General features: G+C 44.4%; 4 protein-coding genes across 7 annotated transcripts in view; 3 read left to right on the plus strand and 1 right to left on the minus strand.

Annotated features, from left to right (window-relative positions):
* The first annotated feature begins 249 nt into the window (after positions 1–249).
* LOC137374835 (nuclear body protein SP140-like protein) lies at positions 250–101,772 on the plus strand. Of its 3 annotated transcripts, none has more exons than XM_068041380.1 (17): positions 250–415; positions 27,243–27,390; positions 33,997–34,165; positions 52,596–52,766; positions 53,941–54,111; positions 59,662–59,801; positions 62,963–63,019; positions 73,183–73,260; positions 75,186–75,255; positions 78,951–79,055; positions 90,399–90,541; positions 92,867–92,938; positions 93,427–93,542; positions 95,069–95,189; positions 95,999–96,070; positions 99,272–99,430; positions 101,526–101,772. In XM_068041380.1, the coding sequence occupies exons 2-17, from the start codon at positions 27,244–27,246 to the stop codon at positions 101,637–101,639; spliced, it is 1,905 nt and encodes a 634-aa protein (XP_067897481.1). In that variant the 5' UTR covers positions 250–415; position 27,243; the 3' UTR covers positions 101,640–101,772. The 3 variants fall into 3 exon arrangements, with proteins under 3 accessions (XP_067897481.1, XP_067897480.1, XP_067897482.1); XM_068041379.1 differs by lacking the exon at positions 250–415 and adding an exon at positions 2,442–2,596; XM_068041381.1 differs by lacking the exon at positions 250–415 and adding an exon at positions 2,444–2,596 and having other exon boundaries at positions 99,287–99,430.
* Positions 101,773–126,742: 24,970 nt separating this feature from the next.
* LOC137375012 (proteoglycan 4-like) lies at positions 126,743–129,357 on the minus strand. The gene is made up of 2 exons (XM_068041637.1): positions 129,256–129,357; positions 126,743–129,136 (listed from the first exon to the last, which is right to left on the minus strand). The coding sequence occupies exons 1-2, from the start codon at positions 129,355–129,357 to the stop codon at positions 126,743–126,745; spliced, it is 2,496 nt and encodes an 831-aa protein (XP_067897738.1).
* Positions 129,358–129,398: 41 nt separating this feature from the next.
* aire (autoimmune regulator) lies at positions 129,399–238,169 on the plus strand. The gene is made up of 15 exons (XM_068041638.1): positions 129,399–129,424; positions 130,446–130,580; positions 133,712–133,832; positions 134,156–134,330; positions 140,869–141,027; positions 146,436–146,507; positions 154,607–154,708; positions 168,046–168,176; positions 169,360–169,475; positions 171,258–171,366; positions 209,799–209,987; positions 212,035–212,177; positions 217,018–217,096; positions 223,479–223,562; positions 237,339–238,169. The coding sequence occupies exons 1-15, from the start codon at positions 129,399–129,401 to the stop codon at positions 237,351–237,353; spliced, it is 1,656 nt and encodes a 551-aa protein (XP_067897739.1). The 3' UTR covers positions 237,354–238,169.
* Positions 238,170–256,876: 18,707 nt separating this feature from the next.
* The window catches only part of LOC137375191 (protein IWS1 homolog), a 91,990-nt gene continuing 71,702 nt past the window's right edge, over positions 256,877–277,164 (plus strand). The window contains exons 1-2 of one of the 2 annotated variants that reach the window (XM_068041962.1): positions 256,877–257,039; positions 276,125–276,243. In XM_068041962.1, the coding sequence (XP_067898063.1) occupies positions 257,003–257,039; positions 276,125–276,243 (156 nt within the window). In that variant the 5' untranslated portion in view covers positions 256,877–257,002. The remainder of the gene's footprint in view (positions 257,040–276,124; positions 276,244–277,164) is intronic. The other variant, XM_068041963.1, reaches the window with a different exon arrangement.

Raw genomic sequence — 277,164 nt, forward strand, 5'->3', positions numbered from 1 at the left:
TTCCCACCCTAAACCTCTCTGCCTCCCTTTCTCTCTTTCCTCTTTAAAACCTACCTCTTTGACCAAGCTTTGGGTCATCTGGGCTCATAACCCCTTTCATGGTTTGGTGTCAAATTTTTCACTCCTGTGAAGCACCTTAGGACATTTTACTGCATTAAAGGCACTGCATAAATGCAAGTCACTGTTGTTAATGATCCTGTGACCTATGCTGACTCAGAAGGAAGAGAAACCAGCCAGTGTACAAGGCATGCTCCCTGAGGAGGCACACTGAAATATAAGTGTCTCACTAAGGGAAGGGGACTGAGCGACACTACTCAGTGTACACTTTTGTCCTTGCTGCGGGAGGCCTGAGAGACAATCCTCGATGTTCACATTTGTCCCTGGGACAGAGGGACTGAGAGGCACTGAATAGTATGTAAGTATTTCATGAAGGGCGAAAAAGGTCATTAATCCCTCTGAGGGACAGAGACTAAGATATATCATACAGTATGTAGATATCTCACTAAGGGAGGGAGACAGAGAGACAGTCAAAGTACAGGTTTCTCCCTGGGGAAGGGGGGATGTAGAGGCACGAGTTAATTTACAGATAACTCCTTGAGGGAGACAGATTGAGAAAAGCTAATCAATATACAAATATATGCCTGAGGGTGAGACAAACTGAACCCAATCAGTATACAAATATATATCCCTGAAGAGGGACAGACCGTTCCTAATCAGTATTACAAATATGTATATATCCCTGAAGAGGGACAAACTGTTCTGAATCAGTATACAAATATATATATCCCTGAAGAGGGATAGACTGTTCCTAATCAGTAAACCAATATATATCCCCGACAAGGGACAGACATATATCCCCAAGGGAGAGACGGAGAATTTGCATACAACTCTTGCTGTCATATTTTACATTGGGTAAAGCTTCTGACACTGCCTATAGTCAATGCGTATTGGCGGGACACAATGCCAATGTGACTCATTGTTTGTTTCTTTCACTGAAGCAGAACCTCCCATTTTTCAGATATTGCAGGAACTGAATTTCCTTTAATACTGAGCAGTTTGAAGGGATTATTGGAACTCGTGATGTAAAATGTTAAGTTTAAATTCAGAAAGAAAAGCACTTCTCTGATTTGTGTGAAACGTTTTTTCAGCTGTGTGCTGTGCTTCCAGTTCAGACTGTCACTAGGGATCATCTCAAAATTCCACAATGATATGAAGCGTAGAGGACTCTGATTGAAATTTTACTTGTTTCTATGCAGATTGCACAGATCCAGTGAACGATACCAGACTCTGCTTGTTCCCATTGTCAGTGTCAGGTACTCTGACGTGTGGCATAGCTTTGGTTAACACCCCCAGGTCAGTTTCAGGATGAGTTTGCTGCAGAGTAAGGCTGTCTCATCAAATACTACAGCATAGATTAGAAACATAACAAAACTTTTTGTGCACATCAAGCGCTCCTAGGTCAATTACACCATGGGATAGATGCAGGGTAAAGCTGCCTCTACATATCAAATACTCTAATCAGGTACATCATGGGTATTTACAAGCATTAATGGAAAAAAAAATAATTTGTAAGATTGTTATATTTGAAAAATAAGTCAGAAACAGTTTAATTGAAAATTTGAATGCATGATCCTGATAAGAAAACAACAGCTTGGCCACGGTAGGGGTAGACTGCCCCATCAGACATTCCCAGTCTGGGTTCAGTGTGGGTTAGATAAAGAGTAAAGCTCCCTCTACACTGTCCCATCAAACATTCCTAGACTGGATACAGTGTGGATTTGATACAGAGCAAAGCTCCCTTCACACTGCTTTAGCAAACACTCCCAGTCCGGATTCAGCATGAGTTAGATTCAGAGCAGAGCTCCCTCTACACTGTCCCATCAAACATTCCTAGTCCGGGTTCAGCGCAGATTAGATATAAAGCTCCCTCTTCACTGTTGCATCAAATACTCCCAGTCCAGGTACAGTGTTGATTAGATACAGAGTAAAGCTCTCTGTACACTGTCCCATCAAACACTCCTAGTCCAAGTACAGTGGGTGTTAGATACAACGTACAGTTTGCTCTACTCAGCCCAGTGGTGCCGTGTATTTTACCAGGGACATTTTTTCCTTCATTATTCCAATAAGCCACCCTTCACCCTTTTGAAGGGTTGAATGTGCTTTCTGTGTTGGATCTAGTGCAGTTGCTAATTCTAAAGTAAGTGGCAATGTTTTTGGATGAATTCAATGCACACAAATGGTTGCATTGACTCGTCAATTAGCTCCATGTTGTAAATAGTGACTAACCCAGAGTACAGTCAGGCAATAATTAACAAGAGTTCCTGTAAAGAGGTGGGGTGTGGGGGAAGGCAGGGTAAATTGCCCTTTCATTCAAATAAAGTAAATAAAAGGAAACATCTCTTTTCAATTTTGTGCCTTTGGGACAAGGCGAGGAACTTTGCAGATGCTCCTTAAAAGGCAGCAAAATTATTTCCTGTTGAAATGTAATACCACACCCCTCAACCGAAATTGAGCAGTTTGAACTCAAGCTTAGAGGTGGCCTGTGCCTTCAAACACTCAGGCCAGTTGCCAATCCCCAAGACCATCAATACTCAAGGTAAGTGTTATTTGTCTGAGTTAGTTCACAGTTTGAAACGATGAAGGAGGTTCCATTTCTACAGATTTACTCACACCGTGGTTTGATGTCAGTTCCTGTCGGGTTATATAAACAGTGATACAGAGTACTACAGTATTGAAGAAATGATACAATGATTTGGTCACTTTTAAAAGTACTGTCTGCACTTTTAGGTAATGCCTTATGGAAAGCACGTTAGCAAGTACACAATGTTAATATTAGGATGAGATCAGGGATGAGAAACTATGGTCAGGAGATGAGTCTTAGGAAATTCAAACTATTTCTTCTGGAACAGGGAATGTCAAGAAATAAAGAGAGGGGGGAGAAAAAAGAATGCTCGGGGTAGAAATTTGGCTTGTGCCCAAAACACAGTGAGTGACAGCTCTTAGACCTGAGTCAAATCTGGCTTTGGGCTTCATTTAAATGATGCAGATGAGCTGTGGACACCAAATAGATGCCCAGTTGCAGCTTGCCGGTCAGGGACGTGGGGGGCAATGAGAATCGGCTCGCTCCTATCCTGAGCTCAGTGGCAGTTTGGGTCTTGGGGAGACGTGATTCCGGGGAAAGCATTATATGGGCTGGAGTATTTATGGGATGAGCAGGAGCACTCCTTCTTCTCCTGAGTACATTAAAGTAAAAAGTGACTTTTGTTTAAGCAGCCTCCTGCGATCCCTTCATTGTTGATTCATGTGCGGCTGCATCAAGCTGTGTGTAGATCCCCAGTACGCAAACTCCAAGTGTCAGTACGTGCTGAGGTTCTATCTGTCCCCGGTGTTGCGAAGGATGGGCCTGGTCACATTGCCGTGGAACGCTCCATGCAGTTGGACCGTGCCGTACCACCTATCCTTCGTGGAGCAGTTTCTGCGGGAAAACACCTTTGACCACCGATCCATCAGGCAGTGGTCTGCACGGAATGTCCTCAAGGCCCTACGGGAAAAGGAAACGGTGGATCCTGTCGGATGGTTCCCCGAGCAGACCGTCAAAGTCATTTGGCGGAATGCCTCATCACCAGAACTTTCAAACAAGCATCAAGATGTAGCTTGGCTGGTGGTGAGAAGGGCCCTCCCCGTCAGATCCTTCATGCACGCCCGAAGTCTCGCTCCCTCCACACAATGCCCCCGCGGTGGCTGTGGTGGGGAAGAGACGGTTGCCCACCTCCTCCTGGAATGTGTCTTTGCAAAGCAGGTGTGGAAAGAGATGCAGTGGTTTTTGTTGAGGTTCATCCCAAGCAGCTCTGTAACACAGGAGTCTGTGCTCTACGGGCTGTTCCCGGGGACGCGCACCGAGACAAACATCAACTGCTGCTGGAGGACTATCAATTCGGTGAAAGACGCCCTTTGGTCTGCCCGAAACTTGCTGGTCTTCCAGCGCAAAGAGTTGTCCACCACCGAATGTTGCAGACTGGCACATTCCAAGGTCCAGGACGACGTGCTGAGGGACGCACTAAAGCTTGGGGCAGCCGCAGCAAAGGCTTAATGGGGAAAGATCACAGTGTAAGGACCCCCACCAAGCTGAACTGAGGGGCTGGATCCATGGGAAACCCCTTGAACTGTATCGGAGAAATTTTGTGTGCTGTAAATGTGAAAATGTATATGGCATGACAATGAAATGGAAGGGTTGTGAGGCAACTCATGATTGTATAGAAGGAAACTGATCACCTTTGCACTGTTTGTATTTTTTGACGATGCTGTTTTAAACTGTTTGGGAATGTAATTTTTACAGATTTTTATGAATAAAGTATATTTTGGGAAGAAAAAAATTGTTGATTCAGTAGTCTGAAGGAAGCGGATGGCACTAACGTCATCGCAGCCCGACATACTAAGGATCAGCAAATCCTTTAACACTGGGCTGTATGTCGTGAAGCCCACAGACAGCATGGCCTACCCGACCCGAACCCGATGGGACCCGACGACATTTGTTGGGTTCGGGTCAGGTCACACATCCGGGTCCGGCATTCGGGCTCGGGTCAGGTCGTGCCGGGTTGGACGCGCTCTCTCACCACCTCAGGTAAGTGACTCTAATGTTAATTTACTTTTTGGAGTTTAGAAGTGGTTTTGTTACAGTTATTTTAAGCATGTGCAGGTAAGGTACAAAGTGAAAAACGGAAGGCAATATGGGTGGAGCTCAGGAATAGGAAGGGTGCAGTCACGATGTTGGGGGTTTACTACAGGCCTCCCAACAGCCAGCGGGAGGTAGAGGAGCAGATATGTAGACAGATTTTGGAAAGATTTAAAGGTAACAGGGTTGTAGTGATGGGTGATTTTTACTTCCCCGATATTGACTGGGACTCACTTAATGCTAGGGGCTTGGATGGGGCAGAATTTGTAAGGAGCATCCAGGAGGGCTTCTTGAAACAATACGTAGATAGGCCAACTAGGGATGGGGCCGTACTGGACCTGGTATTGGGGAATGAGCCCGGCCAGGTGGTCGAAGTTTCAGTGGGGTAGCATTTCGGGAACAGTGACCATAATTCCATAAGTTTTAAGGTAGTTGTGGATAAGGATAAGAGTAGTCCTCGGGTGAAGGTGCTAAATTGGGGAAAGGCTAATTATAACAATATTAGGCAGGTACTGAAGAATTTAGATTGGGGACGGCTGTTTGAGGGTAAATCAACATCTGACATGTGGGAGTCTTTCAAACATCAGTTGATTAGCATCCAGGACCAGCATGTTCCTGTGAGGAAGAAGGATAAGTTTGGCAAGTTTCGGGAGCCTTGGATAAAGCGGGATATTGTGAGCCTCGTCAAAAAGAAAAAGGAAGCATTCGTAAGGGCTGGAAGCTAGGAACAGACAAATCCCTTGAGGAATATAAAGACAGTAGGAAGGAAATTAAGCAAGGAGTCAGGAGGGCTAAAAGGGGTTATGAGAAGTCATTGGCAAACAGGATTAAGGAAAATCCCAAGGCTTTTTATACGTATATAAAGAGCAAGAGGGTAACCAGGGAAAGGGTTGGCCCACTCAGGTGTCCAGGTGCATAAATCCCTGAAGGTTGCTAACCAGGTTAATAGGGCTGTTAAGAAGGCATATGGTGTGTTAGCTTTTATTAGTAGGGGGGTCGAGTTTCGGAGCCACGAGGTCATGCTGCAGCTGTACAAAACCCTGGTGAGACCGCACCTGGAGTATTGCGTGCAGTTCTGGTCACCGCATTATAGGAAGGATGTGGAAGCTATGGAAAGGGTGCAGAGGAGATTTACTAGGATGTTGCCTGGTATGGAGGGAAGGTCTTACGAGGAAAGGCTGAGGGACTTGAGGTTGTTTTCGTTGGAGAGAAGGAGGAGGAGAGGTGACTTAATAGAGACATATAAGATAATCAGAGGGTTCGATAGGGTGGATAGTGAGCGTCTTTTTCCTCGGATGGTGATGGCAAACACGAGGGGACATAGCTTCAAGTTGAGGGGTGATAGATATAGGACAGATGTGAGAGGTAGTTTCTTTACTCAGAGAGTAGTAAGGGCGTGGAACGCCCTGCCTGCAGCAGTAGTAGATTCGCCAACTTTAAGGGCATTTAAGTGGACATTGCATAGACACATGGATGAAAATGGAATAGTGTATGTCAGATGGTTTCACAGGTCGGCGCAACATCGAGGGCCGAAGGGCCTGTACTGCGCTGTAATGTTCTAAAAAAAAAGTTCTAATTCTAATTCTAATTCTAATTCAGAAGGGAATCTATGTGTGGAGCCAGAGGAAATGGGCGAGGTACTAAATGAGTACTTTGCATCAGTATTCACCAAGGAGAAGGACTTGGTGGATGCTGAGCCTAGGGAAGGGAGTGTAGATAGTCTCAGTCATCTCATTATCAAAAAGGAGGAGGTGTTGGGTGTCTTGCAAAGCATTAAGGTAGATAAGTCCCCAGGGCCTGATGGGATCTACCCCAGAATACTGAGGGAGGCAAGGGACGAAATTGCTGGGGCCTTGATAGAAATCTTTGCATCTTCATTGGCTACAGGTGAGGTCCCAGAGGACTGGAGAATAGCCAATGTTGTTCCTTTGTTTAAGAAGGGTAGCAAGGATAATCCAGGAAATTATAGGCCGGTGAGCCTTACGTCAGTGGTCGGGAAATTATTAGAGAGGATCCTTCGGGACAGGATTTACTCCCATTTGGAAACAAATGGACTTATTAGTGAGAGGCAGCATGGTTTTGTGAAGGGGAGGTCGTATCTCACTAATTTGATTGAGTTTTTTGAGGAAGTGACAAAGATGATTGATGAAGGAAGGGCAGTGGATGTTATCTATATGGACTTCAGTAAAGCCTTTGACAAGGTCCCTCATGGCAGACTGATACAAAAAGTGAAGTCACATGGGATCAGAGGTGAGCTGGCAAGATGGATACAGAACTGGCTCTGTCATAGAAGACAGAGGGCAACAGTGGAAGGGTGCTTTTTTGAATGGAGGAATGTGACTAGTGGTGTTCCGCAGGGATCAGTGCTGGGACCCTTGCTCTTTGTAGTATATATAAATAATTTGGAGGAAAATGTAGCTGGTCTGATTAGTAAGTTTGCAGACGACACAAAGGTTGGTGGAGTTGCGACAGTGATGAGGATTGTCAGAGGATACAGCAGGATATAGATCGGTTGGAGACTTGGGCAGAGAAATGGCAGATGGAGTTTAATCCGGACAAATGTGAGGTAATGCATTTTGGAAGGTCTAATGCAGGTGGGAGGTATACAGTAAATGGCAGAACCCTTAGGAGTATTGACAGGCAGAGAGATCTGGGCGTACAGGTCCACAGGTCACTGAAAGTGGCAACGCAGGTGGATAAGGTAGTCAAGAATGCATACGGCATGCTTGCCTTCATCGGTCGGGGCATAGAGCATAAAAATAGGCAAGTCCTGCTGCAGCTGTACAGAACTTTAGTTCGGCCACACTTAGAATATTGCGTGCAATTCTGGTCGCCACACTGCCAGAAGGACGTGGAGGCTTTGGAGAGGGTACAGAGGAGGTTTACCAGGATGTTGCCTGGTCTGGAGGGCATTAGCTATGAGGAGATGTTGGAAAAACTCGGATTGTTTTCACTGGAACGACGGAGGTGGAGGGGCGACATGATAGAGGTTTACAAAGTTTTAAGCGGCATGGACAGAGTGGATAGTCAGAAGCTTTTTCCCAGGGTGGAAGAGTCAGTTACTAGGGGACATAGGTTTAAGGTGCGAGGGGCAAAGTTTAGAGGGGATGTGCGAGGCAAGTTTTTTACACAGAGGGTGGTGAGTGCCTGGAACGTGTTGCCGGGGGAGGTGGTGGAAGCAGGTACCATAGAGACGTTTAAGAGGCATCTTGACAAATACATGGATAGGATGGGAATAGAGGGATACGGACCCCGGAAGAGCAGAAGGTTTTAGTTTAGGCAGGCATCAAGATCGGTGAAGGCTTGGAGGACTGAATGGCCTGTTACTGTGCTGTACTGTTCTTTGTTTTTTGTTCTTTGTAAGTTAACTGATGGTCGGGTCGGGCGTGGGAAGAAATGACGGGACTCGGGCTGTGTCGGGCTTGGGGTCGGATGGGGTTCTGTCAGACTCGCGTCAGGTCTCATTTGCAGACCCGAACAGGCCTTTACCTCCCAGTCCTTCCTGTACTCTATCACGGAGGTCTTAGATGACAGTACACGGGAGAATCTGAACAAACCACTAACTCTGGACGAGCTGACAAAGGCCGTCATGTCCTTTGAGACGTGTAAAACTTCTGGAAGTGACGACTTACTGGTCAGGTTGTTTTCGACTCTGTGGGATTGAATTGGCCGAGACCTGCTGGAAGTGTACGAGAGTATGCTTCTGGCTGGCAGCATGTTAGAATCCTTGAGGAAAGGCATCATCACCCTCATCTACAAGTGGAAGGAGGAGAGGGCAGAAATCTGAAATTGGCGGCTCATCTCACTGCTTAATGTGTTCTGTAAAATTCTGTCCAAAATCATCGCCAGTTGGGTCGTCTGCTCTGGAGTTGGTGTTTCACTCTGATCAGAGCAACACCATAGCTGGCAGGAAGTACTCTGATAGCCTCGCGCTACTAAGGGATACGATCGCCTATGTATGGGACAGGAGGATAGACACCAGCCTTATCAGCTTAGACCAGGAGACACCCTAGACAGGATATTGCACATCTACATGATGGACGTGCTCTCCAAAATGGGGTTTGGGGAGGGAATCTGCGACTGGATCCAACTGCTCTACACAAACATCAGTAGCGCAGTCTCAATTAATGGGTGGGAATCAGAAAGTTTTCCAATCAAACCTGGAGTCAGGCAGGGCTGTTCTCTCTCCCCTGTCTTGTTTGTTTGCTGTATCAAACTTTTTGCTGAGTCCATTATGAAGGATGTGGGCATAAGAGGGGTGACAGTCCCAGACAGCGGAGGCACTCAGGTCAAAGCCTCCCTGTACATGGACGACATTGCTGTCTTCTGCTTGGATCCGTTGTCTGTTCGCGCAGACTGATGAACGTCTGTGACCAGTTCAAACTGGCCTCGAGAGCCAAAGTAAATCATGGCAAGAGGGAGGCCGTGTGCTTTGGGAATTGGGCCAACCAATCCTTTGTCCCCTTCACCGTCAGGTTAGACTACCTGAAGGTGCTGGGGATATGGTTCAGAAGGGCCGGGGCGTGCACCAAAAACTGGAAGGAGCGAGCAGGCATGGTGAAACAGAAACTGGTCTTCTGGGAGCGTGGCTCCCTCTCCACTATGGGTAAGAACCTGGTCATCAGGTGCGAGGCACTCTCGCTGTTGCTATACGTGGCACAGGTTTGGCCCATACACCACTCCTGCACCATGGCGGTCACCTGAGCCATCTTCCGCTTTATCTTGAGATCAAAAATGGACCATGTCCGCAGGGACACCCTGCTCAAACCTCAAAATAAATAGGGAAAGAACAACCCGACATTCATCCTGATGGCCGCCTTTGTGTATGGCTGCATCAAGCTGTGCGTAGACCTCCGGTATGAAATCACCAAGTGTCACTATGTACTGAGGTGCTGTGAACCATTCAGTTGGATGGTGCCAAACCACTGCCCTCATGGAAAAGTTTATACAGTAAAACACATTTGACCAGTAGTCCATCAGGCAGTGGTCCGCACATAGCGTCTTCAAGGCCCTGTGGGGAAAGGAGATGGTGGATCCTGTCGGATGATTTCCGAGAAGACTGTCAAACTCATTTGGCAGAATGCCTCATTGCCTGAACTTTCAAATGAGCACCAAGACATAGCTTGGCTGGTGGTGAGAAGGGCTCTCCCCATCAGATTCTTCTGCATGCCCTGAGTCTCACAGCCTCTGCACGCTGCCCCCGAGGCAGCTGCAGTGGGTAAGAGACTGTCATCCACCCCCTTTTGGAATGTGCCTTTGCAAAGCAAGTCTGTAAAGAGATTCAGTGGTTTTTGTCGAGGTTCATCCCAACCAGCTCTGTAACATAGGAGGCTGTGCACTACGGGCTGTTCCCAGGGACGCACACTGAGATAAACATCAACTGTTGCTGGAGGTCCGTCAACTCAGTGAAAGACACTCTTGAGTCTGCCTGAAACTTGCTAGTCTTCAAGTGCAAAGAGCTGTCAACGACGAAGTGTTATAGACTGGCACATTCCAAGGTCCAGGAATACCTTCTGAGAGACGCCCTAAAGCTTGGGGCAGCCGCTGCAAATGCTCAATGGGGAAAGGCCGTTATGTAAGACCCACCTGCCACAGTATACCGAGGGGCTAGAACCTGTTTAAAACCCCTCGGGCTGTATGCGCCAGAGAATGTTTGACATGAAATGAAAATGTGCATTGTAAATATAACCTATAACCTATAAGTGTAGTGAGGCACCTCATGTACTGTATTGAAAGAAACTGATCCATATGGCACTTCATGTGATGTCAAATTTGAACTGTTATGTAATGTATTTTTACAAATGTTATGAACGAAGTATATACTTGAGAAAAAAAATGATCACAGCTCCGGCTGCTCTTAGCCTGGTACAACTAGGAGGAGTTTGCTGCACACGCTTCCCATTTGTACCTGGATTTCACATTCAAATCCGAAACTGGCCTAGGACCTTGGTTTGCATATTTAAGGAGCATAACGCCTTTTTCAGATGGGCATCCCAGGTGACTAAAGGTCGCCTGAGCGAATCTGGCTTCCGGATTACTTCTGGCGCAGTTCAGGCATGGCAAATCATGATACAAAATTCAGGGATCCAGTGTCGAATTTACAAGCTGGCACTTTTATCTAGCACTGGTCAGATTCTCGGGATCTCCCAAAACACTTTGCAGTTATTGAATTCATTTTGAAGTGTGGCCATTATTGTTCTAGAGACATTGCATTTGAAGTTTTATGGTAGTATTACCCGGGCATGATCTTACTTGCTAGCCATGTTTTTAACTTAGTTTCTGCCACACCTGTTTGCTGAAATATTTCATTCTTTACAGAATAAATCACTTTCCCCTGATATTTACCATTCATTCTTGTGAGTAAACTACAAATACCACAAAACATTGCAAAATACTATTCCTGGTTTGTCTGGTTCTTGTCTTGTTGATATACATTCAAGGATTTGTCAGTGATGGTCAAGCATTATATTTACTATAAACTCACACATTTCATATTCTAATCATTCTCTGACGCCAAAGTTTGGTTTTTCATTTTTCACCTATCTCATTTCCTTTTACTTCTTGTGACTCATCTGACCTACATTGGCTTTCGGTCTGGCAATGTTTCAATTTTAAAATACACATTCTTGTTTTCAACTGCCTCCATGCCCTCACTCCTCCCTATCTCTAACCTTCACCAGCCCTATAACACTCTGACATCTCCGCAATCCTTCGATTCCGGCCTTTGCACATTCCTGATTTCCATTGCATCACCATTGACAGTTCAAACTGCTAGCCTCGGTAGTATTCGTTTTTCTCAGTTCAGGATTAGGTAGAATGATGCAACACCTTAAGGAGGCAATTCCCACATCATGCCGATGTCGGCCCAGGGATGGGAGAGAGAGCATGGGCCAGCGGCTGTTATTAGCGGTCTGCGAGATCTTGGCTCTTGAAGTCAGCGGGGGTGGGGGAGGGTGGACGAAAGTCCAGGTTGGTGTCTGTGTCTCGGCCTCAAGTAGCAGCTTGTTCCAAGAATTGTACCCCAGGGTTAGCTACTGGTTTTGGGGGAGAGGTTTGGGGGAAAGAGGCCTTCATCTTAGTGAGAGTTCTTGTTAAAGACAGCAAGGCCCAGTTAACTCTGTGAAGCTGTGCTTATTCTAAAGAGTGGGATTCATCAACATAGGAGAATGAGTGAGACCCATTGGACAGGATTTTATGCCAGTGATGGGGTTCCCGGCAGCAGGCCATACACAGGGGAGGAGCCCGCTATGGCACTTTGCTGGACCCCTGTTGCAATTTAATGGCAGGAAGCCAATTAACTGCCCGCTGTTGGGAATGCTGTCCCTTTAAAGGACGTGATCTTATCTTCAGAGCTGCTAGCCAGTCGGAAGGCCGACAGCTCTGCAGTACAGCAGTGCCACTGGGAGTGGTGGCCACTGCTGGTACTGCACGAGGTCCTGCAGTACTAAAGAAGGAGGATACCCCAAGACAGGTAAGGGGTCAGTGTCACTGGGAACATTCAGGCAGGCTCAGTGACGAGGGGAGTTAGTGAGGGTGGTGGGGGGGGATGCTGTCCTGTGGTGGTGGGGGGCGGGGGTGGTCATCGCCGATGGGGGAGGGACCTCTGGGCGATCTGGATTGCCCCCAAAAGAGGGCCTCCCAACCCCGAGGCCACTAGGATGCCACCCTGGCAATATCTCCGTGCAGCGACAGACCCCATTGCCTTCAATAAAGTCGGAACAGAGGGGAAAGAGGCCCTTATGTAGCCATTAATTGGCAACTGAACGGCCTCAATTGACCAAGGGCAGGAAGGCTGTCCTTGGCTTTCCCCAGCCCAGACAAAATGGCAGGAGACCTGGGCAAGTTAGGAACAGCGCTCCCTTGTCACTTTGTTTGCCCCCCTGCCTCTGTTCCCGTCTCTAAGGGCAGAATAAAATCCTGCCCATTGAGTCTGGAGCATTCCATCTATCCTATTTTAGATTTAATTTTGGGGACTTATCTCTGCTCAGACAGCAGAGCTTTTGAAGTGCAAGAGGTGGAGAGCTGGTTTGTGCAATGGGTTAGGCATTGGTTGGTTAACTTTGGAACATGGGCTTTAATTCAGCGTAGATACAATGACCTTGGGGCTCCTGGAGCCCTGGTTCCTCGTAGGGCTGGAATCACATCACAGTCCTGGCATTAATTGGTAATTTAGCTCCCTTGGCTGCTGTGGAAATGGTGGGGAATGCATGCAAGGATAACAAGTGGAATTGTTAAAAACATTTTTTGTACAGAACTCTGACCTGTTTCAGAGTAAATAAGCCACTAATGAGGTTGATAACCCTACTGTCCATTTATATTGGATTATATTTGAAAAAAAGTAGCAACTCATGATTTTTATACCAAATCTCAATTGTTTTTAAGAGTTTGTCCCTTGATTTATGAGATGGTGGGTTTGGCATGTCTGTCAATGTGCTGTGGGCTTGGGCAGTTGCATGAGCTGTTCCAATTAAGTCTGATTATAAGTAGCCATTGGTTTAGCAGTGTTTTCTTAAAATCCAACTCAGTACGTAACATACAAGTCATGCTATGAGAACATAGAAGAATAAACGATGAGAAAATATCCATCAGACAGGTGCCAAAAGCTTAAGCAATGAAATGTCGCAGAGTGTGGAACCATTCACTTTTGTTTCTTCAACAGCTACACTGCAATCTTGACTAATCAGGTGGAATGTTACTGAACGCTCCCTTTCTCCTTATTTGTTTACTTTATCCCGAGCTGTTAAATCTGCTCTATCGCTGGCTCTTCTGCCATTGTGCTCACTTATTGTTCCCGTGCTCCTGCTGTGAGCATGATGTAGGTTTTCCATCAGCACTTGACCACCCACGTTTCACACCAGCATATCCACCAGATTGCCCAGAGCAATGCTGCAAGAAATCCAAGGCATGGTGCTGTTGCATACAAGCAGCCATTCTCTGCTTATTTTTCAATAATATATTCAAAGATTTGTGGATGGTGCACGTTTCCTGTAAATGTTTTTTCTTATTCCTCTTGTCACAATTTTGAGTCATAACCATTTGCATCATGACTATGGTGTGACTGGTAGGTATCATGCTTGGATGTAATCTCTCATCCATTTAGTAAGCAGCTATATTTATTTAACTTTCAATTGTGGATAGTGCCGAAGGATGTTGTAGGGTACAGAGGGACATAGATAGGCTGCAGAGCTGGACTGAGAGATGGCAAATGGAGTTTAATGCGGAAAAGTGTGAGGTGATTCACTTTGAAAGGGATAACAGGAATGCAGAGTACTGGGCTAATGGGAAGATTCTTGGTAGTGTAGATGAACAGAGAGATCTTGGTGTCCAGGTACATAAATCCCTGAAAGTTGCCACCCAGGTTAATAGGGCTGTTAAGAAGGCATATGGTGCGTTAGCTTTTATTAGTAGGGGGATTGAGTTTTGGAGCCACGAGGTCATGCTGCAGCTGTACAAAACTCTGGTGAGACCGCACCTGGAGTATTGAGTGCAGTTCTGGTCACCGCATTATAGGAAGGATGTGGAAGCTTTGGAAAGGGTGCAGAGGAGATTTACTAGGATGTTGCCTGGTATGGAGGGAAGGTCTTACGAGGAAAGGCTGAGGGACTTGAGGTTGTTTTCGTTGGAGAGAAGGAGGAGGCGAGGTGACTTAATAGCGACATATAAGATAATCAGAGGGTTAGATAGGGTGGATAGTGAGAGTCTTTTTCCTCGGATGGTGATGGCAAACACGAGGGGACATAGCTTTAAGTTGAGGGGTGATAGATATAGGACAGATGTTAGAGGTAGTTTCTTTACTCAGAGAGTAGTAGGGGCGTGGAACACCCTGCCTGCAACAGTAGTAGACTCTCCAACTTTAAGGGCATTTAAGTGGTCATTGGATAGACATATGGATGAAAATGGAATAGTGTAGGTCAGATGGTTTCGCAGGTCGGCGCAACATCGAGGGCCGAAGGGCCTGTACTGCGCTGTAATGTTCTAATTCTAAACCATGGATACGTGGAGGCATTGCAACTACGACAAACTCCATCCATTCCTCAAGGTTGGGTTACAGGTACGTTTCACTTATTTTATATTTAGTTAAATTTAGTATATTTATGAATGACCTCTTATTTATCATCCGTAGGCCTGCAGCATGCCTTAGGCCTCTCCTCTTCCTTTCACCCCCACTGGGTTTCCAACCCAATGCTCCAAGTCACCATTGATACACGGGCCTACTCACCCATTTATCTTTACCACTGCCCTATCCCACCACCTACGTGGAGTTTCTCATTTCTGCCTCTCCACTTTAATTTTCCACATCACAGATTTGGTCCAGTTAATATTGGGCCCAGAAATGAGCACCGTTCCTGTCTGTCACATGGGCAGCCACCACACCGAGATAATGTGGCGGGCGGCCATTTTGCATACTGCAGACGTGGGCCTCCAACAATCATGTTGCCAATTACGGCATCACATGACTCCGGAGCAGGTGTTGGTGCCATATTTAAAAGTCTGCCAGCCCTGCATTCACTCCTGCCTTAGAATCAATGGCAGCTTTCATTTGATTGGTGAAAATGTTGCTGGACTGATTCCTGGATCCCCTAAACCCCGAAGAGAACAGCACAGGAACGCCGAGGCAAGACACGGACTGGCCCCACAGTTCAGTGATGCCTCCCTGCAGATTCTCCTCCAGGCTGCAAGGGAAAGGCGGGAGCTTCTCGACCCCAGCGATGACTAGAAGTGGTCCTCCTGCGTAACCAAGCGAGCCTGGACGGAGATCACAGAGGAGGTCCGCAGCCATGGGGTCACCCACCGGAACTAGGTGCAGTGCCAAAAAAGGCTCAATGACATCCTGCGTTCAGCCTCAGTGAGAGCTCCATACCACTCTCATTTTTGATGACTGCACGTGCATGAGGGGAGGCGGTGGCGCAGTGGTATTATCACTGGACTAGGAACCCTGAAACCCAGGGTCTTGTTCTGCGGACATGGGTTTGAATCTGACCATGGCAGAAGGTGGAATTTGAATTCAACTAATAAAAATATGGAATTAAAAAGCTAGTCCAATGAAACCATTGTCATTTGTTGTAAAAACCCATCTGGTTCACTAATGTCCTGCAGGGAAAGAAAGCTGCTGTCCTTACCTGATCTGGTCTACATGTGACTCCAGACGCATCGCAATGTAGTTGACTCTTACATGCCCTCGGAAAGGGCCGAGCAAACCACTCAGTTGTATCTAACCGCAACAAAGTCAATAAGGAATAAAACCAGACGGACCACCCGGCATCGACCCAGACACCGGAAACAACAATGGCAAAGCTAGCCCTGTCGACCCTGCAAAGTCCTTCTTACTAACATCTGGGGGCTTGTGCCAAAGTTGGGAGAGCTGTCCAACAGACTTGACAAGCTACAGCCTGACATAATCATACTCACAAAATCATACCTTAACAATAATCTCCCAGACACCACCATTGCCATCCTTGGGCATGTCCGTCATACCGTCAGGACAGACCCGGCACAGTGGTATACAGCCGGGAGGGAGTTTCCCTAGGAGTCCTCAACATTAACTCTGAACCCCATGAAGTCTCATGGCATCAGGTCAAACATGGGCAAGGAAACCTCCTGCTGATTACCACCTACTGCTAAATCAGTACTCCTCCATGTTGAGCAGCACTGAGGGTGGCAAGGGCACAGAATGTACTCTGGGTGGGGACTTCAATGTCCTTCACCAAGAGTGGCTCGGTAGCACCATGACTGACCGAGCTGGCCATGTCCTAAAGGACATAGCTGCTAGACTGGCTCTGCGGCAAGGGGTGAGGGAACCAACAAGAGGGAAAAATATACTTAAGCTTGTCCTCACCAATCTTCCTGCCACAGATGCACCTGTCCATGACAGTATTGATAGGCGTGACCACTGCACAGTCTTTGCGGAGACAAAGTACCGTCTTCACATTGCAGATACCCTCCATCATGTTGTGTGGCACTACCACCGTACTAAATGGGATAGATTTTGACCAGATCTCGCAATGCAAAACTGGGCATCCATGAGGTGCTGTGGGCCATCAGCAGCAGCAGAATTGTACTCAACCACAATCTGTAACCTTATGGCTTGACATAGTCCCCACTCTACCATTACCAAGCCAGGGGATGAACCCTGGCTCAATGAAGAGTGCAGGAGCAGTACCAGGCATACCTCAAAATGAGGTGTCAATCTGGTGAAGCTACAACCCAAGACTACTTGCATGCCAAACTGCGTAAGCAGCATGCGATAGACAGAGCTAAGCGATCCCACAACCAATGGATCAGATCTAAGCTCTGCAATCCTGCCACATCCAGCCATGAATGGTGGTAGACAATTAAACAACTAACTGGAGGAGGTGGCTCCACAAATATCCCCATCCTCAATGATGGGGGAGCCCAGCACATCAGTGCAAGAGATAAGACTGAAGCTTTTGCAGCGTTTGCAACAATCATCAGCCAGAAGTGCCGAGTTGATGATGCATCTCGGCCTCCTCCTGAAGTCCCCAGCATCACAGATGCCAGTCTTCAGCCAATTTGATTCACTCCACGTGATATCAAGAAACGACTGAAGGCACTGGATACTGCAAAGGCTATGGGCCCTGACAACTTTCCAGCAATAATATTGAATACCTGTGCTCCCCAACTAGCCACGCCCCTAGCCAAGCTGTTCCAGTACAGCTACAACACTGGTATCTACCCGGCAATGTGGAAAATTGCCCAGGTATGTCCTGTACACAAAAAGCAGGACAAATCCAACCCGGCCAATTACCGCCCCATCAGTCTACTCTCAATCATCAATAAAGTGATGGAAGGTGTCATCGACAGTGCGATCAAGCGGCACTTGCTTAGCAATAACCTGCTCACTGACGCTCAGTCTGGGTTCCGCCAGGGCCACTCAGCACCAGACCTCATTACAGCCTTGGTTCAAACTTGGACAAAAGAGCTGAACTCAAGAGGTGCGGTGAGAGTGACTGCCCTTGACATCAAGGCAGCATTTGACCGAGTATGGCATCAAGGAGCCCTAGCAAAACTGGAGTCAATGGGAATCAGGAGGAAAACTCTCCACTGGTTAGAGTCATACCTAGCGCAAAGGAAGATGGTTGTGGTTGTTGGGGGTCAATCATCTCAGCTCCAGGACATCACTGCAGGAGTTCCTCAGGGTCGTTTCCTCGGCGCAACCATCTTCAGCTGCTTCATCAATGACTTACCTTCAATCATAAGATCAGCCAGATAAATAATATGGCGACAAGAGCAGGTCAGAGGCTAGGAATCCTGCAGCGAGTAACTCACATCCTGACTCCCCAAAGCCTGTCCACCACCTACAAGGCACAAGTCAGGAGTGTGATGGAATACTCTCCACTTGCCTAGATGGGTGCAGCTCCAACAACACTCAAGAAGCTCGACACCATCCAGGACAAAGCAGCGCGCTTGATTGGCACCCCACCCACAAACATTCACTCCCTCCACCACCAACGGACAGTGGTAGCAGTGTGTACCATCGACAAGTTGCACTGCAGCAACGCGCCAAGATTCCTTCAACAGCACCTTCCAAACCCACGACCTCTACCACCTAGAAGGACAAGGGCAGCAGATGTATGGGAACACCACCACCACCGGCAAGTTCCCCTCCAAGTCACACACCATCCTGACTTGGAACTATATCGTCGTTCCTAGAAATCCTGGAACTCCCTTCCTAACAGCACTATGGGTGTACCTACCCCACATGGACTGCAGCAGTTCAAGAAGGCAGCTCACCACCACCTTCTCAAGGGCAATTGAGGATGGGCAGTAAATGCTGGGCCAGCCATTGTCGTCCACATCCCATGAATGAATAAGAAAAACTACGCAGGAAGGTGCACGACATGTGGAGGGTGGCACTACCACAGCGATGGAAGAGGGGGTAGGAATCACCTCATTTTGACAGATGCATGGCTGCATTTCAGTCACAGACCACCTTCCTTCATAGCTCAGCCCCATTTACTCCCTTGACAGCATGTGTCAGCATGAGATACACCAGATCCCCCAGCAGGGGATGAGGAGCCATTAGCAGAACTGTCCTGTTGATTCCTCTGCCAATCTCTACTATCCCCTCCTTCCCCTTGCAGGACAAGAGGGCACACAGCAGGAGGGAGACAGCCTGGACTGGTGGAGGAATTCCTGATCTTTGTCCTCTCACTGTAACCAAGGAAGAGTCCTTGGAATTGTTGGGGATCTCGGGCCATGCAATATCAGATGGAGAGACTGGAATCTCTGCGCAAGAGAGTGAGAATTAGCTTCCATTGACCCACATCACATATGGTTGGCATGACGAGATCTGAACAGCCTTACCCACACTTGTATGTGTTCTCTCATGCAGTTTGGCATGCGCAGGAGATTGCAACTGCAGGGCTCAACCATCAATCTCCGAGGAATAGGACCACTCAGAGGATGTACAGTCCCATGACTCTTCTGCAGCTTTCACCAGCGCAGATACTTTCACCTCAGTGGGTTTCCGCTCGGCTGTAGAATCAGGATCACAAGCTGGTGAGAGCACCACACATGCACCCAAGCAGCTGGCTGAGGCTGAAACAGCCGAGGTCACTGACAGTCAGAGGACTGTGGGTGGTCAGGCCCATGCTGAGCCCCAGGTTGATGATGTGTCTCTGGTGTCAACAGCACAGGGCATGCTGGAGTTGCAGAGTGAAGTAATGCAACATCTGGGTTAGATGCCAGAGGCAGTATGCAGCCATGAGTGAACGAGGGAGGAGTCCATCCGCAACATGAGTGCTGCCATGTCTCAGGCATGTGAGCGCATAGCTTCCTCCCTCGAGAGGCTGGCGACCTTCATGAAGAACCAGATCCCAGAAATGTGCGCAGACCTGCACATTTTCACCATGGCCATGAGCTCGATGCAGCAGTGGTAAGGAGAGAGAAGGAACAGGTGCTTGGAGACTTCTCCAGGTCCTCATCCTTCTCTGGTGAGCAGAGAAGTTCAAGTGAGCCTTGAAAGGGAGGAGGAGAGGCTGACCACATCTGGGGGCTCCTCTCAGGGTGGTCCGAGTGTGGACACTGGCTCCTCAGCGCCTCCACCAGTGAGGCATGCTCCAGCAACTGTGATGCCTTAGGAGAGTCCTGAACCAGTGCAGGACACCCACTGGCAGCCAGAGGCTGCCCGCCAAAGTCATCAAAGACCAAGGGGCATCCTGATCAACAGCCTGCCTCTAGCACAGCTGCTGTCGCAGAATCACACCACGTAGGAGCACTAGCAACTGTATTAAGAAAACCACCTAGCCACAATTGGGGGTTGATGGGTATAGAAAATATTGCATGTATTAATTAATTTAAAGTTCTTTTGTTTAAATCATTAATGATCATTGTCTGAGAAACATTTTCCATTGTGCTTTTATTGTGGGCTGCTGACTTTCCCCTTCCCCCTTAGTGCAATGTCAGTGTGACCACAGATCTCACTAATATATGTTACCCCATGGGCACTAGTGTGAATTGCAGCTGGTTGCAAGTCAGGGAACAATCTGCATGGCCTCTGGCACAAGGTCTTCACCATCCAGTGCTGCTTGCTCATCTCTCTCCTGTGCATCCTCCTCGTCTATGGATAAGTGTTGCTCAGGTATCTCATCCTCCTGCAAGGCCTCCCCCCTCTGGCAGTGCTAGATTGTGTAGAGCAAAGCAGACCACCACAATATGTGATACCCTCGCTGGGGGATACACAAGACCCTCGCTGGGGCAGGGCTGCTCCGGATTGATCAAGGCAGCGGAATCTCATCTCCAGCAGCCCAATGGTCTGCTTGATGGTCGCTCAGGTAGAGCCATGGCAGGTGTTATACCTCTCCTTTGCTGCAGTGCGAGGGTTTCTCACAGGCATCAGTATCCATGTCTTCCATGGGTAGCCCTTGTTCCCAAGAATCCATCCATGAAGGTGAACGGGGGTGGGGGGAGGCCTGAAAAGCTGTGGCACCTGGGACTGTTGAAGTATGTAGGTGTCGTGGCTGCTTCCCGGGAAGTGGACACATACCTGCAGGAAATGCCCCCGATGGTCGCAGACAAGTTGAATGTTGATTGAATGGAAGCCCTTCCTGTTGATGAATGTGGCTGGCTGGGCTGAAGGAGCCTTGATGGCCACATGCGTACAATCTATCACAGCTTGCACATGGAACAATCCAGTGATAGCCCTGAATCCGATGGCCCTCTCTGCCTGACTGTCAGGGTTGGTCTGGTAGCACACATAGTCACCAGCCCTCTTGAACAGGGTATTGGTCACCTCCTACCTCCTTGATGCAGCAGTGGGATCTGTCTGTGAGAACCCACACATGTCCCTGGTGGATCCCTGGAAAGATCCAGATGTGTAAAAGTTCAGTGCCACAGTGATCTTCAGGGCCACTGGCATAGGGCAACCCCCAATTCCCAGAGGTCGCAACTCGTCCTGCGGCAGGGGGCATGTAAGTCAGTGACATCCTCACTGGAGAGCCATAGTCTTTGTTGACAATGGTGCTCGGACATTTGGAGATAGCTGATTCGAGTCTGGCACAGATGGGCCCTTCTTGGCATGGTCAGCTGCTGTTGCTCTTGCGGTGGAGCTTCACAGGCAAGCGAAGCTGCCTCTTGACAACCCCCCCACCACTCCATTGGAGGCATTGTTTCACACCATGGGGTTCCAAATATACAGGGTGTGTGAGACCCATGTCAGATAACCAATGGGCCTGCAGATTACTGTCGATGAAGAGTCGATCCTGCCTTGGCAACTGAGCTTTTGACAATTCTCCCGGCAGATTCTCTGAAAGTTGATTCTCTCTTCCAGTAGGATGAGTGACCATACATCTCACACAACAGTTTGGTAACCTAATACAGACCCCCCGAAATCCATGCAAACCCCTTGCAGAGTCTCCTGGACCCCAAAACCCCTTGCAGAGCCTCCTTGACCCCAAAACCTCGCAGAGCCTCCTAGACCCCAAAACCTCTTGCACAGCCCCCAAGACCCCAAAACCCCTTGCAGAGTCTCCTAGACCCCAAAACCTCTTGCAGAGCCTCCTGGACCCCAAAACCTCTTGCAGAACCTCCAAGACCCCAAAACCTCTTGCACAGCCCCCAAGACCCCAAAACCCCTTGCAGAGTTTCCTAGACCCCAAAACCCCTTGCAGAGTCTCTTAAACCCCAAAACCTCTTGCAGAGCCTCCTGGACCCCAAAACCCCTTGCAGAGCCCTCAAGACCCCAAAACCCCTTGCAGAGTCTCCTAAACCCCAAAACCCCTTGCAGAGCCTCCTAGAACCCAAAACCTCTTGCACAGCCCCCCAAGATCCCAAAACCCCTTGTAGAGTGTACAGCAACACAGTCTGATAATGGCCTCTGAACCTTCCTCATCCACTATGTAGCAATGCTCAGGACTGCCTTACCGTCATGGTACTGAAACTTCTCTCCTTGATGTTGCCAAGTTTTAACGGTCATGACCCTGAAAGCACGTGAGTGCAAAGCTCACTGTCCACTAAATCAAGAGCCGACCATTAAATTGAGGATAATTGGATGAAAATGCATTAAAAACAACTGCTCAGCAATTTAAAATAGCTTCCCATCGCTTTGGGGCAGCAATGCTGCCTTTGTGCTTTCCCGCCACTGACAAAATCCAGGACTGACGTCATGACGCTGGATTTCCGGGCGGACTGCTCTGACACAATTCTCCGCCACCATTCCCGCTTTAAATGGCCACATTAAATTCTGCCCAATTGTATGCAGAGTGGCATCATAGCACCGCCTGCAACTATATCATGACAGTCAAGTGTTTACATATGAAATTAATCTTCTAAAATGTTGAGAGAGAAAGGATTGACAGAAATGTTAAGGTTGGTAGACAGGTTGATGGAAATTACTGTAAGTTGTTACAACCTGGTGAGGAAGTGTCTCAGGCTCTTCTCTTGCCCTTTTCCTGGTTTGGCTGTAACAGGGTTTAACTTTTAAAAACAGTGTTTTTAGCTTCCCCTCAGTGAGTTCTTGCTCACTGCTCTCTAATTGTAATTGTAAAGAAACCAATCAGACAGGCTTTCTCAGGTTTAAACAAGAAAGGTGTAAATTTATTAACCTTAACACTCTACCTCAGTTAAAATGACTAAAAGTACGCAACGCAACTATGCTAGCATGCATACACAATAAACACACACACAAAGAGATACAGAGGAGCAGAAAGAATTAAAGGGGGAAAGGTTTGAAGTAGTAGATGGAATTCAGTTACTGTTTTTGGTTTTGCTGTAAAGTCTTTGAAGTTAAGTCTTGCAGTTCTCGTTGGGGGCCAGTGAACACTTTCAAACTTGTTGCGCTGGTACCAGAAGGCTTCAGGGGTCTTCTGTCTTGATGCATAAGTTGCTTCTGTGGGTCCCTGGAACTTTGAGTGAGTGAGAGAGGGAGAGAGAGATCTTACTTCTCTTTGGTCTTCAAAATTGCAGTCTGTCAAAAACTGTACTGTGATGCACAGTTTTCAATCAATCAATCAATCCCCAGGTTGGCCAGCAAGTTAATCATGTGACCAGCTCTTTGTTTGACACTGCGTTGCCTGAGAGGGTTGTTGATTCTTCAAAGCTTACTAGAGACACTCAGTTGGCCGGGGGGGGGGGGGGGGGGGGGGAGGGGTGGGGGGGGCGGTTGCGGTGGAGTGCTGGCTCTTACATAAACAATGACGCTCAATGTCTTTTGATCATCACTGTTGACAAAACTCATTGAATCAGGGAGCACTCCCATTGTCTCTCTATTCAACTGTCTCTCAGAATGCAAATATGCAGCCATGTTTTCAGCCACTGCTTTGTGGTCCCTTTAAACAAGTTATGCCAATGTCCAGTAAGCATTCAAATACTGTTCTATATGATGAAATTAATATGTTTCCATTTGGCAGGTGTGGTTTCCGTCTCAAAGTGCTGACGAAATCATTACAAGGAATACCATTTGTGGACAGGAATTGAGCGTCATGCCCAAGATTTTTAATAATAAAAATAAATGGATAGTCAGTTAAAGAACCAGCTGTTCTCTCCATTCTTTCTTAAAGTCTGTTGGATTAAAACTTTGGCCAGAATTTTGCTTTGGGCCGGAGGCCCTGCCCACCGGCAGAAAAAGTTGCTGGTGAGTCCACCTCCACCAGGCCTGGAACCTATGCCATGATTTTACGTGGCGCAGGCCCTTAATTAGACTCGGGCAGGACTTCTGCCCCTCTGAGGCAAGAGGTCCCGCCTCCAAGAGTTGCCAGCCTATCAGTGGGCTGGCAGCTCTTCAGTCCCTGCAGCGATACTGGGGCGATGGCCACTGCTGGACTGCACCCAGCTAGGACTGGCAACATGGACGAGGCCCTGGAATGCAGGTAAGTGTGTGGGGCCTCGCCGGGGACAATCAAGTGGGCTCTGGCAAGGTGGGGAGGGGTCGCTCAAGAGAGGGAGGGGAGGTGCCACAATGGGGATTACACTTGAAAAATAATTCATTAGCTATAAAGCGCTTTGAGACGTCTGGTGGTCATGAAAAGTGTTATTATAAACATAAGTTTATCTTTTTTTGATGCAATTTTCAGACAGACCTGTAAATGTGTGAACAATGAGATGTGATTCTGTTTTTATTGTGTTGGGCTTCAGTATATTTTATATTATTCGGTAATTATTTTATATTTCAGGCTCTTTATGCTGCCTCCATCCATTGTTTGCCTGATTTTGGAAGGAGGTAGTTTAAATATTGTCATAAAGGTTTTATTTTTGTGTTAACATCTTGGACTTCTGCGTGTTTCAAAAAAAAAACTGAAAAAAAGGATGTTGCTCAGTGAAAGATACCTGCAAAAATAAATGGAAATCCAGCAATGTTTTGAAAGGAAGTTCAGAACAAAAAGTTGAACTTTATGGGTGTTTTGAAAGGAAGTTAAACTTGTAAAAGGACAGGAAGGTCAGCAGTTTCAAGGAAATCACAGGGATTTTGACCGTCCTTCAGAACAGCTTGAGTGATAAGGGGAGACACTGTGTCTGGACATGTGACCATGTTCAGGAAGGTGCTTTTTTCACTTTGGATACTTTAAATGCCTGTGACTTGGACAAAGAGCAGGCATTTTGAAATCTTTGCTTGACCTGCCTGGAGCCAGAAAGAAAAGACCAAAAAAGTGTTCCCTCTCTCTGTAAAGGAGACGCACATCTCTTGAAAAGGAATTGTGCATTTGAAAGGTAGCAGATTCCTGTTACCTCTGGTCTCTGAAGCATTTCTGCATCCAGTGAGATTTCTGCTGCCTCCTGAGTTCGAAGAAATCCTGAACTCTGAAGCGTTCTTCTACTTCTAGACTGCTGCTTCAAAACCCAAGCAGACCTGTTGCTACACCCCTGATAGAAGATCTATGTGATGCCTGCTACAATTAAATTGCCGTGAACACCTGCCCATCACAGACTGTTCATCAACCTCACCTGAAGAGACTTGGAATAGCATCCTACTATTCGACTTTGGGACACCTCACCGTACCAAAAACATCCTACCAGAACGTGAACCTCAATTATTTTTTATTATTTCTTCTATTCCTAAGAAACAGTTACAATCCAAAACTCCCATTTGAAACCAGTTAACCGTTTCATTTTGAATGTATGTGTGTGTGTGCATGAGGGTTAAGGGAATAAGGGATTTTTCTTCAATAGATTTATCTCATTCGTAGTTAAGACCTATTATTTCTTTTCTAATAAATAGTGGTGTTGTTATTGTTTAAAGAAACCTGGTTTGGTGTGCTTTATTCTGGGGAAAGAATACAGTGTTTAATTTGGCTAGTCTTCAGTAGGTGGGAAACTTTATTTGATATGCTCTGACCTGTGGAGTAGTGGGACTGAATTAACAGTGCATTAGTCCCGTCTTGATCGTAACAATATGCAAATTGGAGTTGTATGCAAGTTGTAGGACTTGGTTAACCCTTTTCACAGAACAAAACAGGAGTGCATAGCAGATACTCTGCTCACTTGTGGTGGTATAGCAGGTTAACCAGTGAACATTCAATGACATTTCTGGTGACCGCTGAAGAAAAGGCCCAAATTTTTTGGGGGAGAATTGTGGGGACAGAAGGAGCAGGAGTATTCTTTCAGGCTCTAGTAAAATAGTTCAGCCGCTTCCAGCCCACTCTAAACCCCTTCTGGGATAAACTCACCCCCACCACTCCCCTGACCCACCAACGTCACCTCTGCATTTTAGGACCCTGTTTGGTGCCCACAGATTGTCAGAGTTGCCCAGATGAAGGCCAAACCCAAAAATAGTTCTGGAGTCTGAACGGCGCCTTGGGATAGGCAGCATAGCCGTTCTGCCAACTTCACGTCTGTTTTGGGAAGAGATGTAAAATTACTGCTAACAGGTCCATCCTTTTCACTTATCCATCATCTCAGCATTTCCCTCAATCCCTTCTCTCCCCAGAAACATATCTGAATGACTTTTAACTCCAATGATATTGCCTGCTTCATGGTGTTACAATCAGGTGAGGAGGGGTCAAAAGGCTCCCCTCTTGTCCCTCTCCTTGTTTGACCTCAACAGGTTTATTTATTTTAAACAGTGGATGTGCTTACCAATTCAGTGAGTGTTTAACCCTCTATGTGTCAAAATCATAAAAGAACCAATTGGACAGGTTTTCTTGACTTTAAACAAGAAAGAAGTTAGTTTATGGTATTTAAAATCAAACCCCGATCTAAGTAAAATAAAACTATGCTCCAACTTACACATACACACACACACACACACACACACACACACACATGAGAATCACACACACACAAATTGGTTACAGAGTGAAGAAGAGTAGATTGGTTGGATTAGAGTCCAGAACAAATAAAAGAATATGCAGTCTGTGGAGTCTGGTAATTTAGTTGTCTTCCAATTGAACTCGTGGTCCTGAAGTTCCTGGTTGGTAGAGGTGGCCACCTGGTTCTGGGTTTTCTTGGAGACAGTGATGTAGATGGTTTTCTCCCTGGAGTCTCTGTCTGCAGCAATGATAGACTTGGATGTTTTGAAGCCTGCAGACAGGGTTTGAAACTTATAGTGTTACCGGGGGGAGAGAGACAGACAGACAGACCCACTTGGGTCCTGCACTGGTTAAAACTCAGATGCTTCTCTGATGTATCCAAAGGAAATTCCAAGGTTTCACACAGATGAAGAGACTGTCACATGATTGTCCCAGTGTATTCTGTTTTGCACTTTAATGAGATCCAAGTCTAAGAATTCCAATCTCTCTCAGGTCTATTGTTTCAGTGTTTAATCTTTGAGGTTTGTCTCTACAAGTGTTAATGTTCCAAGATGGCTTTGAATGTCTTGCGATATCAGGTAGCTCATTCAAACTGCTCAAGCCATTGTTCTGGATGAGGGTTATTCAGACATGCATCTCCACCTCAGTGCCTTGGAATGTGAGGTATTTTAATGCAAATTGTAGTGGCCATCTTAGTTGCTTTCTTTTTAAAAGTTAAATTTAGTTTTACAGCTTTCTTTTTTAGTAGTTTAAGTTTCCAACCACTGAATTAAAAATCATCATTCAGCATAGCACATGTTCATGACAGTGCTGTTATCTAACTTAATGTAGAGTTCATTGATGAATGCTTTTATTATCTTTTCCTACAGTATGTCTTTCCTTGATAATTTTACTGATGAAGAACTCAGGCAGAAGTTTACTGCCAACAAAGTCGATATTTCCGTTGCGATCAATAAAGTATTCCCCTTCCTCCACGGCCTTAAAGACAAACTGTTGATCACCGATGAAAAATTCAAAGTGAGTAATATCTTATTTGGGATCCTCAGGAAGGTTTGGCATGCTTAAAATACTGAGTGCAGTTTCGAGCACTCCATTGTAGATAGGGCATCAAAACCACAAAGTGTGTAGTGTGGTTGCATCAGGACGATGCCGAGCATGGCAAGGTACTGAGGAATTATGATGAGATACTGATAATATTTTCATTGGAGTGGAGGAGAATGAGAGATTAAATATTGATAAGGAAAGACCGTTTCCTCTGGTTGGGGAGTCGATGACAAAGGTCATCAACTTAAAGTTGCCACTATGAAAGCAAGGGGCGAGGTAAGGAGAAATTTCTTTACCCAGAGTGTTGTTTTGCTGGGAGCTTGGAATGCTTTGTAACCTAGAGTTGTAGAGTCGTTGAGGGAGAGACAGTTGCATCTTTTAAGGTAAGAATAGATTAAAATAGAACAAAATACTGTGGATGCTGGAAATCTGAAATAAAAACAGAAAGTGCTAGAAATACACAGCAGGTCTAGCAGCATCCGTGGAGAGAGAAAGAGTTAACGATTCAGGTCTGCGACCTTTCTGTTTTAAGAATAGATAGACATTTGTCAACAGAAGAAGATACAGGGTCATGAGGAGAGACCAGGGCAGTGGGATGAATTTTAGATTTGCTCCAGCAAAAAACCAGAACAGACACAATGGTCCAAATGGCCTCTTTCTCAGCTACAGCTTTCTTTGGGTTCTGTGGAATATTCTGTGTGTTCGATCTATTTGCTCATATTTTTCCCAAATGCTGTTTAATTTTGTCCTTAGGAGGTTGCACAGTTCATAATATTTTTGAACCAAGTTTTTTAAACTTTCTTGCACTAGACCCACCAAAATATTTTTGCAGCCTCACATGCCACTTTGGCATCCCACTCCAGACAATTTTCCTTTCACCACTCATCTTTCATTTTTCCTCTTTTCCTACCCTTTCTTACTCCTTTGTTTGCCTCTATCTCCTGGTTAAACTAGGGAACACTTTCCTCCACCCCAGTTCCTGCAGAGTTCAGCGGTAGATAGGTGGCAGAGGCTGGAGGTTCATGCTGGAGTTAAACACTTCACAGCATGAGCTGTTAGACATGAGAAGACTGAGCAGGGAAAGGGTTAATAACAGCTTTGGACATGTCATTTGGCTGCAGCATGATCATTTCTCCTCCCTCCCACCTCCCTTTACTCATATCTCAAAGGCTGTAATCCTCCTGGTTCACTGATATAATTTTAAAGATCTACAACAGGAATGCTGTTACTTCCCTGAGCAATCATTAGCTACATCACAACTTCAGCTCAGCTAAGCCTGAGGGAAAAGTGGGCTAGTTGATTGTGCAGTTTAACAATCTCTGATGGAATGAACACAATGAAGAGACATATGTGCTTGTCAGGAAGTCCTGTGGTGTGGTTTGGCCTTTACTGATGATATGAATAGGAAATCAAGTCAACAGCAGCATCGGGTATCTTTGACACTCACATTTCTGTGAACTAGTGTTGCATTTGACTTTACTGTTAAAATCAGAAGACAGCCACGAGCACTTTTTACCAACTTCATCCTCCTCTCTGGCAACTGTCTGTGGTTGAGCCAGACTGCTTGTAAACTTGGTGTCATAGTGACAGAGATGAGTTTCCGACCACATCTTTATTCTAGCACCAACACTGCCTGCTTCCACCTCTGTAACATCACTTGACTAAGCTCATCTGCTGCAGGAACCCTTCATGCCCTTGTTAACGTGAGACGTGACTATTCAAATGCTCAATGCATTGAGTTCATCAATTTTAGGTCAGAGCCTCTGCCCCTATTTTTTTGAATGGTAGCTGTTAATGATGATTCTGCAATAACCATTTACACCTCCACTATATCAATCTTTTGTTTCTTCGCTTGTCCTGTAACTATCTCTTTTTGCTTGACACCATCTTCTCTTTTGTAACTTAATCACTCCCGTCTTCCACCCAATCACAGACCTTCCCTTTTGTTCTCTCCCCTCCCCACTTTCCTGTCTCTGTACTTGCTTCAAAACCTGTCACATCACTAACTTTTCCCAATTCTGAAGAATGGATATGAACCAGAAATGTTACTCAGTGTCTTTCCCGACAATGCTGCATGATTTGGTGAATATTTCCAGCATTTTCTGTTTATATTTCAGATTTCCAGTAACTGCAGTATTTTGCTTTTGTGTTCTAATACACTCCTGGCTGGCCTCCCATCTTCCATGCTACATAAATTTGAGCTCTGCTATCCCGTTCACACATCACCTCTTTGCTCACTGACCTACATTGGCTCCCAATCCAGCAATGCTTCAATTTTAAAATTCTTACTCTGGTTTCAAATCCCGACATAGCCTCACCCCTCCCTTTCACTGTCGCTTCCTCCAGCCCTACCAGCCTTTGAGATCTCTGCGTTCTGCCAGTTCTGGCCTCTTGCACATCCCCGATTTTAATCACTCCACTGTTGGTGGCAATGCCTTCGGCTGCCTAAGCCCTTAGCTCTGGAATTCCCTTCCTAAACCTTTCAGGCTCTCTACTTCTGTGTCCTCCTTAAAAATACTCCTTAAAACCCACTATTTTGTGAAAACTTTTAGTCACTTGTTCTAATATCTGATAACACACATCATCCTGACTTGGGTCTGTATTGCCGTTGCTTCACTATCGCTGGGTCAAAAACCTGGAACTCCCTTCCTAACAACACTGTGGGTGTACCTACAGTGGTTCAAGAAGGCATCTCACCACCACCTTCTCAAGAGTAATTAGAGGTGGGCAATAAATGCTGGCCTAGCCAGCAACGCCCACATCTGATGAAAGAATAAAAAAAACTCCCTCTGTGTCGTGATGTCAAATTTTGTAACGTGCCTCAGGACATTTTGTTACATTAAATGGGGTATATAAGGGCCAGTTGTTGTTGTTGAGAAGATATTGCTGCTTGGCACAGAATAAAGGTCAACCTTCAGAATCCAATAAGACTATTTTCACTTCTGTCTTCTTGCAGCACCGAGTTTGTATCCCTCTATTTACTATTCACTGTGGTTTATAAGGTCACTCAGTCAGGAATCTGTCTATTTCTTGGCTGAGATTTGCAGTCTGCATTGACTATCATTAGAGATTATTCTCTCTACTATTTCAGTATGGATTAGTGTACTTTCATACTGTGCATCTTGGCCTAGGTTTTCTGACTGCAATGCTGTTACAGTGAATAGGTTACCATTGACCTTACTTTTGGAAAATCTAGGCCTTTGAGTCTTCCATGTCACCTGAAAAAAAGCTGCATAAATCTATTAATGCCCTACCCAGGTGGCAATCAGGATTATTATGAGAATTTACTTTTTAAATTCATGGGTCACTAACCATTGGTTAACAGAAAAACCAACATATATTTATATAACAGCTTTAATGTAATAAAATGTCCCAAGGAGCTTCACAGAAGCCTTAAAGCAAAATTTGGCATTAAGCCACATTAGGAGATATTAGTTTGGTCAGTTTTAAGTAGTGTCATAAAGGAGGAAAGAGGTAGAAAGGCAGAGCAGTTTAGGGAGAGACTTCCAGAGCATAAGGCCGAGGCATCTGAAGGCACCATCACCAATGCTAGAGCAATTAAAATCAGGGATGCTGAAGAGGCCAGAATTAGAGGAGCACAGATGTCTCAGAGGGTTGGGAGACTGGAGGAGATTATAGAGATAGGGAGGGGAGATGCCATGGAGGGATTTGAAAACAAGGGTGAGAATTTTAAAATCGAGGCATTGCTTAACCAGGAGCCAATGTAGATTAGCAATACTGGGGTAATGCGTGAATGGAAATTTGTGCAAGTTAGGATGTGGAAGAAGAGTTTGGATGACCTCAAATTTACTTAGGGTGGAGCGTGGGAGGTTGACCAGGAATGCATTGGAAGAGTCAAGTCTAGAGGTAACAAAGTCATGAATGAGTGTTTCATCAGCAGATGAACTGAGTTGGGGTGGAGCCAGGAGATGCTACGTAGGTGGAAATAGGCAACTTTAGCGATGGTGCGGATAGTTTATCTCTGGGTCAAATATGGCACCAAGGTTGCAAACAGTCTGGGTCTGCCACAAACAATTGGCAGAGAGAGGAATGGAATCAGTGGCTAGGCAACTTAGTTTATTACAGATACTGAAGACTTTGGTCTTCTCAATATATCAGACAAGCAGTCTGACAATTTAGAGAGCATGGAAGAGTTGAGATAGGTGGTGCTGAGTTAGAGCTGGGTGTTGTCAGCATATGTGTGGAAACTGACACTGTGTTTTTGGATGATGTTGCTGTGGGGCAGCATGTAGGTGAGAAATAGGAGTGGGCCATGGATAGATCCTTGGGGGACACCAGAGGTAACAGTACGGGAGCAGGAGGAGAAACCATTGCAAGTGATTCTCTGGTTACATTTAGATAAGAATGGAACCAGACAAGAGCAGTCCCATCCAGCTGGACGATAGTGGAGAGGCGTTGGAAGAGGATGGTGTGCTCAACTGTGTCAAAAGGCTGTAGACAGGTCGAGAAGGAATAGTTTAATTTTGTCACAGTCACATCGGATGTCATTTGTGATTTTGATGAGAACTATTTCGGTACAGTGGCAGGTGCAGAAAACTAATTGGTGAGATTCTAATGTGGAGTTTCAGGAAAGGTGGGCACAAATTTGGTGCTGTATGATTGCCTTTAAGAGTGATTTCCCTTTAAGAGCTTAGTATGCTAATGAGCTAAGTACCAGGATGTAGTCATGTGACTGGAAGTCAGAGTTGCAATTGTAACACCCAGAGTAAGGTTCTGTAAATAGTTTGCTCTGCACCGTATATAATAGTTTAGCTGTAATAAACCTGTTTGAGACCTTCAACCAACTGGACTCCACACATCTCATTTATGTTGCATCAGCCAACATAAAGAACTCATTACATTTGGGAGGTGACAACACATTCAAGGACTATAGAGAGAAAAGGAAGGTTGGAGATGGGTCGGTAGTTTACAAGGACAGAGGGGGTCAAGGGCTTGTTTTTTGAGGACAGGAGTGATAACGGCAGATTTGAAAGAGAAAGAACCGTTAACAACATCAGCTAACATGGGAGACGGGAAGGGAAGTTGGGTGTGTCATGGTCCTGTAGTTTTTTTTTCCCGGGAATATACGGTTTGCCTTTAAGGTTTGCAGAGGATCAGTATTGCTTTAAGAACCGACAAGCCTCAGGAGTTATAGAAAGGTGCATTTTCGGTTGCCGTTAGAAACAGCCATTTGGAGACTGCGATTCAAAGGCTGCATTCTCGTTACCATAGATACAGCCACTGGGAGTGAGTCTCATGCGATACATTTGTTTCAATTCAGTTTTGAACTGGTTTTTAGTTGAAGGCAGTTTGTTCTAACAGACAGACAGAGGAATAAAATAAAAGCAAAATACTGCAGATGCTGGAAATCAGAAATAAAAAAACAGACAGACAGAGGACATAGCTGTGGTGTCAGTACCTGGAAAAAAAGTTCTCATCCATTTAAACTGAAGGAAGATGATTTTAGTCTGTTTAATTATTATCTTTCAAAATTCTAAACCAAAAGTCAAGCCAAAACAGAGATCTCTGGTAATTTAAATTGAAGAAAGGGAAGTTAGACTGTGACAATCTTTTTTCCTTCAGAAACTCTAAAGTCAGATTGATTCTGTTGAAAGTGTTTGCAAGTTGTTAATTGTTGAGATTCGCTGGAGAAAGAAAGCAACATTCTGTGAGGACTCCAAGCAACATTGGACTGTAATTTGCAAGGATTCTAATTTTTTCTATTTTATATGTTGTTTATATCTTCATAGTGTTTAAGAATTTAGTTCGTCTCATTAAAGAGTTAATTTTTTGATCTAAAGACACCTGGTTAGCCTCATTTGGGGGTTAATAGATGGTACAATTTGGCGGGGTCTTTCTTTAATTTGGAAAGTTTTAAATGATATGTTAGGTGATCTGTGGAGTTACGGGATTGAATTATCAGTGCGTTTTTCCCACCACAATCAGAATCGTATATTTTGATTGGGGCTTTTGACTGGAACGGTCGGCCGTAACAGGTGGTCAGCTGTTTTTTGGGAATAGGGTCAAGAGAGCAGAAGGTTAAAGGCCAAAAAAGTTCACACAAAACTTGTTAAAGGATAAAAAAGGCCACAGACCAATTGTTAGAGAATAAAAGGTGGGAAGGTGTAAAGATAATAATGGCAAAGCTCATTGCCATCTCAGAAGTAACAAACTACTGTGATAAGCTGTTCAGTGAGAAGTAGCACTACTAAAGTAGCAGCAGATGTAATTGGTTTCAGGTTAGCAAAACCATTTACCCATCCTCTACGTACCTCCAATTTATAAATGTTTTAAGTTTCAAGCAGCCAGGTATATCACCAGTCAGCTTCCGATGACTGGAATGAATTGAGGATCCCATCAGCTTCTGATGCTTGGAAAGAGTTGAGAATGCCACGAACTCTGATGGTTGTAAGTCTCACAGGCAAACAAAGGCCAGTAATCGGTGCTCAGTGCATGTGTTTGACTCATGATGTTACTCGTTGGACTAACTGAACTGGGGTCGCTGCTATCTAGTCATTACAATAAGTGGTATGCTCCAGAATATCATGCACAAAACTAAAGTACAGGTTTCTCTTGTAGGAAATCTCAACAGTACGAAAGCAGATCAGTAAGGCTGTGTACTCGTTGTTGGAGTGGCTGGAAGAGAGAGATTCTTCAACCATTCGCAAGTTTTGGTGCAACTTGTTTCAAGACTATAACTTGCATGAGTATCCAAAGCTGTATCCCTTAAAGGCCAACTTGATTAAAGGTATGTTCATGAATGTATCTGGGTGAGATACATGAATGCACTTGTTGTCCTTACAAACAGCCAAGCAATCAATGATCCTTTCTCCAAGTTTCCCTCCGTCCCTATGGGAAGTAATGGCCAATACATAGTGCCTTAAACCTGTCAACCATGGTTCAGTGGCAGCACTGTTACCTTTGGGTCAGAAGATCATAGGTTCAAGCCCCACTATAGAGAATTGAGCACACAAGCTAGGCGGACTCTCCCTTGGAGCACAGAGGGAGTGCTGCACTATTGGAGGTGCCCATCTTTAGAATGAGACGTTAAACCAAGGCTCTGTCTGCCCATTAATTAGGTGGATATCTGAGATCCCTTGCACTATTTTGAAAAAGAACAAGAGAGTTTTCCCCAGTGTCCTAGCGAATGTTTACCTCCAATCAACATCACTAAAACTGATTCTCTGATCATTATCATATTGCTGTTTGTGGGAGCTTGCTGTGTGCAAATTGGCTGCTGTGTTTCCAACATTACAACAGTGACTACACTTCAAAAGTACTTAATTGGTTCGACAGTGCTTTGGGATATCCTGAGGTCATGAAAGGCACAATATAAATAAAAGTCTTTTTCCTTTTACTACCATATGAAAGCATTAGGCACTCCAATCTGTGGGAATTATGGGTACAATTGCAGCTCCTGAGATGCCTGATTGGAGGCAGTGATACGTCAGTGGGAGCGACTCAGGATTCTACCCCCCCCCCCCCTCCCCCCCCTAACCTTTGTTCTATGTCCCAATCCAAGGAGTGACAATTACAGAGTGTTGCACTCCTAACTCTCAGCCTGAGTTCCACATCCAGCCAGTGCTGGGACTTTCAGTTACCTTACTTGAGATGGGATACTTGGTTATTTCTGGCTGGAGTGTTTGATCTGGGCTCCCTGTAATTTCTCAGTGCCAGCAATAACGCACCAAGGAGTATACCTTATGGTGCTTCAAATGAGAAGCAGCACTGACATGGCCTCAGGTAGAATTATGTAGAATTTACAGCATTCCTTTCCAGCTGGCCTCCTTGTCTCGAGAGGCAATGTGTAAGCACCTGGAGGTGGTCAGTGGTTTGTGGAGCAGCGCCTGGAGTGGCTATAAAGGCCAATTCTAGACTGACTGACTCTTGCACAGGTGCTGCAGGTAAAGTTGGTTGTCGGAGCTGTAACACAGTTGGCTTTCTCCTCACACTGCTGTCTCTTTTCCTGCCAACTGCTGAGTCTCTTTGACTCACCTCTCCAGCCCCGCCTTTATAGCTGTCTGCCAGCTCTGGCGATCGCTGGCAACTGGCACCCACAACTTGTGGTCAATTGTCGCAAGACTTCATGTTGCATTTGCAAATGTCTTTTAAGCGGAGATATGGATGGCCGGTGGGTCTGGTATCAGTGAGGAGCTCACTGTACAATGCGTCCTTGGGGATCCTGCCATCTTCCACGTGGCTCACATGGCCAAGCCATCTCAAGCGCCGCTGGCTCGGTAGGGTTTACATGCTGGGGATGTTGGCTGCCTCGAGGACTTCTGCATTGGAGATATGGTCCTGCCACCTGATGCCAAGGATTCTACAGAAACAGCGAAGATGGAATGTGTTGAGATGTCGCTCTTGGCTGACATACGTTGCCATAGAGCAAGGTACTGAGGACACAGGCTTGAAACACTCAGACTTTTGTGTTCCATGTCAGTGCGCCATTTTCCCACACCCTCTTGGCCAGTCTGGACATAGCAGCAGATGCCTTTCCCATGCGCTTGTTGATTTCTGCATCGAGAGACAGGTTGCTGGTGATGGTTGAGCCTAGGTAGGTGAACTCTTGAACCACTTCTAGAGCGTGGTCGCCGATATTGATGGACGGAGCATTTCTGACGTCCTGTCACATGATGTTCGTTTTCTTGAAACTGATGGTTAGGCCAAATTCGTTGCAGGCAGCTGCAAGCCTGTCGATGAGTCTCTGCAGACACTCTTCTGTGTGGGATGTTAATGCAGCATCGTCAGCAAAGAGGAGTTCCCTGATGAGGACTTTCCGTACATTGGTCTTTGCTCTAAGACGGGCAAGGTTGAACAACCTGCCATCTGATCTTGTGTGGAGGAAAATTCCTTCTTCTGAAGACTTGAATGCATGTGAGAGCAGCAGGGAGAAGAAGATCCCAAACAGTGTAGGTGGGAGAATACAGCCCTGTTTCACACCATTCAGGATAGTAAAGGGGTCTGATGAGGCACCATTATGCTGAATTGTGCCTTTCATATTGTCATGGAACAAGGTGATGATGCTTAGTAGCTTTGGTGGATATCTGATCTTTGCTGACGAGGTCAAAGGCTTTGGTGAGATCTATGAAAGCAACGTAGAGGGGCATCCATTGTTCGCGGCATTTCTCCTGTAGCTGACAAAGGGAGAACAGCATGTCAATGGTGGATCTCTCTGCTCAAAAGCCGCACTGTGCCTCAGGGTAGACACGCTCAGTTAGCTTCTGGAGTCTGTTTAAAATGACTTGAGCGAAGACTTTCCTCACTATGCTGAGCAGGGAGATTCCACGGTATTTGTTGCAGTCACCGCGGTCACCCTTGTTCTTATAGTGGGTGATGATATTGGCATCGCGCATGTTCCGTGGTCCTGCTCTCTCATCCTAGCACATGCAAAGCAGTTAATGGAGTGCTGAGAGTATAGCAGGCTTGGCACACTTGATTATTTCAGGGGTAATGCCGTCCTTTCCAGGGGCTTTTCCGCTGGCTAGAGAATCAATGGCATTACTGAGTTCCGATTTTGTTGGCTGTTCATCCAGCTCGTCCATGACTGGCAGAGACTGGGCTGCATTGAGGGCAGTATCAGTGACATCATTTTCCCTGGAGTACGGCTCTAGGTAGTGTTCCACCCAGTGGTCCATTTGCTTGCGTTGGTCAGTGATTGTGTACCCTGATTTAGATTTGAGGGGGGCAATCTTCTTGATGGTTGGCCCAAAAGCTCTCTTAATACTGTCATACATTCCTCTGATGTTTCGGGTGTTGGAGGCCAGCTGACTACGACTGCATAGGTGTTGCCAGTAGTCATTTGCACAGCGCCTGGCTATTCTTTGCATGGTGCTTCTGGCAACTTTAAGTGCTAAGGACGTTAAATCACTGGGGGCTTTCGTGTAGTTGAGCAGTGCAGTGCACTTTGCAGCAAGGACAGGTTCCATCTCTTCAAAGTGAGATTGAAACCAGTCTGCGTTCTGCTTCTCACATTTGCCAAAGGGGTCATTGCTGAGTCATAGCTGGCGTCTCTGATGTGGGCCCACTTTGTCTCTGTATCCCCTGCCGGAGTGTTTTGAAAGGCTTTTTCAAGTGAATTGAGAAACTTTTGTGACAGTTGTGGGTAAGAAAATCTGTTAGTGTTGATGTGCGGGTGGCCATTCTGCTTGGAGTGATGTAACTTCTTTGGTTTGAGTTGAACTTTTGCTGCACACCAGGGAGTAGTTGGTGTCACTGTCCACACTGTGGAAGCTGCGTGTGATTTGAACACTGTTTATGGAGGCTCACCTTGTGACGATGAGGTCCAGCTGGTGCCAACGGCGTGATCTTGGGTGTCTCCATGAAACCTGCTGTCCATTCTCATTCATCCTTCCAATGCCATAGCGCCCAAGGCAGGAGGGCCATGAGTCACGGTCGGCCCCAACCCTGGCATTAAAATCCCCCTGCAGGAACAAATGTTCAGTATTAGGAATGCTACTAATGGTATTGAAACATAGAAACATAGAAAATAGGAGCAGGAGTAGGCCATTTGGCCCTTCGAGCCTGCTCCGCCATTCATTATGATCATGGCTGATCATCCAACTCAGTAGCCTGCTCCAGCTTTCGCCCCATACCCTTTGATCCCTTTAGACCCAAGAGCTATATCTAACTCCTTTTTGAAAACATATAATGTTTTGGACTCAACTGTTTTCTGTGGTAGTGAATTCCATAGGCTCACCATTCTCTGGGTGAAGAAATTTCTCCTTATCTTAAGGTTTACCCCATATCCTTAGACTATGACCCCTGGTTCTGGACTCCCCCAACATTGGGAACATCCTTCCTGTATCTACCCTGTCAAGTCCTGTTAGAATTTTATGGGTTTCTATGCGATCCCCCCTCACTCTTCTGAACTCCAGCGAATATAATCCTAACCGACTCAATCTCTCCTCATACGTCAGTCCCCCCATCCCAGGAATCAGTCTGGTAAACCTTCGCTGCACTCCCTGTATAGAAAGAACATCCTTCCTCAGATAAGGAGACCAAAACTGCACAAAATATTCCTGGTGTGGCCTAACCAAGGCCCTGTATAATTGCAGCAAGACACCCCTGCTTCTGTACTCGAATCCTCTCGCTATAAAGGCCAACATACCATTTGCCTTTTTTACCACCTGTTGCAGCTGCATGCTTACCTTCAGCGAATGGTGTACGAGAACACCCAGGTCTCGCTGCATATTCCCCTGTCTCAGTTTATAGCCATTCAGATAATAATCTGCCTTCCTGTTTTTGCTACCAAAGTGGATAACCTCACATTTATCCACAGTGGTGCAGTGGTTAGCACCGCAATTTCACAGCTCCAGGGACCTGGGTTCAATTCTGGGTACTGCCTGTGCGGAATTTGCAAGTTCTCCCTGTAACCGCGTGGGTTTTCGCTGGGTGCTCTGGTTTCCTCTGACTGCTAAAGACTTGCAGGTGATAGGTAAATTGGCCATTGTAAGTTGCCCCTAGTGTAGGTAGGTGGTAGGGAATATGGGATTACTGTAGGGTTAGTATAAATGGGTGGTTCTTGGTCGGCACAGACTCGGTGGGCCGAAGGGCCTATTTCAGTGCTGTATCTCTAAATAATAAATATACTGCATTTGCCATGCATTAGCCCACTCACTCAACTTGTCCAAATCACCCTGAAGCCTCTCTGCATCCAACTCACCCTCCCACCCAGTTTTGTGTCATCTGCAAATTTGGAGATATTACATTTTGTTCCCTCATCTAAATCATTAATGTATATTGTGAATAGCTGGGGTCCTAGCACTGATCCCTGCGGTACCCCACTAGTCACTGCCTGCCATTCTGAAAAAGACCCACTTATCCCTACTCTTTGTTTCCTGTCCGCCAACCCAATTTTCTATCCATCGCAATACACTACCCCCAATCTCATGCACTTTAATTTTACACGCTAATCTCTTATGTGGGACTTTGTCGAAAGCCTTCTGAAAGTCCAAATAAACCACATCCACTGGCTCCCCCTTATCAACTCTACTAGTTACATCCTAGAAGAATTCTAGTAGATTTGTCAAGCATGATTTCCCTTTTGTAAATCCTTGCTGACTCTGCCCGATTCTACCACTGTTCTCTAAGTGCTCTGCTATAAAATCTTTGATAATGGACTCTAGAATTTTCCTCACTACCGACGTCAGGATGACTGGTCTATAATTCCTTGCTTTCTCTCTACCTCCCTTTTTAAATAGTGGGGTTAAATGAGCTACCCTCCAATTTGTAGGAACTGTTCCAGAGTCTATAGAATCTTGGAAGATGACCACCAATGCATCCACTATTTCTAGGGCCACTTCCTTAAGTACTCTGGGATGCATATCATCAGGCCCTAGGGATTTATCAGCCTTCAATTCCATCAATTTCCCCAACACCATTTCTCTACTCATACTGATTTCTTTCAGTTCCTCTCTCTCACTAAGTCCTGTGTTCCCTAACATTTCTGGTATGACATTTGTGTCCTCCTTTGTGAAGACAGAACCAAAGTATGCATTTAGTTGGTCAGCCATTTCTTTATTCCCCATAATAAATTCTCCTGTTTCTGACTGTAAGGGACCTATATTTGTCTTCACCAATCTTTTTCTCTTCACATACCTATTGAAACTTTTAGTCAGTTTTTATGTTCCCCACAAGCTTGCTCTCGTACTCTATTTTCCCCTTCTTAATCAATCCCTTGGTCCTCCTTTGCTGAATTCTAAACTGCTTCCAATCCTCAGGTCGGTAATTTTTCCTGGCAAATTTATATGCCTCTTCCTTGGATCTAATGCTATCTCTAATTTCCCTTGTAAGCCATGGTTTGGCTACATTTCCCGTTTTACTTTTGCGCCGGACAGGGATAAACAATTGTTGCAGTTCATCCACGCACTCTTTAAATGTTTGCCATTGCCTATCCACCGTCATCCCTTTAAGTAATATTTCCCAATCCATCATAGCCAACTCGCGCCTCATACCTTCGTAGTTTCCTTTACTAAGATTCAGGGCCTTTGTCTCAGAATCAACTACGTCACTCTCCATCTTGATGAAGAATTCTATCATATTATAGTCGCTTGTTCCCAAGGGATCTCTCACCAAAAGATTGTCAATTATTCCTCTCTCATTACACAATACCCAGTCTAGGATGGCCTGTTCTCTGGTTGGTTCCTCAATGTATTGGTCCAGAAAACCATCCCGTATGCACTCCAAGAATTCCTCCTCTGCAGTATTGTGACTAATTTGATTTGCCCAATCTATTTGCAGATTAATGTCACCCATAATTACAGATGTTCCTTTATCGCATGCATCTCTAATTTCCTGTTTAATGCCATTCCCAACATCACCACTACAGTTTGGGGGTCTATATACAACCCCCACTAATGTTTTTTGCCCCTTAGTGTTTCTCAGCTCTACCCATACAGATTCTACATCGGCAGAGCTAATATCTTTCCTCACTATTGTGTTAATTTCCTCTTCAACCAGCAATGCAACTCCACCACCTTTTGCTTTTTATCTGTCCTTCCTAAATACTGAATATCCCTGGATGTTCATTTCCCATCCCTGGTCACCTTGCAGCCATGTCTCCTTAATCCTGACTATATCATACTCGTTTACATCTATTTGCATGATTAATTCATCCACTTTTTTGCGAATGCTCCACATGTTAAGGCACAAAGCCTCAAGGCTTGCCTTTTTAACATTACTTGTCCTCTTCCCACTATTTTTCACTGTGGCCCTGTTTGATTCTGGGCCTTGATTTCTCTGCCTATCACTTTTCTTATTCCCCTTACTGTCTTTTGTTCTTGTCTTTGATCCCCCTCCTCTGACTTCTTGCAAAGGTTCCCATCCCCTTGCCATTTTAGTTTAAACCCTCCCCAACCACTCCAGCAAATACTCCCCCTCCCGACATCAGTCCTGGTCCTGCCCAGGTGTAACCTGTCCAGTTTGTACTGGTTCCACCTCTTCCAGAACTGGTCCCAATGCCCCAGGAATATTAAACCCTCCCCCTCACACCATCTCTTCAGCCCCATATTCATCTGATATATCCTGCTATTTCTACTCTGACTAGCACGTGGCACTGGTAGTAATCCTGAGATCAGTACCTTTGAGGTCCTACTTTTCAACTTACTTCCTAGCTCCCTATATTCTGCTTTTAGGACCTTAACCTTTTTTTTACCTGTGTCATTTGTCCCAATGTGTACCATGACCACTGGCTGTTCACCTTCCCCCTTCAGAACGTCCTGTAACCGCACTGAGACATCCTTGACCCGAGCACCAGGGAGGCAACATACCATCCTGGAGTCTCTTTTGCGGCCACAGAAACACCTATCTATTCCCCTTACAATTGAATCCCCTATAACTATTGCATTCCCACACTTTTTACTCCTTCCCTGTGCAGCAGATATTCTGGAGTCCCTCGTAGAACTGGTGTTTAACTTCAGGTGGGGAGCAGAGTGTTGGAGCATAGATGCTGAGTAGGTGTACTGGACCAGAGGCGGTGAGCAGTCGGATGGACAGTGCATTCCGAGCTATTTGTAGGTGGCTCTATCGTTACGGCCCAACAGGTCTATGCCAGTGTTTATGTTCCACACAAGTCTCCTCCCACATTATCAACATATCCTGTTCCTTTCTCCCTCATGTACTTATTTAGTTTCTCCTTCAAAGCATCTCTGTTATCCACCTCAATCACTCCACGTGGTATTGAGTTCCACATTCTCACCAGTTTCTGGGTAAAGAAGTTTTTCTTGAATTCCTTCTTGGATTTATTCGTAACTATCATTTTTGTTAGGTTTCTTGGAATGGATTGCTCTCCTATTAATGAGGGCAAAATTCCAAGCCTTGAATTTGGCTGGACCTTCTAGCATTAACCAGACAAGATCATACACCTGTTGCTGTCCATCTGTGAGCTACACAGATTCCCTCTCTCTTTTCCACCCCACCCCCACCCTGGAAATTATGTATCAACCCCTTTACGAGGTTACTAACTTAAAATTTAGTTCCTTGAAGGTCTAGACCACTTCCTCGCTGGAGCCCACTTACAACATTCTGGAGAGCAGTATGATTTATCTCAATGGCTGCACCAGCTTAGGACATGTGGTCATTATTATGTATTCGTCAGTTTGCTGGATATTTTATATATCTGATTTACCTCAGTGCAATGCAGATATGGCACTCGTTCTAAATCAACAACTAGTTTATTTACAGTACCTTAAAATATCTCACACTTACAAGATTTTAGAACAATGTCTTTCAGAACAATCTCTCTGTTTACTAGAACCTTCCAGTCTGTCTCTTTAGTTTCAGTTTCATAAACTCTTAAGCCCCACCCATAGGCTTAAGCAATCAAGCACAGTGAACACTGATCAGTGAAAAACTAATACAATCAAACCCAGTTCAATCAAACCATTGAACACTAGAGTCATGGAGGTGGTAATCCCTAGTTTGGGATCCCTCTGACAAAGGAGTCCTGTTTGGGGCAGTTGGGGTTTCTAACCTAGACAAGGCCCTGCAGAAGCTCCCCGTGAAGGCTAGAATGTGGTGTATCCAGGTTCCAGACAATTTCTAGGGTCTTCTGCTGTGCTCGCACCAAAAGTACAAGCATGTGCACATTTAGAGCCATCCTTTTTACACGGAAGTAAACAAACACGAAGAAAATGTGTAGAATCTCATGGAGCAAAAACCTTTGCCATTCACTCCTATTATGGAGATTCCCAGTGGACTAATTCCTTCTCATTCACCCTTACATACAATTCCAATCGATGAATCCCTTCCCATTCACTGTCAATGTGTAGAAGCCTAATGGGCCAATCTATATTAGTGGCTTGAATGAAGGGTATTGTAGCCAAATTTGCTGACGATATAAAGATAGGTGGGAAAGCAAGTTATAAGGAGGACACAGAGTGTCTGCAAAGGGATATAGACAGGTTAGGTGAGTGGACAAAAATTTGGCAGGTGAAGTATAATGTGGGAAAATGAGAGGTTATTCACTTTGGTAAGAAGAATAGAAAAGCAAAATATTATTTAAATGGAGCGATACTACAGAATGCTGCGGGACAGAGGGATCTGGTTGTCCACGCACATGAATCACAAAAAGTTAGCATGCACAGTGGCGCAGTGGTTAGCACTGCAGCCTCACAGCTCCAGGGACCCGGGTTCGATTCTGGGCACTGCCTGTGTGGAGTTTGCAAGTTCTCCCTGTGTCTGCGTGGGTTTTCTCCGGGTGCTCCGGTTTCCTCCCACAAGCCAAAAGACTTGCAGGTTGGTAGGTAAATTGGCCATTATAAATTGTCACTAGTATAGGTAGGTGGTAGGGAAATATAGGGACAGATGGGGATGTTTGGTAGGAATATGGGATTAGTGTAGGATTAGTATAAATGGGTGGTTGATGGTCGGCACAGACTCGGTGGGCCGAAGGGCCTGTTTCAGTGCTGTATCTCTAATCTAATCAAAAAAAAAAGGTACAGCAAGTAATTAGGAAGGCAAATAGAATGGTGGCCTTTATTGTAAGGGAGATGGTGTATAGAAGTAGGGAAGTCTTGCTACAACTATACAGGGTGTTTGTGAGACCGCACCTAGAGTACTGTGTACAATTTTAGTCTCCTTACTTAAGGAGGGATAGACTTGCATTGGAGGCAGTTTAGAGAAGTTTCACTAGGTTGATTCCTGGGCTGAAGAAGTTGTCTTATGAGGAAAAATTGAGCAGATTAGGCCTATACTCATTGGAGTTTCGAAGAATGAGAGGTGATCTTATTGAAACGTAAGATTCTGAGGGGGTGTGACAGAGTAGATGCTGAGAGGATGTTTCCCCTTGTGAGGGAATTAAGAACTAGGGGGCACAGTTTCAGAATAAGGGGTGTCCCATTTAAGATGGAAAACAGGAGGAACTTCTTCCCTCAGAGGGCCATTAATCATTGTATATATTCAAGGCTGAGTTAGACAGATTTTTGATCTACAAGGAAGTCGAGGGTTATGGGGGGCAGGCAAGAAAGTGGAGTTGAGACCACAATCGAATCAGCCATGATCTTATTGAATGGTGGAGCATGCACGAGGGGCCGAATGGCCTACTCCTGTTATTTCTATTATTATTCCTACTATTTATTATGTTCTTGTGTTCATTGTACACAAGGTCAGCCCAGACAGTAGCACTCTCACATCTGTCAGCAGGCTATGCATTCAGCCCCACTTCAGGGCATGGGTACACAATCTAATCTGACACTTCAATGATTGAGTAGAAAGCATTGCATTGTCAGAGGTGCAGGGTGCAGACCTTCCAATGGAGAAGGAAATGGGGGGTACCATTTGCTTGTTCAGGTAGGCTGTTAAAGATCCCATTGTACTATTCTTGGAAGAATATGTAGTTCTCTTGGTGATAATAAAAACAGAAAGTGCTGAAAATACTCAGCCAGTCTGGTAGCATCTGTGGAGAGAGAAGCAGAGTTAACGTTTCAGGTCTGTGACCTTTCATCAGAACACAGGAATTTAGGAGCATAGGAGCAGGAGTAGGCCATTCAGCCCCACCATTCAATATGATCATGGCTGACCATCCACTTCAATGCCTTTTCCTCACAATATCCCCATATCCCCTTATGTCATTTGTATTTAGAAATGTGTCAATCTCTGCTTTAAACATACTCAATGACTGAGCTTCCACAGCCCTCTGGGGTAGAGAATTCCAAAGATTCACAACCTTCTGAGAAAATAAATTTCTCCTCATCTCGGTCCTAAGTGGCTTCCCCCTTATTTTGAAATTCTCTCCCATGGTTCTAGACTCCCCAACCAGGGGAACATCTTAGCTGCATCGACCCTGTCTATCCCTTGAAATATTTTGTAAGTTTCAATGAGATCACCTCTTATTCTTTGAACCTCTAGAGAATACAGGCCCAGTTTCCCCAATGTTTCTTCATAGGACAGTCCCACCATCCCTGGAACAAGTCTGGTGAACCTTTATGGCAATAATATCCGTCCTGCGTTAAGGGGACCAAAACTGCACACAGTACTCCAAGTGCGGTCTAACCAAGGTTCTATACAATTGAAGCAAGACTTCACTACTCCTGTACTCAAATCCTCTTGCAATAAAGGCGAACATACTATTAGCCTTTCTAATTGCTTGCTGCACCTGCATGTTAGCTTTCAGTGACTTATTGACAAGGACACCCAGGTCCCTTTGTACATCTACACTTTCTAATCTCTTACCATTTAAGAAATACTCTGCACATCTATTCCTCCTACCAAAGTGGATTACCTCACATTTTTACACATTATATTCCATCTGCCACGTTCTTGCCCACTCACTAAGTCTGTCCAAATCCCCTTGAAGCCGCTTTGCATCTTCCTCACAACACACATACTCACCTGGTTTTGTGTCATCTGCGAACTTGGAATTATTACATTTGGTCCCCACATCTAAATCATTGATATACATTGTGAACAGCTGGGGCCCAAGCACTGATCCTTGCAGTACCCCACTCATCACAGCCTGCCAATGCGAGAATGACCAGCTTATTCCTACTCTCTGCTTTCTGCCTGTTAACCAGTCCTTAATCCATGGCAGTATATTACCTCCTATCCCATGTGCTTTAATTTTGCGAACCAACCTCCTGTGGGGGACTGTATCAAAAGCCTTCTGAAAATCCAAGTATACCACATCCACCGACTCCCTTTTATCCATTCTGTTAGTAACATCCTCAAAAAACTCCAACAGGTTCATCAAACATGATTTCCCATTCATAAATCCATGTTGACTATGCCCAATCAGATCATTATTATCCAAGTATCCATTTATCACATCCTTTAGAATAGATTCTAGCATTTTCCTAATGACTGATGTAAGGCTAACAGGTCTGTAATACCCTGTTCTCTCTCTCCCGCTCTTCTTAAATAGTGGGGTGACATTTGCTACCTTCCAATCTGCAGGAACCATTCCAGAATCTATAGAATTTTGGAAGATGATCACCAATGCATCCACTATCTCCATAGCTACCTCTTTCAACACTCTTGGACCTAGAATATCAGGTCCTGGGGACTTATCAACCTTCAGCCCCATTAATTTCTCCAATACAATCTTCATTCGAATACTAATTTCCTTCAATTCCTCATTCTCCCTAATCCCTTGGATCTCTAATTCTGGAAGATTTCTTGTATCTTCCTCAGTGAAGACAGACATAAAGTAATCATTTAGCTTCTCTGCCATTTCTCTATTCCCCATTATAAATTCTCCTGACTACCTGTAATGGATCTACATTTGTCTTCGTCAAACATTTCCTTTTTACGTACCTGTAGAAGCTTTTACAGTCCGTTTTTATATTTTTTGCTGGCTTACATTCATATTCTATTCTCCCTTTCTTTATCAGTTTCTTGGTTCTCCTTTGCTGTATTCTAAAATCCTCCCAATCCTCAGGTTTACTACTATTTCTGGCAACTTTGTAGGCCTTTTAAAATTTTATACAATCCTTCACTTCCTTTGTTATCCACGACTAACTGCCTTTACTTTGGGTTTTTTGTGCCTTGAAGGAATGTATTGTTGCTGTAAACTATGTAATGTTTCTTTGGGTGGCACGGTGGCGCAGTGGTTAGCACCGCAGCCTCACAGCTCCAGCGACACGGGTTTGGTTCTGGGTACTGCCTGTGTGGAGTTTGCAAGTTCTCCCTGTGACTGCGTGGGTTTCCGCTAGGTGCTCCTTTTTCTTCCCACAGCCAAAGACTTGTTGGCTGATTGGTAAATTGGCCATTGTAAATTGCCCCTACTCTAGGTAGGTGGTAGGAGAATGGTAGGGATGTGGTAGGGAATATGGGATTAATGTAGGATTAGTATAAATGGGTGGTTGTTGGTCAGCACAGACTCAGTGGGCCTAAGGGCTTGTTTCAGTGCTGTATCTCTCTATGACTATCCATTGCCTGTGTACTGTCATACCTTTTAATGTATTTTCCCAATCCACCTCAGACATTCTACCCCTCATACCTTCATAATTTCCTTTGTTCAAATTTAACACCCTAGCTTCAGATTGAACTATCTCACTTTCAAATATAATGTAAAATTCTAACATATTATGGTCACTCATCCTTAAAGGTTCTTTTACAGCAAGATTATTAATTAGCCTTTTCTCATTGTATAATATTAGATCTAAAATATCCTGTTCTCTAGTCGGTTCCTCAACATACTGCTCTAGAAAACCATCCCTAACATACTCCAGAAACTTGTCCTCCACGTAGCTTGCTACTTTTCTACCTCCTGTTACCAGCTTTACTTCCTTCCAATTTGAGCTGCCCCTCAGGTTCCCATCCCCCTGACAAGCTAGTTTAAACCCTCCCCAACAACACTAGCAAATCTCCCTGCAAGGATATTAGTTCCGGTCCTGTTAACATGTAACCCCTCCATCTTGTACAGGTCCCACCTGCCCCAGAACAGGTCCCAATGCCTCAGAAATCTGACGCCCTCCCTTCTACACCAATTCTTCAGCCACGTATTCAATCGATCAATTCTCCTTTTCCTATGCTCACTAGCACGTGGCATTGGGAGTAAATCTGAGATTACTGCTTTGGAGGTCCTGCTTTTTAATTTCCTTCCTAACTCCCTAAAACCTGCTTTCAGGACCTCATCCCTCTTCCCACCTATGTCATTGGTACCAATGTGGTCCACAGCCTCTGGCTGTTCACCCTCCCCCAGAAGGATGTCCTGCAGTTGCTGTGTGACATCTTTGACCCTGGCACCAGGGAGGCAACACACCATCCTGGAGTCATGTTTACTGCCGCAGAAACGTCTGTCTGATCCCCTGACTATCGAATCCCCTATTACTATTGCTCTTCCACTCTTCTTCCTCCCCTCCTGTGCAGCTGAGCCACCCGTGGTGCAATGGACTTTGCTCTTGCTACACTCACCCGAGGAACCATCGCTCTCACCAGTATCCAAAGTGAAAAACCGATTAGCAAGCAAGATAGACTCAGGGGACTCCTGCACTACCTGCCTGGTTCTCTTAGACTGCCTGGCGGTCACCCATTCCCTCTCTGCCTGCATGCTCTTAACCTGCGGTGTGACCACCTCCCTAACCATGCTATCCATGTAGTCCTGTGTCTCAAGGATGCACAACAGTGACTCCAGCCGCTGCACGAGTTCTGAAACCTGCAGCTCAAGCTTCTGCAACCTGTGACACTTCCTGCAGATGTGTTTATCTAGGACACATGGTGTGTCTATGACTTCCCACATACCCCAGGATGTACATTCCACTTGGCCAAGCTAACCTGCCATACCATAACTTAAAAAACATTGTATTACAATGAGAAGTAAAATAACATCAGTAACTCACCAATCAACTTCTTCCCCTGTATTGAAGAGAGAGGCAGCTACTGGAAGCTGAAAAAAGGTAGAAGAAAGAAAGAAAGGAGTCCCTCCCTCATGCACCAAACCTCCACTTTACTCTCTGTGCACTCAAATTTGTTTTCTTCTTAATTTATGTTCTCCTCTTTACTGAACTCCCTCAATTACCAAACTCCCTTAACACTCTGTGCCCTCCAGCAGCACTGAGAGTCCCCTGAATTTATACTCTGAAAACAATGCTGTCTTAGCTCTGCTCGAGCTCTGCTACAACTCAGAAACCAGTTTAAGCTAGCTACCTAATTAACAAGCTACAGCTATTCTCAGTGTTAGACTGTTTAAAACTGCAAGAAACATAACTTACCTCTTAACTGAAACAGCAATTTCAATTAATTGCTAGACGTAAACAAAACAAAAACCAGTCTTGAGAGATTAACCCTTAAAATTCACTGACATACCAAACTCCCTTCTTCAGACTCTTCTTCAGCATTGATGAGAGATTCTGATGAAAGGTCACAGACCTGAAAAGTTAACTCTTGTTTCTCTCTCCACAGATGCTGCTGAACCTGCTGACTATTTCCAGCACTTTCTGTTTTTATTTCAGATTTCCAGCATCCGCAATATCTTGCTTTTATTTTAGTTCTTTTGATGTCCTGGTCAACATTTCTCACTTAATGTACATAAAAAATAAATAGTTGTTCATGATATTGTTGATTCTGGAATCTTTTTTGTACATTTTCTCACATAACTGCCCTGAATTTCCATGGAATTCTCTCAATTTCCGGCCTTAACTTCAGCAAGAACATTGTTGCAACCCCCAGAGGAACAGCGCCAACGGTGTTTTAAGCTATTGATCTTCCACTGGAAAACTGCTGCAGAAATTGCAGGTGTAGAATTCTAACTGCACAATGTAATTCATTCCATGTTGGATGTTTCTGAAATCAGACAGCACATAGAGTCATAGAGATATACAGAACAGAAACAGGCCCTTTGGCCCATCATGTCTGTGCCAGCCATCAAGCACCTATCTATTCTAATCCCATTTTGCAGCACTTGGCCCGTAGCCTTGTATGCTATGGTGTTTCAAGTGCTCATCTAAATACTTCTTAAATGTGGTGAGAGTTCTTGCCTCTACCAATCCTTCAGGCAGTGCGTTCCAGATTCCAACCACCTGCTGGGTGAAAATTTTTTCCTCAAATCCCTCTGAACCTCCTGCCCCTTATCTTAAATCTATGCCCCCTGGTTATTGACACCTCCGTTAAGGGAACAAGTTTCTTCCTATCTACCTTATCTATGCCCCTCATAAGTTTGTGTACCTCAATCAGGTGCCCCCCTCAGCCTTCCCTGCTCTAAGGAAAACAACCCTAGCCTATCCAGTCTCTCTTCATAGCTGAAATGTTCCAGTCCAGGCAACATCCTGGTGAATCTCCTCTGCACCCTCTACAGTACAATCACATCCTTCCTATAGTCTGGCGACCAGAACTGTACACAATAGCTGAGGCCTAACTAGCGTTTTAATAAATACAAGTTCTTTCTTACTGGGACAATCCTCTTCTTATTCATTCTTATTGACCAAGATTCCAATGAAGGAAATCTCTTCCTCTCAAATCTTATTATACCCAATTACTTAACAGTCAACGCAGCATCTATCCTCAAACTGTCACCTTTTACCCACCCTTTCCAGCCTTACAGTTATGTTGTTTTCTTTTGTTTCTGTCACCCTGCTCACTGTCTGTACTGTACTTTTCCTTCTTTCTGACTGTCCATTTGTGAAAAACCTCATTGCTCACAGTGATAATCCTTTCCTTAACACCTTTTCCAGCTCTGAATGCTGCTGTCTGGGATGAACACTGTAACAGCTTCAGACCTTAACAATCCCCACTTCCCTTCCAGTTCATCCCTTCCACATTCCATCACATTTCTTTCCATCTCACAGCTTGGTTAATCACCTTTTTTTCTTTCTAATGTCTTTCACTGTCTGAGAATCTTTGACTATCATGCAACACTTTTCATCTTTTTACAAAATTGATTATTTCCAGCTGTTCAACTCTACCCTTATGACAGTGGTCAGCATATCTGTACCAGTGACCATCCTTCCTTGTCCTCTCTTTATAACAGTGGACTGTATCACTGTACTAGTGGCAGTCCCCTATTGTGCTCCCCTACACAATCATCTATGAATTCCATCTGTAGTAATTTTCAACTTTTGGATGATGGCTGATCTGCTGTGCATTTCCAAAATTTTCTATTTTTATTTCATAACTGAAATGTTAACTGGAAAGTAGGAGGCAATGTTTCCACATTATTAGATGATGGAACACATTTTCACAATGGCTACTAAGGCCAAATCAGCCATGTGCTTAGTAAGGGATTAGATGAAGACTTGAAGAATCAAATCATGATGAGTATGAGGGCAGAGAGGGCAAATGGAATTCGAGTTCTTTGCTCCAATGTGAAGCTAGCACAGGTACAGCTGCGATGGGTTTGAATGGGTTCCATTGGTATTGAAATTTTTATGATTCTGATTTTATAACCGAAGTTCGTTGTCAAGTTTCACACAGAGATCATGTCACCTGTGTTTCCTTTATTCTGTGAGCAACGAGGTTTTTCGCAAATGGACAGTCAGAAAGAAGGAAAAGTACAGTGAACAGATGTTTCGGTTTAACTTGTGAATGAATGATTTAAATAGTCAGGAGTTTTCTTCCCAGTGACATTGCCATGTCCTGCCAGTCAGATTATTTAGCTATCAGAATTCACTTGTGTGTACTTCAGATTCCCAGAATTCAGAGTCATTGCTCTGAGGGAATGTGAGGCCATGGTGGAGGGATATGTATCTGATCACTCTGGCCCACTTTGGACTGTAGGAGGTGGAGCTTGGCTTCAGACTGGTTAGAACTAGTGTAGAGGGAGTTTTATCTGTTCCTGACCCATGCTGTAACTGACCTGGGAATGTTTGATGGGACAGTGTAGAGGAAGCTTTACTTTGTATCTAACCCATACTGTATTTGCCCAGGGAATGTTTGATAGGATAGTTTAGAGGAAATGTAACTCTGTGTCTAACCTGAGCTGTACCTGACCTGAGCATACCTTATGGGAGATGAAAAATACATCAAAGTCATCCGGCACATAATCAATGATTAATTTATGTTTGATGGACTAAACTGAGTGTAGAGATTGTTGCTCTAGATTGTTCAGTGTGGGCTGGTTTTGTGTATTATCAATAATGAATAGATTAGTGTGTTGTCTGTGATTCTTGCCCACCGTTTAGCAAAGAAAATAAACCCATTTATTTTAAATGGATTAAACAACTGAGAGTGGCATTTCAGAGAAACCTCTTCATCTTTCTGTTACTTGCCTGGAGTGATGTTACCCCCGATCTCCTTAAATATTGTATACCGAGAGACTGTAGAACTGATTATCATTCACATTAGAGATGACTGGGAGTGGATCTTATTGAGCTAATTAAAATCCTCAGGAGTACCAGCAATTTGGACCCTGTGAAACTATTTACCATGATCCTAAGAAAGATAATGAGAAGCATGGGACATCCAGAAAGAGGAGATTGTATGGACAGATTAGATATAATGCATTCACAAATGTTTGGAATGGATCGTCCAGGGAAGTTGTTGATGTTTTTGTATTTTAACACTCTTCCCTCGGAAAAGAGTGTGAAGTAGTGGAAGGATTCATAGATTAACAGTCTGACAGGAGGTGATCAAGGCTGATAACTTCTGTAATCTTAAGGAGCTGGATGAAGAAAGTTAATTTAGGAATACTGGCAGTGAATAATATAGTTTGTTTTTCAACTCAGGGCCTGACTAAATGAATGGAGTGGTCTTTCTTCGTTCTCTTTATTCCTCTGTACTGATTTCTTCTTCCTCTGGTCCATCATCAGATCTTAGTGAAGACAGAGGAAAAGGTGGACCTGCAAATGTTCCTGTTGTGAAGACTAAGTTGAGTCTGACACTGAAGAGAGAGCATCACAAATGTGCCTATCACTCAGCCAGTGGAATAACTCAAAAGCACAGCAAAGACCAAAACACAGAACACAACGAAGATCAAAACCGTGAGCTGAAGCCTTGTCACAAAACACTCGTTCTCGTCCCTCATTCCATGCACACTCTCTGGGCTTCCTATATCTGTCTCTTGCTATATATCACTCTGTCTATCTCTATCTCTATCATTATTTGTAACTCTGGGGGTGATTTGTAGCCTGGTGCTGGGGTGTAAATTTTGTGTTTCTATAATGAACACTCAACCTGCAAAGCTAGTTTTACGTCCAGCAGTAAGTCAAAAATTATCTACTCTGTCTCACATTCTCTAACTCTCTCTTTCCCTGTTTCTCCCTCTGTATCTGCCTTTGGCTTTCTCTATCTCTTGCTATATCTTTGTCTCTTGTTCTCTTTCATCTTTCACTATCTCATCGCTTTCCATCTTTGTCCCTCACCTAGTGCATAGGTACACAGGTCATTAAAGGTGGTAGCAAAGCAAATAAGCCCATGAAAAAGGCAAACAGAATCCTTGATTTTATATCTGGAAGCATAGGTGGGAAAAGCAAGGAGTTGGTTTTGGAGCTGTTGGAGTACTGTATACGGTTTTGGTACTCCAATCATTACAAAGGATATAAAAGCATTGTAGGTGCAGTGTGTAATCACTGGGATGTTAACCAGATTCAATAGGTCACAGTTATAAAGAGCAGCTTGAGAAGTGATAGGTTTTCATCATATTTGACAAGATCTGGTAGAAGTCTTTGGAATATGAAGGGATATCATTGTGTACACAAGAAAGGGCACAAATTTAAGAGAATAACAAAATGAATTGAAGGGGAGATTTGAAAAAGCATCTATGTAGAGGGTCATAAGAATGTGAAACTCTCTGCCTAAACTCTTATTGAAGCAGAGCCCACAAATTCTTCAAAAAATGAGGTGCATGGGAAAGTAGGATTACTAAAGAGCAGAAGAGTGGGATTAGACCAGGTGGAATATTAAAGGCTATAGGAAATAGTGCAAGAAAATGGGATTAGATTAGGTGGAATTTTAAAGGGTAACGGGAGCACGTAGAAGAGTGAGATTAGATTAGGTAGAATATTAAAGGGAGTTGTGTAAGAGAATGGGATTAACCTCATAATCTTAATAGGATAACAGCTAGGCACAGGTTTGTTGTTCCATTTCTGCACTGGTACTTTCTATAATTTGAGTAGTTTTGATTAAAATTTCTGCTTTATTGTCCTTTTTGCTCAGGAAAACGGAGTGCTAAACAACGTCAGATGAAAAAGGAAGGTGACAAACCAAACTTTAGGACAACCATAAAGCTTTGTTCTCTGACAGACAAAGTGGCCTTTGACTCCAATGAATTGCCAGTCTCTTGTGGTGATATCTCTGGAATGTTGGACAAGAAGCAATTGGCACTTGGTAATTCTTCCATCTTTGGATGTTTTTCTAACTAATTTACCCTCAGTTATTTCAGCTCTTCTGTCTTCACTCATTGTGGGTCCCAATTCACAACCATTCAAAAATGGTCTATCCTCACCATGTGATCTAACTGAGCTTTTTGTAATATGACCAAGAAATGACAGCACATCATATTTGCCAATTGTTTTTACATCTTCATATGATTTCACTTTGGCCTTTCACAGCAGTACAGCATCACATCAAGAACAAAGAACTTGCATTTAAATAACACCTTTCACATCCTCTGTAAATCCTAAAATACCTCACAGCCAATGAATTGCTGCTGAATTGTGGTTATCTTTTGTAGGCAAAATACAGCAGTTGATTGGCTTAAGGCAAGATTCCATAAACAACAATGAGGAAAATTACCAGCTAATCTAAATGTTTTTGAGTGGTGTTGGATAAGAGTTTTTTTTAAATTCATTCCTGGCATGCCAGCATTTATTGCCCATCCTCATTACCCTTGAGAAAATGATGGTGAGCTGCCTTCTTGAACTTCTACAGGCCATGTGGTGCAGGTACACCCACAATGCTGTTAGGAAGGGAGTTCCAAGTTCCTGACCCAGTGACAGTGACAGAACGGTAATATGGTTTCAAGTCAGGATGGTGTGGGGCTTGGAGGGGAACATGCAGTTTATGGTGTCCCCATGCATCTGCTGTCCTTGTCCTTCTAGGTGGTAGAGGTCATGGGTTTGGAAGGTGGTGTTGAAGGAGTCTTGGTGAGTTGCTGCAGAGCATCTTGTCGATGGTACACACTGCTGCCACTGTGCATCGGGTGGTGGAGAGAGTGAATGTTGAAGGTGGCAGATCAAGTGGGCAGTTTTGTCTTGAATGGTGTCGAGCTTCTTGAGTGTTGTTGGAGCTGCACTCATCAAGGCAAGTGGAGAGTATTCCATCACACTCCTGACTTGTGCCTTGTAGAAGGCACAGAATTCCCAGCCTCTGACTTGCTCTTGGAGTCATAGTATTTATGTGACTGGTCCAGTTAAGTTTCTGGTCAGTGGTAATCCCAGGATGTTGATGTTGTGGGATTCAGCAATGATAATGCCAATCAAGTGGAGATGGTTAAATTCTCTCTTGTTAGAGATAGTCATTGCCTGGCACTTGTGCAGAACTGAATGTTGTTCAGGTCTTGCTAAATGTGGGCAAGGACTGCTTCAGTATCTGAGGAGTTCCGAATGGCAACCATCAGCGAACATCCCCACTTCTGACCTTATGATGGCAGGAAGGTAATTGATGAAGCAGCTAAAGATGGTTGGACTTAGGACACTACCCTGAGGAACCCCTGCAGTGATGTCCTGGGACTGAGATGATTGGCCTCCAACAACCACAACCATCTTCCTTTGTGCTAGGTTCCCCCGGCTTGATGGTAATGGTAGAGTGGGGGATATGCCGGGCCATGAGGTTACAGATAGTGGTTGTATACAATTCTGTTGCTGCTGATGGCCCACAGCGCCTCATGGATGCCCAGTTTTGAGCTGCCAGATCTGTTCTGAATCTATTTAACTGTTGGTCAGGAAACAGGGTGAACTTCTATTATTAGTGCCATGGAATCTTTTAGGTGCACCTGAGCAGGCAGGTAGGGCCCAAATTTAATGTCTCATCCAAAAGAATGGCACCTCCAGCAATACAGCACTCGCTCAGTACTGCACTGGGACATCAGCTTAGACTATGCATTCAAAATCTGAAGTCGGGCTTGAGCCTATGATCTGCTAGCACAGGATGACAGTGCTGCCACTGAGCAAAGGTTGACACATGCTTTAAGTTCAAAATATCAACCAAATTTATTTAATAAAAGATGAGCAAGGAAACAATAACAGTCAGAATGAAAAAGGAGCAGTTGACCAAATTTAACCAATTATATACCCTTATTTAGTCACCAGCCACAAAACTTCCAACATTATATTGGGATAGGTTTTGGTACAGTGACCTGAACTGCAGTTATTTTTAATACTGTTTATGTGATATCACTGGATTTAAATAACAGCCACCAAACTAAATCTAGACAAAAATACTTAAACTAGTCTGGCAGGGGGATGGGGACCTGAGGGCCTGAGGGTAAACTCAGTTGGGACAAAATAAGAAATGAAAATGGAAGGCAGAAAATTAATGGCTGAGTCTGGATGACGGAGGAAACAAGGGTTAGAAAATAAAAAAAGAGTTTGGCAGTGCTCAAGGGTATCTATTTCAAAGCAACGAGTATAACAAATAAAGCAGATGAGCTGAGGGCACAGATAGACACGTGGCAGTATGATATCATAGCTATTACAGAAACATGGCTTAAGGAGGGACAAGAATGGCAGCTCAACGTTCCTGATTACAGAGTTTTCAGACACGATAGGGAGGGGGATAAGAAAGGAGGGGGAGTGGCAATTTTGCTCAAGGAGACTACTACAGCTGTGAGGAGGGACGATATGTTGGAAGGTTCATCAAACGAGGCCATTTGGATTGAGCTAAGGAACGAAAAAGGGGCAATCACACTGCTGGGAGTGTACTATAGACCCCCAAACAGTCAGACGGAGATAGAAGAGCAGATATGTAGGCAAATCTCTGAGATCTGCAAGAACAATAGGACAGTAATAGTAGGGGATTTTAACTACCCCAATATAAACTGGGATAGTTTTAGTGTGCAAGGAATTGAGGGAGCAGAATTCTTGAGGTGCATTCAGGAGCATTTTTTTGCCCAGAATGTAGCAAGTCCAACAAGAGAGGGTGCAGTTTTATACTTAGTTTTAGGAAATGAAGGTGGAGAGGTGGAAGGAGTGGCAGTGGGAGAGCATTTTGGTGGTAGTGATCATAATTCAGTCAGTTTTAACATAATTATGGAAAAGGACAGTGATAGAACAGGAGGTAGAGTTCTCAATTGGGACAAGGCCAATTTTACTAAACTGAGGAGTGACTTAGCTAAAGTGGACTGGAAACAGCTACTTGAAGGTAAATCAGTGTCAGAACAATGGGAGGCATTCAAAGGGGAGATTCAAGGGGTTCAGAGTAAACATGTTCCCTCAAAGAAAAAGGGTGAGATGGCCAAATCTAGAGCCCCATAAATGTCAAGGAGCCTACAGGGTAAGATAAGGTAGCAAGGAAACAATAACAGTCAGATGTCCGACACCAAGAACTCAATATCACAGAAAGCCAAGAAGAGTACAGAAAGTGGAGGGGTGAAATCAAAAAGGAAATTAGGAAAGCAAAGAGAGGGCATGAAAGTATATTGGCAAGCAAAATCAAGGTGAACCCAAAGATGTTTTATCAATGTATTGAGAGTAAGAGGATAACTAAGGAGAGAGTAGGGCCCATAAAAGACCAAAAAGGTAACCTATGTGTAGGGGCGGAAGATATTAGTATGGTTCTTAATGTATACTTTGCGTCTGTCTTTACAAAAGAGAGGGATGTTGCAGATATTGTAGTTAAGGAGGTAGAGTGTGAAGTATTGAATGTGATAAACACAGGGAGAGAGGAAGTATTAATGAGATTAGCATCCTTGAAAGTGGATAAATCACCAGGGCCAGATAAAATATATCCTAAACTGTTAAAAGAAGCAAGAGAGGAACTAGCACAGGGTCTAACCATTATTTTCTAGTCTTCACTGGATACAGGTGTGGTGCCAGAGGATTGGAGAACTGCTAACGTTGTACCTCTGTTTAAAAAGGGAGCAAAGGATAGACCAAATAATTACAGGCCAGTCAGTCTAACCTCAGTAGTGGGCAAATTATTGAAATCTATTCTGAGAGATAGGATAAATTGTCACTTAGAAAAGCACAGGTCAATCAAGGATAGTCAACATGGATTTGTTAAGGGAAGATCTTGTTTGACCAACTTGATTGAATTTTTTGAAGAAGTAACAAGGAAGATAGATGAAGGTAGTGCAGTTGATGTGGTCTACATGGATTTTAGCAAGGCTTTTGGCAAGGCCTCACATAGAAGACTGGTTAAAAAAATTAAATCCCATGGCATTCAGAAAAATGCAGCAAGGTGGATGCAAAATTGGTTCAGTGGCAGGAAACAAAGGGTAGTTGTTGACGGCTGTTTTGGCGACAGGAGGGCTGTTTCCAGTGGTGTTCCACAGGGCTCAGTACTGGGTCCCCTGCTTTTTGTGGTATATATTAACAATATGGACGTAAATGTAGGGGCATGATCAAGACGTTTGCAGATGACACAAAGATTGGCCGTGTGGTAGATAGCAAGGAGGATAGTTGTAGGCTGCAGGAATATATTGATGGTCTGGTCAGATGGACAGAAAAGTGGCAAATGGAATTCAACTTGGAAAAGTGTGAGGTGATACATTTGGGGAGGTCAAACAAGGCAAAGGAATACATGATTAATGGGAAAATACTGAGAAGTGTAGTGGAAGTGAGGGACCTTGGAGTGAATGACCACAGATCCCAGAAGGTAGCAGGACAGGTGGATAAGGTGGTTAAGAAGGCATAGGGAATCCTTTCCTTTATTAGCCAAGGAATAGAGTACAAGAGCAGGGAGGTTATGCTGGAATTGTATAACTTATTGGTTAGGCCACAACTTGAGTATTTTGTGCAGTTCTGGTCACCTCATTACAGAAAGGATGCATTTGCACTAGAGAAAGTACAGAGGAGATTTACGAGGATGTTGCCAGGACTGGAAAAATGCAACTATGAGGAAAGATTGGATAGGCTGGAGTTATTCTCCTTGGAACAGAGAAGGCTGAGGGGAGATCTGATTGAAATGTACAAAAATTTTGAGGGTCCTGGATAGAGTGGAGGTAAAGGATCTATTCACCTTAGCAAAGAGGTCAGTGACGAGTTAGCATAGATTTAAAGTGATTAGTAGAAAAATTAGAGGGGAGATGATGAAAAACCTTTTCACCCAGAAGGTGGTGGGGGTCTAGAACTCACTGCCTGAAAGGGTAGTTGAGGCAGAGACCCTCAACTCGTTCAAAAGGAGTCTGGATATGCACCTCAAGTGCCGTAATCTTGAGGGCTACGGACCAAAGGCTGGAAGGTGGGATTAGAATAGGTGGATCGATTTTCGGCTGGCACAGACGCAATGGGCCAGGTGGCCTCTTTCTGTGCCTTAAACCTTCTATGATTCTATGATTCAGAACTTGTAACAGTAACACTGGGTGCACTGAATAGACTCACTCATCCAAAACAGAAGCTTGCACTTCTAACCACAGTGAAGTACATCATCACTTTATGTGATTGTGTAAAAGGGATGATGGCAGATCGACAGCCCATTCTACATCTCTCCTCATTTTCAATTCCAGTGAAGTCAGTGGAAATACATATATAGGACTGACTGTACTGCACACCCATACTACGCAGGGTTGATGCTTCATACTTTTGCTATGCTGGCTCTGTGCTGTATACAGTGACTGTGTTGCCCCTTATCACTGCGTGTTGTGTAATATTTTTGTGCTGTACATTGTTATTGTTCTGCATAATATTTCAACCCTGCAATGATTCTGTGCTATGCTCTGTTATTGTGCTGTGTAATGTTCCTGAGCTCACATGGTCCTCCTGATCTATATTTAATTAGGAAGCAGTAAGGCATGTATAAAGTCCGAGAATGTCTGGTATACACCACGTCAATTTGAAGTGAAAGCTGGCCGGGGCAGAAGCAAGAATTGGAAACTCAGTATTCAATGCAAAGGCTATCAACTGTCCAAGTTGATACAGGTACAGCAGTGCTACATTTCCAACATGCTAGCTCTCTGTGTTTAACCTCATTTATTGCAGCCTAAGCAAGGCTCTGGCGAAGATAAGCCTGGTAGTGCTGGAAACAGGGAGAAATTAGGCGGACAAGAATTAAAGGACTTTGAGGATTTCTTTATTCTGTATCTAATCCTTAGCCTGTATCTATGCCTTACCTGATCTGGGAGTGTTTGATGGCATGCTGTGGAGGGAACTTTACTCTGTACCTAATTCCTTCTGTACCTGACCTGGGAGAGTGTGTTTGAAAGGAAGAAAAGACTTGCTTTTATATAGCATGTTTCACGACCTCAAAGCACTTTACAACCAATTAAGTACCTCTTAAGTGTAGCCACTGTTGTAATGTAGGAAAATCAGCTGCCAATATGCAGACAGAAAGATCACACAAACAGTAATGTGATAATCACCAGATAAACTATTTTGTTTATTGATGTTTTAATGAGGGATGAATATTGACCAAGACACTGGGAAGAACAACCTTGCTCTTTGAAATAATTCCATGGGATCTCTAATGTCCACTGATGGGGCAGAGGTGGCCTCATTTTAAAGTCTCATTTGAAGGGTTTTACTTTTACCCTCCCGAATGGTCACAGTGACCCTTTAAGATCCATAGAAATAAGTTATGAGAACAGAAAGAGACAGAAATACTCAGCAGGTCTGACAGCAACTGTGTAGAGAAAAACAGAGTAAACGTTTCAGGTCTGCGACCCTTCATCAGAACTGGCAAAAGGTAAAAGTCTAACAGTCTTTAAGTGAAAGAGGGGACGGGGAGAAGAACAAGAAGGACTGTGATAGGACAGAGGGGGGAGAGATTAACTGACAGAGCTGTCATGGAACAGAATGCAAATGGAGTGCTAAATAGTTGTAGCAAAAGACAAAGCATGAGTCCAGAGAGATGCTAATGGCAGAATAATGAACAGCTCTGTAAAGCCTGGCTATCCGACCCGAACCCGACCAAACCCGACTACGTGTCGGGTTCGAGTTGGGTGGGGTCTGTATTCTGCATCCAGCATTCGGGCTTGGGTCGGGTTGGGCTGGATTGTACTGTTTTGTTTCATATTGTTTTCGTTTTAATCTATGTTTTTTTCTGTTTCAATAATATGTTTGTAATTTTCAGGTCTGGTCGGGCATTTAAAAAAATTAAGGGACTCTCGCCCGGGTCGAGTTTTAATTTTATACCCAAGCCAGGCTTTGCAGCTCTGTACGAAAGCAAAAACATGAAAAATAGGTTTAAGACAAGTGCATGGTTTAAAAATAAATAATTAAAAAAAGAAAATAACAAATAACAAAAAATAAATAAACAAAAACAATGGTTTGAAATTATTGAACTTAATATTGAGTCCAGAAGGCTGTAGCGTGCCTGATCAGAAAAAGAGATGTATATATGTTCTAACATTCATTACCATTCACTAGGAATGGTCATGTAATTCATGGTTTAAAGGTAGATAGCTGTGACTTTTCTAGTGTCCCTTAGTTTTTACCTTTTTACTTTCTTTAAAATGGCCATCTGTATCAGTTTGGGGAGCAGACATTTTATGTTGACCCCCTTCCTCAGTGCCACCACTAATAGGAAACATAAAGCAACCCTCAAGAGGGGATACAACAAAAAACAGCTGCTCCTGGTCAAACTATGAGTAGCAGTTCAAATAGAGAACTGAAAGCACAGTCATGCTGCTTGATTTGAGCTCAAATTGCTGAAATCCAATGAAAAGAGTAGATTTATAATTAAGTAACTTTACATCTACAATCCAGAACCAAACAGAAGAAAACAAAACATCGGAGATTAGTTCCTGCTTCATGAGAATCTGTGTACCATCAGAAGCAGGGACCGAGGAAGCAAATTTCAAATTATACACATTCCTTCCAAATGCTGCTCTCTCTCTGCCTGTGGAAATCATGCATTCCTGTGGGAAGAGGCAGTGATCTGGGATTAATCCATCTGCTTTTCCTGTCAAAAATTGTGATTTGATTTTAATATTACTAACCATACATTCTGTTCAATGTTAAATCAATTCCAGCAGTTGATACTTTTTCAAAAATTTCTATGAGGTTGGTCATAATACTTCAGAGTCAGGATTATAAGGCAGTTTTTGCCGGTAACTCAAAAGTGGGCAAAGCCAGAGGACACTTTGGCACAATTGAGCTTTCCAACCACTGGCATTAAACTAACTCGTCTAATAGTTCTATCTCCCTGTTTCAATATTGGAATAACATTAGCAATCCAATGGTCCTCTGGCAATACTCCCTTTTCGAATGAATTGTTATATATATGTAATAGTGCATCTGCTATCGATTCCCTTGCTTGTTTTATTATCTGCGGATGCAATCCATCCAGGCCACGGGTTTTATCCTCTCTAAAGTTTGATTTGTTTATCAATTATCTCTTAAATGTCTATATCTTTTTTGATCTCATCTTCTAATGTCATGCCCACCTTGTTAGTCACACTGGTAACTATTGGCGCAATATTCCTTTAATTTTGCTATTGTTCTTTAGTGGCCCTATCCTGATTGTTATTCTGTTATTTATGTGTCGGTGGAATACTTTACTATTTCTTTTTATATTCCTTAATAATCAGATTTTGTAGTTCCTTTTTGCTTCGCTAATTTTTATGACTTGTTTCCTAACCTCTTCTTGTTCCTTTTTGTCATCCTCTGCTTTATTGTCCATCTACTTAGTATGCCTTTTTCTTTAGTTTCAATGTTACCCTTATCTCTTTATTCATCCATGCTGTTTCACTATTGGCGAGTTTGTTCTTGCTTTTCAGCAGAATATATTTCTCCTCTATACTGTATAGATCACCATTTTAAATATTTCCCACTCCTGTTCTATCTCTTTATTTGCTTTAAATATTTTTCCAGTTAACGGGACAGCATACTTCTGTATCTAGCCGCTGCTGTACCTGAGGTGAGAGTATTTGATGGAGCAGTATAGAAGGAGCTTTATTATTTATCTAGCTGTACCTCATCCAGGAGTTCAATATGCTGGAATTCTATGCAGCCTAATATTTCCATTCTTTTTTATTGTTACTCCTTTTAATGAATATGAATAAATAGGTAGAAATGTATTTTACATTATTGGTAGGATTGGGAATGGCTCATTTCTATTGAATGCTTTCTTTCACTTGCAGTGGAAATATTTGGTGTGTCCAGGTGCCAAGCGGAAAGCTAATGCAGCACGAGCTAAGGTAAGGAGCAGGCCCTGAACTCAGTATTTAGTTTGGGAACTAGGGAGGCTGCAGCCACACAACATATAGCAAACCTATTGTCTGCTACAGGGCTGCAGTTAGAATTTCAAGGGTCCCGCAGCTCAGCCTCAGAGCATCAGCTGAACAAAGAGCTCCCAAACATTTCTGATGCACAAGTACCAGATAGTCTGAAAAACAATCCCTGTAATTGCTGTAGTTGTGAACTATGTTGTAACCTCCAGCAAGTTCCAATCTTAAAAGGGTTTTATAGGGAGAATAATTAAGTCAATTTTTAACAAGGTTATTTTTGTTTGCTGAACAGACTGTTCTCTTGCAGATAGCCAGGTGGTGAAGGATAGAACTGGAGCCTGATCTTTACACACTATACACTTTAGTTTACAAACACACACATAACAAACATGTACCTCCAAACCCAACCACCACAGTTTCAGTCTGTTCCTATATAAAGAAGCACAAGTGAAGCCCCGGTTAATGACCGACAACCCAAATACAATTGCACGCTCAATTAATACACAATTAACACAGATCAGCTGAATAAAACAGAGTTGAAGTCGTATTTGCTTTTGTTTAGACAGCTGAATCAATTAACTCCAAAAAGGCTAGAGAAGCTGAGATTGTAATCCTTAGGTCAAAGAAGGTCAAAGGGAAATGTAATAGAGGTGTTCCAATATACAAGGGGCTTCCATAGAGTAAATAGAGAGAAACTGTTTCCACTGATAGGAGGGTCGATAACCAGAGGACTCAGATTAAAGGTAATTGATAAAAGAACCAGAGGGGAAATGAGAATTTTTTTTTATACAATGAGTTATTATACTCTGTAATACACTCCCTAAAAGGGAATTGGATAAATACATTAAAAGGCAAAAATTGCTTGGAAGAAAGAGTAAGTGAGTCGGATAAATTGTTTAGCTCTTACAAAAAGCATGCACAAACACAATGGGCTAGATTTTACCTTAGGCGGACGGGAATTCGCCACTGACGTACCTGCTTCCACCTAGCCTGGGGTTCTGTCCCACATTTTACTGGTCCCCGGGCTTTAATTGTCCCAAGGCGGGACTTCCACCCGCTTGAGGGAGGAGGTCCCGCCTCAGTGAGCTGCTGGCCAATCAGCAGGCCGGCAGCTCTTAATTCCAGCAGCGCCAGCGGGAGCAGTGGCCACTGCTGGGACTGCAGCCCAGCCGACGCCAGGGAGCATGGAGGAAAGGTAAATTGGGGTTACCTCAACAGGGGGATCGGTCCTTTCCTGGTGAGGCTGAAGTGGTCGTTTTGGGGGAAGGGGGGTGACGTCCTGGGTCCCTGGGGGGTGGGGGGTGTAATGGGAGGTGGGGGTGGGTTGGGAGGTGGGGGTGGCCCTCAATCGGGCACCGTGTGCCTGACTGCCATGTTCCCCCCCCCCCCGGGGCGTGGAAAGGCCGGCAGCTATCGCTGGATGGCCTTTCACATCCCCAGCATACCTGCTTGCCATGGGTAAAATACCCATGGAGGCAGGCGAGGGCCCTTAAGTCGCCAATAAGTTGCCACTTAAGGGCCTTGATTGGCCTCAGGTGGGTGGGCCGTTTCCCGTCCACCCACCCGACGCTGTAAACTTGACCGAGACGGAAGCGGAGCGGGTAGGCCTCCCGGAACCTCCCGCTCAATTTTACGCCGCCCCCAAGCCACTATCCGACCCGCTGGGGCAGCGTAAAATTCAGTCCAACGAGCTGAATGGCCTCGTTCTGTTCTGTATCATATTATGAAAAATACAGCTGGAGCGCATCTGATTGTTAAAATTGGAAACATTGAATGCTGACAGGTACCTTGAGTACTGCCAGGCACTGTGAGTACCAAGAGACATCTGCCTTATATGCTTTGTGTTCAACTTGGCACAGTTGAGAATTGTGAATTGTAAAACTGGTGCACACACTAGACTATAGAAGTACAGACATTTACTATAACAACAAATTACATTTATATATCACCTTTAATGTAATGAAATATACCAAGGCATTTCACAGGAGCACTACAAAGCAAAATTAGGCACTGAGCCACATGAGGAGGTATTAGGGCAGATGGCCAAAGGCTTGCTCAAGGAGGTAGGTTTTAAGGAGCCTCATAAAGGAAGAAAGAGAGGTATACAGAAGCGGAAAAGTTTAGGGAGGGGATTCTAGGGCTTAGGGCCTAAGCAGCTAAAGGCACGGCCAACAGTAGTGGAGCAATCGGGGATGCTCAAGAGGCCAGAATTAGAAGAGTGCGGGTATCTTGGAGGGTTATGGGGCTGGAGTACAGAGATAGGGAAGGGTGAGGCCATGGAGGGATTTGAAAACAATGATGAGAATTTTTAAGTCGAGGTGTTGCTTGACCAGGAGCCAATGTAGGTCAAGGAGTACAGAGGTGATAGGTGATTGAGACTTAGTGCATGTAAGGACACGGGCAGCAGAGTTTTGGATGACCTCAAGTTTATGGAGGGTAGAATGTGGGAGACCTGCCAGGAGTGTGTTGGAATAGTCGAGGCTAGAGGTAACAAAGGCATGAATGAGGGTTTCAGCAGCAGATGAGCTGAGACGGGGCAAAGCTAGGCGATTTTACGGAGGTGGCAATAGGCGGTCTTAGTGATGGCGCGAATATGTGGTCAGAAGCTCATCTCGGGGTCAAATTTGAGACAAAAATTGCAAGCAGTCTGATTTAGTTTCAAACAGTTGCCAGGGAGAGTGACGGAGTCGGTATCTCGGAAATGGAGTTTGGAGGGGGGACTGAAGACAATGGCTTCAGTCTTCCCAACATTTAATTAGAGTAAATTTCTGTTCATCCAGTGCTGAATGTCAGATAAACAGTCTGATAATTTAGCAACAATGGAGGAATTGAGAGAGGTGTTGGTGAGGTAGAGCTGGGTGCCATCAGCAAACGTGTGAAAACTAATGCTATGCTATCGAGTGATGTCGCCGAGAGGCAGCATGTGGATGAGAAATAGGAGGGGACTAAGGATAGATCCTTGGGGGACACCAGGCAGAGGTAACGGTGCAGCAGTGGAAGGGAAGCCATTGTAAGTTATACTCTGATCATGATTATATAGATAAGAATGGAAACAGGCGAGAGCAGTCCTACCCAGCTGGACGACAGTGGAGAGGCATTGGAGGAGGACAGCTTGTCAAGCATGTCAAAGGCTGCAGACAGGTCAAGAAGGATCAGGAGGGATAGTTTGCCTTTGTCACAATCACATAGGATTCCTTTTGTGACTTTGATAAGAGCCGTTTTGATACTGTGACAGGGACGGAAATCTATTTGGAGGGATTCAAACATGCATCTCCAGGAAAGGTGAACATGGATTTAGGAGGTGACAGCACATTCAAGGATTTTGGGTATTAAAGCTGGCCCACATACTAATTGAAAACTAAAGCTGGCACGTACACTGTACATTAGAATTTGTACACACAGGTAATTGTGCATTAAAACTGCTACACATAATTAGTTGTGTTTAGAACTGGTATGCACAAGTAATGGTGCATATTAAAAGAAGTTAGGGAAGAGATAATGGAGACACTATTACATAAATATAAGTATAAATTAGAAAAGTGAATAGTGTCAGAAGACTGGTACAGCTAATGTTCCTTTATATAAGAAGGGAGATACACTAAGTCCAGGGAACTATAGACCAATTAGCTTAACAACAGTGGTCAGACAGATAATGGATTCCTTAATCAAAGATGTAATTGAAAAACATCTAGATGAGCATTCAGCAGAAATTCTAAAATGGAAGGTTATGCTTGACCAACTTTATTGAATTCTTTGAAGTACTAACAGAAAGGGTAGATCAAGGAATGCAGTAGATGTAATAGATGTGGATTTTCAAAAAGACTTTTGAAGGTATCACATAGTAGATGCAGGACTAAGATCAGAACATGTGGAGCCAGGGTTCAAGTAGCAGAAAAGATAAGAAGTTGACTACAAAACAGAAAACAGTGAGTAGGTCATTACTCAGATTGGCAAATGGGGGGAAGTGGTGTTCCACAAGGTTTGGTGGTGGGATCACTTGTTCATCATTTAAATAAACTAAATTTGGACTTGGGAATTAGAAGTACACTTTCAAACTTTCCTATGACAAAGGAGGACTGTGACAATACAGGAAGACATTAATAAACTTGTAGAATGTAATTCGCAAATGAACTTTAATATAGGTAAGTGTGAGGTAGTAAATTTGGTAGGAAGAATAAGGAGGATGCATACCCCTTAGAAAATAAGTGTCCAAAAGGGGTAAAGGAAGAATGCGATCTGGGGATACAGATACACAAATAATTAAAAGCAAACAAAACACTGGGTTGCATTTCTGGAGGGATAGAATTGAACAGCAGAGAAGTTATTTTAAGCTTGTATAGAACTTTGGTTAGACCACATTTGGAGTATTGTTAATAGTTCTGGTCTCCAGATTATAAAAAGAATATAGAGGCGCCAGAGAAGGTGCCAAAAAAGATATATGAGAATGATATCAGAACTGAGAGATTATACCCATCAGAAAAGATTGAACAAGCTGGGATTGTTCTCCAGAAAGAAGACTGATGAGTGACCTGATAGAGGTCTTTAAGATTATGAAAAGGTTTGATAGGCGTATCGAAGCGGATGAGACCAGAACTAAGGGCCATAAATACAGATAGTTACTAATAAATCCAATAATAAATCCAATAGGGAATTCAGGAGAAGCTTCTTTATCCAGACTGGTTAGAATATGGTGCTCCCTACTGTAAGGAGTAGATGAGGGAATAGCATAGATGCATTTAAGGTGAAGTTGGATAAGCACACAGGGAGAAAGGAGTAGACAGATAATGGCATTAGATGAGGAAGGGTGTGAGGAGGCTCATGTGGAGCATAAAACAGGCCTAGACCTTTTGAGCCAATGGCCTGTATCTTTGTAAACTTTGTAAACTGATGCATGTTAATTGTGCATTAGAACTGGCACGCACTAAGTACAGGCATATGCACTAGTTGTGTGCTAAGGAAGAGAAATGTACACAGCATGAGTTCTTTTTTATTCATTCGTGGGATGTGGGCGTCGCAGGCTAGGCCAGCATTTATTGTCCATCCCTAATTGTCCTTGAGAAGGTGGTGGTGAGCTGCCTTCTTGAACTGCTGCAGTCCATGTGGGGTAGGTACACCCACAGTGCTGTTAGGAAGGGAGTTCCAGGATTTTGACCCAGCGACAGTGAAGGAACGGCGATATAGTTCCAAGTCAAGATGGTGTGTGACTTGGAAGGGAACTTGCAGGTGGTGGTGTTCCCATGCATTTGTTGCCCTTCTCCTTCTAGTTGGTAGAGGTCACAGGTTTGGAAGGTGCTGTCTAAGGAACCTTGGTGCGTTGTTGCAGTGCATCTTGTAGATGGTACACACTGCTGCCACTGTGCATCGGTGGTGGAGGGAGAGAATGTTTGTAGATGGGGTGCCAATCAAGTGGGCTGTTTTGTCCTGGATGGTGTCGAGCTTCTTGAGTGTTGTTGGAGCTGCACCCATCCAGGCTAGTGAAGAGTATTCCATCACACTCTTGACTTGTGCCTTGTAGATAGTGGACAGGCTTTGGGGAGTCAGGAGGTGAGTTACTCACCGCAGGATTCCTAGCCTCTGACCTGCTCTTGTAGCCACCGTATTTATATGGCTACTCCAGTTCAGTTTCTGGTCAATGGAAACACCTAGGATGTTAATAGTGGGGGAATTCAGTGATCATAATACTGTTGAATGTCAAGGGGTGATGCTTAGATTCTCTCTTGTTTGAGATGGTCATTGCCTGGCACTTGTGTGACGCGAATGTTACTTGCCACTTATCATTCCAAGCCTGGATATTTTCTAGGTCTTTCTGCATTTCTACACGGACTGCTTCAGTATCTGAGGAGTTGCGAAGGGTGCTAAACATAGTGCAATCATCAGCGAACATCCCCACTTCTGACCTTATGATTGAAGGAAGATCATTAATGAAGCAGCTGAAGATGGTTGAGCCGAGAACACTACCCTGAGGAACTCCTGCAGTGATGTCCTGGAGCTCAGATGATTGACCTCCAACAACTGCAACCATCTTCCTTTGCGCTAGGTATGACTCCAACCAGTGGAGAGTTTTCCCCCTGATTCCCATTGACCTCAGTTTTGCTAGGGCTCCTTGATGCCATACTCGGTCAAATACTGCCTTGATATCAAGGGCAGTCACTCTCACCTCACCTCTTGAGTTCAGCTCTTTTGTCCATGTTTGAGTCAAGGCCATAATGAGGTCAGGAGCTGAGTGGCCCTGGTGGAACCCAAACTGAGCGTCACTGAGCAGGTTATTGCTAAGCAAGTGCCGCTTGATGGCACTATCGATGACACCTTCCATCACTTTACTGATGATTGAGAGTAGGCTGATGGAACGGTAATTGGCCAGGTTGGGCTTCTCCTGCTTTTTATGTACAAGACATACCTGGGCAATTTTCCACATTGCCGGATAGATGCCAGTGTTGTAGCTATACTGGAACAGCTTGGCTAGGGGCGTGGCAAGTTCTGGAACACAGGCCTTCAGTACTATTGCCGGAATATTGTCAGGGCCCATAGCCTTTGAAGTATCCAGTGCCTTCAGTCGTTTCTTGATATCACGTGGAGTGAATCAAATTGGCTGAAATCTGACATCTGTGATGCTGGGGGCTTCGGGAGGAGGCCGAGATGGATCATCAACTCGGCATTTCTGGCTGAATCATTAGTTCACTTTACCCACACTTCCAAACACTCTCCATGGAATAGACAGACAGAGTTTTGTTTCATGTTGAGGAGTATTCAACATGGAATGCACAAATTTCTTCAGCACAAAGAATTCTGAATTGCAGGAGGTGTTTATGGATTTACTGATTTTTCTTTTCACTGTTTGTTGAAGTGATTCTGTCTCTTGTTCCAAAATCACCCTTCACTGGCATTATTAAGTTTTATGATCTAAAAGACCAGAAAGTGCTCGTGCTCTGAACTCTGATTGGATGAAGCAGCTAATGGCGATGCTCCATAACCAGGCTCTATGTATAGGTTATAACAGAATTTGCAGTGATGCTGGTGTACAGTTTATCACTGAAGCTGTAGCAATGACCATGTATAGGTTATAGCAAGTGTGTGCTGATACCAGTGTGGGTGTAGTTGGTGATTTAGGTGTTGCGATCAGGTGAGGAGGGGTCGAAGGGCTCCCTTCTTGTCCCTCTCCTTGTTTGACCTCAACAGGGTTTATTTCTTTTTGAAAGTGGATGTATTTGCCAATTCAGTGAGTGTTTGATTATTTACATGATATGATAATAAAAGAACCAATCGGACAGGTTTTCTTGAGATTAACAAAGAAAGAGGTCAGCTTTATTCAACTTAAAGTAAAACAATAAACTACGCTCCAACTTTCACACACACACATCTGAGTCACACACACAAATAGGTTACAGAGTGGGGAAGGATAGCTTGGTGGGATTAGTGGCTGGAGCAAATAAAAGGGGCATATAGTCTGTGGAGTTTGGTAGCTTGGTTGTCTTCTGGCTCAACTCTGGGGTCCTGAGGCTTTCAGCTTGTAGATGTGGACAGCAGATTCCCGGAGAACAGCGATGCAGCTGGTTTCCTTCATGGGTTTTCTGTCTGCAGCAATGATAGCCTGGATGGTTACAACCAGGAGACAGGGTTCGAAACTTGCAAGGTGGTCTGGGGAGAGAGAGAGAGAGAGAAAGGGACCCCACTTGGGTCTTCTCTGGTTAGTGTCTCGCAGCTTCTCTGGGTTGCAGAGAGAGGGAAACCAGCTTAAACACACAGATTGTGGGGCCTGTCACATGACTGTCACCCAGTATGTATTTCATCAGACAACTTAATCAGTTTGTGTCTCTTCTCTCAACCAGGGTCCCATTGTTCAAGTGATTGCATTTGAGTGGATCATCTCCACCAATTTAATGTCAGGAGTGACTGCCTTTTATGTCTTGTTAATGGGGACAAGACAGGTAGTTCACTCAAAATTCCTGTTCTGGCTGAGGACTGGGCACACTACATCTCCACCTCGATGCATGGAATGTAGGGTATTTTGATGCAAATTGCAGTGGCCATTTTAGCGGCTAGCAGTCGCCTTGTATCTGTTACAGTTTTAAAAGTTAATTCAGGTTTTCAGCCGGTGGAATAAAAAATCATCATTCGGCAAAGCACCTGTTCGTGACCCACATGTACAGGTTAAGATGGGGGATGAAATGATGCTGGTGTACAGGTTAAGATGGAGGATGCAGGGATGCTGGTGTACAGGTTAAGATGGAGGATGTAGTGATGCTGGTGTACAGGTTAAGATGGAGGATGTAGTGATGCTGGTGTACAGGTTAAGACGGAGGATGTAGTGATGCTGGTGTACAGGTTAAGATGGAGGATGTAGGGATGCTGGTGTACAGGTTAAGATGGAGGATGTAGTGATGCTGGTGTACAGGTTAAGATGGAGGATGTAGTGATGCTGGTGTACAGGTTCTGATGGGGGATGTAGTGATGCTGGTGTACAGGTTAAGACGGAGGATGTAGTGATGCTGGTGTACAGGTTAAGATGGAGGATGTAGTGATGCTGGTGTACAGGTTCTGATGGGGGATGTAGTGATGCTGGTGTACAGGTTAAGATGGAGGATGTAGTGATGCTGGTGTGCAGGTTAAGATGGGGGATGTAGTGATGCTGGTGCACAGGTTAAGATGGGGGATGTAGTGATGCTGGTGTACAGGTTAAGATGGAGGATGTAGTGATGCTGGTGTACAGGTTAAGATGGAGGATGTAGTGATGCTGGTGCACAGGTTAAGATGGAGGATGTAGTGATGCTGGTGTACAGGTTAAGATGGAGGATGTAGTGATGCTGGTGTACAGGTTTAGATGGAGGATGTAGTGATGCTGGTGTACAGGTTTAGATGGAGGATGTAGTGATGCTGGTGTACAGGTTAAGATGGAGAATGCTGTGATGCTGGTGTACAGGTTAAGATGGAGGATGTAGTGATGCTGGTGTCCAGGTTAAGATGGAGGATGTAGTGATGCTGGTGCACAGGTTAAGATGGAGGATGTAGTGATGCTGGTGTACAGGTTAAGATGGAGGATGTAGTGATGCTGGTGTACAGGTTAAGATGGAGGATGTAGTGATGCTGGTGTACAGGTTAAGATGGAGGATGTAGTGATGCTGGTGTACAGGTTAAGATGGAGGATGTAGGGATGCTGGTGTACAGGTTAAGATGGAGGATGTAGGGATGCTGGTGTACAGGTTAAGATGGAGGATGTAGTGATGCTGGTGCACAGGTTAAGATGGAGGATGTAGTGATGCTGGTGTACAGGTTAAGATGGAGGATGTAGTGATGCTGGTGTACAGGTTAAGATGGGGGATGTAGTGATGCTGGTGCACAGGTTAAGATGGGGGATGTAGTGATGCTGGTGTCCAGGTTAAGATGGAGGATGTAGTGATGCTGGTGTACAGGTTAAGATGGAGGATGTAGTGATGCTGGTGTACAGGTTAAGATGGAGGATGTAGTGATGCTGGTGTACAGGTTTAGATGGAGGATGTAGTGATGCTGGTGCACAGGTTAAGATGGAGGATGTAGTGATGCTGGTGTACAGGTTTAGATGGAGGATGTAGTGATGCTGGTGTACAGGTTAAGATGGAGGATGTAGTGATGCTGGTGTACAGGTTAAGATGGAGGATGTAGTGATGCTGGTGCACAGGTTAAGATGGAGGATGTAGTGATGCTGGTGTACAGGTTAAGATTGAGAATGCTGTGATGCTGGTGTACAGGTTAAGATGGAGGATGTAGTGATGCTGGTGTCCAGGTTAAGATGGAGGATGTAGTGATGCTGGTGCACAGGTTAAGATGGAGGATGTAGTGATGCTGGTGTACAGGTTAAGATGGAGGATGTAGTGATGCTGGTGCACAGGTTAAGATGGAGAATGCTGTGATGCTGGTGTACAGGTTAAGATGGAGGATGTAGTGATGCTGGTGTACAGGTTAAGATGGAGGATGTAGTGATGCTGGTGTACAGGTTAAGATGGAGGATGTAGGGATGCTGGTGTACAGGTTAAGATGGAGGATGTAGTGATGCTGGTGCACAGGTTAAGATGGAGAATGCTGTGATGCTGGTGTGCAGGTTAAGATGGAGAATGCTGTGATGCTATTGTTGCAACAGTTTTGCATTTTTTCATTTACAGAAACGGAAAGCTGCACCTGAGAACAGCACCAGTGACGAATCTACATCCTCCAAAAGTGAATACGAGTCAGAAATTGAGGTATGGAAATGTTTTCAATATGTTACATTCTCTTGAGGTTTCCTTCCTTCCCATGATTTACTCCATGTACAAGGTTTTCTACTCAGGTTCTTTACCCCCTCCCTTTCCAAATGTCCACCATCTCTCCCCCTCCTAAAAGGCCATCTTTACTCGCTCTGTGGTTGCCAGCAAACACCCCATCTCTTGCATCTCTTTCCTCTCCAATGTCCTTGAATGTGTTGTTGCCTCCAAAATCCTCTTTAAATCTGTCTGCTCAGGATTCTGGCCCTGCCACAGCACTGAAACTGTCCAAATCAAAGTCACAAATGATATCCTCTGTGACTGTGATTGAGGTTCATTTTCCATCCTTGACTCCTCTGCATTTTGTTGCGGGTAGGATTTCGGCAGCAGAGGTTTCAGTGAGCTGAAGTTTGAGTGGGGAATGGGAGGCTTGCTCGGAGAGCTTTGGGATAGAAAATCCTATGATGAGTGTTTTAGTGGTAGAGGGACTGAGACTAGTGGTGAGGCTTGTGATTTTAGAGGTGGAAGCGGGCAGTCTTTACAATGCAAAGGATACAGGGTCTGAACATCAGCTTGAAAATGAACAAGCCGAGGACACTAACAGTCTGAGAGGGGCTAAAGCCGAGGGATGGAGTCAGTGGCAAGGAAGCAGAGTTTGTGGTGGGGGCTATTCTTCCCAGGGTTGAGCTGGTAAAAATGTAACTCATCCAAGACTGGATGAGACAGCAGTCTGACAGCACAGAGAGCACAGGGATCAATAGAAGTGGTCATGGACAAATGACCACAAATACCCACTAGGCAGCTCCCCACCCGCTTCCTTTCCAGGCATCCAGTGTCCCCACTTCACTGAAATAATTGCTCCACAGCAAGGAACCCTCTTCCTCCCCCAATCTGCTTGCTCAATCAAGTGATCGCTGTTCAGGAGAGAACCCAGTGAGTGTTGACTGTGGGAGTTTGCACAAGCTGAGCCTGATCCTGTCCTCACCTGATGTCCACACGAATACACTTTCCAGCAGGGGTCAGGGACTGATGAAAAGCTGTAACCTTGACTAATTGTTCCCCTCTCTAATCCAGAGCAAGAGCAAAGGTGTGCCTTAACTGCTATGTCAGTTGATATCTGCCAACTCGGAAAATTCAAGGTCACAAAGCCTGCGACCCTGGCTTGCACTTCTCCACATTATACAGACTTGTCTCGCGTACCATCCCAACCTTTTCTTCTGGAGCTCAGAAACTCTGTGATATCCTTGACCCCTATCATTTGAGGGAAACTGGATTGACATGTTGAGATTGCTATTTGGGATAAATTATTATGTTTATTACGAGAGAGCCTTTGGCTCAGTGGTAGCATTTCCATCTCTGAGTTAGAAGTAGAAGGGTTTTTGCCCCATTCCAGACAGCCCCGGTGTATTGAGACTACAATGTGGTCTTTAAAAGCTGGGTTGACAACTCAGCGAGATCGTCACATCCAGGCGGGGGTAGTACGCCCACGCTCATTCAGAAGGGTTGGTTTCTGACCCCACTCCAGATAGCCCTGGCAGGTGGAGACTGGAGGACTGGTTCTGAATACTATATTGACATCCAGTGAGAGTACTTGCGTCCGATGGGCGGGGTTGCCCCACCGACTCCAATCCATTGTAAAGGTAAGTGGGGCTCTTACATTCTTGGATACAGTCCAACTAGGAGAAAGTACAAACCATTAGGATGGCAGTGGGAAACTACCTCTGTTCATTTTCCCTAGTAAGTGGTTCAGAAACTCATGTGTGAGACTTGGGTTGGGACCTGTTCTCGAGTCGGAACAGATGGATCATGAATATTAATCATTTCGTGCCTGGATGTGGGTGAGGCCTGAATGAGACTCAATCCATGTCATGGAGGTGCTGTTTAAGAAGGCATGCAATGTAAAATTGAATGTGTTGCTGTTCCAGGAACACACTGGGTTGATGAAGGAATCTGCCATCCAGCGTGAAGATGGGTCTTCAGGGAAGCACAGAAAAGGTTTGAAATGAATCTATAGTGTTTTGAAAAAAATAGTGTCAGAATTCAAGGTGCTGATTTTCAGGCCCAGCAGGAGCAGGGCGATAGTGGGCAGAAAATGAACATGAGAAATAGGAGCAGGAGTAAGCCATACGGGCCCTCGAGTCTACTCTACCATTCCACAAGATCAGAGCTGAGCTGACCTTGGCCTGAACTCCACTTTCCTGCCTGTCTCCCATAACCCTTGACTCCCCTATAGTTCAAGAATATATCTATCTCAGCCTTGAATATATATAATCACTCAGCCTCCACAGCTGTCTGGGGTAGAGAATTCCAAAGATTCAGAACCCTCTGAGAGAAGAAATTCATCTCATCTCCGTCTTAAATAGATGACCCCTTATTCTGAAACTATGCCCCCAAGATTTAGAGTCCCCCACAAGGGGACGCATACTGACATACTTTCTGCAGCTACCATGTGAAACCCCCTCAGAGTCTTATATGTTTCAATAAGATCACCTCTCATTCTTCTAAACTCCAATAACAATAGGCCCAACTTGCTCAACCATTCCTCATAAGACAATCCCTTAACTCCAGGAATCAACCTAGTGAATCTTCTCTGAACTGCCTCCAATGCAAGTATATCTGTCCTTAAATAAAGAGAACAAAACTGTATGCTGTATTCTAGGTGTGGTTTCACCAATGCTCTGTACAGTTGTAGAAAGACTTCCCTACCTTTACACTTCATCCCCCTTGCAATAATGACCAACATTCCATTTGCCTTCCTAATTACTTGCTGTGCCTGCATGCTAACGTTTTGTGATTCATATATGAGGATGCCCAGATTCCTCTGTACCACTGCATTCTGTAGTCTCTTTCTATTTAAATACTATTTGGTTTTTCTATTCTTCCTACCAAAATAGATACCCTCACATTTTCCCACATTATACTGCATTTGCCAAATGTTTTCCCTCTCACTTAACCTATCTATATCCCTTTGCAAACTCTTTGTGTCCTCCTCACAACTTGCTTTTCCGCCTATTTTTGTATCTTCTGCAAATTTGGCTACAATACACTTGGTCCCTTCATGCAAGTCATTAGTACAGATTGTAAATAGTTGAGGCCCAACACTGATCCCTGTGGCACACCATTAGTTCCAGTTTGCCAATCTGAAAATGACCCATTTTCCCCATCTCTCTGTTTTCTTTTTAGTTATTCAATCCTCTATCCATGTTAATATATTATCCCCAAAACCATGAGCTGTTATTTTGTGTAGTACTCTTTACTGTTGAACCTTATTGAATGAATGTCTTTTGGAAATCCAAATACATGACATCTATTGGTTCCCCTTTATCCATCTTGCTTGTTACATCTTTGAAGAACTCTATTAAATTTGTTAAACATGATTTCCCTTTCATAAAACCATGTTGACTCTGCCTGATTGCATTATGATTTTCGAAATGTCTTGCTGCTACTTCCTTAATAATGGATTCCAGCATTTTCCCAATGACAGATTTTAGGCTAACTGGCCTATAGTATCCTGCTTTCGGTCTCCCTCCTTTCTTGAACAGAGGTGTTAGTGGTTTTCCAATCTGCTGGGATCTTTCCAGAATCTGGGAAATTTTGGAAGATTACAACCAATGCATCCACTATCTCTGCAGCCACTTTTTAAAAGACCCTTTGATGCAAGCCATCAGGTCCAGGGAACTTATCAGCCTTTAGTCCCATTAGTTTTTCTCTAGTGATAAAGATTGTTTTAAGTTCCTTCCTCCCTTTTGCCTCCTGGTTTTCTACGATTGTTGTGATGCTTTTAGTGTCTTCTACCACTCAACGGTAATCATTTGAATAATGGGACCTTGATTGAGAGAAGGGGAGGTCCTAGACATTAAATAATTAGGTTGCAAGAGGAAATCCACATCGAGCTATCATGTGACAGGCCCATCATCTGTGTGATTTAAGCTGGCTGTTATCTCTCAGCAGGCAAGCAACTAACACTTATCAGAAGAGACCCAAGTGGATGCCCTCTCTGTCTCTTTCCATTCCCAGTCCTCCTGGCAATTTCGACCCCTGCCTGCTGGCCATGACCACCTAAGTCTATCATTGCTCAGACATAGACCCCATGAAGAAAACCAACTGCATGCTGTTCTCCAGGAAAGCCCTGAATCTGCTGGCCACCTCCACAAGCTAGAAGCTTCAGGACCACCAAGTTGAGCCGGAAGCAAACGAGTTTCCAAACTCCACACATTGTATACCCCTTTTATTGCTCTGGACTCTAATCCGATCAAGCTACCCTTCCCCACTGTGTAACTTATTTGTGTGTGTGTGTGTTTGTGTGTATGTGCACCTCACGCGTGCGTGTGTGTGCGCTTGTGTGTGCGAAAGTTGGAGCATAGTTTTTTATTTTACTTAGATCAGTTTAGGTACAATAAAGCTAACCTCTTTCTTTGTGAAACTCATGGAAACCTGTCCGAATGGTTCTTTTATGATCATGGCAGGTAAATAGGTTTCCAACCGATGGATTAAAAAATCATTCAGCATAGCACGTGTTTGTGACAACATTCAATTTTAAAAAGAAATAAACCTTATTATGATCAAACAAGGAGAGGGAAAAGAGGGGAGCCCTGCAACCCCACCTCACCTGATCATAATAATGTGCTTGCTAATTCAGTGATTATGATTGTGATTGCCTTTATATGTCTTGTTAATGGGCCAGGTGATTCATTCCAAACTCCCAAGTTATTGTTCTGGAGGGGACTGGCCAGATGATTCGACTCTACCTCAATGCATCGGCATGTAGGGTGCTTTGATACAAATATCGGTGGCCATTTTAGCTTCTAGTGGTCACCGTTTTAAAAAATTGAATTCAGGTTACCAGCCCATGGATTAAAAAATCATTATTCGGCATAGCACTTGCTCATGACACTTGTTTCCCGTTATTAATTCCCCAGTCTTATCTTCAGAGCGTCCCTCTGTTCCTTCCAATATCCAGTCTGCTGCAGTGGTCTATTTAAATATGCAAATCAGGGCCCTACACCGTTTGTGGGGCCTTGATGGAATTTTTAGATGGCGTTAGAAGTACCAAACAGTGGACGGTGCCCCTTTCATCCCTGGCCTATATTTATCTCTCAATCAAAAACAGATTATTTGTCCATTATAACATTACTGTTTGTTGGACCTTGCTGTGTGAAAATTGGCTGCCACGTTTCCCACATTACAACAGTGACTGCACTTCAAAAACACTTCATTGTTTGTCAAGTACTTTGAGACATCTGGTGGTCATGAAAGATGCTATATGGATGCTAGTTTTTTTACTTCTCTAAGTCAGCAATGCCTATCCCACAAGTTACAGCCATTTCCATTTCCACGTGCATTCCTTGTTCAAATGATACAACACCCAGTCCATTATCACTCTACGTGATGGTATCTCTTCCTGAGGATTTGACAGCTCAAGGGATAGGTTGACTTTCTTGGCAGCATATCAGGGTGGCCAGGGCATTCAATCATCAGCAATTGAGCTGATGCTGTCCTAAAATAAAGTGGGAAAGCAACAGATACTACACTGCACACTCAGTCTGCAATAATGTACACACATACTCTGCACATCTGCTGTACAAACTGCCCCCCAACACATACATCGCTCCCCTCATGCACTGCAAGTGCTCATGCCCCTCACAACCTGTGCAGCATTTACTAATTTTTTTTAATGGTTTTGTTGGAAGGTGTAGAGACTGAGGATACTGAAATGGATGATTTCTGCTCAAACAAGCTTCCAGTTAGATGTGGTTCTATGAATGGGATTCTGCACAAGCACAGGTTTACAACAGGTATGGATTCAATGGTGTTTGCTCATGTGTGTATGTACATTTGTGGGCAGGTATGATTCCACACGTGTGTGCATCCTTATGTGAGTGTACATGTGAGAGGAAGCATATATGTGTAAGTACATATAATTAAATCACAAAGGGTAGAGTGGTGGCTTTGCATTCTCCACTCTTAGTAAGATATCAATGAACTGGTCAGGTGGGCAGAAAAGTGACAAATAGAATTTAACCCAGGGAAGTGTGAGGTAATATATTTGGGGAGGTCAAACAAGGCAAAAGAATACACAATAAATGGGAGAATACTAAGAGGTGGAGAGGAAATGAGGGACCTTGGAGTGAATGTTCACAGATCTCTGAAGGTGGCAGGACAGGTCAATAAGGTGGTTAAGAAGGCATACAGAATCCTTTCCTTTATTAGCCCAGGCATAGAATATAAGAGTAGGGAGGTTATGCTGAAACCATATAAAACATTAGTTAGGCCACAACTTGAGTACTGTGTGCAGTTCTGGTCACCGCATTACAGAAAGGATATAATTGCACTAGAGGGGGTACAGAAGAGATGTACGAGGATGTTGCCAGAACTAGAAAATTGCAGCTATGAGGAAAGATTGGATAGGCTAAGGTTGTTCTCCTTGGAACAGAGGAGGCTGAGGAGAGATTTGATCGAGGTGTACCAAGTTGTGAGGGGCCTGGATGCAGTGGATGAGAAAAGCCTATTTACCTTAGCAGAGAGATCAGTGACTAGGGGGCAGAGATTTAAAGTGATTGGTAGAAGGATTAGAGGAGAGATAAGGAAAAGTTTTTTTCACCCAAAGGGTGGTAGGAGTCTGGAACTCACTGTCTGAAAGAGTGGTAGAGGCAGAAAATTTCATCTCATTTAAAAGGCGCCTGGATATGCATCAGAAATGCTGTAACCTGATGGGCCTCGGACCAAATGCTTATTTTTGTTTGGCCTGCACAGACACGATGGACTAGCCTCTTTCTGTGCGGTAAACGTTCTATGATTCTATATGCACATGTGTATGTATATATGCATGTATGCATGAGTATTTATGTCGATGTGACTGTGAAGTGTAGATGAATTTATGGGTAAGTGTGCAATATTGCGAATGTATGGGTTTGTGAGCATGTGAATGTGCATGCATTGCACACGTGTCTGCATTTGAGAGTGGTTAGTGTTGTGTTGTGCGGTGACCCTGAATTTCCTCCATCATTGCTGTGGAAAACTAGTCTGGATTGGGTGGTGTCAAAAATTCTGCTGGGGTTCACATGCAAATGAGGCAAAATAATCATATGACATTCCCATCAATTGTGACCGAGCAATGCTTTTGAAGTCCTGGGCTTCAATATACTGAATTCAATATACGCAGAGGGTGGTGGGTGCCTGCAACGCGTTGCCAGCGGAGGTGGTAGATGCGGGCACGATAGCGTCTTTTAAGATGTATCTAGACAGATACATGAATGGGCAGGAAGCAAAGAGATACAGACCCTTAGAAAATAGGCGGCATGTTTAGATAGAGGATCTGGATCGGCGCCGGCTTGGAGGGCCGAAGGGCCTGTTCCTGTGCTGTAATTTTCTTTGTTCTTTGTTCTTTGAAGGCACTTCTGCTCTCCAGAGGTGAGGGGTTCATCTGGAGAGCCTCATCAGTGACAAACTTCACCCTTTTAAGTGCTGGCCAGCAGTATGTGTCCACATAGTGTTATGACCAAGGTGGGAGGAGTGCACTGTTAATTCAGTCCCACTTCTCCACAGGTCACACACAACATATATTTAAATGTTTCCACTTATCAAAACAGTTAATCATATACTTTATTTGTCCCCAGAATAAAGCACACCAACGAGGTTTCTTTAATAAACAACAAAATTATCCGTTTATTATAAACCAAGTCTAAACCAATAATAAAGCAAAACATAGGCACAAATTGAAATATTAAAGCCCCTTATTTATCCTAGTCTTCACACACAGACATACAGACATAACCGGTTAACCGAGAATAAAAAGGGATTTTTGTTTATAGCTGTTACAAGAAAATAGAAGGAATTAAAAAAAGAAACTTAGGCTGAAAAGAAGATATGGAAGGAAGTTATTTGTTTTGGTGAGGTATCCCAAAGGCGAATAGGTGGCTGTTAATGGGATCTTCCTAGAACAGTTCTTTACAGGTGATGTTGATGATCAGTTTGCGTAGGCTTCCAAGAGATGCAGCTACAGAAGGATTCAGTCAGGTCTTAAAGCAGAAATGCAACAACCAAGGTTTCAGTTCCACACAGTTGACATGCAAGTTCTTCAATCGTGCAGGCTTTCTTCAACTACAGGAGGAAATAGGAACACTCCTGATGCAGGATTCCTTTTCAAGAGAAAGATGGGCTGGTAGTCAATAAGCAAATTTATTTTGTTTCACGCCAAACACCAAGTGGCTTTTTTAACAGTTCAAAATGAAATGAAACATTTTCCAGAAGCAAGTCTTGTGACATCTATAAATCTTGGCTTGTCACTCTTTTGCAATCAAGCCAAAACAACCCCTGCTGGGTTCTTTGAAAACAGGTACGTTCCAGTAACTGTTTATCATATCAAACCTTCTGGTGACCTTTTCTTCTTTAAAAAAAATACAAAGTTCAGTTTCTTCAAGATTCCAGATGAATGACCATAATTCAAAATATATGTTCTTAAAAAACATATTTCACAAATAAAAACAGAAGGAATCTCATAACAATAGATCCTTCCTTGAGGGCCAGACATCAACTGGAGTCTGACAAATAGAGAAACAGAAGAGTATTTCACCTCTCAGAACCACCCCTCAGGCAACTGGAGGTAGGGGGACTGCAGTAGCCAGTCAAAGCAGATGCCAAAGTGCTTGCAGTATTGGCAGTGCTACCTCATGACTCAGTCAAAGCATGGCATCCCTAGCAGCCCATTAACAGCATTCATAATTAGAAACAGCAGTGTGAAACCACATGCTGCCCTGACTGAGGTAGTACTTAAAAAGAGTAGGATCTTAAGAAAAGAGAATAGATTAGCAAGGGATAACACTCAGAAAGCAAAGATTGATGGTCAGACACACAGTTAGATAAATGAACTGACTGGGGGTATATTTTGACTTTGTATGATAGTGTAAGGTGGGTGATAACAAGTTGGAAGCTCACTTTAAATCGATTTCCATTGACTTCAAGTTGTTGCTTCTTTTCCATTTCCCCTGACTACGGTGACATCTTTAGATGCATTAGTATTTTGACAGCTGATCAATATGGCAACTATCACTGGGAACTGCTTGGAATGAGAAGATCAAATAAAAGTTTGGTACAGTGGTGACTTCAACCAATGTGCAAGGCTGGGTTGCCTCTGGGCTGGGTGTTATCTGCAGGCCAGGTTTCAGCAGAGGGCACAGCTCAGTGAAAGCCTCACTGCTGATGTGTAGATGGATAAAGGTGGGCCTCTTCTGACATGTCCAAGTGGTTGTGCTGGGATTGTAGAATGTTACTCATGGGACTGACACATGACAACCGTTCTGATTCCTCCTGGGTCCTTTTGCACTATAAGCTCTAATCGTATGATGGATTAGAAACATAGAAAGATTTGCAGCACAGAAGGAGGCAATTCAGCCCATCATGTCTGTGCCAGCTGAGAAAGACAGATCCAGTCGAATACCACCATCCATCTCTTTGTCTGTAGCCCTGTAGGTTACAACATTTCAATTGCATATCCAAGTGTTTTAAAACATGATGAAAGTTTCTGCCTCTACCACCCTTTCAGGCAGTGAGTTACAGAGCCCCACCAACATCTAGATGAAAAGGATTACTCTCAACTCCTCTATAATCCTTCTGACAATTACTTTAAATCTATGCCCCATGGTTATTGACCTCTCTGCTAATGAACATACGTCCTTCCTATCCACTATAGGCCTCTCATAATTTTATACACCTCAATTAAATCTCCTCTCAGTGTCCTCTGTTCCAAAGCAAAAAACCCAAGGCATCCAATCTTTCCTCATAGCTAAAATTCTGCATCCTGGCAACATCCTCATAAACATCTTTTGTACCCTCTCTAGTGTGATCACATCCTTCCTGTAATGCAGTTACCAGAACTGCATGCAGTACTGTAGCTGCGGTCTGACTAGTGTTTTATACAGTTCTAGCATAATTTCCCTGCTCTTATATGCCAGGCCTCGGCCAATAATGGAAAGTATCCCATATACCGTCTTGACCACCTTATCTACCTATCCCGCTACCTTCAAGGATCTGTAGATATACACTCCAAGGTCTCTCTGTTCCTCTACACTTCTCAGAATCCTACCATTTCATGTGTATTCCCTTGCCTTGTTTGTCCTCCCCAAAAGCATTACTTCACATTTCACCGGATTGAATTCCATTTGTCACTTCTCTGTCCACCTGACCAGTCCATTGATATCTTTCTGCAGTCTACGGCTTTCTTGCTCACTATCAACCACACGGCCAATTTTCCTATCATCTTCAAACTTCTTAATTATACCCCCTACGTGTTAAGTTTAAATCATTGATATATATCATGAACAGCAAAAGACCTAGTACTGAGCCCTGAAGAACTCCATGGAAAACAACCTTCTAATCACAGTAACACCAATTGACCGTAACCTTTTGCTCCCTACCACTGAGTCAATTTTGGATCCAACTTGCCACTTTCCTTTGGATTGCATGAGCTTTTAATTTTCTGGCCAGTCTGTCATGTGGGACCTTGTCAAAAGCCTTGCAAAAATCCATGTTGATTACACCAAGTGAGCTACCCTCCTTGTTACCTCCTCAAAAAAAATCAATCAAGTTAGTGAGACATGACCTTCCTTCAACAAATCCATGCTGACTGCCCTTAATTAATCCATACCTTTCTAAATGATGATTTATGTTGTCTTTCAGAATTTTTTCCAATAATTTGCCCACCGCCAAGGTTAGGCTGACTGGCCTGTAATTACTCGGCCTATCCCTTTCTCCATTTTTAAACAATGGTACAATGTTAGCAGTCCTTCAGTCCTCTGGCACCATGCTTGTAGCAACAGAGGATTGGAAAATGAAGTTTAGAGCCTCTGCTATTTCTTGTCTTGCTTCCGTTAGCAACCTGGGACACATTTCATCTGGACCTCGTGATTTATCCACTTTGAAGGATGCTAAGCACCTTAATATTTCCTCTTGCTCTGATTAAACAGATGCAAAGTATTCATTCGGATCCATGCCCACGTCTTGACCTCCACACACAAGTTATCTTTTTGGTCTCTAATAGGCCCTAACCTGTCCTTAGTTATCCTTTCTCTCATTATGTATTTATAAAGCATCTTTGGGTTTTCCTTGATGGATTAAATTAATACCCATTGTAATTGGGTGTTCAGTATTGTCAGGTGCTGAGCGGCACAGGCAAGTAGTCAATTTAAAGGTTAAAAATGAGCCTGTTTTCGAGGTACTGAGGCCATAATTACCTCGCCTCCCCCCGCCCCCATCTACTGGCACTTAGACTCCCAGTCATTTGTCACCTTTATGTTTGAGTGATTTCTTCAGCCCATTTCTTATAACCTCCATTAAATGTTCCACGCCCACTGCTGTTGATGTAATTCCAATATCCATCTCCTCGATTAAAACTGAGACAAAGCACTATATTTTGTACCTCTGCCATTCCCCAATCTCCTTGCCTCCTACATTTCCAGTTGGCTCTACCCCTCCATTGACTATCCTCTTCCTCATAAGGTGCCAATAGAAAGTCTTTTTATTCGCCTTAATGTTTTATGCTAATTGTTTCTCAGTCTTTCCAATATTCCCATCTGTAGCTTTTCCATATCCTCTATACTTGTCCTGATTTCCATTTTATTACCTACTCTGTAATCTCTAAATGCTTTTTTTAAAGTTCCAAATTTGATCTGATCTCTGTATTCATCCTAGAAACCCAAGCCTGTGACACACGCCCCTTTTATCTTACTGGACTGTATTGAATCTGTAACCTCTTCATCTCTTGTTTAAATGTTTTCCATACTAAGTTACAGTTCCACTTGTCAACTTTTCCTCCCTTGTAATCTGGGCAAGCTCTTTTTTCATTGCGCTATAATTAGACGTATGTTTTGCCCGATCAATTATCTTTTCTTCATTCTTTTCGTTCCGTTACTTTAGCGTGGCCATTGTTTCCTGATCATTCTCCTATTTTAGGTTACCAGCTTTAGTCCTTATTGGAGTAGCGACATATTGGCTGATAAAACAGTCCTGAGCAAATTGCAAGGAAAATTCTCTCCTTTTTCACCAAATATATTTCCCTCGCCCAAATTACTTTAAAATAATTAAAATCTCTTATAATTACAACTATTGTTGACTATTGTTTGTCTGTGAATTTCACCCTCTGCTTCCACTGTTTGGTGATCTATAATGTGACTGATCTTTTCATATTCCTCAATTCAATGCAATGGGTTTCTAGAACTGATCTTCCTGGGTTGACCCCCTGTTCTGGAGCTGGACAGAAGCACCAAACCAGAATTATGCTGCCCCTCTACAGCCCTGGAATCAATGAGATTTCCTTTCCCAAGACGCTTAAATGACCTGTGGACACCCCTGCCTCCTACCATCCCCACACCCAACTTGTCTTAGAGGGGATTCAATGAACCATAGAACCATAGAAAAGTTATGGCTTAAAAAGAGACCATTCAGCCCACCGTCTGCACCGACTGCAAAAAACTAGCCGCCCAATCTAATCCCACCTTCCAGCACCTGGTCCATAGCCTTGCAGGTTACAGCAATTCAGGTGCATGTCCAGGTACCTTTTAAAAGAGTTGAGGGTTTCTGCCTCCACCACCAATCCGGGCAGTGAATTCCGGACACCCACCACCCTCTGCATGAGAAAGGTTTTTCCTCGTGTCCCATCTAATCCTTCTACCAATCACCTTAAATCTTGCCCCCGATAATTGACCTCTCCACTAGGAGGAACAGGTCCTTCCTGTCTACGCTATCTTGGCCGCTCATAATTTTGTACATCTCAATTAAGGCACGCTTCAGCATCCTCTGTTCTGAGGAAAACAACCCTAGCCTATCCAATCTTTCCTCATAGCTGCAATTTTCAAGCCCTGGCAATATTCTTGTAAATCTCCTCTGTACTCTCTCCAGAGCAATTATGTCCTTCATGTAAGGTTCATTAGATTCATTCCTGGGATGAAAGAGCTATCCACTGAGGAAAGATTGATTGCGTTGGGACTATACTCTCTAGGGTTTAGAAGATTGACAGGTGATCTCATTGAAATGTGTAAACCTCTTAGAGTGCTTGACAGGTTAGATGCTGCGAGGCTGTTTCCCCTGGCTGGAGACGACAGAACTGGGGAGCATAGACTCAGGATAAGAGGTCAGCCATTTAGGACTGAGTTGAGGAGAAACTTCTTCACTCAGAGGGTTGTGAATCTTTGGACTTTTCTCCCTCCCATCCTAGAGCAACATACCTTCTAAATTTTTTTGGAGTGCGCAGACGATTTAAGAGTGCGACCCATTTGGGGATGCAGTGGGGTAGTGATAATGTCACCAGACTAGAAACCCAGAGCTTCAGACTAATGCTCTGGGGGCATGGGTTTGAATCCCAGCATGGCAGATGGTGGAATTTGAATTCAATTAATAAATCTGGAATGAAAAACCGAGTGTAGTATTGATCATGAAACCATTGTCGATTGTTATAAAAACCCATCTGGTTCACTAATGTCCTTTAGGGAAGGAAATGTGCTGTCCTTACCTGGTCTGGCCTACATGCGACTCCAGCTCCACAGCAATGTGGTTGACTCTAAACTGCCCTCTGAAATGGCCCAGCAAACCACTCAGCTGTATTAAACTGCTACAAAGTGTAAGAAAAGGAATGAAACCGGATGGACCACCCGGCATCGACCTTGGCACCAGAAACGACAACGGCAAACCCAGCCCTGTCGACCCTGCAAAGTCCTCCTTACTAACATCTGGGGGCTTGTGCCAAAATAAGGAGAGCTATCCCACAGACTAGTCAAGCAACAGCCTGACATAGTCATACTCACGGAATCATACCTTGCAGACAATGTCCCAGACACCATTAACACTATCCCACTGACAAGTCAGACCCACCAGGGGTGGTGGCACAGTGGTATACAGTCGGAAGGAAGTTGACCTGGGAGTTCTCAGCATTGACTCTGGAGCCCATGAAGTTTCATGGCATTAGGTCAAACATGGGCACAGAAACCTTCTGCTGATTACCACCTACTGTCCCCCCTCGGCTGATGAATCAGTGCTTTACCACGTTGAACACCAATTGGAAGAAGCACTGACGGTAGCAAGGGCACAAAATGTACTCTGGGTGGGGGACTTCAATGTCCATCAGCAAGAGTGGCTCAGTAGCACCACTACTGACCGAGCTGGCCGAATCCTAAAGGACATAGCTGCTAGATTGGATCTGTCAAGAAGAGGCAAAAACCTACTTGACCTCGTCCTCACCAATCTACCTGTTGCAAATGCATCTGTCCATGACAGTATTGGTAGGAGTGGCTACTGCACAATCCTTGTGGAGACGAAGTCTCATCTTCACACTGAGGATACCCTCCATCATGTTGTGTGGCACTACCACCATGCTAAATGGGATAGATTTCAAACAGATCTAGTGACTCAAAACTGGGCATCCATGAGGCACTGTGGGCCATCAGCAGCAGCAGAATTGTATTCAACCACATTCTGTAACCTCATGGCCCAGCATATCCCCCACTCTATCATTACCATCAAGCCAGGAGACCAACCCTGGTTCAATGAAGAGTGCAGGAGGGCATGCCAGGAGCAGCACCAGGCATACCTAAAAATGAGGTGTCAACCTGGTGAAGCTACAACACAGGACTACTTGTATGCCAAACAGCGGAAGCAGCATGCAATAGACAGGGCTTTGTGATCTAAGCTCTGCAGTCCTGCCACATCCAGTCATGAATGGTGATGGACAATTAAACAACTGACAGGAGGAGAAGGCTCCACAAATATCCCCACCCTCAATGATGGGGCAGCCTAACACATCAGTGCAAAAGACAAGGCTGAAGCGTGTGCATCCATCTTCAGCCAGAAGTGCCGAGTTGATGATCCATCTCATCCTCCTCCTGACGTCCCCAGAATCACAGATGCCAGCCTTCAGCCAATCCAATTCACCCCATGTGATATCAAGAAATGGCTGAAAGCACTGGATACTGCAAAGGCTATGGGGCCTGACAACATTCTAGCAATAGTATTGAGACGTGCTCCAGAACTACCACGCCCCTAGCCAAGCTGTTCCAGTACAGCTGCAACACTGGCATTTACACGACAATATGGATAATTGCCCAGGTATGTCCTGTACATAAAAAGCAGCACAAGTCCAACCCGGCCAAATACCACCCTACTCTCAATCATCAGCAAAGTGATGGAAGGGGTCATTGACAGTGCCATCAAGCAGCACATACTCGGCAATAACCTACTCAGTGACGCTCAGTTTGGGTTCCGTCAGGGCCACTCAGCTCCTGACCTTATTACAGCCTTGGTTCAAACATGAATAAAAGAGCTGAACTCAAGAGGTGAGAGTGACTGCTCTTGACATGAAGGTAACATTTGACCGAGTATGGCATCAAGGAGCCCTAGCAAAACTGGAGTCAATGGGAATCGGGGGAAACCTCTCGGTTGGTTGGAGTTATACCTAGCACAAAGGAAGGTGGTTATGGTTGTTGGAGGCCAATTATCACTGCAGGAATTCCTCAGTGATGTCCTTGTCCCAAGCATCTTTTGCTGCTTCATCAATGACCATCCCTCCATCGTAAGGTCAGAGGTCAGATGTTTGCTGACGATTGCACAATATTCAGCACCATTTACGCCTCCTTAGATACTGAAGCAGTCCATGTCCATATGCAGCAAGACCTGGACAACATGCAGGTTTGGGCAGATAAGTGGCAAGTAACATTTGCACCACACAAATGCCAGGCAATGACCATCTGCAACAAGAGAGAATCTAACCATCTCCCCTTGATGTTCAATGGCATTACCGTCAATGAATGCCCCACTATCCACATCTTGGGGGTCACTATTGACCAGAAACTGAACTGGAGTAACCACATAAAAGCTGTGACTCCAAGAGCAGGTAAGAGTCTGGGAATTCTGTGGCGAGTAACTCTCTTCCTGTCTCCGCAATGCCTCTCCACAATCTATAAGGCACAAGTCAGGAGTGTGATGGAATCTCTCCACTTGCCTGGATGGGTGCAGCTCCAAAAATATTCAAGAAGCTCAACAACATCCAGGACAAAGCAGCCCGCTTGATTGACACCCCATCCACCACTTTCAACCTTCACTCCCTTTACCACCAAGGCACAGTGGCAGCAGTGTGTACCATATACTAGATGCACTGCAGCAACCCACCAAGGCTCCTTCGACAGCACCTTCTAAACCCATGACCTCTACCACTGGAAGGATAAGGACAGCAGATGCATGGGAACACCACCACCTGCAAGTTCCGCTCCAAGTCACACACCATCCTGACTTGGAACTATATTGCCATTCCTTCACTGTTGCTGGGTTAAAATCCTGGAACTCCCTTCCTAACAGCACAGTTGGTGTAACCACACCCCATGGACTGTAACAATTCAAGAAGGCAGCTCCCCACCGCCTTCTCAAGGGCAATTAGAGATAGGCAATAAATGCTGGCCTAACCAGCGATGCCCACATCCCCCCGAACAAATAAAACAAAAAATGTTGCCGGGCTATACACACAACTTAAAGGGGCCAACTTGTGCACGGCCTGCATGGGAACCTTTGGATTGTTGCACAGCTTAAAGGTCAAAGGTCAAAGAACAGTACTGCACAGGAACAGGCTATTCGGCCCTCCAAGCCTGCGTCGATCTTGATGCCTGTCTAAACTAAAACCTTCTGCACTTAGCGGGAACATTGCCCCAGAGAGCTTTTGATGCTTAATTGGTGAATATATTCAAGACTGAGATTGATAGCATTTTGGACACAAAGTATGGGGGATAGGGCGCGAAAGTGGAGTTGATTTATAAGTTCAGCTATAATCTAATTGAATGGCGGAGCATGCTTGAGGGATCATGTGGCCTACTCCTGTTCCTATTTATGTTCTAGCTACTAATGGAGATTGCCCTTCCTCTGCCCTGATATGTTTGTTATTACCTTGTTCTGCCTGACCCTTTTACCTCCTCATTCCCTATGCACCTAAGCTGACATACGCATGTGATCTTCCTACTATACACTTGTTTTTCCTCTTCTAACAGTCAAGACTTACAAATGTACCCTCCTCGTGGAACAAAATATGTGCCCTTTGCCCCAGCTGGTGAGAATTCTCTACAGATCCAATAAATATATGTATCACATTCTTTCCATTTCTTGTCTTTAAGGAATTAATGGAAAATGCATTCGAACGAAGACTCAATGGCTGACTCCATCAGAGTTTGAAAATATAAGTGGTGTCAGACCAGACATTCGATACTGGAAGAGAAATATCCGCTGTAAATCAGAAACTCTGGGCAAACTGATCCAGGTATGTTCCACTAAATCCAAAGTTTGGGATAGGTGATGCACGGTTAATGGGGAGCTTTAAACGTACATCTTTAACATCGGGCACATTTTAAACACTCACATTTTAAAATATCAGGTTACCAGCAATATTGAAACCAACGTAGGGGGCTTCACAGTGTGTTACCAGAGAGCAGTCTCTAACAGCACTCAGTGGGCAAAACGTGATCCGTGTAGTGCCCATTTTCTGGGTGTAAAACGGACACAACACTGACAAATTTAGCCCCTAGTCTGCGCATGAGTGCAGGCCACTACCAAATTTATTGGGCCCATTTTTCAGGCATTCTAGGTAGCCACCTAAAACAGGCCTCTGGTCCCTTGCATGTGCTAATTGGGGGCCTAACGCCTGTTAAAGTAATCATCAGGGACATTTGATTCAATGAGCAGAGCAGGTGCCGAGATTGACCTGCTCAGGATTCCTAAGTGGTAGCTCTCGCTGTCAAAGAAAGATGTAGAGTACTCCCCTGATTACACAGTAATTACGATCATCCCTTATCCACCCCCACGACTACATACCCCCACCAACCCACCCCCCCATCCCAGAACCAGAACAATCCTTCAGGTAGCTGACTTTAAATCGCAAGTCATCATACATAAATGAGGTGCGAACCCCAATTTCGGGTCCCAAAAAAGGGCCCAGACAAATTTCCACCCCAGTGTCATGTAAATTAGATGGAGGTAACCTGAGATAGTTGCTAAAAGCAGTCAGAATTTAACTTTAAAACATTAAATGAAAAGCTTCTGAGCCAGCAGCTATGCGCATTTAAATAAACACTGTTACAAATACCTGATTCATAGTCTGTAGTAATTTTGGGATTGATTGTTTTAATGCAACACAAATTAAAACACCTGGTTTTAGAAGCTGGCAAACAAAACCTAGGGTGGTTACAAATCCAAGGGTGGCCCATATTTATTTAATAAGGCCATAATGGGAAGTGTGAAGACTCTAAACAATGAGAATCTCTCTAAACTTCTTGATGGAGACAATGTGTCTGCAGCTGCCTCAATCAGGGTTTTGGATTATTCATATAATTTCCAAGAACAAAGAGAAGACTTGGAGTTGGAAATGATTAGTTTAAATTGCTCTCTGGGACATCCCACGTGTAACTTATGCTTTGGAGATAGATGATGCAGGGGTGGGTGGTGGTGGGGAGAGTGGTGCCTATTGGTCATTTGATCGGTGTGCTTCCTGACAGAAACGTAGTTGACTTTTAGAAAGCTTCTGGCTTCAGACAGGCAGTTGGTCACAGAGAAAGTATTTTGCTTTGATAACACCTGAGCTTAGGAGCATAGAGGCCATCAAGAACCAGCAGTGTTTGTGTTTTGAGTAAGGTCCATACCCAAGCTGTGAAATCCAGATTCATGAGGTGTTGAAGGAAAACTGGAGGGTTTGCCGAGCCGAAACTAGAGGAAGAATCCCCAGGAGATCTGACATCTCAGAAAAGAGCTGAGAAATTATGGAAATTGAGGTGAATTCCTAACAGCTATGATGTATTTTGGATTGGTCCCAGAAGAAGTGAACAAACCGCTAAGATCCTGTAAAGTATAGGGGAACTCTTGGGGTGGAAGTAAAAGTCAAGCGGGGGTACTCTGTTGAGATTTGGAGTTTAAAGTATACGTCTTCATGTTCTGTTCAGATTTTAAATTTAAAGCATGTGTTATCAAATTGTAGTGTTAAATTAGTAGCGTTTTGCTTTGTTTAACTCTTGTACAGTAAAGTTTTGTTGTTTAAAAGGTGAAATTTTGTGGCATAATTCTTTCAGTAGTAACTGGGAATTCAACCTTCCCTTTTTAAAAGTTAATGGTCCTTAATGGGATCGTAACAACATTTAGTTGAAATTGAGTATTAATCTAACTTGCTCACAGTGTCAGACAAAGTATCCCCACCCCCAGCCTGCACCCTATGCTACTGAACATGGTCTCCACCCACTGTCTCCCATCCTTTTCCATCTTTCCAGCCTTGTTATCACCGCATATATCAGCAACATACAGTAATCTTCTGTCACATTCACTCTGCCCTACTATCACATTCAGTCAGTCCCACTCACTTTGTCACATTTCCATACTCGCTCCATAACGCTCACTCTATCCCACTGTCACATTCATGTTGTTCCACTGTCAGATGCAATCTGTCTCCATCTCCCTCATTCTGTGCCATGGTCTAGCACACTCTGTTACACCCTATAATATGTCCATAGGTTTGGTATCCAGTTGTATATAACTTAATATGATTTCATTTTTCTTCCTAGGTCTCTTTCCACTGATTTTTTTTTTAATTTTATTTTTCCAGAAAGGCTACTTGAAACTTCACAAGCCTGACTGTTTGTGTGAAGCATGCACATCTGCAGATTTTGAAGCTCAGGTAAATAGAGCCCAAAGGTCATTCTTTAGAGAGCAGATTCACACCAGTATTCTTATGAAGCAAACTGACCCCATTACTGTTCCAGAGTAGCCTGATCCCAGTGCAGATATGGGGCATACTGATCCCGGTACAATTATGGGTAAACAGAGAGCAGGATGGTGGTACATAAATAGAGAGACAGGTGGATAGTGATAAACAGACAGAGATAGAGAGAGACCTAGTGAGAAAGAGAGAGGGAGAAATAGGCAGTTCAGAAGATTCATAAAGAAAAACAGATGAAGACCGAGAAAGAGTAAGAGACAGATGCACAAAGCTAGAGAGACAGGCAGCGATAGTGACAGAGGGAAACATAGAACAGACATGTATCTGTATTTGTCTCCTGGTTTCATTGTGTTACTAAGTTACCCAAGTTGTGTGTATTGGAGATTTCAGTGGGGTCACTCAGTTTTTGGTGTTTTTGTGTATAACTTGCTATTTTACATAAACAGGAGAACGACGATGAATGTACAGTGTGCGAAGATGCAGGGGATCTGATCTGCTGTGACAAATGTCCCAAAGCTTTTCACCCCCCCTGCCATGTTCCCTCAATCAACCCAACTTCAAGGTTTGTATTTTGTCTTCAACTTATCATTGTGCTATGACAACAGAGTTCGGGCACTAGAATGTTAGAAACAAGTCATTCATAGAATAATGGAATGTTACAACATAGAAATGGGTCTTTCATGCATCATAGGGGAAGAAATTAATCTGGGCCCATTTTTAGACTCAGACTTGGTACTGCGTGCCAACAAAGAGAATAAAAGCCAGCCTGACCAGGCAGGTGGGCAGTTATAATGTCCTGGGTTACTTACCTGCTGGAAAGCTGCTCGGATCCTACAGTGTCCAATAGGAGTAGGTGGCAAAGGCACTCACCGGAAACTGGCGGACTCATAATTGATATGTGCAAATGATGCTTATCGGACCCTGATGGCATTTTAACTCAGGCCTGATAGGAAAGCCACTTCCTTACTCAAACAAGAAATAGAAGCTAAGACACTGGAGATGATCAAACTGCATCTAGATGTATGATGGGACGTTAGGGGGTACTGGAGGATTTCAAGATATTATCTATATGGCCTGAAAGGAAATTTGGGAATAATGCTATGAAATTAAATATGCCTCACAAAGAGCTAATTTCTGTGGACATTGAGGTTATTCAGGATATTGATCAGGAACTTTTACTGGGGTAGCAGATGATGCAAGTTGTATACTCATAATACCTTATCAGTCTGAGACAATTTGGAGGGGGTTATTTGTATATTCCAGAAAGGTTCATATCTGTAATATTGGAGTAGTTCTGAATCAGAGGTACCAGCATGAGTCTTGGCTAGCTAGGACATGACTCTGACACCAAACGAGGAAGGAGGTTTTTGATTCAAGGGATTAGCTTTGACTGACTGCTTGGCAAACTAATTCTTGAGGCAGATTTGAGGGAGCGGTCAGAGATCAAGCTTTTGGCTACCCTTTCGCGAAAAGAGACAATCCAGTTTTACATTCCGATCGCGCCAGAGGGGGTTCACTTTCTAAATCAGTTCCAGGCTATTCCATGATACTAACTTGCAAAGTGAAGTTGATTCATAGCAAAGTGTACATTTTACCTAATTTATTATTTTTGATGTTCTGAGGAGCAATAGGAAATAAGTAGGTCTCATTGTGAAAACAGTACTCTGTTTCCTCATGTAAAATAAAGCAGTTTGTTGATTTACAGTTGGCCTTGTCTCAGAGTGTTTTCAGTCTGTCTTCTGAAAGATAGGAGTGATGCACCTAGCAAGATCACTGTATTTATTTCCTGGCCCTGGGTCACACCAGCATATCATTAAATATTGGGCAGTAAAGATATTCTGCAGATTTTAGGAGGCACAAGATATTCCGAGAATGTCTACTGAAGACCTCAAATTTGCAACAACGTCAATGGGAAAATTAATGTACAAAAGAAATGGATTTTGCTAGGTGTAGGAGGATTAGTTAATGTAATGGAGGAATGGGCTTTGAGAAGATAGATGGCCTCTTCTTGCCTTTGGTATTTCCTACTGACATGTCTCTAATCAAAAGATTTCAGTTTAAAAGTTCCATTTTGTTAATTAATTCCAGTGAGAATTTGGTCTGTACCTTCTGCAAAATGGACAAACTATCAGAAAATAAAGCAAGGGCAAGTGTCTCCAGCAGTGAGTTCGATGTATATAAATCAGCCATGACTCCAGAGTACATTCTGGTAAGTCTGCATGATAAGAGCATCTAAGCGCGTCTGTACAGTTTGCACTCAGTAAGCTATGAGCCTCATGAAGGGTAGTATGAAGATTACTTTTTCATACCGTGAACAGTGAGCCCAACAGGGAACAGTGTGAATGTCCATTCTTCACTCAGTGAGGTGTAGACCTCACAGGAAAATGGTGGGAAGGTTAATTGTTCACTCATCATGCTCTGGCCCCAATAGGGTATTTGTTAGAACACCATTAGATCCCCATGATTTTTCATGTTATGCTTTGATCTACTCTCCTAGTTCTGCCATCCAATTGGTTGGAAGTTCAATGTGCACACTTATAAAATGCATGCATTCAACCATCTTTTTTTTGCTGTTGGTTATATGTATAACAATCACCTTTTGAATTTGTTTTTTAAAACCTCAGAAACAGAAATAGTTTAATCTTGATAAATGCCCCAACCAATGTACTGAGCCACATGGACCATGATGGCCCTACGTTTGGTCGAGCCAGCTGATTTCCTACATGTCCGTGAGAGTGCTACAATTGGCTTCAGTGCCTTGATGTTAGGGACAAGGAAAATCAGCCTGGGTCCCTCTTCCTGATCACCCTATAGAAATTCCGGCTGAATATTGTGCATGTGCTGGGTAAGGACAGGATTGCATTTGGCTATGATTCTTCCTATAACCAAATAGCTGCTGATGTTCACAGTCCAGGGATGGTGTTTATGTTGTCTGGTGTAATAACTATTATATATTAAAGAAAATTTTGCAAACGCAACATTTATTATTTGTGTCTAACTGGGTGTTTTTAATTACAGAAATGTGAATATATTTTACTCCAACTATACTGTAAGGCAGAGTGTGTGGTGTTTGACAAAACCCCCTGCACTGTAAGTATCTGACCTGAGTCATCACTCTATCGTTTGCAGTCGGCTTGTGTTAAATTACATAGTGTCACAGTTAGGGTGGAAAACGCTGTGCTCTAGCCAGCTGAAGTGCTCAGTATGTGAGAGCCAGCAACATGGTAAATCTTGTTAGAATAAAGATGCACTAAATGAGCTATTGTATGCACTAAGTGTGAGTTAGAACTAATGCATGCACCAGGTGTGTGTTAGAACTAGCACGTGGACGCTTGTGGTGTGTTAGAGTTCGTACGTGTGCATTAGTGTTCATACAAGTTTGCTAAATGCATTAAAGTAAGTGTGTGCCTGTCCTGTACAGCTCCATCCCAAAGCCATTCCATCTTGTTTCCTCCTGCCCAGTGCTTTCACCCCCTCCTGATCCCACTTCCACTTCTCTCTTATTCAAAAACCACTCACTATCCACTAGCCCTGTAAAGCTCTGAACAGTTTCTCTGTAGACAGTGCTGTAGAATTTTGTTTTATTCATTTGTGGTATGTGGGCGTCGCTGGCTAGGACAGCATTTATTACCCATCCCTAACTACCCTTGAGAAGGTGGTGGTGAGCTGCCTTCTTGAACCGCCGCAGTCCATGTGGAGTAGGTACAACCACAGTGCTGTTAGGAAGGGAATTATAGGATTTTGACCCAGCGACAGTGAAGGAATGGCGATATAGTTCCAAGTCAGGATGGCGTGTGGCTTGGAGGGGAACTTGCAGGTGGTGGTGTTCCCATACATCAGCTGTCCTTATCTTTCTAGATGGTAGAGGTTGCGGGTTTGGAAGGTGCTGTCTAAGGAGCCTTGGTGCATTGCTGCAGTGCATCTTGTAGGGGGTACACACTGCTGCCACTGTGCGTCGCTGGTGGAGGGTGTGAATGTTTATGGGTGGGGATCCAATCAAGCAGGTTGCTTTGTCCTGGATGGTGTCGAGCTTCTTCTTGAGTGTTGTTGGAGCTGCACACATCCAGGCAAGTGGAGAGTATTCCATCACACTCCTGACTTGTGCCTTGTAGATGGTGGACAGGCTTTGGGGAGACAGGAGGTGAATTACTCATTGCAGGATTCCCAGCCTCTGACCTGCTCTTGTAGCCACGGCATTTATATGGCTACTCCAGTTCAGTTTTTGGTCAATGGTCACTCCCAGGATGTAGATGGTGGGGGATTCAGTGATGGTAATGCCATTGAATGTCAATGGGAGATGGTTAGATTCTCTCTTGTTGGAGATGGTCATTGCCTGGCACTTGTGTGGCGCAAATGTTACTTGCCACTTATCAGCCCAAGCCTGGATGTTGTCCAGGTCTTGCTGCATAGGGACATGGGCTGCTTCAGTATCTGAGGAGTCACGAATGGTGATGAACATTGTGCAATCATCAGTGCATATCCCCACTTCTGACCTTATGATTGAAGGAAGGTCATTGATGAAGCAGCTGAAGATGGTTGGGCCTAGGACACTACCCTGAGGAACTCCTGCAATAAGGTCCTGAAGCTGAGATGATTGACCTCTGACAATCACAACCATCTTCCTTTGTGCTAGGTATGACTCCAACCAGTGGAGAGTTTTCCCCCTGATTCCCATTGACTCCAGTTTTGCTAGCGTTCCTTGATGCCATACACGGTCAAATACTACCTTGATTTCAAGGAGCAGTCACTCTCTCCTCACTCTTGAGTTCAGCTCTTTTGTCCAGGTTTGAGCCAAGGCTGTAATGAGGTCAGGAGCTGAGTGGCCCTGGCAGAACCCATATGTCCCCTGTGGATCACTGGAATGATTTGGTGGCATAGAAGTTCAGGGCCACTGACATTGATTCCCACCAAGTCCCCTGGGGCACAGCTCATCATGCATCATGTCACAAAAGTCTGTGACAGCCTCCCTGGAAAGGCAGAGTCTTTGTTGTCACTGCCTCTTGGACATCTGTAGGTAGTTGAGCCTCGACCTGTAGACTCTCACTGGAGGATACCTCCTTTTGCATGGGGCAACTCCCTCTCGCTCTCCTCTGCACATTTCTCCAGCATCTGGAGGCCACTGCTGACCCTCCTGTGGCCTTACAGGTTGTCGTGGTGCCACTGCAGGTGCCTGGCCCTCCCTCCTGCTCTGCTGCATCTCGTCTTCAATGGGGTCCCTGAAGCCTGGATGCATGAAGCCGATGATAGGTGACCTCTCCCTGAACAGCAGTCCTTCCCTGCCAACAGACCCCCTTGTTGTCTCCACTAATTAGCCTTGCCCGGGTGTTACTTGCCCGTTGCTCCAACTTGCAATACCCCGCCCCCAACAATCTTCCCCTCACTCCTCACACACTGCACGCAGCCCTCCTTTCGTTACCCTGCCAGGTCCTTGATGGTTACCCTCTTGATGGCCTCCCCTAGCAGGCAGCCATGCTCTCCCGCCTCCACACGCGAGTCTCAATTGGCCTCTAATGTATCTTAATTACTTGCCCGCTGCATTGTCATCAGACCTCCGCCCTCCATGTTTGTCACCATGGACAAAATCGGGATGGGACGTCACGACATCGGGCTTCCTGTTCGACATGTCCCATCCTGATTTTATGTCCTCCCATGCCTCCGTTCCTGTCAACTTCATTCCCTTAACATTCAGCACACAGTCTTGTTTCTTCCCAGTCTATGGTCGTACTGTTTCATATAGAGTTTCACCCATTCCCTATCAGCACTCGTATAATTTCCTATATGGTTCTTTTCATTCCCAATATATGATCTTACTGTCCTTTTCATTCTTAGCCTGTGGTCTTGGAGGTTTTAGATACAGTCCTTTTCATTGTCTGCACTATTTCATGACCATATACGGTCCTGTTCACTCAGTCTGTGATACTGTTTGATATATAGTCCTGGCATTCCCAGTCTATGATCTTACATTCCTTAGACAGTCACATATCTTCATGGGAATTTTATCTCCCCCACCCCTCCCCCAACCCAGCTGAAACAAGGTGGGAGCAGCTAAATTGAAGTGGGTGAAACACTTACACTATTTTGATTTTAGCATATGTGATATTTTTTGAAATGTGTTTGGGGGGTCCACATACAATCCTGTTTCTTCTCTCCACTCTAGCAGATTTCATGTAAGGTTCTATTCATTGTTGAACTGCACTCTTCCTTCTCCTCCTACAGTAGTAATCATTGACTGTCTGTGCTCTTTTAGGTTGGCAATCTTAGGGGTTTCTTACATGTCCTGTTCATTCACAGTCTGCACTTTTACAGATTCCGAATTACTGCGATATAATTGAAAATCCCATGTGGCTCTGCAGGGTGAAGGAGAAGCTAGCCACGAATGAGTACCAGATGGTGGGTGGGTTTATCGATGATGTGAGGTTAATCTTCCATAATTGTGCCAGATTCAACCAGGTAATATTGACAACACATGACTTTGACAGCAAGGAGTCTCATGTTTGCAATAATGGCCATCCCTAAAGAGATCACACATTAATTACCTGTGTTATAAAGATCCCTTGTGGAAATTTTGGGACAGAATCTGCTTCAGTCTCTTCTTTCCCGCTTCCTTGCATTTGGGGTTCCTACCTCGTTGCTGCTACTTCACCATGTGCTGCACGGCCACTTCTGGAACATTGCACTGTCATAGGCTGGACATGAGGGTCTCTGCCGATAATAAATTGACTACAGGTCAGCGAGTAGATTGGTAGCCAGTATCGGCAATGCAAGTCAATGGAAGTGGGCATGGGAATGAGGTGAGGGTAGGGTGGAATTGTGTGTAGGTGTGGATGACAACGACGATGGTCGGAATAGGGATGTGGCAGCTCTGTTTCTGAGATTCCACTGTCACTACTGGCAGGTGAACCCTCTCGAAACATTTCTAATGCAGAGGATCCATGTTCTTTCTCTTTTCCTGGGTTTTCTCCAAGGCAGCTATCAATGTTGGCTGAGAAACCGGCAAGCTAAGCCCTGGCCAATGCTGCTGCCTGCAATTTGTAAATTGTGAGAGAGCCAAATATAAGAGAGAGGACAAGGAGTATAAGGATTACAAGGAGCAAGGGGAAATGCCAAAAAGGCATAGCGAGAATGGGAGAAGCTGGGGAGGCAAGAGTGAGAGGGGTCTGGGGGGAAGAGAGTGAGGGAGGGCTGGGTGGAGAAAGGGGGGTACTGGAGGGTGGAGAATGTGAAGGGGGCGGGGGGATGAGAGAGTGAGGGGGCTGGGGGGGGGGGGAAGGAGTGAGGGGGCTGGGCGAGTTGAGAGTTAGAGGGACTAGGGGTAGAAAAGAGTGAGGAGGTCTGGAGAGGAGAGTGTGAGAGAGCTGGGGGAAAGAGTCGGGGGTGCTGGGGACAGATGAGAGTGAGGCGGGCTGGGTAGAGAGAGTGAGGGTCTGGAGGGAGGAGAGAAGGCGGAGCTGGAAGGGAGGAGTAATTGAGGGGTTTGTGGGGCAGAGTGTGAGAGAGACTGGAGGGGGACGAGTGTGAGAAGTTGGGGAGGAGGTAGTGAAAAGTGCTGGGGAGGAAGTGTGAGAAGCGACAGGGAGATGTGGAAGTGCATGAGAATCTAGGGGAGCAAGAGTTAATGTGGTTGGAAGAGGGAATGTGAGCAGGGCTGGGTTTGAGGGTTAAATAACCCTGAATATACGACACTGCCTTTCTCGCCCTGCCTGTGGGACGCAGCAAGTACAGCTTATCCTTAAAACAGTAAGGCTCAATTGAGGTTGGGTAGAGTTTGTTGGATTTTGAATATGAACCCTGAATAAAGCATACAATCTGGTGACAAATATTGCTACAAATTCTTATGAAAACCTTCACTTCCCCACCTCTGCCCATCCCAGGAGTGCAGAGTGCAAATTTGCCTCTGATCTTTCCTGAATTTGCTTTAACAGGCAGAACATTACTGGCTGGGAGTGAGCAGCTTTGCAAAGTGCACTCCCATTCTGCAGAAAGGATTAGGAACAGTGAACTTTTACTCCTTTATTAACAACCCAGTGCCTCCTTGTTTAAGTCCCTCATTTCTACCTGCTGGAGATCCAACAGCTGCAGCTCCAAATTGGATTTTATCTATATTTCCCCCCTCCTCCCCCATGCCCGAGATGGAGCTCTACCACCACCCCAAACTCCTCCTCCACTACCACATGTACTGAGATAGAACAATCCCTTCCCCTGCTGCAGTGGTGCTGGTAGCTGCCGGAGTCCTATCTCCAACCAGCCAATGGTTCACACAGGCTCTTCTCAAAACGATAGCTGAATAGAGGACTTTCTTTCTGTGTTGGGTTAATATTGGGCTCTGTCACACTGATCAGTTAACCACCTCATTCTAAGGGGTTAATATAAAACCTTCTAATTTTCATGTTAAATATGGAACCTGCTCATTCTTATGGGTTAAAGTAGGACATTCTCACCCGGCATTAATATGGAACTTCCTCTGGTATATATACTACTGTTTCTATAATTGAAGTAGGTTATAGTTACTGGACAGCTCACCAATTGTTTCTATTCCTCCAAATAGGGTAATGAATTTGAAAGAATTGGAAGAAATCTTAGTGATGAATTTGAAGAAGTTATGAGGCAGGTTTTTGCTATCACTAACAACGACCATTATACCCTGCAAAAGGACAAATGAACACTGATTTTTTAACCAAAGAACTGCAATAGATTAATGTGTGAGAGAGTCTTAACTGCACTTTTTGAAATATACATATAAATATACTTATATTTTCCTGTACCTTTTAATAATAAAATGGCAAGCTGATAAATAAACACAATAATGCTACTTGCTTACACTTTATTCATGGGACTGGGTGTTTGTTTGAGAGTATTTGCACATTGTGTATGTCTGTGAGGTGGAGAGTGCAGGTATTATTGAGTGTGAGCATGTGTGTATACACGTGTGTGCATAATTCTGCATATGGTGTGTGAGACATGTCTGTGTTAAGAAGGAAAGACTTGCATTTATATAGTGCCTTTAATGACCTCAGGCATCCCAAAGCACTTTCCAATCAATGCAGTACTTTTGAAAAGTAGTCACTGTTCTAAAATAGAAAACATGGTAGCCAATTTGTGCACAGCAAGCTCCCACAAACAGTGATATGTTGATGAGCAGATCCGTTTTTGTGATGTTGACTGAGGGATAAACATTGGCCAGAATGCTGGGGATAACTCCCCTGCTCTTTGAAATTGTGTCATGGGGTCTTTTGCATTCACTTGAGAAGGCAGCTGGAATTTAACGCCTCATCTGAAAGACAGCACCTCCAACACTGCAGCACTCCCTCAGTACTGCACTGGAGTGTCAGCCTAGATTTTTATGCTTAAATCTTTAGAGTGGCAGTGGCTGTCTGCCCAGTAACAATAGGTTTCCAAACAAGGCACTTAAAAGGGTAATTAGCTTCTATTTTTGGATGTTTTGGATCTTGTGAGCTGCGCACAGTTCACCGCTGTGTTGCCCGCATCCCCCCCCCACAACCCTCGACCACCAGCAGGTGAGAGAAAGCAGCCTCAGAGCGACAGGTTGGAACTTCAATACTTTTGAAGCTTTTGAAGAGCTCACTGGCTGCAAATGGCAAGGCTGCTGACTGCCCAAATCACAGCCTTGTCATTAAGTAAAGAAATCGTGGAGGTGAATGTCACCAATGACCATATGCTCCACAGACACTAATGGCTGCTGCAGTGCTTCCCTGCCACTCCATCAGTCCGGCACTCAGCAGTACTCCCATTGGTCTAACAGTGGAGATTGCGCCCTCCATTGGTGCAGGCCTTAGTGTCCTGCGCTCTCACTTTGGAAACTCACCCGCCGTCACTAATTGGACAGCGAACATGGAAAGGATGTCTTAATTGGCCACCTCCCAGAAGATTCCTCCTGTCGGAATTCCTCCCTTAGCGGAGGTGTCAATAACCAGGGGGCATAGATTTAAGATAAGGGGCAGGAGGTTTAGAGGGAATTTGAGGAAAAAAAATTTCACCCAGAGGGTGGCTGGAATCTGGAAGAGGTGAATGCCTGCAGGGGTGGTAAAGGCAGGAACCCTCACAACATTTGAGAAGTATTTAGATGAGCACTTGAAATGCCATAGCATACAAGGATACGGGCCAAGTGCTAGAAATGGGATTAGAATCGTGCTTGATGGCCGGCGATGGGCGAAAGGGCCTGTTTCTGTACTGTATAACTCTATGTGCAGGTCAAGACTCAGGAATGGTCCTGATGCCTGAAATTTTTGAAGAGGTTAAGATTTCACCTATTGTGAATGCACAATTAATTGTATACGAATGTGTTTTTCCATATTTGTGTCCACGTTGTTATGACCAGGTGAGAAAGGGGTCTAGGGTTCCCTCTCAGCCTTCACCTGGTCAGACCGTAACAAGGTTTAATTTTAAACACACCGTGTTTTTAGCTCCCCCTTGGTGAATCCTTGTTCACCATTTTATAATTTTAAGACAAAGAAACCAGCACAAACAGGTTTACTTAGGTTTAAAGAAGAAAAGTTGAAATTTATTAAACTTGAACTTAAACTCTAATTCGGTTGACGCCTACGGATGCACGACACGCCCACGTTTGCATGCATATGTGATACACACATGCAAATAGAGACAGAAAAGAGCAGTAGGAAAATAAAGTGGAAAAATTTGAGGCAATATCTGAAGAGTTTTTGTCACGGTTCTTCGAGCTCACTGTAGAGTTCTTGATTGTAAGTAGATCTTGCTTGTCGTTGGGGCCAGTATTCTTCTTAAACCTTGTTCACAGTAGGAGACTTTTCTCTCTTGGGGTTCATGTGTCTTCAGTGGATTCAGAGGCTTGTGAGAGATGGTAGCAGACAGAAGAGGTCTTCTCAGTCCAGGAGCAAAAAGTCTTTCTGAGTTCAAACTCTCTGGGGCCAGTTCAAAAGAAACCCCTGGAATTGCCAGTTAGTCATGTGACCAGCTGATCTAACCAGTCCTGGCCCTTGTGGATTATACCCTCCTTAGCAGGCCCTGGAATACACTTCCTCACCTTCGATGTCTGTTAGTATGTGCATGTTTTTTTCCAGCCACGGCTGATCTGTTTAACAAGTCATTTCCTCGCTCCAGCAACAGTTAAAAATCAATGTTCATGACAAAATTGATGTGCCTCATTCTTGGAAGGTGGGGGTCTTCATGACAACATATATACTTGACATGTGTATGTGTATATGTGTGTATGTCTGTATAAATGTATACTTAAGGATGTGCATGTTTGCATGTCTTCAGCCTATTCTGGTTTCCATAGGCATTAGCCACTCTTTGTTATTTCATTCAGTTAACCATTGTTGATATGTAAGTCTAGCCAGTGAGTGTTGGTGTGCTATTTGACCATAGAAACCATTAGTCAAATGTTTTCCATTACTCACCCTACATCCAAACACACACTTTTCTCCCCCAAAACTTGCAGCATTGAGGCTTTTTTTTTTTTAGCTCCTGAGCTCTTAGAGTCTACTACAGTAGATAGGACACTTTCCCACGAGACCACTGGGGAATCTTTCTTGTAAAAATGGGGGGAATTTTAACTTGAAGAAGAATATGCGTGGGGGATTTCATCTGGGAAAATGCGAGCATGTCGGAAAGCCGGCTCCAACCACTCAACTTCTGCATTTTACACCAATGCATTAATCTGCATGTGTGCAACCCCCTCAGGATAGGTGGCTTGTCAGTTGACATGTCAGTCGCACAGTTAAAGCAATATTGACATGGGTTTTGGACATTAACTTTTGGTCCACGGGTTTTATGGGCTTCTTTGAATTCACTAGTGAAAACAAGGTGAGAACACAGTAGCAATTGACGGGGCTGAAGCTTTGACAGGGAAATATACCAATAAGTACTGAAATCTCACAGCTGCTTCCTTGTGTAAGGCTATGTTCACAGCGCTTGTGCTGAGAGGTGACTTTGGAAGTCTCATCCACACTTTGGAGGTTTGAAAGTCTGATCTGCACTTTAGAGTTCTATCTGATCAGCATGGGTGCTGCTTATACAGTGTTAGATTGGACCTCAAATGAGGATCGAGATGCCTAGCAGCAGCACCAGCAGCAGCCTGCTGTTCACAGACCTGCAGCTCCACAGGAGAGAGGGGATCTGTAGAGAGGTGCAACTCTCAGGGGGCCATACCCAGCACAAAGAGTCTACAGTCAGAGGTTACGCTTCCTCGTCATGCCGGAAGCTAGTGTGTCAGGAGGCTCAGGATGTTGCGTCAGGTGGTGGCAGACATTTGCAGCCTATTGGAACAAGACCTGCTGTCAAGTGGACCCGGTGGCCGTGCATTACCGGCTCACAAATACATAAGACACATGACTGATGACTTGTTTGTCAGGAGCACAAATTATGTCAACTTTTCCTGTGATAATGCCAGTCAGAGTGCGCGGGTACTTGGGTTTGTGGTTCTGGCTGGCTTCCCCATGTGCAGCGCATCATCGACAACATTAATGTGGCAGTGAAGGCAACTCCAGATCACCCACGAGTATTCATCAATCGCAAGGGCTTCCACTCCATCAATATGCAGCTGGTGTGCAACCACAAAAGGATCTTTATGCAGGTGTGCGCAAGATTCCCGTGGAGCTACCATGCTGCTTTTTCCCTGCGGCAGACCATCCTCCCTGATCTCTTCAAACCTTGGAGTGGTGCGTAGGGATAACCACTAAAAATGTGGCTGATGACACTTCTCAGAAGCCCAAGGAATGAGGGCCAGGAGCAATACAATGAGTACCATTTAACCACCATATTTGATATTGAACAAGCCTTCAGCATGTTGAAGATGCAGGTACCTGGACAAATCTGGAGGCGCCCATCAGTACATACCAGAATAGTTGTGGTGTGCTGTGCTGCGCAACACGCCACCAGTGGTGCATATTGTTACCCGGAATGCACGGGATGCCCCCATGATTACAAGGTTCATTAGGTTCTACCAGTGCACCCAGCTAACAGCTACATGCAAAAGTCACTTTTGCCCCTCCACCACTACCCCTCCCAACCCCCCCCCCCCCGCACCCAATGACACTAACACAATGCAACCATGTAAACAACCAAGCATCCCTTTCACAACCTCCAATTTCCAGGTCATTTCATGTATTCCCAATCATATTCACAAAATAGAAACCATGCCATGCCAGCCAGAAAACAAAAATGGGCAAGACAGGAGAGTGGTGCAAAAGAATACTATTAATATGGTTCAAATAGCAGAAAGTTCACAATCTAACAATGCGTAACACAAACACATACATATGCTTGTGCAACTACAAAGCTTTACTTTTCCTTTTTCTAGCATTTCAACAGACGTAGAGGCAGACTGCACAGATCCCTGCTCTGTCTGTTGAGTTGCTCCTGGCTGATGTTCTCTGGATTTTGGAGCCTGCCAGGGCCCCGCCAAAGACTGCTCCACCTGCAAATGTTCAAGGGTAATCTTGGCCATCAGGGCATGAGACAACCTATGAGGTAGTGACTGGGGACAGAGAGCGGGGGGTGCGGACAACTAGTAAGAAGTAGAAGTGCTTTGAGTCGAGTCCCAACTTCCATGTCCCCTTTTGCCATCTTCCCTCTCATGGCCCAGCTGCACGTCCCTGCTAGTAATGTACTGGAGAAAACTTTGCTGCAGGCGAGATGGGGCGATGAAAGGCCGAGGCTTGGGTATCATTTATCCCATTTAAGGTGATGTTCACAGTGTGAAAGCCATTGATGAAGGCCTGCATGCACACCTTTGACTGTCATGTTTGATGCTTCATGCAGATGGCCATGGAAGAAAACATCATTACAAAGTCCTGTGATATCGTGCCATTCATGCTGAGACAGACTCCTCCAATCTCTCTACAATGGTGGACAGTGCTCTTGGAACACCTGCCAGTGCATTGCATTTTCTCTGCTGCTTTAAGAAGCATCCTCTTCGTGGAAAGCCCCTGAGGTAAAGCATCTTGTAAGACGTAACCTTCTACTCCTTGAGAGGCTACTGTTCAAGTGCAAGAATTACGAGAAATAATGAGACAACACTCAAAGCCCAGATTAAACATTAATTTCTTGATTAGGTTTGGTAGGAAGACCAGTTAACAACACAATACACCCGTGTTACGGCCAAGTGAGGAGGGAGTCACAGTCGCCCCTCTTGCCCTTCCTCTTATTTGATCGCAAAATTCAGAGGGGTTTGCTCTTTCAAAGTCAATGTGTCAGGACTGCTTTGACTGTCATGCTAATGAAGCAATTCTATGTAATTCAATTACTTAGAGCAAGCCATTGTTCTGGGGGCAGGACTTCTTGGACATCTGGCTCCAGTTGGGCCTTGGAATATGCAAAGGTGTTTCAAATGCAAATTGCAATGGCCAGCTTGGTTGCCAGTTTTTGTAAAAGCTAACTGTAGGAGAGAAGCCCTTCAACCCCTTCTCACTTGACTTTAACAGTCTTCTCAAGTCTACTCAAACAGGTGCATCTGTCTATACACTCACATCCCGATTTATCTGTCACTAACCCTCATCGTTATGAAATGTCATGCCTCTCCCTCTTAGTCACCCTCAACAAATACTCTTCATCCATTAGGTGAATACATCCCATTACTCTCACTGATACATCTCTTCTTTCCCCCTTTGCAGGAGAAGAGAACAGAGCACACCAGGGAGAGGCAGAGACTGGAGGTGACCCTTTAGCCATCTCTCAATGAACATCTGCAGAGCAGCAGGTGCTGGAAATCAGTGAAATCTTGGTGTTCCTGGCCATTAGAGAGGGCTGCCTGCCAGCTACCTAGCGACAGAATTAAATATCAGCCACACATGGCATACAGCATTCGATTGTGTTGACTTGATGCCATCAGCCACTGAAATAACATTATGTGCATAATGGTAGCTTCAAGCATTCTTACATTCACAGTACTCATTCATGTTGTTTGTCTCCACCAGGGCCTTCACGCATCCAGCAGGAGGCAATCCAGGGTCACCCACGACAACAACAACTTCTCAGAGGAGCTCACTCCCTCTGGGGGTGCGCTGTGGCAGGATATTTGCAGATTATGCACCAGCTCAGATACTCACACATTGGTATGATTGGTAAGGCAGATAGTTGGGTTTTCACATGGTAATTCACACAAAAGAAGTGAACAAGAGCAAACAGAGTCAGGGAAAGCAGTGAAGAGACCTCAGAGATGTCAGAGGGCTCAGAATTCTCCAAACTCTGCTCTGCTCGATGCAGATTGTAAGAGGTGGCGATATTGTTTTACAAAGTGATTATTGACAACGCAGCTGGCAGTTGATGTCATGAGACTGCGCCAATTTGCGCACATGCGCAGATAGTCTCCTCGTCTCTGCGCATGCTCTGCATTTCACATGGCCGGGACTGGATGGCGCATGCGCCGATGACGTCATCGCGTAACGCGGGCAGAGAGCGTGGGTGGGGAGAACAGGGGGACCGGGGGTGGGGGGGGGGAATGGGAGAGCTACCCCCTCCCCGGCTCGCTCGCTTCCCCTCCCCCTTCCCGGCTCACTCGGTCGTTTCCCCCTTCTCGGCCCGCTCGCTCCCTCTCCCCCTTCCCGGCCTGCTCGGTTGCTTCCCCCTCCCTGGCCCGCCCGCTCGCTTCCCCTCCCCCTTCCCGGCCCGCTCGCTCCCCACACCCTGCCCCCCGGCCCGCTCATGCTCTCCCCCCCTCCGCCCCCGGCTCGCTCATGCTCTCCCTCCGGACATTGTGTGCTGCCATGTGTTTAGGTTGCCTTCGTGTGATTATTTGGGCAGTGCCATTTTTAGTCCTGGCAGCTGCCTGAAGTCGCAGACTGCGACATTTTAGTGGCACAGGCCTCATTTGTGCATGTGCCACTGCAGCGCCACCTAGTGGTTGCATTGTCAGCAAATGCAGCCATTGTTTTAAGTGAAATTTGTGGTTGAGAGTTGCAAGGCTACCCAACCCAGGAGCATCAATAGTTTAAATTAAATACAGGAAGCTATGCTGTATACAGATGTACAGAAAACTTACCAATCCTGACCAGCATGCATTGTGAAGGCCACAAAGGGCTTTGTGCTAAAGTAAGATGTTAACAGCTGCAAACTGTTTTCATTAAGGGTAAACAGAGTCACTGGTGACAAAAACACTTTAAGGCTGGGGAATGCTTAGCAAAATGCAGAGAAGTTGTAAAAATGAAGTTGAAAACAATAAGCAGACGTAATTCAAAATTATGGTTTGCTTTGATGCTGAGTTAGAACTTTGTGGAAGACTTATGCACGCATAAAACATGGAGCCATTGTGTCTGAAAACATGAAGATAAGATACTGATCATGTTTTAAAAATGGTAAATATAGCTGGCTTAAGTAGTGCACAAAGTGTTTTGAAAAGCTGTGAGACAGTGACAAACTGGTGCTGATTGATGATGTCAGAATTTGCCTTCTTTTGAAACTAACTCCATAAAAAGCTATTTTTAAAATTACATTTGCTTTATCAGATAAAGTCACCAAGCAACAGTTCGTAAGAAGTGAGTAATTTAAGGTACTTGGATGTTTAATTGTCATGTGGTTTTGAAATTTGTGTGTGTGACCAGGAAAGGAAGCTGTTATTGTTTTTACTGATAACGTTCTTAAAGGCATCTGTAACATCCACAAGAGGTGGAGGTCTTACTGAAGGAAATGTAAACATATGTTCATCCTCAAGGTAGTTTCTAATATCGGAGTTTGAACAAAGAATTCGATGCCTCATTGGACAATTGTAGCTTAAGGAGGATTTTGATTTTTGTTTATTCTTTCATGGGATTTTTGTTCATTCTTTCATGGTATGCAGGCATCACAGGCAAAACCAGCATTTATTGCCCATCCCTAGTTGACCATGAGAAGGTGGTGGTGAGCTGCCTTCTTGAACTGCTGCAGCCCAAGTGGGGTAGGTACACCCACAGGGCTATTAGGAAGGGAGTTCCAGGATTTTGACCCAGCAACAGTGACGGAGCAAAAATATAGTTCCAAGTCAGGATGGGATGTGGCTTGGAGGGGAACTTGCAGGTGGTGGTGTTCCCATGCATCTGCAGCCCTTGTCCTTCTATGTGGTAGAGGTCGTGGGTTTGGAAGGTGCTGCTGAATGAGCATGGTGGGTTGCTGCAGTGCATCTTGTAGATGGTACACACTGCTGCCATTGTGTCAGTGGTGAAGGGAGTAAATGTTGAAAGTTGTGGATGGTATGCAAATCAAGCAGGCTGCTTTGTCCTGGATGGTGTCGAGCTTCTTGAGTGTTGTTGGAGCTGCCCCCATCCAGGCAAGTGGAGATTATTCCATCACACTCCTGATATGTAGATGGTGGACTGGCACTGGGGAGACAGGAGGTGAGTTACTCGCTGCAAAATTCCTAGCTTCTGACCTGCTCTTGTAGCCACAGTATTTATGTGGCTGATCTAGTTCAGTTTCTGGTCAATGGTAACCCCCAGGATGTTGATAGTGGGAGATTCAGCGATGGTAATGCCATTGAACTTTAAGGGGAGATGGTTAGATTCTCTCTTGTTTGAGATGGTCATTGCCTGGCACTTGTGTGGCACTTATGTTACTTGTCACTTACCAGGACAGTACAATCTTGTCAATGGAACATCCTGCCTACCTTTGAAAGAAAGGTGTAAAAATCATTGTAAATAAAGATTCAGTGCTTAAGCCAAACAACTTGGTCAGTTGCTATAGGGGGGAATTTTATGCTCTGCCCCCCCCACAGAAAGTTTGGAACTGTAGGGTTGGAACGTAGCATCATGCTCCTGCTGCTGACCTCCTCAGCAACCTTCAAACACACCTTTTTTGTCTCATCTCCATTTTCTTCCTCCCATCCTTGGGGAAGAGTATCTCCCTCCAGGCCCTTTTAGCCCCAAGCACATCCAAGGAGGCATTGCTGAAGTGGGCAGCATCCGTTGCCCAGCTCGACTCCATAGCAGGAAGCCTGTGCCCTCTATGACAACTCCAAACTCCTTTAAATTGCATGTTTTTGAGTGTCCCATTAAATACTGAAATTGAAATCGCATCATGTACATCATCATCATGCCCACTGACGCTAATTGGGTGGGAAACTCCGAAACAAAATGATCATGAGGTGACTGAACTAAAAAGCCACTGACAGACACGCTGCACTTACTTTCGGGGTTCCCGCACGCTATTGCACCACCACCCTGCCCTTGCCTCCCACTGCCCTCCAGCACCCAACCTCACTTCAAGCATTCATGCATTAAAATGCTGCCTGTTGAATCTTGACAGAGATAGGTTGTATATTTGAGTCCCTGGCCTTCAGCCAAATGAGCATACTGTCAACCAGGATATTGAAAACCATAAATAAAAGCAAAGTACTGAAGATGCTGGAAATCTGAAATAAAAACAAAAAGTGCTGGAAGTACTCTGCAGCTCAGGCAGCATCTGTGGAGAGAGAAGCAGAGTTAACGTTTTAGGTCTGTAGCCTTTGATCAGAACTGGCAACTAGAAATGTAATAGATTGTAAGCCTGTGAAGGGTGGGGGGGGGAGGGTGGGGGAGAGGGTGGAGGTGGGGAAGAGAACAAAAGGGAAGGTGTGTGATAGGGAAGAGGGCAGGAGCGATGTTATGGGACAAAGGCAAAGGGAGTGTTAATGGTTGTGGTGAAAGACAAAGCATTAGTCCAGAGAGTGTTCATGGCAGAATAATGAGCAGCTCTGTCCAAAAGACCTGAAACCTTAACTCTGCTTCTCTCTCCACAGGTACTGGCTAACCTGCTGAGTATTTCCAGCATTTTCTGTTTGTATTTATGACGATCTATGTTGACATTCTGAATATTGGCAGGTCTCAGTCTATTCGTTAATGATCCCATCAAACTTGTCATACAAAGTGCCATCAGTAATGCTCACCTGTAATATTAACGTGTCAAAGCAGAGTAAGAGTTACACTGTGCCACTGTAGAGAGTCCCTGCTTATTCAGCAGGGTAAGGATTACTCACTGCGTAACTGTAGAGAGTCCCTGTTTATTCAGTAGGGTAAGGATTACTACTGTGTAAGAGTCAGGCCCCTGTGGCAGATTTTCAACTTGCCACCAGGGTGTATAACTGGCACTGCTGATGAAAATGAAAATTGAGTGTTTTCTACAATGGGTGTTTTGTTTTTTTAATTCATTCTTGGGATGTGAGCATCGCTGGCAAGGATGCAGGAACATTTATTGCCCATCCCTAATTGCCCTTGAGAAGGTAATGGTGAGCTGTCTTTTTGAACCGCTGCAGTCTGTGTGGTCTAGGTATACCCACAGTGCTGTTAGGGAGGGAGTTCCAAGATCTTGACTCAGCAACAGTGAAGGAACAGCAATATAGCTCCAAGTCAGGATGGTGTGTAACTTGGAGAGGAACTTACAGGTGGTGGTGTTTCCCTGCATCCACTACTCTTGTTCTACTAGGTGGTAGAAGTCACGGGTTTGGAAGGGGCTGTCGAAGGAGCATTGATGAGTTGCTGCCATGCATCATGTATATGGTACACACTGCTATCACTGTGCACCGGTGGTGGAGAGAATGAAGGTTTAAGGTGGTGGATAGCATGCTGATCAAGCGGGCTGTTTTGTCTTGGATGGTGTTGAGCTTCTTGTGTGTTGTTGCAGCTGCACTCATCCAGGCAAGTGGAGAGTATTCCATCACACTCCTGATGTCGCTGTCTGACCCACAATGCCAGTTATATGCTGGGGCAGCAAATTGAAAATTTTCCTCCTATTTATTCTGGGAGGGTAAGGGTTACTCAATATCTAACTGCAGAGTTCCATTTCATCTTGTAGGGTAAAACTTATTCACTTTGATATGTCACTTAAGATAAAACTGACAATTAGTTCAGGAAAATTTCCAAAACTCTGTGCACGCCCAGCCATGTGCTGGGTTCCAGAGGGGGTCTGTTATCATTCATTTGATATTTTTATATTTTGGGCTGTTATTATTTTTCACAATCTAACAGTTTGAGTGGGGACTTCCAGCTGTTAGCTGCACTCTGGCCCATTGTTCCAATTTGATGCCCCACAATTGACAGGGAGAGACTTCCTTCCTCAACACAGGAACCTAAATCTCGATGTGCTTTTCACTTGATCAACATTAGCTGATAAAATAGTGGGAACACCGGGGAATACATGGACTGAGCTTCTGCAGCAACATTCTGTGTTTCTTTCCACTAAAGTTCCATGATCGTGGATCAGTGAGGACCTATCCCAGATTACCTTAATCTACCTACAGTTCAATGCTACAGTAAATTTCTACAAGAATTAGACAGAGTGAAAAATGAGCTGCTCATTTGATTTGGTCTCACCCTTTTTGAGCTACCACCCAAGACCATTTTATACCCTTGGAATTCATGCCTGCTTTTATGTCAATCTTGTGTGTAATGTAATTTCAAAAGGGATCAACCAATTGCAAGACATGATTATTTTTGGGTGACCATGAGTTTGGGCTCATGACCCATGCACAGGATCCCTGAACCCAGTACAGCCAAGTATCTGACAGAATACAATCCTTTGTTTGGGCTGTAGCATCTAGTGATGCAGGATCTTTAATCACTCTGTTACTGTCTTGCAACCTGAAGCTGTCAAAGTGAGCTAAATAACCTGGATATTCAGAGGGGTGTCCACCTGGAGCTCAATGTCGAGCTGACCAGTGTCCTGACTGAGTTCAGGAGAAACTCCAGCAATGGATCCTTCACATTGGCGAGAGTCATCGCAATGTGAGAAAATGGTACTTCTCGGGAAACCCTGCTGCCAATAACCACGGGTTATGATGTTTTTACCAGCAATTCTATTTTCACAATCCCGCATTGGACTGTCCAATTTCCTGTATAAAATCAGTGAATTTGGAGTTACAGTGAACAGAGAATTCTAATCATATCACGGTTAGTGAGTGACAGTAGAATGACCCAGAGTGAATGGATCTAATGTATAATCTCTCTTTTCATTCCTTGTAACTGCAATCAAACAATGCACTACAATTACAGAAACTCATGCAAAAAAATGACATAAAAACATGAAATCATGAGACAGTAGGGATACGAAAATGATTTCTGCTCCATTGCACACATTTTGAAGACTAACACATGAAACACTGATGTATCTCACTGACTGTTTGCTCACTATGATTATGAATTCCCTGTAGTGATTAATCAGGCAAAAGAAGGGGTCATAGCACATGTCAATATGTATTTCTTGGTCAGGGATCATGAGGTGACTTGCCCTATTGCCGCGGAGAATTCAGTGCCATCCCCAGGAATAACGAACTGCCTCCAGGAATGACACGAACGATCTTCCAGAATGCCTTGAACTGTCTTCAGCAGCAGCCTGAACTAACACCTGAACTATCTTCAAGGATGATTAAACTATCTCCAAGAGTAGCTTGGATTGACTTCAGAAGTGATCTAAGCTATCATCAGAAATTACCTGAACTATCTCCAGGTGTTTCCAAAGATGTGTTGATCAGGCTAACAACATTGACCTTGACCCTATTGGCCAGTCCATGGAGTCCTCAGCTTTCCACAGTAGTGTTCTTCAGCTGCTCATAGTGGGCATGCAGATTGAATTGTATTGCAAACCTCTGCAGTCCGTCTCCAATGTCTGTGAGCCGTATCCAATGAACTCCTTGGAGAGTTGACCAATGTCAGATAAACCCTATATCAGAGCCATATACGATACTGGTGAATCCATGAGCTTGATTTTCATTCTGGGGTTGGGAACCTGATGCCTGGATAATTTCTGGGTCCTGAACACACACTCTATCCGCGCTGCTCACACGACACTATCTTCATATGCAGATGCCCTAATTGGGCCGGAGGTGAGCTCAGCGCCCAATTAGTGGCGCGGGCTCTGCCAGGAGGTGGGAGTTGCCACCTTATCATGATCCTCAAAGGCAGACGCAGCCATGACAGGGCTTGCCACTGCCTTGCAGAGTAGAGGGGGCAGAACTTCGGAAGGCCAGCAGCCTTATGGCACAGAGAAGTGGCCAAACAGCTAACTAAAAGGTACTGAGACAAAATCACTTAGTGCCAAAACCTTTTCATCATGGAAAACATTGCTTGACGGCTGCCCGCATTGCACCTGACAACGTGCACCAAACTGTTCGGGTTTGGCAACCAGTGATTCAAAAATCACTTTTTGGCCTCCCCCAGCCCAGTAACAAGCTCCCCAAGGAGGCTAATGACCAGTTAATTGGAAGCGAGCAGGTTGAAGGCTCCCACCACCACCCACCTCCGCCCTCGCTTTGAAAATAGCAGTGCATCCCAGAGGTGCCAGGACATTGACTCGCCACCCAGGAGTGCTATTTTCAAGCACGCTTGCTCCCATTCTTGTCCCCACAAATGACTGAAACTCCCAGTCCATGTGTCTCTGACAATTGACTTCCTACCGTTATGGGTCAGTACTGCCTCTATGCTTGGGATACAATGAAATCATAAACAGTCTTTTTCCAACAAAAAATGGATCTCAGCAACTTGCCTTTCTCCTCTAGTATTGCTCCACACTCTGTGCTTGGTCAGTGGTTGTGGGGGTTGAGTTTGTCTCCAATCTGATATTTGCACTCGCAGTACTGCTGCTTATGGTCACTGGTGTTCTTTATGTTTGAATTCAGATGGATCCCAGTGTACCTGCCTGGAGAGGAAAAGTGCTCATCATTTCCACACCAGTGTAGAAAGTGATTCATGACAACAGATTTAATAGATTAAGCAATCGTAATGTGATGGAGCCAGGTCCGTCTAGTTTCAAATCCTAAAATATTGGTAGTAAATGTCTTTTCTGGAAAGGTAAATGATATTAGTGAATTGGTTGTTGTTACAGTGAACTCCATAACACCACCACCTGAAAAGGCCTGTTTGTTTGATCTGGTAATCTATCAGATAAGCTATAAAGGGCCTGGTAAATATTTTGTCTTTTTTTCTTGCTTATTCATTCTCGACATGTAGTCTTCATAAGCAAGACCTGCATTTATTGTTCGTTCCAAGTTGCCCTGAGCTAGTGGTTTGATACAAATAAATGACTTGCTAGGCCACTTCAGAGGGAAGTTAAAGGTCAACCACATTGATGTGGAACTGGAGTCACATATAGGTCAGAGCAGATAAGGACATTAGAGTCATTACAGCACAAGGAGGCCATTTTGCCCATCGAGTCCATGCCAGCACTTTGTAGAACAAACCAGTCAGTCCCTAAAGCCCTGCAAGTTTATTTCCCTCAAGTGCCTCAATTTCCTTTGGAAATCATTCATCGTCTCTACTTCCTCCACCTAGGCCAGGTGGGATTTTACAACAATCTGACAGCTTCATGGTCACTTCTACTGATGCCAGCATTTTAATTCCAGTTTTTTAAAAACTGAATTCAGATTCTCAAACTACTGCTTTTGGTAGCATTTGAACTTGCACTCCCCTGGATTATTAGTCAAGGCCTCCAGATTACAACAAACATATGAATAATGAGGCTCAGGTAAAGACTCTCTGGTCCATCCAGCCTGTCCCACACAATCATGAGAATATGTATCACATGATACACACTCGTGACCCCACCCAAAGACATATGATCTCCTGAGAAAGACAAAAATAAGATAAAAACCCAAGTCAATATGGCAAAAGAAAATCTGGGAAATTCCTCTCCGACCCATCTAGGCGATCAAACTATTACAGGAGGATCACTGTGGCCTTGAACTCCCTGCAGTACTTACCTTTTGTAAGAGTTGTTTTTCATTCCAGCCAGAAGCAGGTCCATGGGATGAGCAATAAATGCTGGGCATGCCAGCAACACTCCCATTCCAAGAATAAATTTTAAAAAATTTTGCTTGAAAGGAGTCGGCAAAGCGATGCCAAATGCACAAGCCTGTTCCAGAGGTTCACAATTCTCTGGGAAAAGAACCATCCTGACATTTAACCAAGATCTAGCCTTATACAACTTAAAATTCTGACCCCTGGTCCTCCCTAACCTAGTTAATTGAAACAAACTGTCAATTGGAACACAATTTATTTTCTTCTTTGTCTCAAAAACCTCAATAAGATAACCCTGAACGTTTGCTTCTCTACAGTGTGGAATCCCAATTCTTGATAACTAAGATGCTTTAGACTGTTAATTAATCTAATTACCCGCCTCAGCACCCTTTCCAGAACCTCAATATTATACAACTTGGGCTGAATTTGATAGGGCCCTCGACATCGGGAACGGTGGCGGGGGACGGGCATGAAGATTGCCCCGGATGAGGCCCGCCACCAACCTCAACACCATCAGGGCTCGGCCCAATCTCAACGAAGGCAGAGAGGCCTCACAGTGGTACCCTCACCCTGCACACCCCCCACCCACCCCCTCCCTGCCACACCACCCACCCCACTTGGCGACAGGACCATGATTTACATATTTAAATAAATTAACTTACCTGAATTAATGAAGTTCCTATCGCCTCCTGATTTGCCGCCGCGATCTTCAACCTGGTGGCCGACACTGCCGTGCCTTCACATCCCCATTTGGGGAAACGAGGAGCGACACCCGTGGGGAGGGGGGAGGAGGTACTTTACTCACTGCGGGAGCTGGGGTAGCGGGGTCAAACTTACCTGATTGGTCGAAGGGGTGATGGAAAGGGGTAAAGGACAAAGGTTCTAAACTTTGTGGTGGTGAGAAGGTCATATGTTCAAGGTAGGTATTCTGGGGGCGGAAAGGGCAGGAATGACGTGTAATGCCTTTGGGGGGGGTGGGTGGGAGAGGGGCTGGAAAGATTTTTCTAATTCTTTATAATAATTTTTAATGCACTTTACCTTTAAAAATGTCAATTATCATTTAGGACTCTAAGCCCTTTAAAAATGGCACCGGTGCCTGCACATTGGGGCTGGACACCATTGGCGGTGACGGATGGGCCACCCCCTCCATGTGATTGGGGAGGGCGGCCCGCCCCGACTATTTAAATGAGCTGCCATGCTTGGAATCATGGTGACTGTTTGGCGTGCATCCTGGGTGTGCGGGCCGCCATTTTCCTTGCCCATTGTCGATATCAGCAGCGGGCAAATAGAATCCAGTCCCATGTGTGCAGACCAAGGCTGGACACAGTACTCTAAGTGAGGCTTGGCCAACTTTTTGTACAACAACACAGTACGCCTTGTCTTATAATAAATAGTCCCATGAATGCACCCCAACACTCTATTCGCTCTAGCTATCACATCATGGCATTGCTCATGTACCTTTAGAGATGCATGTCCTAAAATGAATGGATCAGTTTCTTTCTCCATCTTATAAAGTAGAAAATAATCCAAAACCTATCAACAGCACCATGCAACATCCAAGGTAATTGTAGCAGCTCAGTGGGAAATGCATGACTATGAAGTAGGTACCATGGGATAAATGAAGTAACAGGACTGCAGTGTAGGGAAACCAAGGAGGAGCAGCTCAGTAGGATGTCCATCAAGATTTCTGCTCCAAAACAGTCAAGGTTTTTCATTCTTCCTTCCAATGAAATCTGTCTAAAGACAAAATAGGGCATGAAAACAGACGGCCGCCCTAACCAGTGAGATATGCCAATATTTGGCTCCCATGAAAATACAGATAGAATTGACTATGTGACTCACAGAACATTTGGTAAAAATACAGGCACCCATGCAATATAAATAGAAGTTGACTTATTCAGTCACTGCAATTTTTTATTTATTGGTTCTTGGGACGTGGGTGTCGCTTGCCAGACCAGCATTTATTCTCCATCCCTAATTGCCCTTGAGAATATGGTGGTGAGCTGCCTTCTTGCACTGCTGCAGTCCTTGGGGTGTGGGGAAAAGCAATGGTACTGTTAGGAAGAGAGTTCCAGGATTTTGACCCAGCGACAGTGAAGGAACGGCGATATAGTTCCAAGTCAGGATGGTATGTGACTTGGAGGGAAAATTGCAGGTGGTGGTGTTCCCATGCATCTGCTGCCCTTGTCCTTCTAGGTGGTAGAGGTCTTGGGTTTGGAAGGTGCTGTCGAAGGAGCCTTGGTGAGTTACTGCACTACATCTTGTAGATGGTACACACTGCAGCCACTGTGTATCGGTGGCGAAGGGAGTGAATGTTGAAGGTGGTGGATGGGGTTCCAATGAAACGGGCTACTTTGTCCTGGATGTTGTAGAGCTTCTTGAGTGTTGTTGGAGCGGCACCATCCAGGCAAGTGGAGAGTATTCCATCACATTCCTGACTTGTGCCTTGTATATTTTTATAGATGCGCCTTGGGGAAGTGGTGGCACAGTGGTATTGTGACTGGACTGATAGCTCAGAGAACTACAGTATTTTCCCAGGGACCTGAGTTTGACTCCCACCATGATTGAAAATAGAACTTGATTCAATTAAAATTAATTTAAAAATCTGGAATTAAAAAGCTAGACTAATGATTGCATGAAACCATTGTGGATTGTCACAAAAAACCCATCTGGTTCACTAATGTCCTTTAGGGAAAGAAATCTGCTTTCCTTAGCTGGTCTGGCCTACACGTGACTCCGGACCCACAGCAATGTGGTTGGCTCTTAAAATGGCCCAGCAAACCACTCAGTTGTACGTAACTGCTAAAAAGTTGATAAGGAACAAAACCGGAAGGACCACCCAGCATCAACCTCAGCACCAGAAACGACAACAGCAACCCCAGCCCTGTCAACCCTGCAAAGTCCTGCTTACTAACATCTGGTGGCTTGTGCTATGGTTGGGAAAGCTGTCCCACAGACTAGTCAAGCAACAGCCTGGCAAAGTCATACTCACGGAATCACGGAATGTCCCAGACACTGCAATCACTATCCCTGGGTATGTCCTGTCCCACCAGCAAGATAGACCCAGCAGAGTTGGCAGCACAGTGTTATCCAGTCATAGAGAGATACAGCACTGAAACAGGCCCTTCAGCCCACCGGGTCTGTGCTGACCAACAACCACCCATTTATACTAATCCTACATTAACCCTATATTCCATACCACATCCCCACCTTCCCTCAATTCTCCTACCACCTACCTACACTAGGGGCAATTTACAATGGCCAATTTACCTAGCAACCTGCAAGTCTTTGGCTGTAGGAGGAACCGGAGCACCCGGCGGAAACCAACACAGTCACAGGGAGAACTTGCAAACTCCGCACAGGCAGTACCCAAAACCAAACCTGGGTCACTGGAGCTGTGAGACTGCAGTGCTAACCACTGCACCACTGTGCCGCCAGGAGGGTGTTGCCCTGGGAGTCCTCAACATTGACTCCGGACCCCATGAAGTCTCATGGCATCTGGTCAAACATGACCAAGGAAGCCTCCTGCTGATTACCACCTACCGCCCTCCCTCAGCTGATGAATCAGTACTCCTCTATGTTAAACACCAATTGGAGGAAGCACTGAAGGTGGCAAGGGGCAGAATGTACTCTGGGTGGGGGACGTCAATGTCCATCACCAAGAGTGGCTCTGTAGCACCTCTACTGACTGAGCTGGCTGAGTCCGAAAGGACATAGCTGCTAGACTGGGTATGCGGCAGGTGTTGAGGGAACCAACAAGAGGGAAAAATATACTTGACCTCGTCCTCACCAATCTGCCTGCCGCAGATGCATCTGTTCATGACAGTATTAGTAGAAGTGTCCACCGCACAGTCCTTGACTCATCTTCACATTGAGGATACCCTCATCGTGTTGTGTGGCACTACGACCGTACGAAATGGGAAAGACTTTGAACAGATCTAACAATGAAAAACTGGGCATCCATGAGATGCTGTGGATAATCAACAGCAGCAGTATTGTACTCAACCACAATCTGTAACCTCAGGGCCCGGCATATCCTCCACTCTACCATTACCATCAAACCGGGGATCAACCCTGGTTCAATGAAGAGTGCAGGTGGACATGCCAGAAGCAGCACCAGGCATACCTCAAAATGAGGTGTCAACCTTGTGAAGCTACAACACAGGACTATCTGTGTGCCAAACTGCATAAGCAACATGCAATAGACAGAGCAAAGTGATCCCATAACCAACGGATCAGATCTAAGCTCTGCAGGCCTGCCACATCCAGTCCAGAATGTTGGTGGACAATTAAACAACTGACAGGAGGTGGTGGCTCCACAAATATCCCTATCCTCAATGATGAGGGAACCCAGCACATCAGTGCAAAAGATGCAAAATGCTTCAACAATTTTCAACAATCTTCAGCCAGAAGTGCCGAGTTGATGATCCATCTCGGCCTCCTCTTGAAGTCCCCAGCATCACAGATGCCAGTCTTCAGCAAATTCGATTCACTTCGCGTGATATCAAGAAACGCCAGAACGTACTGGATACTGCAAAGGCTATGGGCCCTGACAATAGTCCGGCAATAGTACTGAAGACCTGTGCTCCAGAACTTGACGCGCCCCTAGACAAGTTGTTCCAGTACCGCTATGACACTGGCATCTACCCAGAAATGTGGAAAATTGCCCAGGTATGTCTCGCACACAAAAAGCAGGACAAATCCAAGCCGACCAATTACTGCCCCATCAGTCTACTCTCGATCATCAGTAAAGTGATGGATGTTGTCATTGACAGTGGTATCAAGTGGCATTTGCTCAGCAATAACCTGCTCAGTGATGCCCAGTTTGGGTTCCAAGAGGGCCACCCAGCTCCTAACCTCATCACAGCCTTGGTTCAAATATGGACAAAAGAGCTGAGCTCAAGAGGTGAGGTGAGAGTGACTGCCCTTGACATCAAGGCAGCATTTGACTGAATATGGAATCAAGGAGTCCTAGCAGAACTGGAGTCAATGGGAAACAGGGGGAAAATTCTCCACTGGTGGGAATTGTACCTAGTACAAAGGAAGATGGTTGTGGCTCTTGGAGTTCAATCATCTGATCTCCAGGACATCACTGCAGGAGTTCCTCACGGTAGCGTCTTAGGCCCAACCATCTTCAGCTGCTTCATCAATGACCTTCCTTCAGTCATAAGGTCAGAAGTGGGGATGTTCGCTGATGATTGCACAATGTTCAGCACCATTCGCGACTCCTCAGACGCTGAAGCAGTCTGTGTAGAATTGCAGCAAGACCTGGACAATATCCAGGCTTGGGCTGATAAGTGGCAAGTAACATTCGTGCCACACAAGTGCCAGGCAATGACCATCTCAAACAAGAGAGAATCTAACAATCTCCCCTTGACATTCAACAGCATTACCATCATTGAATTCCACCACTATCAACATCCTGCAGGTTACCACTGACCAGAAACTGAACTGGATTAGCCATATAAATACCGTGGCTACAAGAGCAGGTCAGAAGCTAGGAATCCTGCACCTCCTGACTCCCCAAAGCCTGTCCACCATCTACAAGGCACAAGTCAGGAGTGTGATGGAATACTCTCCACTTGCCTGGATGGGTGCAGCTCCAAAAGCACTCAAGAAGCTCGACACCATCCACGACAAAGCAGCCCGCTTGATTGGCACCCCGTCCACAAACATTCACTCCCTCCACCACCGATGCACAGTGGTAGCCGTGTGTACCATCTACAAGATGCACTGCAGCAACGCACCAAAGCTACTCAGGCAGCACCTTCCAAACCCATGACCTTTACCACATAGAAGGACAAGGGCAGCAGATGCATGGGAACACCACCACCTGCAAGTTCCCCTCCAAGCCAAACACCATCCTGACTTGGAACTATATCGCCGTTCCTTCACTGTCGCTGGGTCAAAATCCTGGAAATCCCTTCCTACCCCACATGGACTGCAGCAGTTCAAGAAGGCAGCACACCACCACCTTCTCATGGGCAATTAGGGATAGGCAATAAATGCTGGCCTGGCCAGTGCCCCCCACATCCCATGAAACTAGTAAAAAAAAAGATGGTGGTCAGGCATTGGGGAGTCAGGAGGTAAGCAGAATTCCCAGCCTCTGACCTTGTCTTGTAGCCATAGTATTTGTCTGGCTGGTCCAGTTGAGTTTCTGGTCAATGGTAACCCCCAGGATGTTGATAGTGGGGGATGACATAATGACGTTGCCCTGACAATCAGCTATCCATTTAAACAGTGATGCTCAGGACATGATGTTAAGACTACCTCTGGATCACTTCCCACTCATCTGCGGCTCTGGCCTTAATCAAATCAGATTAAACTTTATGCAGAAGATTGGCTTAATGCCTAGTAAGGTTTCATTTAGGCAAAAGGCAAAATAATTCATTTATGGGATTAATTATGTTCACATCTCAATCAGAATCCTGTGAGTTCAGCCCAGCCCAACCCAACACTGGAAGAATATTTGATTTTCTATCATGAGAGACACGTATCAAGCCAATAGACTGTGAGGTTGGATTGGTCCATTCTGCACCTATCATTATTGACAGGTTACAATAGATTTTTATAAAATTCCAGCTGCACTCATTTGTAGATGCATTTATAAAAAAGATTTACAATCCTCCTGCATTCATTATAGAAGCTTCAGGGGACTACTCCATTGTGATAAAGGTATGCTAACTTAATTCTAATAATAGTAGATTAATTTAATGCATTATTACTCCATTATTGTAAAATACAGTATTTATTGTACAATTAATCCATTTGAAAAAAGGCATGTTAATTTAATGTACTGTCAACTACGTTGTGATAAAAGTGCGATAGTCTAATGTATATTAATCCATTGTAATAAAGGTCTGTTTATGAAATGCACTATTATGAACAGCAGAGCTGAGGAGCTCATCTTTTTATTCAGGGGCTTTCTCTGCTGGTATAGGAGAAAACAGCCTTGTGCGGAAAGTTTTCTGCGGAGCTCAGTGACCGACACAGTTGAGCCACAATCAGCCCAGCAGGTTCCACATCAATGTATTGACTGTCCCTTCATATCTGAAAGAGCTGCACAAATGCCCAACTGAAGGACAGGTAAATAGAATGGCACTTGCAGACACTTTCCGAGTTACCTCCTCAATGCTTGCTAATTAAAAAAAGTTCAAAAATGATCAACTGAAGAGCGTATATCATAAATGTACCAGATTCGAAGTAATACAAAAGATGAAATTTCTTCCATGAGGGGCACTGACAGGTGAGATTCCATCCATAAGGGGCCTGAATGGGTAAGATTCATGTATAAGGGGCTCTAAAAGGTGAGACTCTCTCCACACAGGGTTCCAGTGGATCAGACTCAACCTACAAGGGGTCCCAATGTGTAAGGCTCTCTCTGAGGAGATTCCAAATGGATAAGACTCTTTCCATAAGAGGTCCTGATGGCAAAGAGTTTCAATTGGTGTGGTTCCCTCTTTAGGGCTCCTCCAATTGCTCAGTGAATTTCCCCAGCTAGTAGCTGAGCAACACAGGTCAGGAAAGTCCCAGGTTTGAACCTTGTGCTACAGCAGCGTGGAGAATTAGGAATATCATATTCCTCTATTCAGGTCATTATATTATGTTGAGGTGAAGAAACCACCAATTCAATGAAATCACTTTGATGGTGAATAATGGTTCTTAACCACACTCTGCTGACTCCATGCCGAACTGAGATGGAGAGATCAAAAAAAAATGCAAAGTATTCTTCAGAGCCAGCCAGATTTGTGGTGATCGTGAAATTGCCCACTTCTTTCACAGCTCATGCCATGGACCTACCTCAACCATGGACTTATGCTCCCCAAGATCTCTCCATTCTAGAAACATAGAAAAATAGGAGCAGGGATAGGCCATTTGGCCCTTCAAGCCTGCACCGCCATTCCATATGATCATGGCTGACCATCCAAACTCAGTACCCTGTTCCCGCTTTCTCCCCGTGTCCCTTGATCCCTTTAGCCCTAAGAACTAAATCTAACTCTTTCTTGAATATATTTAATGATTTGGCCTCAACTGCTTTCTGTGGAAGTTCTTACAATTTATAATTTATCCCAAATAGACTCCCCTTTTCTAAAAGTCTTTTGCACTCACAAAATAGATTGTAAACATTACACTGCTGTTAAAGACAGGGGAGAGGGGTAAATGTTGTAACTACAGGCCAGTCAGTCTAATGTCAGTGGTGGATAAAACTACAAGGGACCATTGTCAAGGACAAAATCAATTTTCACTTGGAGAAGGAAGGGTTAATAAGGGATAGCCAGCATGGATTTGGTAAAGGCAAATCGTGTCTGACTAATCTGATTGAGTTCTTTAATGAAGTCACAGTAAGGGTTGATGAAAGTAGAGCAGTAGATGTTGTAAATATGAACTTTCAAAAGGCATTTGATAAAGAACCATATAACCAACTTGTTTGGGAAATAAAAACACATAGGATTAAAGGGATGGTGGTAACTTGAGTCAATTAGGATAGGAGGTAGAGAGTAGTGGTGAACAGATGCTTTCTGACTGGAGAAAAGTATGCAGTGGGGATCCCAGTATTAGGACTGTTGTATTTCCTATAAATGACCTGGACCTGGGTTTAAGGAGTATAATTTTTATATTTGCGAATGATACAAAAACTTGGAAGCATAGTAAATAGTGAGGAAGATCATAGCAGACATTAGGAGGACTTAGACAGGATGGTGAAATGGGCAGACAGATGGCAAATGCAATATAATGCAGCTAAGTGTGAAGTAATGCACTTTGGGGAACAAAAAGCAGATGCATTATTATCTAAATAGTACTATTGTGAGGGGAGGGCAATATTCACAAATCTTTGAAGGTGGCTGGGCAAGTTGATAAAGCAATTAAGCATATGGAATACTTGGCTTTGTAAATACGGGATTTGGATACAAAAACAAGGATGTCATGCTTACCCTTTCCAAAGCACTGGTTAGGCTTCAGCTGGAATATTGTGGAGGCGATGGTGTAATGGTATTGTTACTGGATTAGTAATCAAGCTAATGTTCTGAGGATATGGGTTGAAATCCCACTGTGGTAGGTGGTGAAATTTGAACTCAATTAATAAATCTGGAATTAAAAGTTAGGTGACCATAAAACCATTGTTGATTGTTGTTAAAAACCCATCCGGTTTCCTAATGCCCTTTGGGGAAGGAAATCTGCCATCCTTACCTGGTCAGGCCTACATGTGACTCCAGACTCAGAGCAATGTGGTTGACTGTTAAATGGCCTTGCAAGCCATTCACCTGTATCAAACAGCTATGAAGCCTAAGAAAAGGAATGAAACTGGATGGACCCACCTGGCATTGATCTAGGCACTGGAAGTGACAATGGGAAACCCAGCCCTGTCAATGCTGCAAAGTCTTCCTTACTAACAACTTGGGCATTTGTGCCAGAATTGGTAGGGATATCTGACAGAGTAATCATGCTCATGGAATCATATCTGCCAGACATCACCATCTGTGGGTATGTCGTTCCTACCCCCCCCCCCCCCCCACCCCCACCCCATGGGCAGGACAGACCCAGGAGAGGTGGTATACAGTGGGGAGGGAGTTGCCCTGGGAATCCTCAATATGGATTCCAGACCCCATGACGTTTCATGGCATCAGGTTAAATATGGGCAAGGAAACCTCCTGCTGATTACTACCTACTGCCCTCCCTCAGCTGATGAATCAGTATTCCTCCATGTTGAACACCAATTTGAAGAAGCACTGAGGGTAGCAAAGGCACAGAATGTACTCTGGGTGGGGGACTTCAATGTCCATCACCAAGAATGGCTTGGTAGCACCACTACTAACTGAGCTGGCCAAAACCCGAAGGACATATCTGCCAGACAGGGCCTGTGGCAGGTGGTGATGGAACCAACACAAGGGAAATACCTACTTGACCTCATCTGCACCAATCTATCTATGACCGATGCATCTGAAAACTGGGCATCCATGAGGTGCTGTCGGCGAGCAGCAGAGTTGTGTTCAACCACAATCTGTAACCTCATAGTCTGGCATATCCCTCACTCTACCACTATCATGTTGAGAAAAAGTTTTTTCTAATCGCTAACCCCATTCAAGGCTGATGAATTTTATACTTGTGACCTCTCAGTTAAGCTGTTCCCAGTTCCTGTACAATAGATGGGTGCTGGTCTTGGTTTGGATACTGTTTCTGATCCTCTTTCAAGAAGTGGTCCTAGTTCTAGTCCTAATTCAAATACAGGTCCTAGTTTTGGTAAATTTATAGTTCTGGTTTGTGAACAAGCTCTGATCCAGGTTTCAGACGTTTGTCCTGTTTCTGGTCTTGGTTTAGGTTCTCGTCCATATTTGAGAACAGGTTTTTGTTCATGTGCTGTTTCCAGTTTGCGTATAGTTACTGGATTCAGTTCAAGAACTATTCCTGGTTTGGGTTTAGTTTCTGATTCTGGCTCAGATGCTGCTCCTGGTTTGGGTATAGTTTCTGATTCTGGTTCAGATGCTACTCCTGGTTTGGGTATAGTTTCTGATTCTGGTTCAGATGCTACTCCTGGTTTGGGTGCAGTTTCGGATTCTGGTTCAGATGCTACTCCTGGTTTGGGTGTAGTTTCTGGTTCTAGATCAGATGCTGCTCCTGATTTGGGTGTAGTTTCTGATTCTGGTTCAGATGCTACTCCTGGTTTGGGTATAGTTTCTGGTTCTAGATCAGATGCTGCTCCTGGTTTGGGCATAGTTTCTGGTTCTAGATCAGATGCTGCTCCTGGTTTGGGTGTAGTTTCTGATTCTGATTCAGATGCTGCTCCTGGTTTGGGTATAGTTTCTGGTTCTGGATCAGATGCTGCTCCTGGTTTGGGTATAGTGTCTGGTTCTGGTTCAGATGCTGCTCCTGGTTTGGGCGTCGTTTCTGAATCTGGTTCAGATGCTACTCCTGGTTTGGGTATAGTTTCTGGTTCTAGATCAGATGCTGCTCCTGGTTTGGGCATAGTTTCTGGTTCTAGATCAGATGCTGCTCCTGGTTTGGGTGTAGTTTCTGGTTCAGGTTCAGATGCTGCTCCTGGTTTGGGTATAGTTTCTGGTTCTAGATCAGATGCTGCTCCTGGTTTGGGTATAGATTCTGGTTCTAGATCAGGAGCTGCTCCTGGTTTGGGTATAGTTTCTGGTTCTGGTTCAGATGCTGCTCCTGGTTTGGGTATAGTTTCTGGTTCAGGTTCAGATGCTGCTCCTGGTTTGGGTATAGTTTCTGGTTCTGGTTCAGATGCTGCTCCTGGTTTGGGTGTAGTCTCTGGTTCTAGATCAGGAGCTGCTCCTGGTTTGGGTATAGTTTCTGGTTCTGGTTCAGATGCTACTCCTGGTTTGGGTGTAGTTTCTGGTTCTAGATCAGGAGCTGCTCCTGGTTTGGGTATAGTTTCTGGTTCTGGTTCAGATGCTGCTCCTGGTTTGGGTGTAGTTTCTGGTTCAGGTTCAGATGCTGCTCCTGGTTTGGGTATAGTTTCTGGTTCTAGATCAGGAGCTGCTCCTGGTTTGGGTATAGTTTCTGGTTCAGGTTCAGATGCTGCTCCTGGTTTGGGTGTAGTTTCTGGTTCTAGATCAGGATCTGCTCCTGTTTTGGGCATAGTTTCTGGTTCAGGTTCAGATGCTGCTCCTGGTTTGGGTATAGTTTCTGGTTCTAGATCAGGAGCTGCTCCTTGTTTGGGTATAGTTTCTGGTTCAGGTTCAGATGCTGCTCCTGGTTTGGGTATAGTTTCTGGTTCCAGATCAGGAGCTGCTCCTGGTTTGGGTATAGTTTCTGGTTCAGGTTCAGATGCTGCTCCTGGTTTGGGTATAGTTTCTGGTTCCAGATCAGGAGCTGCTCCTGGTTTGGGTATAGTTTCTGGTTCTGGTTCAGATGCTACTCCTGGTTTGGGTGTAGTTTCTGGTTCTAGATCAGGAGCTGCTCCTGGTTTGGGTATAGTTTCTGGTTCTGGTTCAGATGCTGCTCCTGGTTTGGGTGTAGTTTCTGGTTCAGGTTCAGATGCTGCTCCTGGTTTGGGTATAGTTTCTGGTTCTAGATCAGGAGCTGCTCCTGGTTTGGGTATAGTTTCTGGTTCAGGTTCAGATGCTGCTCCTGGTTTGGGTGTAGTTTCTGGTTCTAGATCAGGATCTGCTCCTGTTTTGGGCATAGTTTCTGGTTCAGGTTCAGATGCTGCTCCTGGTTTGGGTATAGTTTCTGGTTCTAGATCAGGAGCTGCTCCTTGTTTGGGTATAGTTTCTGGTTCAGGTTCAGATGCTGCTCCTGGTTTGGGTATAGTTTCTGGTTCCAGATCAGGAGCTGCTCCTGGTTTGGGTATAGTTTCTGGTTCAGGTTCAGATGCTGCTCCTGGTTTGGGTGTAGTTTCTGGTTCTAGATCAGGAGCTGCTCCTGGTTTGGGTATAGTTTCTGGTTCAGGTTCAGATGCTGCTCCTGGTTTGGGTATAGTTTCTGGTTCCAGATCAGGAGCTGCTCCTGGTTTGGGTGTAGTGAAATTGCCCACCTTTCACAGTTGATGCATAACTACCTCAACCACGGACTTATGCTCCCCAAGATCTCTCCATCCTTCTTTCAATAATTTTTCTGATTAGTGCAATGCACATACCTCCAGACACTACTTACTTTCCCTCCTTCCATCCTCAGAATGTCAGGCTCTGATAAAGCTCCTGAGTTGGATCTCAGACAGATATTGAAGGTGAACAGGACAGAGATTTCAATGGCCATCGATGATCTCTTCCCATTTCTACATGGACTAGTGGATCATGATGTCATCACAGAGCAAATATTCAAGGTATGAAAATGGGTCCCATGCTTCGCCAAATGATGAGACTTCATGACAGTGGATCCAAGCAGCACAAACTGCAGCATTAGGAATTGAGGCTGTGAGAGAACAAATTTATCCCATTCAAACTCTTGTTTTAATGTTATAGAAACACAGGAAATCACAGTACCAGGAAAGCCGATCAAGTAATGTCCTACATTTAGGCTGGCTACAAAGTAATCCTGAGTCCAGTCTAATGCTCTGGGGACTTGGGTTCTAATCCCACCATGGCAGATGGCTGAAATTTGAATTAAATTAATAAAAACCTGGAATTAAAAGCTGGTCTAATGTTGGCCATGTCGATTGTTGTAAAAATCCTTCGGGATCACTAATGTCCTTTATGGAAGGAAATCTGCCATTCATACCTGGTCTGGCCTACTTGTGACTCCAGAGCCACTCTGAAATAGTCCAGCAAGCCACTCAGCTCAAGGGCAATTAGGGATGGGCAATAAATGCTGGCCTAGCCGGCAATGCCCAAAACCACAAACGAATTTTTAAAAACTCAGTCATTAACAGTGACTGGCTCAGGTATCAGCTTATAAAGTCTGACATAGAGAGTTCACTCGCTCCCAATTACCTATCTCCAAGAATGTCACCTTGGAACCACTTCAACCCCAAAGAGACCCTCCATAACCTCCCCACACCTGTGCACTGCCCTCTCCCCTAAGGGAGGGAATGACCTGGCTATTAAATAACTGATAAAAAAGGGTTGGAGCTCTCACTTGGACAGCAGATACTAGCAGCTTCTCAAAAGCAGCATGATGAAAACTCCAACTCACTACAACATGTGCAAGTGCATTGCCATTGTCCATCTTTCTGACCACAGCAGGGGCACAGAGTGGCCAGGGTTTCATGAGGAGGTGGTGGCCCACCCACCAGCTGAAAAGTCAGGGGAGAGCCCGCCTCCGCCAGGCCTGGAAGCCACACTGCTATTTTGCATTCCTCAGGTCCCTAATTGGCTTTAGTCGGGGTTTACGCCCCTCTGTGGCAGAAATTCCCGCCTCCAAGAGCTGCCAGCCAATCAGAGCACCGGCTGCTCCTTATTCCCAGCAACGCCACTGGGAGTGATGGCCACTGCTGGGACTTCGCCCTGCAAGAAGAGTAACAAACGACGGCCTGGGAACAGGTAAGTGGGGGTCGGGCCTTGCTGTGGACAATCGGCTAGGCCCCAGCGATGATGGTGGGGTGGGACAGAGAGCAGAGAAGGGTGGGTTGTTTTAGCAGGGGCATAGGGTGCCCGATCAGGAAGGACCCACCGCCCCCCCCAAGCCTGCAAGGAGGCCGCCAGGTATTACCGGGCAGCCTCCTCAGGTGGTCAAGTGGCCGTCCAAAGAGGCCCTTAAGTGGCCATTAATTGGCTAATTGGCCACTTAAGGGCCTCAATTGGCCTAAGGGCGGGAGCGCCATTTGCCACCTCTCCCGCCACTGGTGAAATAGGAGCATGGGCGGGTAGGTGAAGGACACGGCACCCCGGCGTCCCACTCAGTTTTGCAGCACCACCCTCCCACTTAGCCCATTCATGGGGGCGGGGGGTGGTGCGCAGGGATTGCCGTAAAATCCTGGCCACCGTTTCCCATCAAATGCTGCAGACCTGGTTTATTTATCACCAGCTGCTTAATCCAGGTTCTCATGTGAGGCTCTTTGAGAAGGAGACAGTCTGTTGTGAAGCTGATTGGCCTCCAGTTACATAACATAAATCCACTTGACAGCTGAGTTCTGCAGAAAGAATGCAAGAGAGAGAATGTAAGAGATAGCAAATGTGAGAGAGATAATTGGAACATGGGAGAGAGTAACAAGGCAAAGGAATATATGATTAAGGGGAAAATACTGAGAAGTGTAGATGAAGCGAGGGGCCTTGGAGTGAATGACCACAGATCCTTGAAGGTAGAAGGACAGGTCAATAAGGTGGTTAAGAAAGCATATGGAATCCATTCCTTTATTAGCTGAGGTGTAGAATACAAGAGCAGGGAGGTTATGCTGGAACTGTATAAATCATTGGATAGGCCACAACTTGAGTACTGTGTGCGGTTCTGGTCACCTCATTACAGAAAAGATGTAATTGCACTAGAGATAGTACAGAGGAGATTTACGAGGATGTTGCCAGGACTGGAATAACGCAGCTATGAGGAAAGATTGGATAGGCTGGGGTTGTTCTCCTTGGAACAGAGAAGGCTGAGGGGAGATCTAATTGAAATGTAAAAAATTTTGAGGGGCCTGGATAGAGTGGAGGTGAAGGGCCTATTCACCTTAGCAGAGAGTTCAGTGACTAGGGGTCATAGATTTAGAGTGATTGGTAGAAGGATTAGAGGAGAGATGAGGAAAGTATTTTTCACCCAAAGGGTGGTGGGGGTCTGGAACTCACTGCCTGGAAGGGTAGTAGAGGCAGAAACCCTCAGCTCATTCAAAAGGAGTCTGGATATGCACCTCAAGTGCCGTAATCTGCAGGGCTACGGACTAAATGCTAGAAGGTGGGAATAGAATGAGTGGATCATTTTTTGGCTGGCACAGATACGATGGGCCAAGTGGCCTCTTTCTGTTCCGTGCCGTAAACTTTCTATGATTCTACGATTCTATTCTATGTGGGAGAGAAGGGGATACACAGAATGTGAGAATGTGTGAGAGAAAAAAATCTGAGAGTAGGAGAATGGGAGTGAGAAAAAAAGGAGTGTGAGAGAATATGACAGCAAGAACAAGAAAAACGTGAGAGTCCAAGAGAATATGAGAAAATATAGAATCATAGAAAGTTTACACGTCAGAAAGAGGCCACTTGGCCCATTCTGTCTGTGCCAGCTGAGAAACGAGCCAGACCAGCCTAATCCCACTTTCCAGCATTTGCTCCGTGGCCTTGCAGGTTACGGCACTGGAGGTGCACATCCAGACACCTTTTAATGAGTTGAGGGTTTCTGCCTCTACTACCCTTACAGGCAATGAGTTCCAGACCCCTACCACCTTTCCTGAAAAAACCTTTCCTCATCTCCCCTCTAATATTTCGACCAATCACTTTAATTCTATGCCCCCTAGTCACTGACCTAAATAACCCACCCCATCCACTCTATCCAGGCCCCTCAAAATTTTGTACATCTCAATCAAATCTCCCCTCAGCCTCCTCTGTTCCAAGGGGAACAACCCCAGCCTATCCAATCGTTCCTCATAGCTGCATTTATCCGCTCCTGGCAACATCCTTGTAAATCTCCTCTGTAACTTCTCCAGTGCAATTACATGCTTTCTGTAATGAAGTGATCAGAGCTGCACACAGTACTCAAGTTGTGGCCTAACCAATGATTTATACAGTTCCAGCATAACCTCCCTGCTCTTAAATTCTAAACCTCGGCTAATAAAGGAAATGATTCTATATGCCTTTTTAAACACCTTATTGACCTACCCTGATAATTTCAGGGATCTGTGGTCATTCACTCCAAGGTCCTTCACTTCCTCTACACCTCTCAGTATTCTCCCATTTATTGTGTATTCCTTTGCCTTGTTTGACCTCCCCAAATGCATCACCTCACACTTCTCTGGGTTAACTTCCATTTGCCACTTTGCTGCCCACTTTGACCAGTGCATTAATATCTTCCTGCAGCCTACAGCTATCCTCCTCACTATCAACCACTTGGCCAATTTACGTGCCATCTGCAAACTTCTTGATCATGCCCCCTACATTTACATCCAAATTGTTAATATACACCACAAAAAGCAGGGGACCCAGTACTGAGCCCTGTGGAACGCCACTGGAAACAGCCTTACATTTGTATAAACACCCTTCAACAATTACCCTTTTGTTTACTGCCCCTGAGCCAATTTTATATCCACCTTGTTACATTCCCCTGGATCCCATGTGCTTTTATTTTTTTTAACCAGTCTGCCATGTAGGACCTTGTCAAAAGCCTTGCTAAAATCCATGTAGACCACATTAACTGTACTACTCTCAACAATCCTCTTTGTTACTTCTTCAAAAAATTTGATCAAGTTGGTCAAACAAGATCTTCCCTTAACAAATCCATGCTGACTATCCTTGATTAACCTATGCCTTTCTAAGTGGCAGTTTATCCTGTCTCTCAGAATTGATTCCAATAATTTGCCCACTGCTGAGGTTAGACTGACTGGCCTGTGATTATTTGGTCTATCCCTCACTCTCTTTTTAAACAAAGGTACAACATTAGCAATCCTCCAACCCTCCAGCACCACACCTGTATCCAATGAGGATTGGAAAATAATGGTCAGACCTTCTGTTATTTCCTCCCTGGCTTCTCTTAACAGCTTGGTATATGTTTCAACTGGCCCTGGTGATTCATCCACTTTCAAGGATGCTAATCCCATTAATACTTCCTCTCTCATGTGTTTATCACATCCAATACTTCACACTCCTGAGAATGAGAATGTGAGAGAATGTGAGTGATGCAGAGGCAGAATGTGAAACAAAGTCTGAGAGAAAGACAGAGGACAAGACAGGAAAAAGTAGAAAAAGAGAGAACAGCGAAAACGAGAAACACAGAAGCAGCATGAAAGAGGCCACAAATGAAAGAGTGAAAGAAGTGTGACTGAAAACAAGAAGACCAGTACTTCCCCAAAGGGTTTGCCTTTAAATATGATTCACAGTTGAGGGAACAGTTTCTATCTCTCTGCCACCCAGTCTCAAACTCATTGCTGGAATCCCCTGAATGGTTTCAGATTAATGACAAGTTACTAATTGTTCTTCAACAGGAAACATTACAACTGAAGGAACAGAAGGGCAGCAACAAGGCTGTGTACACTGTCCTCACATGGCTCCTGGAAAAGAGCAATGGCTCTATCAGTGAGTTCTGGAAGAATCTATTCAAAGATTACAATCTGGAGCGGTACCCCAAACTCCAGCCAGTTTACCACAGCTTTCCAAAAGGTAGGCGGAGAGATTCATATCTGTAATGCATACCAGCCACAGAGCACACAGGAAACAAACGAGTGCGTAACAAAGTTCTTACAACTCAGAGGGCTGTGATAATGCCACAACTACAAGAACAGATCGTCAACATATTACAAAGAGGGATAGCAGGGACATTATTACAGGGGGATGAAGGGGAGAGTGTTTTTTTTAATTTTTGATGTCTATTTCTCCATCTGTCTGACTCTATCTGTTTGTTTGTCTCTCTGTGTAGGTGTGTGTGTATGTGGGTTTGTGAGCATGCGTGGGTTTATGTGACTGGGGGGGATAATGAGTCTGGGTTTGTGTGTGGGGCTTTGGATGTGAATGTGGGTTTGTGTGCATGTGAGTTTGTGTGTATATGTGTGTGTTTTTTGTATGTGTGCTCCTTGTCTGTCTGTGTTGATTTTTTTCTGTTTACCTCGATGTGTGTTTGTGTCTGTTTCTCACTTCTCTATCTCTCTGGGTCTGGATGTTCTGTTTACTTTTTTTATATAGCTGTCTTGTTTTTGTCTCTCTTCCTCTTTTCTGTTTCTGTTTTTGTGAGAGTGTTTCTGCATCTCAGTCCCTCTCCATGGGGTAGAATTTGCCCTTTGTGTGATAGTGTGAATCAGGTGATAGTGAATCAGCAATAATAATAATAAAAACAAGAAATGCTGGAAATACTCAGCAGGTCTGGCAGCACCTGTGGAGAGAGAAGCAGAGTTAACGTTTCAGGTCAGTGACCCTTCTTCAGAACTAGCAGATATCAGAAATATAAAAGGTTTTAAGCAAGTAAAGCGGGGGTAGGGAAAGAGATAACAAAAGAGAAGGTGTTGATAGGACAGTGGGGCATAGAGAATAACTGAATAGAAGGTTATGGAGCTAAGGCAAACGGTATGTTAATGCTGAAAGACAAAGCATTCATGCAGAGAGGGGGTTAATTGACAGAAAAATGAACAGCCCTGGCCCAAAGCACAAACATGAAAAAAATCAGTGGGTAGGCACGTGGTAAATAAAATGAATGATGAAACACACTAAAATAAAAAGAACAAATAAAAAATAATAAATAATAAAAAAGAAAAAATAACTGCAAATAAAAAGGGGGGGCCCGTCATGCTCTGAAATTATTGAACTCAATGTTCAATCCAGCAGGCTGTAACGTGCCTAATCGGTAAATGAGATGCTGTTCCTCAAGCTTGCACTGATGTTCCCTGGAACACTGCAGCAAACCTAGGACAGATATGTGGGCATGAGAGCAGGGGGGTGCATTGAAATGGCAAGCAACCGGAAGCTCGGGGTCATGCTTTTGGACTGAGCGGAGGTGTTCCACAAAGTGGTCACCCGATCTGCGTTTGGTCTCCCCAGTGTAGAGGAGACCACATTGTGAGCAGCGAATACAGTATACTACATTGAAAGGAGTACAAGTAATTCGCTGCTTCACCTGAAAGGAGTGTTTGGGGCCTAGGATAGTGAGGAGAGAGGAGGTAAAAGGGCAGATGTTACACCTCCTGTGATTGCAGGGGAAGGTGCTGTGGGAAGGGGACAATGTGTTGGGGGTAATTTAGGAGTGGACCAGGGTGTCACGGAGGGAATGATCCCTTCAGAATGCTGACAGGGGAGGGGAAGATACATTTGGTAGTGGCATCACGCTGGACGTGGCAGAAATGGCAGACACTGATCCTTTGGATGTGGAGACTGATGGGGTGGAAAGTGAGGACAAGGGGAACCCTGTCGCGGTTCTGGGAGGGAGGGGAAGGGGTGAGGGTCGAGGTGCGGGAAATGGGCTGGACACAGTCGAGGACCCTGTCAACAACAGTGGGGGGGGAGATCCTTGGTTGAGGAAAAAGGAAGACATATCAGAAGCGCTGTCGTGGAAGGTAGCATCATCAGAGCAGATGCGTCAGAAATGGAGAAACTGGGAGAATGGAATGGAGTCTTTATAGGAGGCAGGGTGTGACGAAGTGTAGTCGAAGTAGCTGTGGGAGTCGGTGGGCTTATAATGAATATTAGTAGACAGCCTATCTCCAGAGATGGAGACAGAGTAGTCGAGGAAGGGAAGGGAAGTGTCAGAGATGGACCATGTAAAGGTGAGGGAAGGGTGGAAATTGGAAGCAAAGTTGATAAAGTTTTCCAGTTCGGGGCGGGAGCAGGAAACGGCACCGATAAAGTCATCAATGTACCGGGAAAAGAGTTGGGGGAGGGGGCCTGAGTAGGACTGGAACAAGAAATGTTCGACATATCCCACAAAAAGACAGGCATAACTAGGACCCATGCGGGTACCGATAGCAACACCTTTTACTTGAAGGAAGTGAGTGGAGTTGAAGGAGAAGTTGTTCAATGTGAGAACAAGTTCAGCCAGGCAGAGGAGGGTGGTGGTGGATGGGGACTGGTTGGGCCTCTGTTCAAGGAAGGAGCGGAGAGTCCTCAAACCATTCTGGTGGGGGATGGAGGTGTAGAGAGATTGGACGTCCATAGTGAAGAAGAGGCAGCTGGGGCCAGAAAACTGGAAATTGTCAAAATGACGTAGGGTGTCAGAAGAGTCACATATGTAGGTGGGGAGAGACTGGACCAGCGGAGAAAAGATAGAGTTAAGATAGGAAGAAATAAGTTCAGTGGGGCAGGAACAGGCTGAAACAATGGGTCTGCCATTGGACTGTCCTGTTTGTGGATTTTAGGAAGGAGGTAGAAGCGGGCTGTCTGGGGTTGCGGGACTATGAGGTTGGAAGCTGTAGAGGGAAGATCTCCAGAGGAGATGAGGCCAGTGACAATCCTATAGACAGTAGCTTGATGTTCAGTGGTGGGGTCATGGTCCAGGGGAAAGTAGGAAGAAGTGTCTGAGAGTTGGCGCTCAGCCTCTGCAAGGTAGAGGTCAGTACGCCATACAACAACAGCACCACCCTTGTCTGCAGGTTTGATGACAATGTCGGGGTTAGACCTGAGAGAACGGAGTGCAGCAAGTTCAGAGGGGGACAGGTTAGAGTGAGTGAGGGGGGCAGACAAATTGAGACGGCCGATGTCTCGCTGACAGTCTTCAATGAAAAGATCAAGAGCGGATAAGAGGCCAGAGGGAGGAGTCCAGGTAGACGGGGAATGCTGGAGGCGGGTGAATGGGCCTGCTGGTCGGGGGGAGGACTCCTGGTCAAAGAAATGAGCCCGGAGGCGAAGGCGATGGAAGAAGAGCTCAACTTCATGCTGAGCACAAAATTCATTGAGGTGGGGGCGTAAGGGGATAAAACTGAGTCCTTTGTTGAGTACAAAACGTACAGCATCAGAGAGGGGAAGGTCAGAGTTTAAAGTGAATACACGGCTAGGGGTCAGATCAGAAGAGGTGGGGTCAGAGGGAAGTGAAGGGGAAGAAGGATCTGGAGGGGCATTAGTCCCCATCAGCTGCTGGAGCTTGCGATCCTTAACACCTGAAAGGAATAAAAAAGGTTTTTTGTTAATGCGTCGGATAAGACGAAGGATTAAATGAAACTGCAGAGTAGAACAGCTTTGTGATAAGGTGAGGCAGTGCTTCTGGAGAGAAAGGTCCAGTGGGTACATGTGGCGGTGCATGGCACTGAGTGTGGATCTCAGGATGCGGCGAGAATCGCAGTCTGAGGAACGTTGTATTTCTCGGAGATACCTGTACTCCTGGGTGGATTTAAAACATGATGGGTGAAACTGCAGTTGGAATCCACGTGGAATAAGTCGGAGCCAGAGACAGTCACTGTGGAAGGTGAAATGGCTGTGAAAACGAGTTTCGGTAGACACTTTATCAAACACAAGGAGGGAAATAGAAAGCAATGAAGGTGAACAAGGTAAAAGAGACAAACGAAAATCCCGTCGGAGAGAAGAGCAGAACTTCTTCAAGGTCGGCATACCTAGAAGAGAAGTGGCAGTGAATTAAACACTAAAATAAAAGCAAAATACTGCGGATGCTGGAAATCTGAAATAAAAACAAGAAATGCTGGAAATACTCAGCAGGTCTGGCAGCATCTGTGGAGTGAGAAGCAGAGTTAACGTTTCAGGTCAGTGACCCACCATCAGAACTGGCAAATGTTAGAAATGAAATAGGTTTTAAGCAAATAAAGCGGGGGTGGAGCAAGAGATAACAAAAGGCAAGGTGTTGATAAGACAGAGGGTCACAGAGAATAACTGACCAGAAGGTCATGGAGCAAAGGCAAACGGCATGTTTTTAAGGTGTGCTGAAAGACAAAGCATTCATGCAGATAGGGTGTTAATTGACAGAAAAATGAACAGCCCTGGCCCAAAGCACAAACATGAAAAAAAAGTGGGTAGGCACATGGTTAAAAAATGAATGATGAAACAAACTAAAATAAAATAAACAAATACAAATAATAAATAAGAAAAAAGAAAAAAATAACTAAAAATAAAAAGGGGGGCCCGTCATGCTCTGAAATTATTGAACTCAGTGTTCAGTCCGGTAAATGATATGCTGTTCCTCGAGCTTGCGTTGATGTTTCATGGAACACTGCAGCAAGCCCAGGACAGAGATGTGGGCAGAAAAGCAGGGGTGTGTGTTGAAATGGCCAGCAACCAGAAGCTCGATAGTGAATCAGCAGCCTGTTGTACATCTCTCTTGATTTCAGTCAAAAAAGAGATAAACCAGGCTGCCGATTCACCATCACTCAATTTAAAATATTGCACAAAGTCAAAATCATCCTCTATGTCTCCATTTGATTATCTGCGTTTCTCTTCTCTTCTATCTGAGGAGAGTGTGACACACGAGGCTGAGGGGGAAATCGTTAAATATATTTTGTTGCTCTCAATATGCTGGTCTTCCCTCTCTCTCACTGTGGCTCTTTCACTATCTGTTTAGCTGTGTCTCTGTTTGTCAGCGTCTCTCTATGTCGTTGTCTGTGTATATGTGCATGTGCATACATCTCTGTTTCCCCCTGTCTTTGTTTCTTTCTTCTGTCTCTCTTTTCTCTGTCTGGCTACTTCCTTTTATTTCTCTTTTTGTCTGTCACTGTCTTTCTGTCAGTCTCTGAGTGTCATTCTCCCTGTCTGTCTCTCTTCTATATGTGCCTCACTCTGTCTCTGTCCTTGTTTCTGCCTGTCAGTGTGTCTGTGTCTCTGTCTATTTGTTTATCTATCTCTCACTTTCTCAATCTCTCCCTCTCTGCACTTATGTCTCTGTCTCAATCAGACTTTCTTTGTCTCTCTCATTCTTATGTCTGTGTATCTGTCTCAGTCAATATCACTGTGTGGAATGGCCTTTCTGTCTGGATCTGTCTCTGACATTGTCTGGGTCTCTCTGTTTGTGCCACATTTGGACCATTGCAGTCACTGTGTGGGATGTCTGTCCATCTTTCATTCTAAGAATGTACAGCAGTTTTTTTGCATCTCCAACCAGATGAGCATGCTGGGAAATAAATGGCTGACCTTGTGCTTTTTGTTGCCTGTTGACTGACTTGCTGCTGGCAATGTCATCTCCCAGTTAGGACTCCCAACCTCCCATAATGTCTGGGATTTCCCGAAATCGGGGTTTCCTATTCTGAGCTCTGCTTCCATGCAGCAGCCCAGACATCAGCAATTTGAATTTCTTACAGCCATAGTAACAACAGACACTGATGCAAGGTATTGTAAATAATAACTAACTGTTAGCCTAGCATTGGGAGTCAGAGGTTTGAACCATATTTACTTTAAATAGAATCATTACCAGCCTTTTTCATGGAGTTTGTCACTGACTGCTGCTCAGAGCCAACAGTTGCAGGGAGCTATGATCAGCCGGGGATGGGGGGGTGGGTGGGGGGTGGGTGGGAGAGCTCTGGAATCAGTGGGGGTGGACAGGGCTCTGAAAGTGGGAGTTTCTGAAATCCAACAGGGTCTTGAGAGTTATGGGGGTGAAGAGAGATATTGGGGAATGGGGAGAGGGGGAGGAGGGAAATTGGGGAATGGGGAGGGGCGAGAGAGAGACTAGGAAATGGGGACTTGAGGGGAGAGGGAGAGTGGGAATGGACAAATCAACGAGAGATGGAGACTGGTGAATGGGGGTGCAAAGAGAAGGTGAGATTAGGAATGGGGACGAGAAGGTGATACTTTGTTGGGAGACTGGGGCTCAAACAGGAAGGGGGAAAAAGGGGTAGGATCAGCAGCAAATGGTAAGCGGAAGCGGTGCTGGGAGAGGAGCAACCAGTTAAAGGGGTAGGTGAAATGTCAGTTAACAGTGAAAGATTATGTCTGCTGGTGGGAGAATGGGGAACGAGGGAACTGAAATCAAGGATTCTCACTGGAAAAAGCAAAGGAGAAGGGAGGAGGAAGATTCTTGAACTAAGGGCTATTAGACCGTGGATCCTTCACCATATCTAACTATTGAGGCAGAGACTAAAACTTAATCTCAAAGGGAATGGGATAAATATTTGATCATGTGGTCAGATTTCACATGGTCAAACCTCCAGGAATGTTTCCAACCATAACTGGCAACCTAACTACTAATAGGTAAAGATTTCAACAGAACAATTCATAACAAAACTCATGAATACAGCAGGAAGAAAATAAAAAGAATCACTGTGCTGCTTGGAATTTGCAGACCTAGATCTCAATAAACTGAGACGAGGAAGGAAAGCCCCCAAAGTGTCTCCTGATCAGGTAACAGCAAAGCCTCCGCTAAAACGAAAATCTCCCGAGGAACTGCCAGCAGGTACACCCATCATGAGTGCAAAGTGTACCAGCAACAAGGTGACACCAGGTAAGAGAACGTACCATAAGTCGCCCTGGGTCAGAATATTAAACAGACCATTCAGGATAAATAGTGAGCCCAGGTCACATCAGGTGCTGACCCACAAACACACCAGGTACTGAGACACACACACACACAAGGTACTGAGACACACACACACACACAAGCGCAGGATACTGAGACACATACACACGTACACACACCAGATACTGAGACACATGCACACACACATACCATATACTGAGACACACGCACACACACACACCAGATACTGAGACACACGCACACCATATACTGAGACACGCACACACACGCACACCAGATACTGAGACACACACACACACACACCAGATACTGAGACACACATGCGCAAGATACTGAGACATACACGAACCAGATACTGAGACACACATGCACAAGAAATTGAGACACACACAAATACGCACAGTAGATACTGAGACACACAAGCGCCGGATACTGAGACACACACACACACACACACCAGATACTGAGACACACACACACACACACCAGATACTGAGACACACACACAAACACACCAGATACTGAGACACACACACCAGATACTGAGACATACACGAACCAGATACTGAGACACACGCACACCATATACTGAGACACGCACACACACGCACACCAGATACTGAGACATACACGAACCAGATACTGAGACATATACATGCACCAGGTACTGAGACACATACACACACCAGATACTGAGACACACATGCGCAAGAAACTGAGACACACACAAATACGCACAGTAGATACTGAGACACACAAGCGCCGGATACTGAGACACACACACACAAACACACCAGATACTGAGACACACACACACGCACACCAGATACTGAGACACACATGCGCAAGATACTGAGACATACACGAACCAGATACTGAGACACACATGCACAAGAAACTGAGACACACACAAATACGCACAGTAGATACTGAGACACACAAGCGCCGGATACTGAGACACACACACACACACACCAGATACTGAGACACACACACAAATACACCAGATACTGAGACACACACACACACACACACCAGATACTGAGACACACACACAAACACACCAGATTCTGAGATACACATGCACAAGAAACTGAGACACACACAAATACGCACAGTAGATACTGAGACACACAAGCGCCGGATACTGAGACACACACACACACACCAGATACTGAGACACACACACACACACACCAGATACTGAGACACACACACAAATACACCAGATACTGAGACACACACACACACACACACACACCAGATACTGAGACACACACACAAACACACCAGATTCTGAGACACACATGCACAAGAAACTGAGACACACACAAATACGCACAGTAGATACTGAGACACACAAGCGCCGGATACTGAGACACACACACACACACACACACACACACACACACACACACACACACACACACACACACACACACACACACACACACACACACACCAGATACTGAGACACACACACAAACACACCAGATTCTGAGACACACATGCACAAGATACTGAGACACACACCAGATACTGAGATACACACACACCAGATACTGAGACACACATGCACAAGATACTGAAACACACACAGTAGATACAGAGACACACACACATGCACAAGATACTGAGACACACACACATATACACACCAGATACTGAGACACAAGCACACACACACACACACACTTACCCATATACTGAGGCACACATACACATACTGACACACACCAGATACTGAGACGCTCACACAAACACACCATATACTGAGACACATACACAAATAGAATCAATCATAGAATGGTTACAGCGCAGAAGGGGGCCATTCAGACTAGAGCATGGCTACCCAACCTGAGCCTGACGGGACCCGACGACATGTGTTGGGTTCGGGTTGGGTCGGGTCGCTCTTCCGGGTCCGGGATTCGGGCTTGGGTCGGGTCGGGCCGGGTCGGACACAGTGGCAGTGCTGCCTATTGGTCAGGGAGGGAAAGGGAAGTAAGAATAAGCGTCATTAATTTCCAGTAGTCGTGTCGGGTCGAGTCGGGTCGGGTCGGGTCGGGCGCAGGAAAAAACCAAAGGATTCGGGCTTGGGTCAGGTTCGGATTAGATGTGGTCAGGTTGGGCCCGGGTCGGGTTTCAATTGTATACCCGAGCTGGCCTTTAATTCAGACTGTCGTGTCCAGGCTGCCTTTCTGCAAGAACAACTTAGTTCATCTCATACCCTCACCATTTCCCTGTAACCCTGCAAATTTTTTTTCTTCAGATGCTTATCCAATTCCTTTTGAAAGCCCTGATTGAATTTGCCTCCACCACACTCTCAGGTAGTGCATATGAGATCCTAACCTACTCACTGCATAAAAAAGTTTTTCCTCACATCGCCATTGGTTCTTTTGCCATTTACTTTCAATCGGTGTCCTCTGGTTCTGGTTCCTTCTGCCAATAGGAACAGTTTCTCTCACTTTACTCTGTCTAGACACCTCATGATTTTGAACACTCCCATCAAATCTCCTCTCTGCCTTCTCTTCTCTAAGGAGAACAATCCATGCTGATTTCCTTAATTAATCCATTCTTGTCCATGTGACTGTAACGTTTGACCTGGATTAACATTTCGAAAAGTTTTCCCACTACCAAGGCTATACTATCAGGCATGTAGTTGTTGGGTTTATCCTTACACCCTTTTTTTGAACAAGGATGTAACATTTACAATTCTCCAGTCCTCTGGCACCACCCCTGTATCTAAGGAGGATTGGAAGATTATGGCCAGTGCTTCTGCAATTTCCACCCTTACTTTCCTCAGCATCTTCGGATGCATCCCATCCGGTCCTGGTGACTTACTAACTTTAAGTACAGCCAGCCTATCTAATGCCTCCTCTTTATTAATATTTAGCCCATCCAGTATCTCAACTACCTCTTCTTTCACTATGACTTTGACAGCATCTTTATTCTTGGTAAAGACAGATGAAAAGTACAAATATAATACTTCAGCCATGCCCTCTGCCCCCACTGTATAGATTTCCTCTTTGGTCCCTAATTGACTCCACAAATCCTCTGACCACCCTTTTACTATTTATATGCCAAAAGAAGACTTTTGGATTCTCTCTTAAGTTAGCTGCCAGTCTCTTCTCATACTCTCTCTTTGCTTCTCTTATTTCCTTTTTCACTTCCCCTCTAAACTTTCCATATTCAGCCTGGTTCTCAATTGTATTATCAGCCTGACATCAATTATAATGCATCGCTTTTCTGCTCCATCTTACTCTCTATCTTCTTCATCATCCAGGGAGCTCTGGCTTTGGTTACCCTCCTTTTTTCCCTCTTGGAAATGTACCTTGACTGTACCCGAACCATCTCCTCTTTAAAGACTGTCCATTGTTCCGTTACAGTTTTGCCTGTCAATCTTTGATTGCAATTTATCATTGTTCCCTAAATGTTTCCCTACTAACACTTGATTGTCTTGACCCACCTCATTCCCCAGAACCAGATCCAGCAATGGCTTCTTCCTGTTGGGCCAGAAACATACTGATCAAGAAAATTCTCCTGAGCACATTTCCAAAACTGTTCCCCCTCTCTGCCTTTTATTCTAATACTATCCCGGTCTATATTAGGATAATTAAAGTCTCCCATTATCCGTACTGTATAGTTTTTGCACACCTCTGTAATTTCCCTGCTCCTTTGTATCTTCTCCACTAGTATGTGGCCTATACAGTGTACCCAGCTGTGGAACGGTGCCTCTATTGTTTCTTAACACTCACCAAATAAACTCCGTCCTTGGTCCCTGTAGGACATTCCCTCTCTCTAGCACTGTATTATTCTCCTTAATCAATGCTGCCAACCATCTTCATTTCCTTCCTTCCCTATCTTTCCTGAACACCTTAGATCCAAAAATATTTAGTATCCAGTCCCGCCCTTTTTTGAGCCAGGTCTCCATTATCGCCACAACATCATATTCCCATGTGGTTAATTGCAGCTGTAGCTCACCAACCTTTTTTTTACCTCACATTAGGCACTGAGACACACACACACAGACACACACACAGACACACACATGGATGGACTTTGTGCAGGTGGCAGGGCTCCCGGTGTCGGCCCAAAAGGCAGAGGGAACCCCACCTAGGCCTTTTTGAGCTGCCCGGCGCGATCCTTCATTGCTCCAGAAGCGATGTTTTGGCTGCCAGAATCTCCGTCCCTTTAAAGATGGGGATCCCGCTTGCAAGAGCTGCTGGCCAATCACAGAGCCGGCGGCTCAGCAGTTTCAGCAGCACCATCGGGAGTGGTGACCACAGCCGGTATTGCAGAGGCCTCGGACCCAGGCCCAGCGCTGGAACTCCGGCCCTCAAGTAAGTGAGGAGGGATCAATGGAGCCAGTTCAAGAGGCTCTGGCAATGCGGGGTGGGAGGGTGGGAGTGAAGTCCAGGGGGGCAGAGGGTCAATGGAGGTGGAGGTTTCTCTGGCGGGGGTCCTCCGTAGGCCATAGATTGCCCACAGAGGAGGGATCCCCCAAAGCCTGCAGGGAGCACTTTATTACAAGGCACCCTACTACATGGTGGAGGCACCTTCCACCACTGGTTAAATCGCAGCAGCGGGAGGAAGAGGCCCTTAGGTGACTGTTAATAAGCCGCATAAAGGGTCTCAATTGGCCTCTGGGCGGGAAAGCCATTGTCAGCCTATCCCGTCGCGATTTGATGGGACCCACCCGCCTCTGACACCACCATCGGGGAGCCCGTAAATTCCAACCCACAGAGTTCTGAAAGACACCTGTCAGGTGTTGAGTAATTAACCAGATGTTGAGGGCCCTGTCTTCCTCGCCATTTTGGCTTTAATATGGATGGTGGACTATGGGCAGCCCCAGTGTTAGTGAAATTGCATTTATGCAGCACGTATTATCTCCTCCGATGTCCCAAAGCACTTTACAGCCAACAAAGGACTTTTGAAGTGCAGTTACTGTAATTAGGTGGATAATATGCCAATGTGCTCATATTGAGGTCCTCAAAACAATAAATTAATACATACTCTGATAATCTGATTTGTTGGTGGTTGTGGGAATGAAGTTATCAGGGCACTGGGACAACTCCCCCCCCACCCCCCCCCCCCCCATCTTAAAAACATGCCATGGAATCTTTTAGATCCACCTGAGTAGCCTGACGGTTTGTTTAATGTCTTATCTGATAGACGGTACCTCCAACAATGCCGCATCTCCTCATTATTGTTGACCTAGATTGTCCTACACTGGTGCTGGATTGCACAACCTTTCCAGTTAGAAATTGAACCACTTTTAGGAGAGAACAAGGAACAGCAGAGTATCTAAGAGTAACTTGGACGCCTGGTATAACCCCTTCCAGCAATGCAGCATTAACCATGTTGCTTTATAGGGATGATATCAAAAGGAAGAATTGCGAGAAAAACAGAGAACACAAGCGTTGTCAGAGTGCCACATAGAGGTGGTAAGTGGTTTACAATTCCAGCACAGCTAAATAGAGCCATACTGTGAAGGAATCTTCAGGAAATGGGATTGATACAGTTTGGCTAGCCCCCAAACACTCAGTACTCATGCCCAGCTCAGAAGGCAGCTTCCATCAGCAGGACCAGGTGTCTTATAAATCTTAACATAACCTTACGTATATCTGCAATTGGGTGCTGTGTGCCTCAAGGTTAACAATCTGGTTGTTTGCTGTTGGGTTACAGTGAATTTGAAGCGATTTCCCCACCCAAATCCTCTGAGCTGAGGATCTCTGCTTTTGCCAATAGCTGGATTTCAACCCTCCTCAGAGATCTGCCCTTGACCCCGAATGATCTTCTTACCTCAGGGATATTAATATATTTTGCTCCAGGGACCTCTGTGTATTTGTAAGATGCTTATCTGTGTCAGTGAGATGTTACTCTGTGCTCATGAGACATTACTCATTGACAGCGAGAAGTGACTCTTTGTCAGTGAGATGTTACTCTGTGTCAGTGAGATGTTACTCTTTGTCAGTGAGATGTTACTCTGTGTCAGTGAGATGTTACTCTCTCAGTGAGATGTTACTCTGTGTCAGTGAGACGTTATTCAGTGTCAGTGAGATGTTACTCTGTGTCAGTGAGACGTTATTCAGTGTCAGTGAGATGTTACTCTGCGTCAGTGAGATATTACTGTTTGACAGTGAGATGTTACTCTGTGTAATAGTGAGATATTACTCTGTGCTCATAAGACATTACTCTGTGGCAGTGAGATGCTACTCTATCTGTCAGTGAGATGTTACTCTGTGGGTCAGTGAGGTGTTACGCACTGTCAGTGAGCTGTTACTCTGTGTGCCAGTGAGATGTTGCTCTGTGCCAGTGAGATGTTACTCTGTGCCAGTGAGATGTTACTCAGCATCAGTGAGATTTAACTCTTCGTTTGAGTCAGATGTTACTCTGTATCAGTCAGATTTTACTCTGTGTGTGAGTGAGTTGTTACTCTGTGTCAGTGAGATGTTGCCCTTTGTCAGTGAGATGTTACTCTGTATCAATGAGATGTTACTCTGCATCAGTAAGATTTTACGCTGTGTGTCAGTGAGCTGTTATTCTTTGTCTGTGTGAGGTTACTCTGTGAGTGACTAGTTACTCTGTGTGAAAGTGAGATGTTACTCTTTGTCAGTGAGCTGTTACTCTGTGTCAGTGAGATGTTAGTCTGTGTGACACTGAAATGTCATTCTGCATGACAGTGACATATTACCCTGTGCTAGTGAGATATTACCCTGTGTGAGTGAGATGTTACTCTCTGTTAGTCAGATGTTACTCTGTGTGTCAGTGAGATGTTGCTCTATGTGTCAGTGCAATGTTACTCTTGGTGCCAGTGAGAGATTGCGCTGTGCCAGTGAGATGTTACTCTGTGTGTCAGCAAGATGTTTATCTTTGTTAGTCAGATGTTACTCTGTGTGTCAGTGAGATGTTGCTCTGTGTGTCAGTGCAATGTTACTCTTGGTGCCAGTGAGATATTGCCCTGTGCCAGTGAGATGTTACTCTGTGTTAGTCAGATGTTACACTGTGTGTCACCGAGATGTTACTCTGTGTGTCAGTGCAATGTTACTCTTGGTGCCAGTGAGATATTACCCTGTGCCAGTGAGATGTTACTCTGTGTGTCACTGAGATGTTACTCTGTGTGTCAATGCAATGTTACTCAGGGCGCCAGTGAGATGTTACTCTGTGTCAGTGAGGTGTCAATCTGTGTCAGTATGAATTTACTCCATGTCAGTCAGATGTTACTCTATATCAGTGAGATGTTACTCTATATCAGTGAGATGTTATACTGTGTCAGTGAGATGTTACTCTTTGTCAGTGAGATGTTACTCTTTATCAGTGAGATGTTACTCTTTGTCAGTGTGAATTTACTCCATGTCAGTGAGATGTTACTCTATATCAGTGAGATGTTAGTCTGTGCAGTGTGATGATACCCTTTGTCAGTGAGATGTTAGTCTGTGCAGTGAGATGATACTCTTTGTCAGTGAGATGTTATACTGTGCACCAGTGAGATGTTACTCTGTCAGCGAGTGGTTCCTCTGTGTGTCAGTAAGATGGTACTCTGTGTCAGTGAGATATTACTCTGTCTGTCAGAGATGTTACTTTTCGTTGGTGAGATGTTACTCTGCGTCAGTGAGATGTTACTTTGTGTTATTGAGATGTTACTCTGTGTCATTGAGATGTCACTCTGTGTGTCAGAAAGATGTTACTTTGTGTGTGAGGTTTTCCTCTACGTCAGTGAGATATTACTCTATATTGTTGAGATGTTACACTGTGTCAGTGAGATTTTACTCTATATTGTTGAGATGTTACACTGTGTCAGTGAGATTTTACTCTGTGTGTCCGTGAGATGTTCCTCTGAGTCAGTGAGATATTCCTCTGTGTGACTGTGAGATGTTACTCTGTGTGACAGTGAGATGTTACTCTTTGTCAGGGCGATGTTACTCCATGTCAGTGAGATGTTACTCCGTGTCAGTGAGACGTTAGGCTGTGTGACAGTGAAATGTCATTCTGCATGACAGTGAGATATTACTCTGTGTCAGTGAGATGTTACCCTGTGTGTCAATGAGATGTTACTCTGTGAGACAGTGAGATGTTACTCTGTATGAAAGTGAGATATTACTCTGTGTGTCAGTGACATGTTACTCTGTGTGTGAGAAGTTATTCTCTGCGAAAGTGGTGTGTTAATCTGTGTGACAGTGAGATGTTACTCTTTGTCAGAGAAATGTTACTGTGTGTCAGTGCAATGTTATTCCATGTCAGTGAGATGTTGCTCTGTGTATTTGAGATGTTATACTGTGTCAGTGAGATGTTATTCTGTGTGTCAGTGAGCTGTTACTCTGTGAGTGACTAGTTACTCTGTGCGAAAGTGAGGTGTTACTCTATGTGAGAGCGAGATGTTACTCCATGTCAGTGAGATGTTACTCTGTGTCAGTGAGATGTTAGTCTGTGTGACACTGAAATGTCATTCTGCGTGACAGTGAGATGTTACTCCGTGTCAGTGAGATGTTACTCTGTGTCAGTGAGATGTTAGTCTGTATGACACTGAAATGTCATTCTGCGTGACAGTGGGATATTACCCTGTGTCAGTGAGATATTACTTTCTGTTAGTCAGATGTTACCCTATGTGTCAGTGAGATGTTACTCTGTGTGTCAGCAAGATGGTTTCTTTGTTAGTCAGATGTTACTCTGTGTGTCAGTGCAATGTTGCTCTGGGTGCCAGTGAGGTGTTACTCTGTGTCAGTGAGATGTTACTCTTTGTCAGTCAGATGTTACTCTGTGAGTGACTACTTACTCTGTGCGAAAATGAGGTGTTACTCTTTGTCAGTGTGAATTTACTCCATATCAGTGAGATGTTACCCTTTGGCAGTGAGATTTTAGTCTATGCTGTGAGATGTTAACCTGTGTCACACTGAAATGTCATTCTCCGTGTCAGTGAAATGATGCTCTCTGTCAGTGAGATGTTATACTGTGCACCAGTGAGATGTTACTCTGTCAGTGAGAGGTTCCTCTGTGTGTCAGTAAGATGGTACTCTGTGTCAGTGAGGTGTTACTCTGCGTCAGTGGAATATTACTCTATATCGTTGGGATGTTACTCTGTCTATCAGAGATGTTACTTTGTGTCAGTGAGATATTACTCTATAGCATTGAGATGTTATTCTCTGTCAGTGAGATGTCACTCTGTGTAACACTGAGATGTTACTCTGTGTGTTATACAGTCATAGAGAGATACAGCACTAAAACAGGCCCTTCAGCCCACTGAGTCTGTGCCGACCAACAACCACCCATTTATACTAATCCTACATTAATCCCATATTCTCTACCACATCCCCACCATTCTCCTACCACCTACCTACACTAGAGGCAATTTACAATGGCCAATTTACCTATCAATCTGCAAGTCTTTGGCTGTGGGAGGAAACCGGAGCACCCGGCGGAAACCCACGCGGTCACAGGGAGAACATGCAAACTCCGCACAGGCAGTACCCAGAACCGAACCCAGCTCACTGGAGCTGTGAGGCAGCGGTGCTAACCACTGCGCCACTGCGCCGCCCAGAGGTGTTACTCTGTGTCAGTGAGCTGTTACTGTGTGGCAGTGAGATGGTACTCTGTATAAAAACAGGATGTTACTCTTGTCAGTGAGAAGTTACTCTGTTTCAAAGTGAGGTGTTACTCCGTGTGACATTGAGATGTTACTCATTGTCAGTGAGATGTTACTCTTTGTCAATGCAAAGTTACTCCATGTAAAAAAAGAGATGTTACTCTTTGTCAGTGAGATGTTAGGCTGTGTGACACTGAAATGTCATTCTGTGTGACAGTGAGATGTTATTCTGTGCCAGTGAGATGTTAGTGTGTGCAGTGAGATGTTACTCTGTGTGTCAGTGAGATGATACTTTGTGTGACAGTGAGATGTTACTCTGTGTGTCAGTGAGATGTTAGTGTGTGCAGTAAGATGTTACTCTGTCAGTGAGATGGTACTCTGTGTGACAGTGAGATGTTACTCTGTGTCAGTTAGGTGTGACTGTGTGTGACAGTGAGATGGTACTCTGTGTGACAGTGAGATGTTACTCTGTGTCAGTTAGGTGTGACTGTGTGTGACAGTAAGATGGTACTGTTTGTCAGTGAGATGTTACTCTCTGTCAGTCAGATCTTATACTGTGTCAGTGAGATGTAACTCTGTGTCAGTGAGGTGTTACTGTGTGTGACAATGAGATGTTACTCTTTGTCAGTGCGATGTTACTCCATGTCAGTGAGATGTTGCTCATTGAGATGCTATACTGTGTCCATGAGATGTTAGTCTGTGTGACACTGAAATGTCATTCTGCATGAGAGTGAGATGCTACTCTTTGTCAAGTGAGATGTTATACTGTGCGTCAATGAGATGGTACTCTGTCAGTGAGAGGTTACTCTGTGTCAGTAAGGTGTTAGGCTGTCTGTCAGAGATATTACTTTGTGTTAGTGAGATGTTACTGTGTGTGCCATTGAGATGTTACTATTTGTCAGTAAGTTGTTACTCTGCGCCAGTGAGATGTTACTCTGTGTGTCAGTGAGATGTTACTCTGTGTCAGTGAGAAGTTCCTGTGTATCAGTTAGATGTTACTGTGTGTGACAGTGAGATAGTACTCTGTGCGTCAGCGAGATGTTACCTTGTGTGACAGTGAGATGTTACTCTGTGTAAGTGAGATGCTACTCTGTGTGACAGTGAGACATTACTCTGTGTCTGTGAGATGTTACTGCCTGTGACAGTGAGTTGGTACTCTGTGAGTGAGCTGTTACTCTGTGTGTCAGTGAGATGTTGCCCATTGTCAGTGAGGTGTTACTCTGTGAGTGACTACTTACTCTGTGCGAAAGTGAGGTGTTACTCTGTGTGACACGAGATGTTACTGTTTGTCAGTGAGTTTTTACTCCATGTCAGTGAGATGTTAGTCTGTGTGACACTGAAATATCATTCTGCATGACAGTAAGATGTTACCCATTGCCAGTGAGATGTTACTCTGTCAGTGAGACGTTACTCTGTGTATCAGTAAGATGGTATTCTGTCTGTCAGAGATGTTACTGTGTGTGCCATTGAGATGTTACTCTTTGTCAGTAAGGTGTTACTCTGTGTCCGCGAGATATTATTCTGTGTCCACGAGATATTACTCTGTGTGTGAGTGAGATGTTATACTGTGTCAGTGAGATATTATACTGTGTCAATCAGATGTTAGTCTGTGTAACACTGTGATGCTACTCTGTGCGTCAGGGTGACGTTACTCAATGTCAATGAGATGTTACTCTGTATGACAGCGAGATATTATTCTTTGTCAGTAAGGTGTTACTCTGTGTCCACGAGATATTATTCTGTGTCAGTGAGATATTATACTGTGTCAATCAGATGTTAGTCTGTGCAACACTGAGATGTTACTCTGTGCGTCAGGGTGACGTTACTCAATGTTTCTCAATGTCAGTGAGATGTTACTCTGTGTGACAGCGAAATGTTATTCTTTGTCCGTGAGATGTTAGTCTGTGTGACACTGAAATGTCATTCTGCATGACAGTGAGATGTTACTCCATATCTTGGAGATGTTACTCTGTGTCAGTCAGATGTTAGTCTCTGTAACACTGAGATGCTGCTCTGTGCCACAGTGAGATGCTACTCCCTATCAGTGAAATCTTATACTCTGTCAGTGAGATGTTATTCTTGTGTGACACTAAGGTGTTATTCTGTGTGGCAGTGAGATGTTACTCTGTGTCTGTGAGATGTTGCACAATGTATCGGTGAGGTGTTACTCTGTGTGACAGCAAAATGTTACTCCCTATCATAGAATGATACAGCACTGAAACAGGCCCTTCAGCCCACTGAGTCTGTACCGACCATCAACCACCCATTTATGCTAATCCTACGTTAATCCCATATTCCCTACCACATCCCCACCTTCCCTCAATTCTCCTACCACCTACCTACACTAGAGGCAATTTGCAATGGCCAATGTACCTATCAACCTGCAATTCTTTGGCTGTGGGAGGAAACCATAGCACCCAGTGAAACAGGGAGAACTTGCAAACTCCACACAGGCAGTACCCAGAACCAAACCCGGGTCACTGGAGTGCTAACCACTGCGTCACTGTGCCGCCCCTATCAGTGAGATCTTATACTCTGTCAGTGAGATGTTATTCTATGTGACACTAAGGTGTTATTCTGAGTGACAGTGAGATGCTACTCTGTGTCTGTGAGAAGTTACTCTTTGTCAGTGAGATGTTGCACAATGTGTCAGTGAGATGTTACTCTGTGTATCAGTGAGATGTTACTCCGTGTCAGTGAGATGTCACTCCATGCCAGTGAGATATTACTCTGTGCCAGTGAGATGTTACTCTCTTTTAAAGTGAGATGTTACTCTGTGCCAGCAAGATTTTACTCTGTGCTACAGTGAAATGTTACTCTGTGTGTGAGTGAGTTGTTACTCTGTGTCAGTGAGATGTTATTCTTTGTCAGTGAGATGTTGCACAATGTGTCGTGAGATGTTGCTCTTTGTGTTAGTGAGATGTCACTCCGTGTCAGGAAGATGTCACTCTGTATCAGTGAGATGTTACTCTGTGTGCACTGAGATATTACTCTGTGCTAGTGAGATGTTGCTTTCTGTGGCAGTGTGATGTTACTCTGTGTTACAGTGAGATGTTACTCTGTGTCAGTGAGATGTTGCTCTCTGTGGCAGTGTGATGTTACTCTGTGTTACAGTGAGATATTACTCTGTTTTACAGTGAGATGTTACTTTGTGCCAGTGAGATTTTACGCTGTGTTACAGTAAGATGTTACTCTGTGTGCCAGTGAGCTGTTACTCTGTGCCAGTGAGATGTTACTCTGTGTGTGAGTGAGTTGTTACTCTGTGTCAGTGAGATGTTATTCTTTGTCAGTGAGATGTTGCACAATGTGTCGTGAGATGTTGCTCTATGTGTTAGTGAGATGTCACTCCGTGTCAGGGAGATGTCACTCTGTATCAGTGAGATGTTACTCTGTGTGCACTGAGATATTACTCTGTGCTAGTGAGATGTTGCTTTCTGTGGCAGTGTGATGTTACTCTGTGTTACAGTGAGATGTTACTCTGTGTCAGTGAGATGTTGCTCTCTGTGGCAGTGTGATGTTACTCTGTGTTACAGTGAGATGTTACTCTGTGTCAGTGAGATGTTGCTCTCTGTGGCAGTGTGATGTTACTCTGTGCCAGTGAGATATTACTCTGTTTTAAAGTGAGATATTACTTTGTGCCAGTGAGATTTTACGCTGTGTTACAGTAAGATGTTACTCTGTGTGCCGGTGAGATGTTACTCTGTGTGCCAGTGAGCTGTTACTCTGTGCCAGTGAGATGTTACTCTGTGTGTGAGTGAATTGTTACTTTATGTCAGTGAGATGTTACTCCGTGTCACTGAGACTTTGTACTGTTTTAGCGAAATTTTACTGTTTCAGTGTGAGTGACATGCTACTCTGTGTTGGTGTGATGTTATTTCTCTGTCTCAGTGAAATGCTGCTCTACTTTTTTGCAGTGTCTGAAGCTGTTCACACATGCATATTTTAATTTTTCCTTCCAATAAGGAATACAACCACCTCAAAGAGAAAGCAGCCTTGCAACCAGTGAGCTTCCCGCCTCTAGTGCAAATGTGAAAGGGATTCTCATCAAGCAAGTCTTGGAGTCAGGTAATAAACCAATCACATCGTATTGTAGGAAGTGGGCCAATTGTGCTCTTGGTAGTATGATATAAAAGCTTTAACAGAAACATAACTTGAGGTGAAGCAGTACTAGAAGCTAACCATTCACAGAATCGCTCAATGATACAGCAGATAAAGAGGCCATTCGGTCCATTGTGACTGGGGTGGCTCTTTGAAAGAACTAAACAATTGATCCCACTCCCCAGCTCTCTCCCCAGAGCCCAGCAAAGTTTTCCCCTTCAAGTATTTATCCAATTCCCTTTTGAAAGTTATTATTGAATCTGCAGTGCATTCCAGATCACAATAACTCGCTTTGCGAAAAATGAAGAAAGAAAAGAAAAGCAAGACTTACATTTATATTACACCTTTTATGACCTCAGGACATTGTAAAGCACATTATAGCCAAAGAAGTGTAGTCACTATTGTAATGTGGGGACCATGGCAGCCAATTTGTGCACAGCAAGCTCCCACAAACAGCAATATGATAATGACCAGATAGTCTGTTTTGTGATGTTGATTGAGGGTTTAAATGTTGGCCAGGACACCAAGGTTAACTCCCCTGGTCTTTTTCGAAATAGTGCCATAGGATCTTTTACACCCACCTGAGAGTGCAAAGCGGGCCTCAGTTTTAAATCTCGTCTGAACGATCATATCTCCAACAACACTGGTGTGTCAGCCTTGATTTTTGTGCTCAAGTTCTGAAGTGGAACTTGAACCCACAACCTGCTGATCAAGGCAAAAGTGCTACCAACTGAGCCATAGCTGACATGGCAGACATGCTTCACACAAATAAAATTCCTCATGTCAACTCTGGTTCTTTTGCCAATTATCTTAAATCTCTAACCTCTGTTTACCAGCCTTTCTGCCACTGGAAGTTATTTCTTCTTATTTAAACTAACTTCATGATTTTGAACACTTCTATCAAATCTCCCTTTAACCCTCTCTGCTTGAAGGAGAACAATCCAAGGTTCTCTAGTCTCTCCATGTAACTGAAGTCCCGTGTCCCTGGTATCATTCTAGTCAATCTCCTCTGCACCTTCTCTAAGCCCTTGTCATCCTTCCTAAAGTGTGGTGCCCAGAATTGGCCTCAATATTCCAGTTGAGGTCTAATTATCAGGGATTAGTAGCAGTTCCTTGCTTTTGTACTCTATACCTCTATGTAGAAAGCCCAAGAGCCCGTACGACCCTTTAGCAGCCTTCTCAAATGGTCCTGCCACCTTCAAAGAATTTTGTATGTACACCCCTAGGTGTCTCTGCTCCTGTACAATAGGGACATTGAAATTGCACCATTTCGTTTATATTGCCTCTCCTTATTCTTCCGACCAAAATTAATCAGTTCACACTTCTCTGCGTTAAAATCAATCTCCTATTTTTCTGCCCATTTCACCAGTCTGGCAATGTTCTCCTGAAGTCTGTTACTTTCTCGCTTATTGTTTACTACAGTTCCAAGTTTCACATCATCTGCAAACTTTGAAATTATGCCCTCTATATCCAACACCAAGACCAGGTCATTAATATATATCAGAAAGAGTAGTCCTTTAACACCAACCCCTGGGGGACAGCATTGCACACTCCCCTTTAAAAACAACCATTCACAACTACTCTCTGCTTTCTGTTGGTTAGCCAATTCCGTATCCACGCAACCACTGTCCTTTAATCCTGTGAGCTTCAATTTTGCTAACAAGTCTGTATGTTTATCAAAGACTTTTGGTTTCCCTTTTATGATACCTGTGAATCTATTCTCATACACTCTCTTTGCCCCACTTATTTCCTTTTTCAGTTCTCACCTGCACTTTCTGTCTTCAGCTTGGTTCTTTACTGAATTATGAACCTAACATTTGTCATAAGCCTCCTTTTTCTGATTCATTTTCATCTCTATATCTTTAGCTCTAGTTTTGGATCCCCTTCCTTTTCCCGTCATGGGAATGTGTCTAGTCTGTACCCAAACCATCGCCTCTTTGAAGACCTCTGTTGCTCATTTACTGTTTTAACTATCAGATTTTGATTCCAGTTCCTCTGGGCCAGATCCCTTTCCAATTTGCTGAAATTAGCCCTCCTCCAGATGAGTATTTTCACATTTGATTTTTCTTCATCCTTTTCCATAACTACTTTAAACCTAATGATATGTGATCACTGTTTCCCAAATGTTCTCTTGCTGAATCATGCTATATTTTCCCCACTTCAATCCCCAGAACAAGATCCAGCACTTCTTCCTTCCTCATTGGGCTGGGAACAGACAAATCAAGAAAGTTCTCATGTACACATTTCAAGAATTCCTTCCCCTGTTTGCCCTTTACACTATTATCTTCCCAGTCTATGTTAGGTTAATTGAAGTCCCTGTTATCGCTATGCTATAGTTCTTGCACCTTTCTGCAATTTGCTTACAATTTGCCTCCATCTCCTTCCCACTATTTGGTGGCCTATAGTATACACCCAGTAGCATAATAGCTCCTCTATTGTTCCTTAATTCTAACCAAGTAGATTCTGCCATTGAACCCTCAGGTATATCATCCATTTTGATCAATACTGCAACCCCGCCTTCTGTTCCTCCTTCCCTACCTTTCCTTAGTATCTTGTAGCCAGGAATATTAAGTGTTCCTTCTTCCTTTGGTTCCTCCTTCCTTGTTATAAAGTATTCAGGGTGGATAGAATAGGAAAATAGAACTTTTTAGAACTAAAACATATTGATTATATAGGAAATGGTACAAAAACTCAATTGATTTGGTTTGAGTTGAGCAATAGGTAAGGAACTGGTACAGTGGAAAGGAGATAGATAGGTATGTTGCATATTAGAGCAAACCACAGGAAAAACAGGCCATAGTATATTAGCTCGGGTAAAAGTAATATAATGGCAAAGGAGCAGGGTTAATTCAATGTGGTTTAATCATTTCCTTATATTTTGCTCCCTACCCTTATTCCCCTTTCCCCGCCCAACTGCTTTACTTTTTGTGTCTTTCCCAGAAAAAAAATCTCTCCCTCAAATCACTTATCACTACATTTCCAAATTCCTAACCATTTAGACTTTGGCCTCCAATTCATCATGACTTCTCTGCAGCTACCAATTTTCTAAGTCACAACCCCTCCAACTTTGAAGGTCTTGCCCCCATTAAAACCATTACTCTCTCTCACCTGAGCCATTCCCCTGATATAGAAACATAGAAAAATAGAAGCAGGAGTAGGCCGTTCAGCCCTTCGAGCCTGCTCCGCCGTTCAATAGGATCATGGCTGATCATCCAAACTCAGTAACCTGTTCCCGCTTTCTCCCCGTATCCCTTGATCCCATTAGCCCTAAGAACTATATCTAAGTCTTTCTTGAATATATTTAATGATTTGGCCTCAACTGCTTTCCATGGCAGAGAATTCCACAGGTTCAGGACTCTCTGGGTGAAGAAACCTCTCCTCATCCCAGTATACCCCTAATCTCCCTTAAGACCAAGGGAGGCCGATTTGAACATTTTTGGTGGACACTTAGTTTGACCATCTATCACCAGACCTGGCTGGATCACATAAAGCATTATTGGGTCCTGTTCTCCATTGCTAAAATTGCTCACCTTTCAAAGATCATTCAGGAATGCAAAGACCGGCTTCTCTTCTCCACTACAAACTATCTTGTTAAGCCCAACCTCCCTGCCTGCTCCACCCTCACCTCCAACAACAAGTACAAGAAGCTCAGGGAATTTTTTGTCAGAAAGATCAAGACCATCTGTTCTGCTTCATCTGCCACTTCCCTCCCTTCGTCTAGCCTACCAGGTTAAACCTCCCCATGTTCATTGCTACCCAAACCCTGAACTCATGGCTTTTTCTAAATTCTCTCTCAGCTCCTGCCTCGCTCTCCCCAAGTGCAGCTTGGCCATGAGACTCACCTCTTGCTCAATCGATCCTATTCTAACCAAAGCGTTGACTGCCCAAGCTCCCTTCCTGCGCCCATTGTTAGCTGATATTGTTAACAGTTTCCTCTCGTCAGGTACTGTACCTCCACGCCTTCAAACCTACCGTCATTACTCCTGTCCTCAAAAAAAACCCTTGATCCCTCTGTCCTTGCAAACTACTGCCCCATCTCCAACCTTTCTTTCCTCTCCAAAGTCCTTGAACATGTTGTTGCCTCTCAAATCCAGGCCCATCTCTCCTACAGTTCCATGTTTGAATTCCTACAGTCAGGTTTCCAACCCCACCACAGTTCTGAATCTGTCCTTATCAAAGTCGCAAATAACATACTTTGTGACTGTGACCATGGTAAACCATCCCTTCTCATCCTTCTCAACCTGCCTCAAGCCTTTGTCACGATTGGCCACACCATCCTCCTCCAATGCCACTCCAATACTGTCCATCTGGATGGGAATGCACTAGTCTGGTTTCATTCTTATTTATTGAATCGTAGCCAGAAAATCACCTACAATGGCGTCTCGTCACACTCCCGCACCATTACTTCTGACGTCCCAACAAGGATCTATCCTTGACCCTCTTCTAATTCACATCTATATGTTGCCCCTTTGTGATACCATACAAAAACACAATATCAGGTTGCCCATGTATGCCAACGACACTCAGCTCTATCTCACCATCACCTCTCTGGACCTTTCCATTTTCTCGGATTTGACACACTGCTTGTCCAACATCCAATGTTGGATGAGCATAGATTTCCTTCAACTAAATATTGGGAAGACTGAAGCCACTGTCTTTGGTCCTCACCACAAATTTCTTTCCCTGCCCATTGTTTCCATCCCTGGCAAATGTCTGAAGCTGAGCCAGACCATTCACAAGCTTTGTTCTGCGTTTGGCACTGAGATGGGTCTCCGACTGCATATCTGCTCCATTATCAAGACTGCCTCCTTCTACTACCAAAAAATTGTCTGACTCTAAGCCTGTCTCAGCTGATCTGCTGCAGAAACTGTCATCCATGCCTTTGTTACCTCTTATGTTAACCATTCCAATGATTTCCCGGTCGGCTTCCAATCTTCCACCCTACATAACTTGTACTTATCTAAAACTCTGTTGTCCAGATCTTAATTGCTCCAAGTCTCGTTCACCCATCACCCCTGTGCCTGCTGACCTGCACTGGCTCCCTTATCTGATTATGCCTCAATTTTAAAATCTTCATGTTTGTTTTCAAATCCTTCCATGGCCTCGCTCCTCTCTATCTCTGTAACCTCCTCCATCCCAACAAGTCTTCAAGATCTTTGCGCTCCTCCAATTCTGATGTCTTGAGCATCTCCGATTTTAATTGCTCCACCATTGGTGGCTGTGCCTTCAGCACATAGGAAAGGCCAACCATAACATAATTGCAAAAATTTGAAACTGGAGGAAACAGTTAAAGATAAAGCTATTCGACTGGGTAAAAAGTGAATTTGAACGAGATTTTTAAAAATGAGTCGAAATAAATTGGTAAGTAACACCATTCACAAACAATGAGAAATGTTCAGACAAGAGGGTACAGACCAGGCATATCCCCACAAGAAATAAATGGGTGCAGAAAAAGCTGGAGTTCATTGAATGAGTTGAGAAATTAAAATTGATATATGACAAATAGAGGGCTGGTAGTACAAAAGAAAATAGAGAGCGGAGCAAGAAACATGAGAACATGGAAGGTGGAAGATAAACTGATACTTATTTATTTATTTAGAGATACAGCACTGAAACAGGCCCTTCGGCCCACCGAGTCTGTGCCGACCATCAACCACCCATTTATACTAATCCCATATTCCTACCACATCCCCACCTTTCCTATATTCCCCTACCACCTACCTATACTAGGGCAAATTATAATGGCCAATTTCCCTATCAACCTGCAAGTCTTTGGCTGTGGGAGGAAACCGGAGCACCCGGTGAAAACCCACACGGTCACAGGGAGAACTTGCAAACTCTGCACAGGCAGTACCCAGAATTGAACCCGGGTCCCTGGAGCTGTGAGGCTGCGGTGCTAACCACTGCACCACTGTGCGCATTGTTGTGGTCACGTTGTGAGGGGTTCGGGTGGTTCCCACTGTTCAAGTCCCACCTGACTGCAGCAAGTGTGTTCTGTTTAACACTTTTATGTTTTATTTGTCAAATAAACAGACAGCAACAGTTTTCTTATAGGTTTAAAACAGAAAATCAATTATTTATTGATCAATACACCTTAACCCAAAATTGTCGCAACCACATCCACTCACGCATTCGCTCGTGCGCACACACACACACACATATGAAGAGACAGATGGAGAGGAAAAGGGGTAAGTGGTCGTAAGAGGGAGTAGGTTTCAGGGGTCATGGTAAACCTGTTGAATTCGTTCAGAAGTCAAGTTCTCATTGGTTGCAGGCCTGAGATGTTAGTAGGTTTCCCTCTTGGTTGAAAGTTCAGTTGAAGATAGTGGATCACTTCCAATTCACTGCTGTATAAGTGTAAATGTAGAATTCTAAATCAGGGTGCTTCCTTCTTGCTGGATTTCTCTCAACCCCTTAGCTGGAAACAAGCTTCTTGGCTGCTACTTTCCAGATGTCTCTCTCTCTCTTTGAGGGTTGCCCTTTTAAGATAAAAAGTTTGTCACATCATCTTCTGGTAGGAGACACTTTGGTCTGTCCCCCATGGTGATCACACACTGGCCCAGGATGAGAATAATCCAGTAATGATGTTTCTACTTCACACCTTCTTTGTTTGGGAGAACCCATTCAATTTTGGAATGTTTCAGGATGGGTGTAAGGTGGGTGCACTTGACACCTCATAGCTTTGAAGGTATTCCTTTATTCCTGTCAGACAGTTAGACTATATAAAGGCCAAGCTTTTTAACCTTCGGTGGCCATTTTGGAGTACATTGTTCACTTTTTAAAAGACAGATCCATTTTTTAAAAGACTAAGTCAATTTTTATAACTTTTCAGTTTTAGTCCATAACTTTTCATCGTCACACCTCTTGTATGTGTGGCAATGTGGAAAGTAACCTAAAGTTAAAGAAAGGGTTGTGTTAATTAAAGTTGACAAAGAAAATCTAGAGGACTACTAAATGAATACTCTGCCGGAGTTTTCACAGAAGAGTCTGGTAGGGGGAATGAAAGGTTAAGGTCAGGCAATTAAATAGGATAACTATAGATAAGGAAATAGTACATCAAAAAGTGGGAGAACTCAAAGTGGAAAAGGTAACAGAGACTGATGGAAAGCATTGTAGAATGCTTAGGGAAATCAGAGAGGAAATAACAGAGGCTCTAACCACAATCTTTCAAACACGTTTGGATTTCAAAATTATGCCAGAGAATTGTTGGTCTGACAAAGTAACAGCTCTGTTCAAAACAGGATAAGAGAGATAAGGATGGACCAGTCAGCCTAATATCAGTAAAAGTAAGCTAAAAACGGTCATAATGTAGGGTAAACAAATATATACCTGAAAAGAAGTGGGTTAATTAAGGACAGCCCACATTGATTTATAAAAGACAAGGCATGTCTGAGAACATAATAGAGTTCTTTGAGGTAATAACAGAGTATATTGATAAAGGAAATGCAATAGATGTTTTTCAAAGGCATCCCATAGGACGCTTGTTGATCAAATGAAAACGGACAGTATTAATGAAAATGTGGTAGCATTGATAAGAAGTTGCTCGAGATGCAGAAAATAGGGAGTAATGATTAATAGACATTTTTCCAGAGTGGATTGCGTCCAGTTTGGGGAACAGTAATAAGGATTTCAAGGGCATGTTGAGACTGCAGAAGAGATTTACTAAGATGATATCAGGGATGACAGGTGTTAGTTAGGAGGAAAAGCTGCAGGAAATGGGGCTATTTTCATTAGATCATAGAAGGTTCAGAGGAGATCTTAAATAAGAGTTCAAAATTATGAGGGACTTTGTTAAGGAAAATCAGAAAAAGCTATTTCCACTGGTCAGTTAGTTAGTAACTGGAAAGATGAAATAAAATGAGCCAAAGGGCTTCCTCACCCGGAGTTATCTTGTGACCTTGTGAATTGCAGGGATGGGATGTCTATATTATACAGAATCATAGTCCCCAGTATATATTGCAAGGATAGCATGTGAAGGACTCTGGCCAAAATAAGGGGTTATAAGGTTAAAAGTTATTTTTCCTATGAATTAGGGGTTAAAAAAATAAAAGCAGAGTTCATCTGCCTGAAAGGTTAGAATAAGTTCATAGGCATATCTGGACACGCTTCTTGGCTGAAAGACATGCCTCATCCTGTTCATAATGGCCTCAACCTGCAGCATAAAGGCAGCTTCTGGTAAGAGAAACTCACCTATAAAAGTCAAGTAACCTCATCACGCTGCAAGATATTGATAACACAGATGTTATAAACAATCATGTAAACTACCATAGAGTAACAATTGATAACAAGGTTTTCTACGGATAAACCTAAATCACGGTCAACAGAATCCAGAAAACACAGTTAGAATCTTAAAATACAATTGGGTGATTTGGGACTGGATTTTGTTTTCCTGCCACCAGGAGCAGCAGCGGGCGTAAAATATGGCAGTCAGCATGCACCGGCTGCTCACCGCCACGCCTTCACGATCTTGAGCCCAACAGCTCATTAAAATATGCCGGGCGGCTGCCCCCCACAATCATGTGGCGGGGCGGCCTCAGCGACACCATGAACGCCATCAACTGTCTATGCGCAGGCACTAGCGCCATTTTTAAAGGGCTGCGAGCCCTGCATAGAGAATGCAAATTTGCCCCCGTTTCCCCCCCCCCCACCACTACACTGAAAATGCATATTCCCCCCCCCCCCACCTCTACACTAACATCGCAGAGTGGACCCCTTCTCCACCCAGCTGCAGTAAGTGCAGAGTGGACCCCTTCTCCACTCCCAACTGCACAAATGCAGAGTCCACTGCTCCTCCCCCCAATATAGTAAAATTGCAGAGTTCACCCCATTTCCCCCACCCCCACCCCACATTACACTGCAATTGCTGAGTTCCCCCCTTTCCCACCTCAGTGGCAGCAGCTTTCCCTGGACGGGAAAGTGAAGGCGCCTGAATGCCGCCCATCATACTGAGATCTGGAACCGCAGTTAAAATCGCTGGGAATTCCTTTTAAATGAATACATGAAGTTAATATGAATATTTAAACCAGGGTCCCGTCGCAGAGCGGCTAAGGGGCTACCACGGGGCTTCCCAGCCGCCGGGATGATTGGGCCCGGAAATCCCGGCTTCTGGTTGCGTGGCAGGCCACTGCTGCTCTGATCTTCCGGCTCCCCAAACACAGAGCCCAACATCAGGAGATGAAAAAAATCCAGCCCTAGGAAACTGACCAGCATTTGCAACTTCCAGCTACCTATAGGGAAATTGAGCAGTATGTGCATTCCCAGCTTCCTGTTGGCTCAGCTTTTCTTAGAAATTAAAGAAAGTGGATCTTTATAAAATTAACAGTTAGGCAACCTTATTTGGAAAAGAAGGGGGATGAACATTCTTGCACAACAGGTAACACCACCATATGTAAAAAAGATTTGTTATGCAGCTTAGGAAAAATGTAAATATTGGAACCACACAATGGATCTTTAGATTCATTCGATTCTGTCCAGCATTTCTCACAGTAAAGGTACGGTTACTGAAGTGAGGGAATGACTGTTCTCCCCTTAATTGGAATAGAGGTATCACGCTAAACTCTGTAGTTTTCTACCTGGTAATTTAAGGTAAATTTTATTTTTAATGTTGATGGATATCTTAAATATTTTTCTGTAACCATATTTAGATTAAAAATTAGATTCTCTACTAGAAACAAGGTTATACTTTCTTTTCCTTGAACTACTAATATTGTGATTGACTTCAAATGTGAATTGCATGTTTGGTTCTTTAATAAACTTTTATATAATTTAGAAATTATATTGTCTCATATAGCCTTTTGTATCAGAAACTCGAGAACCCGCCTCTGTACACTCCTTGGTGGGGAGGTACATTATTGAGGAGAGGTGCCCGGACCCTTACAATATCAGGGTTGTTATAATCTGGCTAAAACTTGTTAAAAAGGCTATCCGGAGGGTGGTAATATTCTCAGGTGATTCCTTTCCTTTGGGGAGAGTTGTATCAGTTTTTCAGACCCATTCAAGTGTCTGTGAGATCTGTTTTTCTCAACCTTAAGTGAGAGTGACCATTTGAGGAATACACCTGATCCAGAATGGTCCCAAAAAGGGGCTAGGATTATAATCCATTTCAAGCAGTCCCTATGCATGTTATAAAGAATAGCATCCTCTCTGTATATTTGGATAGCTGCTCATGTATGTTACAAAAAATAGCAGCAACTGTGTATAATGTGGAGATTAACAGCCCTTCTGTTTATGATAGATAAAGATATCCCCTGTATATGTTATGGAGAATGCTGACCTCTGTTTAAATTACAGAAAGTAACAACAACCTTGTGTATATTAGAAGGAAAAGTAGCCCCTGTACATAATAGAATAATGGCCCCTTGGTATATTACAGAATGGTAGCCCCTCTGTGTATTATAAAGTATTGACACCACCTGCTTATATTACAGAGTGACTATTAACACTTTCTCCGGACTAATGCTTTGTCTTTTACTACAACTATCAGCACTCCCTTTGCCTTTTATTCAGTGACATCTCTGCCATTTATCTCTCTTGCGCTCCACTCTATCACACACCTTCTCTTTTGTTCTTCTTCCCCTTCCCTTCTTTCACTTGCTCAAGCCTTTTACATTTCTAGCTTTTGCCAGTTCTGATGAAAGGTCCCAGACATGAAACATTAACTCTGTTTCTCTCTCCACAGATGCTGCCAGACCTGCTGAGTATTTCCAACACTTTCTGCTTTATGACAGAGTAACTTCTTCAATGTATGTTACAGAGACTAACAACACCCCTGTGTATATCATAGAAAGTAATAGCAGCCTGGTGTGTATTACAGAGAGCAAGAGCACCCTGTGTACATTATAGGGAGCAAGAGAACCCTTGTGTGTATCATAGAAAGTAATAGCAGCCTTGTGTATATTATAGAGAGTAACAACACCCTTGTGTATATCATAGAAAATAGCATCACCATGTATATTGTAGAGTAACAGCACCCCTGTGTATATTATAGAGAGTAACAGTACCCCTGTGCATGTTTTAAAAAGTAATGATACCCTGTGTATATTATAGAGAGTAATGATGACTGGGAGTAGACAATGGCAGATTTTCCAGGTGATCAATGTACCATGTAGTGTTGTCCTGTGACTCTCCATGGAACGTTCATAACAGGCCATATCCCATTCCCTGCTTCCCACCCCAGAGATATGTCTGTAAACTGAATGGTGTCCATTTTTATGGGAGCCCATAAAATTTCATGGTGATTTGTGACCGTTAAAAGACCCACCCATTCAAGATGCTGGGCTAATCAGAGTATTGATTTCAGAGGTTCCTGCAGGGAGAATAAATGTCAATAATCTGGGATTTGAAGTTTTGATTATGAAGGGTTTTGATTGAGTAGACAAGGAGAAATTGTTTCCGGTGGCAGGAGGATCGGTAACCAGAGGACATAGATTTATTATCGGAATTGCATCTCTCCATTTTACTCACACTAGAAAATAAAGGGAGAAGCTAGTTAGATCATAGAATCATAGAATAATACAGAAGGAGGCCATTCAGCCCATCAAGCCTGCACTGGCTCCTTCAAAGAACAATCCTGTTAGTCTCATCCCTCCACATTTTCCCCATATTTCTGCAATTTTTTTCTCCTTCAATTACTTCTCCAATTCCTTTTTGAAGGCTACTACTGAATCTGTATCCACCAACCCATCAGACAGTGCATTCCAAATCCTAACTACTCATTGCATAAAAAGTTTTTCCTCTGCCGTCAAGCAGCTACTGTCTTGACTGCTGATATAAAATAATTACTGAGCGTGGCCAAACAATGTGCATATTAAACAAGCTGATTACCCAACACATTATTTGGTCCCAGGTTATGATTTTAAAAACCCTGGTTTTTTTGCCAATCATTTTAAGTCTGTGCCCTTTAGTTATTGACTCTTCAGCCTTTGGAAACTATTTCTCTTTATTTATTCTATTTAAACCCTTCCTGATTTTAAACTTAAGTATTCTCTGCTCTAAGGAACTCCAGCTTCTCCAGTTTATCCGCACAAATTCCTGGAACCATTCTAGTAAATCTCTTCTGTAACTTCTCCAAGGCGGTTTGTTTGTCAGCTCCCCAGAAGGCGAGGCTGCAGTGGAGGACCTTGACAGGGTGGCATACAGGAGTCCATTGACGGGCATGCACACTGAGATGCTGGATGCATTGGCTGGCCTGCCAGACAGCTTCCTGTCACTGACAAGGAGCATGAAGGAGCCTGGCTCAAAGTTGCCAGAAGTAATTGCACAGAGATTGTCCTCTTCTGACCCAGAGGCACTGCCACTGCTGCCAGTGTAGAATAGCAAGCAAGTTATGCTAAACCTTTATAAATCACTAGTTAGGCCCCAACTGAGTTTGCGGATGTTACAAAACTCTGAACTGTAGTAAACAGTGAGGAGGATAGGAAAAGATTTCAGGACAGCATATGCAGATTAATGAAATGACAGTTGCAACTTAATGCAGACAAGTGTGAAACGATGCATTTTGGTGGAAAGAATGAGGAGAGGAAATATAAATTGAATGGTACAATTTTAAAGGAGGTGCAGGAACAGAGAGACCCGGAGTTGTATGGACACAAATCTTTGAAGGTGGCAGGACAGGGCGAGACGTATTTAAAAAAGCATATGGGATCCTTGGCTTTATAAACAGAGGCACAGAGAACAAAAGCAAGGAAATTATTCTAAACCCTTATAAATCGCTGGTTAGGCCCCAGCTGGAGGATTGTGTCCAATTCTGGGCTCCACACATTAGGAAGGAAGACAAGGCCCGAGAGAGGGTGCAGAGCAGATTTACTAGAGTGGTGTTAGGGGCATGGGACTTCAGCTACATGGAATAATTAGAGAAGCTAGAATTGTTCTCAGAGCAGAGAAGGTTAAAAGAAGACTTACTAGAGGAGTTCAAAAATCATGAAGGGTTTGGACGGAGTAAATAAGAAGAAACTGTTATTAGTACCAGAAGGGTCAGTAACCAGATTTAAAGTAATTGATGAAGGAACCAGAGGTGAAATGAGGGGAATTGCCTCATGCGAGTTGTTGTGATCTGGAACGCATTACCTGAAAGGGTGGTGGAAGCACATTCAATAATAATTTTTAAAAGGGAATTGAATAAATACTTGAAGGGAAAGATTTTCAGGGCTATGGGGATAGGGCAAGGGAATGAGATTGATTGAATAGTTTGTTCAAAGAGCTGGCATAGGCATGATGGACCAAATGGCCACCTTCTGCACTGTATCATTCTATGATTCTATGAGAAGTTCTATAAGAAATATTGACGTCTGATACATTCCATTCAGGAATTTCAAAAAAGGGAATTAAGGATGCCGGAGATGCGCACGCAATCAGTAAGCCTGAGGATCTCGGAGGGAAAAGCAGGAGCAAAACCTGGAAGTTGGGTACTCGCTGCAGAGGATTATCCCTGGCACAGGTATTGCAGAACAACAATGACAACAAAAAATTGCGTTTTCATAAAGCGTTTAATGTAGAAAAAACATCACAAAGCACTTCACAGAGGCGAAATCGGACTAAAATAGATGCTAAACCAAAGAGGAAGATATTAGGTCAAAAGAATTGGGCTTTAGGGAGGGTCTTAAATGAGGAGGGAGAGACGGAAAGACAGAGGAGTTTAGGGAAGGAGCTTAGGCAAGGAATTCTGGATTTTGGGGTCCAGCTGGCTGAGGGCAAGACGCCAATGGTGGGGTGAAGGTAGAGTGGGATGTCCAAGAGACCAGAGTCAAAGGAATGGATAGTTCTGGGAGGGGGTTGTATGTTTGGAGGAAGTTAAGAGAGAGGGAGGTACGAGGTCATGAAAGGATTTGAACACAAGCGTGAGAATTTTAGTTTGCAGGTTTTGGGGACCAGGAGTCCATACAAGTCATCAAGGACAGGATTAATATGTGGTAAGGACTTGGTGCACAAGAAGATTTGGGATTTAGAATTTTGGATGTGCGGAAGTTTACAGAGCATGGAGAATGGGAAGTCAGCCAGGAGAGCATTGGAATATTCAAGTCTGAAGGTGACAAAGATGTGAATGACAGTTTCATCACCAAATGGGCTGAGGCAAGGGTTGATGTTACAGAGGTGGAAGTAGGCAGTCTTTGAAATGGAGAGGATATGGGATTTGAAACTCAGTTCAGGATCAGGTAGAATACTGAGGTTGCAAATAACCTGGTTCAAAGTGAGACAATGGTCATGGAGGGGGTTGGAATCAATGGCAAGGGAATGAAGTTTGTGGCAGGGGCTGAAGACAGTGGCTTCATTCTTCCCAATGTTTGGAGGAGAGGTGATGAGGGTATAAATGATTCTGCTTTGCTTGCCAGCAAAAAGAAAGGCTTGGGTGAGTCTACATGTCTCAGACTTCTACTGGCCAGGTTAAGGTGCCAAAAACTTCACTGGGTTTATTTTAGAGGCATATGGATCAAAATGGCCAGTGATGGAATGCCAGAATCGAGTAGCGGGCAGGACATTTCAGTACAGTAATAAATTATAAAGTTCCCATGAGGCGAGTACGAGTAAGGCTCTCAAGTGCCCTGCATCTGGTAGTTCCTTTCCAGGTCTAGGTTTGCCCCTGAGTGGTTCTCACATCCTTCCCTTGTTTCCTACCCAAACAGAAGAACGATGACGAATGCGCAGCGTGCAGAGATGGAGGCGAGCTGATCTGCTGTGATGGTTGTCCGAGAGCCTTTCATTTAGGCTGCCTTGTACCTCCCCTCACAGAAATACCCACGTAAGTACTAGAGCTGCAGAAAAATACATCACTTCATAGAATCATAGAATGATACAGCAGAGAAGGCCATTCAGCCCATTGTGCCTGTGCCAGTTAAGGAAAACAAATTAACTTCTACATCACCTGCTGATGCGAAGTCCTTATCTCATACAGCGTGGGAAAGACCCAGTTTCAATCAGTTATCTGTATCAGCTGTGGCTCAGTTGGCAGTATCTTGCCTCTGAGTCAGAAAGCTGTGGGTTCAAGCCCCACTCTGAGACTTGAGCACATACTCCTGATTGGCACTTCACTGCAATATTGAGGGAGTGCTTCACTGCCAGAGGAGCTGTCTTTTGGATGAGAGATTAAACTGAGGCCGATTGCCCCCTCAGGTGGATGTAAAAGGCCCCATGGTGCTACCTCAAAGCAGGGGAGTCCTCCCCAGCATCCACTCAACAACCATAAAACAGTTTATCTGGTAATTATCACATTGCTGTTTATGGGACCTTGCTGTATGCAAATAGACGACCATGTTTCCAACGGTGACAACACTTCAAAAGTATATCATTGGTGGTAAATCAATTTGGGCACCCAGAGGTCATGAAAAGAACCATAAAAATCCAAGTCTTTTCTTCTTTCACTCCTGAGCACTATGCAGCGACACCTACTAACAAGTGTATGCATCAACATCAGGAGAGGATAGGATGGAGTTTGGCTGTAATGTCCCACAGTTTAATGCGATGCCTGCAGTCACAGTCCAGACTAACACAAGAAGAATGCCTACTCAGGTGAGGTGCCAGAGGGAAGTCAGTGAGCGTGGAACAGTACCTTAGTGGGAGTCAATGCTTTCAGGAGAGAAACGGAGAAAATTGAAGGGAAACAAATGAACTTGTTTCTGTTTTATATTAACCCTGTCTCCCATTGAAAAGTCTCAGATGGAACCTGGTCACAGTTTACAACACATTATGCTATTCAATATGTCGAAACCATCCCTTTAAATGTGGTTCAGCTAAGGCTGCTACGTAGGTAAATATGCACTCAGCTAGGTCCCACAAACATCAATGAGATGAGTGTCCTAGTCAATCTGTTTTTTGTGATGTTGGCTTTAAAGGACAAATGATGGCTCAGACATTGGGATAACTCCCCTGCTCTTCTTCAAGTAGTGTAATGATATCCTTTACATCCACTCGAGAGGGCAGACAGGGCCTCCGTTTAAAATCTCATGCAAAAGATGGTGCTTCTGACGATACTGAGAAGGTGTGTTAGTTTAAACCATCTGCTGACATCCTGGTGCTGTTTTACAGATGTCAGATGTCTCTGGTACCCCACCCAAGCTGCCAGTCTTCATGTGTGAGCACAGGCAGTGGGTAATTTTAACTTGTGGCGATACAGTATAATGGGTAATATCTGATTGGTTGCCCATAATACATACTGCCTAATTTTCCTATCCATTGATCTCAGTCAGACTTGGCAGGATATTTGACTGTGGGGAGCATCACAGCTGAACACGAAGATAATCACATCCTCATCTGATAGAGGCCCTCATTATGAAGCTTTCAATTCTAATACTCGGTCTGACACATCCCACCTTTGTTATAAAATTATCAGTATAATTCTCTCTGTGATGCACTGCACCCTCGTTATAAAACTATTATAATACTCTGTATACACCCACCCTCGTTATAAGGCTCTTATATTTGCATCTTAAATTTATAGCAATGTATTTCCTCTCCTAATGCTCGCCTGCCTGTTTGTCTGAGCTGATCTATCACTCATTTTTGTTTTGTTTCTATATCTGCTCAGTGGCACTTGGAGATGTTTGTCCTGCACTCACAAAGGTGGTGACACTCGAGCTACATTATCCGCAGAGTCTGAGAAGAGTCAGCAATCGCGGAACACAGCAGGAGTCCAAGTAAGTCATGTCCTAATGAGGCCCTCATCAGCCCCATCTTTTATGGCACATAGCTTCAAAACAGCCAAAATAGCATATGGCCTTTGAGTCAAGAAAAGTATGTTTAGTATCGTATATGGCATTAATATTGAAAAACAAAGGCAACACAAAACAGCTCAGACCAGCCCAAGACTGGCCTCCCCAGTGAGCCATGCATTCTGCTGTCAGATAGAGATGGATCCAAAAACTTCCTCCTAAGCCACGACATTTATCACCAAAGCTCAGACAATTCGCCTTGGCAGTGATTTCTTGTGGATCCATTCATACCAGAACCAAACAGTATCTCCTGTAATCCTTTCTTCTCCCATGACTGCCCAATAATGTCCTTAATTCCAAATCCAGAATTCTGCCTAATAATCTCCTCACTTCCAAATCCAGAATACTGCCTAATAATGACCTCACTTCCAAATCCAGAATACTGCCTAATAATGACCTCACTTCCAAATCCAGAATACTGCCTAATAATGACCTCACTTCCAAATCCAGAATACTGCCTAATAATGACCTCACTTCCAAATCCAGAATACTGCCTAATAATGACCTCACTTCCAAATCCAGAATACTGCCCAATAATGTCCTTAATTCCAAATCCAGAATTCTGCCTAATAATGACCTCACTTCCAAATCCAGAATACTGCCCAATAATGTCCTTAATTCCAAATCCAGAATACTGCCTAATAATGACCTCACTTCCAAATCCAGAATACTGCCTAATAATGACCTCACTTCCAAATCCAGAATACTGCCCAATAATGTCCTTAATTCCAAATCCAGAATACTGCCTAATAATGACCTCACTTCCAAATCCAGAATACTGCCCAATAATGTCCTTAATTCCAAATCCAGAATACTGCCTAATAATGACCTCACTTCCAAATCCAGAATACTGCCCAATAATGACATCACTTCCAAATCCAAAATATTGCCCAATAATGACCTCACTTCCAAATCCAGAATACTGCCTAATAATGACCTCACTTCCAAATCCAGAATACTGCCTAATAATGACCTCACTTCCAAATCCAGAATACTGCCTAATAATGACCTCACTTCCAAATCCAGAATACTGCCTAATAATGACCTCACTTCCAAATCCAGAATACTGCCTAATAATGACCTCACTTCCAAATCCAGAATACTGCCTAATAATGACCTCACTTCCAAATCCAGAATACTGCCTAATAATGACCTCACTTCCAAATCCAGAATACTGCCTAATAATGACCTCACTTCCAAATCCAGAATACTGCCCAATAATGACATCACTTCCAAATCCAAAATATTGCCCAATAATGACCTCACTTCCAAATCCAGAATACTGCCCAATAATGACATCACTTCCAAATCCAAAATATTGCCCAATAATGACCTCACTTCCAAATCCAGAATACTGCCCAATAATGACATCACTTCCATCTCCAAAATATTGCCCAATAATGACCTCACTTCCAAATCCAGAATACTGCCCAATAATGACATCACTTCCAAATCCAAAATATTGCCCAATAATGACCTCACTTCCAAATCCAGAATACTGCCCAATAATGACATCACTTCCAAATCCAAAATATTGCCCAATAATGACCTCACTTCCAAATCCAGAATACTGCCCAATAATGACATCACTTCCAAATCCAAAATATTGCCCAATAATGACCTCACTTCCAAATCCAGAATACTGCCCAATAATCTCCTCACTTCCAAATCCAGAATACTGCCCAATAATGACATCACTTCCATCTCCAAAATATTGCCCAATAATGTCCTCACTTCCAAATCCAGAATACTGCCCAATAATGTCCTCACTTCCAAATCCAGAATACTGCCCAATAATGTTCTCACTTCCATCTCCAGAATACTACCCAATAATGTCCAGGCTTCCAAATCCAGAATACTACCCAATAATGTCCAGGCTTCCATCTCCAGAATACTGCCCAATAATGTCCAGGCTTCCAAATCCAGAATACTGCCCAATAATGTTCTCACTTCCATCTCCAGAATACTACCCAATAATGTCCAGGCTTCCAAATCCAGAATACTGCCCAATAATGCCCAGGCTTCCAAATCCAGAATACTACCCAATAATGACCTCACTTCCATCTCCAGAATACTGCCCAATAATGTCCTCACTTCCAAATCCAGAATACTGCCCAATAATGTCCTCACTTCCAAATCCAGAATACTGCCCAATAATGACCTCACTTCCAAATCCAGAATACGGCCCAATAATGTCCTCACTTCCAAATCCAGAATACGGCCCAATAATGTCCTCACTTCCAAATCCAGAATACTGCCCAATAATGACCTCACTTCCAAATCCAGAATACTGCCCAATAATGTCCCCACTTCCATCTCTAGGATACTGCCCAATAATGTCCTCACTTCCAAATCCAGAATACTGCCCAATAATGACCTCACTTCCAAATCCAGAATACGGCCCAATAATGTCCTCACTTCCAAATCCAGAATACGGCCCAATAATGTCCTCACTTCCAAATCCAGAATACTGCCCAATAATGACCTCACTTCCAAATCCAGAATACGGCCCAATAATGTCCTCACTTCCAAATCCAGAATACGGCCCAATAATGTCCTCACTTCCAAATCCAGAATACGGCCCAATAATGTCCTCACTTCCAAATCCAGAATACTGCCCAATAATGTCCCCACTTCCATCTCCAGGATACTGCCCAATAATGTCCCCACTTCCATCTCTAGAATACTGCCCAATAATGTCCCCACTTCCATCTCTAGGCTACTGCCCAATAATGTTCCCAATTCCATCTCCAGAATACTGCCCAATAATGTCCCCACTTCCATCTCCAGGATACTGCCCAATAATGTCCCCACTTCCATCTCTAGAATACTGCCCAATAATGTCCCCACTTCCATCTCTAGGCTACTGCCCAATAATGTCCCCACTTCCATCTCTAGGCTACTGCCCAATAATGTCCCCACTTCCATCTCTAGAATACTGCCCAATAATGTCCCCACTTCCATCTCTAGGCTACTGCCCAATAATGTTCCCAATTCCATCTCCAGAATACTGCCCAATAATGTCCCCACTTCCATCTCTAGGCTACTGCCCAATAATGTCCCCACTTCCATCTCTAGAATACTGCCCAATAATGTCCCCACTTCCATCTCTAGGCTACTGCCCAATAATGTCCCCACTTCCATCTCCAGAATACTGCCCAATAATGTCCCCACTTCCATCTCCAGGATACTGCCCAATAATGTCCCCACTTCCATCTCTAGAATACTGCCCAATAATGTCCCCACTTCCATCTCTAGGCTACTGCCCAATAATGTCCCCACTTCCATCTCTAGGCTACTGCCCAATAATGTCCCCACTTCCATCTCTAGAATACTGCCCAATAATGTCCCCACTTCCATCTCTAGGCTACTGCCCAATAATGTTCCCAATTCCATCTCCAGAATACTGCCCAATAATGTCCCCACTTCCATCTCTAGAATACTGCCCAATAATGTCCCCACTTCCATCTCTAGGCTACTGCCCAATAATGTCCCCACTTCCATCTCTAGGCTACTGCCCAATAATGTCCCCACTTCCATCTCCAGAATACTGCCCAATAATGTCCCCACTTCCATCTCCAGGATACTGCCCAATAATGTCCCCACTTCCATCTCTAGAATACTGCCCAATAATGTCCCCACTTCCATCTCTAGGCTACTGCCCAATAATGTCCCCACTTCCATCTCTAGGCTACTGCCCAATAATGTCCCCACTTCCATCTCTAGAATACTGCCCAATAATGTCCCCACTTCCATCTCTAGGCTACTGCCCAATAATGTCCCCACTTCCATCTCTAGAATACTGCCCAATAATGTCCTCACTTCCATCTCTAGGCTACTGCCCAATAATGTCCCCACTTCCATCTCTAGGCTACTGCCCAATAATGTCCCCACTTCCATCTCTAGGCTACTGCCCAATAATGTCCCCACTTCCATCTCTAGGCTACTGCCCAATAATGTCCCCACTTCCATCTCTAGGCTACTGCCCAATAATGTCCCCACTTCCATCTCTAGAATACTGCCCAATAATGTCCCCACTTCCATCTCTAGGCTACTGCCCAATAATGTTCCCAATTCCATCTCCAGAATACTGCCCAATAATGTCCCCACTTCCATCTCTAGGCTACTGCCCAATAATGTCCCCACTTCCATCTCTAGGATACTGCCCAATAATGTCCTCACTTCCATCTCCAGAATACTGCCCAATAATGTCCTCACTTCCATCTCTAGGCTACTGCCCAATAATGTCCCCACTTCCATCTCTAGGATACTGCCCAATAATGTCCTCACTTCCATCTCCAGAATACTGCCCAATAATGTCCTCACTTCCATCTCCAGAATACTGCCTAATAATGACCTCACTTCCAAATCCAAAATATTGCCCAATAATGACCTCACTTCCAAATCCAGAATACTGCCTAATAATGACATCACTTCCAAATCCAAAATATTGCCCAATAATGACCTCACTTCCAAATCCAGAATACTGCCTAATAATGACCTCACTTCCAAATCCAGAATACTGCCTAATAATGACCTCACTTCCAAATCCAGAATACTGCCTAATAATGACATCACTTCCAAATCCAAAATATTGCCCAATAATGACCTCACTTCCAAATCCAGAATACTGCCTAATAATGACCTCACTTCCAAATCCAGAATACTGCCTAATAATGTCCTCACTTCCATCTCCAGAATACTGCCCAATAATGACCTCACTTCCAAATCCAAAATATTGCCCAATAATGACCTCACTTCCAAATCCAGAATACTGCCTAATAATGACATCACTTCCAAATCCAAAATATTGCCCAATAATGACCTCACTTCCAAATCCAGAATACTGCCTAATAATGACCTCACTTCCAAATCCAGAATACTGCCTAATAATGACCTCACTTCCAAATCCAAAATATTGCCCAATAATGACCTCACTTCCAAATCCAGAATACTGCCTAATAATGACCTCACTTCCAAATCCAGAATACTGCCTAATAATGACCTCACTTCCAAATCCAAAATATTGCCCAATAATGACCTCACTTCCAAATCCAGAATACTGCCTAATAATGACATCACTTCCAAATCCAAAATATTGCCCAATAATGACCTCACTTCCAAATCCAGAATACTGCCTAATAATGACCTCACTTCCAAATCCAAAATATTGCCCAATAATGACCTCACTTCCAAATCCAGAATACTGCCCAATAATGACATCACTTCCAAATCCAAAATATTGCCCAATAATGACCTCACTTCCAAATCCAGAATACTGCCCAATAATGACATCACTTCCATCTCCAAAATATTGCCCAATAATGACCTCACTTCCAAATCCAGAATACTGCCCAATAATGACCTCACTTCCAAATCCAGAATACTGCCCAATAATGACCTCACTTCCAAATCCAGAATACTGCCCAATAATGACCTCACTTCCAAATCCAGAATACTGCCCAATAATGACATCACTTCCAAATCCAAAATATTGCCCAATAATGACCTCACTTCCAAATCCAGAATACTGCCTAATAATGACCTCACTTCCAAATCCAAAATATTGCCCAATAATGACCTCACTTCCAAATCCAGAATACTGCCCAATAATGACATCACTTCCAAATCCAAAATATTGCCCAATAATGACCTCACTTCCAAATCCAGAATACTGCCCAATAATGACATCACTTCCAAATCCAAAATATTGCCCAATAATGACCTCACTTCCAAATCCAGAATATTGCCCAATAATGACCTCACTTCCAAATCCAGAATACTGCCCAATAATGACATCACTTCCAAATCCAAAATATTGCCCAATAATGACCTCACTTCCAAATCCAGAATATTGCCCAATAATGACCTCACTTCCAAATCCAGAATACTGCCCAATAATGACATCACTTCCAAATCCAGAATACTGCCCAATAATGACATCACTTCCAAATCCAGAATACTGCCTAATAATGACCTCACTTCCAAATCCAGAATACTGCCCAATAATGACATCACTTCCATCTCCAAAATATTACCCAATAATGTCCTCACTTCCAAATCCAGAATACTGCCCAATAATGTCCAGGCTTCCAAATCCAGAATACTGCCCAATAATCTCCTCACTTCCAAATCCAGAATACTGCCCAATAATGACATCACTTCCATCTCCAAAATATTGCCCAATAATGTCCTCACTTCCAAATCCAGAATACTGCCCAATAATGTCCAGGCTTCCAAATCCAGAATACTGCCCAATAATGTCCAGGCTTCCAAATCCAGAATACTGCCCAATAATGTCCAGGCTTCCAAATCCAGAATACTGCCCAATAATGTCCTCACTTCCAAATCCAGAATACTGCCCAATAATATCCTCACTTCCAAATCCAGAATACTGCCCAATAATGTCCTCACTTCCAAATCCAGAATACTGCCCAATAATGTTCTCACTTCCATCTCCAGAATACTACCCAATAATGTCCAGGCTTCCAAATCCAGAATACTGCCCAATAATGTCCAGGCTTCCAAATCCAGAATACTGCCTAATAATGACATCACTTCCAAATCCAAAATATTGCCCAATAATGACCTCACTTCCAAATCCAGAATACTGCCTAATAATGACCTCACTTCCAAATCCAAAATATTGCCCAATAATGACCTCACTTCCAAATCCAGAATACTGCCCAATAATGACATCACTTCCAAATCCAAAATATTGCCCAATAATGACCTCACTTCCAAATCCAGAATACTGCCCAATAATGACATCACTTCCATCTCCAAAATATTGCCCAATAATGACCTCACTTCCAAATCCAGAATACTGCCCAATAATGACCTCACTTCCAAATCCAGAATACTGCCCAATAATGACCTCACTTCCAAATCCAGAATACTGCCCAATAATGACCTCACTTCCAAATCCAGAATACTGCCCAATAATGACATCACTTCCAAATCCAAAATATTGCCCAATAATGACCTCACTTCCAAATCCAGAATACTGCCTAATAATGACCTCACTTCCAAATCCAAAATATTGCCCAATAATGACCTCACTTCCAAATCCAGAATACTGCCCAATAATGACATCACTTCCAAATCCAAAATATTGCCCAATAATGACCTCACTTCCAAATCCAGAATACTGCCCAATAATGACATCACTTCCAAATCCAAAATATTGCCCAATAATGACCTCACTTCCAAATCCAGAATATTGCCCAATAATGACCTCACTTCCAAATCCAGAATACTGCCCAATAATGACATCACTTCCAAATCCAAAATATTGCCCAATAATGACCTCACTTCCAAATCCAGAATATTGCCCAATAATGACCTCACTTCCAAATCCAGAATACTGCCCAATAATGACATCACTTCCAAATCCAGAATACTGCCCAATAATGACATCACTTCCAAATCCAGAATACTGCCTAATAATGACCTCACTTCCAAATCCAGAATACTGCCCAATAATGACATCACTTCCATCTCCAAAATATTACCCAATAATGTCCTCACTTCCAAATCCAGAATACTGCCCAATAATGTCCAGGCTTCCAAATCCAGAATACTGCCCAATAATCTCCTCACTTCCAAATCCAGAATACTGCCCAATAATGACATCACTTCCATCTCCAAAATATTGCCCAATAATGTCCTCACTTCCAAATCCAGAATACTGCCCAATAATGTCCAGGCTTCCAAATCCAGAATACTGCCCAATAATGTCCAGGCTTCCAAATCCAGAATACTGCCCAATAATGTCCAGGCTTCCAAATCCAGAATACTGCCCAATAATGTCCTCACTTCCAAATCCAGAATACTGCCCAATAATATCCTCACTTCCAAATCCAGAATACTGCCCAATAATGTCCTCACTTCCAAATCCAGAATACTGCCCAATAATGTCCCCACTTCCATCTCTAGGATACTGCCCAATAATGACCTCACTTCCAAATCCAGAATACTGCCCAATAATGTCCAGGCTTCCAAATCCAGAATACTGCCCAATAATGTCCTCACTTCCAAATCCAGAATACTGCCCAATAATATCCTCACTTCCAAATCCAGAATACTGCCCAATAATGTCCTCACTTCCAAATCCAGAATACTGCCCAATAATATCCTCACTTCCAAATCCAGAATACTGCCCAATAATGTCCTCACTTCCAAATCCAGAATACTGCCCAATAATGTCCTCACTTCCAAATCCAGAATACTGCCCAATAATGTCCAGGCTTCCAAATCCAGAATACTGCCCAATAATGTCCTCACTTCCAAATCCAGAATACTGCCCAATAATATCCTCACTTCCAAATCCAGAATACTGCCCAATAATGACCTCACTTCCAAATCCAGAATACTGCCCAATAATGTCCTCACTTCCAAATCCAGAATGCGGCCCAATAATTTCGTCACTTCCAAATCCAGAATACTGCCCAATAATGACCTCACTTCCAAATCCAGAATACTGCCCAATAATGACCTCACTTCCAAATCCAGAATACTGCCCAATAATGTCCTCACTTAGATCTCCAGAATACTGCCCAATAATGTCCTCACTTAGATCTCCAGAATATTGCCCAATAATGTCCTCACTTCCAAGTCCAGAATACTGCCCAATAATATCCTCACTTCCAAATCCAGAATACTGCCCAATAATGACCTCACTTCCAAATCCAGAATACTGCCCAATAATGACCTCACTTCCAAATCCAGAATACTGCCCAATAATGTCCTCACTTAGATCTCCAGAATACTGCCCAATAATGTCCTCACTTAGATCTCCAGAATATTGCCCAATAATGTCCTCACTTCCAAGTCCAGAATACTGCCCAATAATATCCTCACTTCCAAATCCAGAATACTGCCCAATAATGTCCTCACTTCCAAATCCAGAATGCGGCCCAATAATTTCGTCACTTCCAAATCCAGAATACTGCCCAATAATGTCCTCACTTCCATCTCTAGGATACTGCGCAATAATGTCCCCACTTCCATCTCTAGGATACTGCCCAATAATGTCCCCAATTCCATCTCCAGGATACTGCCCAATAATGTCCCCAATTCCATCTCCAGGATACTGCGCAATAATGTCCCCACTTCCATCTCTAGGATACTGCCCAATAATGTTCCCACTTCCATCTCTAGGATACTGCCCAATAATGTCCCCACTTCCATCTCTAGGATACTGCCCAATAATGTTCCCACTTCCATCTCTAGGATACTGCCCAATAATGTTCCCACTTCCATCTCTAGGATACTGCCCAATAATGTTCCCACTTCCATCTCTAGGATACTGCCCAATAATGTTCCCACTTCCATCTCTAGGATACTGCCCAATAATGTTCCCACTTCCATCTCTAGGATACTGCCCAATAATGTCCCCACTTCCATCTCTAGGATACTGCCCAATAATGTCCCCAATTCCATCTCCAGGATACTGCCCAATAATGTCCTCACTTAGATCTCCAGAATACTGCCAAATAATGTCCCCACTGCCATCTCCAGGATAATGCCCAATAATGTCCTCACTTAGATCTCCAGAATACTGCCAAATAATGTCCTCACTTCCATCTCCAGGATACTTCCCAATAATGTCCTCACTTCCAAATCCAGAATACTGCCCAATAATGTCCCCACTTCCATCTCTAGGCTACTGCCCAATAATGTCCCCACTTCCATCTCCAGGATACTGCCCAATAATGTTCCCACTTCCATCTCGAGGATACTGCCCAATAATGTCCCCACTGCCATCTCTAGGATACTGCCCAATAATGTCCCCACTTCCATCTCCAGGATACTGCCCAATAATGTCCCCACTGCCATCTCTAGGATACTGCCCAATAATGTCCCCACTTCCATCTCCAGGATATTGCCCAATAATGTCCTCACTTCCAAATCCAGAATACTGCCCAATAATGTCCCCACTGCCATCTCTAGGATACTGCCCAATAATGTCCCCACTTCCATCTCCAGGATATTGCCCAATAATGTCCTCACTTCCAAATCCAGAATACTGCCCAATAATGTCCTCACTTCCATCTCTAGGATACTGCCCAATAATGTCCCCACTTCCATCTCTGGGATACTGCCCAATAATGTCCCCACTGCCATCTCCAGAATACTGCCCAATAATGTCCCCACTTCCATCTCTGGGATACTGCCCAATAATGTCCCCACTGCCATCTCCAGAATACTGCCCAATAATGTCCCCACTGCCATCTCCAGAATACTGCCCAATAATGTCCCCACTTCCATCTCTGGGATACTGCCCAATAATGTCCTCACTGCCATCTCCAGAATACTGCCCAATAATGTCCTCACTGCCATCTCCAGAATACTGCCCAATAATGTCCCCACTTCCATCTCTGGGATACTGCCCAATAATGTCCTCACTGCCATCTCCAGAATACTGCCCAATAATGTCCTCACTGCCATCTCCAGAATACTGCCCAATAATGTCCCCACTGCCATCTCCAGAATACTGCCCAATAATGTCCCCACTTCCATCTCCAGAATACTGCCCAATAATGTCCCCACTGCCATCTCCAGAATACTGCCCAATAATGTCCCCACTGCCATCTCCAGAATACTGCCCAATAATGTCCCCACTTCGATCTCCAGAATACTGCCCAATAATGTCCCCACTTCCATCTCTAGAATACTGCCCAATAATGTCCCCACTTCGATCTCCAGAATACTGCCCAATAATGTCCCCACTGCCATCTCCAGAATACTGCCCAATAATGTCCCCACTTCGATCTCCAGAATACTGCCCAATAATGTCCCCACTTCCATCTCTAGAATACTGCCCAATAATGTCCCCACTTCCATCTCTAGGATACTGCCCAATAATGTCCCCACTTCGATCTCCAGAATACTGCCCAATAATGTCCCCACTGCCATCTCTAGGATACTGCCCAATAATGTCCCCACTTCCATCTCTAGGATACTGCCCAATAATGTCCCCACTGCCATCTCTAGGATACTGCCCAATAATGTCCTCACTTCCTTCTCCAGAATACTGCCCAATAATGTCCTCACTTCCTTCTCCAGAATACTGCCCAATAATGTCCTAACTTCCATCTCCAGGTTACTGCCCAATAATATCCTCACTTCCATCTCCAGAATACTGCCCAAATATGTCCTAACTTCCATCTCCAGGTTACTGCCCAATAATATCCTCACTTCCATCTCCAGAATACTGCCCAATAATGTCCTCACTTCCATCTCCAGAATACTGCCCAATATTGTCCTCACTGCCATCTCCAGAATACTGCCCAATAATGTCCTCACTTCCATCTCTAGGATACTGCCCAATAATGTCCCCACGTTCATCTCTAGGATACCGCCCAATAATGTCCCCACTTCCATCTCCAGAATACTGCCCAATAATGTCCTCACTTCCATCTCCAGAATACTGCCCAATAATGTCCTCATTTCCGTGTCCAGAATACTGCCCAATAATGTCCTCATTTCCAAATCCAGAATACTGCCCAATAATGTCCTCCTTGCCAAATCCAGAATACTGCCCAATAATGTCCTCCTTGCCAAATCCAGAATACTGCCCAATAATGTCCTCATTTCCGTGTCCAGAATACTGCCCAATAATGTCCTCATTTCCAAATCCAGAATACTGCCCAATAATGTCCTCATTTCAATTCCAGAATACTGCCCAATAATGTCCTCACTTCCATCTCCAGAATACCTCCCAATAATGTCCTCATTTCCGTGTCCAGAATACTGCCCAATAATGTCCTCATTTCCAAATCCAGAATACTGCCCAATAATGTCCTCCTTGCCAAATCCAGAATACTGCCCAATAATGTCCTCCTTGCCAAATCCAGAATACTGCCCAATAATGTCCTCATTTCCGTGTCCAGAATACTGCCCAATAATGTCCTCATTTCCAAATCCAGAATACTGCCCAATAATGTCCTCATTTCCAAATCCAGAATACTGCCCAATAATGTCCTCCTTGCCAAATCCAGAATACTGCCCAATAATGTCCTCCTTGCCAAATCCAGAATACTGCCCAATAATGTCCTCATTTCCGTGTCCAGAATACTGCCCAATAATGTCCTCATTTCCAAATCCAGAATACTGCCCAATAATGTCCTCATTTCCATCTCCAGAATACTGCCCAATAATGTCCTCATTTCCAAATCCAGAATACTGCCCAATAATGTCCTCATTTCAATTCCAGAATACTGCCCAATAATGTCCTCACTTCCATCTCCAGAATACTGCCCAATAATGTCCCCACTTCCATCTCCAGAATACTGCCCAATAATGTCCTCACTTCCATCTCCAGAATACTGCCCAATAATGTCCCCACTTCCATCTCCAGAATACTGCCCAATAATGTCCTCACTTCCATCTCCAGAATACTGCCCAAAAATGTCCTCACTTCCAAATCCAGAATACTGCCCAATAATGTCCCCACTTCCATCTCCAGAATACTGCCCAATAATGTCCTCACTTCCAAATCTAGGATACTGCCCAATAATGTCCCCACTTCCATCTCCAGAATACTGCCCAATAATGTCCCCACTTCCATCTCCAGAATACTGCCCAATAATGTCCTCACTTCCATCTCCAGAATACTGCCCAATAATGTCCTCACTTCCATCTCCAGAATACTGCCCAATAATGTCCTCACTTCCAAATCCAGAATACTGCCCAAAAATGTCCTCACTTCCATCTCCAGAATACTGCCCAATAATGTCCTCACTTCCAAATCCAGAATACTGCCCAATAATGTCCCCACTTCCATCTCTAGGATATGGCCCCATAATGTTCCCACTTCCATCTCTCGGATACTGCCCAATAATGTCCCCACTTCCATCTCCAGAATACTGCCCAATAATGTCCTCACTTCCAAATCCAGAATACTGCCCAATAATGTTCCCACTTCCATCTCTCAGATACTGCCCAATAATGTTCCCACTTCCATCTCTAGGATACTGCCCAATAATGTCCCCACTTCCATCTCTAGGATACTGCCCAATAATGTCCCCACTTCCATCTCCAGGATACTGCCCAATAATGTCCCCACTGCCATCTCCAGAATACTGCCCAATAATGTCCTCACTTCCATCTCCAGAATACTGCCCAATAATGTCCTCGCTTCCATCTCCAGAATACTGCCCAATAATGTCCTCGCTTCCATCTCCAGAATACTGCCCAATAATGTCCTCGCTTCCATCTCCAGAATACTGCCCAATAATGTCCTCGCTTCCATCTCCAGAATACTGCCCAATAATGTCCTCACTTCCATCTCCAGAATACCTCCCAATAATGTCCTCACTTCCATCTCCAGAATACTGCCCAATAATGTCCTCACTTCCATCTCTAGAATACTGCCCAATAATGTCCTCACTTCCATCTCTAGAATACTGCCCAATAATGTCCTCGCTTCCATCTCCAGAATACTGCCCAATAATGTCCTCGCTTCCATCTCCAGAATACTGCCCAATAATGTCCTCACTTCCATCTCTAGAATACTGCCCAATAATGTCCTCACTTCCATCTCCAGAATACTGCCCAATAATGTCCTCACTTCCATCTCTAGAATACTGCCCAATAATGTCCTCGCTTCCATCTCCAGAATACTGCCCAATAATGTCCTCGCTTCCATCTCCAGAATACTGCCCAATAATGTCCTCACTTCCATCTCTAGAATACTGCCCAATAATGTCCTCACTTCCATCTCCAGAATACTGCCCAATAATGTCCTCACTTCCATCTCCAGAATACTGCCCAATAATGTCCTCACTTCCATCTCCAGAATACTGCCCAATAATGTCCTCGCTTCCATCTCCAGAATACTGCCCAATAATGTCCTCACTTCCATCTCTAGAATACTGCCCAATAATGTCCTCGCTTCCATCTCCAGAATACTGCCCAATAATGTCCTCACTTCCATTCCAGAATACCTCCCAATAATGTCCTCACTTCCATCTCCAGAATACTGCCCAATAATGTCCTCACTTCCATCTCCAGAATACTGCCCAATAATGTCCTCACTTCCATTCCAGAATACCTCACAATAATGTCCTCACTTCCATCTCCAGAATACTGCCCAATAATGTCCTCATTTCCAATTCCAGAATACCTCCCAATAATGTCCTCACTTCCATCTCCAGAATACTGCCCAATAATGTCCTCATTTCCAATTCCAGAATACCTCCCAATAATGTCCTCACTTCCATCTCCAGAATACTGCCCAATAATGTCCTCATTTCCAATTCCAGAATACTGCCCAATAATGTCCTCACTTCCATCTCCAGAATACTGCCCAATAATGTCCTCATTTCCAATTCCAGAATACTGCCCAATAATGTCCTCACTTCCATTCCAGAATACTGCCCAATAATGTCCTCACTTCCATTCCAGAATACTGCCCAATAATGTCCTCACTTCCATCTCCAGAATACTGCCCAATAATGTCCTCACTTCCATCTCCAGAATACTGCCCAATAATGTCCTCACTTCCATCTCCAGAATACTGCCCAATAATGTCCTCATTTCCAATTCCAGAATACTGCCCAATAATGTCCTCACTTCCATCTCCAGAATACTGCCCAATAATGTCCTCACTTCCATTCCAGAATACTGCCCAATAATGTCCTCACTTCCATCTCCAGAATACCTCCCAATAATGTCCTCATTTCCAATTCCAGAATACTGCCCAATAATGTCCTCACTTCCATCTCCAGAATACTGCCCAATAATGTCCTCACTTCCATTCCAGAATACTGCCCAATAATGTCCTCACTTCCATCTCCAGAATACCTCCCAATAATGTCCTCATTTCCAATTCCAGAATACTGCCCAATAATGTCCTCATTTCCAATTCCAGAATACTGCCCAATAATGTCCTCACTTCCATCTCCAGAATACTGCCCAATAATGTCCTCATTTCCAATTCCAGAATACTGCCCAATAATGTCCTCATTTCCAATTCCAGAATACTGCCCAATAATGTCCTCACTTCCATTCCAGAATACTGCCCAATAATGTCCTCACTTCCATTCCAGAATACTGCCCAATAATGTCCTCACTTCCATCTCCAGAATACCTCCCAATAATGTCCTCACTTCCATCTCCAGAATACTGCCCAATAATGTCCTCATTTCCAATTCCAGAATACTGCCCAATAATGTCCTCACTTCCATCTCCAGAATACTGCCCAATAATGTCCTCACTTCCATCTCCAGAATACTGCCCAATAATGTCCTCACTTCCATCTCCAGAATACCTCCCAATAATGTCCTCACTTCCATCTCCAGAATACTGCCCAATAATGTCCTCATTTCCAATTCCAGAATACTGCCCAATAATGTCCTCACTTCCATCTCCAGAATACTGCCCAATAATGTCCTCACTTCCATCTCCAGAATACTGCCCAATAATGTCCTCACTTCCATCTCCAGAATACTGCCCAATAATGTCCTCACTTCCATGTCCAGGTTACTGCCCAATAATATCCTCACTTCCATCTCCAGAATACTGCCCAATAATGTCCTCAGTTGCATCTCCAGAATACCTCCCAATAATGTCCTCACTTCCATCTCCAGGTTACTGCCCAATAATGTCCTCACTTCCATCTCTAGAATACTGCCCAATAATGTCCTCACTTCCATTCCAGAATACTGCCCAATAATGTCCTCACTTCCATCTCCAGGTTACTGCCCAATAATGTCCTCACTTCCATGTCCAGAATACTGCCCAATAATGTCCTCACTTCCATTCCAGAATACTGCCCAATAATGTCCTCACTTCCATCTCCAGAATACCTCCCAATAATGTCCTCACTTCCATTCCAGAATACTGCCCAATAATGTCCTCACTTCCATCTCCAGGTTACTGCCCAATAATGTCCTCACTTCCATGTCCAGAATACTGCCCAATAATGTCCTCACTTCCATCTCCAGAATACTGCCCAATAATGTCCTCACTTCCATCTCCAGAATACTGCCCAATAATGTCCTCACTTCCATTCCAGAATACTGCCCAATAATGTCCTCACTTCCATCTCCAGGTTACTGCCCAATAATGTCCTCACTTCCATGTCCAGAATACTGCCCAATAATGTCCTCACTTCCATCTCCAGAATACTGCCCAATAATGTCCTCACTTCCATGTCCAGAATACTGCCCAATAATGTCCTCACTTCCATCTCCAGAATACCTCCCAATAATGTCCTCACTTCCATTCCAGAATACTGCCCAATAATATCCTCACTTCCATCTCCAGAATACTGCCCAATAATATCCTCACTTCCATCTCCAGAATACTGCCCAATAATATCCTCACTTCCATCTCCAGAATACTGCCCAATAATGTCCTCACTTCCATGTCCAGAATACTGCCCAATAATGTCCTCACTTCCATCTCCAGAATACTGCCCAATAATGTCCTCACTTCCATCTCCAGAATACCTCCCAATAATGTCCTCACTTCCATGTCCAGAATACTGCCCAATAATGTCCTCACTTCCATCTCCAGAATACTGCCCAATAATGTCCTCACTTCCATCTCCAGAATACCTCCCAATAATGTCCTCACTTCCATTCCAGAATACCTCCCAATAATGTCCTCACTTCCATTCCAGAATACTGCCCAATAATGTCCTCACTTCCATCTCCAGAATACTGCCCAATAATATCCTCACTTCCATTCCAGAATACTGCCCAATAATGTCCTCACTTCCATCTCCAGAATACTGCCCAATAATATCCTCACTTCCATCTCCAGAATACCTCCCAATAATGTCCTCACTTCCATTCCAGAATACTGCCCAATAATGTCCTCACTTCCATCTCCAGAATACCTCCCAATAATGTCCTCACTTCCATTCCAGAATACTGCCCAATAATGTCCTCACTTCCATCTCCAGAATACTGCCCAATAATATCCTCACTTCCATTCCAGAATACTGCCCAATAATGTCCTCACTTCCATCTCCAGAATACTGCCCAATAATATCCTCACTTCCATTCCAGAATACTGCCCAATAATGTCCTCACTTCCATCTCCAGAATACTGCCCAATAATATCCTCACTTCCATCTCCAGAATACTGCCCAATAATGTCCTCACTTCCATGTCCAGAATACTGCCCAATAATGTCCTCACTTCCATTCCAGAATACTGCCCAATAATGTCCTCACTTCCATCTCCAGAATACCTCCCAATAATGTCCTCACTTCCATTCCAGAATACTGCCCAATAATATCCTCACTTCCATCTCCAGAATACTGCCCAATAATATCCTCACTTCCATCTCCAGAATACTGCCCAATAATGTCCTCACTTCCATCTCCAGAATACCTCCCAATAATGTCCTCACTTCCATCTCCAGAATACTGCCCAATAATATCCTCACTTCCATCTCCAGAATACTGCCCAATAATATCCTCACTTCCATGTCCAGAATACTGCCCAATAATGTCCTCACTTCCATGTCCAGAATACTGCCCAATAATGTCCTCACTTCCATCTCCAGAATACTGCCCAATAATGTCCTCACTTCCATGTCCAGAATACTGCCCAATAATATCCTCACTTCCATCTCCAGAATACTGCCCAATAATGTCCTCACTTCCATGTCCAGAATACTGCCCAATAATGTCCTCACTTCCATGTCCAGAATACTGCCCAATAATATCCTCACTTCCATCTCCAGAATACTGCCCAATAATGTCCTCACTTCCATCTCCAGAATACTGCCCAATAATGTCCTCACTTCCATGTCCAGAATACTGCCCAATAATGTCCTCACTTCCATCTCCAGAATACTGCCCAATAATGTCCTCACTTCCATCTCCAGAATACCTCCCAATAATGTCCTCACTTCCATTCCAGAATACTGCCCAATAATGTCCTCACTTCCATCTCCAGAATACCTCCCAATAATGTCCTCACTTCCATTCCAGAATAATGCCCAATAATGTCCTCACTTCCATCTCCAGAATACTGCCCAATAATGTCCTCACTTCCATTCCAGAATACTGCCCAATAATGTCCTCACTTCCATCTCCAGAATACCTCCCAATAATGTCCTCACTTCCATTCCAGAATACTGCCCAATAATATCCTCACTTCCATTCCAGAATACTGCCCAATAATATCCTCACTTCCATCTCCAGAATACTGCCCAATAATATCCTCACTTCCATCTCCAGAATACTGCCCAATAATGTCCTCACTTCCTTCTCCAGAATACCTCCCAATAATGTCCTCACTTCCATTCCAGAATACTGCCCAATAATGTCCTCACTTCCATCTCCAGAATACCTCCCAATAATGTCCTCACTTCCATCTCCAGAATACTGCCCAATAATGTCCTCACTTCCATCTCCAGAATACTGCCCAATAATATCCTCACTTCCATCTCCAGAATACCTCCCAATAATATCCTCACTTCCATCTCCAGGATACTGCCCAATAATGTCCTCACTTCCATCTCCAGAATACTGCCCAATAATGTCCTCACTTCCATCTCCAGGATACTGCCCAATAATGTCCTCACTTCCATCTCCAGAATACTGCCCAATAATATCCTCACTTCCATCTCCAGAATACTGCCCAAAAATGTCCTCACTTCCATCTCCAGAATACCTCCCAATAATGTCCTCACTTCCATCTCCAGAATACTGCCCAATAATGTCCTCACTTCCATCTCCAGAATACTGCCCAATAATGTCCTCACTTCCATCTCCAGGATACTGCCCAATAATGTCCTCACTTCCATCTCCAGAATACTGCCCAATAATATCCTCACTTCCATCTCCAGAATACTGCCCAATAATGTCCTCAGTTGCATCTCCAGAATACTGCCCAATAATGACCTCACTTCCATCTCCAGAATACTGCCCAATAATGTCCTCAGTTGCATCTCCAGAATACTGCCCAATAATGTCCTCACTTCCATCTCCAGAATACTGCCCAATAATATCCTCACTTCCATCTCCAGAATACTGCCCAATAATGTCCTCACTTCCATCTCCAGAATACTGCCCAATAATGTCCTCACTTCCATCTCCAGAATACTGCCCAATAATGTCCTCACTTCCATCTCCAGAATACTGCCCAAAAATGTCCTCACTTCCATCTCCAGAATACTGCCCAATAATGTCCTCACTTCCATGTCCAGGTTACTGCCCAATAATGTCCTCACTTCCATCTCCAGAATACTGCCCAAAAATGTCCTCACTTCCATCTCCAGAATACTGCCCAATAATGTCCTCACTTCCATGTCCAGGTTACTGCCCAATAATATCCTCACTTCCATCTCCAGAATACTGCCCAATAATGTCCTCACTTCCATCTCCAGAATACTGCCCAATAATGTCCTCACTTCCATGTCCAGGTTACTGCCCAATAATATCCTCACTTCCATCTCCAGAATACTGCCCAATAATGTCCTCACTTCCATCTCCAGAATACTGCCCAATAATGTCCTCACTTCCATGTCCAGGTTACTGCCCAATAATATCCTCACTTCCATCTCCAGAATACTGCCCAATAATGTCCTCACTTCCATCTCCAGAATACTGCCCAAAAATGTCCTCACTTCCATCTCCAGAATACTGCCCAATAATGTCCTCACTTCCATGTCCAGGTTACTGCCCAATAATATCCTCACTTCCATCTCCAGAATACTGCCCAATAATGTCCTCACTTCCATCTCCAGAATACTGCCCAAAAATGTCCTCACTTCCATCTCCAGAATACTGCCCAATAATGTCCTCACTTCCATGTCCAGGTTACTGCCCAATAATATCCTCACTTCCATCTCCAGAATACTGCCCAATAATGTCCTCACTTCCATCTCCAGAATACTGCCCAATAATGTCCTCACTTCCATGTCCAGGTTACTGCCCAATAATATCCTCACTTCCATCTCCAGAATACTGCCCAATAATGTCCTCACTTCCATCTCCAGAATACTGCCCAATAATGTCCTCACTTCCATGTCCAGGTTACTGCCCAATAATATCCTCACTTCCATCTCCAGAATACTGCCCAATAATGTCCTCACTTCCATCTCCAGAATACTGCCCAAAAATGTCCTCACTTCCATCTCCAGAATACTGCCCAATAATGTCCTCACTTCCATGTCCAGGTTACTGCCCAATAATATCCTCACTTCCATCTCCAGAATACTGCCCAATAATGTCCTCACTTCCATCTCCAGAATACTGCCCAAAAATGTCCTCACTTCCATCTCCAGAATACTGCCCAATAATATCCTCACTTCCATCTCCAGAATACTGCCCAATAATGTCCTCACTTCCATCTCCAGAATACTGCCCAATAATGTCCTCACTTCCATGTCCAGGTTACTGCCCAATAATATCCTCACTTCCATCTCCAGAATACTGCCCAATAATGTCCTCACTTCCATGTCCAGGTTACTGCCCAATAATATCCTCACTTCCATCTCCAGAATACTGCCCAATAATGTCCTCACTTCCATCTCCAGAATACTGCCCAAAAATGTCCTCACTTCCATCTCCAGAATACTGCCCAATAATGTCCTCACTTCCATGTCCAGGTTACTGCCCAATAATATCCTCACTTCCATCTCCAGAATACTGCCCAATAATGTCCTCAGTTGCATCTCCAGAATACTGCCCAATAATGTACTCACTTCCATCTCCAGAATACTGCCCAATAATGTCCTCACTTCCATCTCCAGAATACTGCCCAATAATGTCCTCATTTCCATCTCCAGAATACTGCCCAAAAATGACCTCTCTTCCATCTCCAGAATACCTCCCAATAATGTCCTCATTTCCATCTCCAGAATACTGCCCAATAATGTCCTCACTTCCATCTCCAGAATACTGCCCAATAATGTCCTCACTTCCATCTCCAGAATACTGCCCAATAATGTCCTCATTTCCATCTCCAGAATACTGCCCAATAATGTCCTCACTTCCATCTCCAGAATACTGCCCAATAATGTCCTCACTTCCATCTCCAGAATACCTCCCAATAATGTCCTCATTTCCATCTCCAGAATACTGCCCAATAATGTCCTCACTTCCATCTCCAGGATACTGCCCAAAAATGTCCTCACTTCCATCTCCAGAATACTGCCTAATAATGTCCTCATTTCCATCTCCAGAATACTGCCCAATAATGTCCTCACTTCCATCTCCAGAATACTGCCCAATAATGTCCTCACTTCCATCTCCAGAATACTGCCCAATAATGTCCTCACTTCCATCTCCAGAATACCTCCCAATAATGTCCTCATTTCCATCTCCAGAATACTGCCCAAAAATGACCTCTCTTCCATCTCCAGAATACCTCCCAATAATGTCCTCATTTCCATCTCCAGAATACTGCCCAATAATGTCCTCACTTCCATCTCCAGAATACTGCCCAATAATGTCCTCACTTCCATCTCCAGAATACTGCCCAATAATGTCCTCATTTCCATCTCCAGAATACTGCCCAATAATGTCCTCACTTCCATCTCCAGAATACTGCCCAATAATGTCCTCACTTCCATCTCCAGAATACCTCCCAATAATGTCCTCATTTCCATCTCCAGAATACTGCCCAATAATGTCCTCATTTCCATCTCCAGAATACTGCCCAATAATGTCCTCACTTCCATCTCCAGGATACTGCCCAAAAATGTCCTCACTTCCATCTCCAGAATACTGCCCAATAATGTCCTCACTTCCATCTCCAGAATACCTCCCAATAATGTCCTCATTTCCATCTCCAGAATACTGCCCAATAATGTCCTCACTTCCATCTCCAAAATACCTCCCAATAATGTCCTCATTTCCATCTCCAGAATACTGCCCAATAATGTCCTCACTTCCATCTCCAAAATACCTCCCAATAATGTCCTCATTTCCATCTCCAGAATACTGCCCAATAATGTCCTCACTTCCATCTCCAAAATACCTCCCAATAATGTCCTCACTTCCATCTCCAAAATACCTCCCAATAATGTCCTCACTTCCATCTCCAGGATACTGCCCAAAAATGTCCTCACTTCCATCTCCAGGATACTGCCCAAAAATGTCCTCACTTCCATCTCCAGAATACTGCCCAATAATGTCCTCACTTCCATCTCCAGAATACCTCCCAATAATGTCCTCATTTCCATCTCCAGAATACTGCCCAATAATGTCCTCATTTCCATCTCCAGAATACTGCCCAATAATGTCCTCACTTCCATCTCCAGGATACTGCCCAAAAATGTCCTCACTTCCATCTCCAGAATACTGCCCAATAATGTCCTCACTTCCATCTCCAGAATACCTCCCAATAATGTCCTCATTTCCATCTCCAGAATACTGCCCAATAATGTCCTCACTTCCATCTCCAAAATACCTCCCAATAATGTCCTCATTTCCATCTCCAGAATACTGCCCAATAATGTCCTCACTTCCATCTCCAGGATACTGCCCAAAAATGTCCTCATTTCCATCTCCAGAATACTGCCCAATAATGTCCTCACTTCCATCTCCAGAATACTGCCCAATAATGTCCTCACTTCCATCTCCAGGATACTGCCCAAAAATGTCCTCACTTCCATCTCCAGAATACTGCCCAATAATGTCCTCACTTCCATCTCCAGAATACCTCCCAATAATGTCCTCATTTCCATCTCCAGAATACTGCCCAATAATGTCCTCACTTCCATCTCCAAAATACCTCCCAATAATGTCCTCATTTCCATCTCCAGAATACTGCCCAATAATGTCCTCACTTCCATCTCCAAAATACCTCCCAATAATGTCCTCATTTCCATCTCCAGAATACTGCCCAATAATGTCCTCACTTCCATCTCCAAAATACCTCCCAATAATGTCCTCATTTCCATCTCCAGAATACTGCCCAATAATGTCCTCACTTCCATCTCCAGGATACTGCCCAAAAATGTCCTCACTTCCATCTCCAGAATACTGCCCAATAATGTCCTCACTTCCATCTCCAGAATACCTCCCAATAATGTCCTCATTTCCATCTCCAGAATACTGCCCAATAATGTCCTCACTTCCATCTCCAGGATACTGCCCAAAAATGTCCTCACTTCCATCTCCAGAATACTGCCCAATAATGTCCTCACTTCCATCTCCAGGATACTGCCCAATAATGTCCTCACTTCCATCTCCAGAATACTGCCCAATAATGTCCTCACTTCCATCTCCAGAATACTGCCCAATAATGTCCTCACTTCCATCTCCAGAATACTGCCCAATAATGTCCTCACTTCCATCTCCAGAATACTGCCCAATAATGTCCTCACTTCCATCTCCAGAATACCTCCCAATAATGTCCTCACTTCCATCTCTAGGATACTGCCCAATAATGTCCTCACTTCCATCTCCAGAATACTGCCCAATAATGTCCTCACTTCCATCTCCAGAATACCTCCCAATAATGTCCTCACTTCCATCTCCAGAATACTGCCCAATAATATCCTCACTTCCATCTCCAGAATACTGCCCAATAATATCCTCACTTCCATGTCCAGAATACTGCCCAATAATGTCCTCACTTCCATGTCCAGAATACTGCCCAATAATGTCCTCACTTCCATCTCCAGAATACTGCCCAATAATGTCCTCACTTCCATGTCCAGAATACTGCCCAATAATATCCTCACTTCCATCTCCAGAATACTGCCCAAAAATGTCCTCACTTCCATCTCCAGAATACTGCCCAATAATATCCTCACTTCCATCTCCAGAATACTGCCCAAAAATGTCCTCACTTCCATCTCCAGAATACTGCCCAATAATGTCCTCACTTCCATCTCCAGAATACTGCCCAATAATGTCCTCACTTCCATCTCCAGAATACTGCCCAATAATGTCCTCACTTCCATCTCCAGGATACTGCCCAATAATGTCCTCACTTCCATCTCCAGAATACTGCCCAATAATATCCTCACTTCCATCTCCAGAATACTGCCCAAAAATGTCCTCACTTCCATCTCCAGAATACTGCCCAATAATGTCCTCACTTCCATGTCCAGGTTACTGCCCAATAATATCCTCACTTCCATCTCCAGAATACTGCCCAATAATGTCCTCAGTTGCATCTCCAGAATACTGCCCAATAATGTCCTCACTTCCATCTCCAGAATACTGCCCAATAATGTCCTCACTTCCATGTCCAGGTTACTGCCCAATAATATCCTCACTTCCATCTCCAGAATACTGCCCAATAATGTCCTCAGTTGCATCTCCAGAATACTGCCCAATAATGTCCTCACTTCCATCTCCAGAATACTGCCCAATAATGTCCTCACTTCCATGTCCAGGTTACTGCCCAATAATATCCTCACTTCCATCTCCAGAATACTGCCCAATAATGTCCTCACTTCCATCTCCAGAATACTGCCCAATAATGTCCTCACTTCCATCTCCAGAATACTGCCCAATAATGTCCTCACTTCCATGTCCAGGTTACTGCCCAATAATATCCTCACTTCCATCTCCAGAATACTGCCCAATAATATCCTCACTTCCATCTCCAGAATACTGCCCAAAAATGTCCTCACTTCCATCTCCAGAATACTGCCCAATAATGTCCTCACTTCCATGTCCAGGTTACTGCCCAATAATATCCTCACTTCCATCTCCAGAATACTGCCCAATAATGTCCTCAGTTGCATCTCCAGAATACTGCCCAATAATGTCCTCACTTCCATCTCCAGAATACTGCCCAATAATGTCCTCACTTCCATGTCCAGGTTACTGCCCAATAATATCCTCACTTCCATCTCCAGAATACTGCCCAATAATGTCCTCACTTCCATCTCCAGAATACTGCCCAATAATGTCCTCACTTCCATCTCCAGAATACTGCCCAAAAATGTCCTCACTTCCATCTCCAGAATACTGCCCAATAATGTCCTCACTTCCATGTCCAGAATACTGCCCAATAATGTCCTCACTTCCATCTCCAGAATACTGCCCAATAATGTCCTCACTTCCATCTCCAGAATACTGCCCAATAATGTCCTCACTTCCATCTCCAGAATACTGCCCAATAATGTCCTCACTTCCATCTCCAGAATACTGCCCAATAATGTCCTCACTTCCATCTCCAGAATACTGCCCAAAAATGTCCTCACTTCCATCTCCAGAATACTGCCCAATAATGTCCTCACTTCCATCTCCAGAATACTGCCCAAAAATGTCCTCACTTCCATCTCCAGAATACGGCCCAATAATGTCCTCACTTCCATCTCCAGAATACTGCCCAATAATGTCCTCACTTCCATCTCCAGAATACTGCCCAAAAATGTCCTCACTTCCATCTCCAGAATACTGCCCAATAATGTCCTCAGTTGCATCTCCAGAATACTGCCCAATAATGTCCTCACTTCCATGTCCAGGTTACTGCCCAATAATATCCTCACTTCCATCTCCAGAATACTGCCCAATAATGTCCTCACTTCCATCTCCAGAATACTGCCCAATAATGTCCTCACTTCCATGTCCAGGTTACTGCCCAATAATATCCTCACTTCCATCTCCAGAATACTGCCCAATAATGTCCTCACTTCCATCTCCAGAATACTGCCCAATAATGTCCTCACTTCCATCTCCAGAATACTGCCCAATAATGTCCTCACTTCCATCTCCAGAATACTGCCCAAAAATGTCCTCACTTCCATCTCCAGAATACTGCCCAATAATGTCCTCACTTCCATGTCCAGGTTACTGCCCAATAATATCCTCACTTCCATCTCCAGAATACTGCCCAATAATGTCCTCAGTTGCATCTCCAGAATACTGCCCAATAATGTACTCACTTCCATCTCCAGAATACTGCCCAATAATGTCCTCACTTCCATCTCCAGAATACTGCCCAATAATGTCCTCATTTCCATCTCCAGAATACTGCCCAAAAATGACCTCTCTTCCATCTCCAGAATACCTCCCAATAATGTCCTCATTTCCATCTCCAGAATACTGCCCAATAATGTCCTCACTTCCATCTCCAGAATACTGCCCAATAATGTCCTCATTTCCATCTCCAGAATACTGCCCAATAATGTCCTCACTTCCATCTCCAGAATACTGCCCAATAATGTCCTCACTTCCATCTCCAGAATACCTCCCAATAATGTCCTCATTTCCATCTCCAGAATACTGCCCAATAATGTCCTCACTTCCATCTCCAGGATACTGCCCAAAAATGTCCTCACTTCCATCTCCAGAATACTGCCTAATAATGTCCTCATTTCCATCTCCAGAATACTGCCCAATAATGTCCTCACTTCCATCTCCAGAATACTGCCCAATAATGTCCTCATTTCCATCTCCAGAATACTGCCCAATAATGTCCTCACTTCCATCTCCAGAATACCTCCCAATAATGTCCTCATTTCCATCTCCAGAATACTGCCCAAAAATGACCTCTCTTCCATCTCCAGAATACCTCCCAATAATGTCCTCATTTCCATCTCCAGAATACTGCCCAATAATGTCCTCACTTCCATCTCCAGAATACTGCCCAATAATGTCCTCATTTCCATCTCCAGAATACTGCCCAATAATGTCCTCACTTCCATCTCCAGAATACTGCCCAATAATGTCCTCACTTCCATCTCCAGAATACTGCCCAATAATGTCCTCACTTCCATCTCCAGAATACCTCCCAATAATGTCCTCACTTCCATCTCCAGAATACTGCCCAAAAATGTCCTCACTTCCATCTCCAGAATACGGCCCAATAATGTCCTCACTTCCATCTCCAGAATACTGCCCAATAATGTCCTCACTTCCATCTCCAGAATACTGCCCAAAAATGTCCTCACTTCCATCTCCAGAATACTGCCCAATAATGTCCTCAGTTGCATCTCCAGAATACTGCCCAATAATGTCCTCACTTCCATGTCCAGGTTACTGCCCAATAATATCCTCACTTCCATCTCCAGAATACTGCCCAATAATGTCCTCACTTCCATCTCCAGAATACTGCCCAATAATGTCCTCACTTCCATGTCCAGGTTACTGCCCAATAATATCCTCACTTCCATCTCCAGAATACTGCCCAATAATGTCCTCACTTCCATCTCCAGAATACTGCCCAATAATGTCCTCACTTCCATCTCCAGAATACTGCCCAATAATGTCCTCACTTCCATCTCCAGAATACTGCCCAAAAATGTCCTCACTTCCATCTCCAGAATACTGCCCAATAATGTCCTCACTTCCATGTCCAGGTTACTGCCCAATAATATCCTCACTTCCATCTCCAGAATACTGCCCAATAATGTCCTCAGTTGCATCTCCAGAATACTGCCCAATAATGTACTCACTTCCATCTCCAGAATACTGCCCAATAATGTCCTCACTTCCATCTCCAGAATACTGCCCAATAATGTCCTCATTTCCATCTCCAGAATACTGCCCAAAAATGACCTCTCTTCCATCTCCAGAATACCTCCCAATAATGTCCTCATTTCCATCTCCAGAATACTGCCCAATAATGTCCTCACTTCCATCTCCAGAATACTGCCCAATAATGTCCTCATTTCCATCTCCAGAATACTGCCCAATAATGTCCTCACTTCCATCTCCAGAATACTGCCCAATAATGTCCTCACTTCCATCTCCAGAATACCTCCCAATAATGTCCTCATTTCCATCTCCAGAATACTGCCCAATAATGTCCTCACTTCCATCTCCAGGATACTGCCCAAAAATGTCCTCACTTCCATCTCCAGAATACTGCCTAATAATGTCCTCATTTCCATCTCCAGAATACTGCCCAATAATGTCCTCACTTCCATCTCCAGAATACTGCCCAATAATGTCCTCATTTCCATCTCCAGAATACTGCCCAATAATGTCCTCACTTCCATCTCCAGAATACCTCCCAATAATGTCCTCATTTCCATCTCCAGAATACTGCCTAATAATGTCCTCACTTCCATCTCCAGAATACTGCCCAATAATGTCCTCACTTCCATCTCCAGAATACCTCCCAAAAATGACCTCTCTTCCATCTCCAGAATACCTCCCAATAATGTCCTCATTTCCATCTCCAGAATACTGCCCAATAATGTCCTCACTTCCATCTCCAGAATACTGCCCAATAATGTCCTCATTTCCATCTCCAGAATACTGCCCAATAATGTCCTCACTTCCATCTCCAGAATACTGCCCAATAATGTCCTCACTTCCATCTCCAGAATACTGCCCAATAATGTCCTCACTTCCATCTCCAGAATACCTCCCAATAATGTCCTCACTTCCATCTCCAGAATACTGCCCAATAATGTCCTCACTTCCATCTCCAGAATACTGCCCAATAATGTCCTCACTTCCATCTCCAGGATACCTCCCAATAATGTCCTCACTTCCATCTCCAGAATACCTCCCAATAATGTCCTCATTTCCATCTCCAGAATACTGCCCAATAATGTCCTCACTTCCATCTCCAGAATACTGCCCAAAAATGTCCTCACTTCCATCTCCAGAATACTGCCCAATAATGTCCTCACTTCCATCTCCAGAATACCTCCCAATAATGTCCTCATTTCCATCTCCAGAATACTGCCCAATAATGTCCTCACTTCCATCTCCAAAATACCTCCCAATAATGTCCTCATTTCCATCTCCAGAATACTGCCCAATAATGTCCTCACTTCCATCTCCAGGATACTGCCCAAAAATGTCCTCACTTCCATCTCCAGAATACTGCCCAATAATGTCCTCACTTCCATCTCCAGGATACTGCCCAATAATGTCCTCACTTCCATCTCCAGAATACTGCCCAATAATGTCCTCACTTCCATCTCCAGAATACTGCCCAATAATGTCCTCACTTCCATCTCCAGAATACTGCCCAATAATGTCCTCACTTCCATCTCCAGAATACTGCCCAATAATGTCCTCACTTCCATGTCCAGGTTACTGCCCAATAATATCCTCACTTCCATCTCCAGAATACTGCCCAATAATGTCCTCAGTTGCATCTCCAGAATACTGCCCAATAATGTCCTCACTTCCATGTCCAGGTTACTGCCCAATAATATCCTCACTTCCATCTCCAGAATACTGCCCAATAATGTCCTCAGTTGCATCTCCAGAATACTGCCCAATAATGTCCTCAGTTGCATCTCCAGAATACTGCCCAATAATGTCCTCAGTTGCATCTCCAGAATACCTCCCAATAATGTCCTCACTTCCATCTCCAGGTTACTGCCCAATAATGTCCTCACTTCCATCTCCAGAATACCTCCCAATAATGTCCTCACTTCCATCTCCAGAATACTGCCTAATAATGTCCTCACTTCCATCTCCAGAATACTGCCCAATAATGTCCTCACTTCCATCTCCAGAATACTGCCCAATAATGTCCTCACTTCCATCTCCAGAATACTGCCCAATAATGTCCTCACTTCCATCTCCAGAATACTGCCCAATAATGTCCTCACTTCCATCTCCAGAATACTGCCTAATAATGTCCTCACTTCCATCTCCAGAATACTGCCCAATAATGTCCTCACTTCCATCTCCAGAATACTGCCCAATAATGTCCTCACTTCCATCTCCAGAATACTGCCTAATAATGACCTCACTTCCATCTCCAGAATACTGCCCAATAATGTCCTCACTTCCATCTCCAGAATACTGCCCAATAATGTCCTCACTTCCATCTCCAGAATACTGCCCAATAATGTCCTCACTTCCATCTCCAGGATACTGCCCAATAATGTCCTCACTTCCATCTCCAGAATACTGCCCAATAATGTCCTCACTTCCATCTCCAGGTTACTGCCCAATAATGTCCTCACTTCCATCTCCAGAATACTGCCTAATAATGTCCTCACTTCCATCTCCAGAATACTGCCCAATAATATCCTCACTTCCATCTCCAGAATACTGCCCAATAATGTCATCACTTCCATCTCCACAATACTGCCCAATAATGTCCTCACTTCCATCTCCAGGATACTGCCCAATAATGTCCTCACTTCCATCTCCAGAATACTGCCCAATAATGACCTCACTTCCATCTCCAGAATACTGCCCAATAATGTCCTCACTTCCATCTCCAGAATACTGCCCAATAATGTCCTCACTTCCATCTCCAGAATACTGCCCAATAATGTCCTCACTTCCATCTCCAGGATACTGCCCAATAATGTCCTCACTTCCATCTCCAGAATACTGCCTAATAATGACCTCACTTCCATCTCCAGAATACTGCCCAATAATGTCCTCACTTCCATCTCCAGAATACTGCCTAATAATGTCCTCACTTCCATCTCCAGAATACTGCCCAATAATGTCCTCACTTCCATCTCCAGAATACTGCCCAATAATGTCCTCACTTCCATCTCCAGAATACTGCCTAATAATGTCCTCACTTCCATCTCCAGAATACTGCCCAATAATGTCCTCACTTCCATCTCCAGAATACTGCCCAATAATGTCCTCACTTCCATCTCCAGAATACTGCCCAATAATGTCCTCACTTCCATCTCCAGAATACTGCCCAATAATGTCCTCACTTCCATGTCCAGGATACTGCCCAATAATGTCCTCACTTCCATCTCCAGAATACTGCCCAATAATGTCCTCACTTCCATCTCCAGAATACTGCCCAATAATGTCCTCACTTCCATCTCCAGAATACTGCCCAATAATGTCCTCACTTCCATCTCCAGAATACTGCCCAATAATGTCCTCACTTCCATCTCCAGAATACTGCCCAATAATGTCCTCACTTCCATCTCCAGAATACTGCCCAATAATGTCCTCACTTCCATCTCCAGAATACTGCCCAATAATGTCCTCACTTCCATCTCCAGGTTACTGCCCAATAATGTCCTCACTTCCATCTCCAGGTTACTGCCCAATAATGTCCTCACTTCCATCTCCAGAATACTGCCTAATAATGTCCTCACTTCCATCTCCAGAATACTGCCCAATAATGTCCTCACTTCCATCTCCAGAATACTGCCCAATAATGTCCTCACTTCCATCTCCAGAATACTGCCCAATAATGTCCTCACTTCCATCTCCAGAATACTGCCCAATAATGTCCTCACTTCCATCTCCAGAATACTGCCCAATAATGTCCTCACTTCCATCTCCAGAATACTGCCCAATAATGTCCTCACTTCCATCTCCAGGTTACTGCCCAATAATGTCCTCACTTCCATCTCCAGGTTACTGCCCAATAATGTCCTCACTTCCATCTCCAGAATACTGCCTAATAATGTCCTCACTTCCATCTCCAGAATACTGCCCAATAATGTCCTCACTTCCATCTCCAGAATACTGCCCAATAATGTCCTCACTTCCATCTCCAGAATACTGCCCAATAATGTCCTCACTTCCATCTCCAGAATACTGCCCAATAATGTCCTCACTTCCATCTCCAGAATACTGCCCAATAATGTCCTCACTTCCATCTCCAGAATACTGCCCAATAATGTCCTCACTTCCATCTCCAGAATACTGCCCAATAATGTCCTCACTTCCATGTCCAGGATACTGCCCAATAATGTCCTCACTTCCATCTCCAGAATACTGCCCAATAATGTCCTCACTTCCATCTCCAGAATACTGCCCAATAATGTCCTCACTTCCATCTCCAGAATACTGCCCAATAATGTCCTCATTTCCATCTCCAGAATACTGCCCAATAATGTCCTCACTTCCATCTCCAGAATACTGCCCAATAATGTCCTCACTTCCATCTCCAGAATACTGCCCAATAATGTCCTCACTTCCATCTCCAGGTTACTGCCCAATAATGTCCTCACTTCCATCTCCAGAATACTGCCCAATAATGTCCTCACTTCCATCTCCAGGTTACTGCCCAATAATGTCCTCACTTCCATCTCCAGAATACTGCCCAATAATGTCCTCAATTCCATGTCCAGGATACTGCCCAATAATGTCCTCACTTCCATCTCCAGAATACTGCCCAATAATGTCCTCACTTCCATCTCCAGAATACTGCCCAATAATGTCCTCACTTCCATCTCCAGAATACTGCCCAATAATGTCCTCACTTCCATCTCCAGAATACTGCCCAATAATGTCCTCACTTCCATCTCCAGGTTACTGCCCAATAATGTCCTCACTTCCATCTCCAGAATACTGCCCAATAATGTCCTCACTTCCATCTCCAGAATACTGCCCAATAATATCCTCACTTCCATCTCCAGAATACTGCCCAATAATGTCCTCAATTCCATGTCCAGGATACTGCCCAATAATGTCCTCACTTCCATCTCCAGAATACTGCCCAATAATGTCCTCACTTCCATCTCCAGAATACTGCCCAATAATGTCCTCACTTCCATCTCCAGAATACTGCCCAATAATGTCCTCACTTCCATCTCCAGAATACTGCCCAATAATGTCCTCACTTCCATCTCCAGAATACTGCCCAATAATGTCCTCACTTCCATCTCCAGAATACTGCCCAATAATGTCCTCACTTCCATGTCCAGGATACTGCCCAATAATGTCCTCACTTCCATCTCCAGAATACTGCCCAATAATGTCCTCAATTCCATGTCCAGGATACTGCCCAATAATGTCCTCACTTCCATCTCCAGAATACTGCCCAATAATGTCCTCACTTCCATCTCCAGAATACTGCCCAATAATGTCCTCACTTCCATCTCCAGAATACTGCCCAATAATGTCCTCACTTCCATCTCCAGGTTACTGCCCAATAATGTCCTCACTTCCATCTCCAGAATACTGCCCAATAATGTCCTCACTTCCATCTCCAGAATACTGCCCAATAATGTCCTCACTTCCATCTCCAGAATACTGCCCAATAATGTCCTCACTTCCATCTCCAGAATACTGCCCAATAATGTCCTCATTTCCATCTCCAGAATACTGCCCAATAATGTCCTCACTTCCATCTCCAGAATACTGCCCAATAATGTCCTCACTTCCATGTCCAGGATACTGCCCAATAATGTCCTCACTTCCATCTCCAGAATACTGCCCAATAATGTCCTCACTTCCATGTCCAGGATACTGCCCAATAATGTCCTCACTTCCATCTCCAGAATACTGCCCAATAATGTCCTCACTTCCATCTCCAGAATACTGCCCAATAATGTCCTCACTTCCATGTCCAGGATACTGCCCAATAATGTCCTCACTTCCATCTCCAGAATACTGCCCAATAATGTCCTCACTTCCATCTCCAGAATACTGCCCAATAATGTCCTCACTTCCATCTCCAGAATACTGCCCAATAATGTCCTCACTTCCATGTCCAGGATACTGCCCAATAATGTCCTCACTTCCATCTCCAGAATACTGCCCAATAATGTCCTCAATTCCATGTCCAGGATACTGCCCAATAATGTCCTCACTTCCATCTCCAGAATACTGCCCAATAATGTCCTCACTTCCATCTCCAGAATACTGCCCAATAATGTCCTCACTTCCATCTCCAGAATACTGCCCAATAATGTCCTCAATTCCATGTCCAGGATACTGCCCAATAATGTCCTCACTTCCATCTCCAGAATACTGCCCAATAATGTCCTCACTTCCATCTCCAGAATACTGCCCAATAATGTCCTCACTTCCATCTCCAGAATACTGCCCAATAATGTCCTCACTTCCATCTCCAGAATACTGCCCAATAATGTCCTCACTTCCATGTCCAGGATACTGCCCAATAATGTCCTCACTTCCATCTCCAGAATACTGCCCAATAATGTCCTCAATTCCATGTCCAGGATACTGCCCAATAATGTCCTCACTTCCATCTCCAGAATACTGCCCAATAATGTCCTCACTTCCATCTCCAGAATACTGCCCAATAATGTCCTCACTTCCATCTCCAGAATACTGCCCAATAATGTCCTCACTTCCATCTCCAGGTTACTGCCCAATAATGTCCTCACTTCCATCTCCAGAATACTGCCCAATAATGTCCTCACTTCCATCTCCAGGTTACTGCCCAATAATATCCTCACTTCCATCTCCAGAATACTGCCCAATAATGTCCTCACTTCCATCTCCAGAATACTGCCCAATAATATCCTCACTTCCATCTCCAGAATACTGCCCAATAATGTCATCACTTCCATCTCCAGAATACTGCCCAATAATGTCCTCACTTCCATCTCCAGAATACTGCCTAATAATGTCCTCACTTCCATCTCCAGAATACTGCCCAATAATGTCCTCACTTCCATCTCCAGAATACTGCCCAATAATGTCCTCACTTCCATCTCCAGAATACTGCCCAATAATGTCCTCACTTCCATCTCCAGAATACTGCCCAATAATGTCCTCACTTCCATCTCCAGAATACTGCCCAATAATGTCCTCACTTCCATCTCCAGAATACTGCCCAATAATGTCCTCACTTCCATGTCCAGGATACTGCCCAATAATGTCCTCACTTCCATCTCCAGAATACTGCCCAATAATGTCCTCACTTCCATCTCCAGAATACTGCCCAATAATGTCCTCACTTCCATCTCCAGGTTACTGCCCAATAATGTCCTCACTTCCATCTCCAGGTTACTGCCCAATTATGTTCCCACTTTCATCTCCAGGTTACTGCCCAATAATGTCCCCACTTCCATCTCCAGAATGCTGCCCAAAAATGTTCCCACTTCCATGTCTCTGATACTGCCCAATAATGTCCTGATTTCCAAATCCAGGATACTGCCCAATAATGTCCTCACTTCCATCTCCAGAATACTGCCCAATAATGTCCTCACTTCCATCTCCAGAATACTGCCCAATAATGTCCTCACTTCCATCTCCAGAATACTGCCCAATAATGTCCTCACTTCCATCTCCAGAATACTGCCCAATAATGTCCTCACTTCCATGTCCAGGATACTGCCCAATAATGTCCTCACTTCCATCTCCAGAATACTGCCCAATAATGTCCTCACTTCCATCTCCAGAATACTGCCCAATAATGTCCTCACTTCCATCTCCAGGTTACTGCCCAATAATGTCCTCACTTCCATCTCCAGGTTACTGCCCAATAATGTCCCCACTTCCATCTCCAGAATGCTGCCCAAAAATGTTCCCACTTCCATGTCTCTGATACTGCCCAATAATGTCCTGATTTCCAAATCCAGGATACTGCCCAATTATGTTCCCACTTTCATCTCCAGGTTACTGCCCAATAATGTCCCCACTTCCATCTCCAGAATACTGCCCAATAATGTCCTCACTTCCATCTCCAGGTTACTGCCCAATTATGTTCCCACTTTCATCTCCAGAATACTGCCCAATTATGTTCCCACTTTCATCTCCAGGTTACTGCCCAATAATGTCCCCACTTCCATCTCCAGAATACTGCCCAATAATGTCCTCACTTCCATCTCCAGAATACTGCCCAATAATGTCCCCACTTCCATCTCCAGAATGCTGCCCAAAAATGTTCCCACTTCCATGTCTCTGATACTGCCCAATAATGTCCTGATTTCCAAATCCAGGATACTGCCCACTAATGTCCCCATTTCCGTCTCCAGGTTGCTGCCCTGTTATGTCCTTGATTCCATTTCTAAAACTTGAGGGCAAGTAGCAGAATGAATAGCTAGCTGGCTGCAAGACAGAAAGCAGAGAGTTGGGGTAATGGGCAGGTGTTCTGAGCGGCAGAAGTTCGAACGTTGTTTCTCACAAGGAGCAGTGCTGGGATTACTGATGTTCACAATTTATATCAATGATTTAAACTTTGGATTCAAAAATATAATTTCTAAATTTGTGCATGACACCAAATTGGGGGGAGTAGTCAATACAATATAATACAATGCAACAAATTACAAAGCATTAATAAACTTGCAGAATGGGCAAATAATTGGCAAATGCATTTGAACACAGATAAGGCTGAGATTTTACACTTTGGTAAGAAAAGTAAGGAAGTCACATATTACTTGGATCTGGTTGGCATCCTTCCATTTACGAAAGATGATGAACACACAGCAAACAATCCATTTCGGGGGTCTGTCTTCTGTTGGTGCCCTTTTTTGATGGCTGTGAAAGCCAATCCTTGAGAGGCAGGTGCTGCCACAAGTGCTGCATGTGAAGCTGCCAAGTGATGCTGTGAGTTGTTTTTGACATTGGTACCTGTTGCCAAGCTGCTGTCGCAACTGGTCATTGTGGTAGTGCACACCAGTCCACAGGATGTGTCACCATTTCCTTCTTTTGCCAGCTAGTGACTCCCATGTGCAAAAGTCGACATTGAGGCCCTTCATGTCACGCTTGTGAGCATCCTCGAAGCGGAGCTTTGGGCACCCCACTGATTGTCTGGCCCCATCTACCTCACCATGTTGAGGGTCCTTGTGTATGCGACCGTCTTCAATCCACCGAAGCCGCCTCTGTTTGATTAGTATAGTTTAGTTTAGTTTAGAGATACAGCACTGAAACAGGCCCTTCGGCCCACCGTGTCTGTGCCGACCATCAACCACCCATTTATACTAATCCTACACTAATTCCATATTCCTTCCACATCCCCACCTGTCCCTATATTTTCCCTCCCATCTACCTATACTAGGGGCAATTTCTCATGGCCAATTTACCTTTCAACCTGCAAGTCTTTGGCATGTGGGAGGAAACCAGAGCACCCGGAGGAAACCCACGCAGACACAGGGAGAACTTGCAAACTCCACACAGTCAGTACCCGGAATTGAACCCGGGTCGCTGGAGCTGTGAGGCTGCGGTGCTAACCACTGCGCCACTGTGCCGCCCCACAATGTACCAATGTACTTGGGAGCTCTGCCACATTTGTGATTTTGTCCTGCCAGGATATACCCATAATGCGCTGCAGAAGCGAAAATGGAAATTATTGTGCTTCTTTTTCTGGTAGCTTTCAGTCACCCATGTTTCACAGCCATACAGCACTGGCTAAGAACACAGGCCTTATAAACCATCAGCTTGGTCCTAAGAGACCAAAGGTGGTAGCTGCTTTCCCTATGCGTGTATTGAGCTCTGCATCAAGGGATAGACTGTCTGTCACTGTGGACCCAAGGTAGCAGGATTTGCTAGCCACTTCCAGTAGGGTGTTATTTAGTGTGATCAGGGATACTAATAGGATAAGAGGAGCTTAGGGACCTGGGAGTATAAAGAACAAATCATTAAAAGTAGTGATGAAGGTTAATCAGGCCATAAAAAAGCACCAAGCACACGGGTTTATTTCTCGAGGGATAGAATTGAAAATTAGAGAAGTTATGCAAATTTTTTAAGAACCTTGGTTGGACCACACTTGGAGTATTGTGCACAGTTCTGGTTACCATACTAGAAGTATATACAAGAAGTATATAAAGGCACCAGAGAGGGTGCAAAATAAATTTATAAAGCTGATACCAGAAATGCGAGATTATACCTCTCAGGAAAGGATGAACAGTCTGGGTCTCTTTTCTCTTGATAAGAGAAGGCTGAGGGATGACCTAATAGAGAACTTTAAAATTATGAATGTTTTGATAGAGTGGAAAAGGATAGAATGTTTTCACTTGTGGAGAAGACCAAAACTAGAGGCCATCAATAGAAGATAGTCACCAAGAAATCAAATACGGAATTCAGAAGAAACTTCTTTATCCAGAGAATGGTAACAATGTGGAACTCGCTGCCACAGGAGGTAGTTGAGGTGAATAGTACAGATGCCCTTAAGGGGAAGCTAGATAAGCATATAAGAGGAGGGTTATGCTGATAGAGTTAGATGAGGAAGAATGGGAGGAGGCTTGTTTAGCATAAATGGCATGGACTGGTTGGACCAAATGTCCTGCTTCAGTAATGTATATTCCATGTAATTCTATGTAACACAACCAACAGTGTCCTCACTTCCATCTCCAGAATACTGCCCCAAGGATGGCTTTTAATGTCCCCTATCTCAGTGTTAGCCACAAGTATGCCCATCCATGCATTTATCACCCCAGGATCCTTATCTCCAAGACTCATTTGCTGACCTTGCCAGCTCCACCCTTCAACAGTTAATCCAGAACTTTGCCGATAATTTTAATTATTTTCCCTCCCATTCTGCCCAAACTACCCTCGTGCCCTGCCAAGCTGCTGTTGTAATCCCACCACCCTCCTCTCATCTCTCAACTGCACCCCCCTCGTTCCCCTGTGACACTTCCCTCACCCCTGTGCTCCACACCCTCATCCCGCCAGTTTTTTTGCACATTAGTCCCTCATAACGCATTGTCTTACCTTTCTTGTTGCCTTCCCTACCCCCTCAGCTTCCTTCCCATCCATTTTGCAGGGATTGGGAACTGCACTCAGTCAGGGATTGCTGGCAGTAGCTCATGTTGTCCACACCAGGCCCCTGATCTGCTCACGTTCCTGTGCAGTAACTGTTTGTTTTCTATGTTAGGTGGTCTTATACCAGCAGAGGTTGGTGGGAGAGTTGGAGCAGCTGCTGAAATCATCACCATTCACCAACAGAGAGCATCCTCCCAGCACTGGACTTCCATCGACAGCAATAACCACACTGCCATCTTCAACATCCTCTTCAGCTTCATTTTCCTCTTCACCCTCTTTTACTGGCAACGAGAAACAGCGGGTAATGCAATGTGAATGATACATCACCTGAAGTCTGCATTCACTCCTCCTCCAAACATCACATACCAGGCTCTCCATTCAGTCTCCCCACAGTATTACAGTCTGATCTCTGAGGTTTCCTTAATTCATATATCCTACGATCACAGCCTGGAGTCTGCATTCGACCCCTCTCCACAGTATTACAGTCTGATCTCCGACGTTCCCCCTCCATTCACTGAACCTGAAATCAGAGCCTGGAATTTCCAACCCTCACGCGCCCTTCCCCTATTATCACAATCTAGGAACAATGTTCCTCCCCTCCCTTACCTTCACAGTATTGGATCTCGATCTTTTCTCCTTTACCATCAGTCTGGACTCCCTTTTACCAATGCCACCATGACAGTCTGGGATCTCTTTGCTCCCCCTCACCCATCTTATTATCTCAATCAGGGATCTCTGCATTTCCCTTCCCTCATTCCACTATCATATTCTGGGATCTCTGGGCTCAGCTCCTTCTCTTTCATCTCCATTCCCTCATTTAACAGTGGCATTCACCTCCCTCCTTCATCCCAGTGGTAGGCTCTTAACTTCTTCTCTCTTCCCCCTCCAAGTACTACTATCAGCTGCATTTTTCTTTCCTCTGTACTTCATTTCTACCCTCCCTATCATTTCCCCTCTCCACCCCTTTCATAAGAACATAAGAAGTAGGAGCAGGCACAGGCCATTCAACCGCTCAAGCCTGCCCCGCCATTCAGTAAGGTTATAGCTGACCTGTCCCAGGTCTCAACTCCTCTTTCGGGCATCCTCCGCATAACCCTCGACTCCCCGAGATTTCAAAAATCTATCTACCTCCTCCTTAAATACATTTAGTGACCGAGCTTCCACAACTCTCTGAGGTAGAGAATTCCAGAGATTCACCACCCTCTGAGAGAAGAAATTCCTTTGCATCTCAGTTTTAAATGAGTGTCCCCTTATTCTGTAACAATGTCCCCTAGTTCGAGATACCCCCACTAGTGGAAACATCTTCTCAACATCTACCCTGTCAAGCCCCCTTGGAATTTTATATGTTTCAATCAGATCACCTCTCATTCTTCTAAACTCCAATGAATGAAGGCCTAAACTCTTTAGCTGTTCTTGATAACACAACCCCTTCATCTCAGGAATCAGCCAAGTGAACCTCTTCTGAACTGCCTCCAATGCTAGTGTCGCCTCCCTTAAATACAGCGACCAAAACTGTACGCAGTACTCCAGGTGTGGCCTCACCAACACCCTGTACCATTATAACAAGACATCCCTATTTTTAAACTCTAACCCCCTGGCAATAAAGGCCAAAATTCCATTTGCCTTCCTAATTACTTGCTGCACCTACATGCTAACTTTTTGTGTTTCATGTACAAGAACACCCATATCCCTCTGTACTGCAGTATTTTGTAGTCTTTCTCCATCTAAATAATAATCTGCCTTTTTATTCTTCCTACCAAAGTGGATGATCTTACACCTTGCCACATTGAACACCATCTGCCAAGTTTTTGCCCACTCACTTAACCTATCTATATCCCTTTGCAGATTCTTTGTGTCCTCATCACAACATGCCTTCCCACTTATTTTGTATCGTCAGCAAATTTGGATACACTACACTCTGTCCCTTCCTCCAAGTCATTAATATAGATAGTAAATAGTTGACGCCCTAGGACTGATCCTTGTGGCACCCACTAGTTACTGCTTTCCAACCTGGAAAAGACCCATTGATCCAGACTCTGCCTTGTTAGCCAATCCTCAATCCATGGCAACACATTACCCCCAATACCCTGAGCTCTTATTTTGTGCAATAACCTTTAATGTGGCACCCTTCTTCCTTTGCCCCATTACTGTTATGCTTTCCCCCTTCCCTTCCCTTTCCCCTTCATTGCAACCTTCTTTATCATCCATATTCCTTTCTTTTTCTCCGCAACATCATTCCTATCTGAGTCCTGCTGCTCCAGGCTGTAGTGAGGCGTTTCCATTCTTGCTAACAACCTTATCTGTGAGGGAGTAATGCTACTCCTAATGCCCCATGTTTATATCTTTAGGTGTTGCTGCAGGCTTGTGAAAATCAGACACTTAAACCCAGTTGTGGGGTGTGCAAAGCCGGGGGAGATCTGAAACGTTGCACCCAGTGCCATGGAGCTTTCCACTCCCACTGCCACTTCCCTCCCAGCCCAGAGAATATAAGGTATGTAATCAGAGCAACTGGGATAGCAGCCACTAATGTTAAAGTAATTATACTGCTGGAACTCAGTCTGTCTGGTTTTGGGTACTTGGTAAAGTAAGTATACTACCGGAACTCAGTCTGTCTTGGGTTTTGGGTACATGGTAAAAGAACAATACTGCAGGAGCTCAGTCTATCTGGTATTTGATACATGGTAAAGTAACTATACTGCAGGAGCTCAGTCTGCCTCCTGTTAGGTACATGGTACAGTAACAATATCACAGGAGCTCAGTCTGTCTGGTATTGTGTACATGGTAAAGTAACTATACTGCAGGAGCTCAGTCTGTCTGGTATTAGGTAGAAGCATAGAAAAATAGGAGCAGGAGTAGGCCATTTGGCCCTTCGAGCCTGCTCAACCATTCAATACGATCATGGTTGATCATCCAAACTCAGTAACCTGTTCCCGCTTTCTCCCCATATCCCTTGATCCCATTAGCCTTCAGAACTATATATAACTCCTTCTTGAATATATTTAATGATTTGGCCTCAACTGCTTTCCATGGTAGAGAATTCCACAGGTTCACCACTCTCTGGGTGAAGAAATCTCTCCTCATCTTAGTCCTAAATGGCTTACCCCTTATCCTTAGACTGTGACCCCTGGTCCTGGACTGCCCCACCATCGGAAACATCCTTCCTGCATCTAATCTGTCCAGTTCTGTTAGAATTTTGTAGGTTTCTATGAGATCCCCTCTCATTCTTCTAAACTCTAGCGAATACAAGCCTAATCTACCCAATCTCTCTTCATACATCAGCCCTGCCATCCCAGGAATCAGTCTGGTGAACCTTCGCTGCACTCCCTCCATAGCAAGAACATCCTTCCTCAGATATGGAGACCTAAACTACACACAATACTCCAGATGTGGTCTCACCAAGGCCTTGTATAATTGCAGCAATACATCCTTGCTCCTGTACTCGAAACTGCTCGCTATGAAGGCCAACATACCATTTGCCTTCTTAACTGCCTGCTACAACTGCCTGCTTACTTTCAGCGACTGGTGCACAAGGAGACCCAGGTCTTACTGCACCTCCCCCTTTCCCAATCTATCACCATTCAGATAATAATCTGCCTTTCTGTTTTTGCCACCAAAGTGGATAACCTCACATTTATCCACATTATACTGCATTTGCCATGTATTTGCCCACTCACTCAACCTGTCCAAATCACACTGGAGCTTCTCTGCATCCTCCTCACAGCTCCCACTCCCACCCAACTTTGTGTCGTCTGAAAACTTGGATATATTACATTTAATTCCCTCATCTATATCATTAATATATATTGTGAATAGCTGGGGGCCTAGGACTGATCCCTGCGGTACCCCACTAGTCACTGCCTGCCACTTGGAAAAAGACCCGTTTATTCCTACTCTTTGTTTCCTGTCTGCCAACCAGTTCTCTATCCATGTCAGTACCTTACCCCCAATCCCATGTGCTTTAATTTTGCACGCTAATCTCTTATGTGGGATCTTATCGAAAGCCTTCTGAAAGTCCAAATACACCACATCCACTGGTTCACCCTGATCTATTCTACTAGTTACATCCTCAAAAAATTCCAGTAGATTTGTCAAGCATGATTTCTCTTTCGTAAATCCATGTTGACTTTGTCCGATCCTGTCATTATTTTCCAAGTGCTCTGCTATCACATCTTTTATAATGGACTCTACTGATGTCAGGCTAACAGGTCTATAATTCCCTGTTTTCTCTCTACCTCCTTTTTTAAATAGTGGGGTTACATTAGCTACCCTCCAATCCATTGGAACTGTTCCAGAGTCTATAGAATTTTGAAAAATTACCAGAAATGCATCTACTATTTCTAGGGCCACTTCCTTAAGTACTCTGGGATGTAGATTATCAGACCCTGGGGATTTATCAGCCTTCAATCCCGTCAATTTCCCTAACACCATTTCCCTACTAATACTGATTTCATACGTTTCCTCCTTCTCACTAGATCCTATGTTCTCCAACATTTCTGGGAGGTAATTTGTGTCCTCCTTTGTGAAGACTGAACCAAAATATGTAATTAATTGGTCTGTCATCTCTTTGTTCCCCATTATAAATTCCCCCGTTTCTGACTGTAAGGGACCCACATTTGTCTTCAATAATCTTTTTTTCTTCACATATCTATAGAAGCCTTTACAGTCAGTTTTATGTTCTCTGCAAGCTTACTCTCATACTCTATTTTCCCCTTCTTAATCAATCCCATTGTCCTCCTTTGCTGAATTCTAAACTGCTCCCAATCCTCAGATTTGCTGCTTGTTCTGGCCATTTTATATTTCTCCTCCTTGGATCTAATACTATCCCTAATTTCTTTTGTAAGCCACTGTTGAGCCACCCTTCCTGTTTCATTTTGCGCCAGACAGGAATGAACAATTGTTGTAATGCATCCATGCGCTCATTAAATGCTAGCCATTGCCTAGCCACTGTCAATCCTTTAAATAACATTCCCCAATCTATCATAGCCAACTCACGCCTCATATCTGCATAGTTTCCTTTATTTACATTCAGGACCCTAGTCTCGGAATCAACGCCCTCACTCTCCATCTTAATGAAGAATTGTATCATGGTAAAGTAACCATACTACAGGAACACAGTCTGTCTGGTATTGGGTACCTGGTAAAGTAACTATACTGCAGGAGCTCAGTCTGTCTGGTATTGGGTACCTGGTAAAGTAACTATACTGCTGGAGCTCAGTCTCTCTGGTATTGGGTACACGGTAAAGTAACAATACTGCAGGAGCTCAGTGTGTCTGGTTTTGGGTACCTGGTAAAGTGACAATACTGCAGGAGCTCAGTCTGTCTAGTATTGGGTACATGGTAAAGTAACTATACTGCAGGAGCTCAGTCTGTCTGGTTTTGGGTGCATGGTAAAGTAACTATACTGCAGGAGCTCAGTCTCTCTGGTATTGGGTACATGGTAAAGTAACTATACTGCAGGAGCTCAGTCTGTCTGGTTTTGGGTGCATGGTAAAGTAACTATACTGCAGGAGCTCAGTCTCTCTGGTATTGGGTACATGGTAAAGTAACTATACTGCAGGAGCTCAGTCTGTCTGGTTTTGGGTACATGGTAAAGTAACTATACTGCAGGAGCTCAGTCTGTCTAGTATTGGGTACATGGTAAAGTAACTATACTGCAGGAGCTCAGTCTCTCTGGTATTGGGTACATGGTAAAGTAACTATACTGCAGGAGCTCAGTCTCTCTGGTATTGGGTACATGGTAAAGTAACTATACTGCAGGAGCTCAGTCTGTCTAGTATTGGGTACATGGTAAAGTAACTATACTGCAGGAGCTCAGTCTGTCTAGTATTGGGTACATGGTAAAGTAACTATACTGCAGGAGCTCAGTCTCTCTGGTATTGGGTACATGGTAAAGTAACTATACTGCAGGAGCTCAGTCTGTCTAGTATTGGGTACATGGTAAAGTAACTATACTGCAGGAGCTCAGTCTCTCTGGTATTGGGTACATGGTAAAGTAACTATACTGCAGGAGCTCAGTCTGTCTAGTATTGGGTACATGGTAAAGTAACTATACTGCAGGAGCTCAGTCTGTCTGGTTTTGGGTACCTGGTAAAGTGACAATACTGCAGGAGCTCAGTCTGTCTAGTATTGGGTACATGGTAAAGTAACCATACTGCAGGAGCTCAGTCTGTCTAGTATTGGGTACATGGTAAAGTAACTATACTGCAGGGGCTCAGTCTGTCTGGTTTTGGGAACATGGTAAAGTGACAATACTGCAGGAGCTCAGTCTGTCTAGTATTGGGTACATGGTAAAATAACTATACTGCAGGAGCTCAGTCTATCTGGTTTTGGGTACATGGTAAAGTGACAATACTGCAGGAGCTCAGTCTGTCTGGTTTTGGGTACATAGTAAAGTAACTATACTACAGGAGCTCAGTCTGTCTGGTTTTGGGTACATGGTGAAATAACTATACTGCAGGAGCTCAGTCTGTCTGGTATTGGGTACATGGTAAAGTAACTATAGTACAGGAGCTCAGCCTGTCTGGTATTGGGTACATGGTAAAGTAACTATACTACAGGAGCTCAGTCTGTCTGGTATTGGGTACATGGTAAAGTAACTATACTGCAGGAGCTCAGTCTGTCTGGTATTGGGTACATGGTAAAGTAACTATACTGCAGGAGCTCAGTCTGTCTGGTATTGGGTACATGGTAAAGTAACTATACTGCAGGAGCTCAGTCTGTCTGGTTTTGGGTACATGGTAAAGTAACTATATTTGAGGAGCTCAGTCTGTCTGGTTTTGGGTACATGGTAAAGTAACTATACTACAGGAGCTCAGTCTGTCTGGTTTTGGGTACATGGTAAAGTAACTATATTACAGGAGCTCAGTCTGTCTGGTTTTGGGTACATGGTAAAGTAACTATATTACAGGAGCTCAGTCTGTCTGGTTTTGGGTACATGGTAAAGTAACTATATTACAGGAGCTCAGTCTGTCTGGTTTTGGGTACATGGTAAAGTAACTATATTACAGGAGCTTAGTCTGTCTGGTTTTGGGTACATGGTGAAGTAGCTATACTGCAGGAGCTCAGTATCTCTGGTATTGGGTACACAGTAAAGTAACTATACTACAGGAGCTCAGTCTCTCTGGTACTGGGTATATGGTAAAGTAACTACTGCAGGAGCTCAGTCTGTCTCATGTTGGGTACATGCTAAAGTAACTATACTACAGGAACTCTGTCTGTCTGGTGTTGGGTACATGGTAAAATAACTAGAATGTCTGACACTCAATAAGAAATTAAAACCCTCATTCTGTATTTTGACCTTTACTGACCCCATGACTTCACTTGTGTCACAGGACAGGAAGATGTGCCTCCTGTACAAACACAACAGCGCTGAGTACACCTACTGAGCCTGAGGTTCAACAGAAACCCCCAGTAAGTCAGTAATATTTTGTGAACCAGTACAAAAGATAACTGCTGATATAATTATTAGTAAGTTTATCTAGTTAGTTGCCAAGTCATATGTTGTATATACTGCTACATCCTTGTACAGTTCGCATATATATTTTTATAACTTATATAAGCAGAAGGTATTAGCCTGCCTTCAGTGTAGCAGCCTGTGCCAGACAGTTGCAGGTTCAAGCCTGACTACATAGACTTGAGGACATAATCTAGGCCTACACTTCAGTGCAGTACTGAGTGAGTTCAGCATTGTCAAAGGTGCTGTCTTTTAGATGAGACGTTAAAATGAGGCCCAACCTGCCCACCGAGAGATACCATGGCATTATCTGAAAAGGATAGATTATCTGGTCATTTCTCTCATTGCTGTTTGTGTGACCTTGCTGCGAGAAAATTGGCTGCCACATTTCCTACATTATTGTAGTTTCTACACTTGAAAATCATTTCATTAGCTGTGAATCACTTTGGGACATCCTGAGGTTGTGAAAGGTGCTATATAAATGCGAGTGCTTTTGTTATATTACTGTAGCCCATATATAGACAGACTCATGCACAAATACACATGTGTGCAATCTCACATGGGTCCATACCTACATGCACAAAAATGCACATCAAATGCTGAGCCACACACATCAAGACAGTTCTCGTTTGATCACTGGTTTGTTCTCAGTTTGTTAATGTAAGTTACTACAATTGGTGTCAGAATCTTTACATTCAGGTGGGAAAAAATAAATCAGTATTCCCATTCCTGATCACTATCCAGTGAAGTCTGCTGGAATGAGTGTGCATACATTGGGTAATGACAGGATCAGCTTCAGCTGTTCTGCTCCCACTGTTCAATATTCTGCTGACACTGTCAGGTGTATAAGAAGTGTGACAATGCAAACATTTTGCACAAAAACTGAAGAGTTCTAAAAATTGACTTTGTCTTTTAAAAAATGGACCTTCCCTTTAAAATGTGAACAATGTGCTCCAAAATGGCCACCAAAGGTCACCACAGGGACAAAGGAAAATCTTCAAAGCTAAGAGGTGTCAATTGCACCCATCCTACACCCATCCTAAAATATTCCTGAATTGCATGGGTTCTTCTGAAACAAAGAAGGTGTGAAGTGGAAACATCATAACTGGATTATTCTCATCCTGAGTTGTCAAGAGACTCATTTGAATTTAATTGGTTTTCCTGAAACAAAGAATGTGCGAAGTAGCCATGTCCTAGGCCATTGTCGATCACTACAGGGAGGAAAATATCTGTCTTCTAGGAGAGGTGAGATGTAATACTTATTGCCTTAAAAGGCAGCCTAAGGAGAGAGAAAGAGAAATAGGCACCCAGAAAGCAGCATCCAAGAAGCTTGTTTCCAGCAAACCAGAAGGGACGGACCCTGCTGTAGAATTCGACATCTACACTTTATGCAGCAGTGAATTAGAAGTGATCCACTGTCTTCAACTGACCTTTCAACCAGGAGAGAAATCTCCAAACACCTCAGGCCTGCAACCAATGAGAAATTGACTTCCAAGAAAATTCAACAGGTGACCGCCACCCCACCCCCAAAACCTACCCCCACTTAAACCCACTTATCCTTTATCCTCTCCATCTGTCTCTTCTTGTGTATATGTTTGTGGGTGTGCGCCTGAATGAATGAGTGAGTGGATGCAGTTGCAATAATACCGGGATAAGACATATTGATCAATAAATAACTGATTTTCTGTTTTAAACCTACAAGAAAACCTGTCACTGTCTGTTTATTTGGCAAATATAACACTAAGGGCTTAAACCCTAATAACAAAACACACTTGCTGCGGTCAGGTAGGAGTTTTACTGCGGGAGCCACCCAAACTTCTCACCAGGTGACCATAACAACAGTCATTGCCTGGGACCAAACCTGAAAAATGAGTAGTTGAATGAGGTAGCAGAGACCAGCCAGCACCCATAGAACTGCCCCTGCAAGGGTCAGCAACTTTAGTAACGGTAGGGAGAAAACTGGGGGAAAATGTTGAAGGAAAGAATGAGCAGCAAATCAGTGGACATCTGCTGATTAGCCACCCACAGAATCTGTGTTCCATCACCAGGAACTCCAGGACTGATTAGCACTCACTTCAAAGCTCTTCCTCTGGCATTATAATGAGGATTACAGAACCTGACCTACAGTGCACACTTGGTGTAACATCTAAAGTGTGAGCATTCCAAGAACACAGAATCACAGAATTGTTACAGCACAGACGGTGGCCATTCGGCCCATTGTATCTGTACTGGCTCTCTGAAGGAGCGATTTACCTAGTACCACTCCCCTGCCTTCTCCCCATAACCCTGCACATTCTTCCTTTTCGGATAACTATCCAATTCCCTCTTAAATACCTCGATTGAATCTGCCTCCACCACACTCTCAGGCAGTGTATTCCAGATCCAGATCACTGCACGCAGAAGTTTTTCCTCGGGCTGGATTTTAACAAGCCCTCGACGTCATGATCCGTAGCGGGGATGGCAGGGTGGTGGCGGTCGGCAAGAAGATGGCTCCGGATGAGGTCCACCACAGACCTCGCGCCGGCAGGGCCTGGCCCAATCCTCCCGGTGACAGCGAGGCTCCTTAGAGGCCTCCCTGCCACTGGACAATGAGACCAGAATTTAAATATGCAAATCAATAAAATTAATACATTTAAATACACTTACCTGAGATCTTGAGAGCCAGCTGCGATCTTTGGCGCAGCAGCCGGCACTCCCGCGCCTTCAGATCCCTGTCCCGGGAAACGCGCCGTCACACTGGTGGGGAGGGGGAAGGAGGTAAGTTTATCCGTGCAGGGTTGGGGGGAACATGGTCAAATACAACATAATGGGTGTAGGAGATGGTGGGAAGCATTGAACCTTAAACTTTGTGCAGTTTGAGGGGGTAAGATGTAAAATGTAAGTGTTTTGGGGGGGCGCAGAAGGCCAAATAGTTACGGTAATTGTTATTGGGGGGGTGGGAAAGGGGCGTAAGAAATTTATTCATTTCGTTTTGGGGGTATCTTTCTTTAAAAATTTAAATATGCCGTCAGGGGGCTGGCTGCTCTTTAAAAATGGTGTCAGCGCCTCCGCACAGGCAACTGACACCCTTGCCAGCGACTGACAGCCCGCCCCCTCCACATGATTGGGGGCTTGGACCCTACTCCCCCCCGGCTATTTAAATAAGTTGCCGCACTTAAGATCTTGGTGGCTCTTTGGCGTGTGGCCCACACAGGCAGGCCTCCATTTTGTGAGCTCGCCACCGAGATCGGCAGCGGGCTCTTAAAATCCAGTCCCTCATGTCGTCATTGCTTCTTTTGCCAATTACTTTAAATTTGTGCCCTCTGGTTCTTAATCCTTCCACCAATGGGAACAGTTTCTCCCCATCTATTCTGTCTAAACACCTTATTATTTTAAACACCTCTATCAAATCTCCTCTCAACCTTCTCTTCTCCAAGGAAAATAGTCTCAACTTCTCCAATCTATCTACATAATTGAAGTTCCTTGTCCCTGGAACCATTCTCATGAATCTTTTCTGCAGTCTCTCATCTTCACATCTTTCACAGATATGGCAGCCAGAACTGAATGCAATACTCCAGTTGAGGCTGAACCAGTGTTCCATACAAATTTAACATAACTTCCTTGCTTTTGTACTCTATGCTCCTATTAATAAAGCCTGTATCCTTTATTCTTCGTTCTTTATGCTGAATGCTTTATTAACTGTGCTCTCAACCTATTCTGCCACCTTCAATGACTTATGCACCCAGGTCCCTCTGCTCCTGCACCCCTTTAGAATTGTATCCTCTATTTTATATTGTCTCTCCGCATTCTTCCTACCAAAATGAATCACATCACATTTCTCTGCATTAAATTTCATCTGCCACTTGTTCACCCATTCCACCAACTATGTCCTTTTGAAGTTCTACGCTATCCGCCTCGCGGTTCATAATGCTTCCAAGTTTTGTATTATCCGCATATCTTAAAATTGTGTCCTGTACACCAAGGTCCAGGTCATTTATATATATCAGGAAGAACAAGGGTCCTCACACCAGCCCCTGAGGAACTCCACTACAAACCTTCCTCCAGTCCGATAAACATCCATTAATCACTGCTCTCTGTTTCCTGTCGCTCAACCAATTTCATATCCATGTTGCTACTATCCCTTTTATTCCAGGAGCTATAACTTTGCTCACAAGTCTGTTGTGTGGCACTTTATCGAATGCCTTTTGGAAGTGCATGTACACCACATCAACAGCATTACCCTCATCAACCCTTTCTTGTACCTCATCGAAAAACTCAAGCAAGTTAAGTAAACACGATTTTCCCTTAAAAAATCTGTGCTGGTTTTCCTTAATTAGCCCACATTTGCCCAAGTGACTATTAATTTTGTCCTGAATTATCATTCTTAAAGCTTTCCCTCTACCAAGGTTAAACTGACTGGCTAGTAGTTGCCGGGCGTATATTTACTCACTCTTCCTCAGTATCCTTGGATGCATCTCATCTGGTCCTGGTGCCCTATCAACTTTAAGTACAGACAGCCTATCCAATACTTTCACCTTATCAATTTTAAATCCTTCAAGTGGCTGAATTACCTCCTTTTTCACCATCACCTGTGCAGCATCTTCTTCCTTGGTAAAGACAGATGCAAAGTAATCATTTAATACCTCTGCCATGCCCTTTCCTCCATGCATAAATCCCCTTTTTGGTCCCTAATCGGCCATTTCCTTCTTTTACCACCCTTTTACTATTTATATGCCTGTAGAAGACTTCTGGATTCTCTTTTATGTTATCTTCCAGTCTCCTTTCATATTCTCTCTTTGCTTCTCTTATTTGCTTTTTCACTTCCCCGCTGAAGCTTCTATATTCAGCCTGGTTCTTGGTTGTATTATCAACCTAACATCTGTCAAAAGCACACTTTTTCTTCTTCATCTTAATCTTTATCTCTTTCATCATCCAGGGAGTTCTGGATTTATTTACCCTACCTTTCCCCTGCATTGGAATGTACCTTGACTATGCCCGAACTATCTCTTCTTTAAAAGCAGCCCATTGTTCAGTTACCGGTTTGCCTGGCTTCTGAGCCAGATCCATTGCTACCCCATTGAAGTTGGCTTTCCCCCAGTTAATTATTCTTACTCTGGTTTGTTACTTGTCCCTTTCCATAACCAACCTAAACCTTATGATACAAAGATCACTGTCCCCTAAATGTTCCCCTCCAGACACTTGATCCACTTGGCCCACCTCATTCCCAAGAACGAGGTTTAGCAGTGCCTCCTGTCTCATTGGACCAGAAACATACTGCTGTAGAAAATTTTCCTGGAACCCTTGCCCCTCTCTGCCCTTTACACTACTACTATCCCAGTCTATATTCGGATAATTAAAATCTCTCATTATAACTACATGAAAGAAAGAAGTGTTATTCCTAGACATGGTGTTCCCATCACTTGTCTGGGTGATGTACCCATCTTCTAGCAATAAATGGAATGGATTGGAGCTATCTTTCTTGATAGCAAGTGAGGAATGCTCCCAGGTTCATTGGTACTCCTGGATCTGATGAGTGTTTGTGGAATGGCGCACATTCCCACAAGGAGTAGGAACTAAGACATCAAGAGGAGGCAAGGTAAAAAGCAGAGCACCACACTATCTTTGAATCCAATGGACAGGAGTTTCCACTCGGTTATGCTGGTCTTTTCAGAGCAATTCACTGGAAATCAGCCAAACCCCCACAAAAGATCAAGGAATTTCAAGTGCAAATTATGTCCAGCCCAAATTGACGTTCTGTGATATTTTTGGTGTCAGTTTAAAAACCATTGTGCTCAAAGCCGGCCCCACCCACAAAACTCGCCGTACCCCTGATTGAATTAATCAGCATGGTGAGTGAGTTCCCACTCATTGTACCCGTTTGTAGACCGTTGCGGTGGCTTTTAAAATTAAGGTGTTTTTAGGAACAAGGACAATGAGAGACATTTGAAAAGCTTTAAAAAAAAATTTTATTTTACTAAGGAACTGAGTACTGTACACCAATGGAACTCAAAAATGGTTCTCTATTTTTTTTAAAGTCATTTTCAGTATTTAAAATCAGACTACTAACAAATATTAATACATTTGTACCAGGTTACCACTCCTGAATATGTCAAAGAATATTTCTAATGCAAAAAATTTTGAAAGACAAGCTACATTCTAAATCGCTGTCTGATTCCACTGGTCCATGGAAGATTTTACGTTCATCGATATGCAAATAGGTTTGAACAGAAACTTGAGTAAAACAATCTTCTGGGAACAAGTACAATTTGCGCCCAGACTGCCGATTGCACCTAAATTGGATACTTTTGGCCACTGAGTTTAACATTTAGTTTCTTGATTTTTCTTACTCTTTTTCTTTAGACTGTTGAACATGATGCAGAAGTAGATTCATTCGTTAATGAGCAGCTCTTCAACAAAGAGGAGTTTGACTCGATTCTCCGAGAGGTGAGCTTATGAGAAACATCAGAAAAAAAAGAAAGGAGCAATCAAACAAACATGGGGGACTATGGGTCAGACACTGCCCTTTCACACTCCGGGACTGGGTGGGACAGTGGGTCAGACACTCTCCTTTCACACTCTGAGACTAGGTGGTGCAGTGGGTCGGATACTGTGCTTTCACACTCTGAGTCTGGGTGGTACAGTGGGTCGGATACTGTCCTTTCACACTCTGGGACTGGGTGGTACAGTGGGCCGGACACTGTCCTTTCACACTCTGGGACTGGGTGCGACAGTGGCTCAGACACTGTCCTTCCACACTCTGGGACTGGGTAGTACAGTGGGTCAGGCACTGTCCTTCCACACTCTGGAACTGGGTGGGACAGTGAGTCAGACACTGTCCTTCCACACTCTGGAACTGGGTGGGACAGTGGCTCAGACAATGTCCTTCCACACTCTGGGACTGGGTAGTACAGTGGGTCAGGCACTGTCCTTCCACACTCTGGAACTGGGTGGGACAGTGAGTCAGACACTGTCCTTCCACACTCTGGAACTGGGTGGGACAGTGGCTCAGACAATGTCCTTCCTCACTCTGGGACTGGGTCGGACAGTGGGTCAGACACTGTCCTTACAACACTCTGGGACTGGGTGGAACAGTGGATGAGATCCTGTCCTTTCACACTCCGGGACTGGGTGGGACAGTGGGTCAGACACTGCCCTTTCACACTCCGGGACTGGGTGGGACAGTGGGTCAGACACTCTCCTTTCACACTCTGAGACTAGGTGGTGCAGTGGGTCGGATACTGTGCTTTCACACTCTGAGACTGGGTGGTACAGTGGGTCGGACACTGTCCTTTCACACTCTGGGACTGGGTGGTACAGTGGGCCGGACACTGTCCTTTCACACTCTGGGACTGGGTGCAACAGTGGCTCAGACACTGTCCTTCCACACTCTGGGACTGGGTAGTACAGTGGGTCAGGCACTGTCCTTCCACACTCTGGAACTGGGTGGGACAGTGAGTCAGACACTGTCCTTCCACACTCTGGAACTGGGTGGGACAGTGGCTCAGACAATGTCCTTCCACACTCTGGGACTGGGTAGTACAGTGGGTCAGGCACTGTCCTTCCACACTCTGGAACTGGGTGGGACAGTGAGTCAGACACTGTCCTTCCTCACTCTGGGACTGGGTCGGACAGTGGGTCAGACACTGTCCTTTCACACTCTGGGACTGGGTGGGACAGTGGGTCAGACACTGTCCTTTTACACTCTGGGACTGGGTGGGTCAGTGGGTCAGACACTGTCCTTTCACACTCTGGGACTGGGTGGAACAGTGGGTGAGATCCTGTCCTTTCACACTCTGGGACTGGGTGGGACAGTGAGTCAGACACTGTCCTTTCACACTCTGGGACTGGGTGGTACAGTGGGTGAGATCCTGTCCTTTTACACTCTGGGACTGGGTGGGACAGTGGGTGAGACACTGTCCTTTCACACTCTGGGACTGGGTGGGACAGTGGATCAGACACTGTCCTTTCACACTCTGGTACTGGGTGGGACAGTGAGTCAGACATTGTCCTTTCACACTCTGGGACTGGGTGGGACACTGGGTCAGACACTGTCCTTTCACACTCTGGGACTGGGTGGGACAGTGAGTCAGACACTGTCCTTTCACACTCTGGGACTGGGTGGGACAGTGGGTCAGACACTGTCCTTTCACACTCTAGGACTGGGTGGGACACTGGGTCAGACACTGTCCTTTCACACTCTGGGACTGGGTGGGACAGTGAGTCAGACACTGTCCTTTCACACTCTGGGACTGGGTGGGACAGTGGGTCAGACACTGTCCTTTCACACTCTGGGACTGGGTGGGACAGTGGGTCAGACACTGTCCTTTCACACTCTGGGACTGGGTGGGACAGTGGGTCAGACACTGTCCTTTCACACTCTGGGACTGGGTGGGACAGTGAGTCAGACACTGTCCTTTCACACTCTGGGACTGGGTGGGACAGTGGGTCAGACACTGTCCTTTCGCACTCTGGGACTGGGTGGGACAGTGGGTCAGACACTGTCCTTTCACACTCTGGGACTGGGTGGGACACTGGGTCAGACACTGTCCTTTCACACTCTGGGACTGGGTGGGACAGTGAGTCAGACACTGTCCTTTCACACTCTGGGACTGGGTGGGACAGTGAGTCAGACACTGTCCTTTCACACTCTGGGACTGGGTGGGACAGTGGGTCAGACACTGCCCTTTCACACTCTGGGACTGGGTGGAACAGTGGGTGAGATCCTGTCTTTTTGCACTCTAGGATTGAAGTTGTAAGGCGCTCATGCAGAGAGGCTTAAAGTGTATTCTGTAAAATTAGTTTGATTTTATTAGAATACATGTTCTTGTGGGAGCAACAGCACAGACTGCTCCACATTTGCCAATAATTGACAGAGAATACACAAGGATAGTCAGTGCGGGGAATTGGAATTCTGAATGGTGTATCTGATGGAGAGATTATAAGTAAGGGAAAGAGACAGAGAGGTCCAGTCTGCTTCTAATGTCCTGTCTATCTGAAATCATCGACAGAGTAATTGTTATACTCCAGAAAGCCAGTTAATGAAGGATAGAAGTAGAGCCAATCTTTACACACTTTTATATTTATTTACAGAATTGCACATTTACAAGCATATACCTCCGAACCCAACAACCACAATTTCAGTCTGTGTCTATTTAAAGGGGCTCAAGTGATTTCCTAGTTAATGGCCACCACCTGCATACAATTAAAACACTTAATATATGCTTAATAGATACCCTTCTCTCTCTTTAAATTAAGATTAGAAGTTATATATACACCCAAAATTTCAAAACAAATTAAACCGAAAACCTCGATAGTATGTACAAAGCATTACATTGCAAGACACCTCTCATCTATGACCCCTAACAAATTCTTCGTACATGCATTTCTTTTTGTAAAACAATCATATAGTTGATGACTTGCATCGATCTATTGAATTTTAGAGGTTTCCTTTCTCTCCAGCTTTTGTTTCAAGCCAGCAAGGTCAATCCATAACCTTTTCTCACTCACACTTTTCAGAGAGTGTACATTATCCCACAATGAACAAATATCTACATGACATTCAATGAGTACACTACCTTCAGTACGGCCATTGTACAGAATCTCACTTAAAATTTTTGTCAAATGGAATCCCATATCCACTGCCTCCACAAGAGCCAGTGTTTTGGCAGCCAAAGTACTTTTAACAATGCTTTTTATTTTCTTGGATTCCCAAGCTAAAGGACAATATTTCTCATTTTCACCCAAAGAAATATTATGAAACTAGCTGCACTAGAATACCCATCAGGAAAATTAGCATGTGAAGCATCAATAAAAATAACTAGTTTCATATTCTTTGTGTCACCTAAGGATGGAAATTTAAGTACACATTTAATTTTTAATGTCTTATTTGCCTGTTAAATATTCTCTACTTTAGGGTGTTTCTTCACAATACTTAATTTCAACACATCAAAACAAGCATCTGTTCTAGTCTGAGTGCCCAACCAGGAGGACTCCTGCTTCTGGTTCTGTTCCAAGTCTGTTCTGTTGTCTTTATTTCATTGTCTAATCTATTTAAGTCACTGCTTATACTTACACTTTTATGTCTGTCGGGACTACTCCTGTGCAATCTCCCTCTTGCACTTTTGGAAGGTCTTTCTCCAGTACGTAATTATTTCCAGACTCACTACCAGTACTTACACTGTGCTTTCTTACTCTCCACTCTTTCACCCCCATTCTGCCAGTAAATGGATCTTACCTCTTGACCATCGTCCTGAAAATTCAACCAATATTTAAACTTGCCTGTAGCTTTTCCAACATGTCCTACAGTTGATGCATCCCTCCATTTGCTAGACCCCTCTGGAATACTTCTCACCCGAGTACCCACTCTGGGCAATTGGCCTTTAGATGTGATACGTCAGTCCAGTGTATCATGATTTCTCACATTACTGCTATCCAAATAAAAGCAAAATACTGCGGATGCTGGAAATCTGAAATAAAAATAAGAAATGCCGGAAATACTCAGGAGGTCTGGCAGCATCTGTGGAGAGAGAAGCAGAGTTAACGTTTCAGGTCAGTGACCCTTCTTCAGAACTCCTGTTCTGAAGACATAAAAGCACAGTGGCGCAGTGGTTAGCACCGCAGCGTCACAGCTCCAGCGACCCGGGTTCAATTCCGGGTACTGCCTGTGTGGAGTTTGCAAGTTCTCCCTGTGTCTGCGTGGGTTTCCTCCGGGTGCTCCGGTTTCCTCCCACATGCCAAAGACTTGCAGGTTGATAGGTAAATTGGCCATTAGCAATTGCCCCTAGTATAGGTAGGTGGTAGGGAAATATAGGGACAGGTGGGGATGTGGTAGGAATATGGAATTAGTGTAGGATTAGTATAAATGGGTGGTTGATGGTCAGCACAGACTCGGTGGGCCGAAGGGCATGTTTCAGTGCTGTATCACTAAACTAAACTAAACATAAGCATTTGAGATATAAGATACCTTGTTTACTTCTATCAGTTGCTCAGAGTCCAATTAATTCCAATTAATTGTGAGGAATGAACCTTAACACTTTGATTGCCATGCTTGATAACTACTGTCTTACCATCATGACCTATTACCTTACCAGGGCCTTCCCATTCCCTGTGACCCTTTCTTTTATAATACGCCAAATCTCCTGAATTAATTCTGTCTCAGATGGCCTTATATGATGCCTCAAAGCTCTTTGAAATTTCTCTGGGACCTCAGCCTTGATGAAAGCCCATCACCCTGCATGTAAAGCATTCAAAAAGACAGAAAAATTGAACCAGTTACAATTAGTTACCTTCTAGAGCAGAAGGACTATCACACAGCACAGAAGACAATTTGGGATTTCATCCATAAATTAATTGATAGGGCCTATACCCTCCAGCCATCTGGAGTGAAATCTTTACGTGAACCGCCCATGCCAGGGTAGTTGTTAACTTGCAGTCTGGTTGATCAGCTAAAATCTAATGCAGCATTTCATCGATTGCAGCATGATTCCTTTCTTCGAGTCCAGCTGTGGTATTCATGATCATGATGTCCATGTTTTCACACATGTCCCTAAACTCATCATTGACAAATTCCTCTCCATTATATCAGTCAGAAACCCTGCTGCGTCCCCAGATCTGGTCCCTATCTTTTCCTCCATGATTTTGTCAATAATAACCCTTTTGGCCTTACGAAGTATTACTGTAGACAGACTAAATATGGTCACCAGGTCTACACAATGTCGAACAAAAATATTTCTGTCTTTTTCCATACCTTTACATCCATTGCAACTACCTTGTTAAAGGCAAGTGCCAATGGGAGGCTTACAATATGACATGACAGCATCCTCTGATATGTTTTACAGATTTCACACTTCTCACTAATTTCTTCTATTAGCCTCATATACTCTTCATCAAGCACACCTGCATCTTTCAGCAGGATTTTTAACCTTTGACAAGTAAGGTGAGCAAATTGTCTATGCAACTTTAAGACAATTTGCTTTTTTTCTCCTTGATTCTTATTATCTGATGCCATTAACACTTTCCTAACACTCTGATGAGGAACATCAGGTTTAGTTAAGGAGATACAATAAAGTCCTGACTGGGTAAACTGCAGATCCACTGACTTTCCAAAAATAATTGTCTCATCATGCTCTATGTCAAGTTTCATTTGTGCCTTTTTCATAGAAGGTTTTCTCAACAGCATAGGTATCTCAATGGAGACTACATCAGTACTTATAAAATGACTAACTTCAGCTATTTCACATGGAATTACAATTCATCACCAAACTTAAAGCAAGTAATACTTTTATATCCTTAACTTTGCATCAATCCTCACTACTTATTGAATCAAGGTAACATTTTAACCAATCTGTTCCACATACTGTTGCAGTCAAGCACTATCTAGTACTGCATAGTTAAAGGAGTCTGTGACTAACACTTCATCACAGGACTAAACTCCTTGTGACAAGTATAGTTTGTCTGATGCATCATTATTTTCATTCTCGTCCGCAGAATTCTCTTTGTCATGTGTCATTTCAAGGACCCTGCCTCTCTGCTTTGGGCAGTTCACTCCATAATGATTCTTCAGGTCATACCTGAAGCACCTATTAACTACCCCTTGGGCATTCCTGGGATTCATTGACTTATCATTGATGGTCCAATTTTATCTTCTGCTGTAATAGCCAGATCTGCTAAAGGTGCTTTCATCCTCATTCTGTCTGTCTTTAATCCTTCCAATGGTCCATTTTGAAATCTGGCAATCATTGAGTCCTCTATTCTTTGTGTCACTGTGGAATGTCCCATGAAGGCTGAAGAAAAAGGCTATTTCCTGAGGATTTTTTTCAAAGTAGCAGACATCTGACCCAACAGGGTCTCCCTCTCTAAGAACCGAACACCAGTTAGAACCAGTAGCCTGTTCATATGTGCCGCTTTAGCACAACCCAACAATTGAAATGCTAGACAAAAACAAGAAATGCTGGAATCACTCAGCAGGTCTGGCAGCATCTGTGGAAAGAGAAGCAGAGTTAACGTTTCGGGTCAGTGACCCTTCTTCAGAACCTTCTTCGGTCACTGACCCGAAACGTTAACTCTGCTTCTCTTTCCACAGATGCTGCCACACCTGCTGAGTGATTCCAGCATTTCTTGTTTTTGTTTCAGATTTCCAGCATCCGCAGTATTTTGCTTTTATTTTAATTGAAATGCTAGTACTGATCCAGGGATCCCCAAATTGAATTTCGTCAATCTTTTTGTTAAAGTCCATGATATATTCTTCCATGGAATGACCATCTATTTCCAAAATTTAGCAAAGTCTGACTATGCCTGTTAGACATTTAACATATCCTCTTTCCTGTAGCTTTAATCCAAGAACTCTAGTAGAAGGTCCAAACCTTCATTACTATCCAACAAATGGGCATCCATCTCACAAAATACTTCACTTCTGATTTTATTTCTTATAGAAAGTGACAATGCCAAGGCCATATTTTGTTTTCTCTTTGATAAGGGCATAACCTATATCTAAGCATCCACTTCATTCTTTCACTGGTCATGTGGTTCAGACTCCACATCAATGGGTAATCATACCCTGACAATTTACAGTTGCTTTTTGCCATTTTCCACAATGGCCACACAGATTTTAGTTTTGTTTGAATTTATTTTTCTTAGTTTCCAACCTCCAACTTTAGACAACCATCCTCTGCCACTATGTAATGCGCCAGAAAGCCAGTTGGCAAAGGATAGAACTGGAGTCAATCTTTACACACTTTTATAAGCATTTATTTACAGAGTTACACATTGCAAGCATACACCTCCCAATCCAATAACCACAGTTTCAGTCTGTGTCTATTTACAGAGGCACAAGTGAATCCCCAGTTAATGCCTACCACTTACCTATATTTAAACAATTAATATACAATTAACAGTAATATAGGAATCACTAGACTGAGAGATTTATTTCTCATCTGTAAACAGTATACCCTTGCTCTTTTATGCAGCTTCTTTCCAATTCCATCACAGAAACAAGACAGCCAAAGCTGCATCTCTACAGTCTCTTCTATGCAGCAGACACATTTTCTAGAATATCCTTCCACATATGGTATTATTTTACGTTGTGGATCCTGCTTCTAACAGGCACCTTGGTTTGTGCAAGCTAAAAGATATATTTATATTTTCTCAAAAATATTTTACAACAGAGTGGTTAACCCACACACTGACTGCAATGTAAGTATACCTGATATATGGCAGGCATTGACTGTCCCAATTGGGGGGGCACCTCAGTCATACTCAGTAATGGTACGTGTGGATTGTACGTGCTGACTGCACCTGGCATGGTATATATTGATTGTAACTTGCTGCCTGGTGAAGGTTTATTGTTCTGGTATGTTATATGTTGCTTGTAAATGGTGTGTACCTGTTTGTTGTACTTGATGTGATAATATGCTGATTGCATTTAGTGTGCTATGTGTTGATTGCACCTTCTACATGTGACATGTTGATTGTGCCAAACGTTCGGCACACATTTATTGTACCCAATGTGGCACCTGATTGTATCCAGTCTGATGCACATTGAATATGCCTGATGTTGAACATGCTGGCTGGGAATTCGATCAATGATATCTGTATCAGCTCTTTGCTAGCATTGTTCAAAACCAATCACACTGTTGCAGTCTCTCTCCATGGCCCTGCTTCTTCTACCACTTCAACACTGAGTTTTCAAGGGATTTCTCTTGATCGGCTGTCATACACTTGACAGAAGATTGGTGGAAACTCCAAGTGCCCCATATAAACAGAGTTTCTGCTGAACTTCTGCCGAAGCTTGGGATACTGATTGGGAGAATCCCCAGGTAAATTCTTGCAGAAATGTTTATCTATTTTTCCCTTAAAAGATGTAATGGTCTCTGCTTTAAAAACTTCCTGTGGCAAATCATTCCATGCTCCAGTGACCATGTGAGTATAGAAAGTTTTCCTAACCTCCTTCTGCACTATCCTAGTGACAATTCTAACTTAATCACCATTTATCCTGACTCCCCTACCACAGGAAATAGTCTTCTTACATTCACTCAATCAAAACCCTTCTCTGCTGCAGTAGAAATAGTCCCAATATCTCAAGTCTCTCCTCATAACTACAATTTCCCATCTCTAGTATCACCCTGTATGTTCTCCATCTCTTTAATGCCCATTCGCTAAAGGGGTGCCTAAAGCTGCATTCAGTACTCAAACTGTTGTCTAAACAACGCATTGCATAAATTTAAAATTACTTTTTTACTCTGCTATGCCATGCTCCTATTTGTAAATGCTCTTGACATATTTAGAGCTTTATCTAACTGCACTCACATTTTCAGGGAATGATGTATTTTAAGTCCTAGGACTCTGTCCACCCTCAACTTTCAGCACCTTTCCATTTAGTGTATGATTCTATTCCTTGTTTTCCAACCAAAATGCATCTCTGCACATTCAGTTGCACCTAGCACTTATCTGTCATTCTTTTAATCTCTCTATGTCCTCCTGAAATTTTACATTCTTCCTTGTTGTTTGTTAATTCCCTAACCACCCCCCCCCCCCCCACATCAGCAACTTTCAATATCATGTTCTCTGTGCCCAAGTCCAAATCATCTACAGATACTGAGAAAAGGGGATCTGTACTGATCTTTGAGGTATACCATTGCAAACCACTTCCATTCTGAACAGTGCCCAAAATACTTACCCATGTCATTCCTGCCAATCAACCAATTCCCATGCCCACTTCTGTTACTTGGTGTCTATTCCTCATGCCAACTGTTGTTGCTCCATGTCTGTTCCACACTTCCACCATTGTTGTTCGGTGTCTGTTCCCTATTGCCACTGTTGTTCAGATGTTTGTTCCTCATTCCCAAACCACTGTCTTTCTTTTTCATTGCACTCTCTAATCTCATTTTATGTCTCTTCATATTAAACCTGGGATTGGTTTTGTGCAATCTGAATCAGACAGCTGCTTCCATCTGCAATGCCCGTGCCTCTTAACAGTTTAAAGACCAGTATTTTGCCCTCTTTCCCAGGCCCTGATCTTTTCCTTATCCAGACCTGGGCTGCACTTTTCCCTGACACTGACCTGGAATGATCACATGGTCAGGTGTGCAAAAGTGCAAACTGATACTTGTAACATTGTTCTTTGATTTTGTCGTAGAGCTCGATCGATGGCATCTTGCAGTGGGCTCTGCAAAACATTCCGCGACCTTTGTCTGACACCCCTGGCCTTATTCATTAATGGAGGCCTTCCTCTGTGGAGAAGCTAACCTAATCTGCACAGAAAGGTGCGGTGTGCAAAATTTTTCAAGTTTAGGAATAACAGTAGATGAAACAACATCTGGCAGCTGATCTGAGTGGTGTGTCATTGACTGGTAGATGCAGGTTCATGCCAGCCATTGTATTGCCTTCCCAAACTCATGCACTGAAGACAACTGGGGAGGTCATTGCTGAAGGAACTAAAAAATGGTTGGGCCAAGAAGCAGGAAAGTCATTAATTTTCCATGGCTTCTCCCTACGTGCTATCAGTTAAAGTGGCGGATAATCATGTGTCAGGCAGCCAAGTTCCTTGGTTGTGGGGCGGGGGGTGCTGCGGAGAAGAATGAAAATTTCTGGTAGTGCTCAAAGGGACAAGAATCTGGCAGTAGGCCTCTGTTTTCCCTCTTCATCCCGACCTTGCTACTCAATTTTGGGCAGAATAGCAGAGGAAAAATCCTCAAGCTGTGTGGAACTGGACCTCACCCATAACTGGGTCAACGCTGCTCAGTCTGAATGCCCAGATGGACTGGCTGATACTGTGTACTCAATGCCTCCATGTATTGTGATTGGTGATGCTTTATTTTATTCACTGTTTGTTGGAGCAGAGAGGCTGAATGCCAGTATCAAATTAGGGGGAATGACAATCGGTAAGTAAGAATGCAGGAGATTGCTGGAAGGCGACGGTAGGTTAGCAGAGTAGTCAAATAAGCGGAAGAGAAATGCAAAGTTGCAAATTTTGGGAAAATCTAGTAGTGAAACTAAGTATGAAGATTGGCTCAGAAGTTTAGGATATTTTTCACTGGGACAAAGAAAATTAAGAATTGATAGTATAAAGATTGTTCAAAATTTTGAGAGGATAAGTAGTGAAAGGTTGTTTGCATTAGTTGGTGAACTCTGGGGCACAGACTGTGGATTATCAGTACAAGAACGAAAGAGGAAGTTGGAAGAATTTGTTTCACACTGAGGGTTATTAGAACATGGAATGCATTATCACTATCACCAGAGGCATTGAACACATAGTATCAGCCAGTGAATCTGGACAGTGTCCACTGTCCTTTCACACTCTGGAACTAGGTGGTACAGTGGGTCAGACAATGTCCTTTCACACTCTGGGACTGGGTGGTACAGTGTGTCAGACACTGTCCTTTCACATTCTGAGACTGGGTGGTACAGTGGGTCGGACACTGTCCTTTCACACTCTGGGACTGGGTGGTACAGTGGGTAAGACACTGTCCTTTCACATTCTGGGACTGGCCAGGACAGTAGGTCAGACACTGTCCTTTCACACTCTGGGACTGGGTGGGACAGTGGGTCTGACATTGTCCTTTCACACTCTGGGACTAGGTGGTACAGTGGGTCTGACACTGTCCTTTCACACTCTGGGACTGGGTGGGACAGTGGGTCAGACACTGTCCTTTCACACTCTGGGACTAGGTGGGACAGTGGGTCAGACACTGTCCTTTCACACTCTGGGACTGGGTGGGACAGTGGGTCTGACATTGTCCTTTCACACTCTGGGACTAGGTGGTACAGTGGGTCTGACACTGTCCTTTCACACTCTGGGACTGGGTGGGACAGTGGGTCAGACACTGTCCTTTCACACTCTGGGACTAGGTGGGACAGTGGGTCAGACACTGTCCTTTCACACTCTGGGACCGGGTGGTACAGTGGGTCTGACACTGTCCTTTCACACTCTGGGACTGGGTGGGACAGTGGGTCTGACACTGTCCTTTCACACTCTGGGACCGGGTGGTACAGTGGGTCTGACACTGTCCTTTCACACTCTGGGACTAGGTGGGACAGTGGGTCAGACACTGTCCTTTCACACTCTGGGACTGGATAGCATAGTGGGTCAGATACTATCCGTCACACTCTGGGACTGGGTGGTACAGTGGGTGAGACCACACCTGGAGTACTTTGTGCTGTTTTGGTCTTTATATCTAAGGAAGGATATACCTGCCTTGGAGGTGGTACAGCGAAGGTTCACTCAATTGGTTCCTGGGATGAGAGGGATGTCCTCTGATGATAGGCTGAGTAAATTGGTTCTATACTCTCTGGAAGTTAGAAGAATGAGAGGTGATCTCATTGAAACATACAAGATTCTGAAGGGGCTTGACAGGGTAGACACTGAGAGGTTGTCACCCCTGGCTGGGGAAATTAGAACATGGCAGCACCATCTCCGGATAAAGGGTCGACCATTTAGGACTGAGATGAGGAGAATTTTGTTTCACTCAGAGGGTGTGAATCTTCAAAATCATCTACCCCAGAGGGTTGTGGATGCCCCATTGTTGAGTGTATTCACGACTCAGATGGATTTGTGGTCTCTCAGGGTATTAAGGCATGTAGGGAGAGGTGAGAAAGTGGAGTTGAGGTAGAAGATCAGCCATGATCATATTGAATGGTGGAGCAGGCTCAAGGGGCCGAATGGTCTACTCCTGCTCCTATTTCTTATGTCCAATTGACTACTGAGGCAGAGACTACAGCATCATTCAAAAGGAAATTGAATAAGCATCTGTGAAGGAAAAATATTAAAGGATACAGGAAAAGGACAAGGAAATGAGTTGGCAACAACAACAGAATGCCAACACACTGATTTCTATGCTATTTGATTAAAGATATTGACCAGAAATTCCAGAAATCTATACAGATATAAACACTCTACCAATTTGGCCCATGCGTCAACAACAAGGAACAGGTCAGTTACAATGCACGTTAGAGACAGAGTAAAGCTTCCTCTACGCTGTCCCGTCAAACACTCCTGAGCAGAAACAGCATGGGTCAGATACCATGTAAAGCTCCGTCTACATTGTTCCTTCAATATGCCCAATTAGAACTGCACTCAATTTTTGCATATCCCATTATGGCCCAGGTTTTGTAGTAATGACAGCAAAACCCCTGTGAAACTGATAGCAACTTCTAGAGTCTGCATGTATGCAGTTAAACACAAAAATACAGAAGCTGGTGTCAGTGATTCTACACCTCCCCATAGGATATGCTAGTGAACCCCCCCCCCCCACACCCCCCACTCTCCAACCACCCCTTACTGTTGCAATCAAGGAGAAATCACTGAACTGACAAAAACTTGCTTTCTTACTATATTAGTCTTGCTGTAAAAACCTTTGACAAAGTTACATCTTGTTGAATGAGGTGTAAATGGGTTTTCAATGGTGTACTAAGTTCATAATTACTGCTGAACAGCCTCACTGGCCCTGAAAGACTAATTTTATATTTGTGGGATGTCAAATTTGTCCATCATGATAAAAAATTCACATTTTTAAAATAAACTTTTAAAAAGTATATTTATGATCTTTCAGTTTCTACCTTCGTTCCATGCCTATGTCCCAATCATTTATTTCACTCTCAGTAAAATTATAATTTAAATGTGAAAAATTTGGTGCATTTTACGTCCTGGTTTGCTGTCTGAGAATACTGCAATATGATTGAGTGCTTACCCTGCTTAATAACATTACTGTTGCTGGCCACCTGGAGATCCCCTTGACATGACACCAGATACAAAGTGGTATCACGAAAGGGGAAACCCACCCCATAGAGATTGCTGGAGCTTTATGGGCAGCTTTCTTTGAGGTCAGGGGAGAGTACCCTCACTTTGCCACTGACTGTGAAATCTGGGCCAATAAGGTTTCAAATTTAAGGCTGACACGAGGATTGCAGATGTTTGCAGAATAACCTATAACATATTTGTGTGACATTACTTTGTCACTACTTTGATGGCATACCAGTAACTGAATTAACACTGGCCAAACTCATTTCATGTAGAACCCTTACAGACAGTGACAGGTAATTTAATCCAATGAGTGTGGGCGAGAGGTTAAAGGACAATGTCTTACCCAATGTACCACCCAGAGTGTGAAGGGACGGTGTCTGACTCACGAATGGTCTCAAAAATTCCCTTCGATCAGGCCTACCTATTATTATGATTGCAAGTTGAGAATGTCATATCCTAACCTCTGTCATTTTCTTCTGATGTAGCTGCACTTGTACTGAAGAGGAACAAACCAAACAGTATTCTGTCAGTGGGGAAAATGCCGGCAGCTGTTGATCAAAGACAAGTCCAATGATTATATTGTATTCTGAATTATTACCTGTCCTTTACACAGCCTTTCAAAGAAAAGTTGCATTGTACTGAATTTTGCACAAGACCAAACAACTGATATTGTGCTTAACATTGAACTTTAAGCCATTTGGTCAGTGGCACCCTGGGAGCAAGCAGACGTTGCTTTGAGTCACGTCATAAATTTTTACTCCAGTCACATTGTTACCTGCTCCCCCATTCAGCGTCTTACTGTTATTACAGGAAAAATTCTGCACAAAATGGCTGCTCTCACCTTATTGATGCGGTTGACTTTAGCATAGCAAAACATCCCAAGCAGCTTCACAGAAGAAGCAAAGGACAGATACTGATTGCTGAATTTTCATGATCCCATTCCTACAAACCCAGGGTGGGGCTTCCACCCACTGCACCAACCGTGCCATTACCCTGGCCAGGTGGGAATGGTGACTAAAAACTTAGTAGAAGTGATGGGTTTCAGGAGGTTTTTAAAGCAGGCAGGTGAAGAGGAGAGGCAGTTGCAGACAGTAGAGCCAAGGTGGCTGAGAGCTTTGCCAGCAATGGTGAACACAGGGAAAGTGGATGCACAGGAGTCCAAAACGGAGGATGTGGATGAAGATATAGAGCTAAAGAAGTTTGTAGAGTTGGGTGATATCATAGGCTGTGGAGGGATTCGTAGATTTTAGATTTGATTTGTTGGGAACCAGAACCAGTGTTAGTCTGTAATGAGGACTCTGAAATTAAAACAAGAAATGCTGAAAATACTCAGTAGGTCTGGCAGCATCTGTGGAGAGAGAAACAGAGTTAACGTTTCAGGTCAGTGACCCTTCATCAGAATTCTGAGGACTCTGAGTTGGGGGAGGTGGGACAGATGTGGTTGGGGCTGGGTGAGAATGGGTAAGTAAGACTTGGGAGATGAGTGGTAATTTTTTTAATAAGTTATAGATTATGGAGGTCGAGGTGGTGAAAGCACAGTTAAGGCATTTTGTGGCCTTGGACTTGAGGTAAGGGCAGAGGTGGGTGATGTTGCAAGGGAGGAAGAAAGTAGTCTTGGTAATGGAAAGAATATATGGTTTGAAACTCAGTAAGATTATGCATTGTCTGGTTCAGCTGTTGAACTACAAGAAAGCCCCCAGAGATTTAACATCCGCAGCACTTAAAGCAGCCAGAAGCACTGCACAAAGAACAGCCAGGCGCTGCGCAAATGACTACTGGCAACACCTATGCAGTCATATTCAGCTGGCCTCAGACACCGGAAACATCAGAGGAATGTATGATGGCATTAAGACAGCTCTTCGGCCAACCATCAAGAAGATCGCCCCCCTCAAATCTAAATCAGGGGACATAATCACTGACCAACGCAAACAAATGGACCGCTGGGTTGAGCACGACCTAGAACTGTACTCCAGGGAGAACGTTGTCACTGATACTGCCCTCAATGCAGCCCAGCCTCTACCAGTCATGGATGAGCAGGACATACAGCCAACCAAATCGGAACTCAGTGATGCCATTGATTCTCTAGCCAGCGGAAAAGCCCCTGGGAAGGACAGCATTACCCCTGAAATAATCAAGAGTGCCAAGCCTGCTATACTCTCAGCACTACATGAACTGCTTTGCCTGTGCTGGGATGAGGGAGCAGTACCCCAAGACATGCGCAATGCCAATATCATCACCCTCTATAAAAACAAAGGTGACCGCGGTGACTGCAACAACTACCGTGGAATCTCCCTGCTCAGCATAGTGGGGAAAGTCTTTGCTCGAGTTGCTCTAAACAGGCTCCAGAAGCTGGCCGAGCGTGTCTACCCTGAGGCACAGTGTGGCTTTCGTGCAGAGAGATCGACCGTTGACATGCTGTTCTCCCTTCGTCAGATACAGGAGAAATGCCGTGAACAACATTTGCCCCTCTACATTGCTTTCATTGATCTCATCAAAGCCTTTGACCTCGTCAGCAGACGTGGTCTCTTCAGACTACTAGAAAAGATTGGATGCCCACCAAAAGCTACTAAGTATCATCACCTCATTCCATGACAATATGAAAGGCACAATTCAACATGGTGGCTCCTCATCAGAGCCCTTTCCTATCCTGAGTGGCGTGAAACAGGGCTGTGTTCTCGCACCCACACTTTTTGGGATTTTCTTCTCCCTGCTGCTTTCACATGCGTTCAAATCCTCTGAAGAAGGAATTTTCCTCCACACAAGATCAGGGGGCAGGTTGTTCAACCTTGCCCGTCTAAGAGCGAAGTCCAAAGTACGGAAAGTCCTCATCAGGGAACTCCTCTTTGCTGACGATGCTGCTTTAACATCTCACACTGAAGAGTGCCTGCAGAGTCTCATCGACAGGCTTGCGGCTGCCTGCAATGAATTTGGCCTAACCATCAGCCTCAAGAAAACGAACATCATGGGGCAGGACGTCAGAAATGCTCCATCCATCAATATTGGCGACCACACTCTGGAAGTGGTTCAAGAGTTCACCTACCTAGGCTCAACTATCACCAGTAACCTGTCTCTAGATGCAGAAATCAACAAGCACATGGGAAAGGCTTCCACTGCTATGTCCAGACTGGCCAAGAGAGTGTGGGAAAATGGCGCACTGACACGGAACACAAAAGTCCGAGTGTATCAAGCCTGTGTCCTCAGTACCTCGCTCTATGGCAGCGAGGCATGGACAACGTATGTCAGCCAAGAGCGACGTCTCAACTCATTCCATCTTCGCTGCCTCCGGAGAATACTTGGCATCAGGTGGCAGGACCGCATCTCCAACACAGAAGTCCTCGAGGCGGCCAACATCCCCAGCTTATACACACTACTGAGTCAGCGGCGCTTGAGATGGCTTGGCCATGTGAGCCGCATGGAAGATGGCAGGATCCCCAAAGACACATTGTACAGCGAGCTCGCCACTGGTATCAGACCCAGCGGCCGTTCATGTCTCCGCTTTAAAGACGTCTGCAAACGCGACATGAAATCCTGTGACATTGATCACAAGTCGTGGGAGTCAGTTGTCAGCGTTCGCCAGAGCTGGCAGGCAGCCATAAAGATGGGGCTGAAGTGTGGCGAGTCGAAGAGACTTAGTAGTTGGCAGGAAAAAAGACAGAGGCGAAAGGGGAGAGCCAACTGTGTAACAGCCCCAACAAACAAATTTCTCTGCAGCACCTGTGGAAGAGCCTGTCACTCTAGAATTGGCCTTTATAGCCACTCCAGGCGCTGCTTCACAAACCACTGACCACCTCCAGGTGCTTATCCATTGTCTCTCGAGATAAGGAGGCCAAAGAAGAAGGTTCAGCTAGGCAGAGATTGGAGGCAATGGCAAGGGAGTGGTGTTCATAGCAGAGACTGAGAAGAAAAGCTTCACATTCCTGATATTTGGTGCAGGAACTTTTGATTTGTTTGGGGAAAATTGTTCGAGGTAAAACTGAATGTTGTCAGCAACATATATGGATGGAAGGTTAGAGCATGTTATGGAGGTGGAAGGGATGACCTTGCGAAGGGAATTGAAAAGGATAAAGAGTTTAAAATTGATGAGGGGTGGTCTTTTGTGCTGCCCTCTCCTCCCTTTACTCACCATTGGTGGCAGAGGTGACAGCAACCTGTGTCCAACTCTATGGAATTACTTTCCTAAAGCCTTCTGCCCCTCCATCTTTCTTCTCACCTTAAAATCAGTCTTTTCAACTAATGCATCTTAATCTCGCCCTTATATAATATAAGGGAGAAGAAGGGTCCGAAGGATTCCGAAGAAGGGTCACTGACCCGAAACGTTAACTCTGCTTCTCTCTCCACAGATGCTGCCAGACCTGCTGAGTATTTCCAGCATTTCTTGTTTTTATTTCAGATTTCCAGCATCCACAGTATTTTGCTTTTATTAATTTCTCCCTTCCTGGCTGATAGTCATTAACTTATGTTTATCTGTGAAGTCTTGGGATATTTTACGTTAAAGGCACTTTATCCATGCCAGTTGTTGTAATTGTTACAGATGCAAGTATTCTGACAGTGTGGAGAGGACAGGGAGAGGGTTGACGCAAAACCCTGCACATACCTGAGTCACCAAACATCAGTAGAGACCTTTTGCAAGAATAATTAATGTGCCCACGTCAATTCTTTGTGGCGCATGGTGAAGAAGTGATTGTAAAATTCTGAAACGTGGTTTTGACAGGCTGTTTGGGAGAGGGTCCTAATAATTAAGCTGGAATTATTCTGATTTGTAAGATCTTTACCTTGTGATTTGCTTTGCATTTCATATATATATATATTAATTATGTGTTTGTAGTTACCAACCATGAACAGATCTATGTTTGCTTGGAGCAGCTGAGAGTTCAAGGTCCTGCTTAAAGTCAATTGAATGTACCTATCCTGCAATTAAAGTTGCAATCACTTTGGAATAAAGGGGGAAAAAATTAATGACAGATTCGTTGACTCTAATTTCATTCCAGACTGTTGAGAGCAGTGTACAATGTTCTGTTTCTGCATCATTCTGACCCTTCTTAATGTGGATTAGTTTGGCTCTTGGCTTGGATTTCAGGGAGCAGAGATGAAGGCCATACCAGTGGTAACGACCAGGGTGAGAGAGAGTAATGGTTTTAATGGGCACAAGGAAATCAAAGGTGGAGAAAATGTGTGGTTGAGCAGATCAGTTTTCAGTAGCTGCAGAAATGTCATGGTGAATGGAGAGCCAAAGGTTAGATAGTTGGAATTTTGAAAGTGCAGTTGTAAGTGAATTACAAGAGAGCTTTATTCAAGGTGTAGATATAGCAGGAAGTAGGGTTGGGAGGGGGAAGGGAGATGTGGTGGAATGTGAAATAAGAAATTGATCAGAGATGGCCTTATCTGTGATTGACACGATGGGAGTAGAGACATCAAGGGGGTGGCCATGAATATGGGTTTGGGAGCTTATATGAAAGGAGAGATTGAGAAAGAATAAGAGGGCAGCAAACTCAGAGGAGAGACAGCTTGATGAATTGAGATGGGGATTGAAATCACTGAGGATGAGAAGCCGCTTGGTGCAGAGGATGTGGCAGGAATGTAGTGAAGATATCTTGGTGAGGAAATTTTTATGATACTTGGGTGGGCGGTAGAGAACGAGGATTTTAAATGAGAGGCAAAAGGGGCGGAATAATGTGAGATGTTCAAAGGAGATGAAAGTGCCAGAGGAGTAGAGGACAGACCAAGGTGTGATTTAGTGTTAAGAGCCACAGTCTGAAAGGAGCAAGTGGAGGCAGGTATAGCCAGTGGGGGAGGCTTCATTTTGGGAGAAGGAGTCATCACCTCTTCACCAGGTTTCCGTCAAGGCCATTATATCAATACAATTATCCACAATAAGCTCTTGGATGGCAAGGGCCTTGTTCACAAGTGAAGGGCTATTCTGGAGGGAGAAGTGGAGAGGGACAGCGATAACTGATCTGCTGGCAGAGATAACAATGTCAACATATGGAGGGCTAAGTTGGACAGAGGGGGGGATTGGCAAGATTAGCTCCCAGAAGGCGCGCTGGACGGGAAGGTTGGCAAGACAGTAGGATGGGGCAGTTGGGGCTGCTGTTCGTAAAGAGGCAGCAATGAGTGTCTCAATGGACCCTTTGGAGGATGCCACGAGAGGCACAGAGGGAAACGACAGACTCATGTCAGCTGTGGCTCGGTGTGTAGCACTCTCACCTCTGAATCACAAGGTTCAGGTTTTAGGTCTCATTCCAGGGCTTGAGCACAAAAATCAAGGCTGACACTCCAATGCAGTACTCAGGCAGTACTGCCTTGTCAGAGGTGCTGTCTTTCGAATGAGATGTTAAACCAAGGGCCTGCTTGGGTGGATGTGAAAGATTCATGGCACTATTGGAAGAAGAGTAGCGGAATTATCCCCCGTGTCCTGGCCAATATTTATCCCTCAATTAACATCACAGAAACAGATTATCTGGTTTTATCACATTGCGGTTTGTAGGAGTTTGCTGTGGGCAAATTGGATGCTGTGTTTCCTACATTGGTTGTAAAACCCTTTGAGATGTCCTGTGGTTGTGAAAAGCGCTATATAAATACAAGTCTTTCTTTATGTAAGAAGGAGTCAGGCTTAGGACAGTGGCAGGAAGATCGAGGAGTCTGGATATGCACCTCAAGTGCCGTCATCTGTAGGGCTACGGACCAAATGCTGGAAAGTAGGGTTAGAATAGGTGGATCGTTTTTCAGCCGGCACGGACATGATGGGCCAAGTGGCCTCTTTCTGTGCCTTAAACTTTCTCTGATTCTGTATGACTGACAAGTAAATCACTTGTCATGCAGACCCCCACCTGCCAAGAATGAGGCACATTCAGGCTGGGAGGCGGGGGTGAGGGGCAGGAGGCCTTAAATCGGGTGGATGGTGTAATATTGGGTGGGATGGTGCACCCGTCGCCCAGTAAAAACTGGTGGCCTCCCTGACGGCTTGTGGTTGGGGGGATGGGGAGGGGGTCCATCCTGCTTGGGCACCCTGTGCCCCACAGATGCCCCCCTCCAGTGGCACTGGCCTCCCCCACTTGATGACCACCTCCCCGCCCCCCCCCCCCGGCTTCTCGAATGCCCCCCACACCCACCCCCCCACTTGCTGGGGCCTGCCCCACTTGCCCCGGCAAGGCTACCCCACTCATCATCTTCTCCAGCCTCCATCACTGGCTTGGACTGAATCGTGCTCCAGTCCCAGCAGTGGCCACTGCTCCTGGTGACGCTGCTGGGACTGAAGAGCTGTTGGTCCTCTGATTGGCTGGCGGCTCTTGGAGGCAGGGCATCCTGCCTCAGAGGTGCAGAAGCCATGACCTCAGGCAATTAACTGGCTGCACCACGCAAAATAGTGTTGTGGCTTCTAGGGCTGGCAGAGGCAGCTTGCCCCTGGCTTTCCAGCCGGTGCGTGGTGCCACTGCCTCTGCGTTACATCCTAGCCTATGCTTCTGCACTGGACTATACCGTAAGACTCAGCTGCTATGTCTCTGATCTGCTGCTCTCTGTGTCTACATTGGGAAGACCAAATGTAGATTGGGTGATCGCTTTGCTGAACATCTCTGTTCAGACTGCCAGAGTGACCCTGAACCTCTGGCCACCTGCTATTTTATTTCGCCACTCCACTCCCACTCTGACATCTCCATTCTGGGCCTCGTACACTCTTCTATTATTTCACTAATTGCTGTGGTGATGATTCCACTGATGGATGATTTACTGATGATTGCAGTGATGAAATAACTGATGATTGCAGTGATCATTTTAAACAAAACACAATTGTGGTCAGTTGGGATATGAATGATAGGAACTGCCCACACCCATTACCACCCATCCATAATAAATTGTGGGCTCAAAGCCAAGTGTTGCGACCAGGTGAGGAAGGGGTCTCAGGCTCCCCTCTTGCCCTTCTGTAGTTTGGCCGTAACAGAGTTTATCTTTTAAAACACAGTGATTTTAGCTTACCACCTCAGTGAGCCCTTGCTCACTGCGCTCTCATTACAATTGCAAATGAACCAATCTGACAGGTTTTCTTAGGTTTAAACAAAAAAGATGTAAGTTTATTAGCCTTATCACTTTAACCCAGTCAAAATCACTAAAATACGTGATGCAGCCAGGCTCACATGCATACGAGAGGCACACACACACAAATAGATATAGAGGAGAAGGAAGAATTGGGGGGGGGGGGTGTGCGGGTGGGCGTTGAAGTGAGAGTTGGCAATAAATGGAATACAGGTACTGTCCTTTGTGTCCTTGATGTAATGTCCTTGACTGAAGTTAAGGTCTGGGAGCCCTCGCTGGGGCCACATGCATAATTCCAGACTTGTTTCTCTGGTGCTAGAAGGCCGAAGAGGGGCTTTGTCTATAGTCTTGAAGTCTAAGCTGCCACCGTGGGTTCCCTGGGACTTTGCTTGAGAGAGAGAGAGAGACTTTTCTTCTACCAGTCCAATTGCAGTCTGTTCCCTTTCTGTGAGGCACAATTCAAAAAGCCCCAGTCTGGCCAGCAGGTAGGTCATGTGACCATCTCTTTGTTTAAAACAGCAGCTTCTTGGAGTTCCGAAGAAGGGTCACTGACCCGAAACGTTAACTCTGCTTCTCTTTTCACAGATGCTGCCAGACCTGCTGAGTGGTTCCAGCATTTCTTGTTTTTATTTCAGATTTCCAGCATCCGCAGTATTTTGCTTTTAGCTTTTTGGAGGGTTGTTGGGTTTCAAAGCTTTTCGGACACACTCGGTGGGGGCTGGAGTTCTGGATCTTACAAAGTCAAAAAATGTTGATCACCACTATTGCCCAGACCAATCTTGCTAATTGAATCAAGGAGCACCCCCATTGGCTCGCCATTCATGTCTCTCAGCCAGCCCGTGTCCTCTCAGAATGCAAATGTGCAACCATGTTTTCAGCTGCTCAGCTCTGCTTTTTTAAACATGTTATTTGCAATGTCCAGTAAAAAAGTTTCAAGCAATGCCCCACATGACAATATTAATATGTTTCCTTTTGGCAGGTGTGATTTCCATCACACATGATTTTGAACAATCAGATTAAATGAGAGACTTGGAAAAGGGGGGAAACATTGACTTTATAACTGTGGAAAATTGAGCAAACATATTTTCTCAAATAATTATTTTCTTCTCTATGGTGCTAGCTACAAAAGATATGGCCACATTTAATGTTGAAGAGTTTGTAGTGCAGGGAGGCATATCCCACGATAAGTTAAATCAATTAAATATTGAAGACTTAAAAAGCTTAGCTGCCCAGGTGGGAGTCACTTTCAAACAAAAAAAAGAGAAACCTGAAATAATGAAGAATTTAGTTTTAATTTTAATTTTAGTTTTAATTTTAATCTTGCCCCTGGACTAGAAGAAACAGACATGGAACCTAAAATGGATTAAATTGCACTAGCTAAGATACAAATGGAAAGGGACCTTGCTATGTGAAAATTGGAATTACAAAATGAAAAAGAGAGAGCTTCAGCTTCAAAAGTTTATCTACAGAGTAAGTTGGTCACCGTGTAGTGCTGGTCAGGATCATTCCAAACTTACCAATGCAGGGTGTTGACCTATTGCTGGGCAATAACTTGGCAGGAAGCACGGTATTGTTTTCAGAGGGTCCAGTGCAGACCACGGAGACTGCAGAAACTGAGGGGAGCGAGAAAAATTCTTCACAGCTGCACAGGGCTGAGGAAATCCCAAAAATCCCACAGGGGGGGCGATAGGGCCAGTAAAGATTAAAGAGGCTGAAGGAAAGCCAGTAGCATTTAAAGAGGCTGAGGCAGAACCAGAGGAAAGTAAAGGAGCTGAGACAAAAGCAGCAGAGGTTGAAGGGAATACACCAGATGTGTAATTAGCAGAAACCTTCCTTAAAGATTTAAACAGGGACAAGGAAAGTTCCCAAACAGGCAAGCCAAAATGAGAGAGATGCCTCACCTAGCTGAAGTGCCACAAGAGAGTGCAGTGGTAGCTGGACAGCCACCTGCGAGCAGTAATGTCCCAGAGAACATGGGGCAGATTGGGAAAAAACACACCCCTGGAGTAATGGAAAAAAGGACGGTAATATGCCCTGAGGTAAACGGTATTTGTGAAAGTCACAAGAAAACTAAAAGTAAGGTCAGTGTGGATTTGCTCACTGAAGAATCAAATGGTCAGGTTCTAACTCCAAAGTTAACTGAATCTAGCAATTGAGACTCAGAACCCACTATGGACAAAGTGCAGGAGGAGAACCCAGATGCCTCACAGGGACTAAAAAACATTTTGCCACCTGCTGTCACCCTAGAGATAAGAATTATCAATGTGCCAGAACCTGAACTATTAAATCCTTTGTTGTAGAAGCAGCAGTTAAGGGTTAAGGCCTGTACAGGCAGTAAAATTGTCACCAGCCAGGAACAATGCAGTAACATAAATTTGCATATTACAAACGTTGGAACAGAAAAAGTGTCTGTATAGCAGCCTATGAAATTCAATACCTTCAAGGATTCAAGAGTCCAACTCAAGTTTCTACTTAGCTCAAAACTCACCAAAAGACACATGTATGTTGGTATTAAAATTCCCACAGTAAAGAAAACAAATGCTAGAGAAATCCAACACTGTTCAACACCACAGAACCGGGATTTAAAAGTGGGAAAAGGATAGAAGGCACCAAGCATTCTAAATAGAAGTCTTTCTGAGCCCAAACTTCAACACCCAAAGAGGTTCAATTATAATTGTGCATCGTTGAAAAAAGAGTGATGAGAAACTCAAACTTGAACAGGAAATGGCTGTTGCAGGCAATGCCAGCTACAGCAGTTGTAAGATTGAGGTGTGGATGTCACAATGAGTGCAGAATGTATGTTCATGTTTCTCTTTGTTTACCCTGAAAACAATGTAAAAAAAATGAAACCAAGAGTCATTTTTTCCATGCAGCAGGGGCATGTTTTCCCAGTAAAGACACCATATCATATTCCTAACATTTATGGTATGAACTTTATTCCTTTAAAATTGACTTTTCTTTTAAAAGATGGACAATTTGTGCAAAGGTAGCCAGCAGAGGTCTGATGACCTGGCCTGTGTATTCAAAAACTTCCTCACTGTCTTGAAAGGATAAAAGAATACATTCCATACTAAGAGGTATTAACTACACCAATTCTGAAACCATCAAGGCACATTCCTGAATTGAATGAGTTTCCACTGAGACAAAGAAGTTGTGACGTTGCCACATCATAACAGAATGGCACCCAACGGACATCAATAGATAGCCATGGATTCCCCATCCTGGTCCATTGTATGATCACAGCAGGGGAGAAGGTCATGTGTCAACTAACAGAGACGCAAATGTCATGCATTTTGACTTTAAGAGAGAGGTCGCTGGAGAGAGAGGGCAGGTCACAGCAACATTACAGAATGCAGTCCACCCAGGGGCAATGGAAGGATCCAGCCAGGCAAGAAAAAGAAGCCTGCTGTTAGTGCTACAATTCAACTTGCTGCAGCAGAGGCCAGAAAGTGACCACCACCTCCAGTCTGAAGTCTTAACCACCAGAAATTTACAACATTGCAACAGGTTCAAGTCTTTGAACACCCAGGCTTGCACCTTTAAAAGAGACTGTCCTCCTTAGAAGATTCAACAGGTTTACTGTGAACCAGGAACACCTACCTCACTTTATACCACATACCCTTTTCCTCACGATGTATCTATTCCCGTGTATGTATGTGTGTGTGAGTGAACGTGCATGAAGTGAGGTTGCAACCATTTTGGTAATTATGTAAATGATTTTACTGATGATTTCAGTGATGATTTTATTGATGATTACAGGGATGCATTTACTGATGATTGCAGTCATGATGTAACTGATGATTACAGTGATTGCTTTTATGATAATTGCGGTGATGGTCTTACTGATGATTACAGTGATGGCTTTTATCTTAATTGCAGTGATGATCTTACTGATGATTACAGTGATGGTTTTACTGATGACAGATGTGATAGTTTTAATCATGATTGCAATGATGTTGTTTCTGATGATTGCAGTGATGATTTTGCTGATGATTATGATGCTTATATTATGTTACAGATGATTACAGGGATGGATTTCCTAATGATTACAGTGATAATTATACTGATGATTACAGTGATGATTTTACTGATCATTGCAGCATTGCTTTTACTGTAAGTATACAAAATTAAGAGGGGCATAGATAGGGTAGATAGGAAGAAACATTTTCCCTTAGCGGAGGTGTCAATAACCAGGGGGCATAGATTTAAGGTAAGGGGCAGGAGGTTTAGAGGGGATTTGAGGACATTTTTTTTTCACCTAGAGGGTGGTTGGAATCTGGAACACGCTGCCTGAAGGGGTGGTAGAGGCAGGAACCCTCACAACAATAAGAAGTATCTAGATGAGCACTGAAACTCCATAGCATACAAGGCTATGGGCCAAGTGCTGGAAAATGGGATTAGAATCAATTCTGGGTACTGCCTGTGCAGAGTTTGCAAGTTCTCCCTGTGACCGCGTGGGTTTTCGCCGGGTGCTCCGGTTTCCTCCGACAGCCAAAGTCTTGCGGGTTGATAGGTAAATTGGCCATTATAAATTGCCCCTTGTATAGGTAGGTGGTAGGGGAATTGAGGGAAGGTGGGGATGTGGTAGGAATATAGGATTAGTATAAATGGGTGGTTGATGGTCGACACAGACGCGGTGGGCCGAAGGTCCTGTTTCAGTGCTGTATCTCTAAATAATAATAATAGCTAGCTGCTTGATGGCCGGCATGGACATGATGGGCCAAAGGGCCTGTTTCTGTGCTGTATAACTCTATGACTCAATGATGATTACAGTGATGATTTTATTCATGATTACAGTGATGGTTTTAATCATGATTGCAGTGCTGATTTTACTGCTCACTGCACCGATGATGTTACTGAAGGTTGCATGATGAAGTTACTGATGATTAGTGATGATGTTACTAATGATGACAGTGATGATTTTACTGATCATTGCACTGATGATGTTGCTGATGATTACAGTGATGATGTAAAAGATGTTTGCAATGATGGTGCTACTGATGATTCCAATGATGAAGTTACTGATGATTACAGTGATGATTGCAGAGATGGTTTTCCTGATGATTACAGAGATGGTTTTCCTGATGATTGCAGTGATGATTTTACTGATGATTGCAGAGATGATTGCAGAGATGGTTTTCCTGATGATTACAGTGATGATTTTACTGATGATTGCAGAGATGGTTTTCCTGATGATTGCAATGATGAGTTTACTGATGATTGCAATGATGACATTACTGATGATTAGAGTAATGTTGCTACTTGTGAATACAGGGATGGATTTCCTGATGTTTACAATGATTGTGTCACAGATGTTTACAGTGATGACTTTACTGATGATTACAGTGATGGTTTACTCATAATTGCAGTGATGATGTTTCTTATCATTGCAGTGATGATATTACTGATGATTACAGTGCTGATTTTACAGATGATCGCAGTGATGATGTTACTGATCATTGCGGTGCTGATTTTACAGATGATCGCAGTGATGATGTTACTGATGATTACAGTGATGTTTCTTATGATTGCAGTGATGATGTTACTGATCATTGCGATGCTGATTTTACAGATGAATACAGTGATGATGATGTTACTGATGATTACAGTGATTTTTCTAATGATTGCAGTGATGATGTTACTAATGATTGCAGTGATGATTTTACTGATGATTAGGACCGGGACCAATTTCCTCCGGGATGGGGGAGGGTGTATGCTAGTGCTGTCAGGGAGGGTTTAAACTAGAATGGCAGGGGCCTGAGAATTTGAGCAGGGAGATAGAGGAGGGGGAAACAAGGATAGAAATGAAAGACAGAAAGGTAAGAAGCAAAAGTGGAAGGCAGAGAAAACAAGGGCGAGAAACAAATGGGGTCATAGTGCAAAATAAAGCTAAGATGACTAACAATGTTAAAAAGACAAGTCTAAAGGCATTGTGTCTTAATACGTGGAGCATTCGCAATAAGATAGATGAATTAACAGTGTAAATAGATATAAATGGTTATGATATTGTTGCAATGACGGAGACATGGCTGCAGGGTGACCAAGGATGGGAACTGAACATCCAGGGGTATTCAATATTAAGGAAGGACAGGCAAAAAGGGAAAAGAGGTGGGGTGACGTTGTTAGTAAAGGAGGAAATCAATGCAATAGTGAGGAAGGATATTGGCTCGGAAAATCATGACATGAAATCTGTATGGGTGGAGCTAAGAAACACCAAGAGGCAGAAAACGTTGGTGGGGGTTGTCTACAGGCCCCCAAACAGTAGTAGAGATGTAAGGGATAGCATTAAACAGGAAATTAGAGATGCATGCAATAAGGGTACAACTGTGATCATGGGTGACTTTAATCTACATATAGATTGGTCAAACCAAATTAGCAATAATACTGTGGAGGAGGATTTCCTGGATTGTGTATGTGACGGTTTTTTAGACCAATATGTTGAGGAACCAACTAGAGAACAGGCTATCCTAGACTGGGTATTGTGCAATGAGAAAGGATTAATTAACAATCTTGTTGTGCAGTGCCCCTTGGGGAGGAGCGACCATAATATGATAGAATTCTTCATTAAGATGGAGAGTGAAGTGGTTGAATCCGAAACTAGGGTCTTGAATCTAAATAAAGGAAACTACGAAGGTATGAGGTGCAAGTTGGCTATGGTAGATTGGGGAACTTTACTAAAAGGGTTGATGGTGGATAGGTAATGGATAATGTTTAAAGAACGTGTGCATGAATTACAACGATTATTCATTCCTATCTGGCGCAAAAATAAAACTGGAAAGGTGGCTCAACCGTGGCTTACAAAAGAAATTAGGGATAGTATTGATCCAAAGAGGAGGCATATAAAATTGCCAGAAAAAGTAGCAAGTCTGAGGATTGGGAGTAGTTTAGAATTCAGCAAAGGAGGGAAAAGAGGTTGATTAAGCGGGGGGAAATAGAGTATGAGAGTAAACTTGCAGGAAACATAAAAACTGACTGTAAAAGCTTCTATAAATATGTGAAGAGAAAAAGATTAGTGAAGACAAATGTAGGTCCCTTACAGTCAGAAACAGGGGAAATTATAATGGGGAACAAAGAAATGGCAGAACAATTAAACACATACTTTGATTCTGTCTTCACAAAGGAGGACACAAATAACCTCCCAGAAATGTTAGGGAACCAAGGGTTTAATGAGAGGGAGGAACTGAAGGAAATAAGTATTGGTAAAAAAAGTGCTAGGGAAATTAATGGGGTTAAAGGCTGACAAATTCCCAGGGCCTGATAATCTACATCCCAGAGTACGAAAAGCAGTGGCCCTGGAAATAATGGATGCATTAGTGGTCATCTTCCAAAATTCTATAGATTTTGGAGCAGTTCCTACAGATTGGAGGGTGGCAAATGTAACCCCACTATTTAAAAAAGGAGGGAGAGAAAAAACAGGGAATTACAGACCAGTTAGCCTTACATCAGTAGTGGGAAAAATGCTAGAATCTATGAAAAAGGATGTGATAGCAGTACACCTAGAAAGCATAAACGGGATTGGACAAAGTCAACATGGGTTTACGAAAGGGAAATCATGCTTAACAAATCTACTAGAGTTTTTTGAGAATGTAACTAGTAGAATAGATAAGGGAGAACCAGTGGATGTGGTGTATTTGGATTTTCAGAAGGCTTTTGATAAGGTTCCACATAAGAGGTTAGTGTACAAAATTAAAGCACATGGGATTGGGAGTAATATACTGACATGGATTGAGAATTGGTTGACAGACAGGAAACAGAGGGTAGGAATAAACGGGTCTTTTTTCGGGTGGCAGGCAGTGACTAGTGGGGTACTGCAGGGATCAGTGCTTGGGCCCCAGCTAGTCACAATATATATTAATGACTTGGGTGAGGGAACTAAACGTAACATTTCCAAGTTTGCAGACGACACAAAGCTTGGGGGGGAATGTGAGCTGTGCGGACGATGCAAAGAGGCTGCAATGTTATTTGGACAAGTTGGGTGAGTGGGCAAATGCATGGCAGATGCAGTATAACGTGGATAAATGTGAGGTTATTCACTTTGGTTGTAAAAATAGAAAGGCAGATTATTATCTGAATGGTGATAGATTGGGAAAGGGGGAGGTGCAATGAGACCTGGGTGTCCTTGTACACCAGTCGCTCAAAGCAAGCATTCAGGTGCAGCAAGCAGTTAGGAAGGCGAATGGTATGTTGGCCTTCATTGCAAGAGGATTTGAGTACAGGAGCAAGGATGTCTTACTGCAGTTATACAGGGCCTTGGTGAGACCACATCTGGAGTATTTTGTGCAGTTTTGGTCTCCTTATCTGAGGAAGAATGTTCTTGCCATGGAGGGTGTGCAAAAAAGATTTACTAGGCTGATTCCTGGGATGGCAGGACTGACGTATGAGGAGAGATTGGGTCGACTAGGCCTATATTCACTAGAGTTCAGAAGAATGGGAGGGGATCTCATGGAAACCTATATAATTCTAACAGGACTAGACAGGCTAGATGCAGGGAGGATTTTCCCAAAGGCTGGGGAGTCCAGACCCAGGGGTCCCAGTCTCAGAATATGGGGTATGCCACTTAGAACCAAGATGAGGAGAAATTTCTTCTCTCAGAGGGTGGTGAGCCTGTGGAATTCTCTACCTCTGAAGGCAGTGGAGGCCAATTCATAAAATATATTCAAGAAGGAGATAGATATATTTCTTAATGCCAAAGGGATCAAGGGATATGGGGAGAAAGTGGGAACAGGGTACTGAATTAGACTATCAGCCCTGATCTTTTTGAATGGCAGAGCAGGCACGAAGGGCCGAAAGGCCTACTCCTGCTCCTATTTTCTATGTTTCCATTACAGTGATGATTTTACTGCTTATTGTAGTGATGATGTTACTGATGATTACAGGGATGATTTTACTGATTATTGCAGTGTTACAGGGCTGTGTTCTCGCACCCACACTTTTTGGGATTTTCTTCTCCCTGCTGCTTTCACATGCGTTCAAGTCCTCGGAAGAAGGAATTTTCCTCCACACAAGATCAACCTTGCCCGTCTAAGAGCGAAGTCCAAAGTACGGAAAGTCCTCATCAGGGAACTCCTCTTTGCTGATGATGCTGCTTTAACATCTCACACTGAAGAGTGCCTGCGGAGTCTCATCGACAGGTTTGCGGCTGCCTACAATGAATTTGGCCTAACCATCAGCCTCAAGAAAACGAACATCATGGGGCAGGACGTCAGAAATGCTCCATCCATCAATATTGGCGACCACGCTCTGGAAGTGGTTCAAGAGTTCACCTACCTAGGCTCAACTATCACCAGTAACCTGTCTCTAGATGCAGAAATCAACAAGCGCATGGGAAAGGCTTCCACTGCTATGTCCAGACTGGCCAAGAGAGTGTGGGAAAATGGCGCACTGACACGGAACACAAAAGTCCGAGTGTATCAAGCCTGTGTCCTCAGTACCTCGCTCTATGGCAGCGAGGCCTGGACAACGTATGTCAGCCAAGAGCGACGTCTCAATTCATTCCATCTTCGCTGCCTCCGGAGAATACTTGGCATCAGGTGGCAGGACCGTATCTCCAACACAGAAGTCCTCGAGGTGGCCAACATCCCCAGCTTATACACACTACTGAGTCAGCGGCGCTTGAGATGGCTTGGCCATGTGAGCCGCATGGAAGATGGCAGGATCTTCAAAGACACATTGTACAGCGAGCTCGCCACTGGATCAGACCTATCGGCCGTCCATGTCTCCGCTTTAAAGACGTCTGCAAACGCGACATGAAATCCTGTGACATTGATCACAAGTCGTGGGAGTCAGTTGCCAGCGTTCGCCAGAGCTGGCGGACAGCCATAAAAGCGGGGCTAAAGTGTGGCGAGTCGAAGAGACTTAGCAGTTGGCAGGAGAAAAGACAGAGGCGCAAGGGAAGAGCCAACTGTGCAACAGCCCCGACAAACAAATTTTTCTGCAGCACCTGTGGAAGAGCCTGTCACTCTAGAATTGGCCTTTATAGCCACTCCAGGCGCTGCTCCACACACCACTGACCACCTCCAGGCGCTTATCCATTGTCTCTCGAGATAAGGAGACCAAAGAAAAAAAAATGTTATTGATGGTTGCAGGGATGATGTTAATGATGATTGCAATGCTGATTTTACAGATCATTACAGTGATGATGTTTCTGATGATTGCAGTGATGATTTTACTGATGATTGCAGTGATGAAGTTACTGATGATTACAGTGCTGATTTTACTGATGATTAGTGCTGGTTTTACTTATGATTACAGTGATGATTTTACTGATGATTGCACTGATGTTCTTACTGATAATTACAGTGATGGTTTTACTCATGATTGCAGTGATAATGTTTCTGATGATTACAGTGATGATGTTACTGATGATTGCAGTGTTGATTGTGCAGATGATTACAGTGATGGTTTTTATTCATGATTGCAGTGATGATGTTACTGATGATTGCAGTGATGATGTTTCTGGTGATTCCAGTGATGTTCTTACTGATAATTACAGTGATGGTTTTACTCATGATTGCAGTGATAATGTTTCTGATGATTGCAGTGATGATGTTTCTGATGATTCCAGTGATGTTCTTACTGATAATTACAGTGATGGTTTTACTCATGATTGCAGTGATAATGTTTCTGATGATTGCAGTGATGATGTTTCTGATGATTCCAGTGATGTTCTTACTGATAATTACAGTGATGGTTTTACTCATGATTGCAGTGATAATGTTTCTGATGATTACAGTGATAATGTTACTGATGATTGCAGTGATGATGTTTCTGATGATTCCAGTGATGTTCTTACTGATAATTACAGTGATGGTTTTACTCATGATTGCAGTGATAATGTTACTGATGATTGCAGTGCTGATTGTGCAGATGATTACAGTGATGGTTTTTATTCATGATTGCAGTGATAATGTTACTGATGATTGCAGTGATGATGTTTCTGATGATTCCAGTGATGTTCTTACTGATAATTACAGTGATGGTTTTACTCATGATTGCAGTGATAATGTTACTGATGATTGCAGTGATGATGTTTCTGATGATTCCAGTGATGTTCTTACTGATAATTACAGTGATGGTTTTACTCATGATTGCAGTGATAATGTTACTGATGATTGCAGTGCTGATTGTGCAGATGATTACAGTGATGGTTTTTATTCATGATTGCAGTGATAATGTTACTGATGATTGCAGTGATGATGTTTCTGATGATTCCAGTGATGTTCTTACTGATAATTACAGTGATGGTTTTACTCATGATTGCAGTGATAATGTTTCTGATGATTACAGTGATAATGTTACTGATGATTGCAGTGCTGATGTTTCTGATGATTCCAGTGATGTTCTTACTGATAATTACAGTGATGGTTTTACTCATGATTGCAGTGATAATGTTTCTGATGATTACAGTGATGATGTTACTGATGATTGCAGTGCTGATTGTGCAGATGATTACAGTGATGGTTTTTATTCATGATTGCAGTGATAATGTTACTGATGATTGCAGTGATGTTCTTACTGATAATTACAGTGATGGTTTTACTCATGATTGCAGTGATAATGTTTCTGATGATTACAGTGATGATGTTACTGATGATTGCAGTGCTGATTGTGCAGATGATTACAGTGATGGTTTTTATTCATGATTGCAGTGATGATGTTACTGATGATTGCAGTAATGACTTTTCTCATGATTACATTGATGATGGTACTCATGATTGCAATGATAATTTTACTGATGATTAGTGATGATTTTACTGAATATTGCTGTGATGATGTTACTGATGATTACAGGGGTGTTTTTACTGCTGATTACAGTGATGATGTTACTGATGATTAGTGATGATTACACTGATGGTTATACTGATGATGTTGCTGATAGTGGCGAATCTGCAATCGTTCATTACCTCCAGACTGAACTCTGAACCTGACGGTTCTGCGCATGCTCCTGAGTGGAGAGCCGCCTCCGGCTCTAATCACGTGCTCTGTGACCTCCGACCTGCTGGCATGCGCAGTGCTGCCGAACCTGCAGGCTGGAGCGGCATTTCCATTTTGCGAACAGATTCCGGGTGGAGAGTTTGCGGAGTAGGGCTGTGCCGTAGCGGGCTGTTGTTTGCCCACGGCCATGGATTTAGAGGGCGAGTACTACCCGGACGGGGAAGGTAAGAGTTGAGCGGGTCCAGGGTGTGTGTCAGCGGGGCCCTGATGCTGGGCGCCGGCTTGGCAGGTAGGCGGTGCGAGCAGGGCCCTGATCCCGGGCCTGCAGCGGTGGTTCCCGGGTTGGAGTCTCAGAATCAGTCTGCTGAGTGATCCACACAGGTCCAGTTTATGTCGGTTTGATGCAGCCACAAGGCCCCCATACCAGCCTCTTTAATCGTCATCTTCAGCCTACATTTACATAGCGTCTTTAATGTAATAAACTTTCCAGGATAGTTCACAGGAATACTATTAAAGGAAAATTGATACCAAGTCGCATAAGATATTAGAACAGATGACTAAAAGGCTGGTCACAGAGTTTGGCTTAAGGTGAGTCTGAAAGGAGGGGAGAGGTTTAGGAGGGAATTCCAGAGCTTGGTGCCTAGACAATTGAAGGTACAAATGCCAATCGACGGGTGAAGAAAGTGGCAGATGCACAAGAAACCAGAATCGGAGGAATGTCACGTTCTCGGAGGAGATCCAGAGTTGTGGTTAAGGTCGGCAGAAGCCTGGATTCTAATAAACCCACCCCCAGAATGGTACACAGGTGTAATGCTGGCATTCAACCAACTAAAACCCACGTAGTCTCCCAGCACTGAGTCAGTGAGCCACTAAGGTGTCAGTACTTTTGATTTTTAGTCAGAAGTTTCAAGCCCTACTCCATAGACTTAAGCATGACATCTAAGCTGGCATTTCATTGCAGTGCTGAGGGAGTGCTAGACTGTCAAAGGTGATGTATTTTGGATGTGTTGTTTGGCAAGAGGCCCTGACTGCCTTTTCAGCTGGAGGACATCAACAAAACAAAGTAACATTATGTGGAATAAAAACAAGAAAAGCTGGAAATACTCAGTTCTGGCAGCATCTGTGGAGAGAGAAACAGAGTTAATGTTCCTTACATCAGAACTGGCAAGGGTTAGAAATGTAATCGGGTTTGAACAAGTAAAGTGGGGGTGGGGCGAGAGATAAGAAAAAGGGAAGGTGTTGATGGGACAGGGTCACAGTGAATAACTAAGAAGAAGGTCATGGAGAAAGGCAAACAGTACTTCCACCATCTGCAGTATTTTGCGTTTAACAATGTGGATAATGGAAATCTGAATTAAAAATAAGAAATTTGCTGGAAATACTCAGCAAGTCAGGTAGCATCTGTGGAGAGGAAAAGAGTGAGCATTTCAGATAAAGGACCTTTCATCAGAACTGAAAGATGTTGGAGATGACCAGTTTTTGTGCAAGTGCAGAATTAGGGAAAGGTCTTTGATAGGTAGAGGATGGGAGTGATGAAATGTCAAATGGGATTATGGTGCAAAGCAAAAGGGAGAAATTTTGGGATGGGTATAGAAACAAAATATGGGTCCTGAGTTGTAAATGGTTGCAGCAGAGGAGCAGATGTGGAGTAGGATTATTGGTAGGAGGGAAGGCATGGAAAATCTGGGAGAGTGGAGAAGGTGTTGTGGCCAGGAATGTGGTGTAAGAATAGTAGATAGATCCTGGGAGTGTGCACCATCCTGCCAGCAGTAAGGAATCCATACCCCAAGCACCAGCCCACACCTTCACTCCCAGTAGCTCTGGTGTAGCTATTCTCCGTTAACAACACCTGTCTGAGAGAAAATGGGAACAGTGGTTTAAGATTTAAAGTTGTTAAACTCATGGAGACTGTGTGTACCGATAAGAAAGATGGTTGCTGATATTTGAGTTTGCGTTCAGCTTATTTGGAACAGTGTAGGCTAAGGACAGAGACGCCACAGTAGGATGGAGATTTCAAATGGCAAGCAAGCGGATCCTTGGGGCCATGCTTGTGGACTGAACGCAGGTGTTAAGCAAAACGATCACCCAGTCTGCAAGTGGTATAGAGGAGACTGTATCATGAGCAGTGAATACAGTATATACTTGCAGTATATATATGCAGTAAAACACTTAATTGAGGCATTTTGTGATATATTGAGGTTGTGAAAAGCAATTACATAAAAGCATGTTTTTTTTCTAAGCTCCCTGCTGCTTCTCCATTATAGACTATTGTATCCATTTGGCCATTGCCTTATAGGTATCAGATAGACAGGTCTATCTGTCCAATTTTATTACTGAGCCAGACTGGTCGTCAGTTAATAGCAGTACTCTGGTGCAGACTTACTCAGTTCAGGAATACTTGGTCTGCCACAAACTAGGTTCCAGTCTCCCATCACTAGATCGTGTCATAGAGACATCTCAGCTTCAAAGGTACCCCCTCCAGCAATGAACAGGGTCACTAATTTGTCATTGATCAACTAATAAGTACAGGTATGTGTCCTCACTGACCCTGCGCTGGTAGCTTGGACCATCCAGTAAAGTGTCCCAGACAGGCAAGTGTCTTGAGTTATGGTATCTGCTAATAGATGAAAGTTGTGATTGGGTTGACTGTAGATTAAAATCGCTTTCACTAAGGTATGAAAATCAACTATAAAAGATTTATAAATATCAGATTGTTAATTTTTGTCTAGCGTACTCAATGGTTTATTAAATAGTCTGGATTAAATTAAATACAACCAATCCAGCATTCTTTTATTTCAAAACGTAATAATGCTAGTTACCCTAGAATAGGCACATTCAGAATGCTTTAAGGGGGAATAGTGACTCTCGGCTACCCAAGCAACACCAAGTTTATTTATTGATGACAGCTGCACAGACGGAAATTACAGTTAAGACAAATAAGTTACAAGGTAAAACTTTTATATGTCATTCCAGATGAATTAAATTATTTGAAGACTTTCCCCAACAGGCATTAGAACACTAATAATCACCTCTTGATTGACTATGCAACAAAGAATTGAAGTGTTTTGTGTTTAATGGCTTGGTGTCAGGTGATTGAACATGTTGGCCAACTATGCTCAGTCCTACTCCTCATCCAATGTTTTATGCAAGTTTAAAAAAAAAAGCTGACAATTATATCAATCTTTTCCAAAGAAAGGCACTTCATAGCTGCAGTCAGACCTGAGTAGAAGGTCTATTAGCCAACTGAGCATTGAGGGTTTAATTCTCCCTATGCAGAATTTGGAGCCTTAAAGTATCAGATGATGCGTCTCTGTCTGCAAAGAGTCTAATATTTCATGATTTTGCACAGTGCTGTGTGTAAACGTTCTGAAAAACATGGTCCATGTTGTAATTATAAGTTGTGGTACAGTGGGACCAATTTTATTTTAAAATTCATTCATGGGATGTGGGCGTCACTGACTAGGCCAGCATTTATTGCCCATCCCTAATTGCCCTTGAGAAGGTGGTGGTGAGCTGCTTTCTTGAACCGCTGCAGTCCATATGGGGTAGGTATACCCACAGTGAAGTATACCCGCAGGGAGTTCCAGGACTTTGACCCAATGACACTGAAGGAACGGCGATATAGTTCCACGTCAGGATGGTGTGTGACTTGGAGCGGAAATTGCAGGCGGTGGTGTTCCCACGCATTTGCTGCCTTTGTCCTTCCAGTTGGTAGAGGTCGCGGGTTTGGAAGGTGCTGTCTAAGGAGCCTTGGTGCGTTGCTGCAGTGCATCTTGTAGATGGTCCACACTGCTGACGCTGTGCGTCGGTGGTGGAGGGACTGAATGTGTGAGGATGGGGTGCCAATCAAGCGGGCTGCTTTGTCCTGGATGGTGTCTAGCTTCTTGAGTGCTGTTGGAGCTGCACCCATCACACTCCTGACTTGTGCCTTGTATATGGTGGACAGGCTTTGAGGAGTCAGGAGATGAGTTACTTGCCGCAGGATTCCTAGTCTCTGACCTGCTCCTGTAGCCATGGTATTTATGTGGCTACTGCTGTTCAGCTTCTGGTCAATGGTAGCCCCTAGAATTTTGATAGTGGATTCAGCGACGGTAATGCCATTGAATGTCAAGGGGAGATGGTTAGATTCTCTCTTGTTGGAGATGGTCATTGTGTGGTGCGAATGTTACTTGCCACATATCAGCTCAAGCCTGGATATTTTCTAGGTCTTGCTGCATTTCTACACAGACTGCTTCAGTATCTGAGGGATCACAAATTATGCTGAACATTGTGCAATCAGCAGCGAACATCCCCACTTCTGACCTTATGATTGAAGGAAGGTCATTGATGAAGCAGCTGAAGATGATTGGGCCGAGGACACTACCCTGAGGAACTCCTGCAGTGATGTCCTGGAGTTCAGATGATTGACCTCCAGCAACCACAACAGTCTTCCTTTGCATTAGATATGACTCCAACCAGCAGAACGTTTCCCTATGATTGCCATTGACTCCAGTTTTGCTAGGGCTCCTGGATGCCATACTCGGTCAAATGCTGCCTTGCTGGCAGAACCCAAACTGAGCATCACTGCGCAGGTTATTGCTAAGCAAGTGCCGCTTGATGGCACTGTTGATGACTCCTTCCATCACTTTGCTGATGATTGAGAGTAGACTGATGGGGTGGTAATTGTCCGTGTTGGACTTGTCCTGCTTTTTATGTACAGGACATACCTGGGCAATTTTTCACGTTGCCGGGTAGATGCCAGTGTTGTAGCTGTACTGGAACAGCTTGGCTAGGGGCGCGGCAAGTTCTGGAGCACAGGTCTTCAGTACTATTGCCGGAATATTGTCAGGGCCCATAGCCTTTGCAGTATCCAGTGCCTTCAGTCGTTTCTTGATATCACGCAGGCAGAATTGAATTGGCTGAAGTCTGGCATCAATGATGCTGGGGACTTCAGGAGGAGGCCAAGATGGATCGTCAACTCAGCGCGTCTGGCTGAAGATTGTTGCAAATGCTTCAGCCTTATCCTTCGTACTGATGTGCTGGGCTCCCCAGGGTGGGGATATTTGTGGAGCCACCTCCTCCAGTTAGTTGTTTAATTGTCCACCACCATTCACGGCTGGATGTGGCAGGACTGCAGAGCTTAGATCTGATCTGTTGGTTATGGGATCGCTTAGCTCTGTCTATTGCATGCTGCTTATGCAGTTTGGCATGCAAGTAGTCCTCTGTTGTAGCTTCACCAGGTTGACACCTCATTTTGAGGTGTGCCTGGTGCTGCTCCTGGCATGCTCTCCTGCACTATTCATTGGACCAGGGCTGGTCTCCTGGCTTGATGGTAATGGTGGAGTAGGGGATATGCTGGGCCATGCGATTACAGATTGTGGTTGAGTACAATTCTGCTGCTGCTGATGGCCCACAGCACCTCATGGATGCCCAGTTTTGCATTGCTAGATCTGTTCGAAATCTTATCCCATTTAGCATGGTGGTAGTGCCACACATGATGGACGGTATCCTCGAGTGAAGGCAGGTCTTTGTCTCCACAAGGACTGTGCGGTGGTCACTTCTACTAATACTGTCATGGACAGATGCATCTGTGGCAGGCAGATTGGTGAGGACGAGGTCAAGTATGTTTTTCCCTCTTCTTGGTTCCCTCACCACCTGCCGCATACCCCAGTCTTGCAGCTATGTCCTTTAGAACTCGGCCAGCCCGGTCAGTAGTAGTACTACCGAGCCACTCTTGGTGATGGACATTGAAGTTCCCCACCCAGAGTACATTCTGTGCCCTTGCTACCCTCAGTGCTTCCTCCAAGTGGTGTTCAACATGGAGGAATACTGACTCATCAGCTGAGGGAGGGCGATAGGTGGTAATCAGCAGGATGTTTCCTTGCCCATGTTTGACCTAATGCCGTGAGACTTCATGGGGTCCAGAGTCAATGTTGAGGACTCCCAGACCAACTCCCTCCCTACTGTATATCACTCTGCCGCCATCTCTGCTGGGTCTGTCCTGCCGGTGGGCCAGGACATACCCAGGGATGGCGGTATCTGGGACTTTGTCTGTAAGGTATGATGCCATGAGTATGACTGTGTCAGGCTGTTGCATGACTAGTCTGTGGGACAGCTCTCCCAACTTTGGCACAAGCCCCCAGATGTTAGTAAGGAGGACTTTACAGGGTCGACCGGGCTGGGTTTGCCGTTGTCATTTCGGGTGCCTAGGTTGATGCCGGGTGGTCTGTCCGGTTTCATTCCTTTTTATTGACTTCGTAGCAGTTAGTTACAACTGAGTGGCTTGCTAGGCCATTTCAGAGGGCATGTAAGAGTCAACCACATTGCTGTGGGTCTGGAGTCACATGTAGGTCAGACCAGGGTAAGGACAGCAAATTTCCTTCCCTAAAGGACATTAGTGTAAATGGGTATGAAATAATCGGGATTACAGAGACATGGCTGCAAGGTGACCAGGGATGGGAAATGAACATCCAGGGGTATTCAGTATTTAGGAAAGACAGACATAAAGCAAAAGGCAGTGATGTTGCATTGCTGGTTAAAGAAGAAATTAACACAATAGTGAGGAAAGATATTAGCTCTGACAATGTGGAATCTGTATGGGTAGAGCTGAGAAACACTAAGGGGCAAAAAACATTAGTGGGGGTTGTATATAGACCCTCAAACTGTAGTGGTGATGTTGGGAATGGCACTGAACAGGAAATTAGAGATGCATGCGATAAAGGAACATCTGTAATTCTGGGTGACGTTAATCTGCACATAGATTGGGCAAATCAAATGAGTCACAATACCGCAGAGCAGGAATTCTTGGAGTGCATACGGGATGGTTTTCTGGACCAATACGTTGAGGAACCAACGAGAGAACAGGCCATCCTAGACTGGGTATTGTGTAATGAGAGAGGAATAATTGAAAGTCTAGTTGCGTGAGACCCCTTGGGGATCAGCAACCATAATATGACAGAATTCTTCAAGATGGAGAGTGACACAGTTGATTCTGAGACTAGGGTCCTGAATCTTAGTAAAGGAAACTACGAAGGTATGAGGCGTGAGTTGGCTATGATGGATTGGGAAACGTTAAAGGGATGACGGCGGTAAGGCAATGGCAAACATTCAAAGAGCGCATGGATGAACTGCAACAATTATTTATTCCTGTCTGGCGCAAAAGTAAAATGGGAAAGGTAGCCAAACCATGGCTTACAAGGGAAATTAGAGATAGCATAAGATCCGAGGAAGAGGCATATAAATTCGCCAGAAAAAACAGACCTGAGGATTGGGAGCAGTTTAGAATTCAGCAAAGGAGGAACAGGGATTGATTAAGGGGAAAATAAGAGTACGAGAGCAAGCTTGCAGGGAACATAAAAACTGACTGTAAAAGTTTCTATAGGTATGTGAAGAGAAAAAGATTAGTGAAGACAAATGTAGGTCCCTCACAGTCAGGAACTGGGGAATTTATTATGGGGAACAAAGAAATGGCTGGCCAACTAAATGCATACTTTGGTTCTGTCTTCACAAAGGAGGACACAAATATCATACCAGAAATGTTGGGGAACACAGGGTTTAGTGAGAGAAAAGAACTGAAGGAAATCAGTATTAGTAGAGAAATGGTGTTGGGGAAATTGAAGGGATTGAAGGCCGATAAATCCCCAGGGCTTGATGCTATGCATCCCAGAGTACTTAGGGAAGTGGCCCTAGAAATAGTGGATGCATTGGTGGTCATCTTCCAAGATTCTACCGACTCTGGAACTATATCGCCGTTCCTTCACTGTCACTGGGTCAAAATCCTGGAACTCCCTTCCTAACAGTACTGTGGGTATGCCTACCCCAAATGGACTGCAGCGGTTCAAGAAGGCAGCTCACCACCACCTTCTCGAACAATTTGGGATGGGCAATAAATGCTGGCCTAGCCAGCGACGCCCACATCCCTGAATGAATAATAAAAAAAACATTTATTTGCACAATCAATTCATCCACTTTATTGTGAATGCTTCACGCGTTAAGGCACAAAGCCATGAGGCTTGTCTTTTTAACATTACTTGGCGCCTTCCCACTATTTTGCACTGTGGCCCTGTTTGATTCTGGCCCTTGATTTCTCTGCCTATCACTTTTCTTATTCCCCTTGCTGTCTTTTGTTCTTGTCTTTGATTTCCCCCCCCCCCCCCCCCCCGACTCCTTGCAAAGGTTCCCATCCCCCTGCCATTTTAGTTCAAACCTTCCCCGACCACACGAGCAAACACTCCTCCGAGGACATCATTCCCGGTCCTGCCCAGGTGTAACCCGTCCAGTTTGTACTGGTCCCACCTCCCCCAGAACCAGTCCCAACGTCCCAGGAATCTCAAACCCTCCCCCCACACCATCTTTTCAGCCACGTATTCATCCGATATATCCTGCTATTTCTACTCTGACTAGCACGTGGCACTGGTAGTAATCCTGAGATCACTGCCTTTGAGGTCCTGCTTTTCAACTTTCTTCTTAACTCCCTATATTCTGCTTTTAGAACCTCATCCTTTTTTTTACCTACGTCGTTTGTACCAATGTGTACCACGACCATTGGCTGTTCACCCTCCCCCTTTAGAATGTCCTGTAACCGCTGTGAGAGATCTTTGACCCTAGCACCAGGGAGGCAACATACCATCCTGGAGTCTCTTTTGCGGTCACAGAAACGCCTATCTATTCCCCTTACAATTGAAGCCCCTATAACTATTGCATTCTCACACTTTTTACTGCTCCCCTGTGCAGCAGAGCCAACCATGGTGCAACGAATTGGGCTGTTGCTGCTTTCCCCTGAGAGGCCAATCCCCCTATCAGTATCCAAAGCAGTACATCTGTTTTGCAGGGGAATAGCCACAGGAGATTCCTTCATTGCCTGCCTAGTTCTCTTGCTCTGCCTGATGGTCACCCCTTCCCCTCCCGCCTGTGGGGTCTGAGCCTGCGGTGTGACCACCTCTCTATATGTGCTATCTGCAATACTCTCCGCCTAGTGGATGCTCCACAGTGTCCCCAGCTGCCGCTCCTGCTCCGAAACCCGGGCTTCCAGGAGCTGCAGTTGGAGACACTTCCTGCACACGTGCTGGTCCCGGCCACTGGAATTGTTCCCAGCTTCCCACAGAGAGCACGAGGACCTAACACCATGGCTTTGAGCTCTCCTGCCATGACTTAACCCTTTAAATTAAACCTTTTGGAAAATTTTAATATCAAATAATATCAATTACTGAAGTAGCAATCCTTAAGTGTACACTGTAATTTATATTAGACAGAGGAGGATGTAGCAGGGGAATTGTGGTAAAGCAGTGATGCTAGGGGGGGAAAAAACCCATGCTGTCCAACAACTGTGGTTGAAAAATCTCCACCAAGCAACAAGACTGGGCTGGGAGTGGGCCATGTTGTTTAGTTTGTCTTACAATAAAAGCAGGCCAGGCCAGAGAAAACACTGCATGTTGAAGTTTTTTTTTAAATAAAGGGTCGTTTAAGTTGGGCAAGTAGCACAGCAGTACTTTTGGTGATGGGGGCCAGAATTACTGAGAATAGGCAGAATGGGACGATCTTTTTTTTAAAAGTGAAGTTAAAGAAAACTGCGAAACGGCACCAGGACCGGACAGTTAGTCAGTGTCCCAGATTAAACCACAATCCCCATTTGCCTGTTCAGATGTACATACGGGCCTCCATGGCACTCTTTGAAAAGCAGGAGGATCTCCCATGTCCGTTGGCCAACTCCACTGAAAAACAAACAATTGGTCATTCATCTCATTTACTGTTGTGGACGTCGCTGGCAAGACGAGCATTTATTGCCTGTCCCTAATTGCCTTTGAGAAGGTGGTGCTGATGAGCTGCTTTCGTGAACTGCTGCAGTCCTTGTAGGTACTCCCACAGTGTTGTTAGGGTAGGGAGCGACAGTGAAGGAATGGCAATATATTACCAAGTCAGGATGGTGTGGAACTTGCAGGAGATGCTGTTCCCATACATCTGCTCCCCCTTGTTCTAGATGGTAGAGATCTCAGGTTTGGAAGGGGCTATTGAAGGAGCTTTGGCAAGTTTCTGCAGTGCATCTTGTAGATGGTATACACTGCTGCCACTGTGCACTGGTGGTGGAGGGCCTGAATGTTTAAGGTGGTGAATGGGATGCCAATCAAGCAATCCTAGATGGTGTCAAGCTTCTTGAACTTGTTGTAGCTGCACTCATCCAGGCCAGTGGAGAGTATTCCATCACACTCCTGACTTGTACCTTGTAGATAGTGGACAGGCTTTGGGCAGTCAGGAGGCTGGTCTAGTCAAGTTTCTGGTCAATCGTAACCCCCAGGATGTTGATGGTGTGGGATTCAATGATGGTAATGCCTTTGAATGTCATGGGGAGGTGGTTAGACTCTCTCTTGTTGGAGATGGTAATTGCCCAGCACTTGTGTGGCACAGATGTTCCTTGCCACTTATAAGCCCAAGCCGGAATGTTGTCCTGGTCTTGTTGCACGTGGCATGCGCTGCTTCATTATCTGCAGAGTTGTGAATAGAAGTGAACACTCTACAATCAACAGCGAACGTCACCACTCCTGAACTTATGATGGAAGTTCATTGATGAAGCAGGTGAAGATGGTTGGTCCAAGGACACTACCCTGAGGAACTCCTGCAGTGATGTCTTACAGTTGAGTTGTTTAACCTCCAACAACCACAACCATCTTCCTTTGTGCTAGCTATGATTCCAACAGTGGAGCGTTTTCCTTCTAATTCACATTGACTTCAATTTTACCTGGGCTCAATGATGCCATAATCTCTCAAATGCTAACTTGATGTCAGGTACAATCACTGTCCCCTCACCTCTGGAATTCAGCTGTTTTGTCCATGTTTGGACCAAGGCTGCAATGAGGTCTGGAGCTGAGTGCTGCTGGCGCAACCCAAATTGAGCATCGGTGTGCAGGACATTAGTGATTAAGTACTGCTTGATAGCACTAACGCGACACCTTCCATCACTTGGCTGATGACTGACAGAAGACTGATGGGGCAGCAGTAGGCTCACAAGGACTCCTAGGGCCACTACCTCCCGTCTGTACATGACTACCACTTATGGTGGGTCTGTCCTGCAGTTGAGAAAGGACGTGCTCAGGGATGATGATGGAGGTGTCTGGAACATTGGGTGAATGGTCTGATTCTGAGAGTTTAACTGCCAGGCTGTTGCTTAATTATACTGTAGGCAGCTCTCCCAATTTTGACCAGAAGTCCCCAGATGCTGTTGAGGAGGGCTTTGCAGTGTTACATAGGAACATAGGAAGATAGGAACGGGAGTAGGCCATTCAGCCCCTCGAGCCTGTCCCGCCATTCAATGAGATCATGGCTGATCCGCAGTCTAACTCCATACATCTGCCTTTGGCCCATATCCCTTAATATCTTTGCTTAACAAATATCTATCTATCTCAGATTTAAAATTAACAACTGTTCTAGCGTCAACTGCTGTTTGTGGGAGAGAGTTCCAAACCTCTACCGCCCTTTGCGTGAAGAAGTGCTTCTGAACATCTCTCCTGAATGATCTGGTCCTAATTTTTAGACTATGCCCCCTAGTTTTGGAATCTCCAACCAGTGGAAATAGTTTATTTAGCCTGTCTTTTCCTGTTAATATCTTTTTTTTAATTCATTCATGAGATGTGGGCGTCGAGGGCCAGGCCAGCATTTATTGCCCATCCCTAATTGCCCTTGAGCAGGTGGTGGTGAGCTGCCTTCTTGAACCGCTGCAGTCCATGTGGGGTAGGTACACCCACAGTGTTGTTAGGTAGGGAGTTCCAGGATTTTGACATAGCGACATTGAAGGAACGGCGATATAGTTCCAAGTCAGGATGGTATGTGACTTGGAGGGGAACTTGCAGGTGGTGGTGTTCCCATGTATGTACTGCCCTTGTCCTTCTAGTTGGTAGCCGTCACGGGTTTGGAAGGTGCTGTCTAAGGAGCCTTGGTGCATTGCTGCAGTGCATCTTGTAGATGGTACACACTGCTGCCACTGTACGTCGGTGGTGGAGGGAGTGAATGTTTGTAGATGGGGTGCCAATCAAGCGGGCTGCTTTGTCCTGGATGGTGTCTAGCTTCTTGAGTGTTGTTGGAGCTGCAACTATCCAGGCAAGTGGAGAGTATTCCATCACACTCCTGACTTGCGCCTTGTAGATGGGGAGTCAGGAGGTGAGTTACTCGCCTCAGGATTCCTAGCCTCCGACCTGCTCTTGTAGCCACGGTATTTACATGGCTACTCCAGTTCGGTTTCTGGTCAATGGTAGCCCCTAGGATGTTGATAGTGGGGGATTCAGCGATGGTAATGCTGTTGAATGTCAAGGGGAGATGGTTAGATTCTCTCTTGTTGGAGATGGTCATTGCCTGGCACTTGTGTGGTGCGAATGTTACTTGCCACTTCTCAGCCCAAGCCCGGATATTGTCCAGGACTTGCTGCATTTCTACACGGACTGCTTCAGTATCTGAGGAGTCACGAATTGTGCTGAACATTGTGCAATCATCAGCGAACATCCCCACTTCTGACCTTATGCTTGAAGGAAGGTCATTGATGAAGCAGCTGAAGATGGTTGGGCCTAGGACACTACCCTGAGAAACTCCTTCAGTGATGTCCTGGAGCTGAGATGATTGACCTCCAACAACCACAACCATCTTCCTTTGTACTAGGTATGACTCCAGCCAGCGGAGGGTTTTCCCCGTGATTCCTATTGACCTCAGTTTTGCTAGGGCTCCTTGATGCCATACTCGGTCAAATGCTGCCTTGGTGTCAAGGGCAGTCACTCTCACCTCACCTCTTGAGTTCAGCTCTTTTGCCCATGTTTGAACCAAGGCTATAATGAGGTCAGGAGCTGAGTGGCCCTGGCGGAACCCAAACTGAGCGTCACTGAGCAGGTTATTGCTAAGCAAGTGCTGCTTGATGGCGCTGTTGATGACACCTTCCATCACTTTACTGATGATTGAGAGTAGGCTGATGGGGCGGTAGTTGGCCGGGTTGGACTTGTCCTGCTTTTTGTGTACAGGACATACCTGGGCAATTTTCCACATTGCAGGGTAGATGCCAGTGTTGTAGCTGTACTAGAACAGCTTGGCTAGGGGTGCGGCAAGTTCTGGAGCACAGGTCTTCAGTACTATTGCCGGAATGTTGTCAGGGCCCATAGCTTTTGCAGTATCCAGTGCCTTCAGTTGTTTCTTGATATCACGCGGAGTGAATCGAATTGGCTGAAGTCTAGCATCTGTGATGCTGGGGACTTCAGGAGGAGGCCGAGTTGGATCATCAACTCGGCACTTCTGGCTGAAGATTGTTGCAAATGCAACAATCTTTCGCACTGATGTGCTGGGCACCCCATCATTGAGGATGGGGATATTTGTGGAGCCACCTCCTCCAGTTAGTTGTTTAATTGTCCACCACCATTCACGGCTGGATGTGGCAGGACTGCAGAGCTTAGATCTGATCCGTTGGTTATGGGATCGCTTAGCTCTGTCTATCGCATGCTGCTTACGCAGTGTGGCATGCAAGTAGTCCTGGGTTGTAGATTCACCAGGTTGACATCTCATTTTGAGGTATGCCTGGTGCTGCTCCTGGCATGCCCTCCTGCACTCTTCATTGAACCAGGGTTGGTCTCCTGTACTGTGCGGTGGTCACTCCTAACAATACTGTCATGGACAGATGCATCTGCGGCAGGCAGGTTGGTGAGGACGAGGTCAAGTATGCTCTTCCCTCATGTTGGTTCCCCCACCACCTGCCGCAGACCCAGTCTAGCAGCTATGTCCTTTAGGACTCGGTCAGGACTGGTGCTACCGAGCCACTCTTGGTGATGGACATTGAAGTCCCCCACCCAGAGTACATTCTGCGCCCTTGCCACCCTCAGTGCTTCCTCCAAGTGGTGTTCAACATGGAGGAGTACTGAGTCATCAGCTAAGGGAGGGCGGTAGGTGGTTATCAGTAGGAGGTTACCTTGCCCATGTTTGACCTGATGCCATGAGACTTCATGGGGTCCGGAGTCGATGTTGAGGACTCCCAGGGCAACCCCCTCCCGACTATACCACTGTGCCACCACCTCTGCTGGGTCTGTCCTGCCGGTGGGACAGGACATACCCAGGGAAGGTGATGGCAGTGTCTGGGACATTGTAAGGTATGATTCCGTGAGTATGACTATGTCAGGCTGTTGCTTGACTAGTCTGTGGGACAGCTCTTCCAACTTTGGCACAAGCCCCCAGATGTTAGTAAGGAGGACCTTGCAGGGTCGACAGGGCTCGGTTTGCCGTTGTCGTTTCCGGTGCTTAGGTCGATGCTGGGTGGTCTGTCCGGTTTCATTCCTTTTTATTGACTTTGTAGCGGTTAGGTACAACTGAGTGGCTTGCTAGGCCATTTCAGAGGGCATGTAAGAGTCAACCACATTGCTGTGGGTCTGGAGTCACATGTAGGTCAGACCAGGGTAAGGACAGCAGATTTCCTTCCCTAAAGGATATTAGTGAACCAGATGGGCTTTCACAACAATCGACTATGGTTTCATGGCCATCATTAGACTAGCTTTTAATTCCAGATTTATTAATTAAATTCAAATTCCACCTTCTGCTGTGGTGGGATTCGAACCCATGTCCCCAGAGCAATACCCTGGGTCTCTGGGTTACTAGTCCAGTGATAATACCACTGCGCCACCTGCTACCCCATCTTGAAGACTTCGATCAGATCACCCTTTAACCTTCTAAATTCTAGCGAAAACAGGCCTGATTTGTGTAATCTCTCCTCGTAACCTAATCCCTGTAGTCCAGGTATCATTCTTGCAAACCTACCTTGCACTCCCTCCAAGGCCAATATATCTTTCCTAAGGTGTGGTGCCCAGAACTGCTCACAGTACTCCAAGTGAGGTCTAACCAGGGTTTTGTACAGCTGCAGCATAACCTCTGTGTCTTTATAGTCCAATCCTCTAGATATAAAGGCTAGCATTCCATTAGCCTTTTTGATTTTCTGCACTTGCTCATAGCATTTTAAAGATCTATGCACCTGAACCCCCAAGTCTCTTTAGACATCCACTGTACTTAACCTCTTCCCATTTAGAAAGTACCCTGCTCTATCCTTTTTTGATCCAAAATGGATAATCTCGCACTTGCCTGCATTGAAATCCCATCTGCCACAGTTTTGCCCACTCACCTAGTCTGTCAATATCTTTTTGCAATGTTATGCTATCATCTAGACTGTCTACAATGCCGCCTAACTTTGTATCATCAGCAAATTTGGATATCTGATTTACTATGCCATCATCCAAGTTGTTAATGAATAATGTGAATAATTGATGCCCCAACACAGATCCCTGCTGGACACCACTAGTCACATCCTGCCAATTGGAGTACTTACCCATTATCACCACTCTCTGTCGCCTACCACTCTACCAACTTCCTAACCATGTCAATAATTTGCCCTCAACTCCATGGGCTTCTACCTTAGTTAACAGTCTCTTATGTGGAACTTTATCAAATGCCTTCTGGAAGTCCATATAAATAACATCCATGGACACTCCCCTGTCCACTACCTTAGTCACCTCTTCAAAAAATTCAATGAGATTTGTCAGGCATGACCTTCCCGTCGTGAATCCATGCTGGCTGTCCCTGATTAACTGAAATTTTTCCTGGTGTTCAGTCACCCTATCCTTGGTTATAGACTCCAACAACTTGCCCACCACAGATGTCAGGCTAACTGGTCTATAATTTCCTTGGTTCCCCCCTTCATCCTTCTTAAAAAGTGGAGTGACATGTGCAACTTTCCAATCCAGAGGGACCTCCTGACTCTAGGGAACTCTGAAAGACTATAGTTAGTTAATACACTACATTGTGCTCCCCTACTTCCTTTAACACCCACGGATGGAAACCGTCAGGTCCTGGGGATTTCTCACTCTTTAGTTCCGTTAATTTCCTTGTTACTGATGTTTTACTTACGTTAATTGTATTAAGTCCGTGTCCCCTATCGGCTATTAATTTTTTTCGGGACTTCTGGCAAGTTATCCTCCTTTTCAGCTGTAAATACTGAGGCAAAGTAATTGTTCAATATGTCTGCCATTTCCCCATTATCTATGACAATATCTCCATTTTCAGCTTTTAGTGGACCTGCGTTGCTCTTGACCACCCGCTTTCCCTTTATGTAACTATAAAATTTCTTCTTATTGATTTTGATGTCCCTTGCAAGTTTCCTTTCATAATCTTTTTTAGTCGCTCTTATAAGCTGCTTTGTGACCCTTTGCTGGTCTTTGTATCGATCCCATTCGGCTGGATCTGTGCTGCGTTTTGCATTTTTGTAAGCCCTTTCTTTTTGTTTTATGCTATCCCTAATCGCTTTAGTTGTCCATGGCTGTTCTTTCTGTGAAGTGGAGCTTTTTCCTCTTGGGTATATGCTCGCTCTGTATTTCATAAAATGTTTCTTTAAATATTCTCCACTGTTCTTCAGTTGTTTGACCCATTAACAGATTTACCCAGTTTACCATCGACAGTCTCTGTCTCATCCCCGTAAAGTCAGCCTTACCCAAGTCTAAAATTCTAGTAGCTGATTTGTGCTTTTCACTTTCAAACGCTACTTTGAATTTGATCATGTTGTGATCACTATTCGATAAATGTTCATGCACAGTTAGGCTACTAATTAAATTTGGCTCATTACTCATAACTCAATATAATATTGCCTGTCCCCTGTTTGCCTGTTACATCTAGGACATATTGCTGTAGGAAACTATGCCTGACACATTCCAGAAATTCACTACCTTTCTGACAGGTGCTAGTCCGCCTCTCCCAATCTATGTGTAAGTTAAAATCCCCCATTAATACTATTCTACCTTTGTTACACACTTGCCTAATTTGTGCATTTATACAGTCCAACACCTCAGAACTCCTACCAGGGGGTCTATACACAACAGATATTACAGTTTTAGATCCTTTTCTATTCCTCAATTCCACCCATAAGGTCTCCACTGGAAGCTTTCCCCTCATTATATCCTCCCTCACCAATGAGATGATATTTCTAATCAGTAAGGCTACTCCACCCCCTCTGCCATTTTCCCTGTCCCTCCTGTAAACTTTATAACCAGGTATATTTAGTTCCCAGTCCCGACCATCCTGCAGCCACGTCTCCGCAATGGCCACCACATCATAATCTTGCATTTGAATTTGTGCCTGCAGCTCATCTTATTCCTTGCACTCCATGCATTTGTATATAGAACTCTTATTTGGGCTACACCCCCTAACCTGTCCTTCAGCACTGATACTTTATTCGCCTGTTTATTATTTCTCTCTTCTGGTTTAACCAGTATACTTCTTGCAGTTTGGTAACAATCAGCCTCACCACTAACCTGCACTCCTACCTTCTCCTTTAACTTCCTGTTTGTCCATGCAACTGAACCCTCCCCCCCACTATTTAGTTTAAATCTACAGCCTTAGTTATGCGATTCACCAGGACTCTGGTCCCAACATGATTCAGGTGGAGCCATCCCATCGGAACAGCTCCCTCCTTCCCCAGTACTGGTGCCAATGTCCCACGAATTCGAACCCATTTTTCCCACACCAATCTTTGAGCCACGCATTTACCTCTTTAATCTTATTGACCCTTTGCCAATTTGCTCGTGGCTCAGGTAGTAATCTGGAGATTACCACCTTTTTGGTTCTGCTTTTTAATTTAGCCCCCAGCTGCTCATATTCCCTCAGCAAAACCTCTAACCTCGTTCTACCTATATCATTGGTACCTACATGGATCACGACAACTGGATCTTTCCCCTCCTACTCCAAGTTCCTCTGCAGCCCAGATGAGATATCCCGAACCTTGGCACCAGGTAGGCAACAGAGCCTTGGGAATCTCGACCCTGGCCACAGAGAACAGTGTCTATGCCCCTAACTATACTATCCCCGATTATGGCTACATTTCTCTTTTCTCCCCCACTTGAATGGCTCCCTGTACCACGGTGCTGTGGTCAGTTTACTCATCCTCCCTAAAGTCCCTGCTCTCAAAGAACAGTACAGCACAGGAACAGGCCATTCGGCCCTCCAAGCCTATGCCGATCATGATGCCTGTCTAAACTAAAGCCTTCTGCACTTCCGGGGTCCGTATCCCTCTATTCCCATCCTATTCATGTATTTGTCCACAAAGGGAGCAAGAATCTCGAACCTTTTGGACAAGGACAATGGCTGAGGGTCCTGCAACACTACCTCCTGGATCCCTCTACCTGCCTCACTCATTGTCACACCCTCCTGTCCCTGACCACTGGCTGAATTCAAGGTAGTTAATCTAAGGGGTGTGACTGCCTCCTGAAACACAGCGTCCAGGTTACTCTCCCCCTCCCTTATGTGTCACAGTGTCCGAAGCTCAGACTCCAGCTCATCAACTCTTGAGCCGGAGTTCCTCGAGCAACCAACGCTTGCTACGGATGTGTTCACCAGGAACCACAATGGGGTCCACCAGCTCCCGCATCATGTAGGTACAACACATCGCATGGCCCTGCATCTCTATTTTATATAATTAGATTTTAATTTGTTATTTAAATTTCCAACTTGCCTTTACTTTTTGCCGCTTTAGTCTTTAGTTTATATATTTATAAATGAATCAAGTCTTACTCTATTGATTCAATTAAATTAAATTAAAAACTTACCTGAATACTGACCCCAGCTGCTTTCTGTTTCCCTTCTCTCACTATTCAATGTGACGTGACTTTCGATTTTTTTTTTTTCCCCCCGCTCCTCGTGCTCCTCGCCTCTCGGCCTCTCTCCCACACAGGTTTTTGGCGCGCTTTTTATACCTGCGGTCCTGCTGCTCCTCGGGCTCCGCTCCTCTCTGCCTCTCTGTGTTGACTGATCTGGTTGTGCCTTTTTCGTGTTGGATGCTCGGCCAATGCGAGGTGAATTTTATTCAATTTTTTTGTAGCGGTGTGATACAATTGAGTGGCTTGCTAGTCCATTTCAGAGGGCACTTCAGAGTCAACCACAGAACCACATGTATGCCAGACTGGGCAAGGACAGCAAACTTCCTTCCCTAAAGAGCATTAATGAACCAGACAGACCTGCTGGTTTCATGGTTACCATGACTGATCCCTAGCTTTTTATCCCAGATTTATTTAATTAATTGAATTCAAGTTCCCCTGCTGTAGTGGTGGGATTTGAACTCTCATCTCCAGATTGTTAATCCAGGTTTCTGGATTGTTAGTCCAGTAAGATTACCACAATGTTAGTGTTCCACTCATTTTGGTAATGTTGTAGTTCACCCATCATAGGTCTAATAGGATACAGGAAAAGAAAGACTTTCACTTCAAGCCATGTCAGCATGCTGTGATGGTGATGTGCACTGGCAGTGGTGCTGTGACTGTGATTGTGACTGTTACTTTACTTCAAGTAGATGATGGTGGAGCAACACCGGTCCAGGATGAACATAATTCAGACTCTGATGATCAGGAGGACTCGACTGGACACCGTGCTGCATCTGAAGGCAGCAGTGTGGGGCATCACTCTGAGGTAAGACTCATTTGTCACCCTGGTAATCCCCCCCCCCCCCCCGGTATTTTCCCCATCGTCAGTCCCTCAAGGTGCTTGAGCATATCTGGCACATAATGTGTTTGGCCATACCTCACCAAATCTGCCTGAACCACATCAAGTCCTCTTGGGTCTTCCTATCCTCAACCAAAAGGAACCACTATTCTAAGATGATCCTGAAGAGCAACAATAACGTCTGGCTTCTTTTCCCAAAGTAATGCCAAATGTGAGATGCTCGTGAACTGTTCGCAACATCCTATTCAACCCCCGAGCTGAGCTTCCGACCCATGTCCTCTGGATTGTAAGGACCGCCTGCTACCACCTCCATAATATTGCTCGCTTCCACCCCTGCCTCATTCCGTGTGCTAAAGCACTCATTCATACTGTTGACATATTCCAGTGCACCTCTAGCTGATCTCTCATCCTCCACACTCTGCAAATATCATCTGGTCCAAAACTGTGCTGACCATATCCTATCGTACACTAAATTCTGTTCCACTGCTCTGCCTTCTGACCTATCTTGGCTCTTGGACTGCCAATACTTGCAATTTAAAATTCTCATCCATGTGTTTAAATCACCATAGTCTTCTCCCTTCCTGCTCTCCTGTCCTGTTAAGAATTTTCTGTTCCTCTGACTTTTGTGCACCCCAATCTCGCCCACTTTTCACCCTGCCGCTAACTGCCTGGCCTTCAGAGACCTGGGTGCCATGCTCTCAAATTTCCACCCTAAACCCCTCTACCTCCCTTTCCTCCTTCACTATAATTTTGGTCATCCCTCCTAATACCACTTTTTCTGGCTCTGTGTCCATTTTTATCTAATTAGATCTCTGTGGAGTGTTTGGGATACCTTGTTTCCGAAAAGGCACCATTTCAGTGCAAGTTGTTGTTCACCTAGAACAGGGA

This window comes from Heterodontus francisci, chromosome 11 (genome assembly GCF_036365525.1).
Source record: "Heterodontus francisci isolate sHetFra1 chromosome 11, sHetFra1.hap1, whole genome shotgun sequence".
Lineage (NCBI taxonomy): Eukaryota > Metazoa > Chordata > Chondrichthyes > Heterodontiformes > Heterodontidae > Heterodontus > Heterodontus francisci.

Coding starts and splice junctions, on each gene's coding strand:
- LOC137374835 (XM_068041380.1), top strand. CDS start 27,244: ATGTCTTTCCTTGATAATTTTACTGATGAAGAACTCAGGCAGAAGTTT. Junction 27,391..33,996: donor TCACCGATGAAAAATTCAAA/GTGAGTAATATC, acceptor TTTCTCTTGTAG/GAAATCTCAACAGTACGAAA. Junction 54,112..59,661: donor CAAGAAGCAATTGGCACTTG/GTAATTCTTCCA, acceptor ATATTTAATTAG/GAAGCAGTAAGGCATGTATA.
- LOC137375012 (XM_068041637.1), bottom strand. CDS start 129,357: ATGGCCATTGAAATCTCTGTCCTGTTCACCTTCAATATCTGTCTGAGA. Junction 129,137..129,255: donor TGAGGATGGAAGGAGGGAAA/GTAAGTAGTGTC, acceptor CAACTGTGAAAG/GTGGGCAATTTCACTACACC.
- aire (XM_068041638.1), top strand. CDS start 129,399: ATGTCATCACAGAGCAAATATTCAAG. Junction 141,028..146,435: donor CAGCAACAAGGTGACACCAG/GTAAGAGAACGT, acceptor GTTGCTTTATAG/GGATGATATCAAAAGGAAGA. Junction 169,476..171,257: donor CCCCTCACAGAAATACCCAC/GTAAGTACTAGA, acceptor ATATCTGCTCAG/TGGCACTTGGAGATGTTTGT.